General features: G+C 40.2%; 2 protein-coding genes across 8 annotated transcripts; both read left to right on the top strand.

Moving 5' to 3' along the window:
• The first annotated feature begins 58,267 nt into the window (after positions 1–58,267).
• On the top strand, positions 58,268–280,580 carry LOC131680502 (runt-related transcription factor 1). Of its 7 annotated transcripts, none has more exons than XM_058961247.1 (6): positions 58,268–58,663; positions 159,004–159,822; positions 246,930–247,043; positions 262,479–262,568; positions 278,744–278,941; positions 279,011–280,580. In XM_058961247.1, exons 2-6 carry the CDS (start codon positions 159,240–159,242, stop codon positions 279,814–279,816), a joined length of 1,791 nt encoding a protein of 596 aa, XP_058817230.1. In that variant the 5' UTR covers positions 58,268–58,663; positions 159,004–159,239; the 3' UTR covers positions 279,817–280,580. The 7 variants fall into 7 exon arrangements, with proteins under 7 accessions (XP_058817230.1, XP_058817198.1, XP_058817204.1 ...); XM_058961215.1 differs by having other exon boundaries at positions 262,461–262,568; XM_058961221.1 differs by having other exon boundaries at positions 58,268–58,667; positions 262,461–262,568.
• On the top strand, positions 205,870–209,698 carry LOC131680538 (uncharacterized). The gene is made up of 2 exons (XM_058961257.1): positions 205,870–207,002; positions 207,295–209,698. The coding sequence occupies exon 2, from the start codon at positions 207,299–207,301 to the stop codon at positions 208,250–208,252; it is 954 nt and encodes a 317-aa protein (XP_058817240.1). The 5' UTR covers positions 205,870–207,002; positions 207,295–207,298; the 3' UTR covers positions 208,253–209,698.
• Positions 280,581–288,358: the final 7,778 nt, after the last annotated feature.

Raw genomic sequence — 288,358 nt, 5'->3', positions numbered from 1 at the left:
TGACTTTATTTCTAAACATGGTAGTCATATTAACCCTCAAAGGAGCAAATTATTTTGTGAAAATTGTCTCATAGTTTCAATATAGTCGCCATATTGAATCAGCCATTTTGAATTTTACATTTTCAACGTCAGAATCAGAATCAGCGACCCCGAAAACCTATATAAAGCTAAAAATAACAGTATTAACAATGACAAAAACGTGTCGCAAAGGCTTAAAGGGCAAGTACAGAGGAATGCGCTACACTGCATAATATAAGACTAGTTCTGGAGAAAATTTTCCAAAGAACCTTAGTAACTTGTTACTAAATTTTCAATAGAGAAGGTTGGAGGGTTGAAACAATTTTTTGTTTTTGTTAGATAAATCGAAAAAACCGACATTCGATGCTTGCTTAGTTTTAAATTTCTTTCTTCTGTTTATGCTTTATCAAATTACATCAGAATAACGGGTACAAATCAATAAGAAAGCATCAATATATTGATTTTTGTAACAGTGTTCTCTTTGTTTCAACTCTCCTCATACTGAGATAAGTTGAAACAGCAATGAATGTGAGTTGAAACAAGTAACCAATTACTTTAAATATTATCAAAACTTTTTCTAAAGCATCGAATGTTACAATTGCGTCATTTTTATTCGTTCACACTAAGATAATTCCTTAAAATGACATGCATTCTCATCATTATTTTTCACAGTGTATATTTATGTAAAAACTAACACTTGTTTTAAAAATTAATGTTTGATTTTGGTTACAAATTCAGGAATTTCTGCACTCATCCCAACAGTAATAACAATAAGATACTTTATCTAACCACTAATTCAGTATAACTGTAAAATCAAGAAATTTCATACCCATTTTTCATATACTTATATATGTATTATTTTCCAGCCACATCTCCTAGAACTTTCAACATTTATTACATTATTTTGGATTATGGATTATAAATTGAGAACGTTGATCACTGTTGTCAATTCAGGAAAGAAGAATTTTGATTATTATTATTTGTTCAAGGACGGTAATGTGATTATAACATTACCATAAGACTAGAAGTTCATCAACGAGAAGAGTTTAAACAAGGTGTTTCAACTCTCCTAGGTCGAGAAGTAAGGCTTGTTCCATAGTTTACAATTTATACATGGCAAATATAGAAAAAAACGCATACAATTCATAAAAGTTAACTGTAAGACTACATAATAATGATATTTTCTTGATAAAACATCACTTAATATCCATTTTATACCAATTTGAAAAATACTTTTGCTCGTTTTTTGTAGTGTGTTTACCGTAAATACTCAACCACTCATTTAATGTAGTTAGCGTGTATTGGAGGATTTGTGGACACGATATAAATAAAATAAATGCATTAGTGTTGAATCCCTAACAGTATTGTTTCGCCAGTAATGGGCACTGTTTCAACTCTCCTCTGTTTCAAATCTCCTCTGTTTCCCCTACGTCTTCCGGTAACTGTTTTCTTTAGGGATGTTAACAAATGACACATTCTTTCGTGACGTTACAACAATTTGACAAATCTTCATTCGACAAATATGTTATAACTTTATCAAATGAACGCCTACATCAAAACTTATTACAGAATTCAGGGTTGTTAATCGATAATTAATCGTCATCGTCAATAACGTTAACTACCCGTCAACGTCATCGGAAACTCCGTTAAATAATGTATCGTCAGATTCATCGTCATCGTCGATAATTCATCGGTGGTTATCGCGATACATTTTGCGTTACTTTCCCGTTTATTGGAGTTGAAGTTGATGCGGTTAACTTTCAATTGTTTAGAAATAAACAACTATTAACATGTTGTTGGTAGTTGAAAATCAATAGTTTTGGACATTTTCAATACACACGGGGTTCGACGATGTGTCAAAATGGATTTTTTTAACTTTTAGGGAAAGTTTATTATATTGAAGAAGTTATTAATAAGTGAAAATCAATAGTTTTGGGCATGTACCGTCGGTGCGTCAAAATAGAATTTTTTCAACATTTCGCAAACTTTTTATATTGAAGGGCAGGTTGTTGGCAGTTTCAATCGATAGTTTTGGACATTTTAAATTTACAGGAAAATCCACCAGTGCACAGTGTTTTCAAAATGGCAAAAAGGTGAAAGAAATTCTTTGAACCACGAAAAACTTTTTTTTAGCTATAGTGTCTTCAGCAAAGTTTATTTATATTTTTTGCATTTAAAAAGTATTAGTTGGGTGATTAATCCCTCTAAAACTGAGAAGCAAGTTTTTGTTTCGTCATTTATGAAAATAAAAAAAAACTTTTTTTTGGCAAAGTTGTTGAGAATATCTTTAGTATTAACTTCGCTGAAGATGTGTCTATCTGTCGATTTAATTATACGTTTGTGAAGAGTTCTTTGATATACCCCACAAAATTGCTTATTTCAAAATACTTTTCCTGGTAATTTTGTAGAATTTCAAAATGTTCCAAGATTTCGTTCAGCATAAGAAAAGACATATTTTTTGTAATGTTAGTTTATTTGTATCTCTTACAACTTAGAAGTTATCGAATGATTTAGTGCCCAAAAAGCAATGTTTGGTATGGAAGCCACAAATTTCCGCGGGTATAGCTTCACCAAGACGAATCTGTAAAACAAACACTATCAAAACCGTTTGGTGGTCTCTAGTCTACGTTCAAGTCAAATTCGAGTAAATTCCTTCTTTAGCATATCTTTCTTATCTGAGAGATGCAAAATATACAAAAATAATACTGCTGTACTGTAAGACCACCTAAGGGAAATTTTTACTAAATAATCAGAACGGGTTATGAGGCTTTGTCGAGGGACTAAAGAAGATTATTTTAACTACGGCGGTTTATTAAAAAGAAAGGAAAAAATATATTAGTCTTGGTGTTTGCGTTTCGACATCGTCTTTTCAGAACCAGAAAAAATATGTGCCGATTTTAACAATGTCAATTCACCAAGGGGCTGATAAAAACGGGTCTTCACTGAATTCAAAAACGACTGAAACTGTATTATGAGGCCGTTCATAAATTACACTACATATTTAAGGGTAAAAGAAGGAAGCATGAAGCATCTTGTTACATAGTGGAGAGAAGAAACGGAGGAGGGGCTAGAAGCTTCCCAACTAGACAAAAAATATACATTGGAAATATGTATATTCTCCTTTTTAAAATTCAAAATCTTCTAGTTTAAATTAAAATTATAATAAAATCTGTTAATTACCACACCACTTAAATGTGTAGTATAATTTGTGAATGGCCTAATAATAGTGGTTTAGTAGTTTTTTCAATATATGTCTTTGCGTGATAAAAATTACTAATTACACAATAGCTCAAAATTTGTTTTCTTCATGGTCAAAACAATTTTGATCACTTTTTTTGCCGCATTGTGCACCTGGGACTCTTCTGTGCACCAACTTACTCGAAAAGTTAAAAAAATTCCATTTTGACACATCGTCGGACCCTTCTGCGTATTAAAAATGTCCAAAATTATAGATTTTCAACTGCCAACAACTTTCCCTTCAGTATGATACACTAGGGTGACCATACGTCCTGGATTCCCAGGACATGTCCTGGTTTTTCACTGACTGTCCTGGTGTCCTGGGAAGTCCAGGCAAAAGCTTGATTTGTCCTGGTTTTTCTTCTGTAAGCCTAATAACAGGTGTTCAATAAAAATAAAAGTTTTTTTCAGTCGTGTAGTTGAAAAACAAATAAAAAAATTTTTCAATGAATTCATAATTTTTTATTGAAAACATAATGTGTATTCTCCAAAAACACGTCACTGAATATTGGAGAAGCGGCCCTGGTCAGCCGTACGACGCAACTTAGTCGCGATGCTCTCACAAGAGTACTGGACAGCACTGACGTCCTTCTTCCGGATCCTGGTGGTCACCTGCTTCGTATCCTTGACTCGCCAATTATTTTTATACACTTAAGCACTGAGGGAGCCGAAAAAAACCCCAATGGGATGGCACTGGAGCAAGTTAGTCGGGTTTCTTTCTTTCGGCACATATCTTATTCCGCTCAGCGTCTTCTTGGCGTAATGGGAAGACGTCTTGTCCGACCGGAGGACGGACTTCCCAACCGTATGATGCGCCTTTAAGAACGGCAGAAGAATTTTCTCAAGACGCTCCTCCTGGTACACTTGTTGATTGATGGCCAGACCGCTCAGCTTGAACCACGGTTTTGAAATCCCTGCGATACGGCAATGTACAGCATAACATTTCTTTTAAATTTCTGCTTAAACTTATATTTTACGTAGGGATGTGTGGCCGACTTGTCGCTGGAATAGTAGCTGTCATTTCCTAGAATGTGGGTGTTCGAGAGCAGCACGAACGACGTCTCGCGGTAGTTGTTCGCCATCCACCGGCACTGCGATTTCACGATGTGCTCTGCTCGTCCGTGTCATCGGGGGACCGAGTCTTCTTCCGACAGATGATGTCCTCCATCTTGAGGGCTCGGTGAATCAAGGCCGGCATCACGCAAACTCGTTTCGTCCTTGTTGTCGAACAGCTTTCTCAACGATTCCTTCTTCTTCTTCTTCGTCATTATCTTCGCCGGCGGCCTTCCGCTCCACGCTCAGGGATGCCAGGATCTGGTAAACTGTACTCACGGGCACGTTTTCGTCTCGAAAGTGGTCTACCGTAAACTTTTTTTAACGATGCCCAAGTGTTTCGTAAATCCGCACAACACGCTCGCGGAGTACTTGCTGTTTCGACGCCATCTTCGATTGAACTGACAGCACCCGAGCGAAAAGAAACATGTCTCCCATTTATAGTGAGTCCAGAGAGCAATTCTCTTGGAGAGAAAAGAATTTACGCTCTTTTCTTTAATTACAGGAAGGTATTGAAATCATTCTCATTTTTTATTGAACACCCGTTATATTTCTAATTATTGAGTTTTCGCTTTATTCACTCTGCTCCAGAGTACGACAAACAAAACATAATATGTTTATGTTTATTACCTTCACCAACAGGCCCCTTGGCCCCAATGATGGTTTCTTAAACTAATAAACTAATACACTCGAATCTCTCAATTATACCATCCGATGCCTTTTTTAATCTCTCGATAGTACCTCGTTATTTCTTTTTCCAATTTACTTTTTACATGGAAATTGAAAAGAGAAAGAGGCGTTCGTATGTACGTACCATATGAATGAGCTGTAGTCTGTTTGCAACAACTGCACTGGGGCAAGTTAGTGATTCAGGGATCCGAAAAATTTCCTTTAGTACCTACCTCTAAGAAGACACATCGAAGTTTTGGCGATTCTGCTTCTTCTAGAGTTCTCTTGCAAGTGACAGTTTCTGGTTTTATTGAAAATCCATTTCATAAAAAGGAAAATGGCAAAACAACAATAACTGTCGTGGAATAACCTTATTGAGCGCTCTCTCGAGCTGGTAATTATGGAACCCCTTTAGGATCAATACCAGTTCCTAATCAGTCTATCTCAATCGGATCGGAAGCTATAATCGCGCTGCTTGTTAACAGTGCAGTGAATCAAATGAACGTTTCTACATACAGTCTGCTGTCTATATGTACCGCGCCAGCAAAGCAATCGAAAAATAACAGTTGTCCCAAACCAGTGTGGAAAATAATGCATCGTTACTTTCATTGATGCGGTATAGATCGTTTATTTAAAAATGATTGAAACTCAGCACAAAATTTGAACAATCTTCGATACAATACATTTATACGTTTGTCCAATCCGCCCTTGTGATCGCGAAGTGGAACAATTTATAAAGGCGCATACTCGTAATGCGGTACTGATAGCATATAAAACTTTGGCCATGCCGAAAAGTATGGCTATGGGAAACAACATGCAACACGTCGTTGCACATGACAATGTTAGAATCAAGATACCCGTTAGATTGACGATGATTAGACTGGTGTGAGTCTGCACGATCTATCCCCGCGTACAACCAAAAAATTCACTATTGATTTCGAAGTACGTAACGGTGAAAGTTTGAAACCTGGAGAAACTTTTTTCCAGGCGTACCCAATGGTGTTAGTAAGCATGCGATTTACGTAACCTATTCCTTCATATCTGAACATTCAATACGAAATAGAAGGAGTAAGCAAATCTCAAATCACGCTGTGCACATATGAAGGACAGATCCCTACGTGCCAAGCCATGTGCGAAATCCTCTAATGAAACAACATCAGCAACTCAGCCACCAACGAATGCTGGAACAACAGAATCTACACACAGCGTGTCCGATCATTGTGATGCTACTTACCAAACAACTGCCAGCACCCCCGACAATAAAGTAAATGACAAAGAATACGGATACACGATTGTGACCCGTTGGTCCCACAAACGATTCAAAGCAGGTAATCGTGAAAACCCATACAACATCAAGATGAAAGCATGGACTAAAACGATAAACCGAGTGAAAGCGGACTAAGTGATTTACATGGCTTCGCGCATGGGCATGGCTACTTGGGACCGTTGATGTTTCTGCTTTGCTTCAATGATGTGTATTTAGTGCTGAAAACTCCTCGCCTGTTCCTGCAGAGACGATCTCATAATAATTCGTCTCATTTGCTCAATTCAGGATTTCCGATTTCTCCAACAACAGCATGAAACTTTCGCTGGTGGTGTTGTAGCAAGAACTTTGCGTGTATATGTAAATCCTAAAAAGCACGGTGATCGAATTCCCACAGAAAATTTTCTGGTGGAGCTTCCAGACCCCAGAACTTTTTTACTGTCGAAGCTCTGCCTGCCCAACCCAAGATCTTTGTAACTGCCGAAAATCTGTGGAGAAGGCACAATCGATTGATAGGTAACGGGGGGAGGGAGTCCCCTTTCGACTGTCCTGGTTTTTTACTCGCCTCATATGGTCACCCTATGATACACTTACCCGAAAAGTTGAAAAAAAATTCTCCAATAAACGGGAAAGTAACGCAAAATGTATCGCGATAACCGATGAACCGACGATGACGATGAATACGACGATACAATTATCGACGATGACGATGAAGGCGACGATACATTATCGTTAACGGAGTTTTCGATGACGATACATTATCGTTAACGAGTAACGCCGATAAATTATCGCGAAAAATGTATCGTATTAACAACCCTGCTACAGATTCGGAAAGTAAACAAAATTTCACGAAAGATTCACTCAACATTAACTGAATATACGATTTTTTATATTGTAACGACATATAATTAGCAAGGGGCTGGAAGGTGAAATATTTTTCAAATATTAAGAGCCATAGTACTCAAGGAAGAGCAAGGATTTGAAGTAAGAAAGTTCAGAAAAGCGTGGAGTAGGGTCAATGAACAAGATTAGAGTTTTCCGGCTACTTAACTCTTTGTCTTCTGCAACGCAGGGGTCAGGATCTTTTGGCATTAAATGCGATTCACCTGAGTCTGCGGCATGTCCGAACAAGCGTAAAGTCAATTTAATGACTTATGCTGTCGGAACCGACAAAAAGTTAAGTCACGGAAAACTTCCACCCTAAGCATTTTGCGATGATGAAACTCATTGAATGAGTTAGTTTTTGCCCTCACTAAGACTTCAAAACAAGTGGATTTTATTATAAATCATAGTAGCCCTGTTTGAATAGCTCCATTGCTATACAACTAGACTTGCCACCCACCTACCCAGTCCTACAAACCATGAGTCTGGCTACCACAACAATTACATTTGAACGTTACTGTTCTTTGAAGTAATCCCAATCCGATAATTCGTTTTTTTCTAAATTTAAATTTTCAACATATCAAGTCTTTTCATTATCTATATTTGAGTATTAAATCTACAATGAATTGTTCTTTATATTGTATACAAGATTGTAAGCAATTTTAAGCAATTTGATGTTCTTCTTTTTTATTTTGCATGAAAAGCTACGGTAGCTCCCCCTCGAAACAAACTCTCACTACATCTCCGCTATTCACCTGTTATTCCAACCCTGAGCACTTCCGCGCACACCACATGTAATATATATGCGACCGGTTCGTTGCATAATTAACGAGGCAAAAAATTATGTGATGTGTAAAAATTGCAGGGGAAGAAATAAATAATGAATATCTTTTCGTAGCAGGAAGCTGCTGGTTTCGAGTCATCTCTATCTATCTCTGTCTCTCTCTCTCTCTATGGTGAAACAGCAAGTAGCATCCACTCGGGTCAAAGGATAATGGGTAAGACTGCGAATCAGACTAGTGCAATTTCACTTGGTTCTATAAATTAACAAGCAACGGTAGCGTAATGTAAGGGTTCACTTCTCTGCCGGTTGCACCATCATCAGTAACTCCTTTGAAGTCATTTTTCAAATCCTCGTTAAGCCACGTCTAACCCTTTTTAGCATCTGAAATATTCCAATAAAAATAAACCTTTAGCTTGTGTACTCTTGACCAGCGTCGTTCGGTGTGGCAACTCTGCTCGCCTTCCCCGGTCCTTTTGGTGCGATGCTGGCGGTTAGTCCGGGGTGATCTTGTCCATTCCCTGGACTGCGCTGGTGGACATTAGAGAGATGAGAAGGATTCCTTCGAATAACCTACGTTAGCAGTTGCGCTCATTTCCCACCAGGGTCGTATGCAGTAGGACTCGTGATTGTTCTGAAAATATCAAATTCCCGTCAAGTAGCTACAACCTCGGTCTCCCAACATGCAAAGTGCCCCCCGATTATCAAACTGTGTTAAAAGGTCCGGTACCTTTCTGGGCATTTCCTCACTACCGGTACGACGTCCCCGTGTGCCTTCTTCGCTAACCGGGTTGAAAGTGTTTGCCAACATTAGCTCTCATCTAGCGCTCATGAAAAACAAGACAGAATTCCTAAAATTAAAACCACATTCCATCCTTTTAATTTCAAACATACTTTTTCGGCTCCCGTTTGCTGTACAGCGAAGGATTTACATTACTCTCGCTCTCGGGGATACAAAGACGGACCGGGCAGGAGATGTCCAGATTTTCTGTGTGTAGTAGGTACAGTCGAAGCAAAATCGGGAAGAGACATGCATATGGCCATTGTGTGTAGATAGGGATGATTTTCACAAGCATGGCGTCGCTGAGGCGCTAGAATCTTTTTTCATCCTTTCACTGAAGGTGGCAGAGGACCTCTGTTTGCTGAAAGAAAATATTTATTAAATTAGATCCTTTTAATTCAGTACATTAAAATAATGAATCATGTGTGCAGGAATCTACGCTCTTCAAAGGCTGAATCTAGAAGTGACTAATGTTCTGATCAGTTTTATCTTTGCTTTGGGGTATAATTTTTTATTCATTACCTTCCGACAGTCTAATCGTTATCTAAATTTAGACGAAAGCCTGAAGCTCTAATGCGATCCGGACCCCTCCGAAATTTTTTAACCTTTTGAGAAACTTGAAATTCGTTTCAATTTTATATTAGTTTCAAACTTAAAACCATTTCAAACCAAAATTGGACACCAAAACTGATTATTATAAAATGAGGTTTTAACGACGCGAGTCGCGAGCGTGTACAGAACCAGTATGCTTCTTTGCCAGGAAGATCCCTAATGACATTAGTTATGCTGAGGATATCGAGTGCTATCAACGGAGGGGAACGAGAGGTGTAGGGAGTATGGTGAGATCGATGACCAAGTGACAACAAGATTAGGGAAACGCAGAGAACAAAAGATTAATCCGGCTTATTCCGGAATTGTTCGGTTCGGTCTCGTGATTTCATCCTACGAAACGTAAGTGTGTGGACACCGGAGCCCGTGGTCATCGACTGTCCAAGATTCGAGTAAGTCTGAAGCGTTTTACTGTCAATGCATTCGTTACTGGTCTCCCCATTGGGTATGCTAGATCAACCGCCTGAGCATACCTCGAGTACTTTCTGTAGGTGCACCAGTAGCGGGTCGACGAGATGCCAGTGTACCGGACAGCTCAGTCCACCTGGAATCGCCAGACAGACCGTAAAGTCATACTGGGAAGAACGTGAGCAGACTAAATCCACCGTCAAGGACTGAATCGAGTTGGTCGTGTCAAAGTACTAACGGGCGGAACCACGAATCACTCAAGTCTACCAACATGTCTCCTCATAAAGACAGACTTGTCCCTCTTTACCGTGACAACCGACAAAAGAATAGCCACGTAAGATCACCACTGAAAACATGTCGATGATTAGCATCAATGAAATTTCAAATGTTCATCTCTGTTTGCCTTTCGAATGCCGGGATAGTTTTTTATGAGACTATTGCCATTGCGCTTATAACGTGTTTAATCTGTTTGATCCTTGCTCACCGATCAAGAGATAATGGTTGTCATTGGAGATTTTTTGGTACATTAGTTTCTACGTCAGGAATAGCTCAAGGAAGCTACTTAGCGCCGTTGATATTTCTGCTTTACTTCAATTATGTGTATTTAGTGCTGAGGACTCCGGTTCGGTCCTTCGCAAACGATCTCAGAAAATTTCGTCCTAATCGAGGATTTCTCCAACAACTGCTGGAAACCTTCGCTGATTGTGATGTTGCAAGAAGCGCGTGTGTTTAAATCCAAAAAAGTGCTCGTCGATCGAATACTCACGAGAGACATTCTGGAAGAGCTTCGCTTGCCAGACTCGCAGAATTTTCCATGGCTATCGTAAACCTAGAGAGAATTTAGCCACGCACGTTCGAAAGTGAGGTGATGAGCGAGGCCGGTCCCAGTCGACTACCCTGGGTTTATGCTCCACTGATATGGTAACCTTACAAAAGAGGTTCCCATTTGCAGTTGAGTTGATTTCAAAAATCAAGCAAGAAGAAGATATTATGTGCAGACAGACCGGTATTTGACGATCATGTCCAGGTCATCGTCTTATGGGTCATCTTGTCACCAAGTAGGTCACTATGACGTCTCGTGGCTGGCAGTACCTTGTAAGTAGGGGTTTGCCCACTACTCGGGTTCTTGTTTGCCCGGCGAACCCTTCTTTTCAGGGCGGCCTAGATGCTTCTACAGAATTTCGGATTTTCGTTCCACAAGAAAAAAGAGTAAGCAAACAAATAAATTACTAAATTTACCGATTTTATTCACCTACTCTCCCTTGTGGGTGTTCGTGGTCACTACTGATCCGATACTGATGATGCTGGCAGGAAGGCGACGGTTTCATCCGGCCGGCCGGGACTACAACGGCCGAGTTCTTCCGTTTTCCGTTGGCTGCTCCGACAGCGGTCCTTGGCGTTTAGCTAGGGAGGTGAGCTTGGCTCCATTGTTGGAACCTCCCTAGCGACGTTGGCGATAAATCGCCGGACCGTTTACTCGCCGTTAACGATCCCGGAAGTCACCGCTGTGTACTTCCCAGGGAGAACCTTTGTGCGCCCTGCTTCGTTCTCCCTGGCTATTAGCTATAGAGAAGAGCTAGGCTCGTTCGACTTATCCTCTATAGCGAGAACGGTCGATGTCACGGTTCCTTATTGTTTAGCCGGGGAAGCGAATACACTCCTTAACTGTTAGCTTACCCCTATTGGCGAACCGACACCGTAATTTTCACTGTGCCCGAACCACGGGCTGGCACTTTCGACGGGAATCTCTTCCGTCACACACGCGCACTTCGCTCACAAGCTATTGTGGCGGTAAACTTTTCGAAAATAATCGACGTCTGTCTTTAACCGTGGTTCGTCACTTTCTAAACTCGATGGCCGCCTTCCGCACTCGACTATCACAAACCGCCAACCGCCTTGTCGCATAGCTGTCAACGATGAGCAGCATAACCAGTTCACACGTATTTTCGCAAGAAGAGAGCGGTAGCCTACCTAAGCCCTATGTTACTACACCTATCTGCACGCACAAGACTGTTCACAAACGCAAAACGATATAAAAATTTACAAGAAAAAGTGAACGGTATCGAAACAGCGGTGAGCATTAATTTTCGTAAACAAAACACTCTACGGAGAGAGTACGCACGAAAGGGTAAATTGTTACCCTGACGGGTTACAACCTCTTCAATTTGTTCTGGTCAAAGTGACATGCGATTTTTTCGCACAGTTCCTCCAGCTGTTCGTTCGTGAGTTTGACCTGCTCGACCGAGGTTCTCCCTCGGATCGGCATGCTTTTTCGGGCATTGTTGTTCCATTCACTTGCGATAACGAAAGAATGTCTACAGCTCCAGTAGAGATTTCTGAAATCGTGTAATCCGGATTCGGGTCAGTAATACTGGAGGTAATGCATGCAAAAGGACAAGCTAGGAGCCGGACGGGGGGAAAGGGATGACGAGGCTTTCTTCGTGTATTCACTTGATGCGGCGGCTATTGGTTGCAAGAAAAACTGACCTCCGGATCAATCACAATCTAACACCTTCAGCGAATTCAGCGGGTTTGCTTTTCCGTCAACTTCCACGACGACAACGACGGCAGAGAAAAACTTGTACTTCAAGGGAGGAAACTGTTCCGTTTCGGTGGCGCATTTTCAGCGAATTGTCTTCTTCAGTAAGTTCGACGACTGCTAAAACACTTTTGCTTCTGATTATAGCGCTCGTGCACCGCAACCTCGGTTTTTTTTCATTTTTTCCACCTCCTCAAGCGGGAGAAAAAACCGCTCCCGAAAGTAATCGGTCAACCCTTTCATCAGACTACCTATTTTTATTTTCTGTCACCCGTTCTTCCGGGGATTCGTTTTCAAGCAAATTTTGCTACGATCTTTTGCTTTCAAGCAACCCATCAAATGCGCACCTCTTACAGTACACCCTAATCTCTTATTCCTTACTTTTAACATTTAAATTACATATTTTACTGTAACATCAGGAATACAAGGAGTGTAAATAAAAATTCGTTTTCAAATGACGTAAGCAAATAGCAATTTGCAAATAAACGGCACCAACAAGCGGCTAGTGAAGCTTCCAGCTCGTTCAATAAAATTATCGGCTGAATTTTGCCAGAATTCCGGCTCAAACGATATAACCTATTCGGAGTCGGAATCGGTTGTCATTTGAGCCGACACTCCGGTTGAAGCCAGTCACAATTCCGGCTGGTTTATCTGAGTGGGTGCTATATACAGATCTTGTGTGCTAACTTGGGTACAATGGTAATTTACGAGTGCGAGCTTGTGTGCGATGAATATTTGTATAGCAGTTTAATTCGAATGTTGGCGCAGGTTTTACGGGAAAAAATATTTTGGTTTATGTCAAATATGTTAAATATGTTTATGACAAATATGTTAAAAGGCGAACACGAAATTATTGCGACACATTCAACAGGGCATAACTTTTTTACCATTGGGTAAAAATCAACCAAATTTTGCACACTTTCTCATTGATGTGTATTGTTTACATGCTGTCAAACTCGAAGTCGTGTTTTTCGATTCAACGAAAATGGAGGTGAACCAACGCGAGTCGAGAGAACAAATTCTTTGCAAACACCTGGAATTTCCTGACCTGTCGCACCGGCAGTTGGGAAAAATGTTGAACATTCACCATTCAACCGTCTCCAGAGTGTTAAAGCGGTTCCAGGAGCGGTTGACGTTGGACCACGTAAAGGAGCTGGAAGAAAACCGGGATCGGAGAACAAAAAGACGGAGGGGAAGGTGAAGCGGATGATTAAAGCAAATCCCAACGTCTCAAGCCGTGATTTGGTTAAAAAGATCGGCATGTCGCAGAGCTATGTCCAGAAGGCAAAGAAGAAAGCTGGACTACATACATATAAGGTACAGAACTTCCCAAATCGCGAACAATCGACGGCTAAAACTCGGGCACGGAAGCTCTACGAGAAGATGCTGACAAAATATGGCTGCTGTGTGATGGACGACGAAACGTATACGGGCACAGTAAATGGCAAGGTCTACAAATGTGAGTGCCTCGAGAAGCGCCTTTTGCCGTTCTTGCAGCAGCACGTCGAAGCTCCGCTATTTTGGCCAGATTTGGCATCATGCCAATATTCTAAAAGTGTCCTGGAGTGGTATGAGGCCAATTCTGTCCATTTTGTTCTAAAGGACATGAATCCGCCAAACTGTCCGGAGCTGCGCCCGGTGGAGCAGTACTGGGCAATGGTGAAGCGGGAACTTCGGAAGAGCAAGAAGACAGTCAAAGACGAGAAGGACATGTTAAGAAAACAAAAAAAAATTGAGAAACTGGTACCGGATGACACTGGAAAGACTATGATGGTGAGCATCAAGCGAAAATGCGTTCAATTTTACACTCAAGGCTCCCTCGATTAACTTTTCTTTTGATTTTTTGAAGTAAATATATGTATAAAACTACCCTAAAATTTTGGTTTGATTTTAAACATTATAAGATAATTGGCATGACATTTTCGGCAATAATTTCGTGTTCGCCCTTTATTAGCGTTTGTTGAAAATTTTTAGCATTGAACTGGACTCGTATTTCTTTTTATTACAATATAGATGAAAATTCTCTTACGTGAAATAAAACACTACTTAAAACTAATGTTTTGACTTTGAAGGTTTTTTTTTTAACTCAGATGATGACTGTAAGAATACGTTTGCCTCAAAACTTTTAGTAATACATCAATGATACATTTAAATTCATTAAAATCGACGAATTGCACAAACCCATCTCCCCAAGCTAAATTTCTGGCAACGCCATTGACTCCAATGCTGAGGAAATGAAAGTTTTTTTTTCTGCGAACCCTGGCTTAAGCATTAACGCTAGCTCGACGCTTGCTAGTCCATCAAAAGAAAAGTAGCGCACACATTTCCGAAAAAGGGTTACCAGGGCTGTGGAAACTCTCTCGTGCACTGGCTTTGCTTTGCCAAATGGCGTGTAGCTGTTATAAGAAGCTGCCATGTATGAAACTTTTACCGTCTAAATAATGAATATGAATTGTTAGAATTTGCTGTACTGCATTAATAATTTTAAAGAAGTATCAATGAATTATGTCGTATCAGTGTATCCTAGTCGATCACTGCGCCACCTGCAAACGTTTACCAAACGTGCTTCAGACGTATGATCTGTTCGGAATTTTAGTAGCGGGTGTTTATACACATTTCAAATCGAGCCTAAACGTCTGTTATCTGTGGTAATACTGTCAAACTAACAATAAACGATGGTTGCTTTTTGCTAAAGGCCGCCAACTCTTATTTTCACCAACATTTTCATGTAACAATTGCAGGGCTTTTGTAACGATCTTAGTGACAATAACATACCTTTCATGCCCTTTCTGTACCATCCGTACCACCATGCCGGACATAGACAGGATAGCTTGAATTGAAGAAGATAGGTTATCTCACAAAATCGGACTCACACCGCCATGTTTTAAATTTATCATTTAAGTTCTGAATTTTGGAAGCAATCGATCATAATATCTTACTTTGTGAAACAAATTTCAAGACGCTCGTCAATCACATAACCGCAAATTATACCAAATAACTGCATCCAATTCAACTATTCTCACACATCAAAATATTCCAATCCAAAGAAGAAATCGAGCTCCCAAACCACTTTGGCCAACACTTTAGATAACGACCGGAGTAGGTACGTTGCTGGAGAATCAACATCGTAACCAAAACTCGGGGGTCAGAATCCAAACCGATTTTCTGGCGTAGGAAAAACCCGAAAACAGCCTACACACTTCAACCAACCAACCGACCAACCAACTGTGGTTGATAAAAGTTGATTCGATACCCAGCACAAGCCCGACCAGCGCAGACCCCGCACAATTTCAGCCAGAGGACTGGAATGCCTTCGCCCGGCAATCAGCTCACTCTCTCTCTCCTTCCATTTCTCTAGTAGGTATACCTGCTGCTGTCTTGATACCAAGTGCGGATGATGATGGTGCGTAATAAAAAGTCAGCAACATTGGCTCCGTTGGTTGTCCCGGGAGGAAAAGGGGCAGCATCCTGTTGAGAACAAAGTAATGGTAGCAATTTGTAAAATCTCGAAATCACCTCCCCCTGGCAAGTCTACATACACGAAACCGAACAACATGTTGTTGTGCAGTTCGCAATCATCTGCCCAGTGAGTGGTAACAACATCGAGAGCATGCACACATCATCATCATATTATCATGATTGGGTTCAGCATCTAGTAGTAGGCCTGTTTCCTTTCCGCACCAAGCGAGCGTCGGGAAGGGAAAAATCTCCCCGCACAGTGCCTACTACAACCATACATACATATTACATACGATTCTGCACCTGAACGTCGTCGGTCTTTGGCTTCTGTGGCAAGTTTTGTGGAATATTCACTTTTACAGCCGGAGTGCTCCCATTCATAGCCGGGTGTGTTCGAGCAAATATTTGTCCAATTTGTGCTTGATTCATTTCAGGGAACTTAACATTCTGAGACGCAGTCAGGCAGGACCATGTTCAACAATCATTGAGTGTTTGGCCATCGTATGAATGTGAATCCAAGGCAAATAAGATGGTTCATTATTGGAACGAAAGTCGGACTTCCAGTAACAAATGGTTGTTGTTCCGAGACAGAAACTGTTTGTAGTTGATCTTGTAATTTGGTGTGGAACGTACTCTAATCGAAGTTTTATTCTGTGGTTCTTCATAGTTAAAACAAATTGGTAGGTATATTTTTTGGTCCTTCACACATTAACCACCGCATTTAAATTCAATAATCGCACTGCTGCTGATTCGATCCCGAACGGCTACGTTCCTACATGCGTGTCCCGTCCAATCCAATCCAATCCAAACCAGAAGTCGACGCCAACTTGGGCCGGAAGTTCTGAGGTGGAAACTCAGGCCAGCTTTCTACCGCAACCGAACCGACCAGAGTCATTGTGGAAAACTCCTACCATGATTGTCGGTGAGCTTGAACCGCCTCCGCCGTCGTCGTCGTCGTCGCCACTGACGGAGAGAACTTTTGCCTAGAGTTGTTGGCCGATGGTTGGCCTGGCATGTAAAAATGTGCCTCCCACATTGCAGTCTACCTAGCTCCGTTGTTGCCACAAGTGGATGGAAAGATAGAAACGGTTCTGATCGGGCACCCTGGAGTATATAAAACATAGCACTTTGCTTCTCATGTACTCAGAGACTCATGTATTCGGTCGTTGGTCGTCGGTCGTCTTGCTTGGAACGTTCGCTAGGCTGGCTGAAAAAGGGTGCACACAATCACGCATGGAACCGGTAGGCGCATTGGTCCTTTTTTGTAGGCAACCAATAATGACGATGACGATGCGATGGCTTTCCAGGGAAACCATGGAAATGATGCCACTAAATGGACCACCGATAAGACCTCAGAATGGGTTATGAACTGGACCGACAACGTGCTTGAGGTGTTGTTTCAGTCGAATTTGGATAAATACTCTGATGTTTTAGATATGTTAGAAGCAATATGATGCGATTGCAATATGCAAATGTTTTAATCGATGTGTTTTGTGACATTTGTTTGGTAAATAATTTAAAATTATGTAATATGAAATAAAATGAAAAATAAAATAAAATGGCTCCAGTATTTTATAACAGTGTTTAGGAGCCCGACATGGCCAATAGATGGGCATTAAATCCGAAATGGAAACACTGCATGCACTTCACAAACACTCTCTATTCCCATAACATACTGACATGGTTTTAGTCCAACATTCTAGGGGTTAACACAGAAAAGTGCAGATGGTTTGTTAGTCGAGCTTTATTTAGTTGTAAACAAGTAAAGGGTGTCCCACATCAAATTGCTTCAAGGAAAGAACGCTAAACCATTGGGTATTTTTTTGAGAACATGAGTGATTAGTTTAGACTGTATTGTTTACACTGTATTTTTATCGCTGTCAGTTTTTCGAAGCAGAGATGCCAGGTACTTTTTTCAAATGTCTGCAATAATAATTTTAAAAGTCTGAGAAGAACAAAAAATGTCAGAAAAGCTAGTGTAACCAAAAGCCTTTGTATTCAAAAATCTGCAAATATCTGCGTCATCGAAAAAATCTGCAGCTTAAATTAAAATTCTGCGAATTTGCAGACTTGTCTGCAAATCTGGCATCTCTGTTTCGAAGATTGGAAAAAATGGCGTCACCCGAAAAGCAACGTCGTGAATCAAGATGGAGAGAAAGGTGGGAACATTTGACACTTTTGAGTGTATTAGTATTATACATGCAAAATTAAGCATGTCGGCCGGGGCCCTTGAAATGAACATCAACATCCAAACGAGCATCCTGATTCTTTGACGCACGATGAAAAGTGAGAAAAGGCCGAGCTTCACTTCGGATCTATCGATTAGAACACTTATAGATAATTTTTACCTCGAAAAACACCGATTAAATTAACTACGACCGAACCGAAACAAAACTTATGGTAACAGAAGGGCCCACTACGTCAACTGTTTGTGCTTTTCTTCTTCATATCCTCTTGTTTTTTCGACTTCATCAAAGAAAAATGACAACCGCACTCACACATAGAAAAAAATGTGCACACCTGTATCCGTCTTGGTCGTGAATTGATTTTGCGTAAGTACCTGGAAAATCCTCAACTTTCTCATCGGGACATCGCAAAACAACTTGGAATCGTGCAGCCAAGGGTGAGTCATGTGATTAAACGTTACTACCAAACTCCAAGCATCGAACAGAATGAGAAATGCGGTGTGAATGGATGTTCTGTTAGCGATCAGGATCACAAGCGTACGAGCGTGTAGTGAAAGCGTTTAAGCGGAATACCAATGCTTCGGCCAGGGATGTGGTCAAAACACTGAATCTGTCGTTCAGAGAACCAAGGATCAGATGCTGACGATGCCTCATTGTTTCATCATGGATGATGAGACTTACGTCAAGGCGGACTTCCGGCAGCTTCATGTTAGTATGTAGAGTTTCAGTGTCTTCGACAAAGTTTTTTAAATTTTTATTTTCTTCAATTTTCTTGAAAACAGCGAAACTTTATCTCGATCCATTGAAAAGTTAATTTTCTGATTTTAAAAGAATTAGAACCACCCTACCCACTATTTAAAATAATAGAAAAGTAGTGTAAAGTGCAATATTTTATCATGAGAACGAAAATATATTTTTATAATGTCCACTGTGAAAGTAATTTAAACATATTACAAAGGGTCAATTCATGAAAAACCAAATTTTTAATATAACTTTTTCAGTTTTAATTTTTTTCCAACCTATTCTTCGGTTGTTTTTAAGCGTTTCTTAAGACGAACATTTTCTACTAACTCACCCAAACTCTAGCTTCAATTATTCAAAAGATTTAAGCACTTAATATATCAACAATAGATTTTTTTAAATAAATTTTATGAAATTTAAAAAAAAAAAATATCGCATTTACCATTTTTTGCTTGATTATAAATCTAACTATGACCTTTTTCATGATTCAAAAAAAGTTATTTTTTGTTTGCCCCAATAAGTGATATTGTTATGCCAAAAAACCCCATTTTTGGCAAAAAAGTGCTCATAACTTTTCAACGAAAATAATTAGATGTGTGGTGCCATTTAACAAATTATTCGCCTTAAGCAATCTTAAAGTTGTCGGAAGACTACTTCGGTTTTAAATCAATACCGCTAAAGTTATTCGAATAAAACAGTTTTTTCTAAGAATCACTAAGAAACACCCTAATTTTCGATTTTAAATTTTCTGTAAAGTAAAAAGACAGATAGAGCTTAGATGTCTGCAGCAAACTTTTCCCAAATTTGTCGTTCTACAACTTCGCTGAAGGTTGCTTCTACCTAGAACGATTAAAAAGTTAATTTTTTGAACCTCATAAAATTAGAATCACCCTAACTGTTGTTTTAACAAAAAAGGGACTCACAAACTACTTCTTCAAATACTTAATATGGCTAAGTTTTTGAATTTTTGTTAAATCTCAAAATTCTTGCTAAATTTGCATTCTGGACTACTGTGCACTGTGCGTCGTTTAGTTGCGAGTTGGTACTTATTAATGTCGTTTTATTTTACACACATTAAAAATTTGACTTGAACGTCAGTTAATAATAATCGTTTTTAAATGACCGCAAGAAGAAAAAAATTATCGGTAGCAGGCGCTACGATCGTCCAGCAATCGATGTACGCAATCGATTGCGTGCAAACTTGGATGCAATGGCTGTTCATGTATGCAATATTGAGTGCATACGCGAATAACCTTTGAATCCAAGCGTTGTTTTAGTTCAGTGCACGACTTTGTTTTTGTTTTGATCGCTCCGGAGAAATTTAATTTTCGACTTTTTAGTAAGCTATCATCATTTTTTGTAACATTTGGCTTGCTAGTTTATTTTTACCGCCGATTTAGTGAGTATTCAAAGTATTTCCTATTTGTTTTTGTGTTGTGAAAAAAAACTATGGACGCGAAGGAAGCAATTTGTCGATCTTGTCCCACTCAACCACCAAATATTCCCACAAATTCTGCGCCATCTAAATCTGACTATTGGCGTTTTCAGATCTGTTCGCACTATGACAACTGCTTGCGGTCACTGTACCAAGATCGTCACATCGATCGAAGACTTCATATAATACTGGAAAAAAACTTTACATTCCAGATTCCTAAATTTATTTGGAATGTGCAATGAATGTGTCAACCTGACAAAATTTGCTCGTTTTCGTAACACAGATTCTTCACTTGGGTGTGCTATCACTGCTATCGCTTGGAAAACGAATGGTGCCTGTACTGGAATAAAACCCGAGAGATCCAAACAACGAGCAATGTTCGAGCTTTGCTAGAGAAGTTACTACATCTATTACAGTCCAGGCAACTCCTGGTACTTCTCGACCAACGCAGAAACGTCGTCGAAAGGGTGGCCCTGATCCGAGAAATATCATTGTCGGCGGTTGAAAGCTAGTCGATAATAGCAACATTGTTAAGGTTCCACCTACTACGCCGTTGCACAGAGTGTATCTTTCCCGTTTTCATCCATGCGTTAACAAGATGACAAAACTGCAACGAGGAGATAAAAATTATTCCGCTTGTAAAAAGACAGTGACGTCAGCACTTTGAACTTCATATTCTACAAACTTAAAAACTCTATAACAGAAATAAAAAAATCCACTTCGACTACGCTGTGAGAAGGCTACGAAGGTAATCAAGGCGCTGGTTAAAATAATGCCTAATTCTGGTGGTCCAAGAAGCAGTAAGAGGCGTCTTCTGGCTAGTAAAACATCTTCGATACTCATATACGGTGATCCAGAGTGGGGTGGGAGGTTGCGCTAGAGTGACCAGAACCATATCGTGGGGGAGGAGGGGGGGGGGGGCGGTTAATTGTTCTAGTCGAGGATATACAGTGTTATCAATAGAGGGGTATGAGAGGTGCTAGGAGGATGGCGAAGTGGCAACAGCGTTGAAATAACTGAAATAACTGAGGACGGAAGATGAGCGGAAGAAGTCAATCACATATTTGTGATATGTATTTGTGGGCGAACAGAAAGCACGGAGAGATAGGCTTTTATCTAACGCGGTTTCTATCAGATCTCGGCTGCTCCGGGAAGTATCTGCATCGGTTCGATAACGCGTCTTCACCGTACCTGTACCAGTAGATATGGTACAAAGTGAGCCACAAAGAAATCAACGAGGTCTAGAGTCGAGTTTTCACTCCGAGATCAAGTTTCGACTTGGGTAGTCGAGCTAGACGACGGACGTGAGGAAAAAGGTCATCGTGCTCTGAGCTCCTGAAGGACAAGCATAATGTGCACACCAACATCTAGTGTCGAGCATTAAATATGTTCTAACAGCTGCTGAACGCAAGCAGTAGGCCCTGAAAGAAGCTGTGTAACACGCAATAACCGAAACTGAGGAGATACCGAAGAGTCCCACGCTCGAGGTAAAGATTGAGCGACACGACGGGGGAGCAAGAGCTAGCAGGAATCCATCAGTGATCAGAGAATCTTTGGAAGGGACCGTGGCTGGCGCAATTATGAAAGCCTTTAGGCAAAGTGGATAAATGGCGACAGAAAGCAGAAAAGGTGAATAAACAGGAGTCTTTCTTCTACTCGCCTCGGGAGACGTACAAAGACGATGTCCTAAACATCGCACGCGGCTCTTTTCAAGCGATTGAACGAGGATCCGCAGCTGAAGGAGTTGGAAGAGAATGTAAAAAAAATGAAGCGCACTCAGAGAGGCGAGCTTAGCTTAGAGCTGATTAAGAACCTTCCGTCAATAGTTCGGCCTACGGCGAGCTCGATGCTAAATCTTTGGGTAACGTAGCGAGAGCTCTGCCGCAGGTAGCTGAAGTTGATTGTAAGGGTCTGAACGAGATCACGACCGAAGAAGACCTGAAGAGTGCACTGATTGAGTAATGCAACCAAGATGCAGGCGACGATCCAAATTAGGATATGGAGGCACCCAAACGGCAACGATTCGACTACCGGGCTACAAGGTGGCGGTGACAGGCAAGATACAAGTCGGATGGTCGGTGTGTCGCTGAGAGTTGCACCGCGAGTTACTAAACAGATGGGGAGATTCTTCAGCTGCTTGGACTTCGGATATCAGACGAGGAATTGCAAGGGGCCGAACAGGTCTGTATTACGTAGAAAATCCGTAGGAAAAGGGCACGTTACAAGGGCATTCACGAAGCAACCAAGAGGCATGATCCGAATACCGGAGGAGGGAAATGACCATACGACGGGTCCGGTGTATAAAAAGGCGAAGGCAGGACAACAATGATGGAGATAGTCCAGCTTAATCGTAATCATTGCGACATTGCACAGCAACTGTTGTGGTAGTCGACAATAGAAACGCAACGTTGCAATTATTGCAGAGCCGTATCGTATTCCTCCCGATAACGGTAACTGGGCGGTAGACAGGGCAGGAATCGCGGCAGTCCAAGCTATGGGCGGTTTTCCAGTGCAAAATGTGCTGGATAGGCTCGTGATTGCCAAGTGCAACCGTCTATTCGTATGTAGCTGTTATGTTGGACACCAGAGCAGTGCAATTGAATGCTGGCTCATTAACAGACTCGTTAGTTTGACGAACGCCGGCGATGGTTACAGGAGGAGATTCTAATGCTTGGGCCGTGGAGTGGGGTAGTAGGCTGACCAACGCAAGAGGTTGCAGCTTTTTGGAAACCCTGGCGATGTTAAATGTAAGGTTGTGCATCGAATGTTCCGCTAACACAAGACGGCCGGGGATCCATTGTCGACGTAACATTCTGCAGTAAGTCGTTGATGGATAACACAAACTGGCGCGTTAGTGAGCAGTACAAACACCAGGAATTCCACAAAACCATTGGTCAACGGATCTGTATTGTATGCGGAAGTGGAAAATAAAGGATTTCGACAAGAACCGGTGAACTGTCGGATACAGTAGCGAGGGCGTGTGACATAAGGCCTAGGAAAGCAGAGCCGATGAACTGCTGGTATTGGTGGACGAAAGGATGTTCCGTGCTGCCTGCCTAAAAGCCAGAAGACGCAATCTGGCCTGAGACGGTCAGAGAAGAGTGTAATTTATCATTCATTGGCGACCAGGGCCGCTTTGAAACGTGAGTTTAGGTTGAGCAAGTTCACCTGCTACTAGGAACTGTGCACAGAAGCAAACACCAACCCCTGAGGTAACGCTTGTTGTGTCGTGTTGGTCAAAATCAGGGGTCCACTGAAGACTATCGTTGATGGTCCTTTCCTGTAGTATGGGCCAACCACATGGCTGGTGAAAATGTTGGTCTTCAACGACGAGCTCCTCAAACAAAAACATTTAAAGTGAAGAAGGCTCCTAGTCCGAACGGTATTCCCAACGTGGTACTCAATACCGCGATTCTGGCGTTTCCGGACATGTTCTGGACAGTGTAACCCGTCAGGGTAACAATTTAGCACTGGGTGGAAATATACCCTTTTTTGTGTATACACTCCGTAGAGTGTATACACAACAAAACAGTGTCCCGCCACCGTAACAAACAATTTAGTGCGCGTGTGCGACGGCGGATTCCCGCCGAAAGTGTCGGCCCGTTGTTCGTGTGCGTAAGTTTGTGGTGTTGGGTCACCGGAGAAGAGAAGCTAATTGCAAAGGAGCCACTCGCTTCCCCCGGACAACTACAAAGAACCCAGTGATACCACGCCACCCTCACTGTGGAGAATTAGCGGAACGAGCATAGCTCTCCTCACCAGTTAATCGTAAAGGAGGGCGTAGCAGGTAGGACAACGGATCCACCTGAGGCAGTTTTCTGCGGTGTCTACTTGGGCCATTCACGGGGAGTGAGTGGTCCGGCGATTAGTCGCCCTGTCGCTAGGGAGGTTCCAACAAAAGAGCCTTGCTCATCTCCCTAGCAACGTAAATCGGGCGAACTCGGCCGTTGTAGTCCCGGCCGGTCGAAAGGGACAGCTCGCCTTCCCGCCAACAGCAGCAGTTCGAAGAGCAGCGCACAGTCCAGCAAGAGAAAGTGGAGAATATAAAAGTCGGTAAATTTATTTGTTTTCCCCTTCTTGTATGTTTACATACGAAGATCCGAAATTCCGGTAGAAGCAACTAGGCCGCCCTGATAATAAGGGTCCGCCAGGTAATCAGAACCCGAGTAGTGGGCAAACCGCTACTTACAACAGTTCAGACAGCTACAGGAATACCTGGACGAAGGAGAAATGCAAGATCCAGAAGCTGAAGTTGTTGCCAAAACCAGGGAAGCCACCAGGATATCCAGCGTCGTATTCGCCGATATGCCTGCTGGATACTTTTGGGAAACTTATGGAAAGGGTTGTCCTCAACAAGCTGGTGAACTACGCGGAAAGAGAGAACAGGGTATCGCAAAAGTAGTTTGGATTCCCGAAAGAGTTTTCGACGGTAGACGCAATCCGTATGATGATTGCGAGAGTGGAGAAAGCATAAAAGCAAAAGAGGTAATAATCGACGTGAAGAGCGCGTTCAACAGCGCCGGCTGGGTGGCTATCAACGTGGCATTATAAAGAAGAGAGCCTGCGTACTACCTGAGCATGATTCTCAAAAGTTACTTTATGAACCGAGTACTGGTCTACGAGAAGAACATAGGACGGAGTCGTTTAATATCACAGCGAGAGTACCTCAGGGCTCCATACTTGACCAAACGCTGTAGAATATTATGTACAACGAGTGTTAACACCGGAGGTGCCCAGGAGAGTTGAGAACGTCGGCTTGCAGATAACGCCGTCCTGACGATAACCGGCGAAACTCTGAAGGATGTGGAGATGTTGACGGCAAAGACGATAGAAGTCGTTGAAGTCTGGATGGTTCATGTCAAGTTGCATCTAGTTCGCCACAAGACGAAGGCAGTCAGCAACCGTAAAAAATCCCGCGAATATTCTCCGAGCTGCAGACGAAGCGACGAAGAGATCAACAAAGTAGTGCCGGCGAGTAGAAAGCCACCGCGAAACAATAAGCCGGGTTCGGGAGCAATTCTTTCGTCGGTGTAGCTTGAGCTTGAGCTTGTGCGACCACCCCTGCCTGCTACTCCGTTATCGATGTGGACTAACTGAAGTTGCACAGGGAATCAGTAGATAATTATGCTTGGGAGTAGCGAAATATCTTTCAATGTGCAACTCCTGGTAATCCTAAAGTTTTTATTGATCAATACCGACGCCGGCCAGGCCGAACGTAGATCGCGGAAAAAAGGGAAGGAATTGTTAGTCCGATACTTGCTTTTACTAGAGTCCATATATACTACTGCGCACTCCACAAGTATCACGGGAGGAGGATATTTGTTAGTAAGTACAGAAGTTGGATTCTACTTCGTCTTTACCGATGCCAGAGAGGTGACTCCACTATCTGGACGAGATATCGATCCATCAACTCATGGACCGGGGACCAACGGCTTTACTTCCCTTCCGAAGGAAGACGTGACCACAGATTTTTTCACCTGAGAAAAATCTCAACGACCTCGGTTGGAATTGAACCCAGGCCAACTGGAATGAGTGGCGGTCACGCTTACCACTCAACCACCGGCGCCGTCACAATTCTTTCGTCGGTATAGACTAGATTAACTGCCAGATACTAGTTCAGTAGTAGTTCCAAGTTCGGGTCATCGATGTGCCAGCGAACCGGACACCATGCTCCATCGGCACCCAACCGATTGGCCTCTGAAGAGATTGAGAAAGCAACAGAAGAATCGGTTTTGGGAGGACTTCCACAGCAGATGAACTCTCCGTTTGTGTAACCTTGTTCCATTGTCGTCGAGTGGATGAGAGGTATGAGAAAAAGTACTGATTCGGGTTCGCCGGACCGACTTTGGCCTCCTACCGGTTTGCTCACAGAAGAGCCAGAATAACAGCTGACATTATAGCTGACTGCAAGGACGAATGCGTACGAGTAAAAGCAGAGTATTTCAAAGTAATTGCTCTAAAAATTAAGATAGATTTTTGTGTTTCGAATTAATCTCGTCAGTAACTAGCACCAACGTAGGGCCAAACCATAAATGTGTGGCTGAGTCCAACTAAAACTTATTACCAGATGTCCCGTATAATGATTTGATAAAAAATACTCTTAACTTTCAAGATTCGAAAGTAACGGCATTCCCGTTTCATTTGTAACCAAAAATAATCGGGTTTTGTGCGAAAATTTGGGCTTATTAATGGAATCTGTTTTCATGTTTGCCTCTAGGTGGAACTTCAAACTTCACCAAAAAATGAGAATCCGACGAACAATTTGATCGCAAACACGTTTTCAAAAGCTACAAATATTAACATTAACACTCTCGTTTATCACGTTAAATCAAATCGTACCTACTAAAAGTTCTATACATCCGGCAAAAATTAACAAGTCAATATTGAATTGATGTTCCATACGTTTTTCAACCGCGCTACTGCATTGGTACCTGTGAAAGTTACTAGTTAAGTACTTATTAAAGTACGAACCAAAATACCCGCAGACAATTATTGACCGCATTATTTCACCCTAGATAGATCACCGAACCTCCAGCCAGCCCGGAACTCAAAACGCTCAAAACGAGCCGTCAAGTTGCCATTTCCTCGAAGTCAAACAACCCGCGGAACTGGTTCCCACCTATTGGGATCCAAAAGATCCGACCGATTTCGGTCAACCGATGACGACCTTCCCGTACTGTGATCCAGTACTCGATGGGTTGGGAGTAAAACGGGAGGAAGTTCCCCGACAGACTTACACCACTAACTGCCGGAATGTTTATGTTCTTCTCCGGAGCAGCATAAGCAGATAGTAAAACGGCCAACCCATGAAAAGCCAGAAAGTACATAAACATAACGACCCGGAGATGGCTCCACCATCCAGCCAGAGCGCCCGGCACACATAACAGTTCTAATTTTGGGTCTGGGCACGACCACACACGTCGGTCTTGTAAAAGCCAAATAGCTCCGAACCAGATCAGTGAGCATGCCGGAAAGCAACGTCGGTTGTCCGTTTTGGGATTTCAGAAGAGCGAGTGAAAGCAGCCATTCCCGGCAGAGACTCGAAATAATTTAATTTTCAAATAATTATGTGAGAACTTTAAATTATATACCAACCCGCATCATCGTCGTCATCATCATCATCAGTAACCGAGGCGAGAGTAGTGAGGGGAACACCGCCGAGCAGCATGAAGCCAAGTACATAATCCTCTATGCTCCCCGACCTCAAATCTTGCAAGATCCCATCAAGATTGCAGCATCCCGCCACCGCAGGAGGGAAAGAGAAATCCGTTTTACAACCCGTTTGCTGACGTTGTACATACATTTTATGCTCCGCGTGGACTCCGCCTCGAACACGTGTTTTTTGTTTCACCACGCTGCATCCCACTCTTTCACTCACATTACCGGGAGTAGCTTTCCATGGAAAACTCTCCACTCCGCTCTCGATTTTCCTGTTTATGTTATCAATGAAACACATATTCTCTCGCACATTGGCTCTAGTTATCATCGTTCTTTGGGGACGGTAGAGCGTGGGAAAACGTCAGCACGAGAGTGATAGTGCGTGATAGTGCAGATGAGAAGGTGTATGAGAGAGATAGAAATAGTGAGAGGGAGAGAGTACGCGTGAAAGTGCATAATAATAACATCTTGCCCGAGGTAAACCCAACCCAGTTTAACCGCAGAGAAGCGGAATCTCTTTGCCCGCACGGTGTGAGTTTTGTTTTCTTGTGTGATTTTTTGTTTTTATTTTGATTTTTTTTTGTGTGCTGCCGAAGAAGTGGAGAAAGCAAGGAAAAAACGATGCTGGGAAAATATATAAAGAAAAGCGGTGCTTCGGGAGGAACAGGTGCAAGGGAAGTTAGTTTCAGCTTGTATGTTATTGATTTTTCGCAATTAAATTTAGTTTGAGTATTTGCTGCTGGTTGGAATTATTCTGCGAATTGTTTTGATGCTGCAATCGATAAGGTTAGGTTTAAAAGTTGATTGACAGGCTTGTTGTGCAGTCTTGCTTTTCAATTCATTCATTTGACATGGTACGTAAGGTCAAATTTACCTTACGTACTGTGCGGAAGTTTTTTATACTTTAATTCCTTTTAACTTGTGGTTAAGAATTATAAATTATTTTCAAAGTAAATAATCGTAACCCTCCGGCACTCGCTTCAAATAGTCTTTAGAGTACCTCGTGATCCGTATCATTTGGAGCACTGCATTCTTATGAAAACTTGAGCAATAGATTATGACCTTTTGGATGGGCGAATGAATGTCAGTATTCTGCCGCCAGGCGGCGATAGTGAGCATTTTTTCGATCTTCTGTATCTAAAGTTTCTAATTTAGCAGCAGATATGTGTCTTCGGTAATGTTGTTCTAGATATTTTGCCACTAAGTGCCGCTAGTGAGAATGCAATTTTTGCCCTACTGCATCTCGAATTCCCGATTTGTTAGCAGGACGATGTCTTCGATATAGTTGCACAAGAGATAAAAACCTACGAATAGTTTAGGATTCTGCCACTAGGTAGCGCTAACGAACATGCCCATTAGAATGACAGGAAAAAAAATGACCCCTATCGGCCCATGCCTGAGTCGATTCCTAGTCACACCAAGCGTATTTCCTCCAAATTTGAAGCAAATCGGACAAGTCTAGCTACCGGAGAAACGTGCCTGAAGTTTGTATGGGATTTTTCGACAATTTACATGGAGAAAACTCACTAACTCGCATTTTCACCGCTAGGTGGCACGGTATGCATCGTATTATCACTGTAAGTGAATATAAGAAATATAATTCAATTGCCTAGAACTTTGTCGAAGACGGCTAGTTTTGTTTTGTTAAAAGAAGTTATTAAACTTTTAACGAAGTAATAGCTGAGTCAGTTTTGCATGGGGCCAAGCAGTGTATGGTTGTGAATCAGTACTCGATTCACGCGAACTAAACATTTTTGTGAAATAATCGTTAGGTTTAGATCAATAGTATGTTCAGAAGAATTATAGTAAGTAATACGAGTCATGTTTTGGTTACAAACTTTTAGTTTCACATTTTATCGCGCAGAGGGCGCCAACACTAACTTTTCAACGGAAAGAGATAGAGATTAGGTATCTTTTACAAAGTTGTAGAACAGGCATTTTGCTATAATTCTTCTGAACATACTACTGAGCTAAACCTAACGAGTATTTCACAAAAATATATAGTTGGTGGGAGTCGAGTACTGATACACAACCTTGCACTGCTAGGCCCCATGCAAAACTAACTCAGACATCACTTCGTTAAAAGTTTAATAACTTCTTTCAACACAGTCGGATTAACTAGCAGTCTTCCACAAAGTTGTAGACAATTAAATTATCTTTCTTATTTTCATTTACAGTGATAATTCGATGCATACAGTGCCACTTAGCGGTGAAAATACGAGTTAGTGGGTTTTCTCCATGTAAATTGTCGAAAAATCCCATAAAAACTTTAGGCGCGTTGGTCCGGTAGCTAAATATGTCCGATTTGCTTCAAATTTGGAGCAAATACTCTTGATGGGACTAGGAATCGACTCAGGGCCGATTGAGTTTTCAAAAATTCATTATTTTTCTGGGCACTCTAATGCACATTCATGATTTTCTGAATCTCAAGATTGTGACTAATAAGCAGTGCCGTGCTTTGCCAGAGTTATTTATTTAAGAATGTTTAAAATCTGGTACCAGGCGGAACCTGTGACAGGCCGTACGAAGCGAAAAAAGTAAATGTCACCGCAAACCGGATCTTTCCTGACAATTTTCATTAACTACGCAGTCCTTAGTACCCTAACTACATCCTGAGCGTCCTATGAAAATATTTTGAACATTTTATTCAGATGTATTTAGCAACCGAATAAGAAAAAGGGACGGATACACATCCAACTATTTTGTTGTATTGATATCAATATTGTTTTAGATAGTATGATAGTATAATTTATGTCATTAGTGAGCTATATGATTCTAGAATGAAATCAGTACTTGGAGTAAATTGAACACTTGCTTCTGTTTAGTATTTTTTCTGTATTTAGGAAGGTTGTGTCATTATTTCTGTGCGTGTTGTAAGTAGCCCCTTTTACCGATCGCGTGCATTTTCCAAAATCATGAACAAATATAATTTCATAAACATTGTATCAGTGTTTAAAAATAGTCTAGTTGAGTCAGAAAAAAGAAATGTCATCTAACAATTTATTGAGCTTATTTCCGGAATATCATCGATTTACTGTTTTCTTATTGACATTCACTATTTTCGTTTTTAGTTCGAAGGAAAATGAAAAGATCGACCTTCCAAATAGTCAGGAATTTGAGATTGAATAGGTCAAAAAATTACATGGTCTGGTTCACTAGCGCCTTCCATCCCATACTATTCGATATGCCACGTCGAAGGTTTCGATCTCGTGAGCAACTTTACCGAAAGTAGAGACCCACCAAAGAATCAGATAGAATTGAGATACATTAGGTCAAACAACTGGCTTGCTCACTAGCGCCGCCTAATGGTAGTTTACTGAAACATTCATTCATGATTTTATAAAAAAAATCTTGATCTTGAGATACAGCAAGCTGAAAAAATAACAAGTTCACTAGCGCCACCAAGCGGCAGAATTTTATGTCAAACTGCTTGATCTTCCATAGGCTAGATCTTGATCTATTGAACAAGTTTGCGTAAGAAGTAACTTTGTTCATGATCGAGATCACGAGATATATTAAACAGAATTTTTTTTTTACATTTTAACGACATTCAATTAGCTAGATATTACTGGGTAGGGAAAGTTATGAGCCATAGTACTCAAGTGAGAGCAAGGATGTGAAGTAAACAGATCGGAAAACTAGAAGTGGCAGGGTCATTAGAACAGGCTTAATATCGTACGGGCTTAATCTTCGCCTTCTGTTAATGAGGGTCGAGCTTAGGCAGAATAACTACGAATCACCCGAGTTCACTAACATGTGTTCTGATAAAGGTAGACGTATCTATCTTTACCGTGACAACCGACAAAAATTAAGCCACGCAAGATCACCACTGAAAACCTGTCGACGATTAGCATCAATCTTAATAATGATTGCTGCTGTTCATCTCTGTTTGCCTTTCGAATGCTGGGATAGTAATCTCTAGCTAATTGAATGTCATTAAAATGTAAAAAAGAAAATGTGACTAACATAGTCGAAATAAAAAAAAGGAAAAAAAATTAAACAGAATATTGTTTGGTCGAACTTCTCATACCGCGCGCTCTGTTGGCCTAGTTTTAACAAACAATGTCAGATTTTAGTGTTGCACTTGAGGTATATCAGTGCACAAAAATGATTATATTTTGTCCAGATCATGATTTCAGAGGAATACATAGTGGTTTGGCACTGGTAAATGTCTTTGCAACAAAATGATAACGAAAAATCCCAAAGTATTGTAAAAAGTACAGCAGCGCGAGTTCTCGAGGGTTAAAGTAAGTTTACTTTTCTCGCTATAAAGGAGGATTAAATTAATGTTATTGAGCCTGCTGAGGATGTTTGGAACATTCTTGATGACTAAGAATACAGTAAGATTTTTGTAATATAGACCTATTATACTTGGGAAAGACATTTACATGATAATGATCTAAAATGTTATCTACCTATTATTGCCTCTTCGGAACAAGAAATAGCTGTAACGGAGTCTACGGTTGCAGGCGGTCTGTACCAGATCTGCTCATTGACGAATGTGAACGGGAGGATCCTCGATCTTGCATTCGTAAACAACACGGATATCGTAGAGCTGCTTGAATCTCCGACTGCTATTCTCAAAGTCGATCCTCACCACAAACCGTTTAGCTTGCGGCTAGATGTACGTACCAACACTGGAGATGATTCATTTCATTCGATTGACGACCTTGATTTTGACTTTAACCGTTGCAACTTTGACGAAATCTCCGCACTGATTGCCACTGTCGACTGGACCGACTGTATTGTAATGAGCTTGACGAAGCAGTCGCCCTGTTTTATGGCAAAGTATATGGTATACTCCGCCAAAAGGTTCCACAGGAGTCAACAAGAGGATGGATTTCAAATATCCATGGTGGAACGCTGAGATTCGCCGTTTGCGTAATGCCCTGCGAAAACGACGCAAGCGTTATTTTCGCCATGAATCAGACGAAAAAAAGTCTTCGTGATCACTCTGCAACATTTTTGAAATTCGTTAACAGCAGAAAACGATCCAGTAGTACTCCCACTGACGTTTTCCTTGGAGACACAAGTGCGCAATCTCCAGCTGATGCTGTAAATTTGTTTGCGGATTTCTTTCGCGGAGTGTTTAGAAGCGACTATACAGTCCCTTCGGAAGAGTATTTGGAAACATTGCCATCGTACAACATAAATCTCCCTCGTCCTGTTGTAAGTTGAGCTGATGCCGTGAAGGCTCTGACTCCTGTTGATTCGTCGATAGGGCCTAGCCCCGATCATCTCTCGACACAATTTATAAAAAGCGGCGCCCACGTGCTGTTTCTTTCAGTTTGCATCATTTTTAATCGCTCTCTCGCTGAAGGCATTTTTCCTATCGCCTGGAAAGAATCTGCAATCGTTCTCATCCATAAGGCTAGAAATATTCACAATGTCGAAAATAACAGAGGTATCTCATTATTGAACTGTTTCTTCAAAGGTCTTCTAACTGGTCTACGTCACATGTGCAGCTGCATCCCATATTATCTCGGAGTATCAACACGGGTTTGTCACTAAACGATCAACAACTTCTAACCTGATAGCTCACACTTCTAAGTTGTTTCCCGCCGTCGAGAAGCGTCATCAGGTGGACGCCATTTATATCGATTTTTCAAAAGCTTTCGACAAAGTACCGGACAACATCGCAATCCTGAAATTAAAGCGTTTAGGATTTCCCACCTGGCTGACTAACTGGTTGCAGTCGAATCTTTTCGATCGTTCGGCATTCGTTAGTATAAAAAAACACGCGCTCAACCACATTCAGAACACCCACAGGTGCCCCGCAAGGCAGTCATCTGGGCCCGCTTATTTTTATTTTGTTTATTAACGATATCTGCACTCGGATCAAGGCTAGGAAACTGCTATACGCGCAACGATCTCGAAATCTTCCGAACTATCGCTTCGGCACATAACGCCGTAGTGCTTCAAGAAGATATCTGTACTATTCAAGTATGGTGCACGCTTAACGGAATGGAAGTCAACGTTAATAAATTCAAAGTAATTAGTTTCGGACGTTTACTTACTCCAGGACAATATGAATACAGCCTAAAAAGCGTCGACTCGATCCGTGACTTGGGAGTGCTCTTCGATTGGAAGTTGAGCTTTTCCGACCATATCACCGCAACAACTGCTAACGCTTTCGGAATGCTGGGCCAGGGCCGTCGAGAGCCGCGCCGGGCCCCGGGGTTCGAAGTACTGACGGGCCGTACCATATATGACTTCTTATTTCAACATCGATTAGAGGAACTATACAAATGTAACCGTTTCAATTAAACTATTTTTTATGAAAATTGTTTATTTGATACGATTCAATGCGTTAGCTTACCAGAGTCGTCAGTAATTTAAATAAGTAATAGATGCAAAAAATAAAAATAATAAAGGAATATTTGTTTGTGGCTGGCCATTAGAATGACTTGCGTCCGATTTGCCATTGCAATTGGAAACCTTTTTTGCGACATTGCCATACAGTCCATATCGCCATCGTTCAAACTCCCTTGACGCACGTTAATGCTACCATCGTTAATGCTGCTCAGAATCCGAGCTTAGAAAAATTGACATCCCTTCGTGAGCTTGAAAGAGAAATAAAATTCTATTTATTCCCGCTGCGATGAATGGAAGGTTTGTTTGTTTTCCTCGTCCGTCCGCTCTGAGATCATCAAGCAAAAGTGCACCAGATATAGATTATGCAGTTCAGTTATGCTCGAAAATGTAAAAGAACTTCTGCTTTCAAACTGTCCACATAATAACAAATGAATGCTTTGGTTTGTGAGTGAATTTATATTTCCTCTGCACTCAACCATTCGATTCTGCATAAAATTTCAGTCAGTTTGGAAGTGAATGAATGAGGGAAGCATTGAAACTGAATATTAAATTCAGCAAATTAATCAGAAATAGGCAACTGAATGTAAAATTTCGCACCACTGATGCTGCCTTGTTTCTTATTGTTGGTACATGTTGATGATTTTGAGGCACTGGATGCAGCTATTGCAGTTGTCACTATGACCTGAACGAATTTTCTTTATTGGTTTCTGAACATGGTAAAATCGGTTTTGGAATCAGTTGTTACATTTGCGCCAACATTCAGAGAGAAAACATTCCGAATGCGATGAATGGGATCCAACAGCGAAGTCTGCTGTTAGAAAGACTGAGACAGAGAGTTGTGAGAGAAAGAGTTTCAACTTTTGGTGAATACTAATAGGTAGAATAAGTATCTAGTTCAATTCCCACATTTTTCTGCATCAAATGTGTACACTGGAACCTCTATTTACGGACCAAGCCAAGGGTTCGTAAATTGAATTAGTTCGTTTTTTGGGATTTAGATCATAAAAAATTCGCTTCACATTCTTATCAAAATTCGTTGGTTGAGCAACATTATCGATAACCCTAACAATATGGGTATTTCCGGAACGGGCTTGACAAGTACATGATGAAAATGGATATTTGGCACCTTTTTGAAATTCAGGATGGAGACTTCCGATTGAACAATAATCTCGATAACCCTAACAATTTGGGAATTTTTGAAACGGGCTTAATGAGTAGATGATAGAAATGGTACCTTGGAGCTATTTCAAACAATATCTGTATAAACTATGAGGGTATTTTTAAGCGGGTTTGCCGAGTAGATGAGCGATGCCCTTTTGAAGGCCAATATAGCGTCTTCTGGTTCAGAGAAGTTTTCTATAATCATATCATCCGCATCACAAATCAATATACCTATATCAATTCTATGATTATCTTTTTCGAAAATGTCAATATTTTAGGTTATAGAGATGTCTTAACTGGAATTCGCCATCTTGGTTTTCAAAGTGGCTTCATTCATTGATTTTCGTCATCTACTCGTCAACCCCATTCCGAAAATATCCAACTTTTATTAGTAACATTAGCTAAGAATATGATAAATTGTAAACAACTTCATACTGTACACTTTGACAAACACTTGCGATAAATGAAACCAGAATGGTTCTATGGCACTGTTGAATGAATCTAATTGGGTTACGTTCACGTACTTCAGAAAACCATTGGAACGATTGGAACGTAGTTATTATTATTGAGAGGGAAAAAGCCGCGGGAGTGGATTTTCAAAAGCTCCTTCTCCCGTAGGCACAAAACCTCTATCTTTTAGGTATCAACATTTAACAAACAAACCAAATGATACAATGACTAACACTAAACACTGCTTAAAATAAACACTTCTTAAACTCTATCTTACATAGGTAAAGTATTAACATTAACATAAAAAATTGGCTAACACTATCAGGTTTGGGAAAGGGTGCGCGAAAACAATTTTTTTAAAGAAGTGCGAGACAAATTGAAGTCAAAGACATTGTAACATTGATTGAACACTTTACACATGCTGCTGACGGGTTCATTTTTGCCATAATTAGTACGAGACACTGGAAGACGGACAAAAGAGTAGGAACGAAGGTTTCGGAGGCGAATATCAATGTTGAGAAGACGGAGTAAATCAGGGCAGTCAATGCGAAACAATAACAGATCAGAGACAAAAGACGCTTTGGTCACATTGCGGCGCAAAGGCGCAAAGTGTTTCAAGACCAATGAGGTTGCAACGATCTTCGTATCTGGGCAGATTGTAGGGATCGCTCCAAGGCAGGTGGCGCAGCGCAAAACGCACAAATTTACGCTCAATACTCTCGATGCGTTGAATGCTGTTCTTGTAGAAAGGAGCCCAAACAACGGCGGCGTATTCCAGTGTGGAACGAACGAGCGAGCAGTACAACGTTTTTAAGCACTGTACGTTAGTGAAATGCTTAGTAACCCTAAAAATAACTCCTAGATTACGCGAAGCCTTAGACGAGATAAAAGCAATGTGATCCTTAAATGTAAGCTTTGAATCCACAAGAACCACTAAATCTTTCACTGTAGTTTCTCTTTTTAATTTGTTTTGCAAGATAGTGTAGTCGAATGTTACGATGGAGCGTTTTCGTGCAAACGTAATCACAGAACACTTCGAGGCATTCAAAACCATCCTGTTAGTCATGCACCAATTAGCGAAAATGTCTAACTGAGATTGCAAAAACAAAGCATCAGAGTAACTTTTAACTATATGGAATAACTTATAATCATCGGCATAAGACACCTTGAAGCACTTAATCAATGAATCCAGATCGTTTATGTATAGAAGGAAAATATAAGGACCGATATGGCTGCCTTGAGGTACGCCGGACGTTACGTCGAAGGATGAGGATAAATGATTCCCGATTTTAACAGACATTTTACGGCCTGACAAGTAAGATCGAAGCCATTGGTTGATTTTATTGAAGGCGGCCGACAGATCGGTGTATATTGCATCAGCCTGCAATCGATCCTGTAGCGAGCGAGCGATAAATGAGGTGTAGGCTACTAAATTAGTGCAAGTAGATCGCCTGGGAATGAAACCGTGTTGAGTTTCTGAGATGTATCTAGAACAACAATGTGTTAAAAACTCGAGAACGATGAGCTCCAATAATTTCGATAGTGCACATAAAGATGCGATTCCTCGGTAATTGGGAACTTCGCTTTTGGATCCTTTTTTATAAACCGGAAAAACGTAAGATGCTTTCTAGATGGTAGGAAACACTCCGGAACTTAACGATATATTGAAAACGACGGACAGAGGTAGGCAAAGCAACGACGAGCATTTTTTAATGATAGATGATGGGATTCCGTCAGGTCTAGGAGTGTTAGAACACTTGAGTTTTGTGCAAGCTTTTTGTACAATATCGGAAGATATCGTGAAATGAGGTCCAATACTAGTCCTACGGGGAATGTTGTCGGCTGCTGCGGAGACTTGTTGATTATTAAGAGTATCATTGGTAAAAACACTGCTGAATTGTTGGCGAAATAACTCACAGATGTCCGGCAATGAAGTCGCTTCTAAATCACCCAGCGACATAGAAGTGGGTAAACCTGACTCACGCCTCTGTTCATTAACGTAATTCCAAAACTTTTTTGGATTGTTACGAAGGTGACTCTGAATACGATGAAGGTAAGAATTGAAGAGAGACTTATTAAGTCTCTTGTAACAATGATTTAAAAAGATTCTGATTCTTTGCATATCGGTTCGGTATTTCGAAAACTTTTTTAGAGCTGACCTTTTGGCCAATTTAAACTTTTTTAGTGTACGATTCGACCATGGAGGATATTCACAGCCATGATTGAGTTTTTTAGGAGTAAACTGGTCGATAGCATAAATCAGTACGTTCGAAACAATTTCAGCCGCTGCGTTTGCATCAGATTGTGACAAGATTTCATTCCAATTGATACGAGACAAGAAAAGGTGCATTCCTCGAAAATCTGTCTTGCGATAGGCATATGTCAGTTTCTCAGTGGTATCTTCGAATGTTCAAGGTACACATTTTCGGAGAAAACAATGAAGAGCAGGGTGGTGTTGGCATAGTTTAACGAGAGGAGCTGGAGCACGACAAACGGCAAAGTGATCGGAGAGCTCCTGGCTTCCAAAGCAAAGATCCAAAATACAGTTGTTGTCATTAGTGACGTCACATAGTTGAACTAGCCCCGCGGTGCTGTAACCGTCGAGTAGCTGAGTGATACACGTGTTAGTTGATGAGTGTGATGAGTCTGGGTACAGAAATGATGTATTATTGCGAACCCAATTAATGCCGCTAAAGTTGAAGTAGTTGATTGTAATATATTTGCAGTGTCGACAGAAACAATAAACTTCATCAATTAAATTAAAATAAATTTAATTCAGTTAAAAATGCGGGCCCCCAAAACAGACCCGGGCCCCAGGGTAGTTGCCCCCCCCTGACCCCCCCTCTCGTCGGGCCTGTGCTGGGCTTCTTAAAACGGAACACGGCGGACATTCTACGCACTAAAAGCACTTTACTGTGCCCTGATCAGAAGTGTTCTGGAGTATGCTGTGCAAGTGTTGATACCATATCATGCCGTTTAAAGTGACTGAATAGAACGTACAAAGATGTTTTGTGAGATTCGCTCTTCGGAAACTTCCATGGAATGATCCAGTTGTTTTGCCTCCTTATGCCGATAGATGTATGCCACTCGGTTTGCAGACTCTGGTGACTTCCTGCAAAGAGTTTTTGTTTTCGACTTGCTGACAGTCCCGATCTTCTCTCGGGCGTTAATTTGTATGCGCCTCCTCGTGTTCTTCGTAACCCCACTCGGTTGAGGATCCTCAGACACCGTACTTCATATGGACAAAATAATCCACTGGAAAGATGTTGCCGCAGATTTAACCGAGCTTCTTCAGTGTTTGATTTTAACATTTACAAGTATAGATATAGGTATTAATAAGAAAGATATAGTTTTAAAAGGTGTCTATAGGTGTATGCCAAAGATAAGAAATAAAAATAAAAAAAAAACTTTAAATTAAATATATAGCGATTTTGATTTCAGCGTTGTCACAAATAAGCACGTGTTTTAAGTTGTTCTGCAAAATATATCTTTTCGCCTGGTCGAATTTGTTGAAGGTTATGAAGGTAGCACCGCGTGTCTGACGTGCTAAACCTGTGTGAAGGTGACTTCCTTAAACGAAAGCTGCATTTTCACCTTCAGCAGAAGTTCCACATCACGAATACTCGGTCTTATGTGAAAAGGCCTGAAGTCAATGGCCACCGTGTTAGGCCAAATAATCTCGTTTAGTTGATGAGGCTCAATCGTCTTGATAGATCACTACAGAAGAATAAAGGAAACGGTATCCTTTGTTTTTCAGACAATGCACACAAGTAGCTGTTTTTTTGTTGTTCGCTTTACGCTGGCTCGGATAGAAGCTTGTCTCTGATGGTTTGAAATAGACTGGATGAACTCAAATTGCTGATTATCCAATACGAACCATGTGTGATAGCTCTGCAAGAAACCAAGGCAGACAATCGAGTAATTCCATAAGATTTTATTGTCACGAACTACTCTATGCGTCTTGAATTCGGCAGCCGTAGCTATTGGGAACGAGGAGTATGTCTGCAATTCCCTCCGAGCGCATCGATATAAAATGTGATCTACAACCAATCGCTGTTCGGGTCCATCTTTCAAACCCAATGACTGTAGTATCGATACATATACCACCAAATACCCAAAAATGCCAAAAAGAATTGGACAACTTTCTTGAATGTTTCCCGGCGCCACTGTTGCTACCTAATGATTTCAACGCGCACCATCTCGCTTGGTGCTCCATAACATCGAATAAACTTTGTAGCTTCATTGCCGAGAAAACACTGACTAAACACATGATTATATTGAACAACGGATCGCACAGCCGGAGCGATCCAGCAAACGGGCCACTTCGGCCATTGATCTCTCAATAGGTTCTGAGATGATAGTACCCAAATTAATCTGGCGACCGCTTCTAAACATCCACAACAGCGATAATCCGATCACCGTTACTTTACCTGAATATTCGCATTGTAAAATTCTGCGAATAGAATGGCAGACTGGACAGCATACGAACAGTTGATTGCTGCCAGCATCAAACCAGGCGATGAAATTGATGTAGATGAATTCGTTGATCGGCTGTTGTCAGCAGCAACACATAGTGTACCCTAAACATCCGCTCTGTTCGGTTCTAAATCAGTACCATGGTGGTGGCAGGAAGTGGAAACGGTGGTTAAGCAGTGGCTAAAATTCCTTAGAGCACTCAAGTGTAGTAAAGCGGCGGACTTAAACACATCCGATATACACTCAGGTTTTTTTACGCGGAGGATACAGGCCGCGTAAATTAAAACCGCGTAAATTTCAAAAACCGCGTAAATGAAAACCGCGTAAAATTTCAAAATCCGCGCAAAAAAAAACCGCGTAAAAAACCTGAGCGCACTGAAAAAAATTCTGGAAGTGAAGGCAATAGATCAGAAGGCAATTGAGGATGCCAAACGTCGATCGTGGAAAGAATTCGTCGGGAAAATCTTTTCAAACAGCTCTACGGCAGAAATGCGGCGAACGGTGAATACTCTGCACGGTAAGCGGCAATACAGCACAACTGTCATCAAACGGATCGTTTGATGACAGCTGAGTTGTGTTGCCGTTTAGCAAGTAGTAGCAAATAAATTAGCTCAGCATTACAGTGAGATATCAGTAATCTCTGGCTATCCACCACTGTTCCAAACGGCGAAGGAAAGAGCCCCACGAAAAGGCGTCAAAACTCTGCCGGATACTGACGACGTTTATAACTTCGATAGCCTCAACAAGTTGACAAAGGACGCAGTGTCTCTACGGGATCAGACTCGGTAGGATATCCCATGCTGCGAAAACTTCCCCTATCCGTTAATACTGCGTTACTAGAACTGTTTAACATAGTTCGGTGCAGTGGTATTTTTCCAGCCAGTTAGCGAACCGGGATTTTAATGCTAGTGCCGAAACCGAAATCTTCCGACTCCGGTCCTGCCGTGTTCCGACCCATCACGTTGACCATCTGCATAGCGAAAGTGTTTCAGCGTATTGTGAATAGGAGACTGATCGCCAAGCTAGGATCAACCGGATGACTTGACAAAAGGCAACATGCTTTCAGAGCTGTCCATGGCATCGATACGTACTAGGCGGAACTGAATCTTTTGTTGCCCAACAACGATGAACACTGCTTGATAGTGTTACTTAACCTTTCGAACGCATACGACGCCAAATGGAGATTCGCCATCTTACACAGCCTCCGAAAATGGACGATGTTCAACATACTGAACAGTTTCCTTCCCGACAGAACATCACGAGTTAACGTGGGAGGTCATCTGTTCCGAGAAAAGCTGTTAGAGAACGGCGTCCCTCCAGGATCAGTGTGTTCGGTAACGCTGTTCCTTGTGGCAGTGCAGCCGATTTTTAAATTAATTTAGTAAAACGTCACTGTAGTTCTATACGCGGACAATAGTTTACTAGTAGTACGAAAGAATAAACATCAACCTCTATACCGTGCTTTGCAAGCAGCAGTGAAAGCAGACGATAAGTGGGTGAAATGTGTTGGCTCAAAAATTTCAGCAGCAATATCCAGCATCCCCAATGCCCGCCGGGAACCCAGCAACACTACCCGTTTTGTGAGATAGCAATTCTGAAAACGAGACTGTTGAAGATCATTGGCGTCACTCTCGATTGTACGCCGACTTTCAAGCATCACTGTAAGCTGGTAAAATCTACTTGCGATGCGAGACTGCGAATCATGAAAATGATCCGTGCTAAGCAACTTGCTTTTATTTTCAGGTGATACGATCCTCGAAAAAGCCGATCAGCCATGTTGGTTTTTGGAACAACAGCTAATAACATTGTTTAGTAGTTATCTTCATCTGCATTTGTGTTTGCTTGGATTTCAGGTTGTGAACAAAGTTGTTTGCTGCCATTTTTTTAACCCCACTGCCTGCTGCAGGCTTACCTCACTTCTCACCTAGTTACTGATAAAGACGAACTCTAAGCACCTTGGTGCTAAGATTCCACGGGAACAACGAACTTCAATGTTGCATATCGGCTCGGTAATCATTATTTCACATCTTTTCTACGGCATTGCAATTGTTAGTAGAGCAAACGATTCTCGCACCTATTTATAACCGGTTGGTCAGATTCTCCGCAGGTTCGTAGCCAGTCCGATTTCCGCGATTACAGCAGAAGAAGATACTTTACCTTTCGACCTTCTGACTCTTCAAGCTGTAGATCGTTTTGCGATTCGTATTGTAGAAAAAGACCACAGTTGTGCAAAGAGCATGTGCTCGACTTAAAGCGGTGACTGGTATGAAAATCGCTGTGTGGGCACGTTCCGCCAATCGTATGCGATATGCACCAAAACCACCGGTGTACGAATGCTGTGGAATGATAGTGGACGTTCGTCATGTTATTGTTCAATGCAAAAAGTTTGAGGCACTAAGAAAAAAATACAATATCCCCCTAATAAGCTTGTGCGCGGCATTGTGCAACGATGAAGATAAAAAAAACGACTGATTGAGTCTCTGAAAGTGTGAAATAAATGAAAAGAAATGCTAAATTCGAAAAGTAGATGAAAAATTGCGTATAAAAATGAAGATTGAGGAAGAAAGTGTAAGGAGATATCAATGTAGACGACGAAGACTGATGAAAGAAGATTACAAAGATGCAGATACTGAAGAAGAATACATAAAGGAGACAGTAAACTTGTGAAGTTAGCGGAGAAGAAAATGAAGTTGTAGAGGTTTTAAGTTTTTTCCTGTTTTATTTCGACTAATATGTAGTCGCCTTTTCTTTTTGACTTTTTAACGACATTCAATTAGCTAGAGATTACTGGGTTCGGAAAGTTAAGAAAGCTTTGAGCTGTAGTATTCAAGTGAGCGCAAGAAACAGGCCTAAAATCCCACAGGCTAGTCTTTTGTCTTTTGGCAGGAGTCAAGCTTAGGCTACATAACTACTAGGTCAAACGCTATTATACAAATATTTAGCAACGTAGTCAATAATAGCGTTCTTTCCCCTAATAATTAAACTGGCTTAGATCAATCGATCATTTAGATTGATTAACTTATTGCTTAATGAATTAGTTAACTGTTTTTGATGTTTATTTATTTTCAACTGCTCATTTACAGATTGAGCCATCCCTTGATCTATTGCTTACTCTAGTTCAATAATTAGAAAGAGACCTATTCAAGCCTCAACACTGTACCATAAACATCACGTTTTTGTGAAGTATCATGCATATACAATATAGTTTCCCGATGAGATCCTCCTCTATATACCACGAACATCCTACAATAGTGTTTATCGAATTATCTCGTTCCAAACCGAAATGTACCCTCCGTTTTTCCATTCACCTCTTGAACTCACACGTGTTCACACTTTTCCAGCGAGGCATAAGTCCATAGACAAATAGGCAAATCATGGCGAGGGATATCCCTAAGCACCGGCATCCATAAAAGCGCCATACATAAACAGGGGAAAAGTCTCATCGACACATCTACCGGCCCATCAATTGGGTCCCTTTCATTTCATCCGGTCGGTGTTGATATCTTCCGCCGGTTACCATTCACCATTCCCGAGTTCGATATAAAATGTGAAACACTCGTAGGACACGCGCACGGTCTCCCAAATTAATGGCAGTAAAATGTTCGAAATTTTTATTAAACAATTTCCCGAAAAATCCTGCCACTTTCACAACTTATTCCACCATGTATCGGCGCTGCCGTCGTCCGTCGTCATCCTCACCGTCGTCGTCATCTGTTTCGTTAAAGTAGTCGTAAACACTGAGAAAAGGGGTTTCATCAGTCATTCGTTCACTGGAGCGAGCTTGGCTTTTTCATATCCGTTTGAAATAAAGTTGTTGAAAACTCCCTATGGTGTAAGTGGGCTTCATTGTTTTTTGTTAGATTAAAACAAAGTCCTAAAAGATATCACTTGTGAGCTGTTGTTCTGTGATACCTGATATGTTGTGAATATGTGTTTTTGCTATGGGGAATCGTTTCTCTTTTGTTAAATCGTGAAAATCACTATCGATTACAAGAACTTCAACCACAACTCTTCCCATACGAACGAAAATCAATAAACATATTTACTCACTCACTGACCTACCTTTCCGGTCAACGGAGCAGTTCAAATATTTTTTATGAATTTAAAATCCTAACCCTTTTGTTGCCCAACTTGGACTCAGTTTCTTTGCCCGAGCCAGAATGGCGCGAGTGAACCGAAACAGGCACAGACAATAACAAGAGGAATAGAATAGGTAGGGCATCGTACTACGAAAACAATTTCGCAAAACCAAACAACCGAACACAGGGTATATCGCACATGGCAAACCGGTCAACCAATTCATAGCTGAAGTTGGCGATTGAGATTCATAAGCTAAAAATGCGCGGAGTGTGCCTATGTGCAACGTGAATTTTTCATTTTATAGTGGACTTTCCCGGCCGGATGGTGGTTGTTACCTGTCAATCATCAACATCAATAGTAATAAGTCATGAGTTACTAATGATACACGAAGTACCTAGTGTTTTGAACCATTCAAGTGACTAGGATTTTGGGTTAGACAAATCTTGTAATGGGCTTTTTGAAAAAATCGATGTTATCAAACATCCAGTCGCAAAATCGATTGAAAAAATCGATTTCTGTGGTAATCAGAAATAGATCTTATTAATAGATAATTTGTTCTTTTATTTTTTCCACTATTGGTCATATTGTAATTCGACCATAACCACACCACACAAAACATACTTTTCGTTATTTGGGGGTAACTATTTGGGTAATATTGCGTTAGATTACACCGATCTACAAATACCGGGATTATGCGAGTTGTTGCAAGGCTAGAGGTTATTTCCCAAGTAATTTGCTGCGTAGAATCGGAATCCTAGGTCTTAGTCAGGATTTTAAGATATTTGAGGTAATATACCCGAAAATGGTGTGTTTCCTACTTTTGAGGTTATGCACAGGTTGGAAATAATGTTCGTCGTCCCTCTCTTCAGTTACATTTTTAATACCAGTGTTAAGATTTTTTTATTCAAACTGTTTATTTGGTAAGTCACGATATTATTACAGCTTAAAGGTGACAATTTGCGCATTTTACATAGTATTTTTACATTTCTTATAAAAGAAATGTATAGAATTCGCTCAAACTTTCAAGATTTTTTCCGAGGCCCGGAGGGCCGAGTCTTATATACCAATCGACTCAGCTCGACGATTTGGGACAATGTCTGTGTGTGTGTGTGTCTGTGTGTGTGTGTGTATGTAACGGACAAATTCTCATTCGTGTTTCTCAGCAATGGCTGAACCGATCTTATCCAAACCAATTTTAAATGAAAGAACTAAAAAACAGTATGAACGCTATTAATTTGTTTTTGATTCTGATGTTTAGTTTCCAAGATATGAATGTTTGAATGCGCAAAAATGGCGATTTTTGCAGTTTTTTTAAATTATCTACCGAAATTGACAATGTAGATTAACAATTTATATGTTTTTAGACAGCTTTAACGAATACCTTTCGAACAAGCTATAGACTGTTAAAATCGAACTATTATCAAAAGAGATATTTAACATTAAATGCGGACGAAAGATTTTTATCATTTCCCATAGCCAGAAATATGACCAAAAACATGTAATCTATTATTAACGCCAAAACGGCTTATTTTAGGTCAATAGTATCTTCGGATAATTTAATGGAGGCAATATGCCCTTTCTTTTGGTATTGTGCTTTTGCTGATTAATCCCCCTATGAGTGAGATATTTTCACAATTTTTTTTTGAAGTGATTATATCGAAATGATACCTTCAGCAAATTTGTAGCTCTTACTTTTGCGAATAACGTTACTGAAGACTTCAAATATCTATTTTGAATACTTTAAAAGTTATGGCTTGTTGTTTGTTGATTACTCTTTGTCGCTTATTTATTGTTCAATATAGTAATAATCCATTGAAATAAGCCAAACATTATTTCGATAAAACGAATTTTGTATTTCATTTTACTATCTACAACCGCTAGAAATAATCACCGAACACTTCCAAGTTATCTGGAAGGAACTTGATAACTTATCAGTACAAAAATGTTCATTTGTGCGAACTTTCTGACTGCAATTTTGCTAACTTATAACCATCGGATCGATCTGAAACATATCGGAAAATGAAAAGCGAAATAAATAACTCCAAGCAACGGCGTAGCCAAGAGAAGGTTTTGGGGTTTAACACCATACAACCCCACCCCCCCCCCCCCCCCCACAACACCCAAAAAAAAAATTGGATTGAAGTTGAAAATTTATTGATGCAGACTGATTTAATTCAATATTACAATAACAATTATCTGATCCGTAGATGGATAACCTGTTGTTGTAAACATCATGAGGACTTTTGATAAATTGTCGGAATGGGGTCCTGATATGTAACTGATCTCTTGGTCTTGATTTCACAGTTGTCTAATAGCATCAATATCAAATTCCTGTCTGAAAACATTCCAGAGTTCTGTAATCAATCATAATCCTCAGATTTATTTTCAAATTGATCTCGTTTTTGTAGAGATGTACTGTAATAAGGGTCTTTATTTAATAGGAAGCGAAGTTAAAATTGATTTAATTCTATGAAACATAGAACTGCTCAACGAAAAATGCTTAAATTTCAACAATTGCTTAAAATGTTTTTGCCTTTCTCATTCACTCTAAAATTCGTCGATCTAATCCCGACCCGGAGAGCCGTGTGTCATATGCCAATCGACTGAGTTCGTCGAGATCGGAAAATGTCTGTGTGTGTATGTATGTGGGTATGTGGAAAAAAATGTGACCTCTGTTTCTCAGAGATGGCTGAACCGATTTCCACAATGTTAATCTCAAATGAAAGGTACAACCTTCCCATCGGCTGCCATTGATTTTTTTATTGATTGGACTTCCGGTTCCGGAGTTACGAGTTGAAGAGTGCAATCACACAGCAAATTCCCATATAAACCGAAATGAAAAATTTTCAAAATCAAATTTGTATTTTTGATGCCAAATGACTTTAAAATGCATGAAACATTGAGATGATTGACAAAAATTGACTTCTTTGGACTTTGGTACATTTTTGCCTTTCTCATATAGAAAGATTATGCAATCACTCCAAAAATCGTCAATCATACCGGCCCGAGGGGGGTATGCAGTGAGGAGTTGCTACTTTAAAATTAAAACTAGTTTAAAATTTCTTAACAAGTTGAAAATTTTCGGCAGGACCTGGACCTCTCGGATTTTTCTCCATGATCTGCCGCTGGTTTCAAGCGATGTTTCAATATCACATAGTATCTCAAGATCGTGGCTGTCGATCCCTTGTATGTATGTGCAAATCGTACTGAACATGTAATATTCATTTCCACAATTGTATTGAACATAACCAGCCATGGAATCGTAGTCTGGACAAATGAGACAAGCACAATTGCACCACTAGATGGATTAAACAGGATTTTATTTTGGGAATGCGTCGAGTTGAGACGAAAACGTAATATGATTAATAACGAGGATAACACTTTCCGAATGTAGAGAGAAATTTATGAAAAATTACGATTTCCATTCGATTCTAGCAGGTTCTGATCGATTTTGATGAGCATTTGATTTTTGTTGTATGTATGACCAATTATATGTATAGGTCAAATGTTTAAAAACAGTAATTTGAGGTCAAGAAAGCATCATTTTGAAACCGCCAATTTCGGAGGGTTACTATCTTCGATGAGTTTTACAAACGTTAAACAGCGTATCATTTGATAAAATAATTTTGACGGTATATCGTCCAAGAAGTATTTATGGTGAATTTTCTCAGGTTAATATTCAAGACTACAATAAAGTCTCAACAAATTCGCTAAAGACACGAACTCTGTTACTATTTTCTGAAAAATTAATTCTGCATAATTTTAAAACTTCAAAAATTACGGTTTCGGAATTATGCCGTTTGGACAGTAAGATCGATTTTCACCAAACCCCCACCAAACCGAATTTCTGGCTACACCGCTGACTTCAAGTAAGTAGAAACAAAGTCTTTCTACACTCGTTCAAAAGAAACTTCTTCGAATGCTGAATATCTATTATAACACATTGAAACCCCGATTTTATCAGCCAAATGTGAACATATGTTTGATGGGCTCTAGCAGACGAACAAGACTGAATTCGAGTAAATCCTTTCTTGAGCATGTTTTCCTTATCATGAAGATATGCGAAATATGCGAAAATAAAAAGTTCATCATAATCAGAAATAGTTATCAGACTACACCAAGGGACGAGAAGAATATTTTAACAGCTTCTGTTTATTATAAAGAAAAAAATTGCCCGATTTAGTCAGTGTCCCCATTTTGTCAGCCTAAAATACACCACGAGACTGATAAAAATGGGTCTTTATTGTATGTATTATTCACTGTGTTTCACATTAATAGGTACATTTCTTTTTTGGAGATTTTTTTATTGCATCGAACTACAATAATTTTTAGGTAGCTTTCAAGGGGTTATTTTATAGATTTGTTCCAAAATTTGGCGAACCTATTCCAATTCGTATACCAATTAATTGGTATACTTGAGGGTTTATATGTTGCAGATAGAGAAAATACTGAAATTTTCAGCTTTTTTCCTACACAATATTACGAAAGCTTATTAAACAATTTTTCCTAATAAGTTTGTGAAAATTATAAACTATTTGAAATTTTTTAATAGCTTAATTTTTTATTTAACCGTGATTTTTTAATAAATAGTGACCATCGCTTCACAACGTAGTCTATTTTTCATGGCTTGCGGTGAGAACGATCTCTCGAATTGCTGAACTGAAAATTATAGAATAGAAATTAATTTTTAGTATTCTTTACAGATTTAACTCGCCGCGCTCATAGCTCTGAATTAGACCCGCTGGTGCCCTAAGACGATTTCGCTAGATTTTCAAAGCACTGTGCACCCAGTGCATTAACGCAAGTGACGGAAGGTTATCGAAAAGTTTCGTTAAAATGAAAATTCCAGTAATGATGATGATTTTCCCAAACGGTTCGTTTTCGTGAGGTTTTTATTTGTTCTTTGGCATTAGGATTAGCGATAATAATTCAAATCAAGGATACTACTGGGAAGTCACCTTTAGAAAAAGTTGATGTCGAAGTAAAATTTGAAACTATGCACGCATGCACTTCAGAGATAGCGTGATATCAGGAGCTGCGATTTCATTTCAACGCTTTTTTGTGAAAAGGGCGATACTTACAAATGTAAACATAGAGCTTTTTTCATACATGCGAATGAGGGCTTTGAAACGCAACAAATTAACATAAAAATTTTGATTCTACGATTTTGTTTTTTTACTACAGCAAAAAATAAAACGGGCGAAACTGTATTTTTGTTTGTTTATTTAAAGTTTCGCCCTCCACTCTCCATGCAAACAAACAGGGCGATACTTTTTTTGCTAGCAGTTTAGAGGCGAAACTGTTATTTTCGTATTTTTTTTAGGATTATCAAGCTGATACCAGCTGTAAATAGTAACAATGATCGCTATTGAAAAAAACACTGACGAAATCGGTGGTGCAGAACGGTAGTTATTGTAAAAAAACGTAAGGGCGATACTTTAATGCTGATAGGTGGGACCGAAAAAGTAAACAATCGCCAAAGGGGCGATACTATCATTTTGTCAATTTCAATAGCAAAAACAAATTTTAATTTAATAATTTCAAATACTTTATGAAGTTTTGGATTTCGATCACTGAATCATGCAATCTAGGATGTAAAAAAACACAATAGTTCTTTAATAGGAAATAAAACCAAGTCTGGAAATATTCACTGTTGATTTTCTTTGAATGGTATCACTGCTAGTATCGCCCTTTTCAAGAAAAAGCGTTGATTTCTTAGTTCTCAGTCGCGTTGGAAATTTGAGTAAAGTATAAACTTCAAATCGATTCAAAAAAAATTCGATTTTTTTGGCTCAGTACAATATATAACCCCTTTAGGAAAATTCAGTTTTCCCACCACAATATAGATATTTTATTAACAGAGCATTAACAATAATTCGTTTATATGTCTATTTTATGGAGCATTTTTTCGCTTTCCCACTGATTTTGTTTGAGATTTTTAGCACTGATGTTGTCCTATGCTGATTTGAGCGATTCTCTGAGTCCTGCCACTATCCCATATAGTATGTGTTCTCAAAAACATCACGAAGCATCAAGTTCTAAATGTTCTCAAACGATATAATATCCGAAGAGAGTGATAAGAGTTATAAGAAATGTCTCATCACACTGTTAGGTGGATTAAAAGCGTTTTTTAAATAGAACAGTATCGGCGTGGTATAAAAGCCCGAGTGATCAACGATGACCGGTGGGCGAGCTCCGAGCAAGTGTGGATATCAGTGAAACTTGCCGATCGCAATCTGTTCCTGTGTGTTGTGTATTTTCCACCTGACAGAATTCGTGATTCCAGCTTGATCGATGTACATCTTTCCTCCGTTTCTTTTATCGCCTCGATCGCCGCCCCGTCTGATGATATCGTTATACTGGGTGACTTCAACTTACCTGGCTTGACGTGGTGCCAAGCAAGTAATGGTTTTCTACGATTGGATATCGAAAAATCTGCGCTTATTAACAATGCCAGTTGTATTTTGGACAACTACAGCAGCGCAACTCTTCGGCAAATTAATAATGTCACCAACGAGAATGGACGTACATTGGTCCTCTGCTTTGTAAGTGCCCGGGACTGCGCTCCGTACTGCTGCACTGCACCGACTCCTTTAGTCAAGCAGGTGCGTCATCATCCCCCACTACATCTTGTATTCGCTGGTAACTTAGGAGTGAATTCTGAAGACGTCTCAAGCTCTATCGTCTACGATTTTAAAAACGCTGACTACGACAGCATCGTTAGCACGCCGTTGGATATAAACTGGGACGAAAATCTTAACAATGACGACGCGAACGAAGCAGCGATGACGTTTTCTAGTATTCTTAACTACCTTATCGACCGCCATGTACCAAAACGAACAATTAGTACCGATGAACACCCTCCCTGGCAATCAACCGTCCTAAGACGTTTAAAATCTGCCAAACGAGCTGCATTTAAAAAATTCTCGAAGCATAAGACACTTGCATTACGAAATCACTACTTTCAACTCAACCACGAATACAAACAACAAAGCAGACGCGCCTTTTTTAGACACCAGCGAAACGTCGAGCGTCAACTGAAATCCAAGCCCAAGTCGTTCTGGAAGTATGTTAACGAGCAGCGAAAGGAATCCGGTTTGCCATCTTGTATGTCGTTTAATGGAGTTTTAGGCACCGACACTAAGGAAATTTGCCAACTGTTCTCCGACAAATTTTCAAGCGTTTTTTCCAACGAGCGCTTGCCACCACAACAAGTCGCTGCCGCCGCTAATTTAACTCCTTCTCTAGGACGAACCATCAACCGAATTTGTGTCGATAATGCTGCCATTCTTGCAGCAAATGCCAAACTGAAAGCATCTTGTTCCCCAGGTCCAGGTGGTGTTCCCTCGATTTTTGTCAAAAAGTGCATCAGCGGGCTTCTTGAACCACTTCGGCGAGTCTTCGAGCTATCACTCACTACTGGTACATTCCCTTCCTGCTGGAAAGCAGCGCACATGTTTCCAGTTCATAAAAAAGGAAACAAATCGAACATTGACAATTATCGGGGAATCTCGTGTTTAAGTGCCGTATCAAAACTGTTCTAGCTGGTTGTGTTAGATCCTATTTTCTTTCACTGCAAACACTACATTGCAGATGACCAACACGGTTTCATGCCTAAACGATCGACAACGACAAACCTGCTCTCGTTCACAACATATGTAATGGATGGATTCGCTGACGGATTGCAAACCGATGCTATTTATATGGATCTATCTGCGGCCTTCGACAAAATCAACCATGATATCGCAATAGCGAAGTTGGACAAACTCGGCATTCATGGACAACTTCTGCGCTGGTTTCGTTCCTACCTCGATGGAAGGCACCTCCAAATCAGCATTAAGGACTGTCTATCTGCACCCTTCTTCGCTACATCCGGCATACCACAAGGAAGCCATCTCGGTCCAGTAATATTCCTCCTCTACTTTAATGACGTCAATTTCACATTACAAGGACCCCGCCTTTCTTTCGCCGACGACATGAAAATTTTTCAACAAATACGGGATAAAACCGATGCCGAGCTTCTTCAGAGGGATCTGGACAGCTTTAGCACGTGGTGTGATCAAAACAGAATGGTTTTAAACCCGAGCAAATGCTCAATCGTTACGTTCACGCGGAAACGCCAACCGACTCAGTTTAACTACCATTTCTTCGGCTCGAGCATTCCAAGACACTCTCACATCAAAGATCTCGGAGTCATCATGGATTCGGCATTAACATTCAAACCACATACGTCATACATCGTGGATAAGGCATCACGACAGCTTGGGTTCATCTTCCGAATAGCGGAAAACTTCAGGGACGTATATTGTCTTAAATCGCTTTACTGCGCGTTGGTCCGCTCAACGTTAGAATATTGTTCAGCTGTTTGGAATCCGTACTACCAGAATGGGATTGACAGAATCGAGGCTGTTCAACGCAGGTTCATATGCTTCGCCCTTCGTCATCTCCCATGGCGAAACAGATTTCAGCTGCCGAGCTATGAAAACCGTTGCCAGCTTATACACCTCGATACACTCAGCATTCGGAGGGACTGCTCTCGAGCCCTGTTCGTCTCGGACTTACTCTCTGCCAGAGTGGATTGCCCTACAATCCTCGGACGTCTGGATCTTCAAGCCCGCGTTCGAGCTCTCCGTAATAACTCCCTTCTGCGAGTTCCGTTCAGGAGAACCAACTATGGTTGCCAGAGCGCTGTAACCGGACTCCAACGAATTTTTAACAGTGTGGCGACGGCCTTCGACTTCAACCGGACGCGGAATGCTATAAAAGCGAAAATGTTGTCAATTTTAAAATGTAATTAGTTTAAGCAACCACCATTGGGGCCAAGGGGCTTGTTGGTGAAGGTAATAAACATAAATAAATAAGTATCATAATTCGAAAATCAGAGATGAATCATACATATTATTATATAAAATTGTTTAATTTTATACGAAGATCAGGATTCTGCCACAATTTTAATTTTCCCGTGCCATAACCGCGAATTCAAGTGGCTTGGCGCGAATCATGTTGTCGCCGACTCATTGCGAATCAGATCAGAAAAATATTCCATCTCTTCTACTACTTGCGATGGTTCACAACTCCCCACCAAACTAAAAAATGATGAATAATTTTTTATAAATGTTACAGCCTGTGGATGCATTAAGGTGCCCTTAACAAATACCAAGTTTAACATTGAAAATCGACCAATATTTATGATAGTTATGCCCCGTAAACAAAACTATGTTCACAAATCCCCACCGTCCCCTATTAAATTTCTTAAAACTAGAAGATTACAGATTAAGACTAAACAGGAGGAGGCGTTAGGTAACTAAACATAATTCTATAAATATTAGACCTCTGCACATTTTGATAATGTTTTGAAATATACATAGGTCAGCTCAAATTTTTGTTTCAGGTGTCAATTTAAGAACTTTCGCCTAAAATGGTTTAATTTGAACATAATTTGGAGGTGTCTCCAATCAAAAATCGTTTTTTTGATATGTTTTCATAGTAAAGGGCGAACACGAAATTATTGCGACACATTCAACAGGGCATAACTTGTTTACCATTGGGTAAAAATCAACCAAATTTTGCACACTTTCTCATTGACTTGAAGTCGTGTTTTTCGATTCAACGAAAATGGAGGTGAACCAACGCGAGTCGAGAGAACAAACTCTTTCCAAACACCTGGAATTTCCTGACCTGTCGCACCGGCAGTTGGGAAAAATGTTGAACATTCACCATTCAACCGTCTCCAGAGTGTTGAAGCGGTTCCAGGAGCGGTTGACGTTGGACCACGGCAAAGGAGCTGGAAGAAAACCGGGACTGGAGAACAAAAAGACGGAGGGAAAGGTGAAGCGGATGATTAAAGCAAATCCCAACGTCTCAAGCCGTGATTTGGCTAAAAAGATCGGCATGTCGCAGAGCTACGTCCAGAATGCAAAGAAGAGAGCTGGACTACATACATACAAGGTACAGAACTTCCCAAATCGCGATGAGCGGCAACAATCGACGGCTAAAACTCGGGCACGGAAGCTCTACGAGAAGATGCTGACAAAATATGGCTGCTGTGTGATGGACGACGAAACGTGTATAAAAGCCGATTTTAAGCAATTTTCGGGGTTGGATTTTTTCACCGGCAAGAGCAAGTTCTATGTGGACGACAAATTTAAGAAGAAGAAAATGTCGAAGTTCGCCTCCAAATATCTCATTTGGCAGACCATCTGCTCTTGCGGACTGAGGAGTGAGCCTTTCGTGACAAAGGGCACAGTAAATGGCGAGATCTACAAATCTGAGTGCCTCGAGAAGCGTCTTTTGCCGTTCTTGCAGCAGCATGACGAAGCTCTGCTATTTTGGCCAGATTTGGCATCATGCCACTATTCTAAAAGTGTCCTGGAGTGGTATGAGGCCAATTCTGTCCATTTTGTTCCAAAGGACATGAATTCGCCAAACTGTCCGGAGCTGCGCCCGGTGGAGCAGTACTGTGCAATTATGAAGCGGGAACTTCGGAAGAGCAAGAAGACAGTCAAAGACGAGAAGGACATGTTAAGAAAATGGAAAAAAACTGACAAACTGGTACCGGATGACACTGTAAAGACTTTGATGGGGGGCATCAAGCGAAAATGCGTTCAAATTTATACTCAAGGCTCCATCGATTAACTTTTCTTTTGATTTTTGAAGTAAATACATGTATAACCCTAAAATTTTGGTTTGATTTTAAACATTATAAGAAAATTGGCATGACATTTTCGGTGTCGCAATAATTTCGTGTACGCCCTTTAAGAGTTAAGGCACTGATAACTGACATACAAGTAAAGTGTTCAACTTGTGTATGAAATTAAACTGTCGCTTTGAAATGACAACGGCAAGTAGCAACTTGCCACTAGTCAGATCGGTCAGCAATCGCTATACGGGACTTGTATGCAAACTTGGATACAATGGTGACTCACGCATGCAAACACGTATGCGATGGTGATTTTCAACGTATTTTCATTTAAATGCTTACACAGGTTTTTCGGGAAAGTTTGTTCTAGCTTATATGTCTGTTCTTTGTGGTTAAGGAGCAAACCTCAGGAACGTTTACATTCAGGGGTGTATTTTTTCGTCGTATAACAGTTGAACACTTTCAAGCCATTCCAGCCCAGTTAGTTAAATTTAGGGGAGTGTAGAGTATTTCTGGGATTTTTCAAACGCATATATAAGATATAATCGAGATTCTGTAAAATGGTTGGACAATCAATATTATGAATTACATTATTTTCTGCATACAATTTTTTCAAGCAATTTTATCAAAAGATGGCGGCTGTGCAACGTTTACTTTCGAGTGCTGTTTTTTCGAAGGATTCATGACCAGAAATCTACCTGCCATTTTAAATGAAAAATAGCTGAAAAGTTAATTAAAATCGGCATCAAATAGTGACGAGCGGTAAAATACGGTGGGAGAGTCACGGGTCCGGAAATTGTACATCCAGATGCTGACGAAGCCTCATCGTCTCACTATGGATGTTGAGACTTACGTCAAGGCGGACTTCCGGTAGCTTCCGGGGCTACTGTTCTTCACCACCCAGCACAAGTTTGATGTTCCGGAAGAAGTAAGGAAGCAGATACTTTCACAATTTACCATAATTTGACAAGCGATCTGTTCATGTGGCAAACGGAGGGCGCCGTTCGTGACTACCGGTACTGTAAACCGGGAGATCTACCTCTAGGAGTGTCTACAGAAGCGTCTGATTCCTCTGTTGAAGCAACACCAGAGGCACCCTAAGAAGGTCAAATCTGAGGAAGACATGAGGAAAAAGTGGGTTTCCGTACAGAAGAAGCTGCAACCAAATGTTGTACAGAACCTAAGGAGTGGAGTTAAGCGTAAGGTCCGAGCGTACAGTTATGGTATGGAAGTTGAATGACATAAATATGCCTAAAGTATACTAATGGGTTATACTTTATTGTCTGAAAGTTTGAAAAAATTGGTCCACTAGGTAATTTTCAACAGAGTTTTTTTTCCGTGAAGCAATTTAATGTTGGACACCCTTTAAAGCACATTTTGAGTTATTTAAAAACACATTTCTAGAAACTCTACAGCGCAGTTGCCCCTAAATAAATTGCGTTTTGAGAACACAAAAATGTTAAATAATTATTTGATAATATATCAAATTAATTATTTATTTAATTTAATCTATGTTGCTAAGTCAGTGCCAGATACTGATGACACGAACTCTAAACTCAAATTTCGCCACTCCATATTTAATTTACTCAATCAGCATACTTTTTTTGTTAACAGGGTTTTTTTCACCTTCCTAGTACAGCACGTCACACGGTTAGTGTTACGATCCTCCTGCATTAAGAATCCTTCCACCATTATGAAGACATTTTTCAAACATGTTTTAGGTTTCAATTAAAAAATGTTGAACGCATCCTTTCTCATCTTTAACCACGGTATGTAAAATATAAAGCGTTCTTTTTCCAAGATTGCTCGTAAATTTGTCGGTGTTTTCAAAACCCAGATAATTTCCATCATTTAGCGTTTTTTATATTATATTGAACGACGAGACACTGCCACCAATAACAGCGACATTAACCCAGTCTAATCCGATTGTTCCGTATCGGCTGCTAGTTACCTGCTTCACCTCTCTCTCTGTCGTAAAATGACTAGCTGCCAGCATGCAGTGAGGACACCATCATCGCCGCCCGCCAACGGTCAACATTCTTCGGAGAAGGGTTAAAGCCCAGATGATGAGGATGCCTCCTGTATGTTTTCCCGATGGCTGACGCTTCCAACTACACACCCCACCGGTGGGTGAAGTGGGGCTCGGGGACGACGTGGTCGAAAACGCGGACGATGTGGCGTTGCTGGTTGTGTTATTGTTGTACGAGATTGGCTACATGCTGCTGGATTTTTGCAGAACCGAACCTGCACGAGAGCGAGAGCATAAGCAACAACATTAAAAGGGACTTTGGTGGACTGGCCTGGACGGGGTTACGAGGTTTGCTGAGTTGCGGGGCTGCTGGTATCGGATACATGATTATGTATAAATAACCCCAGCACACGCCATGGAATCGAAAATGAGAGAAGTGAGTCAGCTGAGAGTGAGTGGGTTCTGTGTGTATACTTCGGTCGGATGGTCGGTTGGTTGGTCTGTCGGTACCAGGAGTTTTGGCGGGGACCTCGGCCCTCTAGTTGTCGGTCTGTTTGGTTGGGTGGTGAAACGAAACCAATGTGCTTAGTTAGCAGCACCCCCGCCCTGCCTCGGCACTGTACGGTGCGGTGCTACACCGGGAAATGTTCGTGTGCTGCATCTAATTCAACTTGTTGTAATTATAGCGACCAGAGGAAAACGCGCACGTCGGGGTTTTTGTGGGGGGCCATCCCGTGTGTGAGTATATGGCGCACTGGAATCCCTCTGCCAGATCGAGGCCAGCAGGAAAACCATAAAAGCGATTTTAGTTTAAAACAGTACTTGGCTGACTTTGGAAGCAGCAAGCGAAAGCTCCTCTTTCGGATCATCTGCCCTGGCAGCTGGGCCAACACTCGCATACCGGTGGCCAATTTATGCGGTTCAAGGCAGTAATAACGGTGGAACCAATTTTGTGGAAAAAAAATTTGACATTTTCGCGTGAAAGGTTCAACAAGCCACGGTGTACCAGTTAAAAAAAACAGCAAAACACTTCCCGGAGTGTGGGATTGACCAACGAAATAAAATCGCGTACATTATAAAGTCCTTAATAGAGTAAAGTGGTTGTTTTTTTTCTCGCTCGTTGTTGGTCTCGGTTTTGGCCAACCTCTATCCCCCTGGGTTGTGACTGTGACTGTGTGTTCATTCGGGACGGGAAAAAAAATAAACCGTGACGCCCTCAGTGTGTGTGGCCACTGGAGCACGCCACTCTGAGGTCCAGGGCTAGCAGCGGTGGTGGTCAAAAGCTTTTTTTTCTCGCCAAATTTCGGTTTGGGGTTTTCGCTGTTTTTTTTATCCACTCGCGCTCGTACAATTCGATTTCCACGTCTCCACTGGGGAGCCACGGAAAGTGCGAATCGCTGTGATGATGGTGATGGAAAAATAACCGGGTGCGAACAGGACCATAAAAAACCAACGCGCCAACACGCGATTACGCGATAGCAGTGGGATTTTTCACCGCCAAACCCTCCGAACGCCAACGAAGCAGCAGTCAACGAGTGGCGAAAAAAAACTCCTGTCCTGACAAAAATGTGAAGTGCTCCAAAAAAAAACTTGTGAAAATATATTTATTTGTGATTTGATACGGATACCGCAGAGTGGTGGTATGCGTGATCAGAGGGGTGACACAATTGTGTGTTAAGTGACGAGTCAACGGCAGCAGGGAGCATCGCGAAAAAAAACCGACTCGCGAGTTTTTTTCCTGGCGGGGGTGTTGTTGTTGTTTTTGTTGTAGTCGTTTTTTTTTTTTTTTTTTTTTTTTATTTCGATTATAGAGGTTTTAACTTTAAGGTCATTCGCCTCTTCAGGTTAGAAGAATCTCTTATGAAAAATTTCTAACCCTATGTGCGGGGTCGGGACTTGAACCCAGGTGCGCTGCGTACAAGGCAATCGATTTACCAATACGCTACGCCCACCCCAGAAATATTTCCCAACCAAGCCAAAACAACTCTGTGTGTCTGTGGACGGTGGGTGCCAGTAGTGATCCACAATTCATCTGATCCGCCGGACCCGTTGAGATAAAAACGAAAACCGCAGTTGAATGTGCTGTACGCAGTTGATCAACCACGCGCCGCCACCACCACCACCACCAGGATCATGCACACCCACCGCGAGTGAGTGAAGTTCCCGCGTACCGTCGGAGTGAGAGCAAAAGTGATGAAAAAATATATGTTCGCCCCCAAGTTGGTGGTTTGTGACGCGAAAGAGATTGAATAGAATGATTTTGGGGAATACCGACGAAAGCGCATAAAGAACCTCGGATGGTGGACAACCGTCGGCAAATCCCAGAAGCGAACCGCAGCGGGCGCCCCCGAATGTGAGTAAGTGAGTTGAATTGCCGAAAAATTTAATTGACTAGCGGAATCAGTTCAATCTGTTTTAACCACACACCCTAACGCGTACACAAACGCGCACACATACACATACAAATGTAGGCATACGGATGCACATATCCAGCCACGAAACGGTGGCAACATTGGGAGACCTATGGTCATCCAGTCTGCGGGTTTGATGAAAGCGATGCGGGTTGAAGAAGAGTGAGGGATTTTTTCGATGGTCAACCAAAATGGCTGGATTGATTAAAGGGATTTGGAGAACCACTCTCGTGACTGGCAGTACTTTTTTGTGGTTAGTTAGAATGTATATTTACGGTAGCATCGTGTGCAGTATTAGTCAAGTGATAAAATTCACAACTGGAAGTTTGGTTTATGACCTTCTTTGTTCAAACTTGTTTATCAACGTTCACCAATATGATAGACATTAGCTTCCCTAGGTACCGCGAAGTTATTGTAATCATTAAAATACCCACCGGAGCCAGTGGGTATTTTAATGATTACAATAACACGGTGCTACAGTGGTTTTGTACTTTTCGAGTGACCTAGTATAGTAATGTTGTATTTTGTATTCACTCAAAATCTTGATTTATAGCAAAAAAAACGATTTTTGGTTCTTTTGGCACTAAAAAATTAAAATTTTACATTTTTTTGAGTGTTCTGGAAAGAAGAAGAACTAACCTTTCTAACGGTATGCTATGTTATGTTATTTTATCAAAAATACCGAATTGACCGAATTGTTTCATTGTCATGCTTACTCTGTTGGTAGTTTGAGTAAGAATTATGTTGCTGGTAGCATTTCGCAACGATGATTGCACATAAGATAGTGAGTGACCCGAACCACAAGAAATAGTCACAAGCAAAGCATCTTAATTAGGATGAATACCTAATGGAAAAAGAATTTATTTATAGATATCTGTCTATTAACTTGAATTCCTTTTGCGCTTGTTAATGATCTGTTGGAATATTTGAATAATTTAAAACAGTGAAAATTCCATTCATTTCCACACAGAAAGCTGCGCTTCTCTAGTTTGGGACGGGGTTGCCATCCTTTCAGATCTTTAAGTGTCTTCCAGAGATACTGATTTGTTTCTGTTTATATCAGATTTTAAAGCATTTGTCCATATTTATCAGAACAATTTAAAAAATTACGAAATAGATTACAAGAACACGTCTTTGATTCTTATACTATTTTGGGAGATTAGCTGAAAAAAACATCGTACCAAAGTTTCTTTGCTTTTAGTAAAAAAATTCCCGAATTTCCTTCAGATGGTAATTCCAGTAATCCAAGAGGTTGATGCACCGGGTCGGCAACAGCAGCAGCAGAAGGCATACATATTCAAACATTGCACTTAGCTCTGTATTTGAAAACCGCAACCGTAAGTGTGTATTGAAAACGGCACTCCGTGACGGTCAGCTAGTGTAGAGGCATGCGATGAATGACATACTCGTTGTCGTGCTGCCCTCCACTGGAACCGTCAGTTATCAAATGTGTAAAACACCTCAGCCGAGTGTTTTCAGCTTTGAGGAACACCTCGAAACTTACATCAATATCCAATATTATTGCCGCTTGCTGTGTGTGGGAAAGATTGATTTATTTATTTAGTCCGATTAAATCAGATAAAACTAAGCCACGCCTATTTGATTTGTACGTATCGAAAATGTTGAGCCCAGTTAGCTCGACTCTTATCGTTACACTATACTGGTTTTAAACGGTATGTGCTAAAATACGTTTATTTAGGCCCAAATGATGTAGCTTAGCAACGAAAAGGAAAATAATGGGAAACTAATCATTAAAAGAATCTTCTACGTGATTGCGCACTGTTTGCTGTATTAAACTAACTTTCTAACTCTCACGTACGTCTGACGAATAAAATACAGTAATTTCAAACTATTGACCAACAATGTTTGCAGTAGCTGCAAAAGAAATCATTTTATCCGTTTCATTTAGTCTAATCGATGGATGCTTGTGTTAGTGTGTTTTGGGGATCCTTTCGGATTACGCTTTTGCGGAAAAAGATAGGTGTGTACTATCTTCTGTGGTAAATTTATTACTACTTTATTACTATAAACAGATGTATGTACTTTCGTTTTTCGACGAAATATTCGGAACGGTCAACTCTATGGTTATGTTAGAAATGATATACGGTTGTGTTAGAGGTTGATTCGATCTTCACGAATACGTGATTGCAGGTGTCTAATGCTTTCTGCATTAAGGTAGTTTTCTTAGAATAGTTAGTTTGTTGAAGTTGGTCGAAGTTTGTCATTTAATTTTTCAGTTCGATGATGAAATCTGGCGTTGACTGGTTGCTGGGTGGTTCTATGCGTATCGTAGGGTCGTCTCAGAAGTTGTTTCTGTGGCGGATGCTTGCAGATATTCCTTGAGTCTTCCTTCCCTCCCCTTTTTCTCATTCCGAGGAGTACGATCAGATTCTGTCCACTGGTTATTCTGGCTGCATGGATGCTTTTTATTTACCCGTTTCAATAAGGTTTTCAGGAGAGTTATATAAAAAATCTGGTTTAGTCTTTGATTGAGAGTATCAGCATATATTGGCTCAAAGTGCACGTTCCCCGTATGTAGTCCGGGATTTGTGCCTTGCCGTGTGTTTTCATCTTTTCCTGAGCGGAAAGAACGGAGAAGTAGGAAGGAGCAAGTAGAATTGGAAGAGTGGAAAACACAACAGCACAAAAACAAAAACAAACAGCAGGCAAGCCAAACTCACATGTACTTACTCGCCTGCGAGTAAGCCTAAAGCTCTTTAACACATTGGATGAGGAACTTTAGTATGTCTCTAAGTTTCAGTCGTCAATGTAAGGACGGCCGAAAACTCGAAGTCGCAATTGCGCTACTGCTGGGCAGTTGCATTTCAGATGATATGAGATTCCGTAGTCGGATTCACAAAGATCACATGAAGATGACTCAGCGCGCTGAATAGATGCCATGAGATAATTGAGTATGCAGTGCCCTGGTCAGCGAAAAATGTAGAAGATTTTTCAAAATCACTGGACATGGTTGTTCTAGAAACGTCTTTATTTGACGACACGTTTGTATATTTCTCCAATAATTGCGGTGCTCGGACGAAGCTCAGGACCGTATTTTTTCGCTTATCTAACTTGTCAAAATTGGTAGAGCGGGCTCAGGACCAACGAAGTCAATCGCTGCACCTGCTCTGGCCAATTCATCAGCCCATTCCTTTCCAGTAATACCGGAATATCCGGGCACCCAGACAAGGTAGATAGTGTTGACAATGATTAATTCTTCGACTTGGGTTCGGTACGCAATCACTAACTTGGACAGTGATTATAGTTCATGATAGTGCTTCCTGTATGAGGTGTATGTGTAATGATTTAATATTTAGAGAGCCTCAATGGTAGCTGTCGGAGTTGCCATTCTTTACAGATAGTTTAGCTTTGACTGGACCATCATCACCTCTCCCCTCTGCACCGGTTGTTATTAGCTTCTTAGTGGAAAGAAGCATTGAAGTTTTGATTGGGTTAACTGATAATTTATCTTCTGGAAACTACTGTTCGACAGCTTTTAATGCTTGTTGCATTAAGTCAAAGCTTATTCCGATGCAAAGTCCAGTAATTAGTATTTGATAATCGTCATCAAACCCGTAGGTCGGAAATCCAAGCTCATTGAGTTTCCTCAATAAGCCGCATAGCAATAAGCATTCCATAACAAAGGTGACAGAACACCACCCTTAGTACAGCCGCAAATACTCAATTTCCTTATCTCTGCCTGTATTAGTGACGAGCAAACAATGCGGTTACTAAGCATTGCGTTTATCCAACCCGAGATACATGTAGATATCCCATGACCGCGCGTCGCTTCCAGAATAGACTGGAAGGACGCATTGTCAAAAGCACCTTCAATATCTAGGAACACACCCAAACTACATCGTTTGAGCGAGAGGCCCACACTGATATGCATGTTGCATTTTATGCAGCGGATATACAACTAAATCGACGCTCCTGATGGGATGATAATATCCGTTTCACAGCTTTTAGTAGGAAAAAACTTAAGCCTAAAACTCTTGACTTCTTCATAGCTTGAGCGCCCTCCTTTGGGAATAAATCTAACAGTTATTTCTTGCCATACTTTCAGGATTACCCGGTAGCAAGACTGGAAAGTATAATCTTTTTCAAGACATGCTTGAAAATATCAAATCCCTTTTGAAGTAGCACGGGAAGTATACCATCTTTTCCAGGCGATTTGTATCGAAACAACCTGGAAAGTGTGGGTCGAAAAGACAATTAGGAACATCCATTTCGTCCGTCACATCAACACAATTTCTGGTTTTTAAGGAGTTCATCAGAGAATTTTTCGATTTTGAGAGAATTTTATTGAACCTTCCGGCAGTCGCGCTAATGCACTGAGTGCACACTGCTCTGAAAATCTAGCGAAATCGTCTTAGAGCAGTTGCGGCTGCTCGTTCAGTAAGCCATTTGCGCGACTTCCGGAGGGTTAACCTTCTTGCCTCGTTCAGAAGAGAGACATTAGTGCGTAGGTTTTTCTTATCTGTACTACGAGCTGACCTGAAAGCCCTGGAGTCATCACGCAGAAGCCGGTTCCAAGCTCTTCTCATATCCTTCTCCATACTTTCAAGCTCAGCACTCCACCAAGGGGTCGGACGACCTAGTCCATTCAACAGCACGAAGTGGACAAGCTTCTTCGTAGGATGCTACTATGAATGAGTTTGTCGTATCCACGACGTCATCCAAGTCGTCTAGTTGACTAATTTCTAGGAAATTTAGTCGCCAAGTTTTCTAAAAAGAGGTCCAAGTTTGTAGATGTAGGATTACGATACCACATTGAGGGTAACATCAAGATGATCGAAAAATATATATTTATGATCGGATAGAGACGGTTCAGTTTCGTTTGGAACCTACCAATTTCCCGCCTCATGCAAAATTCTTTCAGAGCAAAGCGTTATGTCTAACACCTCCTCTCTCCCAGACCTTGCAACAGTTGGTTGGTTTGCCACATTCAGAATATGGAGATTTGTATTACTTATGTACTCCACCAGTTCAGAGCTTCTCAGATTGATGTCTGAGCTGATGTGATGCATCACTGCCCATAATGAGCGATAGCCCTTTTCTGCTATAATATGATACAACGCTTTCAAAATTATCTGAAGGAGATGACTCGTTATGCGGTAGATATGTTGAACAATATATGTACTTTTTATCTATGTTACCGACAGTCAGAGTAACTGTGATTGCACAGATAACGCGTCAATAGCCTTATTTGCAAGAATGCAAGCACGAGGCATTTCCTGTGAGTTAGTCATGCCTGTCTTGTTGTAAGCAATGATGGCAGTTTTAAGTAATTTTGCAATATAAGTCGAGATAGATTCACAGTTGCTGTACGTTTACGCTTGAGATTGATTTGTGCTATTCTAACCATTTCATTTCCAATATATGTTGCAGAACTACTAGAGGGCACCAAGCAAGTTGGGGTGTTAACGAATGTAGCGAGCCATATCAGGTTTAAATGGGGCATAATTATTTGATTCCCATGATTTGCGAAGAAAATATTGGCCCACTGTGTCAGAGATTCGCATAACACAGTAAGGGTAAAACCCAAAATGCTCCGTGCGCGACTGGCATGTTTTATACCCTCCAGCCATCAAGTCCTCGGCGCGGAACTACACCTTGACTTAGGGACTTCTGCTGCTGTATCTACCCCTTGTATTAAGCGTTGCATCCAGCCGTGAGTTAGATGTTAGATGGTATATGAATACACAGATCACCAAGTCATTACCCTGGTAGTGAGATAGTAGATTTCTCACATAATTCGCATTCATATTATACTCGTGGCATTTACAGAGAGTAACTGTAGACATCTTCCGACTCTGGTGGCAACTGTGACGACTCACATCTATCTTGCTATTTCTCTATCCATCTCTATGTTGTGTCATACGATTTTATACTATTCTGAAATATTTGTTAATGTCCAAGCTAATTTGACGTGTGCGATGTAATTGTGAAGGTTTGGGAAGACAGAACTATTTTTGTCTGCTGTTTCCCTATGATTAGTTCTGTGCAATTTAGTATACCGCAAAGCCATTCACGGAAACAAATTTAACATTAAAACCCACATCGCAAAGAAACTAAATGTATAGCACTCATTAGTCCACATCTCCGGACCGAGAATTCCGAACGAAACAATTCGCAAGCTATAAGGGTGACTGGAAAGAGACTGCATTGTAATCGACTTAGTGAACGGCTTTTGTGCTATCGACAGCTTCTAAACTAAGCAAGAGGTTTTCAGCTTTTGAACTGAGCAAGATGAGAACCGAGAGCGGTTTTGAGATTGGATACAATTATAGCCAAAATCATTTATAAGTTGCAAATAAAGTAGGTGGAGTTGGCTACCTAGAGGAAGACCGGTGAGTATTACTGTAGGACAACAACGACTGCAATAGCTATTCTAAATTTGAGGTCCACTAGTTATGGACAGGTATCCTGCATTGCATTTGAATATTGTATAGAAATTAGAACGGAAAACCTTACTGTTTCGCCTATTTATTTCCAGAGATGCGACATTAGAGTGCAGTTACTTCGATTCGAACACAGAGTTTACAGTTATCTTTATTTTCTTTAAAATAGTAAAGGAAACTTAAATTCCACACTCGGTTTAAAACTTCTACATAGGAGAAGATAGGGTAAACCGAACTCCCTAAGGAAATATGATCATAATTTAGCTATAGAACATTAATTGAGAGAATTAAATTAATGATATTGTTTAACCAACATTTTCACCTGTAACCGCTATCATAACGCTTTGCAAAATATTCAAAACCACGAAAATATTCAGTTTTTCAAAATCATTATAAATTATTATCATTATAGGTTATGCAATTCTTCGGTTTACAAAACGTTTTTGTTTATATTTCGGGCTGCAATTTCCATATGCAGTGTATGTTTACTATGACGGACATCTAGCTGGTGTTCTTAGCGCATTTGCCCAAAATTCCACGCGGCCTTTCCCGATCGAAAGGAACGGCCGCGCTTCATGAAACACCGGGCTTAGCCGATCTGTCATAATGTCGCAAAATTGCATAACGAAGGGCTGAATGAGAACACAAGTTTTCTAAAAATCAGCCCTGTGTTATGCACCGTTTTGTGCAGGTTGAGTATAACAGATATGCAAGTGGTGCCAAGTTCACCACATTCAGTAAAATTCAAAAATTCTTTTTAGATTACAGAATTGATAAAATTGGTTTAATGAACAATACTTAACAATGAAATTCTGTTTTAAAAATTGTCCTTGCGTTTAAACCAAACTGGGAGGTTTATTACTACCGGAAAAAGCAAATACAAGTATTAGTTACACCAAAAAGTTTCTGGCAACCTTAGAGCGGCCTTTAGTAAGCAAACTAAACCACTTAGCCTTATTATGTCTTTGAAAAAGGTTTTGTACTTTGCGAGGCACTTCTTTTTGTTAAAATAACAGCTAGAGTGGTTCTAATTTTACCAAGATCAAAAATTTAACTTTTTAATTATTCGAGATAGAACTAAACGACTTTCAGTGAAGTTGTAGAATGACAAATTTTAGAAAAGTTTACTGAAGACATGTAAGCTTTATCTGGCATACTTTTCATTTTAAAACATTTTAAAAACAAAAGGAGTGTTTCCTAGTGTTTCTTAGAAAAACAGTTTTATCCTAATAACTTATGCGGTATTGATATAAAAATTAAGTAGTCTTCCGACAACTTTAAGATTATTTTAAGACCAAAAAATTTGTTATTAACCCATTATTGCCCAACCTACTATATATAGTAGGTGCTAAGAATAACTCCTATTACTCAATTTATAACGCAGAACAGGCATTATTAACGAGTTAATATTGTTCATATACTCTTGCAGAATGTGTTTAGAGAAGTTAGAGTGGTTAAACCGGTGTTTATGTTTTGTTTTTAATCAATTTTCACTTAAGGGGTTACACATTTTTGTTAGGATGAAAAAAATCGAATTTTTGTAAATTAGATATTCTGAAACTACATACGCTGAGGAAAATTTTCTCAAAGTTTCATTAAGATCGGAATACTACAACTTAAGTTACAGCTATTCATAGACCGCTACCCATTCACCACTTGTAGGCGGTACGTAGTGTTTCATACGCTAGACCGTTGACTCGCTGCACCGACAGTAAAACTCGATTATCTCGGAGTTGTATTTTATTGAAAAGTTCATCCACGGCGATCACGATATCTCAGGAACCGATTAACCGATCAATCTTAAATTTTCACTGATTGTTCCTTATAATATCAGCTACTTTGAGCACAAAAATAATTTTACTGGAATGACCACATCATTTTTCTTCGATCGGAAAACACAATTTGTGATGCGCGTGAAAAATTAGTTGGGCAATAATGGGTTAATTGATTTCGAAAAATCTATTTTGATATTATAGGTATCTTTTGAATAATAGAAGCTAGAGTTTGATTTATTAGAAGCAAATGATCGCCTTTAAAACCTATGAAAAACATCTGAAGGTTAGGTTAGAAAAAAATGAAACCTGAAAAAGTTATATTAACAATTTTGTTTTTCGGGAATTGGCCCTTGGTAGTATATTTATTTACTTTCACGGTGGACAATATAAAAGATATAGTTTCGTTTTCACATTTTGTACTTTGCAAGACTTTCTATTATTTTCAATAGTGGGTAGGGTGGTTCCAAATTTATTAAAATCAGAAAATTAACTTTTTAATGGTTCGCGATAGAGTTTCGCTGTCCTCCAGAAAATTGAAGAAAATAAAATTTCAAAAAACTTTTTCGAATATACTGGAATTTTGTATCTTGTACTTTTCATTTTACACGAAATTTGCCCAAAAAATGGTGGTTCTTAAAAAATGGTTTTGTTTATATAACATATGCAGTTTTGATATTTCATTAAGATGACTTTCGAAATACTTTCAGATATTTTGAAGGAGAACAATTTTTCACAGTGTACCGAACCTTTAGCTTCTTTCGTTAGAAAGTTATATATACCTACTTTTTACTAAAAACAAACTAATTTTTGAGAAAATATTGCAAGATATTAAAAGTATCGCATTTGCCATTTTTTGGTGATTTATGCTACTTTGTATTTGTATTTCAAGTAACAGCAACGGTATTTAATTTTAAGTGCCCTAATCGAAGAATTTGAAAATGTAGTAGTTTTTATATAAAAGTTCTCATAACTTTTAAACTAAAAAAGTGTAGTAGTTAGTGTTTTAAAGCAAATTATGCTTCCTAAAATAATCTTCAAGTTATCCAAAGGATATTTTAGTGTAAAATAAAAACTACCAAAGTTATAGAAATAAAACCGTTTTTTAAGGAACACCCTAAAACTTACATTTGGATTTCACGTGCAATGGAAAGTATAAAAGCTAGAGCTTGCATGTCTTCAGCAAATTTGTCTAAAATATTCTAGAACTTCATCGAAGACAGTCAAGCTCTATCGCGAGCCGTTGAACAATTTCGTCTTAAATCTTACTAGAATTAAAACCTTCCTAGCTTCTGTTTAAACGAAAGGAAGGGCCTTGCAAATTACAACAACTTCTCTGAACATATGGTAAGGCTAAGCCATTTACTATTAGCAAAAAATTAAAATTCCTGCTACATTTACATTCTGGACCACTGTGCCTTCCACTCAGATAAGACCATGCGTTTTCCCTATTCACAATGAATGCCCTGTGGATTAGTTCCTTAGTTGGTCAAGTAAACACTAAGCATAGAAATTAGTTTGCTTAGTCCAATGAAATGTCAACTCGATTGGCATCACCCGGCGGATACGCAGTCCTTTACAATGCTATAAAATAAGCGAAATTTTTAAATAACATGCGACAAAATATGTGCAAATTCTATTATTTAATTATACACTATTAAAAATTCGATACGTTTTAAAGGTTATGGGCATACACTGGAACGATTAAATCTTCATTCGCGAAAATTTTATTATATTTAGAATTTGATGTCGGCCATTTTGTATCCACCATTTTGAATTTTGGAAATCTTACATCAAAATTGTAATCTGCCCTCCAAAAAAACGTGGTATGTACCTTTGCAGGTCAATCAAAACCATGTTCTACTTTTGGCCAGGTTTTTAGGGAAATCCGCCACTGTGCATCGTCTTCAAGGATTTAATCTAAGATTAATCATAAATTGATTTTTCGCATCCAAAAAATAAAATGTTTTTTGTAATTTCCTTGGTGTTACAAGTTACAGACAGGTAGTATCGTTAAGGTTCAAGTTACCGTTTTTAAGCATGTGTTAGAATAGAACGCTTGGTAGTGTGCGTAGGAAAATTTGTGTTCAGCTTTGCCACCGGATTATCCATATAAACCTTTTTAAAACTCTAAAAGAAGAATATCAGTCGATTTATTAGATCATCAGGATTCAATTCATGCAAAATACCTGTTGGAAAACCCATCGGCTTAGCTGGATGGTGCTTTTGAAAAAGTGGCTGTGGTTTTTTCATTGCGCAGTTGTGTTGCGTACCCCCGCTCGGTGTGGTAGTGTGATAAAAAATCACAGCCACTTTTTCAAAAGCACCATCCAGCTAAGCCGATGGTTTTTCCAGCAGGTATTTTGCATGAATTGAATCCTGATGATCTAATAAATCGACTGATATTCTTCTTTTAGAGTTTTGAAAAGGTATAAATGGATAATCTGGTGGCAAAGCTGAACACAATTTTTCTTACGCATACTACCAAGCCTTGAGGTAACTTGAGCCTTAAGCCGGCGAGGTCCAACCGCGATTCATGTGTAAATATGAATGGAAGCTATGCAATTGTTTTTTTCCGTTGACTTATACGTGACAAGCGACATCTATGTTTAGGATCCGGGGAAGGTTAATGCTGTAGAAGGAATGCTCATAAGAGACTTTTAAGAGGATCAGTAATTGAATTTATCGAATATTCACCTTATTTTACCTGATTGAGCATTCTTTTAAACATGAGGTGTTCATTCGATTGTTATTCTTTAAAATTTTGCCTTATTTCTCAAAATAGTAAATTTAAATTACAAGGAATATACAATTTGAAACTCCAAACTGTGATTGTATTCCCAAAGACCGGGAATAAACTGAAATATCATTGCCCTCGACATAACCCCCAACTCCCATTTTAAACTTATACATATTCACCCACTAAGTCAATCCAATTCAATCCATTGCGTGTACTTACGGATTAACCATGTTTCAGTTTATTTGCTTCATCTCCAACCAAAAAAAATGGAACTCGTCACCATGCAGTGCAGTAACGATCGCACTTTAAGTTAATACTGTATTAAATCGATTTTTGCCACGTCCCGTTGTGCGTTGGCGGTTAGCGGTGGTCCGCGCAAAAAAAAGTTTTGGAAAACGCGGAAAAAATAAATTAACATATTTTTCTGGTTCTTTTTGCATATACACACAAACCGTGGACATATTTAAAAACATTATTATTATTATTATCTCTATCCATTTAAACCCCTTCTTGATGCACTCGTTTTATATTTGGTTCCATGGTTCTGTGTGTACGTGTGCGGTGCAGTGTGGGGAACGGGGGTGGAGTTACGCGTGGTTCTCTGACGCTTTATTATAATGAGCTATGGCGTTCATAATACACAGCAACAGTAAACGCATACAAATTTTAATTAAAATTCAAAATGAAAATGGGTTGTGTTTTTATTTTCCTCTGCGTCTGCAGTGTCAATGAAAAATGCACCAGCAACAGCAGCAACAACAACAACAACAACGGAAACCAGAAGATGATGCGGACTTTAATATCATAAATGGAAAAAACAGCACTGGTTTGTAGTAAATATGTTTTTATGCATTGAGCGATTAATAATAAATGTTGAAATGACTGAGTTGAACTAACTACTAAATAGTCAATCGGTAGGGCTTTCCACGAGAGTTGTATTCCATGTTTTGCTCTTTAATTTTTTTTTTAAACATGACGCTGTACATCCCATAAATATTGGTAAAAAAATTTATCACTTCTCTAAGAAGAAAATTGGAATAAAACAATTTTCTGCAAAAAAAGGTTTTCGAAAGTCAAGGAACTTGCATTTCCGCAAACAGAACTTCCACATTTGTGGTACGTCGCTCGTAATCAGTTACTTGGTTCCATTTTCGGTTTGGGTGTCTGTCTGGCGGCTAACTCTGTCTGCCATCATACTGATGAGACAAAGTTGAAACGCAAATACTTGACTTGCTGCAATATTAAAATTTTAACAAATTATAGTGCTTTCAATTTTATATACCAAGCTGCTTCATTGGCCTGATTTATTAAAGTGGTCGCTTGTATATTTGATTAAGTAGGTGCTACCGAGCCTTTCAAATATTCAATGGTTTATTCACCAAGAGCCGCCTTATGGCGAAATGTCAAATAACGCTCTGAAATTAATTTTAATAATTCACGTAGACACGACAAATTATGACTACTAACATATTCTACTAATGAACCGAAGAAATCCAATGAACGCGATTGCAATGCAGATAAAAAGAAATACATCCGAAATGCCGAAATCATTCCATTTAATGCATTTTTTGTCGAAACAAAAAACAACCCCAGTTCCATATTTCAGCGGAATCGCAGGACAATATAAATATAACTTATGCTGATAAATTTACCACTCGTGACACCAACACCTTGCCACACGCACACATATCGCCCCGTTCGGTCCCAGTTTACTGAATTCGTGGCACCCCGTGGACCAAAGGGGGCCGAAACGATGATTAATGTGCAACTCCGGCAATTCCGGGGTGATCCCTGTGTCTGGTACCGTTTTCACTGGCTGTACGAGGAACTCCTACCAAACCATCGCGCGTCCCGTTGTCGTTGTCGTCGTTGGTTGGATGGATGCAGTTATTGTTTGATTTTTTTTCCACCCACTTAATGAACCCAGCGCGCAGTGCAGTGGTCAATGGGCTGGGGATGGGGGTGGGGTAAAACTCTCCGTTTCTCTTCATGAAACCAATAAGCGTCGGTCAGGATCACAGGCCCCGCAGAGGTGGTTATTGTGTTACCTTCACAGTCGGACCACGATTGTTGCTTTCGTCGAACGTGGATCCGGTCCGGCTTTTTGTCCTTCCTCGTCCAGGTACCTACAATAGCTACCTACACAAGGGAAAGCGACTGGTGCAACATTTCATTGCGGGAGCAATCCGGTGACGATTGTGTGACATTTGTACCGAAAGTAGGTGGGCTCGTTCGTCGGATTGGTCGGAAGAGTGCGTGTTTTTGCATGGTTTATCAAGTTTTTACCGTTCGCGCTGAATCCGGCGCTCGGCGGTCGCGGCGGTCAATCGGCGTGCAGTTCCGTGGTTGTGTTAAATGCTTCCGTCGGTAAGTTGGTCGTTTCTTTTTTTTCCCGCGAAACAATGCTGGTGTTTTGGTTTTGTGGATTGATTTGTGCCGGACGGAGAATGTGAGCGCATATGTCAGTGGAATTCAGTGAGTGAACGAACGCAAGGTGACTGTGGAGTGGGTGTCTGGTTTCAATTTACGCAAAGTTGATTCATAGGAATCAAGTGCAAAACAATTTTAAATTGATACCTCTTCGAAAAAAGTGTTCGAGTAATAGATGAAGCTCTCTTCCGGTTAGTTGTTTTTCCGTATGAGGTAACTAAACAATTTTTCCTAGCAAACAGTTGGTTTTATAGTTGTATTTTATGTGTGCACTTAGTTTTGATTCTGATAACGTTTTTCTTTGTATGTTCCTTTAATTGTTTTAACCTTCTTTAGGTGTTAACTTTTTGTGACGAATAAGGTGTTAATGGGTCATATTGACCCGGATTTCGAACTCAGTTTTAAAACACATTTCCTGTCCAGAACTTGTACTCAAATTGTTTTTTAGAGTTTTAATTTTCAGTTTCTGGTAAATATTCTCGTTTTTTACCTGATTGGCCAATGGGAATCGATGCCGAATGGGGTCATGTTTGGCATACATGCGGTAGATGTATGCAGAACCGTCATCATTAACCACAGGTTTATTGACAGAATATTAATAATTAACGCAAACAAAACAAAAATGACAATGTATATATAGAATTTGTACTTGATGCGACCGATCTTGAATGTTCCGCGATAAGATTCCGATGCTAATTCTGGCGGTACACAAAGTTTATTTTGGGTCATATTGACCTTAACACCTAAAGAAGGTAAAGTTGACGGTGCCGGCGGTTGAGTGGTAACCGTGACCGCCACTCACCCTAATCGGTTTGGGTTCAATCCCAGCCGAGATCGCTGAGATTTTCTGAGGTGAAAAATCTGTGGCTACGTTTTCCTTCGGATTTATTCGATTATGATAATCTAAATACTATAAGTTTCTTAAACAATAAAAACTAATTTGGAAACTTTTTTTGACAACTGTTCAAGTGATACTGTTTTCAAATTACACAATTATTTATTGTATACATTGATAGCCATAAGAATGGATTCAGCCTAACCCCCCTCCCAAACCAAAATTAATTAGATTGAAAAAAAATTGATACTGACGAATTTAATTTAATATTCCACAAAATATTTTTGGAAAAATATTCTCTGATCACTACATTGAGAACTGTGTTTAAAGCGTCACTTTCAAACTTTTGGAAAATTGTGGGAAGGGGATCTTGTAACTTATTTCTTAGCCAAAATCCCATAGTTATCAAATTACTTCAATGTAAAGTAAAATAACTGTCTGAATTATTATGAGCTCATTTTTGGAAAGATGCTTCAAAATATAGATTAGAGACAATTCTTCGAATGGGAATCTAAATTTGAATAGGTTGATTGCATATAAAACATAAGCTTATTTACCGAAAACTTGCATACATTTCAACATTTGCTGAAAATGTATTTTTTTAGATTGTGTAGAGTTTAGACAACAATTCAATATGGTTAACAACAAGAATAACATTTCAGAAACTAGTTGAAAGCTGATGTAATTTTGTCTCTAGCAGGTCAGGATCGGTTTTATGAGCATTGGATTTTTGTTGTATTATCAACTTTATGAATAGCCTCTTAGCAGGATGCAATGAATGGCGTACTAAAATTTTGTGTGCTACGTACTTCAAGTTGTGAGGTTGACTAATGAAGAAAAGTAAAATTAATGCTCGATAAATTTTTAACGGTCACGATCACATTCATTCGAAACTGCCAAATTTCGATGTTAAGTAACATTGAAGAATTTCAAAACGTAAAACTGTTCATCTGCTAATAGAATAATTTTGACGGTTAATCCTCCTAGAAGTAATTATAGAGAAGAATTACTCTTCAAGCAAATTTAGGTCGAGACTTAATGTCTTCAGCAAAGTTTTCGAAAGTGCTATTTCAAACAACTTCGTCAAAGACATAAATATCCCACATATTCAGAGTATCGAAATATAGCAGTAGAAAATCTTTACAACAAGCTATTCTGAAATTACTGTATTTGATAAATCTCTTCTGCGGTAATTAAATAATAAATTCACATTGCGTTCAAGGTGCCTTTGAAGCTTACAAAAAAATAAGGGAACTGGATTTAAAACACATAATTCCCAGATATTAAAAGGACTCAAAAACACAAAGAGTGATTCCATTTTCAGGAGCTAGCATCAATTCGGCGCTAGCTTACTCCGCCCACCAAGTTAGTGTCGGATTCTGATGAGATGAAGTTGAAACGCAAGTTTCAGTTCCATCCATCCATAATTTAGTTTTAGGTTTTGTGTTCTCAACTCGCAATGATTGTTTCAAACAATTTTATCCGTAGCGCAGAAAAAAATAGTTTTCACCTAAATTTTTCTTCACTAAGAAGAAATATAGCATGCCCAGTCCATTTAAATTCCTATATGTTGAATTCATGTAGCCTTCATATTTTCAACAAAATTGTTTGAAATGACATTATCAAAAACTTTGCTGAAGGCACCATGTCTCTTAATATTTTTGAAAAATTAATTCACCATAATTACCTCTATGAGAATTAATCACTAAAATTTCTATATCAAAGCAGGCGCTGTTTTATGTTGATAACTCCCCGAAGTTGTCAAACCTTCAAAGTCAAGAATTATTATATTAGGTGATCTTGAACGTTGAAAATTTTTTAGATCATTTATCCCACTTTAAAAGATCGCAATTTTTGACATCATTGACATATTATACAAGAAAATAATCTATAGAGGTTTGAAAACTGTTCCATGTTGATCCTTCTTGTTTGTAAACTGGAATGACGTCTGTTAGACTACTTATGTTTTTGAGTTTTCAATAATTTATCAAACTGATGTTAAATATTAAGATATTTTCAAAAAAATTGCGATTTTCATCAAACCCCCCTCCAAACCAAATTTCTGGCTACGCCACTGATCAGATCTGATCTGAGATATATCCAATGGGTGCCAATTTGTAGGTTATTGGATATGGTGAAGAAGTTTAAAGTATGTCGGGTGCAGGAAATAGGTAATCTCAGATCATTTTCGATCTGACATGTTTAAAGGGACGACTCAAACCACAGCAATCGTTTTTGAAAGATAATGCTAACTACATATTTAGGATGCATCGGGATTCAGCTCCGTATTATACCAGCACAACGGACATACTTCGTTATGAATACTTTCTTGTACCCACTAATAACTCGAAACCAAAACAACACAAAAGTTCATTTGACAGACGGTGTTGACAATTACAATGTTGCCAGAACTTCGGTCGAAATTAAATTACTTGCCTTGGTTGCAAAAATTACATTTTACGATTTTTAACCATTTAAGTATTACAGGGGCAGTATCAGGTATATAGGAAATTCCTATGTGACTGCACTAACCAACCTCTAACTCCGGAACCAAAAATTAGATCAGGATGAATTTCGAAAGGCAGCCAATTGAAGCATTGGATCAATCATTTCAAAATTGAAAGATGGTGGAAATCGGTCAAGAATTCTTTGAGGAATAGGTGTTAAATTAACTTTGAACATTCGCAAGTTCTTCGAGACATCAAGATCGTCTTATGTGACCGAATGCGATCAAAGCGACTACGGGTCTGCAAATCTAAGTAATTTAACAGCCATTTTAATAAGTTTTGCATCATCTAGATATCATGGTGGTGCCTGTTTATATGGGAATTTACTGTATGACCGCGCTTATCATCCAGTAAATCCGGAACCTGATGTCGGACCAGAATTAAATTCAATAGCAATCTATGGCTTTCATTTGAGACTACGTTTAAGAAAATCGGTTCCGTCATCTCCGAGTAACCGATGTGCGATTGTTGGTCACATACATACACTCATGCACACACATACGCACACACATTTGCGGACCCATCGACTAATTCCAAGCCTGTCGTGTGGGTGAACAGAGCGCACGGTGAAGTGAACTTCCACATGACGCAGTTCTTGTCTGGTCACGGCTGTTACAAAAAGTATTTGAACAGATTCGGCTACGCGATTTCGCCGTTCTACATCACATGCGGAGATGCAGAGGAAACGCCTGAGCACGTGGTCCTCGAATGTCCGCGAGTCGAGCACGAGCGAAATGAAATGAGAACCATTGTCTGTGAGAACGTTAACATGACCAACATTTTCGAAAGAATATGAGCGGACAAAGAAAAATGGGAAGCGGAAAGAACAGTCGCGTTCAGATCATGTCAGCGTTGCAATGAAACTGGCGAGAGGATCAACGACCAGCAACGTAGCAGAACACGGCCTCGAGTCACCGATGAACCGGAAGTTACACTTCAACTTGAATCGCCGGACCGACCATGGCACTTTACAAGTCAGTCTGAGGAAGAGAGATAATGTAAACCACCGGGTGCGACCGGAGTAGGCTAGATCCACCGCCGGGGACTAGATTGAAAATACGCATCGTCGACGGTAGGTCGTCGGGGCACCTGAGAACCGGAAGTCATCCTCCCCCGGAATCGGAGGACTGACCTCGGCATCTAACCGACCAGCATCGAGATAACGGTTTCGAGAGAAATTTCAACGTCGGGACCGTCGGAGTAGACTAGGCCCACCACCGGGGACTAGTTCGACTAGATCGGGAAGTAGCACCGGAAAATGGTCGTCGGGGCGCCTGTGAGCTGGAAGTCACCCTCCAACCGGAATCGCTGGATCGACCACGGTATCCAACTGGTCAATGTAGAGAGGAGGGCGTGTAGAATATTATGCCGTGCAGGACTGATATGGCGGTTACGAGAGCAACAAAATCTAGCACGACCAGCTAGACCTGGAATCAAGTGAAGTGCATTTGCACGCTTCCTCCCGAAGTAGTCATTTCAAGTGGAATCCGGGGGATCAGGCAAATGTCGGACTCCTTGGTGGTTTTTAGGGGAGTAGGGTTCAGAATTATCTTCTTTGTTCAGAGTCCCTCACTCTGGCACACGATGGACAAAATCGGTAGTATGGTCAAACTACTGAACGTGTGCTGGGTCGGCGTAAAAGCTTTACCACCAAGTAAAAAAATACACTTGCGATGGGCAGCAGGGATAGGAAGAACAGGCGCCCCCTGTCTTCGCTGACCTACAGCGAGTTGGGGTGTCTTGCTAGGATATGGCGAAGTTTGGATTAGGCTCTACTAAACCTCTAAAAAAGCCTAATTCCGAAAGAAGTTCCGACCAAGCGAGTCTGTGCCACTTTTGCTAAGATCCTTATATTTCAGTAATCAAGGATCTTGGCAATAAAAGCACTCTAGCCCAACCGGTACATCAGGATCGACACCAGTAATATCCTGATTACGGCATACGTCAACGGCTAGGACGCGGGTCACGAATTGGACCCTGAGTAAGGAAAAATGACACCGATTTCAAATGCCGAATGGGCTATCTGCACCGCTGACTCCTTCCCGTCAAACCTTGGCAAGCCTCCGGGTTGTGTGTGTGTGTGTTAACCTTATAAATCCCACTGGCCGGCAGTGGTATTATGAAGAAGTTTTCTGCATATAGTCCAATCACCCCATACAAACAACTTGATCTCGGGATGTAGTAGGTGTTAGCTCTACCGATTTTCCAATGGCCCATTTCAGAATGACAGAGACCTAGCGGTACATTCTGAGGCCATTTTCCCATCGTCAAGCCCCGCTCAGTTATAATACGTGTACCACAATTATACCAGTATTAGAATCAAACTTTCGATTCCTTGCCACGAATGCGTGTTTAGTGCCTCACATAATTATATATAATTGGGTTTTATGTGTATAAGTCGATAGTTGTTTTGAGTGAAGGAAGAAATTTTCGAAAAGCGTGGAATAGGATCATATGAGCAAGTTTAGAGTTTCCCCTGCGATTTAATCTTTTGCCGTCTACTCGCAGCAGTTAGGATATTTTGGCATTAAAAGCGAATTACCAAAGTCTGTGGCATATCCGGACAAGCGTAAAATCACTTAGTGACTTATGCTGTCGGAACCGAACGATTCAATCGCCAGGAAACGCTTATAAGCTTGCTCATATGACCCTATTCCACGCTTTTCTACACATGCTTTCTTCAAATCCTTGCTCTTCCTTGGGTACTAGGGCTCTTAATATTGAAACATATTTCAAACCTTCCAGTCTTTTGCTAACTAAATGTCGTTACAACATTTATAAGTAATTTTGTTTTTATTTAACTCCACAATTTTGGTCTCCATGTTTATTTAATAAAAAAATATCATTATAATAACAATTATGAGGTAAGAACTTGCTTGGTCAGAACGTCATTTTCTCAGTGAAAGATTTATTTCATGACAAGTTTTTCAATGCAGAACCTGAATTTCTTCAAACGCGGCTAATCAAAGACACACACTTTTATTGTATTTATCACATTATCGCGCGGTTGTGGTGCGGGTGCGGTTTCGAATAACGGTGCGGTGCATTTATTTACCATCCGCATCCGCACCCAGACGAACCCTATAGTTTCTGTACAGCTCTCCACGGATGATTTCTAATGATATTTTAGTTGTTTTAGTAATAGGAGACACAAGCCTCAATTCCATACACAACTCTTTGTAGTTAAAAATAATTGTGAGTCTTTAAAACCCACTTGTGTTGAAAATCTCAAATATTAAATTTCATCCAAAATTATTGCTGAAACGTCGAATCATATTCACAGAGCGTCAAACTGAAAGTCATTTTTTGAATGTGTAACTTGTTTAATAAAATAAATCTAATAATTTCATCTCGTTTCAACACCTCCCCCCACCTCCCCGTATCACGATCAGTAATTTGTATAATGGAGCAACCGGGCGCAAAGAAATCGCTATCCATAAAACACAAGAAGCAAACAAAGACGTTGTATGCATAACCAATTTCTGCAACCCTTTCAACGTACCCGAGCCAAGTACGATTAGACCCCTTTCCCACAAATCCTTTCCAATCCCCCGACTCACGCGAAGCGGAAGACGACCTTCTCCTGGCGTTTATTGTCTAACTGGTGCAAAGATCTTACAATCGTAAGGTACAAGAGTGCTAAATAAATTCAAGCACATATTCCCTTGATGATAAATATCATATTCGTCCTTCGCCGGGGATGAACAGTCGAGTCGTCGAAACTTTTTGAAGTGGCTCATTCCGAGTAGGTAAGAACAGTAGGCGGCAAAAAAGCAAGCACAAAACACCTCATGCGATCCATTTGTTTCCAAGGAGATCAGTGCCCCGCCGCCACCGCCTCCGTATCAGCACCCACCGCAGTGTTTAAGGTCCTGTGGGTGTGTGAGCCAAGATTCGGATCTTAGTTAATTTATTCCGTATCAGCATGTAAATATACTTAGCAAAGTAAGGCCACCGTGTGACGGTGGAGTGGTGAATGTCGTCTTAGGAAGTGATGGAAGCTTTCTATAAGATTTTTAAGTAATAAAATGTGTGTACGTCCGAAAGAGTTGATTTAAAAAAAACATGCAAAAATCAAGTTTTAGATATTTAGAATCAGGACTGCCACAGAATATCATCGACTAATGTCGTTTTTGCTTGAAGCTAAACTGAGTTAGTTTCTAACCCCAATTGCTGTCAAAATGTATGAACTGACAGCGGTTAGGGTTAGAACCTGACTCAGCTTCGGGTTCAAGCGTAAACGCCATAAGGTACGATTTAGTTTACAGTGAACATCTGTACGAGTCCAGCAACACTGCCAACAGGTGATAATGAATAAGGTAAACAAAACACTTTCCTTCATACGAGACGAGCATTTTCCGTGGAGATTTCAATTTTCAAAGAAATACCCTCCACTGGCAATGCCAATTTGGGGTAACTTTTCCACTCGAGTACGACAGCCAAGCGAACGACTTTCCCACTCTCGGTTCAGGAGAAGCGATAATGCCTGCTAATGATGTACATATGTAAATTTGGGTATGGCTGGAAATAAAAATAATAAACACTTTAAGATTTCAACGCATTGCTGATGTTCCAATGTAGAACGCCGGCGATAATGTTTTCGCTAGGGATGCTTTCGGGAGCAGTGAGTGGCGTGGTTTTTCTGTGTGATGATGTTGACAACCGGCTTACAACATGGGATAACTTTCACTCACTTGGATCGAAACGGTTTCGATAATTGGTTCTTTGAGGATAAAAAAACGAAAATGGGAAAAACACCAAGAGACACAAATTTTATAATGAAATGATAACATAGGAAAAATGAGCTAACAAAAAATCGAAAAAACGAAAAAAATCTTAGAAGAGTTTAAAAATTTAAATAAACAAAATAGAATACAGGAAAAAGAAAAAAACGCAAAATATAGCAGAACAGAAAATATTAGATAAACAATTATACTAGAAAGAATGAGCAGTTCAATGAAACGGTTAATTAGCGGATCTGCCTGTTGAAATTAAAGGGTGAATTCTTCAAGTATAGCTAGATCGGTGTCAGGCCATTAATCCGAAGGTCGTTTGACCGAAGGACATTTGCTCGAATGGACATTAACCCGAATAAACATTAGGCCGAATGGGCATTAGGCCGAATGGACATTCTTTGTCTTTTCACTGCTGAACATTCGACTTCTTGATCTTCAACCTACTGTCCATTCAATGTCCATTTGGCATAATGTCCTTCGATCGAATGACCCTCGGCCGAATGGCCCTCTGCCTAATAGCCAAGACCATCGCTATATTGTAATGTTGCTCAAAGGTAAATGGTAAACAAAGGATAAAGATGTCGAGTCTTTATACAAAGATTCAGAGTCTTTAATTCGAATGTAAACAAAGTTGGACAAAGTAAAAATATATGGTTGATTAAATAAGAATGCTGTGACATAGTTAATTCTAGATCTATTCTAATCATATGTGAATAAATTTGTACATTCATAGAATTGTCCAATTGAATATATACAAACACACTTTCACCGCTTCGAAGCACGCAAGCAAAAGTACTCAACAGAACGCGTGCGTGCTCACCAATTGAACCATAAAACGCGTTCGTGCCAGCAGTTAATCATCGCTTAGTTTTATGTAGCACATACCTAAATTATGTTTTCCAAAGGACGATACACACCGCCTCCGCCACCATCGATTTTGTTCACTTAAATAGCATGTACAAGAGTGCAGTTTTCTACCGCCACCCAAACAGCGTGAACACACGCACTCAACCTGGAGCATGTAACAAAGCAAGATTTTTTTGTTTTCCTACTCTAAGCAACCGACAATCGCTACTCGGTGTTGCCATCAGCCGCTTGAAAATCATAAATCATGCAAACAGCTCCCTCTAATTACCTCGTTAACGGGTTAAAAACAGATCGTTTTATGGTTGAGAGACTCTTGTTCTGTGCCCGGCCATTCGCCCCTTTCGGCTAGAGGGGCAGCCACCGAATGCGTGTGTCACAGACGTGTCTTTTTCACCATATCACCTCGTTACCTAGCTACCCCTACCGTTTGCAACATGGTCGTCACCCACAGTCGGAGCAGGTTCAAACCATTTCAACAACATAATAACTCTAGTGGAAGAAGCCGAAAACTTTCTTCGAGTGCCAATGCTGCGGGCGAATGCTGCTGACGGTTGACGATCCCCCGGTGGCACCACGCACCGGTTCTGCCCGGGGTTTTTGTCTGATGGTGGTGACTGGCGTCGAAATTAACAAGGCGATAACACATACAAGAGCCCTCTTTCGACGAAAAGATACACGGAAATACTGTCGGGTACAATAATTTTCATGTGTGCTTCTGTGGTTTTGCATTTCCTTGAAGTTTCCCTGGCTCTCTCTCTCATCGTTGGACTACGACCCGGCACGGTGTATTCGGTTGTGAAGAAGGTTCTTCTTGGCGTCATCGTAAATCTTGTGTTGTTGTCAGCACTAGGAGATTCGGCCAGTACCTAGCCGACTGTCGTTAAAACTTTATGCCAACCACGATGCTCCGAACCTATGTGGATTGGATCCGTGCGCTTAAGTCCAGGGATTTTTCGCCTAATTTTATCTTTCAAAACAACGTTCAATGCGTGGAGCTCTGTGTTTTGATTCAATATTTAAATTGGCTGTAAAAACTGCATGTGAATGGGTGTGCATTGTTTACTGATGATCTGGACCACCCAGAGACTTGGAATGTTAACGAACCAATGCCGTTACAGCTTTGATCCACTGGGTTCATGTTACCATGTCATAAAAAGCATTAAAAACAATACTCTCATCTTAATTCCCTACATCTGTTAGATTTTCTAATTTTTTGAATAAAATTTGTAAATATATTTTTGCAAAAAATGTGTAACCAAATTTTAAACCATTTAGGGTGGGTGCTCCTATAGTTGAGGTGTACCAATAATTGCAGTAGTGGGTTATACGCCTAACTAAGGTACCAACCATCAACAAATATTATTTGATCGATTCATCGCACTAAAATTATGCGACAATAAAACTGTTATCCTTGAAATTTGCTCAAATAACTATTGAAAAAAATAAATTTTCTTTGAATTTTGAGCTCCTTTGCACCTATTGTTGATATAGTGTAGCTATAGTTGCAAGTCCCATAAGAAATCAATGGGATTTGCAACAATAGTAACCGAAATTAGCAATTGCACCACTATTGGTGGTGTTCCTATAGTGGTACAAGCGGTTTTGAATACCTAAATTGGTTATTAAACCATATTTATATTTTTCCTATGAAGTAGGGATTGAAAGCTTTCGTTTAATGTATTAACACTGCCCATAGGTCGATTCATCGATTTTTTAGCAAAAGTTTTCCTTAAGTATGCGACTATTGGTACATCCACCCTATCTTATCTATTCGTAATAAACATGCTTGCTTATCTTTCTCATAGTTAGAATAATAATAAATGACGCGCACGTGGAATTGCTAGTATGTTCGTCATACAAGATAAGGTTTTCGGTACAGTTGATGCTTACGTAAAGGCCGCTCAAACTTATTTCATATTCTCATCACGAATACTCTATCGATAGTTTTTCATTTGCCCCTTCAGCTGCATAAAGCAAAGCACAGCATAAAATAATCTCGGACAAAACAATAAAGAGTAGCTTAATTATTTTGCTTGAGATTATTTTGTGCTTTTCCCTTTGCTAGTTGTCGTCCAAGACTTCTAAAATCACGAATTGAACCTGAGTTTAAACGCAATTTTTAACCCATGAACAACAACGTTTTTAAGCAACTGTAACTTTTGATTGAGGCAAGATTTGCTCACAAAAACAAGTAAGGCTAATAAAGGTGACAATTGGTTTTCATTTGAGTGTGAACAGTTACAAGGATCAGCTCTAGAGCTAAAGTTATTGCAATTAGTCTGATTGAACTCCGATGGAGCAGTGCTACCAGGGAAAGTTTACGTTGATGACGGAAAATGAATTTTTCATATAACTTTGTTAAGTTGCAATATTAGTGAAAACTGATAAAACTTATCAATTTAGATTATTTTTGGCTACGTTTTCCACGCAGTTGGATTATTTTAAATATTCTAGGAGAATTGTAGTGAGCATTGGAAGGTAAAAATTGAGCAGCTTCTAGCACTGCCATGGAAGGACCTACCTTTATGAAAAAAATGTTTTTCGAGTTTCTTGACCTCACCGTTCTCAAGAAAAAATAGTTTTGAAACCCTACATGCACTAAAAAAAAGTTGGGCATGAAAGGGTTAATCGAACCCCTATCCCTTCAAACACTCTTCCTTCTCCCGTGATATTTGTAAAGTTCGCCTTAGTATATACGGTCAATAGCTATACCAAGTGTCGGACTAACATTATTTTCCTTTTCAACTACGATCTACGTTCGGGCCCGGCTCCTAATGTTACCAGAAGTTGTACATTGAAGGAAGATTTGTTACACCCTGGCATTATCATCCATCGATTAACTTACTGTAATGTTATTCTTTATGCCGTTATGCTGCTGTTGGAGATCCTTGTTGCCCTTCGAGAATAAACTCCTTCTGATAAAGGGTGTTCCGAGTGAAAGACCATCACCTTCCAACACCAGCTACAATTTTGGAAAGAATCCTCCTTATCATCAATTAAAAAATAGTTAAAATAAATATCGTATAAGTGTAACAATTCCATAATTTATCAAGGGGTTGGCCTGCTTCAGAGAAGGAAAAAAAGCAATTGTTTTCGTGATATTTTTTGGAAAGGTAAGACAAACCCTATCTTTTTAAATTACTATAAAAGGCTCAGAAAATGTTTCTTTGTTAAAATATCTTCTCAAAATAGAGAAGTTAGAGTTTCTTCAGTCAAGCAACTCGTTAATGACGGAAAATCTGCAGCTTGTAATTCTAATTGAAACCAATAAAACCGTTTACATAGACTGGTCGAATGGAAGATGTAGAGTGTAAATTTTTGTTCTCAGAAGCACTCTCTGTCTGAATCAATCACTACAGTTGCAACCTATCATAAAGTGCTCTAGGCCAATTGTGGTTGCGATATTGAGTGTACGTTTCAGAAGTGAGAAGGTGGAGATTTCATTATCGCGTGTGAACGAGCGCTTATATGTTCTTGTTTGAAACCGCGTTCATAAATTTATAAGTGCTAAAACGTTCACTAAATCACCGTGGCGTTTTAATGTTTGCGGGTTCTCGGGCCTAGATGTGCGTGCAGGGATGAAATGCGCCTCAGAGCAAATAAAGAGAAGAATAAAAAACGCTCTTTGCACTTTTCATGCGAACCACCGCTGATCTCTTTCACAATAAACCTCTTCACTCCGATGTGTGTTGCTTCCATAAGTGCACACCTCAAAGAGTAGAAATAAAGATACTCATTAGTGTGAATCTTAGTCCCACGCGCACGGAAGCAGAGAAGGCAACCAAAAATATGTTAAAAACCTGTTTCAATCCACCTAGTAGTAAAATTGTGCCTTTCTCATTTATCCAAACTATGATTTAATGCTTAGTTGCATTAAATAACATTGTGGAAATGTCTATTACATTCTTATAACACTTGATAGGCAAATATAAGTGCACAACTGCCACGAACCTGATGAGCAACATGTCGACACTGATACACTTGAAACAAAATAAAAAATATTATATTTATATAGCTTAATCAGCGTGAATTAAAGGATGTAATTAGTTGGAGGAGGAGGATGCGTCAGGAATCATCTAACTTCTTTTTGTATACGGCGTGGATGAAGGAAATGCAGGTGGCTGATTGGTCTAAGAGTATGCGGGGTGAGAGAGGGGATATGGGTTGAGAGGTAGGAGGTGGAGGGGCAAAGGGAGGGTTCAACACTGAATTTTATATTATACCATCCATTTGGGACTAGGTTAGTGAAAATTGGTATCACGATAGTACCGGTTCATATGAGAAATTCCTATCTGACCGCAATAACTAGCCTGTAACTCCGCAACACAAAGTCACAACTGGATGAAGTTCAATAACAGTCAATGGGAGTATTATATCTTTCATTTAAAATCAAGTTTGTAAAAATCGGTTAAGAGTTTGCTAGAAAATAGGTGTGACATTAGCTCGGGAACTTAGCGAGTTTCCAGGGGGCCTCAAAAACCGCCATAGGCGACCAATGTGGTCGAAACTACTTTGATTGGTCATTAGTGATCTAGACCCGTAAATTCAAGTACTGTTGAACGTATTTGAATATGTATTACATGATTCGGACATCATTGGGTTACCAGTTTATAAGTGAATTTGCTGTGTGACCACACTCTTCAACCCGTAACTTCGGAACCGGAAGTCCGATCAACTAAAACTTCAATAGCGTCTTATGGGAGCGTTATACCGTTCATTTAAAATTTGTGTAAATCGATTCAGCCATCCCTGAGAAAATTGAGTGACTTTATTTGACACACACATACATACACACACAGATACTTTGCGATCTCGACGAACTGAAAAGAATGGAATATGACACTCAGCCCTCCGGGCCTCGGTTGGAGAGTCGATTTTTGGGGCGATTGCATAGCCTTTCTTTATATTAGAAAGGTAAAACGTTCTTCCGATCAATCGTTATCTGAATTGTAGTTTGATTCGCCTTCCTACCTGCTTGCCAGTAAGGGGAGAAAAGTGGCTCTTTAAGGTGAATCTTTGCACGAAATTGTGCAGCTCTTGGTGCACAGATCTTTCTCTTTTTCGTTTTCAAGTTTCTCTTTGTGCGGTCGTTCATCACATCGCAGTGTTTTTTGCTGCTCTATTTTTCATCAGTGTATTTCGCCTGTGTGCGTGGATAATCGCAAATGATTCGAGCGATTATATGACAAAGTGTTTGATCGTGTGGGCGTTTCTATGTCGCGTGTGCTTGTGTATATGTAACTTCGTGTGCATAATATCGATTGTATGAGCGTGGTCGTTTGCATATATGCGCGGGTGCTTCAATATTCACGCGGATCTCGAGTTTAGTTTTGAGTGTACAGTTCAGATGTTATAAGCGAGTCAGTCCTCCCAAATCACTGGAGTTCACGGCAATGCGCCGTGAAACAGCTTTTCTAGTGTATATCACCGTCATTTTATTTGTTTTCAGAATGGTCCAACTGGTGGTCAGGGCGTACGCTTCTTGGACCAATTGTAGGGACTTCTGGTCGTGACCGATTCATGATCGCGTACGAGCCGACGTTTGTACAATCGCACCTGAGATAGTGATTAAAAATTAGAAAAGGTCAGAGCAGATGATCGATTATTTCTTCGCATACGTGAACAGATTTGGACAAGTATGATTCAAGATCATGCGAGCTCTGGTCTTTGTATGGTGGCGCTTGAGACCTCGGTTAAAAATTCGTAGGTACTAACAGATTGATTTAATCGTCGACACGTTTTCAAGATTGCGAGCTCGTGGGCGTAGCTATGCGTGAAATATCGCGTTTGCGACCGGGTTGTGTAATATCGCATAGTTCTCGAGCGTTAGTATGATACTGTGCGCATTATTTTTATTGAGTTTGAATGTCACATATGCTAGCACGACTTAACATTTTCGCTACTGGGATAACTTCTTGAAAAGGCAAACCTACTAAGGCTGGGTTTATTTTGTTCAACTTAGTACCTGATTACCTGCACGCAGAAATTTATTTATGCATCAATAGCATACTTTTCTATCTGCTGTAAAATTTATGTATTGGACATATTCGGTCTATCCACTCATTGAATGCTTACTAGAAGTATGTGCATGAAAATGCATTAAAATCACAGCAGAAGAAAAGAGACGGGAATAGAAAGTATGCTAAGTATGCATATGTTTGTTTCTCAGTGTAGTTACAATTCTATAGAAATCATCACTCAGCAATCTGGCTACGGGGTGTTGATCGATGGTGTGTCGATGATTCAACTGCACTCTTTCGCTGTCTTATTCTGCCAGCAGTTCTCACTGTAACTTGAATGTAAACTCGCGTTTGAAATTTCGCGTGTACTAATGTGTTGAGGTGTACACGGTGAAAAAAAGATATTTTCATACTTTTTAATAATGCAATATAATGCAACAATTGAACAACATTTTCTCAAATTTCCTTTGCAATATACAGAAAAATGAGCGATTAACCCTCCGAAAGTCGCGCGTAAGGCCCATTGAACGAGCAGCAGCTGATGCCCTAAGACGATTTCGTTAGTTTTTCAGAACAGCGTGCACTCAGTGCACTAGCCCGACTGCCGGAAGGTTAACAGTGGATCTCCAGGGACATCTCGAAAAAACGCGGCATAGGGTAATGTGGGAAGAGATGCCGCACATTTCTTAAAATCGATCCTGCCTCAAAGTAAACCATTCAATATTTGATGAAATCACTTTTATCAATTGCGACAAGTTTCAAAAATACTGCGAAATGGTTTTTGTCATGAAAAAAAATCACCAAATTACCATGAACATTTTTTAAAAAAAGGTCATTCCGGGTGAAATGCCGCACCATGGTCACAAACTGAAAAATGGCGAACAAAAGTATTTTTTAGCTATCGTTGATGTTTTTGTGATTAGGGGTTTTCAGCTGAGTTTCGCGAAGTTTGATTACACCTATAAATCGGCAAGCATCTTCATTTTTCTTAAGGGGGTAATACCATCTCTAGAAGCATTTTTTTATTCAACATTATAAAAATATTGTTCTTTTGCAACCTTATGCAACGGTTAAGTTGGAGTAACTTAATTAAGGGTACTATTTATTTATATGTTTATACGAGCGATATGTTGGTAGGTGTTCCTTAAAAGCTGTTTTTGGTTGTTTCTCCCAACAGTGAATTTATATAACTGAGCTTTGTTCTTGAAAGATTCATTTTAAAAAGGCAACAATTCGTTGAAATTTTCATCTTTATCCCAGTATTGACATCACTACAAATAAATGCGTTCACGAAAATTAATGCCTAAAGCTTTACAGAATAAACCAAAGCAACTAATATTTAGATACATATCGCCCGTTTAAATATACAGATAAATAGAGTCATAATCCTATATGTAACTGTGTTAGGTCCGCTAGTCTGTGGATATACCTTATTAAGGACCTATACCTGGCGTAAATGATCGTTTAATGACATTCCGAAGTGAAAAAAATATATTTTAGCTACGTATCTTCCGCCATCGGCATCTCACTCGCAATTTGGATGCGGCATCTATCCCAATTGTAGGGGAGAGATGCCGTACGACGACGTTTTCCTCTAAAATTATGGATGACCGTGCTCATGATCAGAATGCCTCCTAAAAGGTCCCAGGTATTCAAACGCTACATGATTTATCCAAAAAAAATCAAACAATTTAAAAAAACCAACCTAATCCACCTAGCAGTGAGATGAGACCTTTCTTACACATGCAGAACTCTTTTATTAGTTTGCAGTTTCTGGTCCTGCACAAATAAAACCTCAAATAAACTGAATAGAATATAGAAAATAAATAAAACGAACCAAATAAAAAAATAATGCAAAAAATGCAAAACAAAATGTTTTCAAATCATAAAATGAGTACAATGATTTGTATAAATCAAATTAATAAAATACATAAATCAAATGGGATTAGCTCATTAAATGAAAAATTAGTCATTATTTAAAAATAGTTATAAAATTAATTAAATAAATTAAATTGACTCAAACTAACAAATTGAATAAAATAAATAAGTGGAATGACTGATTATGAAATATTAAAATTAAAGAAATGAACAAAATGAATCAAACGAATCAATTAAATCAAATGAATCCTATGAAACAAATCAAATGGATAGAACGAATTTAATGAATCCAGTGAAAACAATGAATCAAATGAATGAAATGTATAAAATGAAAAAAATAATTAGAATGAATGAAAAGAATAAAACTAATTAAAGAGTAAATGAATTGAATAAAATGAAAAAAAAACAAGCGAATCAAAAAACCGAAACGAATAGAATTGATTAAATGAATAAAAAGAAGAATAAAATGAATTGATTAAAATGAAAAATAAGGCGATGTTAAAAAGTTATAAATAAATTGAAAAAAATAAATTGTTTCAAATAAATAATTTGGATGAAATGAATAAATCTGAAAAATAGTCAAATTATTAAAATGGAGAAACTAAAAACATGTATGAACTGAAAAAAGCAAAGAGAATGCATAGAAGGAAAACAATGAATAAAATAAGTTGAATAAATGATATGAATAAAATGTTAAAAAAATAAAATGATCAGAGTGAATCCAAAGAATGTAATAAATAAAATAGATTAAATGAGCCCAAATAAAAAAATGAATAAAAAGAATGCTGAATGAAATAAATTATTAAAATGCAAAAATCATATACTTAAAACTAGTCAAATATTAAAAATGAATAAAATAAACAAGACGAATAAAATCCATGAAATGAAGAAACTGAAAAATTGTATATTTAAAATGAAATTAAAAACCATTTTTGAATAAAGTAAAGGAATAAACCGGATAGTACGAATTTGAGAACTATTGTATTAGAAAGTTATAAAATGTTTTTGATAATCCCATCATCTGAAAAGTGGCAAATTATGCAATCAACTTTCTAAAGTTTTCATTCTTTTTTGTTTTAACCTTTTTGTTTTCGTTGTTCTTTTCTTGGCGGCGTCGTTTACGATTATCTGGTATTTCTACTTTATTGATGAACCTTAATTAGTTATCAGGAACCTGGAACGTTCAATTTGTTTTGGATTTCAAAGTTGTCATTTTGGTTACATATTCCCAAAAAAAAGATTTTTCTGTAGAATACGTAAATATCCGCAATTGGAAATAGTAAAGTAAGACAAGGTCACATATGCTTTCAAACCTCTTAAACTGAGAGCAACAGAGAAAGAATGCAATTCGTGAACGAGACAGGTAGAATTTTCAAAATTTTTATTTATATTGAAGTAAATAGTGTGAAGTTTCTAGGCTATGTTGATAGCGCAAAAGCCGTGCATTCAGTAGATAATAATGTACTCTCTTTGAAGTCATCCTTATAGCGTGTATATTGTTTCGTTCGGAATTCTCGTTCAGGAAATATGGATAAATGAGTCCTATACAAACCAATACTACGAAAAAGAAATAGTTCTAATTTTCAGTGTTCATTTGTTGTTACACGGTAATGTGTATGACAAAAATGTAAATCAAACGTTTCAGTACACAGTATATCCAACGCCTCTCTAATAATTGTGACTGAAACATCAATTGATTTACTTAGTATAGAGCAAAAATGGACAACGATAAGTTAGAAGAAACATTGTACTTGTATCCCCCATCGAGAATGGGGTCTTTAGGAGACTTATTTTCCAGGATCTAATTCGTGGATATTTTTGGGCTTTGATCCGTTATTCTTCATAATAGTTAATACCAATTCAATGAATATATATTTTCAATAATAGCATTACAAAAAAGATATTCTTACTTTTCACATGACATACTTGAGCATATGATCCATTTAAAATTCTATTCAGATACGAAAAGATTACATAACGCATGTGGGATGTCTCTTATTAAAATTTTCATCTTTGAACATCCATATTACCCAGTTAAATTAAATATTTTTCTAGAGAACCATGAATTTCCTAAATTATGGTGTATATAAAAGCTCTGAATAGAACTGAATTAAATTGGAGTTGATGTAGTTTACGAATTTTTGTCGCCTACCAACTCATAGTTCAACGTTTCGGAGGGATACACCTTTCATCTTGAGGGTGTGAACATTTGTAAATAGTTATAGTTTTCTCATAGTACAATCATTTTGCAAATTTTCTCAGGACTATAAGGTAATTTACTTACCAAGTAGGATGTAATATTAAGCTTTTTTCATACACTAAAATGCACAAATTTATTTACAGAGTAACGGCAGACAAAAAATAGTATTGTCTTCTCAAACCTCCACAATTACATCGCACACATGATTGAGCATTAATAAATGTTTCAGGTTATCAGAAGATCTTATCACACAACTTAGAAATGGATTGAGAAACAGCAAGAAATATGTGAGTCGTGACAGTTACCGGGAACACGAATGAAGGGAGAGAGAGTGAGAGAATGAGTGAGAGTGAGAAAGGGAGAGGGGGCGCGTGAGAAATGGAAAATGATGTTTAGTGCCGTGACCTTATATTTAACGGTATATTATGCGATATATTGATTCCTTATATCCTTATTATAAATAATGTAAGTAGTAATTTTTACGCCATGACCAGTATAAACAACCTAAATCTTGCAAAAGAGCTAAATTTTCGCTAGAGCTTTGGGATTCAAAAATACAATTGCTTTCGGTGATGCCGCGAGTATAATTATATGAGAAATCTTTTATCTCACTACTAGGTGAATTACTTGATGTTTTATGTATTAATATACCATCAACATTTACCTCACGATTGAATGCAACGCCTAATCCAAGGGATAATTACATGAACTCTAGAAAAATTTCACTATGAACGCATTATTTTGTCTTTGAAATGAACTTACATATTAATTTTTGAGAAGTAGTTCATTTATTATAGAGGTAATTCACAATTCTTTTCAATATTCAATTCCTTGATTCAAGTAGATGTATTTTCATGCCCCGATATTCAAAATCGGTTTGGTTTTGCTCCTCAAATACCAGTAAAGCAATACTCTGTATGAAAAGGTCTCCTTATTAATTAGTGAAAATTAGTAAGAAAGGAATAAAAATACAAAATGTTTAATATCTCCGCTGCTCGTAAACGGATTTTAACAATCTATAGCTTGTTAGAAAGGTAATTTCATAAGCTTTCTACTTCAATCTAGCTTGTGCGATTGTGTGTGATTGCTTTGTTCGAAAGTTATTCGCTTAAAACCCGTCTTGTTTTGACAAGATCACTTATATCTCAGAAAGTAAACAACATATCGAAAAACAAAAATAATAGTGTCAAATGGTAACGTTAGGCCTTTCATTTGAAACTAGTTTCGTTAACATCGGTTCAGCCATTGTTGAGATAATTACATGACATTTTGTACATACATACATACACACATACACACACATACAGACATTGTCTCAATTTGTCGAGCTGAATCGATTGGTATATGAGACTCGGCCCTCCGGGCCTCGGAAAAAATTTTCAAAGTTTGAGCGAATCCTATACATTTCTTTTGTAAGAAATGTAATAACGGAATTTTAATGTGGTACTGAAAAATTTTCGGCACTCCGTGGTGCAACTGGACGCACATAATCATTAATAAAATTTTCGTGAGTTGATAATAAGAATTATTTTACATGTCCAGTGTCGTAATTCTTAGAAAGACAAACTCACAATATCATATTACCGTATGAAAGTGACCCTATAAACAAGATATAAAAAGTACGGCATCTCACCCGAAATTACCCTAAGTATTTTTTCACTCGAAACTTTGGTTTCTTCTCAGTTTAGTGAATTCTAGTCAAATACAAACTCATATTTGACGTATTGCCTGTATTTTTGAATTTATGTGCTCTAAACCCAAATTTTGAGTAGTTTTGCAGCCATTGTGTAATTCAGGGGCGTAAATTGGATCACCTAGACGAGAAGTGGTGTATTTGCTGAAGGATAAAATATGTTTACACGAATGTACAGTTAATAACTTTCAGCATGTAGTCTGCAAACCGTCTTATAAGTCAAAACAATCAGCAACATCCAAAACACTAGCAGTGATGATAGTATAAACGAACGCGAAGATTAATGCTGTTTTCGGTTTAAGAATCGAGTCGCCCTAGGTTCGCTCTAATGTTTACAATATCCATGCAAAAGTGACAGCTCCGAGCAAACCTAAAGCAACTCTGATCTAAAGATTCGATAGTAACACATTATTTTTATTTTTAATTCGATTATATAGGCTCATTTTCTCACTATTTCGATTTAAAAAAATCTCTTCAGCGAAATCTCTAATTCTATGTGCGGGATTAGGAATTAAACCCAGGTGAGCTGAATACTAATAAAAATATTCTTTTAATTACATACTTTTTGTAAACATTCAAAATACTCACGGCTCTTTTGAGCTCATGCATCAAATCGTGCCAAATAAACGAATTAAAAAACCTTATGAGTTTGTGAGTGTTGTTATGAAGCGTAAGCAATAGGGTTCGTCGCGGTGCGGATGTGGGCGGTAAATGGATTGTCCGCACCGCAACCGCAAAAAAATAATAAAACTGCACCGCTTACCGCAACCGCACTTTATTTACCGCACAGCACCGCGCGGTAATGCGGTAAAATTTTTGTGTTTTTAAAAATTGTGTTGAAATTTTTTTCATTTGTACAACCATTATAATAAAATATCATTCACGTGAAATTTAGCTTATAGAGACTCCTCAGAATGTAATGTTTATGAAAAAAATAAACTTTTGCATTTTCTATTAATAAAATTCCGTACATTTTAAGGTAAACATTATACATTCAAAAACGTTCTACTGCAGTAATAGGAAAACTTTTATTTTAGCAACCCTTCATTTAATTAAAAAAATTCATCCATTTTTTTTATTAAATATGTATTATGTAATGTAATAAGGAATTATATTGCATATTTTTTTCTTTAAATTTTAATATTTTCAATGTTTTTGACATATAAAAATGAAATGGATGTTTTCCGCATTTACGAAGTAAAAACCATCTTTCATTCTTAAAGTAATTTCATAAAAAAAAAATTTGAAGTCGAAATACTAGTGCTTCTATATAGTATCGCATATATTCCAATACGGTGAAATAAAAACATGTTGTATTTCATCAATAAGAACGACCTCATATTCAACGAAAAAAAATGCTTTATACATTACATCTAATCATGAGTTCGGTCTCAACCGGTACAGAATTTTTAAACATTAGAAAACTGCAAAAAAATGTATGATTTGTAGCATACAGCAGAAATGTTAGGGGGTTTTATGGACAAAATATCCCAAATCTCTAACTTCCGTATTTTTCAAGAAACAGATGTATTCTCATTCAAATACTAAGATTGCTGTCAAACTGTGTGGTATTTTGCATCTGAGCTAACCTTCACACTTGTCACAATATGAAGGGGGGCTTTGAGAATTACAAAAAATTGCAATACCCTACACTATAAAAACACTAACTTCGAATAACTTCACTTCAAAAAAGCTACAAAATAGTCTTAACTGAAAAATATTAGGACTTAATTTGGTAAAAAATTATCGTAAATTTGAATGAAAGTTCGCGAAAAAAGTTATGTAGGATACTTTTTGAGAAAGAGTCCAATAAAATTGACTGCAGAAACATTCACATTGAATTTACACATCAATCAAAGAAGACACAATGTTGATGAACGAATGATAGAATAATCAGCCTAATTTGGACCCCTCCATATTCTAAACGCTTTTCACGCATTTTTCTCCTTTACTGCCAATTATTCCAAATTTGTTTGGTTTGATGAAGATTTTTCGGGTTGTGTTTAAGTCCCAGCATAATTAGTTCATCTCTAATTCCTTTAAATTAATTAAAATTCACAGTTGAAAGATTGATATCGAAAACGATTCATAATTCCACGATTTCCAATAGGAATCGGGAGAGGTGATGCACTTTTAAATTGGATTTAAGAGTACACATTTATTGTTTTTAATTGATCTAATAATTTTGTCTCTATTTGGATCTTGCATTTTATGTGTTTGAAATGCTTAATTTGTGAAGTTTTACTTAGAAGTATAAAATAAATAGTGTCCAAAATATGTCGTAAAAATAATAGCGTCAAATTATTTCGGACACAGCTAGATTATCTTTCGTAATAGCAATCTGTTTATCAATTTATAATAACTAAAATGTGAGAAATTAAATAGCGAATATTTATTATATTTCGATTTCTTCTCCAATGGAGTTAATGGAAATCATACCAATTTTATATTTTTTTATATTTCTCTATTGTTGGGTGACTAAAACCCGAACGTTCTGACAGAGGGGTTTTCCTAACAATGCCATTGCTAAGCATTTGCTAAGGAAATAAATCTAGTTGCGTCCTTTTCAAATAGTTAAAGTTCTAGTTTTAAACCACTTTTTAATGAAAATGTGAAACTTCATCAATTTTTTTTGCGGTGCGGTTGCGGTAAAACCGCGCGGTGAAAGCTCTTTCCCGCACCGCATCTGCGGGAAAAAGTGTTTCACCTACTGCAGATTTTGCGGTGGGGGTGCGGTAAATGCCGCGCGGTTGCGGTAATTACCGCAACCCCGACGAACCCTAATAGAAACTGTTTCGATTTTACGAACAAGACAAAATTGACCGCCATTATGCCTGAGAGAAGTTCCCTTTTTCGTATCGAATGAAGGTGGTCAAGAAATCGACATTATTTTCATAATCGGATGGTTGAGAGTATCTTAAATAAATGTTGCTGTTTTGTCAAAATCTGAAATGTTAAAATTCTATTTGACGCATCCTTTTCGACTAGTACACTAAATTCAAAAACTTATTGCAATTTCTTTAAGAATAGTATGCCGTCAGCTAGTGTTTGGTGACATACTAGCCTATTGACACACTTTAGAATTTTTTTGGACCTCTGAGAACAGATAAAACAGCCGAAAATATCTAATAAATGTAAACAATACTCCTGAGCATTACAACACTTGATTAATGTAGTTAGAGATGATATTGAAGTTGGTCGAAACGTATAGCAGAAACATATCCCATGTATTTGGGCCTTCTGGATTAAAACTAAGCATTCTAAAAGTTCCAGAGGTCATATGATCTATATTCAAGCACACATTAAAAGTTGACTTAAAACCACTTCTACTGGTAATTGTAAAAACATGATTTTTGATGCACACCCGTAAACACATACCGAGCAAAACCTGTTTACTTTCTCTCGCGGACTCCACTATTATATACAACAGGAGTGATAATCATCAACATTATTTCCAGCTTTGCCATCATTGGCATCGTTTTCCATATCAGCATACTACAACTTTAACTATACCAACGACGACGACGATGATGATGATGATACTACACTACACACTGCAGCTCGAAGAAGCAAGCATCGCGGTGCGCCGGCACGCGACCCATCCTTCGATCCGGAGCTGCAGCTGAGAAAACTACTCGAAGGAACCGGGCGAGAGAAATTAGGGGTTTTCCACGACGGTTTTCCACTTGTCGCTCTCGCTCGTTTTCCATCTCAGCGCCATCTCTCTCCATCTCTGTTCGCTGTGCTCTTTCTCGTTCTTGCCGACAACCGTCGCCTCCTGCAGTTGCATTTGACAATCTCCCGCTCTTTGTCTTTCGCTCGCAATGTACCGTTTGTCGTCATCGCGCGCGCTGGAGCTATACATTACAACCTTCGTTTGGTTTCTTTGCCAAACACACATATGTGCGGCTGTGTGGCTGCCACTTTTTGCTCTGATTACATGACGAAGGAGTTATGGCTTGGCCCGGTTGCCGCGACCCGGAAAGGGAGGAGCAGGAAATGTTCTAATTCCGCCACAGAGGGCACACACAGGCTGGCAGCCAACCAGTTTCAGGATCCGTCCGCACTATCTCACCACACCACACATCGGTCGGTTGGGTTTGGTTAGCTCCTTCTTCTTCTCGGCTCAGCGGAGAACCCTTCGCCAAAACGAAACGCGCGTGGTCTCCTCCCGGTCTGGGAAGTTTTGAGCGGTTCCCACTTGCCACTCGTCGTCGGTCAAACACACGTACGGAGGTCGCGCCAAGGACCAACAATCGACACGGTCACGTTCCGACGCAGGAAACAAGGTGCACACGCAAAATGATGTGGTGGTTCACCGTGTGTTGAAAGTTTTTCCTGTACCTTCACCGGACGGGGGAACAGCCCCGGTTCTAACCACACCGGACGACGGATAGAATCGTATCGGATCGAATGCGCGGTCGGGTGAACGTGTAATCAGTAAATAAGCGTTATCGATACCGCAGCAACGCAACGTACGGCTACACCAAGGCGGTTGTTCTGTGTTGGATCCTTTCGACCGGCGTCGCCGTTCGACGGGGATCGTCTCGTCGGTAGGTCCGTTAAAGTTGAGGATAATCACTCGCGTGTGTTTGCATCGGGACTTGTCTTGTTTGCCGAGAGGTAGTGCCCTGGCTGTTTGCAGTGCTCGCAGCAGGATTTGACTTTTTACACCCAACCCGGTTTTAGCCGGAGGAGCAGTGCCGGTGTGGAAATCGTTGGGTCAGTGGCAAAGTGTTTTCAATTTTACCCAATGCTGTCGATGGGTACCCGGTCCGTTGGTCGGCTGATACTGTGTGTGTAACCGAAAAGCCGCCAGATGCAGACCGATGTTGAGGCTTTACAAGTGATTGGATATTTGCGCCCGTCGAGATATGGTGTAAACATTGCAGTTGGGCTGCTGAAAAGATCGTATAAGACTGGCTCGAACGGTTGGAGTGGATTTTGATTCGGAGCTGTGAGGGAAAAAAACAGCAAGTTGATGTTTATCGGTAACGAAGTTTATTAGGATAAAGGTGAACTAGTTCTGATGGAATGTGATCGGATGTGTGTGGATTTTCGGATATCAGGCGAATTAAGGTTATCAATGTGATATTCAAGGTAAATAATACTGCTCATTTAAAGTTTAACGATTTTAGTGGTATTGTCAGTGTATAAATTTGCGCAATTAAATTTCAGCACTTGGATTACTACGAAAAAGACGAGATAACAGTCTCTTTTAGAGTCACCGTTTCATTTTCAAATGTCTATATTTTATTAGATTTAGACAAAAACAAGTACCTAACTATCTTGATTAAACTCATTGTTAGAGATTAAAAATTCAAATCTATTGCGAATTTCGATACAAGTTGACTTTTTCGTACTTTATATTTTATGGTCATCACCAATAAGATGTAATATAATTAAGAAAATGGTGATTAAATTTTCATCTTACTTTATAATAATAAATCTAGCCTCGTACTATAGCTTTACACAATACCCAAAATCCCTGCATTGAATGGTAAAAACCGAGGTTGGTTGGAACAGTGTTGAGTTAAAACTTACCCAGTGCTAGCAAAACAATACCGTTATAGATCTGGCAACAATGGTTTTACGGCAAAATTCACTGCACTCACACTTGATATTTTACTAAGCCAAAATGCCAACAGTTCTTCTAAAAGATCTTTTGATACAGTGCTAGACTTAAGCTTAACGGAGTCGTGTGTGTTTTCATTTGACAGTGAATAAATAAATGGTTTACCGGTGCGTGCGAAATATCCTTTTTCTCGTCAAAAAAGTTTTTCTTTCAGAATATAATTCCACCTATGGATCTTTCAGTTTACTTATTTTAGAGATGTTTTCTTCGTTCAGTTTCTGTCGCTGTTGACGTCGTGTTGCTTAGTATAGGATATATAATTGTGAATGGCTATTGGGTTAGAAGTATTTGGTAAAACTATTGTTTGTTGAACATAGGGTAATTTGGGGAGAGATGCCGCACATTCCTAAAAATCGATCCTGCATCAAAGATGGCCTTGCAAACTCGCTTTCGCGCAGCGTTTCTTTTCAATACTCCTCCCAAAGCATCACAAGGACCCTTTCCATGACAAGTTGCGAAACAATTCCATTCGGCATCAATGCCAAAATGTTTTTGCATGTTGCACAAATTAAATGCCGTCATTTTATTTTTGTATTGGCTTCCTGATCCATCTGAGAAAAAGTAAATCTGTTGTAAGCCTGGCAATTTACCTTTTATGAACGCTAAACAATGAGTCAAAAATAAACGAACTGCGACATGATTATGTTTAGTGAAGTCAGCAATTGCAATAAAACTAGTAAACTTCAAATCGTCCGATTAAAATAAATAGCACAAGGGTGAATAGTACATTGAGCGTTTACCCAATGGAAGCCTTGAACTGCATCCTGCACAACGATAGAATAATTCTCCGAAAAATCACAGATAATGATGCATTCTGTAGCTTTCAAATTGCTTTTGATGTGTTTCAAGTAGTTTGCTTGTTGCTCAGCTATAAAGTTATGCGGCAATATATTGAATAATTTTTCTAGAAAAGTATCAATAAATTCTTGTGTGTCCATTTCAACTAAGTCCATAATGCATCTTTCTACTTGACGCCATTGTTTGAATTTTAATGATTCAATATCCAAGTAACCATAAGCATAAAGCCATTGCACTGTATTGGCTATACATTTGCACTAATGTTGTATTGAAACTTCATTACAGCATTAACAACGCAATAAAGCTCTATATTAGTATCAATAATGCATAACTGCACAGCCGACATATAGCATTATCAAGCGATAGTGCTCTATATGCGTATATAAAGCTGATATAACGCGTACATGCTTCAAGGATCTTTAAAGCAAGTAAGCTTTACAAGTACATTTAATGCCATTATAGAGCAAATAAAAAGCTGATATAATGCTATTGTAATGCTGTGGGTTTATTTGTTAAGCAACTCTTTTTGAAGATTATATTCGGCATATTTCATTTCAATCGAACATGTGCAATATAGTCCAGGAAGCAAACGCAGCGCACTTACCGTGAAGGACGAGGCAAGGTACCTCAGTTCGAGACTTACTAAAGGTAATTTTCGTAAACATTCATATCATGTGAGAACGAAAACCCGTTAAGGATATTCATTACAATGCATTAGAACAGAGTCAATTACGGGTTTAAACAGAATATTTTATTTTAAAATTTTTCCTTTTTGCTCATCATACCGAAAGAAAACATAAGAAATGGTTTTAAAACCATGGCGGACAATGACAGCTAACTGATGCTTTTTAATAGCATTAGTAGTGCCAATATAAGGCTTTCAAATTTGACATTTGTACGCTTTTGCTATATAATAGCATTAGTACTGCAGAAACGAGCTGTCAATCTTTGCACAGTAATCGCACTATATTATGCCTTTTCTGGCACAATATCAGCATTATATAAGTATTTAGGGCTTCACGGCTTTTTAGGACAGCTTTATATGTAGATCTAAAGCAGATATTAGGCTACGTTATAATTCTTATTGGTTACTTGGGTATTACCGTTACTAAGAATACTCATTAGTTCTGTCGCTAAAATTTGCGTTCCAGGGCAGTTTCCGCAACACTGCAGCCAACATTGTTCGCTCGAATTTTCACAAATTAATTTTGGAAACAAAGCATAATAGGAGTTAACACCATCTGGAAGTGATTTACAGCTTTGTAATGTTTTGAAAATAAGTTTAATGTTTTGATGATATATCCCAAGTAGCAATTGCAACTTGTTGAAAGTTTTAAATGTTGCACAACTGCTATACAATATTTTTTATTGTTGGATATATTTGAAAAGAATTTCCACGGGTTTTTAAACTGATTGTGCAACTATGTAACTATAGAGCTGGCCAATAGTGTTAAGTATGCAAACATCAATAACAGTTGTGAAACTAATCAGAAACTTTGCTAACTTGCACAAACAGTCTAACAAGTTGCAAATGCCTCTTTGTTTGCCATTCCACCCTAAAACAGAACTGTCCAACTACCCAGTGTTCGACAAATGGCACAGCTATTGTTTTCATTATTTTGCTGCAATTAAGGACATGTTGCACAACATATAAACAAAGTGCGCATTTTCCATAACATAATTGTTACCAAGAGAGTTATAAATACTATACAGTAACAAAGCGTGCTACTTGGGATACATATGCATACGGTATGCGTGCCACTCGTCCCTGCCAAAATGCAGCGTTTTGGACGATTACTAGCGAACATGGAAAATCCTATTTTAATATCATATGTTATCGTTTCTCTTCCTATTGCCGCAGAGCTTAAACTCTTTTCAGACACCACCATTATTCCTTTCTCTTGTGCAATGCTTTTTCCTTGTAGGCCATATATTGAGAAACATTGAAGTCCTGCATAATTCTATATGTAGTCCAACTTTTGGGAAATGTAGCTAAAATCCTGTATTGCTGTCTCTTGTTTCTTTAAATTTCTCCTTAAGTTGTGTAAGAATTTCTTTATCGTCTGACAAAGGTGCGCAACTTTTGAAAAATCACATTGATAGATTGATTATCAGAAAAAATCATACAAATGATTTCTTTTTACATTTCTTACAAAAGAAATGTATAGGATTCGCTCAAACTTTGACAACTTTTTCCGAGGCCCGGAGGGCCGAGTCTCATATACCAATCGACTCAGCTCGACAAATTGAGACAATGTCTGTATGTGTGTGTATGTGTGTATGTATGTATGTACAAAATGTCATGTAATTATCTCAGCAATGGCTGAACCGATCTTAATGAAATTAGTTTCAAATGAAAGGCCTAACGTTGCCATTTGACACTATTATTTTTGATTTTCGATATGTTGTTTACTTTCTGAGATATGGGCGATTTTGTCAAAATGCAGCAGGTTTTTTGCAAATAACTTTCGAACAATACAATATTGTCCCTTAAACTGCACATAAATAGAAAGCTTGTAAAAATACCTTTCTAACAAGCTATAGATTGTCTAAATCCGTGCACGAGCGGCGGAGATATTAGACATTTTGTATTTTTAGTTCTCGCTTACCAATTTACACCAATTAAAAATGAGATTGTTTCATACAGAGTATTGCTTTACTGGTGTTTTAGGGGCCAAACTAAACCGATTTTGAATATCGGGGTATGAAAACACATCTACGTGATTCAAGGAATTCGATGTTGAGAACATTTTGTGAATTACCTTTATAATAAATGAACTATTTCTCAAAAATCAATATATAAGTTCACTTCAAAGACAAAATAAAGTGTTGATAAAGAAACAGTGAGTTCTAGTATTTATTCCTTGGATTAGGCATTGCGTTCAATCATGAGGTAAATGTTGGATGGTATATCAATACACAGATCAACAAGTAATTCACCTAGTAGTGAGATAAAAGATTTCTAATATAATTATACTTGTGGCGTCACCGAAAGCAACTGTATGTTTGAAGCCCAAAAATCTAGCGAAAATTTAGCTCTTTTGCAAGAGTTAGGTTATACTGGTTATGGAGCAAAAATTACTACTTACATTATTTATGATAAGAATGTAAGAATCAATATATCATAATAATATACCTATAAAAATAATGTCACTGCATTAACCATCATTTGCCATTCCTCACACGCCCCCCCATCACTCTCTCTCTCTCTCTCTCTCTCTCTCTCTCTTTCTCTCTCTGTCTCTCTTCTATCGCATCTATCTAGCTATTTCTGTATGCATTTCTAAGTTGTGTGATAAGATCTTCTGCCAATCTGAAATATTTATTAATTGTAATTGCGAAGGTTTGAGAAAACAAAACTATTTTTGTCTGCTGCAACATCAACTTAACCGTAATTCAATTGTATTCAAAGCCTGTTTCTACACTATAATTAAGGAAATTCATGGCTATACCAGAAAAATATTTGGCTTAACTGGGTAATATGAAAGTTTGACGATGGAAATTTTCAAAAGAGACATTCCACGTGCGATATTTAAACTATTCGTATCTCTATTGAATTTTGAATGAAATATATGCTCAAAGACTGAAAGCTGAAGCCAGGATTTCGAAGACAAAATACATGAGAAGAAGAGGTTCTAGAGACGACAATGTGAACCTCCCACCCGAGTTCGGATTGACGGTGACGAAATCGAGATGGTCGACGAATTCATGTATTTGGGCTCACTGGTAACCGACGACAATGAAATTCAGAGACGGATCATAGCGGGAAATCGTGCCTACTTTGGACTCCAGAGGACGCTCCGGTCGAACAAAATTCGCCGCCGCACGAAGTTGATTATCTTCAAGACGCTGATTAGATCGGTGGTCCTCTACGGCCACGAGACCTGGACTATGCTCGTGGAGGACCAACGCACCCTTGGAGTTTTCGAACGAAAAGTGTTGCGTACCATCTATGGTGGCGTGCAGATGGAAGACGGAACGTTGCGCATTCGTTGAATTGGTACGAACTTTCATGAAAAATAACGGATCAAAGACCAAAAATAGCCACAAATTAGATCCAGGAAAAGAAGTCCCCAAAGTACCCACTCTCGATGGGGGATGCAACTACAATGTGTCTTCTAACTTATCGTCGTCCATATTTGGATATACTGAGTAGTTTGAACCATTTCTTTTTCACAATATTGGTCTGTATAGGACTTATTTATCCATATTTCCTGCACGAGAATTCCGAACGAAACAATACAAACACGGCTTTTATGCAATCGACATAGCCTAGACATTTCACACTATTTACTTCAATGCAAATAAAAACTTTGAAATATCTACCTGTCTCATTCACGAATCGCATTCTCCCTCTGTCGTTCTCTGTTCAAGGGGATTGAAAGCACATGTGACCTTGTCTCACTTTACTATATTCAATTGCGCGTTAAAATACTGGACCAGTAAATTCTGTTCTGCACATAAATCTTTTTTCGGGAATATGTGACCAAAAAGTAAACTTTGAATTCGTCAAGTAAAGAAGCATGAAAACAAAAAGAATAAAACCAAGAAAAGATGGAAGCTCTAGAAAGTCCATTGCATATTTATTAGCCTTTGGGATTTTCAAAAACATTTCAAAACTTTCTGATGCAAATTTCTGGTTTTCAAATTCGTACAATCCGGTTTATTCATTATCTTTATTCAAAAATGTGTTTGGCTTCAAATATATGACCATTTCATTTTAATTAATAATTTCATTCCGCATCTTTTGATTCGTTTTGTTCATCTGCGTTCATTTTACTTATTTTATTCGTTTCAGTCTTTGGATTCACTCTGATCAGTTCATTCTTTTTGTGCATTTTACTCATATCATTCATTGTTTTCATCGTATGCATTTTATTAATTTTTTCCAGTTTATTCATTTTGTTCAGTTTCTTCATTTTAATAATCTGACTACTTTTTCAGTTTTAAACATTTCATCCAAATAATTTATTTGATTCAATTTATTTCTTTATATTAATTTATAACCTTTTACTGTAGTTCAATTTTTCATTTTAATCAATGCATTTAATTCTGCTCATTTTCTTCTTTTTATTCATTTTATCACTCCAGCTCATTTTATTTATTTGATTCGTTTGTTTTATTTATACATTTCATTTATTTTTTACTTTATTCATTTTGTTCATCCATTCTTTTCATTCATTTGATCCATTTCATTAATTTGATTCATTGTATTCACTGGATGAATTAAATCAATTTGATTCATTTAATTCATTTGATTTATTTGATGCATTTGATTCATTTGATTCATTTGATTTTGATTCATTTGATTCATTTGATTCATTTGATTCATTTGATTCATTTGATTCATTTGATTCATATGATTCATTTGATTCATTTGATTCATTTGATTTTGATTCATTCGATTCATTTGATTCATTTGATTAATTTGATTAATATGATTAATTTAATTCATTTGATTCATTTGAATCATTTGATTCATTTGATTCATATGATTCATTTGATTTATTTGATGCATTTGATTCATTTGATTTTGATTCATTTGATTCATTTGATTCATTTGATTAATATGATTAATTTAATTCATTTGATTCATTTGAATCATTTGATTCATTTGATTCATTTGATTCATTTGATTCATATGATTCATTTGTTTCATTTGTTTCATTTGATTCCTATGATTCATTTGATACATTTGATTTTTCTGATTCATTTTATTCGTATCTTTAATTTTATGCATTTCATGTTCAGTCATTCGTTTTATTTCATTCAATTTTTTAGTATGAGTCAATTTATTCTATTAATCTTATAACTATTTCTAAATATAATCTTAATTTTTATGTAATAACCTAATCTAATTTGATTCGTGTATATTATAATTTTGATTTCCATTAATTTTTCTACTCATTTTATGAATTTAAAAACCTATTGTTTCATTTTTTGCTTTACTTTTTTATTTCGGTCGTTTTGTTGATTTCTATAATTTATTCAGTTTATTCGAGATTTTATTTGTGCAAGACTAGAAACTGTTTTCATCCCACCTCTAATTGGGTGCCTACTTCTCGTGAGTTCTGCAAACTAATCCAACAGTGAAATGTGTAAGAAATGTCTCATCTCACTGCTAGGTGGATTAAATCGGTTTTTATTATTTACCTTGGTAGGAAAATGAAACGAATCAGGAAGGTCCTGTAATGGCGGTCAATGTTTCAAAGGACTCTGAAAAAAGGTTTCAAAGAACAAGAGTTCGTGTTAGTAGTTTGAAGAAAAGAATTGAAATTTAAAAAGCAATCATGTAATATTTTCGATAATATACCTAGAACAGCGATTCTCGATGATACTGCAACGGCTTCTTCGGTCTCGGCATCATTTGGTTCATACAGTTTATTGTAGCAACAAAAACAAATGAAGCAGCTGCTCTCATCTATTTTCATCTTTTTTTTTCATTGCGCAATCGTACAGTTTATTGGTGAGTTTTCTGATACCCGAACTCAACATCCACATACCACAAACTAAACACTTACGTTTCATTTTAAGAGATTCTACAATTGAACTGTTGTTGTAGGACACTCTGTTTTCTAACTGATCATTTCTTTCAAAACATTCCTGGTTTTATGTAATATATTCGAACCTACGAGCTAGTGATGTAGTACCTTCAAAAGCAAAATTTACCTATTTGTTCAACTTGCTTGCGACAAAAGCTATTAAAACAAACCCGAAATACAGGTAAAAATTCCCGACCTACCCAAAAACTATCTGCTAGTCATACCAACCATGTCCTTTGTCTCAGAAAATAGGTTGAATACTCTTTTTTCACATCCGACCAACACTCCCAATCTAGCGAAAGTGGACGCTCGGTAAAAATATTTTGAACGCGAGGGGAGGGCAGGATCTGCAATCTCTAAATTTTTTTCTACGTCGTTAATGGACAATCCGCAGGTTGAAACGAATGTTGCACCTAGCTTGTAAGTAAATCATAGATTTCTTCATTCACAGCTGCTGTGACTCACTGGAAGTGTATGGTGAACTACCATGCGGTTACATCGTTTCCATGCATGTGGAGTGTATATATAGATTATTTATTTTCAAAAAATTATATCTCCGAAACCTCTAGGTCTGGTTCAAAAATATGTTTGGAAATGTTGTGTAGAATTGAATGATCTTTCAAATAAAAATATAAAAGTATGGAGTATTCAAAGACCCTCGCAGTGAAAATCAAGCAAAATCATTTAATGCATATTTTGTTCGTACAAACCTCATTATTTTTTAAAGTTAGTAATTTTTTCCTGAGACTACACTTAAATACCTTTCATTTGACCTATAACTCATGAAAATCGATTCTCTGGTTCAAAAGTTATTTAAAGAATTTTAAAAAATATCAACTTTTGAAGAATCACAATTTTTTGAACCCGTCTAACGTGGAAAGGGACACCCTAATGACGAAATAAAAAAATTTATGTATCTAATATTTTAAGGAACGATTATACCAAATATTTCAGAATTCTGAAAGATCGTATAACTTATATATATATATATATATATATATATATATATATATATATATATATATATATATATATATATATATATATATATATATATATATATATATATATATATATATATATATATATATATATATATATATATATATATATATATATATATATATATATATATATATATATATATATATATATATATATATATATATATATATATATATATATATATATATATATATATATATATATATATATATATATATATATATATATATATATATATATATATATATATATATATATATATATATATATATATATATATATATATATATATATATATATATATATATATATATATATATATATATATATATATATATATATATATACATTTGAATACATCGATGTACCACAATTCCATTTGCATAAACGGACGTGACTTAATGTGAATGTAATGTAAGAGTGTGCATTGCGAAAATAGAAAATGGAAAAAAATCCCACTCAGGCGTAAAGTGTTTCGCTGCCCCTAGTCCGGGTCCACGATTGGGTTTTATTAACATGTCGATGAATTCTCGAAACAGCAGACTCTCCGGCCAAGTAGACCGAGTAAGTGCTTTCTGTTTTAGTACTGGATCAAGGCCAATTTTGAACGACGCGAAGGACATATGTTCGACCTTTGGCCTAAACCCACGATATCTGTAGTGCCTTCAACATTCAAATAACAAGAGCGGATTTTCTGAACATCGCTGTCGGTGATCATAGGATGAAAACCAGACAAGTATAGCCAGAACTTGGGCAATGGTGCTTCAGGAGTTGTAGAAGTAACGGACAGGTCACTAAGATCAATCACGTTTGTTCCATGGTAAATCGTAGTACGTACAGGCTGGCCTTGATTTCCACTGCGACGTTTTACTCCCAGTTTTGGCCAAACTGGCGTATCTGATTGGCCACTAGTGCGAACTGGTTCAGCATTCGGTCGATCGACATGATTTCCCAGCTACAACAATTCTTTGTTAGTGCGATGGTTGAAAGCCAGATAGGGTAATTTCGGGAGAGATGCCGCGACGGGTGAGATGTCGCACTCTCCATATCTCGTATAAAGGTTTGCTTTTATACAGTAATATGATATTGTGAGCTTGTCTTTCGATGAATTACTACACTGGAAATGTCAAATAATTATTTTTATAAACGCACGAAAATTTTATTAACGAGTATGTGCATCCAGTTGCATCACGGAGTGCCGAAAATTTTTCAGCACAACATTAAAATTTCCTTTTTTTAAATTGCTCGATTTTTTTTTTGGTAAACCATGTATCGGTTCAATAGCTGGGACCTTTTAGAAGACATTCTGATCATGATGAGCATGGTCATCCATAATTTCAGAGGAAAATGTCGTCGTGCGGCATCTCTCCCCTACAATTGGGAGAGATGCCGCATCAAAATTGCGGCGCTCGATGGAGGAGGATGCGCAGCTACAATGTATTTTTTTCACCTCAGAATGTCATTAAATGATCATTTGCGTCTGGTATAGGTTCTTAATAAGGTACATCCACAAACTAACGGACCTAACACAGTGACATATAGGGTTATGAGTCTATTTATCTATATATTTAAATGGGCGATATGTATCTAAGTATTAGTTACTTCGGTTTATTCTTTAAAGTTTCAGGCACTAATTTTCGTGTTCGTATTGATTTGTAGTGGTGCCAATATTGGGATAAATACGAAAATTTCAACGAATTAATGCTTTTTCAAAATGAACAAACCTAGGTTATAATAATTTATTACTGGGAGAAACAGCCAAACACTGCTTTTAAGGAACCGCTACCAACACATAGATATATATCGCTCGTGCAAAGATATAGATAAATAGTACCCTAAATTAAGTTACTCCAAATTAACTATGACACAAGGTTGCGAAAGAAAAAGATTTTTAAAATGTTTCTAGAAATGGTATTACCCCCTTAAGAAAAGTGAAGGTGCTAACCGATTCATATGTGTAATCAAACTTCATGAAACTCAGCTGAAGACACTTAATCACAAAAACATCAACGAGAGTTAAAAATAATTTTGTTCACCATTTTTCAGTTTGTGACCACGGTGCGGCGTCTCACCCGTAATGACCTTTTTACATTTTTAAATTTCTTAGAAAAGAAATGTATAGAATTCGCTCAAACTTTCAAGATATTTTCCGAGGCCCGGAGAGCCGAGTCTTATATACCAATCGACCTAGCTCGACGATTTGGGACAATGTCTGTGTGTGTGTGTGTAACGGACAAACTCTCATTCGTGTTTCTCAGCAATGGCTGAACCGATCTTATCCAAACCAATTTTAAATGAAAGACCTATCAGCCAGACAGAACGCTATTATTTTTTTTTTTGATTCTGATGTTTAGTTACCAATATATGAAAGTTGAAAAGTGTAAAAATGGTGTTTTTTGCAGTTTTTTTTTAAATTATCTGCCGAAATTGACGACATACGAAAACCTTTATAGATTGTTGAAATCAGACTATTATCAAAAGAGATATTTATCATTAAATATGGACGAAAGATTTTTATCATTTCTTATAGCCACAAATAAGACCAAAATCAGGCAATCTATTTTTAACGCCAAAACGGTTAATTTTAGGTCAATAGTATCTTCGGAGAATTTGATGGATGTAATATGCTCTTTCTTTTGGTATTATTTTTTTTGCTGATTAATCCACCTAAGAGTGAGATATTTTCATAAATTTTCTTGGAAGTTATTGTATTGAAATGATGTCTTCAGTAAATTTGTAGCTCTTATTTTTGCGAATAACTTTACTGAAGACATCAAATATCTATTTTGAATACTTTAAAAGTTATAGCTTGTTGTTTGTGGGTTACCCTTTGTCGCCTATTTATTGTTCAATATAGCAGTAAAGCATTTAAATTAGCCAAATATTATTTCGATAAAACGAATTTCGTATGTCCTTTTTCTATCTACAATCGCCAGAAATGACCACCGAACAATTCCAAGTTGTCTACATGGAACTTGATCACTTATCGATGCAAAAATTTTCATTTGCGCGAACCTGATGACTGCAAAGTTTCTAAGTTACAAACATCGGATCGATCTGAAACATATCTTAGAAAATGAAAAGCTATATAAATAACTCCAAGCAACGGCGTAGCCAAGAGAAGGCTTCAGGATTCAACCCCACCCCTTGCCGACCCACCCAAAAAATAATTGGATTGATGAAAATAATTCATTGGTGCTGACTGACTTCATTCAATATTACAATAATAATTATCAAATCAGTACATTGATAACCTGTCGTTTTAAACATCACGAGGAATTTTGAAAAGTTGTGGGAATGGGATTCCGACCTGTAACTGATCTATTGGTCTTGATCTAACAGTTGTCTAATCCCATCAAAATCAAATACCTGCCTGAAAACATTCCAATAGACACTCATTCCGGAGTTCTGGAATCAATCATAATCCTCGGATTTCCTATCATATCGAGCTCACTTTTGAATTGATGTACTGTAATATGGATTAGAGTTTTTTTATTTTTTTTTATATTATTTTCTATTTAATTATATTGTTTTGTTTGCATTACATTTCTAATTTAGAATATGGATTAGAGTCTTTTTATTTTAGATAGGAGGCGAATTTGGAAACTCAGAAACATGACACATAGAACTGCTCACCGAAAAATTGCACAGCATTCAACATTTGCTGAATATGTCTTTATTTTGGGAATGCGTAGAGTTGGGACGAAAACGTAATATGATTAATAACGAGGATAGCTTTTTTCTGAAAGTAGACTAAAACTTATGAAATATGGCGTTTTCCGTTCGACAGATCCTGATCAATTTTGATGAGCTTTTAATTTTTGTTGTGTTACCAATTATATGAAGAGGTAAAATAAATATTCGCAAACAGTAATTTAAGGTCAAGATTACATCATTTTGCAACCGCCAATTCCGAACGAAATCTGTTATTTTTTTTTTGAAAAATTAATTCTCCATAATTTTAAAACTTCAAATATGACGAATTTCTAGCTACGCAGCTGACCCTAAGTAAGTAGAAACAAAGTCGTTCTACACTCGTCCACAAGAAACTTCTTCGAATACTGCTTATTTATTACAATACAGTGAAAACCCCATTTGATTAGCCCCCGATTTTGTAAGTCTCATATGATAATATGTTTGACAGACTCTAGCAGACGAACAAGGCTGAAATTGAGTAAATCCTTTCTTGAGCATATTTTTCTTACCTTGAAGATGCAAATATACAGAAATAACAAAATTCATTTTTTTTTAAATTTGCGCTAGAAGGGGCCTTATTCTAGAAATTTACTTTATATATTCAGAAATAGCTATCAGACTAGATCAAGGGAAGGGAAGAATATTTTAACAGCTTCAGTTTACTATAAAGAAGAAAAGAAATATGTCCCGATTTAGTCAATGTCAGCTTAAAACACACAATGAAGCTGATAAAAACTGGTCTTTACTGTATTTATTATTCACTGTGTCCCACATTAATAGGTACATCCCATTTTCTGAGGATATTTTCTTTCAATTGCATCGAACTACACCAATTTTTTGGCAGTTTTCAAAAGGTTATTTTATTGACTTCTTTCAACATTTTGGTGAACCTTTTCCTATTCGTGCGATAGTTTATGTTAAAAGGGCTTCCTAAAATAATTGGTATACTTAAGGGCTTATATGTTGCGGATTGAGAAAATACAGAAATTTTCAGCTTTTTTTCCTACACAATATTACAAAAGCTTATTAAACAACTTTCCCTAATAAGGTTGCAAAATTAAAAAGTATTTGAGAATTATTAATAGCATTAGTAAACGGGGTAGTGACCGTCGCTCCACAACGCAGTTTATTGTTCATGACTTCCGGTGAGAATGATTTCTCGAATTGCTGAACTGAAAATTATGGAATAGAAGTTAGTTTTTAGAATTCTTTCCAGATTTAACCCGCCGAAAATCGTGCAAATGGCTCGGAATGAGCCCCGCTAGTGCCCTAAGCCGATTTCGTTAGATTTTCAAAGCAGCGTGCACCCAGTGCACTAACACAAGTGACGGAAGGTTTCGGAAAGTTTCGTGGAAACGAAGATTCCAGTGATGATGATTTTCTTTAACGGGTTTCGAGAGTTTTTTATTTGTTCTTTGGCATTAGGATGAGCGATAATAATTCAAATTAAACATACTACTGGGAAGTCACTTTTAGAAAAAGTCGATATCGAAGTAAACTTTAAACTATGCACGCATCCACTTCAGAGGTAGCGTGATATCAAGAGCTACAATTTCAGTTTTTAGTTCTCTGCATTTGTTATCAAAACATCGCGAAACATAAAGTTCTAAATATTCTCATTCGATATAATATCGGAAGAGAGTGATAAGAGTTATAAGAAATGTCGCATCACGCTGTTAGGTGGATTAAAAGCGTTTTTGGTTGCCTTCTCTGCTTCTGTGCGCGTGGGACCAAGATTCACACTAAAGAGTCTCTTTATTTCTACTATTTGAGGTGTGCAGCCATGGAGTAGAATGCACGTATGGGAGCAACACACATCGGAGTGAAGAGGATCATTGTGAAGGAGAAGAGCGGTGGTTCGCATGAAAAGTGCAACGAGTGTTTACTATTCTTCTCTTTAGTTGCTCTGAGGTGCATTACATCCCTGATCAGGTTAGCGAAATCTAATATTAAATTTGCGAATTTTAAGAACTTTCGCAGTCACTAAGAACATGCGGTTCAAATTTTATCGTGAATGTAGCAATAAAATTGAGAAAAAAATTGTTTTAACAAAAAAAATACGCAAAGCTAAATAATTCATCACAATTTGTATACCAATTAATTTCGCCATGCGTAGTTGTAGCTTTTCATATTGACCTGTAACAGATAATTGCTTTAAGATGTTGGTTGCCAAACGCCACGATAGTGGTGCATCGAGGGAACCGAAAGCGCTTATCGGGCTTTTTATGTTGTTGCCTACTCTCACCAGACCAAAACGAAAATTCAGCAATAAGTGTTTCTACTATTTCTGTGATGTTCGGAATACCATTGAACTTTTCTCATGAGCTGTATGTTTTTGCCTTTCTCACCTATCATTTCATTTATTTTTTTGCTGTTCTGCACCTGGTTGTCAGAATTTCCAATGTCTTTCTCTGATATATTGTAGTATACGAGTCGTAAATCCATCTGAGCTTTATTGAATGAATTCACACGGGAATACGACCACACGATTATAGAAGCACATTAGTACTCGAGAAATCACAAACGCTCAAGCGTTTCGCGATAATACGAACCCAATAACAAACATGATAATTCACGGATACCTACGCTTGCGATCCTGCAATTATATAAACGTCCTGGCGATTAAATCAACGTGATAGAACTTACGAATTTATACACGCGGTCTCATATGCAAACATACAAACGCCCACTTGCGCACGATCAGGAAATATGCTTGTCCGGGGCTCCTACTCTGAAATTTGGAACTTATATAGACTAGACAATAGGGCTCAGGGCGCCATAGTTGTAAACCCTAGCGAGATGAGGTAGCTTACTTTCTTCCTCCATTTGAATCGTACACTCAAAATTAAACGTCAAAATGACGGCTCGGGCGAACATTCAAAAGTCCACGCAAATATGGAAACGACTACACGGTTATATAAATTGTAACTACCTTCGTTACCGCCCGCTCAGTCGCACGGAACTCTACCCTAACCCCAGGGTCGGCACAATCCTCGCCGTGTGGTTTCTCAAGGTGTAAAGGGGGGAAATCACTTTTAATCCTAACCGTCGTTTTATTTGGCACTCTAACCTCAAGCTCCTAACGTCCCTAAAGCCCTACTTTGATACACTGGTGGTTACTTACAGGTATTGTGTGGGTGTGAAGTGTGTGGGCCCGTTGCGCACCTGCCGCTGCCGTCGTCTTCACTGGTTTCTGGTTCCGATGACCTCAATTCGGACCAAGGCGATGCTTTTCCGGAGCCTTGATGGCCTTCTGGGTGGAAATAGGCTGGTTCGGGAACTCGAGCGCTTCTCACTCGATCATGCCGTATGTTGAAACGATGAAGCACGCGGATCGGTTGCTTTACCTCCGGAAAGCCGCAATCCGAAATGCGACCCGTGGTTTATAGTGCTACGGTCGCTACGATGAAAGCTCCTTAAAGATGAAGGCTTCCACAATTTTACAGTGGATAATTTTAAACTTTTATAAGATTCCAACTTTTTTCGTACTAATTGCTTCGATCCGGTTTACCAAAAGTCGTGTGGATGGTTTGCTGTTCCAAGTCCAAGTGACGATCGATTCGGTTGCCGAGTTTCCCGGAACCTTGCCTCCGATTTCCCATTGATCAGCCGTGGTTACCGAATCAACTTCAGTTCTCTGGAGTATGGGTGTTGGTGGGTGTTTGTGGCGTGTAGTGTTGCATGAGCTGAATATAAATCCTAGTTTGTGTAGAGTTTTTCAATTTGATCGTTGTGCCGTCTATCTAGCTAAAGCAATTTTATTATATGAATTTTATGCATGTTAATTTTTAATTTATTTTATTATAATTGATTTTATATTTGACTTTTAAATCTAATAGTTCGTTTTAATATTTATTTTAATCCTATCTAGCTAAATAATATTAAGTGATTTTCCCCATATATATTTAAATTAATCCGTAGGGTTCATAATAAAGTACAGTGAACCTGCGAAAAGTGAACGAAAGGTCACAAAATGATTTCAAACACGCTAAGTGACATAAAAAACGTCAATGCGATTAAACACATTAAGATAGAAACGTTCTTGTCGTTCGCGATAATACAAATGAGCTCATGCATGCGACTATATAATCGCTATCATCTACGCAGACCTACGCCATGATCTCGCATACATAGAAACGTCTCAGTAATCAAATTAATAGGTTAGTAATTACGAATTCATAAACGCTGTCTCAAGTGCGATTATACCATCGCCCGTTCTCATGTGAACGTGAGTTGGGCACGATTGGAAGCATCTATCTTTGGTCCTAGAAGCCTAGGTCCATGCCATAAATATTGGTCTCGATGTAAAAAATCAAACTGATGTATACTACAAGTCTCAGGGAGCCAAGGTCGGATACTACAGTGGTGCGAACACCGTCCATACTCGTTAAGCTATACATGATAAAAATTTACTGTTTCTGTCAAATGTTTTGACGTAGGACTACGTCTTTGTTTTCGATATGGGGGTGCACTCTGCAAATTCTACAAAAATGGCATGTAACGAAAAGTGGTCCAATTTTAAACGCATATAAATCAGCCATCTCACGATAAATTTTCAATTTTTTTGCGCAAATCGCCCCGAAATACTTCTAAGAATAGATTCCAATAGATAAACCCAAAGATTTTTGATATCATAGCATTAAAAAATTAAATAATATTCAACCTTGTCAAAATATCGCGCATTAACACACAGAAGATAGCGCTTCCCAAGCCCTGTACGACGGTTTGGTGTACCTAGCGCGCAACGCTTCTATGAATGACGTCATCATCGACTATTTAAAGAACGGACTTGGCCAGACACGCCCAGTTCCCTGTTGAACGGCTGGCGAAGCAGATCACTGCGCTGTGTTTTTTACAGCCAGTGTAGCTGAGCTAGAAGTCCGTTACACTGACTTGGAGGGACGTTACCCTGTGTCGTCCAACAGGCGACCGCTCCAACTGCTTCCTAAATGCCGCTGTAATGTTGCCAGTAAATTTTTGATTTAACTAGCACATGTATTTGCTATTTGCGCTTGAAATTAAGTAATGTAGTGGTAGTAATAAGCTTCCCGTTTTGGCAAGGACAGTTTTTAAAACAGGATTTGATTAATTAGTTTAGCTCATCTAAGCAATTTTATCAATTCTGTAATTTAAAAGGAATTTTACGGAACTTGGTGAATTTGGCCCCACTTGCAACTGGTATAATCAACCTGCACAAAGTGTTGCATAACGAAGGGCTGTTTTTGGAACAAAATGTGTTATCATTCAGCCCTTCGCTATGCAAAATCACTATATTATGACAGATGGGCTAAGCGCGGCCGTTCCTTTCAATCGGGAAAGGCCGCGTAATTTTGGTGAAATGCGCTAATAGTGTCGTGGTGGTACTAGTTGGCTCTTTCGCTCTACCCATCATCATCAGCGTTGACTCATTTTGCATTGTGCGCTTGGGTTCAATGTTTGGCGTCAATGTGTTGGTAGGTAGGGGAACTGGCGGTAAAATGAACACGTTAAGCAGTCATTATTTTCTAACTAATAAGTGAATGAGATATTACAATCACCTTATATGTTTCTTGTTAGACATGTTTTGTACATATCTGGTAAAAATACTTCGTCATAAAAACCTTTTTTCAAACATGATTCTTGATTTCTAAACATGTCCAAAAATGAGACATATTAGCGAGTGAGTAAAATGAACATGTGGCGGTGGTAAAATGAACAGCTTCTGATGACCTGCAAAATGTCCTGTATGTATGCAATGCGCAGCGTTGGAAAGCATTTTCCGATCAATGCTAATATCCCAATAAATCATGAGCTTTGCATACACACAGGGCATTCTGCAGAAAAAAATTTGTCACGGAAGAATTCAATTTTCATGATGTAGGGTGAAGTGCCTATTTTCACCATACTAAGCAAGGTGCCTCACTAATTCTTTAATTTCTCGCCCTACAATCAATTGATATAATAACACAAATGCACTGAAAACAGTGAAATTCTCGTGTTTGAGCGCAACGAAAACTCGAATCGAGTGCCCCTATTGTTGAGCTACCATTTGACTCAATGCGTTGAACAAAGATGGCAGACACTGCTCTAACCAACGGCTTCAAATGGGTAGGGTGATAATAGAAACATGGCGCAAATGGGCTCATCACCCTAATATTAACTATTTTACAATCCTGTGGCATCGAAACACATCTACAAACTTGGGGTTATCCATGGGTGTTTGAACTTTTAGAATCTGTTTGAGAGCAACTAGAAAGGTTGTTCTATACATGAGATGTGATTATATTGTCTAAAATTCGATTTTTCTTCACCGGTTCGGGTGTTTTTTCCCACACACTAAGTACTAAAAAATTAAATATTTTACATTAAGTAGTATAGTCCTACGTCTACAGTTCGTGCAACCCCATAGGGCTGCCCCTTGTAGTTTTTATTGTAATCATGACCGATATTGCCACAATTAAATCTGTACCGGGAGTTGAAAAATCTTTTCTATCTGCACTCTTCCATAGAAAAATCTGTACAGGATTCCGTACCCAAACAATAACAAGGTTGTTTTATGAATATCATTTTTCTTTTACATATTTTTCATTCGGGGAAAACAAACCAGACATTCTGACTCGGTTGTTTTATTTGAGCTAGAATTCCGCAAGAAACCAGTAAGAATTCCGGCTGAGTGTGATTGGGTAAATCCAATATCAGCTCCAGCTCGAATTCTCGCTGCCACTTTGTTTGCAACCAAAGGTGGCCAACAGATTGGCGGCGAGACGCTGAGATGGGGCTGGTAATATCCCTATTGAGAGAAACCTACTTGCAGGAATTCAAATCGAGCAGGTCAGAGCAAACGTATGCACTCCGAGAAGATTCGCTCGGCTTTCACTTAGACATCATTCCTTTGATTTTCTGGAAGCAGCTTTTTCGCATGACGCTTTTTCTATTGGCAAACGTTGCATCAACTTATTTTATTCATGCTTGTGTAATTAGCGACTAAAAATACCACATAAAAAGTGTTTTTACTAATATGTATTTGTGCTATGTAGCGTCCCGTTTTGCATCCGATTTCAAAGCAAATCAGTGTAAAATATTCGTTGGACGATTGTTACAAACAAAGTCTTTCCTCGCACAAAAAATTATATGAATATTCCATTTTTTCCTACGTTTTTGCGATGGTTCACATCTTCCCACTAAAATATTAAATGTCGATTCCATGGATTTCACACAATTTGCCATATCTTAAACAGGATTACGATTATTTTAAATTGGTTTAGCTTGTGTATATATTTAGGTTTCCTGTACAAACACCACTTGAATTATTGAAAATCGATCGATGTTTACGGTAGTTATACCTCGAGGACAAAATTATGCTCACAACTCCCCACCGTCCCCTACTAAGCTAACAGTACACTAACTTATTATAGAGATTTAATTTGAGTATAATTTAACTAACTTTATTCTGACCAATATCTAGCATCTGAGTTTTGTTAATCGTGGCAATCACTGGCGATACAGTGCTCATTTTTGAAGAGTTTTTGTACTCAATTTTCTCGAAAACTTTTTTATTAGGTAATTCGTTTATTCGATTCGGTTCGATGTGCTAAACAGAACTGTGGGTCTTTTATATATTTTCAAGATGTAAACAATAAAAATGATAAAAATTTAATGGTTGTTCGACAGATCTCGTGCGAGCGATTAGCTATTGCGCGTGGATACCTGTTTATTGGGGTGGGAAATATTTTTCCTAAAACAGCGTCTTAGTGGTCGTTCATTTCTATCTCGTACACTTCTGTGTCATCGTCGTGGTTCATGTTCGCGAACATCTGATTTCATCCTTGTTTTATACCCTCACGGTTTACTAGTAGGGACTTCCTCAATAATGGTGCAGGCTGTTAATTTTGAGATACTTGACGCAGCTTTTCCGTTAATATTACCAGCCACAAATTTGACATTTTTTGTGGTTCAGGTAATGGTATTGTAGACAATGAATATGCAAAGATGTAATGTGTGTAGTGATACTATCGCATTATGTTTTGTATGTGCAGGGTCAGGTAGGAGGTATTGCGTCGGTCCATCTAGATTCTCACCACAAAAACACCATTTAAAATGCGGGAAAATACTTCCTAAATTTATAATGACTTCCATTTCTCTCAAATGTGATATTAATCTTTTAATGGTCCCGGTGCAAGTAAGTGGTATCAGTCCTTGAAGCCGAGCACTGATTTTCTCGTCGTTTATATATAAGTGGATTATAGTCACAGAAACCACGTACTACAAGTTATTATGCAAATTGACTTGTTTTGCCTGGGCTAATTTGTTGAACGCTATCAGCACTGACATGGTAGAACTCGATAGAGGCGACTTCCAGCAGCATAACCTCCATTTTCACCTTCAGCAAATGTTTCACATCACGAATGCCTTATGCGTCTTATGGGAATAGACCGGAAGTTATATATTATTATTATATATTTCCTGATTATTCATCATATTACCATGATTTAATCTGTTCCACAATATTCCGCCACGTCACTCGGTCAGTTACTGCCTGTCTCCAACCTCCCAGGTGCCCGATACTCGCCAGGTTCTGCTCTACTTGGTCCAGCCACCGGGAACGCTGCGCTCCTCTCCGTCTTGTACCTGGCGGGTTGGAGGTGAAAACCAACTTGGTGGGGTTGTTTTTCGGCATCCTCACAACATACCCCACCCACCGTACCCTTCCAGCTTGCGCTACTTTCCGGATACTTGGCTCACCATAGAGTCGCGCAAGTTCGTGGTTCATCCTTCTCCTCCACACGCCATCCTCCTGCACACCACCGAAGATCGTTCTCAGCACCCTTCTTGCGAAGACTTCGAGTGCTTGTAGATCCTCCTCGAGCATTGTCCACGTTTCGTGCCCGTAGAGAACCACCGGTCTAATCAGTCTGTTGTACATGGCGCATTTCGTGCGGTAGTGAAGCTTCCTGGGTCTCAAAGTTTTGTGGAACCCATAGTAAGCACGACTTCCAGAGATAATACGCCTTCTGATCTCCCGGCTGGTGTTATTGTCCGCAGTCATCAATGAGCCTAGATAGATGAACTCGTCGCCGTCGATCGTAATACTACTGCCCAAGCGTTCCCTATCGCAATCGGTTCCGCCAGCCAGCATGTACTTCGTCTTAGACACATTTATCTTCAGTCCTACTCGTGCTGCTTCACGCTTCAGTCGGGTATACAGATCTGCTACCGTCTCCTTGTTTCTACCGATTATATCCACGTCGTCAGCGAAGCACACGAACTGTTCGGACCTCGTGAAAATCGTGCCCCGCATGTTGAACTCCGCTCTTCGCATTACACCTTCCAGCGCTATATTGAACAGCAGGCAGGACAACCCATCGCCTTGTCTTAGTTCCCTGCGTGTTTCAAACGGACCCGAGAGGCCGCCCGAAATTTTGACACAACACCTTACACCATTCATCGTAGCCTTAATCAGTCTTGTTAGCTTCTCAGGGAAGCCGTTCCCGTCCATCATTTTCCATAGCTCTACACGGTTCACCGCGTCGTATGCAGCTTTAAAGTCGATGAACAGGTGATGTGTCGGGACCTGGTATTCGCGGCATTTTTGGAGGATTTGCCGTATAGCAAAGATTTGGTCGTTTGTTGATCTGCCGTTGATGAAACCGGCCTGATAACTCCCGACAAATCCATTTACCAGCGGTGATAGGCGCCGGAAGTTAATAACCTCCGTATTTAATTGGAGCACCACTTCTTATCTCTGCGACTCACTCATCTCGACAGATCACCACAGTAAGATTGAAAGTACAACTTTCTTTTGTTCTTCCGACGAGTCATGAAAGGAACTGTTTTTGTCACACTCAGCGTACTGAGTAGGTATCGTGACCGTGCCTTTGGTGGTTCGAAATAGCAATCTTCCTAAACATTCTCCCATAAGATGCAAATTTGTTAAGAGTTACCGAAAAACGTGTTTTTCTTAAATGTATTTATCATACATACAATCGCTCACAACCTTCGCGATCATCCTCGCACATCTATTAATAAATACTATCTCGAGCGATGGGAATATTTTTTTGAGATGGTAGACAGTAGATACCGTAATCACTGCATTGTGGAGGACCTTCAGACCAGTTATAACCAAAGAAAAATAAGAGGTTCTTATTATCATTACAGTGCACTATAGCTAGTAGTTTTGTTTGTCAGCCTATCTGACTGTGCTATTTCGGCTATCCCAGAATGCATACATGCTGGGTATGGAAAAAATAGTAGTCCTTTATATATTTTCGCTAGTAATCGCCATTCAAATAAACTTTCAACTTTGTGAAAACTCAAGCGTAGAATTTCGAATAAACACTGCAAACCGGTGCAACGGTGACGGTAGCTCCCTCTTCATTTAACTTCTAAATGATGCATTAATTATTGCAAAAGAGCCGGAGCAAAAGGGTCAGTTAGAAACACTTCCCATTTCCAAGAGAGGCACCTCCAACCCTTGCCCTCCGATGGGCAACTAAATTAATGAGTTTCTACGTTGCTGGGAGCAGCACAATCTTAAACAATTCACCCTCTTGGTTCGACTACCGTTAGCCTCCGACCTCCCTTGCATGAATGAATAGCTTGTATAAAGTGTAGAAAAACGAACATCTCTTATACATATACGTATGCTCTCGTCTGGGCAATTCTTTCCAATCCTGGAACCTACGACTGTTTGCCTACGCCGCACCACCCAGCACTGGGCAGCACAATTTAATTTCGAAGCTTAATGAAGGATACAGACACTCCTTTGTTATTTAATTTTCACATTCATGTATGGAGATTAGATAAATGAGGAGTGATACACGATATGGGAAGGGGATCGGGACGAGATCCTTAAACTTTTTTATGTATTCGGTCCCTTTCAGTTTAAAATAGTTTTGTAACGGGAAAAGTTTAAAATACTTTTCTCCGACTATGCGTGTAGTTCTGCCCCGATCCACGCAATGTCTCTAAATCGACCAATTTAGTCCTACTCCATAATTGAAGCTTTGACTGTAACCAGCAATCAGGACGGCAGATTAGGCCCATTTGGTTGACCATAAAATCGTCTATAAATTTTCCATATCAAACCCAATATGCAGTGACCAACACTCGTGGCTGATAAATGAAAACTGTCGCCGCTAAATGATTCCTGTGTGTGCGGCGGTGTTATATAGTGTTCGTCGAATGGGCGAGATATGCACGCAAAAATGTAATCGAATCGACCAGCAACACACATAATCGCCAATTACACGTTGGTCAGTTCGGTGGGCTTAGATAAACCATTCTGGTGAAAATAAACAAGGATAACACTTCATGAATGAGAGACGAACAAAAAAATATCACAACCCAACGAGCGGACATTGGGTTCGCCACTCAGCTCGTTCGTGACTGGCTGGTGTAAAATAATAAAATTGTGTTGGAAAGTGAAAACCAAAAAAAAAATAGTCCGGGCTGCGATAGTTCACTCTCACGCTGGCAACGCAGCCGGGCGTAGGGAACGAGAAACTGGCGAAAAATCCATTGGTAAATTTAATCAAACTGGTAAATCTGCCTCGTAATGTCATTTAATCCGTCGGACCGCAGATCGGTAATCCTGCCGCCTGGTGCGATTCTTTGCTTTAAAGGGGTTATTTGCTTTTTTTTTCAAAAAAGATGAAAATGCCTATTCCTATCATAGAGAAAAAGCTTCCTTTATTTTCTAGTAAATCGATGAAAAATAGTTGTAAAAATTTGTTTTTATTTTCTGGTTCAACACATTCATGCCAATGTTGTTTGTGGACAACGACGTTTTTAAACAGCTGTAACTCATGATTGAGGCAAGATTTGCTCACAAAAACAAGTAAGGCAAATAAACATGACTATTGCCTTTCATTTGAGTACTAACAGTTACATGGATCAGCTCTAGAACTGAAGTTATTGCAATTAGTCTGATTGGATTCCAATGGAGCAGTGCTGCCAGGGACGTTGACGACGAAAAATTATTTTTTCATATATCTTCGTTATCGTTCGTTCGATAAAACTCATCAATTTAGAGTGGTTTTGGCTACGTTTTCCACGTAAGTGGACATTTGTAAATATTCTAGGAGAATTGTATTGAGCATTGAAAGGTAAAAATTGAGCAGCTTTTAGCACTGCAAGGGAAACACCAATCTGTATGAAAATGACTTTTCATGTTGCGTAACCCACCGTTTTCAAGGAAAAATAGTTTTGAAATCCTACGTGCACTAGAAAAAAGTTGAGCATGAAAGGGTTAATGAGAATTTTGTGATGGTTGGTATGTTATCCCGATCAGGATGAAATAACATAATTATAACAGAACACATTCTTTGTAAAATATTGCGTTATAAATTAGGTCTCGTTAGTAGTAAAAATAACAGAAATTTATAACAAGTAACAATGCGAGACATAGTTTTGAAATATTTCTGTTATGTGTTTCTGATCGGGATTGATTTAGAAACGAGTTCATGATGATCAATCTGGATATTTTTCGTAAACACACTACACAGTATTGTTTTAGGTATAGGTTCACTACGTTAGGACAATTATGACGCTCCACAGAACCACATGGGTTAAGGGGTATCCCCATCAGTCAGCTTGAAAAAACCGATTTTTTGTTCTTCACTCGTTAGAATTATCATAAGAAAAAATTCTTGCGAAATTTCACAGTATTGCTGATTAGCATCTCATAAGGGATTTTTGGTTCCGTGTATTCCAATCAAAACTTAAATCGAATACGCAAGGTCCTAGACACCAGACGAAAAATTGTTTCTCTCATTAATCCGTCGACGAACCGGTGCCAATAACTACACTGTTCAGCTTTCAAGTTTTTCATTAGCGTTTGTAACGTCGCGTATATTCGGGAAAATTCGGGTGATCCAACGTTCAAAAAGTCTTTGTAAGACATTTTCGCGTACAATTCTAAACACTTTCTGTCCCATCACGGAGTGGAAGACCGCCCACGGGCGCTCGCGACGGGTCCTCTTTTCGTTTGACTTTTAATCGCTGTGTCGAGAATCAAGCCAGCAGAAACCTTGTACTGTTCCATCGGAAAAATTTCTTGTTTTAATTCAATTCTTTTGAATATAGGGAACGTGTAGCTCTTTCAGTCAATGAACATACTCTAATTGTAGCGTGGTCGAGTATAATGATAAATCTAACGCGTTTGGGTGCGTCGGTGAAGCGCACCATCGTATTCAATATGGTCATATTGAAATGGTTGCAAATATCATAGAGTAAGGCAGGGCGGGCGTCAAACATTTCGCTTGAGTGAGTAGTAAGATAAGCCTAGGGCGGAGGTCCATGTATTACTAGAAATTTGTCGCATTGTGTTGGCTAATTGGAAGGCATATCCGACGACTGCCGATAAGTCTCTTTTTCGATACAAATTAAATCTACTTCCGGACCAAAGATAAGCTATTCAACATCATCGCGTGATCTAACGGCCATGTATCACATCACTTGTCTACATGCCCGCCCGGGAAGTAGAGATTAATAGTGTAGTCTCCGGCAGAGGCCTTAATTGCGCTGATCTGCTGAAGTATGGGGTTGGCTCCTTGAGGAACCCTTTACTTCGATCAGTGAAAATTCTGAGTTGCAAGCAATTGCATTCGGCAAAAATCGAGAATTATTTTCCATCAGCCTCAGTTCGAGTCTGTCGAACTGAGGCTGAGAGGAAAAACTGAAGCATTTTTTCAAAGAACGCTCCGAGAAATGGTAAAGAGCGCTTCGAAACTAGCAGGAACATGGGACATCATAAACTCCAAGTGTCCCTAGATTTCAGCCAGAGACAGCAGTCTTCTACTGAATGACCCTCCTTGAGCGATCGTATCCTTCAATGGCTAATTCATCGAGCGAAGTCACTGATTTGATCACTGTTTGCCGTTTTTTTTTGGTTCAGTGTATTCTTACCGATTACTCTGTCACCGTGGCAAGCAGAACGTTAGCAAAAGTTGAGCAAAGCGAAATTGATTCTGGCAGAGTTTCTGCTAGCATTTTGCGCGATTTGTGCGAGAATTCTGGCAAAGAATTCGCTCAAATGCAACAACCGTTTCTGACAGAAGCGGTTAACCTAACCGATGCTGCTCACTTTTTGCCCGAATCCAGCGAGGACTGTACGGCCAGGATTTCTGTACGCTTCCTGCCACATCTTTGTCAGATATTATTTTTGTTCGGTCATGGATGCTTATTCACAGAGAACAGACATCCATGACCGAACAAAAATATTTAAAAACGTATGTAAACATTTGAATTAATATACGATAAACACTAGCGCCGCCACACCAACCTATCCCAACTATCCGTCAAATCCATTCCGGAACCGGTTCGAAAGCCTGAATGGATTCAGTCAGAGAAGAGAAGGGCCACTCAAAATTAAAACTTCTCACAATTCTTTTTAAAATCACTAGCGGCACGTGGTGTCGAAGCCCTGCAAAATACACTGTTAATCAACACATTAGTTCAAAATTATACGACGTTACTGGTATAAAATATCTAGCAAATTCATCCCCGATAATCCGACAAGTGGTCAGAATATGTTCTACCAAATAAAAATTGTCATGCAATAATTAACCCATCTTTCAAACATTGACTGCGTTTTTGGGTTGTAAACGGATATTTTACTGCAAAAATTAACTTTTTCCATCGAAAAAAAAAATTAACTCTTTCCATCGAAAAACGAAAGTTTTAATGTTGAAGTATGTAAGCATACATTTACGTTTAAATATCGAAACTTTTGACTGCACAGTTAATTCTTAGCGCACTGCCCAAGAAACATTTTCAATGGATATCTTCCCAATGGTTATTGTGTGTCCTTTCTTTTGAGAACCACCAAGCAAGGACAGCAAATTTAAACGCAAACAGCATTTTGTTAGCCAGCCATTTTCCTTTTCCAGGATTCGATATAAGTTTTTTGGTCCTTATAAAAGTGGAGGAAATTAGTTTATAATTATTTTCAATCTTTAATATTGGAGGCTGCTTTGTATAAATTCTCATGAGTACCTTTTCAAGGATTTAACGTCGCATTTCAATTTTTACGATATGTCACCAAGGTCTGTAAACCATGACAATCGTTCTGACTACTCACCAGTGCTGCCACAATTAAACCTGTACTGGGAGTTGAAAATTCTTCGTATTCTGTACCAACACAATGACAAACAGAATCATTTTATATAATTATTTTTCATTCGAGATAGTGATATACTGAGTTGGTGTTGCGAAAAACCAAAAAAATCCGATTCGGAATCAGTTGTTTCATTTGCGATAAAATTTCGCCAGAAAACAGTCAAAACTACGAAGTGTTCTTTGAAATTTTCATGAAAATGTTAAAAATCTGTCTTCTGAAAAAAAAAAAGAAGCTGTGACCAAAAATCAGGCAATCTATGAGACGTTTGTTTGACAACTCAGTGGAGGGTTTTGTAACAAGTTTGTTTTGCTTTACTACTGCAAACACAAACATCTTTCATTAGTTCCGATTCGTTTGATGTTGGATCGAATCAACGATTTTGTCGGACGTTGTGCCCAGCAAAGCGGAGTAACGTCAGAAGCAACAATCAAGAAATAATCAGCTGATCCAACACGTCTCATGGATTACCTAATCGTTAAATAAATCTGTGACATTAAAGAAAAATTTGTGAATGTGCAACCCTGGCTGGGGCTTGTATTGACATTTGGATGCGAGATGTGACAAACTTGTATTCAGCAAATCAAATGAAGCCTATGGGTGCTTACAGAGTGGCGGCGAGAAGCTAAGCTGGGGCTAGGGCTGACATTAGAATGCGAAAAACCTGCTTGCTGCAAACCAAAGGGATGCTGTCAGAGTGAAAGCCGAGCGGATCTGCACCGGCTACCTGCTTTTACACTGACAGGTTCCATTTGATATGCTGCAAGCAGGTTTCTGGCATCTCGCATCCTACTGTCAGTACCACCCAAGTAACCCAGAAGCATAACGTAGCGTAATATCTGCTTTAGATCCACATATAATGCTGTCTTGAAGAGCCGTGAAGTCTGATATTATGCTGGTATTATGCCAGAAAAGGAGAAATATAGTGCTATTACTGTGCATAGATTGACAACTCGTTTCTGCAGTACTAATGCTATTAGCATTAGCTTCAGTTGGCTGTCATTGTCCGCCATGGTTTTAAAATCATTTCTTATGTTTCCTTTCGGTATGATGAGCAAAAGGGAAAAATTATAAAATGAAATGTTCTGTTTAAAACCGTAATTGACTCTCTTCTAATGTATTGTAATGAATATACTTAATGTGTTTTCGTTCTCACATGATATGAATGTTTCACGAAAATTACCTTTAGTATGTCTCGAACTGAGGTACCTTGCCTCGTCCTTCACGGTAAGTGCGCTGCGTTTGCTCCCTAGACTATATTGCATATGTTCGATTGAAATGAAATATGCCCAATATAATCTTCAAGAAGAGTTGCATAACAAATAAACCCATAGCATTACAATAGCATTATATCGGCTGTTTATTTGCTCTAGAATGGTACTAAATGCACTTGTAAAGCTTACATGCTTTAAAGATCCTTGAAGCATGTACGCGTTATATCAGCTTTATATACGCATATAGAGCCAGTGTTAATGCTATATGTCGGTTGCGCTATTATGCATTATTGTTGCTAATATATAGTTTTATTGCATTGTTAATGGTGAAATGGAGTTTCAATGCAACATTAGTGCAAATGTATAGCCAATATAGTGCAATGGCTTAATGCTTATGGTTACTTGGGCAGCACATACACAGTTTCTCGCCGCCACTCTGTAAGCGGCCTATCACAGTAAACGCAAGCAATCCGCGCAGATCCGCTCGGCTTTCATTAGGTTTGTTTCAATACACGGTTCTTGCTCCTAGTTGCTCCGTAGCAAACAGGAATAAAAAAAACTTGCTAATTTTTAATTCGGTTTGCTACTAGAAGTAGAAAAGGAGAAGTACTTCCAGTTTCTCCTGATACTGTAACAAACCTATTTTGACATCAATCCTTTGATTTGCTGCAAGCAAGTTTCTCAAATCCCGCATCCTAATGTCAGTGCTAGCTCCAGCTCAGTTTCTCGCCATCACTCTATCAGCGGTCTAACTCAACATTTATAACCTGTTCACTGGTATGCATCGCACACGCAAACGAAAAACTACCTAAAATTGAGTTCTTTTATCTCAATCTCGGGGTATCGTGGAGGCAGGTAAAATTAGGTAAACCGTGTTGAAAGTCATTTCCATTTAACCACGGCAAAAAATACAACTCATTGATAGGTTTTTTATACTCAAATTTAAGTTGAATTTACCTAATTTTGAGTATAGCCCAAACAACTCAAAAGTACCTTCCTCCACGGAAGACCTTGACTGAGTCGAATCTCTCGTTTTGTTTTTGACAACAGTAATAAGTGCGAAAACGACGCACAACTCAAAAGTAAGTTAAAAGAACAAAGAACTTACTATTCTCGAGGTTGTTTTATTTGACCGTGCAGTGTTAAATTATTTTACCTGTCGTGTTAAAAAAAATCTGTACCAAACCACAGAGAACAGACATCCATGATCGAACAAAAATATTTAAAAAACGTGTGTAAACATTTGAATTAATATACTAAAAACACCAGCGCCGCCACACCAACCTATCCCAACTATCCGTCAAATCGATTCCGGAACTGGTTCGAAATCCTGGATGGATTCTGCATGGAATCTAGCTCAAAGAAAACAACCGATTCCGACTCTATCGGTTGACGCATTTGAGCTGGAATTCATGCTGGAAGTCCGAATCGGTTCCGGACTAGTTTGACTGGGTAGAGGAATAACCGCTGTCAATTCTGTCGCACTCAGCCACAAAAAACATGACGAGAGTAGCGCACCTGGTTTAGATATCCAAACTACCTTCGAAACCGTTAGAGATTTTACACAAGTTGAATGCTGAAGATGGACGTCTGTTCTCTGTGACCAAACTGTACTTTTTACAAAATATGTTATCCGTATCGTACAGAATTTGTACCAAAAATACTCGAAAAATCTGTACCTTTCTAGATAAATATGTACTTGTGGCATCGCTGCTACACACTTTTGAGATCTGCGTACCGAGAAGCTATTATTAAACAGTTACTCAGTAGCCAAGTTAAAGATTTTTTCTAAAATAAATTTAAAAATAGTTAAACTGTTAGAGAAAACAACTGCTGTTAAGACCGACGAGGGCGAGATTGTATACGTTCGTTGGGTCATTAAGCCATATGCTGTTTTCGATTTTTTCCGATGTAGCTGACGTTTTATCGAACCTTTTTTTTTCCGAAAAATTAAAAATATTTTTTTACAGAATTGAATTATCACGATAAAATCTTCTATTGGATTCTCTAATATGTGCTAAGTGCTCTTGTGACCTTAAGTAGTCACATTAGCTGTCACTGCATTGGATTGGAATTCAGAAAAAAACATTTACTTCTTCAGCTTAATTATCACAAGCAATGTTCATGACAAATGGGAAAATCCACCACCCATGCGGAAGACCACTTTCCGCTAGTTAGAAAGAGGGCTCTGCAATCATGTGCTGCTTAGCAAAGGTTCCTTAAAACATTCCGTTGAAACTGGATGATTCTCCGGACGCCCCCCAAAAATAACAGATAATGTCGTTTTAGAAAACGAGCGTTCAATGATTACATACAGCAATAAGCATAGTATCAATGCGAAAAGTAAAATCTATGATACGAAACACAATAATACATTTTCTGTTATTTACTGTACGCTTTAGCGAAGCTCGACCTTACCGCCTGCAACGATTTATACGAGCCAGTTTCAAAAGTTATACTAGTTGAAACGTCATACGGGTGCACTCTCAAATCAAAGCAAGGAAAACCAGCAACAAATCCGATTCGCTTTTGTGAGAACTTTCGTAATTTTTTTTGTTCGAAGTGGTACTTCTCTTCTCTGAAACACGGTAAGTAATACGGATTTCATGTCTCCAGACATGTTTTTATTATAAATTTACATAAATTTTTTTAAAAAAATAAGAAAAATACAAGTAAAACCTGAAGCGGCACAAAACCGGTCCTGCTGGTGCGTGCCTGGCAAAAATCCGGCAGAAAAAACCGTTAATAACCGTAAGGCGAAAAATTCTGCCAGAAACGGTTGATGCATTTGAGCCGGCCGGCTGGGCAGCGCTCTGCCAGCCAGACTCCCAGAAATTCTGCCAGACTTTTTATTTTGCTGCCGGCTCTCTGGGGCAAGTGCATGCGTTCGCTGTGCGAAAACCGTTAAATCGAACGACGACTTTATCAAATTCAGGGGTTTTTTACAGATGTGAAGCGTATGCAATGTGGGAAATAACTGAACAAGCAGTTCTTGAAAAAACTTGCGAAAAACCCAAATTAATTTTGGATGTGCAGCTAGTTTCGCGACACCGTTTCGCAGCTATCGCTGGGAAAACGGATGACGTCTGCGCTTAACTAAAGGCCGAGTTATCCAAAAATAACCAGCGAATTTGGCGACTCCCTAAAAAGGTTTCAACAGCTACTCCATTCCGGCCAAACTCTGGTACCTCTCGATCATCTCTGCAACGTCGTCGCGGGGATGGCCCTGATCCGAGCAATATTCTGGTTGGCGGTCGAAAGCTAGTCGATAATAGCAACATTGTCACGGTTCTACCTCCTAAGCCATTGCTTTAGCTGTATCTTTAGCCGCTTTCATCCCAGCGTTAGCAAGGAGACTGTCGAAAAAATGTTCAAAGAAGGACTTAATTGTAACAAGGAGTTAGAGGTTATTCCGCTTGTTAAAAAATGTATAGACGTCAGTACTTTGAACTTAATATCCTTCAAAGTTGGAGTTCACCCAAAGTACTGTGATGCAGCTCTCAATACTGACACATGGCCGCAAGGCATACTGTTCAGGGAATTTGAGGATCCCGAGCAAACGTAAATTCCATAATACCCCCATACTCATGGGGTTGGACATGGGAGTTTGAAATGGGTTCTACCCACGAAAACACTATCGTCATGGTCCGGTAGATCCCATTGAAAAACCTTACGTTGGTTTATTTATGGGTTATTGAGACCATTTTATGGTGTCTTAATGGTTGTGAAAGTGGGCACGGACCATGTTTATGGTCTTCAAGGGGCTGTGTGGTGTTTGAACCCATGAGTATTTGCTTGGGATAGTCGTACCCAGAACATTTGGTACCCGTTGACTGATTTTCCTGTGCCTCCAGAAGAAGCATGTACTTCTCTATTGCGACCCGACCCATCAATGGTCCTGTAGAGGACTCCACAACGATTGACGTTTCGAGAAGCTAGGAACTCTTTAAAACGGGAGATCAAGCTTAGCAAGCCAATAGCCATAAGTAGCTGTGCTGAGAAATAGACGCCAATCCCTGGGGGACACGTACTGAGTCGTCATGACGAAGATGAGGGCCCGTCGACACCAGCTGAAATATGCCCGGGTACGCTAGAGATAATCGTTGAGGGTCTCTTCCCGAAGCACGATTCAACTACCTGGCCACCGACACTGTACGGCGAAGAAGAAGGAGCTAACACAGCCGAGTGGCAAGCGACTAACGACGAGCTCAAAAAAGCGTCGATGTGACTAAAATCGAATATCAACCGTGGCGCTGAAAGCTGCGATCCTGGCATATCCGGACATGTTCAGGATGCTACTGCTGAAGTCTTTAGATGATGGCAATTTCCCCGAAATGAGGACGGTACAGAAGCTGATGTTGCTGGCAATGTCAGGGGAGTACCTGGGCCATCCAGCCTCGTATAGATCAATGTAGTAGCGCTACATTGAAGAATGAGCCAGATCCTGAAGAGCTACTTCCATAGTAGAGTACTATTGTACAAGACGAACAAAGGGTAGAAGGCAATGCGAGTCGCAGCGGGCGTTCCTCAGGGCTCCATTCTCTGTCCAACCTAACGAATTGTACGATGGGGTCTTAAGACTGCGGCTGCCCGGAAAAGCGAAAATCGTGTGTTTCGTGGACGACGTATCACTAACGGTGATGGGTGAGACACTTGAAGAAATGGAGGTTTCGGTGATGGAGACAATATATGCGACGAAGAGCTAGATGGACGGGGTCAAGCTGCAAATAGCTGTTGTGTTGCGGATGTGTTGCTGGTCAGCAACTGCAAAGCGGTTCAGCAGATACAGATCACCGTCAAAGGGCATGTGATTGCATCCAAGCGTGCACTGAAGCAATTGGGAGTGATGATTGACGACTGGTTGAGCTTTAACAACCACGTTGATAACACCTACGAAATGTCGGTCTATTAACTTGTGTTTCGTCATCGATACTGAGATATGGGGCTCCTGGCTGGTGTGCGGCGCTCGTACGAGTTGCGATTGCGTACCGGAGGCAGTATGCGTTATCGCCAAGATGATCCCCATCTGCATCACCCTAGCGGAGGATATCAAGTGCTACAATAAATGAAACGTCAATAACGTGAGGAAGATGATGAGAGTCGATTCGATGGTGATGTGACAGCAGTAATGGGACAATACGGAGAAAGGAAAGTGGACCTACTGGCTCATCCAAACCTATCGACGTGGGTCAATGGAAAGCTCGGAGAGATTACCTTCCATCTGAAACAGCTCCTTTCGAGCCACGGCTGCTTCAGGAAGTATTTTCATCGGTTCTGGTACACATCGTCATTACTTTGCCCGGAGTGTGATAACGTCGAGAAAACACCGCAGCATGTGGTCTTTTAATGTATGAGGTTTGAAGTAACGTGCAAGGAGCTTCTTAAAGCGGGAGGATCGGATATCAACCCGGATAATATAGCCTGCAGAATGACAAGCGATGTAAAGAGGTGGAACGCAGTAAACAGAGTTATGATGTAGATCATGATCGTCTTATAGGGGAAACGGTGTGATGAACATCGAGCAACGGTTTCGGAAGAGCAATCACCGCCATGGAACTCTCCGCAGGAATAAGCTAGATCCACCGCCGAATATTAGTCGAGTAGACTGCAACGAGTATCCGGAATCGCCAGACCGACCACGGCACCCCACCGGTTGTTCCGATAGAAAAATAGCGAAAACCAAAGAAGAATCGATATTGGGAGAACTTTTTTCGCCAGGGAACTCTCCGTCAACGTAAGCTAGATTCACCGCTGGGGACTAGACTGAGTAGAACGTGACGAGACACCACCAGTCACGGGTCATCGCGGCACTAGTGAATCGGACGCCCTGCTTCATCGCATTCGCCAAACTGACCTCGACATCTAGCTGATTTGCTGGGTTTCGGGAGAATTTCTCTCGCCGGGGAACTCTCTGTTAGAGCAGGTCAGGTCCATCGTCGGAGACTAGACCGAGTAGTTCGCGAACATGTCGAGGAGCTAAATGGCTCATCAAACAAGTAGTTCTAAATGGCCCAAGAAAAGAACTAAAGGGCTTAAATGAGTTGCGGCGCTAAATGGCACCGGTCACGGAGTCAAAGAGCTCAATAAGTTATGGTACTGAAACCAACTAAGAATCAGTATCTGGAGAACTTCTTTCGCCGTGTCAGCGTACAGTCAGATTCATCGCCGGGAACTAGTCTGCGTAGACTGCGACGAGATACCACCAGTCGCGCCGTGGCTCCTGGCTTACCTCGGCACCTGGCTGGTTGGCTTGCATTCAAACTTCTCTCACCGGGGAACTCTTCGTCGGAGTCGGAGACTAGATCCATTGTCGGGGACTAAACCGAGCAGTTCGCGAACCAGTCGGAAGCTCAACGAGGAAGTGGTACTAAATGGCACAAGGGAACTGAAGGGCTCAGTAAATTAGACAGTCTGAAGTTTGCCGCCCAGATTGTCCTCGTAGGGGAAGAGCACTAATTCTAGACCCACAGCTAGCTTTCCTACTACTATACCGAAATGGCCACGTTGCGTGGATGGTCGAAAACTAGTAGTGTGTCGACGATGGGTTCTGTAACCCTACTGAAAGAACTAGTTGGACAGGATTGTGTGCTGTGCACCAAAAAAATCTCTTCCCGAAGTAATGCCGTAAGGTAATGGCGCACAGTGGCCGGTCTTCGAATAGAATAGAAACCAGAAATGTAACCCAATCTCGCTGAAAAATTACATAATAAGGTAATTTTGGGGTGCTGAGCTCATTTTTAATGTCAAAAGTTATAAAAGATGAAATAAATTTTCCCATACAGTGCTATCGAACCTTTTTTATAAGCATAATATCACCACCCCCCCCCCCCCTCCCCGAAAAATTTTCTTACTACACCACTGGGCACGATTAACCCTAAAGTAGGCAAGTGATTAGAAAACGCATATTGAAAGTTTCGCCAAATTACAGTGCAACAAAAAAAAAGCAAAATGTTTTCTCGTATTGTAAACCATATCGTACGTAGACGTGCGTACTCACCTCTGCTCGAGTCTCATCCCCACAAGTCTAAAAATTGTTCACTCCCGTTAAAACAACGGCGCCTGTGTCCCGTTGCTCCCCGCACCAAATTGCCAATAAATTATTCCACTGACGAAGCTAGTCAAGAGCGCATTTATAAACATTGTTTTATACCCATTTTGCAGCCCGGTCGTCCGACAACACCGTCCTTAAATCCATCCCACACACACCCGGACTCGCTCCAGCGTGTAGTGCGCTTTATCTGTCTGTGCTGCCGGTGTGGGGGCACGTATAAACTAATATTTTGTTTTATGGGCTTTATGGTTTTCAAAAATAATTAATAACATTTACACAGATTTCGTGCGGTACGGTGCCCTGAGTGAGAGCTACTAGCTGCGTGGGAGGTCCCGAAGTAGATCTGCACCACCGGCGGCGCCATCTCGGTGTGTCCCTCCTCCCCGGTGGCATGTCATCCTCGAACGGACGAGGCGAGCATGTGTGTCATATGATAAACTGGGCTTCGTAGAGCTGGGAGTCTCGTCGGCCGAGCGACGGTCAGTGTTTGTGTGCACTCGTCAGGCTTGGATGGGTGGGCGGATGGCTGGAGCGAAGGAATAATTCACTGCAATTCATATGACCATAATTTAGAGGGAGATCTATTATACAGCTCTTTGGATGAAATGCGTGTGTGTTGTGCGTTCGTTCACTGTCCAGTGCATGTCGGTGGCAGCAGAATGTGTTCGGTAGTGCGGTTGGTTTTGGCACCGAAAGTCTTGCTCGTTCGTTGGCTCTCTTCATTTCTCGGTCACTACATTATCGGTTTCCTGTTATGGTTAGACTCAGTTCCTGTTTGTTTGCCAGAGTCACCCCCGACCCCTGTTATCGGGACGGGTATTGTGGGGTGAGTGAGTGGGTTATGCACATACGCACTACAATTTTGAATGTTGGCACAGACTGACCTACCGAGTGGTCTGAGCCTCATAGTACTTAACACGTCGTCAGGGAAAAGTCCGAGAAGGATTAGACCGATGTGCTTTTTGTCTCGCCCCAAAAACCAATGTTCCACAGCTAAGTGACACGTCCACCTTCGATTACGAAGATTTATCGTCGTTTAAGCCAGTTGGCAGAGGAAGAATAATTTAATGAATTTTAAATGATTAATCACAATTGAATTAAAACACGGGTGCTTAAAGCCATTTCGGACAGCCGCGCACTCATCCTTCGCTGGTTCGCAGTGACATTCTTTTTTAACAACGTGTCGCTTCGTGTGCCATCCAAGTCCATTAGCGAACAAAGGCGAATGGTAGCATCCATCGGCGGGAAAAAATGTCCATTCCCACCTCGCATCTTCACACATGACGTGCTAACCGACAACAAAAATTACAAAGCGAATGACTGACTGGAGAGGAAAGCGTGGTAAATCGGCAATGACATACAAAAAAAATCGGTCCGTCCATCGTCGCTCATGTTCTGGGGTTCTTCAGAAGAAGTGACATCGTGTCGTACATTTATCAGCCATGTAACCGCCGCCGTCTCTTGGCGGCTGCGGAAGCGCAAAAAAAAACGGTGGAGTTATTGTCAACTGTGTGTGTTTTTTTCGGCCAACCCGATATGAGCCACTTCACAGTGTATCGTGGATCGGTGGCCACTTGTGCTGGTTCTGCTGGTTCGACGTCGCGTTGTCGGGGTTTGAGGGAGTATCGTTTCCGAGGTCGAATGTGCCAATGAATCAAGTTGCTTAGAAGAGCGCTCCTCAACTCACCGGTGAATGTGAAACAGTGTAATTAAAAGCACTTCCGCCGGAGATGAATGGAGAGGTTGGTTTGGTAGTTTCGGGCATTGCAAGAGTATTTTGTATTTGAGTGATCTTCTGAGTGTAGCGCAAATGCAGTTGGGAGTAGTTAAGACTATAAGGAGATGCCAATGTAATTATCAGAAATTAAAATAAGATGTTCTTCATCGCATTGCATTGCCCGCACAGTACTTACAAGTGTTGATTGTAGATCTTAAATAAATCTCATAAATAAATTTCGAAACTGTGGTTTGTTTACTATGGTTGCAAGTCGGATAAACTTTTTCTCTGTGGGTAGTTCTGCTACGGCGAATGAATGGCCTTAGGAAAGGCAAATGACCAATATTGATTTCGTGCTTTTATCCGTATCCGAAGTCGTGCAGAAGTCGGCCTTAGGAAGACTAGCGAAGAGACAAAAAATTAGATGTGCAACGCATGTATCTCGCACATCTGTAACATTGTGTAACATTTGAAAACATCGATGTACCACAATTCCATTCGCATAAACGAACGTGATTTAATATGAATGTAATGTAATCGCGTGCATTGCGAAAAGGGAAAAAAAATCCTTACTAATGGACCCCTCATCCTATGCTTTCTACCCACTCGGGTGTAAAATGTTTCGCCGCCCCTGCCATCTACGTCGCCATTTAGTTCCTGTTTCAGTAAATCTCAGTAAGCTCTCAGCTTTGTCCCGATCTGCTTGGACAGTTCCCATTTTTGTCACGATAGAGTCGGATAGTACACGGCGGGTAATCTACCCTACTGTAAATTGCCCGGCGGTCGATTTCTCCCTATACCGATGTTCGTTTCCGTGGACCGTTCGGCTTTCCGTTTCATCCCGATCTACTCCAATTGGTCCTATGTGATAGATCTAGCCTACTCGATGGTTGCCAGTAGGTGCTGAGGTGTGTCCAGCGGTTCCTGGTGGAGCGTTGCTTCCGGTTTACTCCAACGATCCACTGCTAGCTGTTCGACGCGATCAACTCGCGCTAATCCCCAGCGGTGGATCTAGTATACTTACGAACAACCCGGTAGGGTGTCGAGGTAGTTACAACGATTCCGGTGGAGTCTGACATCCGGTTTGCTAACGCCCCGACAACCCGAACCTATGTTGCGCACTACTCAATTGGTGCCCGGCAATGGACCTAATCTACACCGGCGGAGAGTTCCCTGGCGGTGGAATTTCTCTAGAGACCCGATTTGTGGTTTCATGACGGCTTTCCAGCTGGTAGCGCTCCCTTCGCTAATTTCTCTGCAGCTCGGAGAATATACTCGTAACTATTCTGTTGACAGCATCCCAGACATGCTTGTCGTGACACATCTCTTCGACGATATTGTCAAACGGTCACTTCAGGCATACCCCTTCGAACTTCTTCGAACCTAGCACATTCGGAGACCATCTTTTCCGGTGTCTCTTGCACGCTTACACACTCCGTTTAAAAGGGGTGATGAAGTATGTCCAAACCGATGTATGTACTACCGGAAGCATCCGTGCCCGGACAAAAACTCCGTCAAATGGAAGTTCACCTCTGCACCCAAGCCGACACATTTGGGATGAGTCGGTAAGTCGACCTTCCTTTCTCCACGTTGTCTTACTCTAGCTCCCACTTAACCAACGAGTCCGCTCTGATCAGTCTCCTTGCATTTAATGCATTCATCCGCTGGTAGCATTCCACTTGCTCAGCCAGAGTGCTGCGGATAGGGATCATCTCGGCAATCACGCCTCCGACGATATAGATCTGTAAGCACTCGTGACACGAACAGCCATTAGGCGAAGCGTGCTTGTCAACTTCGTCTGGTTCCGCTTTGAGTTCAGTGCAGCAGTCCAAGGCCGATACGCCATACCTCAGCATAGAGGATGAGACATCCGCCAGGAGACGGCTCGTGCTGCATCCTGCTCCTCCAATGTTTAGCATGATCCTTGTCAATGGGATAGTTGTCCTCGCATTCTTCTCACATACATAGTCGACATGGCTGTTGTAATTTAACCGATCATCACCAGCATCACAACCAGATACTTCAGTGCATGCATCGATGGAATTGAGTGTCCTTTGACGTTGATCACGACGCGCTGGTTTTTTGCAGTTGCTAACCAGCACCACCTCCATCTTGTGGTGAGCCAGCTGCAACTTAGCACCAGTCATCAAGCTTCCACGATGCTTATTTTCTCTGCCTTCAACATCTCCACTTCCTCAAGGGACCAGTAATCATCAGGACAACGTCATCTGCAAATCCGACGATCTCTGGACAGTTGCAGCATTAACACTCCGTTGTACATTATAATTCAGAGCGTTGGGCCGAGGATGGAGCCCTGAAGTACTCTCGCCATGACCCTAATCAACATCTGCCCCAAGTTTTCAGAAACAGGCACAGAGCGTTCGGACCCGCATTTTGTGTAGCGCTATGGCGATAATCACCCAGCTGGCGCTATTGAACGCGTTCTTCGTGTCTTTCGTAACCACAATATCCTCCTTTGCTTCAATGCTTTCTCCGCGCTCGTAATGACTATACAGCTTCCATCGTTGAGATCCCTTTCCGGAAACCGAACTGCCTCTGCGATAGTCCGTTCTCACTTTCAGCGTAGTTCGTCAGCCTCTTGAGGTCTTCCTCTTCCATCTTTCCAGAAGTTTACCAAGAGTATCCAGCAAGAATATATGCCGAAACGATGCTGGATCTCCTGGTGGCTTCCCTAGTTTTAGCAGCAACACCATTTTCTGGACGTTCCATCTATCCGGGACGGAACCGTCCAGACATTTATGTAGGACTATCCTGAACATGCCCGGAAACGCCAGGATCGCGGTCTTCTGTGTCACGTTGGGGATACCATCCGGCCCGGGAGCTCTGTTCGTTTTCAGCTATTTTGCTCGTCATTGGAGACTCGATTGTGTCACCAGCATTTCCACCGTATGCATCAACGTACGGTCTACACCGTGTGGCACTGTGGTTGGATCGTGCTTCGGGGGAGAAGATCACGATAATTTTCAGTTAGTTAGTGCACATTTCAGCTGGCATCATTGTACCCTTAATCTTGGCCATCGCTACATGGTAAGCGTTGCCCCAGAGGTGAGCGTTTACTTCTCTACACAGCTTTTTGTAGCAGGTGGACTTACTGAGCACTCTCTCACGTTTAAAAGCGGCCCTAGCCGCCCGGAATATCACTTTTGTCTGACTGCGTCTGATCTTGCTCTCTGAACGCGTCTTCTGGCTTTTAGGCAGGCAGCACGGATGAGGCTGAGCCTTTCGTCCCACAAAAACGCCAGACGCCGACAGTTCACGGCTCCATTTTCCTCGGCAGCACGGCCTCGCCAATGTTTTCAATAGTTTATCGGCATTCGGAATTGAAGCGAAGCTGTCAGCACGAAGTGCTTCCACAAAAAGATTCTTGTCGAAGTCCTTTATTTTCCACCTCCGCTCGCCAGTCCCCACTCTCCGCGTAACAATGCAATTCCGTCAACCTATGGCGTAGTGGATCACCGGTGCTGCAGAATGTTACGACGATGATAGATTCGCCCCCCGTCATCTTTACGGAATGTGTTAGCGGAACCTTGCACAGCCTCACATCCAGTTTCACCAGGGCTTCCAACCTCTTGAGTTGGTCAGTCTGCTACCACACTGTACGGGCCAAGCATTATAGTCTCCTCCTATAACAACCGGCGTTCGTCTAACTAACGAGCCGGTTAGTGCGTCCAGCATTCGATTGTATTTCTCATTATCCACCGCCCAGTTACCGTTACCGGAGGAACATCATGCAACTCTGCAATAAATGCAACGTCGCACTTCGTTTCTGTAGTTGACTGCCACAACAGTTGCCATACAATGTTACAATGGCCTGCCTTCGCCTTTTGTAATCTGGGCATTAGAGGACCCGTCATGTGGTTCTTTTCACGCTGTTTTGTGAAGGGCAATCTATAAATGTTAGGCTTCTCCGCAAATTTTCTGCACAGATTAAATCTGTCCGGGCCTCTGCAGTTTCTTGCCTGATAACCGAAACCCAGTTGGCTGCGGTCGAAATCCAGTTGGTATGAGCGTATCGCTGTTGTTTGTATGCCACTATACACCTTCCTCAATCTGATTGACATCTGCTCTTTCTCCAAGTTACATTGCTCTATTAGTGCGTTCCTCACTTCGTTTTCCATTGTGATCTTGTCTATATTCCAGCATTCTACCGTCGTTTCTTGAACTATAGCTCTCATGTTCGCTTCTCCTCCCACAGCTTCTGCCACGAGTTCCCGATAGGTCAAACTCTTGATACTTGGCTCCTTCTTCAGCTCGAAAATATTCTCACCATTCTGAGTGCTCCTGGTTCTTACTACGCTCTCACTTAGCTTCTTCAGCTGGGGATCATCCCTCACCCTTTTGAGGATCGCAACGTACGCAACACCGTCGTTTCCTTAGGCAATTAAAGCGTCTCCCCTATATCTCACCTGGCGCGGCCGAAGGTTTTCTATCTTCTTTTCATCCTTTTTTTCGGGTTTTTCCTCCTCTCTTTTGCTATTTCAACGGTTCGCCATCTACTCTACATCTTTTGGATGTTTCGCTGTGCTCCACTGACCTTCTTGGCTTTCTCCGGTTCGCTCTAACTCTTTTCACATAACAAGAATACCTGTCACCCTTCGACGTCTCACAGCCTTCTGCTTTCGCTACCTCCGTGATCTTCAGTGCCTTTTCGGCTTTTTCAGCTCTCATCAGTAACGCCGTCTGTTCACATTCGGCTGCAGCTACGGCGGATTTGATGCCAATTACTAGTTCCCTGATATGTCCGTTCACGGTGCCCTTGCTTTTCATGAATTCAAAGAGCTCTTTGATTTCTTTACCTTAGCTTCGTCACTTTAGGTAAACCCAGACTGCTGACCTTATTGGGTAATGCATTGTTGCGAACCTGAAACCCTAGCATTCATTGGTGCCCTATTGGTTTCTCGCCACTCATGCTCGGTATGACCTCCCTGGGCTGCTGTCGCTGCTGTTGCGGCTGCACTTGCTGTTGCAATTGGTCGTTTTGCTCGGTCGGCGACCTCGCTAACACACCTTTAGCGAACGCGTTCGCGACACTTGCTCTGTAAGATTTTTTTAAATTTTTGTTATTTTTGTCTTCTTCCATGCTGTTTTAGGTCCCAGCTCCAAGCTGCTATATACGCTCGTAGTAAGTAGTCGCCTCTATATGATCCCATGATTACCTTTGCAAGCGGTGAGGTCGCATGCGAGGGTTGATGGGGTCCTTCATGGTGTTACCGCGTTCAGAGTCGGATCGGCACTGGACAGGAACGTTCAACTGAGTCTACTTCTACCGGCTAAGGTGCCGGGTTTCGAACGTACTTAGCGACGTTCCAAAGTTTTAATGGGACGGTGGGGGGGGGGCAGATTTTATACTACTGCATACAAATTAAATGATATTTCACACATCTAAAACAAGAGAGCAAATATAAAGGGCGAACACGAAATTATTGCTACACCGAAAATATCATGCCAATTTTCTTATAATGTTTAAAATCAAACCAAAATTTTAGGGTAGTTTTATATATATATTTACATCAAAAATCAAAAGAAAAGTTAATCGATGGAGCCTTGAGTGTAAAATTGAATTTTCGCTTGATGACCACCATCAAAGTCTTTACAGTGTCATCCGGTACCAGTTTCTCAGTTTTTTTCCTTTTTTTTAACATGTCCTTCTCGTCTTTGACTGTCTTCTTGCTCTTCCGAAGTTCCCGCTTCATCATTGCTCAGTACTGCTCCGCCGGGCGCAGCTCCGTACAGTTTGGCGGATTCATGTCCTTTGGAACAAAATGGACAGAATTGGCCCCATACCACTCCAGGACACTTTTAGAATGGTGGCATGATGCCAAATCTGGCCAAAATAGCGGAGCTTCGTCGTGCTGCTGCAAGAACGGCAAAAGGCGCTTCTCGAGGCACTCAGATTTATAGATCTCGCCATTTACTGTGCCCTTTGTCACAAAAGGCTCACTCCTCAGTCCGCAAGAGCAGATGGCCTGCCAAATGAGATATTTGTAGGCGAACTTCGACATTTTCTTCTTCTTAAATTTGTCGTCCACATAGAACTTGCTCTTGCCGGTGAAAAACTCCAACCCCGGAATTTGCGTAAAATCGGATTTTATATACGTTTCGTCGTCCATCACACAGCAGCCATATTTTGTCAGCATCTTCTCGTAGAGCTTCCGTGCCCGAGTTTTAGCCGTCGATTGTTGCCGCTCATCGCGGTTTGGGAAGTTCTGTACCTTGTATGTATGTAATCCAGCTCTCTTCTTTGCATTCTGGACGTAGCTCTGCGACATGCCGATCTTTTTAGCCAAATCGCGGCTTGAGACGTTGGTATTTGCTTTAATCATCCGCTTCACCTTTCCCTCCGTCTTTTTGTTCTCCGGTCCCGGTTTTTTTTCCAGCTCCTTTGCCGTGGTCCAACGTCAACCGCTCCTGGAACCGCTTCAACACTCTGGAGACGGTTGAATGGTGAATGTTCAACATTTTTCCCAACTGCCGGTGCGACAGGTCAGGAAATTCCAAGTGTTTGGAAAGAATTTGTTCTCTTGACTCGCGTTGGTTCACCTCCATTTTCGTTGAATCGAAAAACACGACTTCGAGTTTGACAGCATGTAAACAATACACATCAATGAGAAAGTGTGCAAAATTTGGTTGATTTTTACCCCTTTTTAGTAAAAAAGTTATGCCTTGTTAAATGTGTCGCAATAATTTCGTGTTCGCCCTTTAAACGATAGTTTTTCAAATCAGATCTGCGTGGTTCAATATTGCTCATCACATAATTTGGGGCAGCTCAGACATCAATCTGACAGGTTCTGAACTGATGGAGTATATAAGAAGTACAAATCTCCATATTCTGAATGTGGGACACCGACCAATTTTTGCGAGGCCTGAAAGAGAGGAGGTGTTAGACATAACATTGCTCTGAAAGAATTTCGCATGAGCTGGGAAATTGGCAGGTTCTAAATGTAACTTCACCGTCTCTATCCGATCATAGGTATAATTTTTTTTATCATTTTGATGTCACCCTCAATGTGATAACATATCGTAATCTTAAAGTTATAAATTGGGAAATCTTTTTGGAAAATTTGACTGCTAAATTTCATGGATATTATCCAGCATTTATTCAACTTATGTCTTGGACACGACAAACTCGTTCATAGTATCAACCTATGAAGAAGTTTGTCCACTTCGTACTGTTAAATCGACTAAGGGAACGCCTTGGTGGAGGGCTGAGCTTGAAAGTCAAATACGTTGTAGTTATGTTGGATTCCAAACTGAACTGGTCTGTTCACATTGAGATCGGAGTCCAGAAAGCGTGCATGGCCTTTGGGCTGTGCAGACAAACTTTTGAAAATACCTGGAGTCTCAAACCCAAACATATCTATTGGATTTACATGACAATTGTACGTCCAATACTGTCATACGGATGCCTTGTGTGTTGACAGAGGTGCTGACGGTCCAGGCAAAGCTAAACCATCTGCATAGAATGGCGCTCATGGCTTTGACTGGTGCTTTCACCACAACTCCGATTGCTGCCCTTGACACCATTCCAAATATCAAACCATTACTCATACACTTAAAACAAGAAGCACCATCATGTGCATGCAGACTGCAGGCTACCGGTCTTTGGAACAGTAACCACACTCACATGTAAAATTCCTTACAGGCAGGGCCGCCGAGGGGGGGGGGACCGGGGTGTTTCCCCCCGGGCCCGGAGTTTTGAAGGGGGCCCGGATTTTTAATAGAAACTAAAATTTTGACAAATACTTTTTCGACAAAAATTTATTTGAGAATACAATTAAAAATTCAATATCTTGTGTATAAGGTAACTAGAATGGCGAAAATTCTAAACTATTGCATATTTGATATCAACTATGTTTATACCAATGTAAATCTCGCATCGAAACAAGATCAGGCTCGAGCGGGCATAGCGGAATTTGTACATTGATTGTCATGTACGCAGCTCACCTGGGTTCGAATCCCAACCCCGCACACAGGAATTGAGATTTGTTATAGGAAAATTCCTAACCTGAATGAAGAAGCGAATGACCTTAAGGTTGAAATGTCTATAATCGAAACAAAAATATGATCAGACTTGTAAGGGTTAAACAATTAAATGGTTTGATTAGAAGTCATGAGGTAGTCTTCAAATTTCACCAATTTGAAATCGATTTTTTGATTTATTGAATTTCCAATCTTCGAAAGCGCTGGATTAGTATCGAAAGTAATTATTGAAAGAAAAAACCCTGCTTAGGGTTGCCACACCGGTTTTTGGCTGCTAATTCCGTGTCTTCGTAAATCTGAATTCGCCCGGAAGAATCCATTGGATTATTTTGCAATTTTGCGTTGCCCTTTTCTTTACCAGGAATCGCCCAGCACCCAGTCCTCATAAACATCATCCTCGGGTTGCAGGCCCTATGTTCCTCACAAAGATTCTCGAAAGAAACTGAAGTGTGATTTCACACCCCGTGTTTGTTTACTGAGGAGCAGAGTAAAGCTCGCTCGGGTTATCCTTCACAGCGAGAGTGGTTGGTGCTTTTGGATTCTTTGTGAATATCCGAGAAAGCGATTCGCTACATCTAACTAAATAAACAAAACTGTTAACAAATGCAAAAACATACAACTAAATGTGAACGTCACAGAATGGTGGAGTGCTTTACCAAAACATTACACTCTACGGTGAATGTGAAGAAAATAAGATATTTTTCCTCCTAGTGCTACGAGCTACATAAGATATAAAACAGTGCATAGTTATTTGGTTTTAAGCGTTTAATACAATAAAAAGAAATGGAAGTGCTCCAAAATTCTGTCGAGTGATCACTTTAATTCGAAATTCGAATTGATTTCAACACATACCCATGTGTCTCTTGAAGTCTATCCCCTGCTAAGTAAAATTCTGCTGGTCAAAGTACCTCTAGAGGCGGTAACCCTAATTCTCTTTTTGAGAGCTCAATTTGTCAAACTCTTGATATACCAAAAGAATTCTAAATTAATCCAAAAATTTTAATTTGAAATTTAATATATTTGGTTTACAGTTCATTGATACAATATCTTATTGTTTAATTTTTTACCTTTTTCCTATTTCCTTCCTTATTTTTTATTTTTTCTCTTATTTTCTTCTTATTTTCTATGTTTTAGTTTTCCATTCATCGTAGTTTTATTTTTTCCCATTGTTTATTTAATATAATTTTTTTATACCTTTTTCTTAATATTTAATTCGTTATTGTTATTTCTTCATGTTTTCCATTTAACCTATTTTGAAAATACTTTTTCAGTTCACCATTTTCCTATACGTTAACATTGATTTTTTTTATTTTCCTAAAAAAACATTTGATTTATCTTTTCCTGACATAGTGTCGCACTTTTTCTTAATTTTACATTTAGTTCGTTGTTTGAATTTATTTCAAATTTCATTTCTAGTGCTTTTTTATTCTTTAAATAATAACCATTTTATTCATTTTTTCGTGTTAATATCTTCATTTTTGTGTTTCTATAGTATTGCTTTTTTCTAATATTTTTTTTCTATTTTGTCTGTTTGCTCCATTTTTGTTCAATACTTCTAATTTTCTTTACCTTTTCGTCTTTTCATCATTTAAATTTTCCAGTTTTTCAAAATTTTCTGGATCGTCCATTTTTTTAAATTTCTCTATGGTTATTGCATTCTTGTCTTTTATATATACTCCTCTAGTTTTAGGCATTCTTAACGTTTTATTCATTTTTTCTATTGCTTCAAATATTTCTTGTTTTTAATGTTAAATAAATTTTATTCTTGATTTATCGAGTTTTTCAGTTTCATGCATTTTTTATATTAATGTTTGTATTCTTTTTAGTGGTTTTTTTCATTTTCATTGATTATAATTTTTTTTTTCTAATTTCCTATCAGTTTTTCGTTATTTTCACCATCTGTTCAACAATGTTCGTCTTTTTTAATCTTCGCAATATGTTTTTCTAGTTTCCTGTTTTCCTTTTTGGTTTTTCTCGATTATACATTTTTTGACAATTGACATTTGTTTATGTGGTTGATTTTGTTGTTTTTAGCTCTTTTGTACATTTTTTTAATGTTTAGTTTTCCTATTGTTTTTATCTTTTTTTAATCTTCTCATTTCCTTACTTTTATAAATACTATTACAAAAATGGCGCTTTTCAAAGTCACCAAAACTGTCGAAGAGGTATTAAAAACTAGAGCAACAAAATGGTACATAAATATAAAATTTCAGTATACTATACATAATATCAGTGAACTCCAATGGATTTCAAACATTGGCTTTTTGTACTCAGGCAATACACAGTGGTGGGGGCCCGTACGTTGGACCCCCCGGGCCCGTATTTTCTCTCTACGGCCCTGTTTACAGGTCATTCCATGTGAAGATTCCCTCTCGCGAGGAGTGGTTGTCTATACGGAGAGACAACAAAAAACGCAAGTGGTTTGTTACACTGACGGTTCTCTGATGGAGGGACGTGCTGGTGCTGGTGTCTATTGTCGTGAAATGAGATTAGAACAATCTCACTCGCTAGGTAGACACTGTACTGTAATCCAAGCAGATATCTTCGCGATTATGTGCGGGGTATAATCGGCTCTTCAACAGAGCTTGTCCGACAAAGTTATAAACTTCAAATCGAAGAACTAAGCAACACTATTTACCTTGGCTGGATGCCCGGACATTCCGGAATAGCGGGAAATGAATTGGCTGACGAATTGGCCAGAACAAGTGCAGCGATTGACTTCGTTGGTTCCTGAGCCCGCCTTGCCAATTTCGACAAGTTGGATAAGAGAAAAATACGGCCTTGGGCTTCGTCCGAGCATAGCAATTATTGGAGAAATCTACAAACGTGTCACCAAACAAAGACGTTTCTAGAAAAACCGTATCCAGTGATTTCGAAAATTTCCTACATTTTTCGAAACAAACCGTTAACCGGCTGTGCTCTCATCTATAATTCCTAACTGAAAATTTTCAGATTGATCCGATGCTTGAAAGTTAGACTACCATTAATTTAATTTAAAGTGAAGAAAAACGCACCGTAACACTCCCAAAACAGTTTTTCGTCAATTTGAACTTCATTAATTACTAAAAAATCAAAAACAACCTGAGACTCACAAAGCCAGCGTCAAAGTTAACGCTTTCCTGAAATTCACACCGGACCAGATTCAAACACGGATGTCAAATTTCTGCCTCGGTTTCAAATCAACTCCCAAACCACTACTCATAACATGGCACAACATCGCCAAACTAGTCGATTGCATCACGCACATATTCATAACCCTACCTGCCATCCGGGAAAAACCAACATCATCTGTTAACTTACTAAATCCACTATTTCATGGCACCCTGCTGCATGCTGCAATCTAGCTCCCTCGACCGCCGGTCCACCCCCCGGTCCAATCCGAAGAGCAGTGCGTTCATACACCCACCGCAACCGGATGCGTACGATGAAGAGTTTATTGCGGGGACAGCCGGACACGTCACGATGTCGTTTACGGTTGCCTCTGTCGCACCGCAATGTCGCACGCCTAGCTGCCATGTGTAGCTGCTTCGGCACTATATCTACAGCCCAACAATGCATCCTAGTCGGATTTATACTGTACGCATTTGGGACCGAGCCGCCTATCGACGGGATGTGGCCAGTGTTGCTAAAAGAGCGAGAAGCCAACACACCCTCCTCGTTCGCCAGCGAGCGCGAGACTCACACTGTATGCTCCCTACTGCTGTACACACGTTTTCGAAGAACTCTCAAATATGTGACGATCAGCACAAGCGGCAAATATGCTTGATTTATGTGAGTTATCTGCCTTCGCTATAGGCTCGTGTGTCACTCGCACTCTTGTCGGCTCGCTAGATTTTAGCTCTAACAGCGAGTGGGTTCCCATGATGGGACTCCTCGGCTGCGAGTTTTCACTGCATGCCACCCACTCCCGTGTGCTAAGCACTCCTTACAGCTCTGAAGATGTTTATTAGAACAGATCGTATACACTCTTTTAGCAACTGGGAGCGCTCGTAAAGGAGTGAAGGGATCAGGTACGGCATTCTGATGAAATCAATATTAATTCGTCAAAAGGGCGAAAGTGTTTTTTGTAAACAAACTTGTTTCGCTCATTAGTCTGCTACATAGTTGAATTTCATGAAAAATATGCGTTAATGTAAATTTTACCCTTCGTAGAAGTAATTTCAATTGTTTTCTGCTTTGAAATTTTAGTAAATTAAGAGAAACCATCAAAATAAAAGTTTGTTTACAAATCTTATTCGCCCTTTTGCAAATTTAATATAGAAATCATAGAACAATGCAAGCAAAAACTAACTAAACTAACAGTGCGCGCGTTCGCATTAAATTGTCATTGCATACTTACGTTATCTGTCTATACAGGTTTATACCGGTCGTATTTAAAGAACAAATTAAATATATTGTTTTTCATATTATTCTTAAAAAAACTTGTCTTCTAAGGGGCGTCTACTATAAAGTGTAAGTAATTATGTTCTACGATTTTGATGGCAAGGTGACAATGGACCTCTCGTTAAGGTTTATGTATATATTCATTATAAATGAAAAATTTTCAGTCAGGCAAAGCCACACATACGAGCGTTCGAAGAGAAGACGTTCAACCATTTCCATGTTGAGGAATGCCGCGGGGGACATGATAACTCTTGATACAATTGTCTGAAATAGGAAATTCACTAAGATTTTTAAAACATAGACTTGTAGTTACTCGATGAACAAAAAAAAAAAAATAGAACAGTTGGAATTTCGGAAAATGGCATAAGAAAAACCGAAAAATAAAATTCGTTCACTTTTCTTCAAAATATTATAGGAAGATTTTTGTATTAAATTTTCCCTTAGTTCATCGACTACAAATGTTATGCATTCTCATAAAAAATCAAGTCAATTCGTTGAATGGTTTTTGAGTTATCGGCAATTTGAAAAATGCGGTTTCGAGAAAGATGCTATTAAAGTTGCCGATAGGCTGAAATCGTTGAAACGCATGGTTGTTTAGAACAAAAGAAGATCAGTGTGGCCACCGAGATTGCACTGGGCTTTTCTAGAGGTTCAATACTAACAATTAAACGAATAAAAAAAAACATTAATGTTTTTTTACCCACTACACCAGGCAACCATGGGTAGGCGCTAGTGCACTGAGTGCACACTGCTCTGAAAATCTAGCGAAATCGTCTTAGAGCAACAGCGGCTGCTCGTTCAGTGGGTCATAAGTGCGACTTCCGGAGGGTTAAGGAAATAATACCACATATTCTATAAAAGTTCATGCTGGCTAATTGGTTTGCATTTTTGTACCGATTATACACTTCTGAGCAAAAGTAAAGGGCGTATATTATGCACTTCTGGGCAGAAGGGAAGCATGTATGTGATATCCAGCTTTTTAAGGATAGTTTCTTTTTTGAACAATGAAAATTGGAAACACGAATTTAATATAATTTATTGAAAAAAGTAAAAAAACTAATCTGCTACTACCAATTTTACTGAGATGGTAAATGGAATAAAGTTCCGTCCCACTAATATATAGTAAATTATCGTGAGTAATTATTTGAACAGTATTGTGCAAACTGTTTTTTTCGTCAAGAAGAATCAGTATTACCGAAAACAATGTTGTTCAGTCATGCCCAAATCTCAATTAGTACAGATTTATAAAACTTTGGTATATACTTGTTGAAATGATCTAAACCTAAGATTATGTGTATGAATAAGAGAAGCAAGTGAATCACGATAGTGGGAATTAATTCAGAGATATTTCATTTCTTTAGGCATTTTAATTTTCATTTAAATTCAGCATTTTCAAAATTTTCATTTTCAGCATTCCACCAAAACGCTCAAAGAGAAACTATATTCATTTACAGTTTGATTTTAAGAATTACCTTAACTATTTTTTTTTTATTCAAATCGTTTATTTGATAAGGCACGTTGCGTTAGCTTAAAGGTGCCAATTTTGTTTTGTTTTACATTTTAAATTGCTTAAAACTAGGGGATTACATATTGATTTTTTTAAAATGAAACTAATGCGATTTTATAGCTATCTTATATATCTACACAAGGGGATAATATTGTTTTCGTAAGATTAGGGGGGTCATTTAGTTTTTGTGGCAATATGGTTTGACATTTTTATCAGTGAGATTATTGGAGCAAATAATGTTTAATTAAGGGGGACAATTTTTTACGACTAACTTAAAACTAGGCATAACTAGAGGGCATGATTGAATTTTGTAAAGATTCGTAATTATAGTTTTTTTTGGTGGGTAGTAGAGTTGGGCAATTTCAACGAGATTATATAATATAATAGTTAAAACTAGAAGAGACAAGAAGAGCTAAATGCTTCGTGATGATATTGGGGGGGGGGGGGGGTAGGGGTGTTACTTCTGGGTATAAGAGTCAGGGGAGGGAGGGTAGACAAAGATGGCAGGGAGAGAAAATTATTTCAGTTTCAGGCATCGTGAGATCAACGGATGGATTACAAACTCGGGTGGCCTTCATCAGGGGAATCATGTACTGGGACGCCAGGTGGTCCTCCTCAAGATGGCAGGGGTTTTTCCAGACGATTTCGTAGTACGGCTCAGATGTGGATCGGCTACATTTCGAGTTAAGCGTGTTATGTTCGTGCCGTAGGTGCCGTGTTTGTTGGCTCATTCGATACAGATGGTTTGATACAGGTGGAAGAGCGTTCTGAGAATGATAAGGAGATAACAAGGGGCAGTTAGACTTGTATATTGATGGTTTTCACAAAGGTGTATATAAGGGACATATAGAGAACATCGCGGCTTGCCAGCACATCTCGAACCGGGACGTTGGTTGGTCTTCCTCGGGCCCGCAGGGTATCCATTAGCCGAGACCTAGCGGAACTGTACTCGGTGCACGCCCAGACAATGTGCTCGATGTCGTGATAGCCGTCGCCACAAGCGCAGATACCACTATCCACGAGCCCAATACGCCGGAGATGTGCATCCAGCGTGTAATGGTTTGCCATGAGTCGGGACATCACACGAATGAAGTCACGACCCACATCCATCCCCTTGAACCAAGGTTTCGTCGATACCTTAGAGATTATCGAATGTAGCCACCTTCCCAGCTCTCCACTGCTCCACGAAGTTTGCCAACTTTCGAGGGTTCTCTGATGAGTAATACTGAAAAATTCGCTGAAGCAAATTGGTCTTTCGTAAACGTCTCCTTCTAAGGCACCCACCTTAGCTAAGGAGTCTGCCTTCTCATTGCCCGGAATGGAGCAATGAGAAGGGACCCATACCAAGGTAATCTGGAAAGAGTTGTCAGATAAAGCACTCAGTAGCTCCCGTATTTTCCCCAAAAAATACGAGGAGTGCTTGCCTTGTTTCATCGAGCGAATAGCGTCAATGGAACTGAGGCTATCCGAAACGATGAAGTAATGGTCTGCGGGTAATGTTTCAATGACTCCAAGGGTATACTGAATGGCAGCTAGTTCTGCGGCGTAAACTGAAGCAGGGTCACTGAGTTTGTAGGAGGCGGTGAACTTTTGATTGAAAATACCGAAGCCAGTGGATCCTTCGAGGTTTGATCCGTCAGTATAAAACATCTTAGAACAGTCGACTTCTCGGAATTTATTATAAAAAATGTTTGGAACCACTTGTGGGCGTATGTGGTCCGGAATTCCACTAATCTCGTCTTTCATGGATGTGTCGAAGAAAACAGTAGATTCAGAAGTATTTATGAAATGTACACGGTTGGGATTGTAAGAAGAAGGGTTAATATTCTGCGCCATGTAGTCAAAGTACAGGGACATGAAACGGGTCTGACTATTGAGCTCAACAAGCCTTTCGAAATTTTCAATCACGACCGGGTTCAAGATATCGCATCGAATGAGCAATCGATATGAGAGTTCCCAAAATCGATTTTTCAACGGGAGAACGCCCGACAGAACTTCGAGACTCATCGTATGGGTCGACTGCATGCACCCTAAGGCGATACGCAAACAACGATACTGAATTCTTTCGAGTTTGATGAAATGTATGTTCGCGGCGGAGCGAAAGCAGAAGCATCCGTATTCCATTACCGACAGTATCGTTGTTTGATACAACCTAATTAGGTCTCCTGGGTGGGCACCCCACCATGTTCCGGTTATTGTACGAAGAAAGTTGATCCTTTGTTGGCATTTCTGTTTCAGATACCGAATATGGCATCCCCAAGTACCTTTCGAGTCGAACCAGACCCCTAGATATTTTACTGTGAAGACCTGAGCGATAGTTTGACCCATTAATAGAAGCTGTAGTTGTGCTGGTTCACGCTTCCTTGAAAATACAACTAGCTCAGTTTTCTCCGTGGAGAATTCGATACCCAGCTTAATAGCCCAAGCAGACAAATTGTCCAGGGTATTCTGTAATGGTCCTTGTAGATCGACAGCTTTGGGTCCCGTAACAGACACCACGCCATCGTCTGCAAGTTGCCTTAACGTGCAGGAATTGTCAAGACATTCATCAATGTCGTTGACATAGAAATTGTATAAAAGGGGGCTTAGACATGAGCCCTGGGGAAGGCCCATGTAGCTAATTCGTGATGTCGATAAGTCACCATGCGAAAAATGCATGTGCTTTTCCGACAACAAGTTTAGTAAAAAGTTGTTTAAAGTCGCTGAAAGACCATGCTGGTGCAGCTTCTCTGAAAGAATGTTGATCGAAACTGAATCAAAAGCCCCCTTTATATCTAGGAACACTGATGCCATCTGCTCTTTGCTAGCATAGGCCATTTGAATTTCAGTTGAGAGCAACGCAAGACAATCGTTCGTCCCTTTGCCTTTGCGAAAGCCAAATTGTGTATCTGACAGTAAGCCATTTGCTTCGACCCAATTGTCGAGGCGGGATAGGATCATTTTCTCGAACAACTTCCGGATACAGGATAGCATTGCGATCGGACGGTACGAATTGTGGTCGGAGGCTGGTTTTCCTGGTTTTTGGATGGCGATGACCTTCACTTGTCTCCAATCGAGTGGGACAATGTTAGCCTCGAGAAACTTATTAAATAAGTTCAACAAGCGTCTCTTGGCAGAGTCAGGCAGATTCTTCAACAAGTTGAATTTGATTCTGTCTGGCCCCGGAGCTTTATTGTTACACGACAAGAGAGCAAGTGAGAACTCCACCATCGAAAAAGGTGTTTCGTTCGCGCTATCGTGAGGAGACGCGGCGCGGTAAATCTTCTGTGCCGAGGCGGAATCCGGACAAACCTTCTTGGCGAAATCGAATATCCAACGGTTTGAATATTCCACGCTCTCATTAGTACTGTTTCGATTTCGCATACGTCGGGCTGTTCCCCAAAGAGTGCTCATCGATGTTTCTCTCGTTAATCCGTCGACGAACCGGCGCCAATAATCGCGTTTTTTGGCTTTCATCAAACTCTTCATTCGCTTGTCTAACGTCGCGTACTGTCGAAAACTGGCGGGTAACCCGTCGTTCCGGAAGGTCTTAAACGCGGCGGCCTTCTCTGCGTACACGTCTGAGCACTCTTTATCCCACCAGGGATTGGGAGAACGTTTTTGTATGTTCGCGCCGGGTACTGGCCTAGTCTGAGCTTGATTCGCGCTGTCGAGAATCAAGCCAGCCAAAAAGCTGTACTCTTCCTCCGGAGGAAGTTCTTGGGTAGATTCGATGTTGTCGGATATCGCGGCAGCATAGCTCTTCCAATCGATATTTCGTGTGAGGTCATACGAAATATTGATTGATTTCAATGGCCTTGAACCGTTATTGATTGAGACTACAATCGGCAGATGGTCGCTGCCGTGGGGATCAGGAATTACCTTCCACGTGCAATTTAACCGCAGCGATGTTGAGCAAAGGGACAAGTCTAAGGCGCTCGGGCGCGCTGGAGGAGCAGGAATCCGTGTCATTTCACCCGTGTTTAAAATTGTCAAATTGAAGTTATCGCAAAGATCCTGAATTAAGGAAGACCGGTTATCATCATAGAGGCAACCCCATGCTGTACCGTGAGAGTTAAAGTCTCCTAAAACTAGTCGCGGTGCTGGCAGGGATCCTAAGATGTCTTGTAGCCGTCGGTGCCCAACCGCGGTGTTGGGGGGAATATATATGGAAGCTATGCAAAGGCTTTTGCCTTTGGTTGTTACTTGACAAGCGACAACTTCAATACCTGTTATCGAGGGAAGGTTAATTCTGTAGAAGGAATAGCACTTTTTGATCCCCAAAAGCACTCCTCCATAGGGGGTGTCTCGATCCAGGCGAATAATATTAAAGTCGTGGAAGTTGAGTTCTATGTCGGAAGTTAACCAAGTTTCACATAATGCAAATGCATCGCAACTCAAATTATTTATTAAAATTTTGAAGGAATCGATTTTCGGGATGATACTTCTGCAATTCCACTGTAGAACAGTGATCAAATCCGTGACCTCGTTCGATGAGTTAGCCATCGAAGGATACAATCGCTGAGAGGAGGGGCCATTTAGCAGTCAACTGCTTCAAAAATGTTCTCACTGTAGGGAGAAAAGCTAACATAAGACTTTTAATAGGATCAGTAATATTGAAAGTTTTTATTATCCAGTCCACTATGTCCGAGAGTTTTATAATTCCAGTGCTGTGATTACTCTCGAACTGAAACAAAGGAACACTTGGGATTTTTGATGTTCCTGGAAGTGCTGGGAACTCCTTCTCTGAGCTTAATCCTCCGAGACCAGGAGCTAATTGCTTCGGTTTGGTTGCAACACTTCCAATAGATGTGACTTTCGGAGCCCCCTCAAGGGACACCTTCTGGCCTTTACAAGGAACTTTACGAGAGGAAGTGTTCCTCCTCTTCCTATAAATTCTAGGCACCCTAGTAGATGTTCCCTCTTGTGGGTTACCAGCCTCGCCCTCGTCAGGAGGCAAGTGAGTATAGATGTTTGCTGAGGATGGTGGCGTAGCATTCTTTAACATTTCTGCGAAAGAATGTTTGGATCGTCCCGCAAGGGAACGTTTCAGTTTATCCCCGCGTAGTTTGTACGCGGGACATGCCGAGATATCATGCAGACTCTCCGCACAGTAAGGACACTTTTCGGCTTGCCTACTGCACGAATCATCTAGATGATTCTCCCCGCATTTTCCACAGCGGGCCTTGTTGCTACAATGGGTGGCTGTGTGACCCAGTTGTTTACACTTTGTGCAATTCATGACCCGCGGCACAAACAGACGCACAGGCAGACGAACCTTGTGCAAGAGGACGAAATTTGGCAAAGCGGTACCAGCGAAGGTAACCCGATAAGAGTTTGATTGGGGGTACGTTTTTGAACCATCCCCCGCAACTACTACTGAGTGCAAACGTTTGCACTCAAGTATTTTAACTGGCTGAAGTAAGCGGTCTCTGAATCGGCCAACCCCGTACTTCAGCAGATCCTCGCACGTCAAACTCTCATCGGTCACGACGCCTTCGGATTGTACTCTTACAGCCGGAATATACACGTTATAATCCCGCGTAAAGTGCTCACAGCAAGCAATATCGTTTGCCTGCTTTGAGTTGGCTAGCAACACCCTTATCTTGTCCGAGCGGACCTTTGAAATTTCGGTCACAGCCGAGAACCGTTCCGTCAGGTCTCTAGAAATCTGAAGAAGATTCAGTGATTTAGTCTTGGGCCGAAAGAAGACCACAAATGGACCAGTTGAGAGTTCTGGATAGCATTTGGGCCGGGGGGGAGCCTTAGAAGTTGAACCCGATTCAACTTCCATTTGACCATCCGGAGAGGGAACCATAGAAAACGTCAACGCACGGGGTCAGCGCCCGCGCAGACGGAAGAAAGCAATAAATGTGTTACAAAAGACAAAAACCACTTAGCTTTAAACTGGTGTCCAACGACGAACCGATCCAGCTTATACAGCTGGCTATTGTTTAATCCTCACACGCGAACAAAAGACTGAGGACCGAACCGAACTGGCAAAATAACCTTGAATGCGGATTAAAACTATTCTTTATCGCCTCACACAGCACTACGGACTAGAAAAAACAACCTCTGTCTCGATGGAGAGCTCGAAAACGAATGTACCTTAACTATTCTTTACATTTTGACTATTAATTCTATAATTTATCATCCCACATCCACGGTTTTTGTCAAATTTAAATATTGAATCATTCTTTATACTATTTAATTGCCATTGAAAATAACTTTTTATACTTAATTCGGCAAAACAACCCATTCGGGAAAATACCAATCGGCAAAATAAACCAGTTAATTCGTTATCTGGGAAAAGCCAGCGTGAGGAGTTGACGAGCAAGTAAAAATTACTATTTCAATGTAAGTATGGCTTGTGGCACAAAAACTCGATTCGAACCGTGTTACGCACTTAACATTCTACTAAAAAAAATTATCTCATAGACTGGTACACGTGTCTTGACAGCTCGCAGTTTTCAGTAGCAGCTTGATTACTCACACTTTTAAAGTGCAGAGTTCAGGTTAGTGGAAAGTGCGCAAAATCATTCACTAGAGATTTCTTCTAATAAAGTCCGCTGGTTGTATCAATTTAGGACTGTGAACGAATATTTTAGAATATATAACGCATAGAGTACTTTTCTTACAGCTGATAGATTTGCTCTGATTCCGTCGTAATTTGGAGGACAAGGACAGCGTATATTGGAATTGGTCACGAAATATTCAACAAATTAAGTCCTTATGTTTAGAAATTCACTTAATGACGGTAGTCGATCTCCTACATAATATTCTATAGAAGCCAACGTTTGTTAATGGGTTTGAATTTTTGTAGTGAACCGCATTAAATACGTTTATCTCTAAACCATGAATTTAATCCGAATATACGATTCATTTAATGCAAAATGTACCAGGAATGGTCAAAGATGTATACTACCCATGATCGCATATTTGTCCCGTTTTCTTTGCGATTTCCTATCTTTATGGGACTGACTTTTGTAGTAACTATTTAATTCGATATTTTACGAAAATTATCTGAGCGATTTATGCATATATTCTTTCAGTGACATATTTGACAATAAAAACTGTTCCTGTCATTTCATTATCCCACAAAAAAATCTCAAACTTCAATATAAGTATATTTGACCAAAAAGTAATTATTTTAAGAAGTGCATATATGCAGCATTGAGGGGAATTATATATTTGACATGTTAAGGTTAAGTGTCAATCCAAGCGATTTTGCAGTTTTTTTTTAAATTTACGTTTTAACGCAACTGCATTTCATTCGGGTTCGTTTATTTTCCTTTTCCGTTATACCAGCGTCATATCAACCTCAATGCAGACGATACATTAGCTTCCATCAACGTAAATGTCCGTCAACGGCACGTCGTCGTTCCATCAAAATAAGTTGAATGCGTCTCTCGTTCACACTTCCCGTACGTCATAGCATTCCGTGCTTTTGATGTTGTGTGTGACATCCATTTAACTGCACATTTTGACGTTCCCATGACGTGCTGTACCGGTGACAAAAGCCAGACGTATTGTGCAAATCGATCTTCAAACAGCCGCCGCTTAGACTTTGTACATAAAATATCCGAATAAATTCATTTTCCTACATTCTTGGACTACCAACGAAGAACGAAATGCGAGTGGGAGCGAGAGCGCTAGCGACTGCAAGAGTGCGAGTGAAGGCGAACGCGTTTAAGAGTGCGAGAGGATACGAGTGGGTTAAAGAGCGCGAGTGGCTACGAGTGGGAGTACGGACCAGTGGGAGCATGGGCGAGCGGGAGCATGGGCGAGTGGGAGCACGGACGAGTGGTAGCAGCTGTAGGAGTGAGCGCCAGTGGGTGGGTGTGAACGAAAGAGTGAGTTTCAATATGTGTAATTTGAGTCGCTTTTGGCCGACTGGCACTCGCAGAAATTCTACCCGGCTGGGGAGTGAACGAAAGAAAGGCATGCATGGAGAACACTCGGATACGAGTGTTGGGCGCAATGAGAACACGCGAATGAGAAATACAAGAGTTATTTTTACGAGTTCAGCAACACTGGATGTGGCCCGGACCGGACTGACAAATCGAAGTACAATGTTCTCGAACGGGGACCGAACCAAATGGAGAGACTTTGTGCTTTGACAGTATTGTATGTAGCTGGTAAGAGTACGTATGGGAGTTGGTGGTTATGCCGCTAGGATTCACTTAACTGGTGGTGCCGTACAGCAAAAAGGCGTTTGAGGGAAAGATCGTTTGAGAAAAATGATTTTCTAATCATTTGGTGGACGTGAATATGGATGCTGAACAACGGAAACAAAGCGGAACTTGAGTTTTTTTGCACAAGAACATTTAAAAATGAATTTAGTTCTGGAACAACCTCATGATTTTACTTAGTTCTCGACAAACATATGACTACGACTTAAAAGCAGCGATGCCAGATTTACAGACATGTCTGTATTTTACAGACTTTTGATGGTCTCCTACAGACGTAATCAGAAATCTACAGACTTTTAAAAGAGTAATAGTATTTAAGAAAATTGCACTTGAATAATTTTATCCGAATACGAGTGATTCCTTCACAATAGTTTACAAATTTCAAGCTACTTTTAAAATAATAACGTAGTGTAAATAAAGTTTAAACAACCTTTTACAGACATTTTCATTATTCTTCTACAGACATTTCACAAAAACATGTGGCATCGCTGCTTAAAAGCCAACTGTCAAAATTCTCTTTGAAAGGGAATTTCGGACAAACCGTTGCTGGCTAAACACAATTCATAGCAGTTAATGAAAGAGAAAACTTTTCTCATTTGTTTACTATCAACATCTGTGATTTGGCGAGTAACGGTTTGTCCGGAGTTTCCTTTCAAAGAGAATGTTGACAGTTGGCATTTAAGCCGTAGTCATATGTTTGTCGAGAGTTGTATATTTTAACTTCTAATCAGATAAATTCAATAATCCCCAACTAAATCCGAAGACTACACATCAAGAAGGCTGGCACCTCTATCCAGAATCTGGAGACAGTTACAGCAACACCTCTTTCGAGTAAAGGTAGTGCTTTCACTATGGATGCACGTACACATATTTATTTGCACGCTGAGCTTCCTACCTTCGTACAATAGAGGCGCTGTAGCTTCTGTCGTTTCTCATTTGTATGTGGGAAGGAAGAGATGTCACTCTTCTTGATAAATTAGTCTTTCCTAAATCACTAACCACCTTTCTGATTGAAAGCTAATCATTCTACACGTGAAATGTCATAACATCGTCGCAGCCCTACAGTGACAAATAACTAACATTCTGAAGCCGAGCACATTGTTCGCGCACTCTAGCTGGAATGTCGGAGTGAGATATTGCAGAAATCTGTACATTTTCCAATCGCGTTATTCCCCTCTTTCACAACATATTGTGCAAGAATTTAATGTGTGTATTCATGAAAGGGTTTGAAAATTCACCGCGTCAACACTAGAAGTTTGAGGTTAATCAGAAATTATTGCATACCAACACGGCTGAATCAATGACGCACCATCGCAATAATTTGGGAAATTTGTTCTCCATAACTGAGCGGTATGGGGACTTTCCACATTCGATAGATATTTGCAAATAATAATTATCTATGAGTAATGAGTATGTCTTTTGTTTTTTTTTAATTTTATTTCACAGACAGAACATCCCATTCACAATGCAACACAGAGCAGCCGGCAAATTGAAAGTCAATTAAAACGTCCAAATAGACTGCGACCGAACTCGATCCTGTAACATATTGACCGAGGCAAGTGTTATACCGACGTGTGGACAAAGTCGGAAAAGTATACAGTGCTGTGAAAGAGGGGTGGTGCGAAAAAATTTACCAAAGCGTACGTGATAAAAGCATAAATCAAAGTGTTTCGATATTAAAAATGCATCTGACTACGAACAATTCAACGACAAACAGCAGCAACACGAATGGGAACACTATCGGCAGCAATAACAATGGCAGTGGGGGCGGTAGCGTCACCGGAAGTGGCGGCGGAGGTGGAACCAATAACAACAGTAGCAGCAGTAGCAATAACAACAGTGGAAGCGGTAATAGCAACAACAATAACAACAGCAGTAGCAATAACAACAATGGCGCGGCAGCTGGAGAAAATGGCCCACCGTCGGCCGCCAGCATACTCCAGGACACCTACACAAAGATGACGTCCGATATACTGGCCGAACGGACGCTGGGCGATTTTCTCTCCGAGCATCCGGGCGAACTGATTCGAACCGGGAGTCCTCTGTTTGTTTGCACGGTGCTGCCACCGCACTGGCGATCGAATAAAACACTTCCGGTTGCGTTCAAGGTCGTCGCGCTCGGGGACGTCGGCGATGGAACGATGGTGACGGTACGGGCCGGAAATGACGAAAACTATTGCGCCGAACTGCGAAACTGTACAGCTGTGATGAAGAACCAAGTGGCCAAATTCAACGATCTGCGGTTTGTGGGGAGAAGCGGTCGAGGTAAGTGGATTCGCCTTTGTTTTCAGATCTCTTTGTACCCTAGCTGTTGCTCGTTTTCATCACCCCAATTCGGTCTTTAATTAACCTAATGTCTCAAGGTTCTCTGCGTGAAAGACCGACAAAAAGTCTTCTAGACAGCCAGGGAACCAACTGGCGACGGACACTTTTTTCCCACGCAACGGGGGAAAAAGCCTACCTCAACAAGGTTAGGGTTTCGATTCAGCGTGAAAAATCCAAGGCAAATCTCCGGTGTCCCGACCCCCGCAAAAAGAAGCTGGAAATTCTTTCGTTTCACTCTGTTCCACTGCCGGACTTTTTTTTCCTTCCCTCGACGGTGTGTCCTGTTGCGCGTGTCGACGATAGCGGTACCCGGTGTGATTTACTCTCGGCTGTCGCTGTTTCTTTTCCGACGACTATTTTGGCCCCTTTCTTTCTTATATACTTCATTTCGTACCAAAACTTGATGGAAAGGGGACGTCGGACGAAAATTTCAGCTACAGGATGGGTTTTTCTTCTAAGTCGGCGTAAGGAATGCAAGAGATGTGAACGATAGAGAAGCGGGGAAGGTTTTACAGATGTTTTTCTGGAACTGGATAAAGTGTATTGTGTGATATTTTCACGGACAGTTTTGATTTTCACGGACAGTTTAAGAATGGAACTAAATTAGGGGACTCATTTCCAACCTAGATTAAGTTTATGGTTTAACTATTTTGTTAATATTTTTAGTTGAATATGTGCCCTGCAAACAACATATTCCGCACACCCAAATAATGATCTTTGTAATTCCGCGTACCGCCGTTTTTTTTCATTTTGAATTAGAACGAGAAACGTAAATCGTAAACTGGAATATAAAATAGTATATTAACCCACAAAAGAAAAATACGTCTTCTAAAGTGCAGCATCGTTTTACGCAAGGGCACACTATGCCAGGGTTAGGGATCCCGGAATTTTAGTGGCCCCGAACTTACAATGAATACAAAATATTATTACTCTTGAACGTGTGGATAACAATGGATTCAGTTGCCTAGTAAGAAAGTATGGGCACTGGGTTTACGAGCCACCCCGACCCGCTAAAATAACTAGTCTTGCCGCCTAACCTGATTCCTGACTGGCACTGCCTTACAGCATTACTTCGGGGAGGGGCTATTTTATCTACATAGCGCCCACGCTTGTCTACTTTGTAGTTTATTCCTGTGTAGGTAGTCCCTTTAATAGAGCATCACTCCTCGACACACCACCAGTGTTCGACCATCCGCCCAGGGTAGGCCATTTCTGTATGACAATACGAAAACTAGCTGTGGGTCAGAATTAGTCCTCTTCCCCTACGAGGACAATCTGAGCTTGAGCTTGAGCTTGTGCTACTCCGTTATCGATCTGGACTAGCTGAAGTCGCTCAGAGAATAGGTAGATAATTACGCTTTGGAGTAGCGAAACATCTTTCAATGTGCAACTCCTGGTAATTCCAAAGTGTTTATTGATCAATACCGGCGCCGGCCAGGCCCGAACGTAGATCGCGGAAGGAAAGGAAAGGAATGGTTAGTACGATACTCGCTTTTGCTAGAGGCCGTATATACTACTGAGCACTCCACAAGTATCACAGGAGGAGGATATTTTTGTTAGTAAGAGTATAGAAGTTAAATCACTTCTTCTTTACCGACGCCAGAGAGCCGACTTCACTATCTGAACTAGATATCGATCCACCAAAGTCATAGACCGGGGACCAACGGCTTTATTTCCCTTCCGAAGGAAGACGTGACCACAGAATTTTTCACCTCAGAAAAATCTCAACGACAAACAACATATTACACAATTTACTGCACCCTTTAGCCCCCTTATACCATTCACCAACAGAACTTCTTGAGCCCTGTCCAGTGCCGTTTAGTATTGGAACTCCTTTAAGCCATTTTACTTCCTTTTCGTGACATATACTTCCTCGTTGAGCCATTCAGCTCTCAACTTGCTTGCAAACAACTCGGTCTAGTCCCCAACAATAGATCTAGCTTACTCCGACGGAGAATTCCTTGACGGGAAAAGTTTTTTGGAAGCCGACCCAACCAGCCAGGTTCCAAGGTCGGTCCAGTGATTCCGGTGGAGCAAGACGTTCGGTTCACTGGTGCCCCGACGACCCGCAACTGGTGGTGACTCATCGCGATCTACTCAGTCTAGTCTCCGGCGGTGAATCTTGCTTACACCGACAAAGAGTTCCCCGGCGGAAGAATCGGTTCTTCGTCTGTTTCCGCTTTGTCTCTCAGTCCTATCGAGTCAGTCCGGCGATTCCGGGTGGAGCATGGCGTCCGGTTTGCTGGCGACCTGGTCATCGGGTACCCGCTGTCTACTCGACTAAACCCCAAGCGGTAGATCTAGCCTACTCCGGCGGAGAGTTTTTCGGCGCTGATTGCTCTCCCGAAACCGTTACTCGATGTTCATCACGTCATTTCCGCTGTAAGGCAGTCATGATCTGCATCCACACCACTCTGTTGATCGCATTCAACGTAATTACGACGCCTAACATTTTGTGGGCGACATGATCCGGGTTGATGGCCGGCCTCCCGTTTCAAGCATCTCCCTGCGTGTCGCTTCGAGCCTCGGGCATTCGAAGACCACGTGCTTCTCGATGTTCTCATACTCCCGGCACATCGATGATGTTGCGTGCCCGAATCTATGAAGATACTTCCTGATGCAGTCGTGGTCCGACAGGAGCTGTGTCAGGGCGAAGTTCACCTCTCCGAGCTTTCTATTGAACCACATCATCAAATTTGTGATGAACCGTTAGGCTCACCATTCATATTGTCCCATTCTGGCAGCCACCTCACCATCGATCCATTTTCACCATTTTCCTAACGTTTCTGGCGTTTTTCCGATTGTAGCACTCGATATCCTTCGCCAGGATGATGTAGACACAGAGAACAGACATCCATGATCGAACAAAAATATTTAAAAAACGTGTGTAAACATTTGAATTAATGTACGATAAACACTAGCGCTGCCACACCAACCTATCCCAACTATCCGTCAAATCCATTCCGGAACCGGTTCGAAATCCTGGATTCAGTATGGAATCTTGCTCAAAGAAAACAACCGATTCCGACTCTATCGGTTGATACATTTGAGCTGGGATTCATGCTGGAAGTCCTAACCGGTTCCGGACTAGTTTGATTGGGTAGAGGAATAACCGCTGTCAATTCTGTCGAACTCAGCCACAAAAAACATGACGACAGTAGCGCACCTGGTTTGGATATCCCAACTACCTTCGAAACCGTTAGAGATTTTACAAAAGTTGAATGTTGAAGATGGACGTCTGTTCTCTGTGATGTAGATGCGCATAATCCCGGTGATAACGCATACTGCCACCGAAGATACGCGCTCGCGACTTATACGGCCATCAGCCGAATCGTCCTGTTCAGCTCTTTGTGGTTCCGCTTGGTTTTCAGCGCCGCACCCATGGCCGAAAGTCCTCATCGCAATATCGACGACAAAACACTAACTAGCAGACGTCTCGTGTTGCTTCTCGGACCGGCGCCGATTTCTCGCAAGCGCAATCGACGTGGTTGTTCGGGCTTAACCGGTTGTCGATTATTTTTCCAAGTTTTTCAAGTGTATCCAGCACACATAAGCATATACGAGGTTGGATCACCTGGTGACTTCCCTGGCTTTGGCAGCAAAACCAGCTTCTGTACCTTTCTCGTTTTGAAGAGGTTGCCATAATGTAAACACTTCTGCAGCATCATCCTGAACATGTTAGGATATACCAGGATCACAGCTTTCAGCACCACGTTTGGTATTCCATCCGGATCGGGGGCATGATTTTAATCGCATCTGTGAGCTCGTCGTTGGACACTTGCCAATCATTCAATTCTTCGCCGTACGCTGTCGGTGGCCAGGTAGTTGCATCGTGCTTCGGGAAGAGACCCTCAACGATTATCTTTAGCTTACCAGGGCATATTTCAACTGGCATCGCCGAGCTCTTCATCTTCGCCATCACAACTCAGTAAGCGTCGCCCCAGGGATTGACGTCTACTTCTACGCACAGCTTCTTGTGGGAACTTGCTATGTTTTATTCTCCCCGCGGCCTAGGCATTGAAGTCACCACCAGCTTTTGGACGTTCAACTGCTCGGACAACTGTTCCAACATTAGGCAGAACTGATCACATGGCAATGCGGTTGATTTTGACGAAGCCTTTTGCTCACGATTTTTCTGCAGTTAGCTTGGCGCCACGCTTGATCTACGGAATGGCTCGACCACTCATCCAGTTAGTTCCGGTCATTCTCCTTGCTTTCCATCATTTTCTCCGTATTTTACGCTATATAGATCCTCCGCGTTAGTTCTGGTTTCTGTGAGTCGTTTAGTCCCGTTTTTGCGAGCTATTTAGTGCCCATGATCGCAAATCAGTCCCATAAAGATAGGAAATCCCATAGAAAATGGGACATATATGCGATCATGGATAGTTTAGCTTTCGCTCAGTTATTCATTTAGCTCCTGATACCATAAGGCCATGAACCATTTAGTTTCCAGCTTTGACGTGATCTACTCGGATACTCGCTGGCGGTAAACTCACCTTAATCAGACCAAGAGTTCTTCGGTAGCAGAATATCTCTCGATACCGGCGGTACGGTACGTTCAGAGTATCTCTTGGACGATCTTCAATTTGTTCGTCCTTTGGGCATAACCCTCGATAGCACCCTCAGCCGACAGTCGCATTGTTCTCTCATGCCTGGAACCGGTTATGCTGGACATTCTTTCTCGTATCTTACACACTATCAGATTATGGTCAGAGTCAACGGTCGGTCTTCAGCAAATCCTGACATCAATGACATCAGAGGAAAGTCGATCGTCTATCAAAACGTGGTTGATTTGCGACCGAATTTCGCCATTCGGGTGTCTTTAGGTGTGCTTCCAAATATTCTGCCGCGCGAAATAGGCGCTAGACAACCATGGTTCTAGTTGCGGCCAGATTTATCAACCTTAGACCGTTGTCGTTGGTGGTGGACTGGAAGCTCTCCACACCAATAACTAGACGAAAGATTTCTTACCTGCTGACCTGTGCATTTGTGTCCCTAATGATCAGCTTTACGTCACGTTTGGGGCATTCTGTGTACGTCTCATTTAGACACTCGTAGAATTCATCTTCTACATCATTGGGATTGTCGTTTGTGGGCCCATCGGCATTGATCAAGCTATAATTGAAGAATTAGTCCATTATCCTCAAAACGTAGATACGGTCACTCACCGGCCTCCATCTAATGACTTGTCGCTGCTGTTTACCAAGCACTACAAAACCCACTCTATGTTCCGGTTTCTCGCCGATACCGTAGTAGAAGTGCTACTGGAATAAGGTATGGCACAGTTGGATCTACTCGTTCTCGTGTACCTTTACTTTTTGCAGCTCCCGAGCAAGAAGGGCGGCCTTCGCAGATTCCAACATGGTTCCAAGTACTGAATTTCTAATCAGTTTTCGTTAAACATTGCCGTATCCTTTGACAATTGTTCCATCCTGTATCTATTGTTACATTTTCCGGGTATATTTTATTGATTCATCAGCACAGTGGCATAGTAAGAAAATTTTGGGGGGGGGGATATTTGTTGTATATATATATGAACGGGTTTGGGTAGTCATCCGACCCACTAATACAACTAATCTTGCACGGAACCTGATTCCTCCCCGGCATTACCTTACGGAAAGAGATTTTTTAATGTGCACAGCATACACTCCTAGTTCTTTCAGTAGGGTTGTAGCACTCATCCTCGACATTCTACCATTGTTCGACCATATACACAACGTGGCAATTTCTGTATGGTAGTAGGAAAGCTAGCTATTGGTACTAATTTACTGAACCCTTCAGTTCTCTTGTGCCATTTAGTACCACTTCCTCGTTGAGCCTCCGACTAGTACGCGATCTAATCGGTCTAGTTTTCGACGATGGATCTAGCCTACTCCGACGAAGAGTTCCTCGGCAAGATAAGTTCGAAAGCGAGTCAACCAGCCAGGTGCCTAGGTCAGTTCGGCGATTCCGGTAGAGTAGGGCGTCCGGTTGATTGGAGCCCCGGCGCGACTGGTGGTGTCTCGTGGCAGTCTACACAGTCTAGTTCCCGGCGGTGAAACTGACTTTACGCTGACGGAGAGATCCCCAGCGAAAGAAGTTCTCCCGATACCGTTTTTGGTTTCAGTACTAGATCTTCTTGAGCCCTTTGGCTTCGTGACTGGTGCCATTTAACGACGCAACTCCTTTAAGTTTAATTTCTCTTATTGGGCCATTTAGCACTACTTCCTTGGTAAGCCATTCAGCTCCTCGACATGTTCGCGAACTACATTATGATCTACATCATAAATCTGTTTACTGCGTTCCACGTCTTTACGTCGCTTGTCATGTGCACGTCACTTCAAACCTCGGACATTCAAGACCACATACTTCAGTGTCTCCTCGACGTTCTCGCACTCCGGGGACTGTGGTGACGCTGGGTACCCGAACCTATGAAGATACTTCCTGAAGCAGCCGTGGCTCGGTAGGAGCTGTTCAGGTGCCGTTTAGGTAATCTCCCCGTGCTTTCTATTGATCCACATCGACAGGTTTGGATGAGCCGGTAGGTCCACTTTCCTTTTTCCGTATTGTCCAATTCCTACTGCCACGTCACCATCGAATCGATTTTCATCATCTTCCTCACGTTTCTGACGTTTCATTGATTGTAGCACTTGATATCCTCCGCCAGGGTGATGCAGATGGGGATCATCTCGGCGATAACGCATACTGCCTCCGGTACGCAATCGCAACTCGTACGACCACCAGCCGGAACGTCCTGTTCAGCTTTTCGCGGTTCCACTTGGTTTTCAGCACCGAACCCCAGGCAGAAGCCCTATACCGCAGCATCGATGACGAAACGCTAGATAATAGACCGACATTTCGCAGGTGTGATCAACGTGGTTGTTAGAGCTCGACCAGTCGTCGATTATCACTCCCAATTGCTTCAGTACACGCTTCGATGCAATCACATGCCCTTCGACGCTGAACTGCTTTGCAGTTGCTGACCACCTCCGTATTGTGGTGAGCTATTTGCAGCTTGATCCCGTTCATCCAGCTCTCGACCGCATCTATTATCTCCGTCACCGACGCCTCCATTTCTTCAAGTGTCTCGCTCATCACCGTTAGTGATACGTCGTCCACGAAACCCACGATTTTCACTTTCCCGGGCAGCTGCAGTGTTAAGACCGTTTCAAAGAGTTGGACAGAGCATGGAGCCTTGAGGAACGCCCGTTGCGTACTCTACTCTGGAAGTAGCTCTTGAGGATCTGGCTCATTCTTCTGTGCAGAGCTGCGGCATTGGTATATACGAGAATGGATGACCCGGATGGCCTTCCCTGACTTTGGCAGCAACATCAGCTTCTGTACCTTTCTCATTTCGCAGTAGCATCCTGAACATGTCTGGATATGCCAGGATTGCCGCTTTCAGCGCCACGGTTGATATTCCATCCAGACCGGGGGTTTTCTTTGATTTTAGTCACATCAAAGCTTCTAAATCGTCGTTAGTCGCTTGCCACTCGGCTGTGTTACCTCCTTCTTCTTTGCCGTACGGTGTCGGAGATCAGGTAGTTCAATCGTGCTTTGGGAAGAGACTCTATATTTCAGCTGGTGTTGACGGGTCCTCATCTTCGTCATGACGACTCACGGCCTCCCCCAGGGATTGGCGTCTATTTCTCAGCACAGCTACCTACGGTTCTGGTGATTTGTTTAACGTGTGCTAACGTGGAGTCGTTCATAAGTACTTCAGGATATAAATATTAAAAATATTCCTGATTCATGTACTTTTAACAGAAAATTCTAACTTTTATTATCGTAACTGAAATGTTTTTTCATTGCATTAATTTTTCTACAATCCAAATTTTACTAACAACTTAAAAAAGCTAAACTTCTGGGCTGACATTGCCACTCAGCTAATAACAATAAACAATAATAATTGATAAAATCACACTAATTCCACTACAATGCTGATTATTTCATTCGGATTGAGGTCGATATCATAAACTCACTTCAATTATGACAATCTTCTGCCGCTATTTTGACTATAGCTATCAAAATTCGATTCTACAGTGTGCACCAAGAAAGTGACACTCGAACTATTTTTTTTTTAATTTATTCGATCTTAGTTTGTAAACAATTAGCCATTTTATAAGATTGTCAACCGAGAAACGTTAGCCCACCATTTAATTATCAAATAAACGTCACTTGGGTAGACTAAAAACCTCTACTTTACTAACAGTTATTTGCAAACAATAACCGATAGCTTTATTTGTAAACTATTAACTGATAGTTTATGCAAAATTTTGCAAAGCTAGGTGGAACGATTTTAGTAGTGTACTGGTATTGATGAAGGCATCAACATTTTCTGACGCATACTGTAATGCTAAACATTGCCGCTTCAGGGCGCTACTGCTGCTGCCGAACGAACATCCGACAAATCCATTTTGTATTATCAAATCACCTCCGGTGCTAATTTTCGAGCAGATACCATGGGCCAGCTCCGTGCTAGGAAATTAAAATAATTCATCGATTCAAGCCCTCATCCGTAAATTGGTGGGTTTTGAGCCCGCCTCCGTTGGGCGCTGCTGCAGTTTGTTCACGGGCAGGATCGGTTCGGGACCGGATGGGGGATATACGTTCGAACTAAATATGTATCGCTAATGCTGCTGCTATCTGGCCAAAGGGGGTGGAAAACGAAAACGAAAACCGGGTGAGGGGAAGAAGTGGCTTCGCCAGAGAGCATAATTTTCATTCATTGCTCGTACTTACGCTCTAATTGAGTTTCCATGAAAACCTTCCCCGGTCGGGCGCTCGGAGGCGGCCGGAAAAAAGCACCAACTAAAACTGACCACCGTGGACAAAGAACAGAAGTGGAATTTATGCATACCCGTATACCTGGTGCGTGAGCACACTTCATGTATTGTGTGCTGTATGGGGGCACCAGATTCATCGATTGTCAGTCTCCCCTTCCCCCTGCTTCACCGTTGTAGCACCACTCGTCCACCATGATAATGATAATGTAATCCGGTGCCACGGTGGTTTTACAAATGTTCGCGAATGCAGCAGCGGCACCTATTTGTATAGGCTTCCGAAACACCGAAGGAAGTATGTGGACGAGGCAGGTACAAGGCAAAGCGTGAGGTGTGGTCCTCGGGTGCGCAGCACGGAAATTAAAAGCATTAACATGATGGAATGGCTAGGCTAGTGTTTTGTGTACCTTGTTAGGGAAAATGCATTAGATCGATAGCTGATATCAAAAGCATTAGTAATCGCATTCAAAGAGATGGTTTGATTGGTCTACGTGCGTGCGTTTGGGTCTCCGGCGTGCGGGAGGCTACTGATGGGGAGTCTGGGACTTTTCGAGTTATTCAATCATCACATTCAATTGGATCAATTCTAATGATTTTGAAAAGCCATTTATATTATCAGAAAATTTGAGATGAGCCGATTTTTGATATGGTGCCAAAATACGACTAGGTGCTTCATAGAATCTGAACAAGTATGTAGTTTTCAGCTTTGTGCAAGTGCGAATTTTCGAAGTTTTTGATTTATTTTGATTTGGATTTTCAAAATTCCGCGTTTTGAGTATAGTTTTAGATGCAATTGGTCGGAGAACTTGTCAGTGTGGTGATTGATTGACTTACTTGGTTGCAATTGGATTAAGAGATGACATTGCCTATTTTCTGAAACACTCGTCTGACACATAACTTCGAGTAGGAGGCGTATGATTTAAATGTTCAAGCCATTATCATTAAAAGCTTTGGAATCGTGAAGTTATCAAAGAACTTTTCTAAAGATTACAATTTTCCTATAAAACTTATTTCGAAGAATATGCAGGAAGTAGGGGAGCCCGGGGCTAGTTGGCGGAAGCCGCTTTTCTCCGTTTCTATTAGACACAAAGCGTTGCCTCTCGTTGTGTACCTCAAGTAATGTGAAACACATTATCCGATGTGTTTTTATTGCAAAACATTTTGTTTTGTTGAAATTGTGGGCGATATTGTATATTCGAGCATACAAACTACATTTTCTAAATTCTAAATACTTTGCGGTATTTAGGATGATTTTCAATCTATTGCCCGAATGATTATATTTTCGATAGAGCGTGAAAAGAACTTTCAGTGTCCGTATAGATATTACTTCTATCGACAAACAAAAGTTATTTTTTAATCAGTTTTTAATAAAATCTGCGGTTGGGGTAAGTTGGCGGTGTTGCACGCGGGGCAAGTATGGCGGTACTATTTACAGTGCAAAAAAGTCATCAAAAAATTTTATTTCTGGAATTCACTCCAAAGTAAGAAAATCTTTTTCTTGTGTATCTCGCCAATGTGGGAGACATTTATTCCGGCCAATTGCACGAAGAATTTCGTTTTTGTTTTTGAATAGGGAGTAAGCGTTAAAGTAAAAATGCCGGGGTATTGAAACTGAAATATAATAGCAAATGTCGGTTAATATACAGTTTTCTCGAAAAGACATTCAGCACGTTCCAAAAGGACCGTTGAAATAATTTAATCTCCATTTGATTGCTTAGTTTTTGGTATATCCTCACATAACGCCAACTTACCCCGGGGCCGGGGTAAGTTGGCGGGTTTTCCGCGTCACATATTTTTGTCTCTAAAAATGGAGACAATGCATCAAACACTTTAAAAAAAATCAGAGATGTTGCCAACAGTCTGCTATTTCATGCCGCGTGTTCTATTTTGCAAGATCTACCTACATCAAAGCAGTAAAAATTGAAAACTGAAAACACCGCCAACTAGCCCCGGTCTCCCCTATCAAGCAGTCCAGATGAAATAAAGAAACGTGAATTGAAATCAAAAAGCATTTTAAAACTAGTTTTTATGGCTTAGTCTAATGAGTATATAATTAATTTTCCTCTAATCTATGCTGCATATTGCGAAAACGAATTTTCAGGTCACAAAAGTGCAATTTCTCCTATTTATGCATGTTTTTATGAACACTTAAACCTTATCCAGTTTGTGGGTTTCTAGTTTGTGCGTTTTTTTGAATTTCTAAACTATCGCGACTTTTTTATTTTATCCTCCGCATAAAAAGTGTTTGAGTTTACTTAAGTATATTCTATGGTTGAACTGACAAGTGATTTGAATGCGTTTTAGATAATCCTTGAAATATCTAAAAACTTTAATGTAAAAATATTGTTAATTTCCTCCTTAAAATTTAATCAAATTTGGAAAAAATGTGTAACAGAAAAAACATGAAATATTCAAGAATCCGTCCCATCGAAGAAACATCAACAATTTCTCGAATTTTTTCATAAATCTGTTATATTCGCAGTTGATAGACATAACTTCTGTGGAAGATTTGCATTTCTAGCAATTTATTAGGTGCGAGATAATTGTACTGGTTTGTTTAGTCTTCTCCATATCAAAAATGCCAATAACAAATCCCCAAAAGAGACTTATTTTGAAACCTCAAAACACATTTGTTGCTTTGAATCTATGCGGAATCCTAATTATGATTTGTCGTATTCTCCGTAAAATAATGTACGTAAAATATCCGCTCAATGTTACCTTGTCGCAACGACATTATTTCTAAAAGCCACGTAAAACACGTTAACGTACAAGAGAAGCGCCAAAGCGCACTATTTAGTAGGGTTTGTCGCGGTTGCGGTAATTACCGCAACCGCGCGGTATTTACCGCACCCGCACCGCAAAAACAGCGGTGCGGTGAGACACTTTTTCTCGCGGATGCGGTGCGGGAAATGAGCTTTTACCGCGCGGTATTACCGCAACCGCGATTAAAAAAAATTAAAGTGTGCAGTCTGCATTAAAAAGTAAATTAAAACTTTGATTTTTATCATTTAAGAACGACGCAAATTATTACCTTACAATAGGGAAACATAATAAACATTAATAATTGCTCTAATTTCCATGGACTTGACAATAATTTGAAAAGAAATCCGAATATAATCTGTATTCGACCTATCGTTACTTGATTTTTTACAATTTGTTTATTCTAATATGATAAAACAATGTTACTAAGAAATAACATCTATAAGCAGTGTCCAATATAATTTGGCATCATTATTTTACGACATATTTTGAACACTTTGAAAAATTACAAGCAAACCTTTTCAAATATATAAAATGCACAATCCAATCATTGAAAAACAATTGAATTGTACTGTCAAATCTAATTTTAAAATGCGTCATTTCTCCCGATTCCTCTTGGCAATCGTGAAATTGTGAATCGTTTACGATGACATTTTCTCAACTATGAATTTTGATTAATTTGGAGAACTTAAAGATGAACTTAAAGTAGTCTTAAGACTTAAAAACAACCCAAAGAATGAAATTATCATCATCATCAAACCAAACGAATTGGAGGAATCAGCAGTAAGGGAGACAAATGTTTGAAAAGCGTCCAAAATAAGGAGGGGTCCAAATTAGGCTGATATGTTACCTTACCATTCGTTCTTCAACATCGTATTTCTATCTCTATTGGTTTCGGTGTAAATTCGCAATGAATTTTCCTGCATTTCGTTTTTAAGACTCCTTCTACATAACTTTTTTTCCCATACGTCCATTGTTCGTCCAACCGGGAATATTTTCTACCAAATTAACAACTAATATTTTTCAGTTAGGAGTATTTTGTAACTTTCGAAGTTAGTGTAGGGTATTTCGATTTTTTTGTGTTTCTCAAAGCCTCCTTTCATATTGTGACAAGTGTCAAAGTTAGCCCAGTTACCAAATTTTGCACAGGACAATTTTTGACCCCTACCAAATTCAATTGAAGTTTTTGCCATTGGCATTATTGAAAAAAATTAGAAAAAATACATAAAAAGGTAGAACTTTCGAACTAGCTATTAGAAAATTACAACTTATACAATTTTAAGGGAGCAATCTTAGTATTTGAATAAGAATACATCCATTTCCATCATACGAAGTAAGTGTTTCGACATATTTTGTTCCTAAAATCCCCTATTTGTAAAAACATTTCTGTTGTATGCTGTAAATCATACATCTTTTGCAGTTTTTCAAATGTTCTTCAACAACTCTGTACCAGTTGAGATGGGATGGATTCCTGTTATGTTATGTGTAGTACGATTTCTGATAATTAAATTGAAGGTTTTCCTATTAATTGCTGCGGAAGAACGTTTTTTGCCTTTCTCATATAAAAAAGGCTATGCAATCACTGTAAAAATCGACTTTTTAACCGAGGCCCGGAGGGCCGAGTGTCATACACCATTCGATTCAGTTCGTCGAGATCGGCAAATGTCTGTGTGTGTGTATGTATGTGTGTGTGTGTGTGTGTATGTGTGTGTGTGTATGTGTGTGTGTGTCATTTGAACTCACACAATTTTCTCAGAGATGGCTGAACCGATTTTCGCAAACTTAGTTTCATCTGAAAGGTATAACGCTCCCATAAGCTGCTATTGAATTTTTAGTTGATCCGACTTCCGGTTCCGGAGTTACGGGTTGAAGAGTGCGGTCACACAGCAAATTCCCATATAAACTGGTACCACCATGATGTTCAAATGATGTAAAACATATTAAAATTGATGTAACATTACTCTAGTTTGCGGGTCTGGATCACTAATGATCAATCAAAGTAGCTTTGACCACATTGGCCACCTATGACGGTTCATGACGCCCCCGGGGAACCCGCTAAGTTCCTAAGCTAATATCACACCCATTCCCCAACGAATTCTCTACCGATTTTTACAAACTTGATTTCAAATGAAAGATACAGTAATGCCATTGACTGCTGCTGAATTTCATTCGGTTCTGACTCTTGCTTCCGGAGTTACAGGGGTGTTAGTAAGGATACACTGGAATTTCCCATATAAATCGGTACAATCGTAATACCTCAGAGGCTAAAAATTATTGAAATGGTCACCAAATTACTTCTAATCGCAGATCTAGATCACTGATTGCCAATCAAACATTCTTTTAATATATTGTCCACTATCGACGATTCCGGAAGTCCGGAATTCCGGCATATTCCACAATTAAAGTCAAATCGGTTCTTCGGTGATGACTGAACCGATTTTCTCAAACCAAGTCTCAAATGGAAGGCAAAATATGCAGTTGAGTATTGCGTCGCCGCCCCCCCTCCGTCTTGCCCTTACACCTCCCTCCTTCATCACTCCCCTCCCCTTGGACCACCCTCACGCCCGCATTTCCTTCATCCATCCCGTATACCGAAATAAGATGAAGGATTTCTGACGCATCCTCCACTCCCACTCTACTAACCCCCCATTCCCTACACGTTCAAACCCATTCCACCAATCTTTCCAAATTATAATCACATGAAGATAACATTGAACTCATGCTTATTAAGGTAATTAAATACTATTCTTTTGCCTTTCTCATATAGAAAGTTTATGCAATTGCTCCAAAAACCGACTTTCTAACCGAGGCCCGGAGGGCCGAGTCTCATATAACATTCGACTCAGTTCGCCGAGATCGCAAAATATCTGTGTGTATGTATGTGTGTATGTATGCATGTATGTATGTGTGTGTATGTGCAGATTTGTTTACAAAATGTCCACATCGGTTTCTCGGAAATGGCTGAACGGATTTTTACAAACTAAGATTCAGATGAAAGGTATAATATTCCCATAGGTTGCTATTGAATTTCATTTTCAACCGACATCCTGTTCCGGATTACGAGTTGAAGAGTATGGTTACAAAACAAAATTTGTTGATTTGTCCACATCGGTTTCTCGGAATTTTCTGAACCGATTTGGTAAACTTGATTTTAAATGAAAGGTCCATCAGCTGCATTTGAATTTTGTGTGGATCCGAGTTCTGGTTCCTGAATTACAGGGTGATACGTACGATCACGCAGCAAATCCCGATTCTAACGAATTCTGCGATGAATGTAAAAAGGTGAAATTTTTTCCAAAATGTAAACACAACTGTTGAATTTGTAGATCTAGGTCACCAACAGTCATTCAAAGTCTCTTTGGCCACACTGGCCACCATCGACGGATCCGGAAGCATCTAAATTCAGAATAACGGTTATATTGGTTTCTCGAAAATGGCTAGACCGATTTGGTCAACTTAGTCTCAAATAAAAGGTGTTGCATCCCTGGAAACTGATATTAAATTCCATCCCCATCCGACTTCCGGCTCCGGAGTTACGGGTTGTGGAGTGCGATCACATAGAAAACTCCGATTCAAACCGATACCGCGATGAATGCAAAAAGGTGCTCTTATATATACTTACCAAGTGTAATAAGAATGAAAGACAATTCAATAATGTTATATTGTACGAACCAGCTATTAAATCATAGTTTGGAGAAATGAGAAAGGCACAATTGCACCTCTAGGTGGATTAAAACAGGTTTGTATGTATAATGATGAAATACAGCTACATTTCATAGGACTTCAGTGCTATGCTAATATTTACCTTGATTCGAAAGTATTTATCTCAAGATGTACGGCATTTTATTAATAAAACTTGCAAAGTTGACATTTTTTAATAAATGTTACATTCTGAGGAGTCCGTCAAAGTTAATGTTAGTGTAAATAGGAAATAATTTTATACTATATATATATAATAAAAAATATTTCCTATTTACACAAACATTAACTTTGACGGACTCCTCAGAATGTAACATTTATTAAAAAATAGTTATACAAATAAATTAATAATTTTTCGAAACACTTCAAAAAATACAGAATTTTACCGCATTTACCGCATTACCGCGCGGTGCGGTGCGGTAAATGCAGTGCGGTTGCGGTAAGCGGTGCGGTTTTATTATTTTTTTTTGCGGTTGCGGTGCGGACTATCCATTTACCGCCCACATCCGCACCGCGACGAACCCTACTATTTAGAATCTAAAAATAGTCCCTCTTTCCTAATCTGAAAAGATAATTATAAAGCTATTCAGTCTATCGTCATATAGACAGCTGTATTGGTGAGTAAAACTGAATAAAAACAAAGCGTATGACACCAGGAAAACAAAGAGCACTTAGGCTTGGGCAAAGTTCAATGTGTGCGTTCTGGAAACGTCTTCTGCATCTATAATCGTTTTGCCCTTGAAGGATGCGTGGACTATTATGCAAACATTAAACATCAGTCGAAAACAACGTCGTTGGTTCATGCAGGAAATTTCCCCATCAAATTCAGAATGCCCAGGTTCAAAGCGGCAAATCGACAAATAATAATCTGCGTGTCATATATTCACAATAAACAATCAGCCAGCAGGTATGCAATCATTTGGCAATGCTATAAAAGCTTTTGATGCATGAAGCTCTTTTTGCTCCCAAAGCAAAAAGCGCCTTAATGTATGCTTTATTTTTTTCTTTTTCTATTTTTAGACGTGCACGCTAAAATCATTGATATTATACAATAAGTAATACAAGCTATGTTGGGGTCAATTATGCTATCTCATGTTGTTATGATCGTGTTATATTGCTATCAACGTTTGTTATAAATGTGATATTCGTAGAGAATTTTTTGTTAGAATTTTTATTATTTTAACACCTAACGGTTTCTGCTTTATAACAAAATTTGATTGGGAATTTTTCGTAACAAAATATCAGCATGAGTTATAATTGTGTTATTTCCTCCTGGTCGGGAACCGTAGGCAACGGTTTACTTTCTGTTTCTGCCAGCACGATGCGAATGGCAACAAAACACTTCTATTCTGTACTATACCCTGCTGATCCATTGAGATGAGTGTGTCGCCGAAGCCCAACGATATTCTCCACGATAAGTTAAGGTATCTACCATCGTGCAATTGCGAATATAAGGACCACAGTCTCCCGTTTTCTCGACATTCACGTACTCTGGACCAGGGCCGTCGAGAGCCGCGTCGGGCCCCAAGGCTTGTACTACTGTCGGGTCCTTTTAAACATAAGCCCTCTAGTTCCGTATTAGTATCCGGTTGACTCATATTGCCACATCCACAGATAACGTACCAAACAGGTGAATTTCGGCAACTTCCTATTCCGTGGTATCCAAATCGGGTAAGATTGCCATAGCTACGAGTTTTTCAATTTGCGGATATGCAGAAATCAGTAGCCTTTAGCTCAAATGGCACTTTCCCCATGTTGATCGGAGATTTGTGCCTTGCCATGAATCGTCTTTTCATGACTTTCCTATTATTTAATGGCTTTGGATATGTTCTATATTCACATATAAAACATATCCTTTACGACTTCATAGTTGTCTAGAGATCATTAAAGCACTCTTTATGTCGGAAAAGACGAAAGAATGTGCCAGAACAGAGCTAGTTCAGAAGCACCTTAATGGCTGTCAACAATGTTACCATGGATCTGTGTTCTTGTTTAAAATAACTTCCCTTCTTTATCGACACAGCAAAAGAAAAAAATTACCTCTCGATATTGTACCCACCCTTCCTCTCTTCTTTTGTTTGACATTCCGACTGTTTAAATTGACGATTTAGTGCCTATAGAAATGGGATTCCATCCGCAGTCGAAAACCTCTCAATTTGGTATAAGCGTTTGATCACCCAAGTAACCATAAGCACTAATTTAAAGCTTTAGGTTGACTATTGCTATTGCTAACTAGCGGTATACAAGTATTTTTAAATCTTGAATTTTTTGGAACAAGAGGCGAAACCGACAAAACGTCCGTGCGGGAATTAGAACGCCAATTCGAGCTCGTGAATGCAGCATACTTTCGCTCATATGTTTCCCGAATTGAATGCAACATGAAGGACAATCCAAAGCAGTTTTGGTCTTACCTGCGGAACAAAATGTGCTCCAGTGGAATTCCGGAATACGAGAATACTATCGAGACAGGACATCAACGTCACCAGCGGAGTCAGCAAATCTATTCTCGTCATTCTTTCAAAACGTGCTAAGTAATAACTCACCACCTTTGTCTGAATCGTACTTGACTAGTTTGCCAATGTTCACTCTGAATTTTCCTGCAACATCATTCACCGAATATCAGGTACATATTAATCTTCGAGGGATTGACAGTTCCAAGAGCCCGGGGTCCGACGGGCTACACCCATCGTTCATCAAGAATTGCTCTTCATCTTTGGCGCTACCAGTATCTCTATTATTCAATCGCTCTCTTGCTGAAAATGTTTTCCCCACGAAGTGGAAGGAAGCTTTGATAACTCCAATCCACAAAACAGGCAACGTGTCACCAATTATAGAGGAATTTCAATCTTAAACTGCCTCCCTAAAATCTTCGAGAGTATGTTGTTAGATGTTATCTACCACGCGTTAAAACAGATCATCACTTTGGACCAGCATGGTTTTGTAAAAAAGCGCTCGACAACTACAAATCTGTAGAGCTACGTGTCGTCGCTAATTGATAAATTGGAAAAACGACAGCAGATCGTTGCGGTGTACATCGACTTCTCGAAAGCTTTCGACCGTGTTCCTCATCAGCTTGCTGTGGAAAAGCTAAAACCGACTGGACTGCCGGACCGGCTGACTAATTGGATCTCCTCGTATCTTGCGAACCGTAGCACCTCGGTGCGACTTGGAACTACACTCTCGGATCCTTTCCACATTTCATCGGGCGTTCCTCAAGGGAGTCATCTCGGACCTCTTCTATTTGTACTCTTTGTGAACGACCTCTGCAGTGAATTATCGCCTTCTAAAGTCATGTATGCCGATGATCTGAAAATTTACCGTGTCATAATAACTATGGCAGACTGTTGTGCATTGCAAATGGACGTCGATAGGATCATTGACTGGAGCGACAGAAACGGAATGAGTGTGAATATTCAAAAATGCAGTACAGTCACTTTTACACGAGTACATACTCCAATTAAGTTCGAATACTCAATGTATTCTGCTCCCGTAGAACGAGTTGTATCCGTCAAGGACCTTGGTGTCATTATTTATTTATTTATTTATTTATTCTTATTTTTCATCTGACCTGTGTTGATCTACATGAAATGTTTCTAGAATGGGAAAAGCCCATTTCAGGATATGCTTCAGAAGCAATCCTCAAATGGGCGTAAAAACCCATCATCTTTTCAAATTTTTCACAGTTGATTACAATGATTTTACACAACAATTAAACTTAATCACATAGTACACAGTATTGCAAGAACAAAAATTACAAATATTACAAAAATGGAATCTTAAAATCTAAGTCAACCTTCTTAGTCTATTTTTGAAAACATCACAAGATACAGAAAAGTCAAAATGGTCATAAACACTATTAAAAACATTACACATCGCCCTAATGGGTTCGTTCTGACCATACTCTGTGCATTGAAATTCCAGTCTTAATAAGTTATGCGATCTGAGATTTCTAGGGGGCACATAGATATTTATTTGTGAGAGAATATCTGGAGCATCTATTTGACCAGTTAATATCTTCCCAACAAATACTGCTCTAAATGTGTTCCGCCTTTTCGCTAGGGTTTCCATATCGAGCAGACGACAGCGATCGATGTACGGTGGTACCTCTGCTGGGTTACGCCATGGGAGAGTTCTAAGAGCAAAACGGAGGAATCTTGCCTGCACTGCTTCTATTCGGTTGATCCAAATGTTCGTATAAGGACACCAAATGGGTGCTGAAGCTTCCAGGACAGATCGAACTAGTGAGAAATAGAGTGCCCGTAAACAATATGGATTAGTGAATTCTTTGACGATTCTTATAATGAAGCCGAGATTTCTATTTGCCTGTGCTATAACATGAGAGTAATGATTTCTGAATGTCAGTTGTGAGTCCAGGAGTACTCCGAGGTCTCTGATAACTGTCATTCTCTCTAGCGATTCCCCTGAGATGGTGTAGCTCCAGAGTATTGGATTTTTTCTGCGAGTAAAAGATATTATGGAACATTTGGCCACGCTGAGAGCCAGCAAGTTGCGACTACACCAATTACAAAAAGCATCTAAGTGTCGCTGCAGTGCCACGCAATCTTCTATTGACCGCACAATGAGAAATAGTTTGAGATCATCAGCGTATATAAGTTTACACCCTGGAGGTATAACATAGCAAACGTCGTTGAAGAACAACGAAAAAAGCAACGGTCCTAGATTGCTCCCTTGAGGCACTCCCGACAAGTTAATGAAGCTGTATGACTCGCTATTTCCTAATTTTACAGATAGAGAACGATTTACGAGATATGATTTAAGCCACCCTGTGAAATTTGACGAAGCGCCCAGCCGCTTTATCTTTGCCAGTAGAAGAGAGTGATCTACACGATCGAATGCAGCCTTGAGATCCGTGTATACAGTATCAACCTGAGATCCAACTTCAATATTTTTAATACAGAGCGAAGTGAATTGGGCTAGATTAGTAGTTGTCGATCTGCCTGAAAAAAAGCCATGTTGATCCTTCGATATGTATGCTTTGGTCTCACGAAACAGCACGTTTCCTACTAAAATCTCAAATAACTTTGATCCAGCACAGAGTGAGGTTATGCCACGATAGTTCGCAATATTTTGCTTATCACCTTTTTTAAAAACGGGAAACATAACTGTTTTTTTCCAACACACGGGAAACGCCGATTGCAATAGTGATTGATTGAAAATTAGCCTTAAAGGCGTACACAGTGCGCTTGCGCATCTTTTCAGTATAATGGAAGGAATACCATCTGGTCCTGCTGATGTTGAAGACTTTAGCTTTCTAATGGCAGTTAGAATGTCTTCGTCAGTAAATTGGATATTACCTACATTAATTACATCATGAGGGACATTCTGAAGGCCATATTCCACCTGAGTGGAGTTAGCCGAGTCCTTTTTAAACACACTCGAGAAATGTTGAGCGAATAGGTCACAGATGCCACTTGGAGTGCATCTGTGACCATACATACTGGAAGGAAGCCCATTTTCTTTGCGTTTTCCGTTAACGAAAGACCAAAACTGCTTTGGATTTTGTTTCAGGTTTGATTGGGTTTGTGCTACGTGTCTTGAATAGAGGAACCGATTATATGTCTTGTAACTGTTGCTAGCTTGAATAAACTCTCGTTTTGTAATGGGGTTTCGTCGGCTGGTGTAATGCCGAAGCGCAGCTGCTCGCAATCTTTTCAGCTTACGTAGCTGACGATTGGACCATGCCGGTTTTGGTCGGGGACGTGGTGCGGGAACTGTTATTCTGAATAGCTGTTTCAGGACCAGTGAAAGTTTTTCTACGGCAACATCTACATCGATCGCGGAATTTAACAAAGTCTCCCAATCAATTGCCTGTAGTGAACTTTGAAGCCTAGAGAAATCAGTCTTCGAAAAGTTGAACTCCCTGACATCCAGAATTTCGTCAAAAATAACCAACTGGGGACAAATCTGCGTTACTAGAAGAGGAGGATGATATGCGTCACAGGCAACTAATGGCTCAAGGGCTTCTGAAACGGCGCAGTTAATAGAAGCTTCTTCATTTACGAACAGGAGATCCAGGGTTCGATTTCGTCTGTTATTTACGGTACACATTTGCAGCATGTTCAATATAGACATTCCGTCCAATAAGGCAATACTCGCTCTCGAAAAGATAGATTCAGAAGGATCTGGAAAGGCATAACCGGAGGGTGTACTCTTCCAAAGAAGTCCTGGCTGATTATAGTCACCAAACAGTAGATGAGCCATGTTCGGTTGAATGGAAGTTGCGATGTCAAGTGCTGAGTCTATGTGCTTCTGAATAATATCTATATCACTTGCGGAATCAGGGGGAATGTATACTACGCCTACACAAATATTAGTATCGCGCCCGCGAATATCTACCCATAGTTGTTCGAGATCGTTACTATCCGTTTTATGTTTGGACGAGAGCCGGTTGGACACTGCAATAAGCACACCACCACCACGTTTTTTCCCTGTACTGTCTGGATCGCGATCTTTACGGTAAACCGTGTACCTGGGGCCGAATAACTGGATCGAATGGATTTGATCATTCAGCCACGTTTCGGTTAGAACAATGACATCATATTCCGCCTCTGAAACAGCGACGAACAACTCGTCAATTTTTGTGCGTAGTCCTCTCACGTTCTGGTAGTAGATACTAAGTTGTTCCTCCAGATAGTGTCCTGATGGTTGAGCGGTAGAAAGACGAGCGGCGATGGTGGTGGCGTCTGGCTGTAATAGGGGTGGATTTTCAGCGGGAGCAGCATCTGTATGTCCTACTTCGGAAGAACATATACATTCATTGCATTTACCTGTGTAAACAAAAGCAGGAACTTCAAATTGCTCTAATTGTTTTAGACTGCTGTTATCTGACCGGAGCATATCGTAGTCTCTGCTTTCAGATTTTGTTGTCAACATACAGGCGTCGGAGTTAAGCTGATCACGTCCGTTGGTAAGCTGCGATTGTAGATCTGACCGGGAAGGGTCGCTGCCAAGTTCCGTGGCAAGCAGATGGGCGTCGGTGATGGGTTCTAGCTGGTTGTGCCCATCGGCAAGCTGCAATTGTGGGTCTAATTTAAGGTGCGCAGTATCGTGAGTAGCTTCGGGAGGACATATACCCTCCTTAGCTTTACCTGACCGGGAAAGGTCGCTGCCATAGCATACAAGTTCCTTAGAAAACAGATGAACGTCGTTGATGGAATCAGGCTGATTGCATCCGTCAACAAGCTGCAATTGTGGATCTAATTTAAGGTGCGCAGTATCGTGAGTAGCTTCGGGAGGACATATACCCTCCTTAGCTTTACCTGACCGGGAAAGGTCGCTGCCATAGCATACAAGTTCCTTAGAAAACAGATGAACGTCGTTGATGGAATCAGGCTGATTGCATCCGTCAACAAGCTGCAATTGTGGATCTAATTTAAGGTGCGCAGTATCGTGAGTAGCTTCGGGAGGACATATACCCTCCTTAGCTTTACCTGACCGGGAAATGGCGCTGCCATAACACACAAGTTCCGTGGAGAGCAGGTGAACGTAGTTGAAGGAATCGGGCTGATTGCACCCGTCGGTAAGATGCAATTGTGGATCTGGACAGATGAGGTCGCCATCGTTGCTGCTTCGTTGTTCTAACCAAGATTCATTCTCCGATGGCGTCGCTGCCACAGAAGAAACATGGTTGCTGTGGTTGATTTGTCGTTTGACCGGAGGAATTATTTGACGAACAACGAAACCGGTTTCACGGTGTTGTGTTAGTTGCTAGGTGTTGTAGTCAATGATTCGACGTGACTGCCGAAGACGAGTTTGGTACAGTGGACACTCAGAGCTCCAGGAGGCATGATCTTCTTGTATTTGGTCAGCATCAGTTCTCGCAGTATTGACATTGTGGCAGTTTATACACTTTCGGAAGTTTGAAACACATTCTTCAGACTTGTGTCCTTCGGCACAAATTGGACAGCATGGGGGCTTCGTGCATGCTTCAGCTTTATGGCCGTACTCAGAACACCGAAAGCAGCGAAACACGTTGACACATTCAGTAATTTTGCAGCGCATCCAACCTAAGTTGACACGTTGCAGCTTTATCAGTTCTTCGAAGGTTTTGGCATCGGTTTCAAGAACAGCAGACATAGGATTGTCTGTCTGTTTTTCGTTTCGCACAACTCGTATCACCGTTAGGTTAGCAGACTCCAAAGGATTGTTTTGCTTTACCAATTTTTCCACGAAATTCTCCGCAGTGATATCGTCAGTGAAACCAGCAATTTTTACTCTGGGTTTCAGAGCTTTTTGAACGTCAGCATCGTACTTTCCAGACAGATTTGCTTTTACTGAACTAAGCAGTTTAAGCGCTGATTCTTGGGAATCGCATCTAACCGTTGCTTCACCGTTGGATCGGAAAAAGGTTTCTTTAACACCCAACATAACAGGGTCGAGCTTGCTTTGGATGTCTTTCTTTGTTACAGTCGCGTCTTGGTGCTCAGTAGGTCTAATGACTACTGTTCGCTCTCGCTTTACTATTGCATTAGACTTCACTGAGAGTGTTTCTGCAATGTTCTGGACGGGTACACTCTTGGGGGTGTTCTCGTTGGAAACTATCACTTCTAGGGGGAACAGTTAGACATCGACGTTTACCCGACCGCAGTTGGCCTATTTCCAAAATATCGCTGCCATTAGGATTGGACTGTTTATGCACCGGACAGTCGCCAGCAGATATCATGGGACTTTTCCTTTTTCTGTTTGATGCTGGGTCGCTCACACAAGCTTGAACGACACTTGCGTATGACAGGGTATTTGTATTTTCACTGGTATTCAAATTCACGAGCGATTGCTTCATAAGCTGGAGAAAGTCCGAAAGTTGTTGCTTGATGTTATTCTCGATTTTGCCCACACACTCATTCACTAACTTGTGTGTCAGCTCATGTTGTGCCTTCTGCAATTCAGAAACCGCGTTCTGCAGTTCCCCACACTTTTTCAGCACATCGTTCAAGCAAGACTGTTTTTTACGACAGTCAAAGCAAACATATCGTAATGCATTATTGCTTTTCAGGGCACTTGCACTGGCGGTATTCAGATCGGCACATTTTTCATGCAGGATATATCGCAGCCGCCGAAACAGTAAACACGATCATTCACTGATGAAATTTTATTCGCACACGCACTGCATAGAACAGTGGTCATGATATCGCTATCGGTGCTTCACACTCTTCTCTGCTCCGCCCCGAGACGGGCTAACGAAGCAAACCAAACAACTAATCACTGGTTGGCTATTGTTTTACCGGTCCAACAGATAATGCAAATGTGTTTTTCACTTCAGATTGCGTAGATAACCGTCGATTCTTCAAGCAAACTATTTCACCAGAGAGAACACTTTTTCACACATCCGCTGGTAAAGTTTCGCGGCGAAAATTACTATTTATCACGAATAAATGAGGGTTTAATTTCAACGCAACGGATCACATCACCATCACACACAGTAAACAATCAATTATTTTATTATCGACTGTAAGATACGCTTTACCGCACATTACTCTTCCGTTATAGCTAAAGCCTACGCTGTACTTGGACTCATAAAACGCAACACTCGTGATTTCAATGATGTGTATTGTCTAAAAACACTATACATTACACTGGTACGCAGTATTCTAGAATATGGCGTTACTATTTGGGCTCCGTATCACACCATACACATTGATCGTATCGAACGGGTACAGAAGAACTTTATCAGGTTTGCACTTCGTCGGTTACCCTGGCAAAACCGTTCCCAGCTTCCTCCATATGAAGATCGCTGTATCCTCATCAATCTCCCTACACTGCGAAACAGACGGATCTTTCTGCAACGACTTTTCATTTTCGACCTTCTGGCGGACAACATAGACTCTCCTGCGCTTCTAGCAAAACTCGACCTCAGCGTTCCGGGAAGATCTTTCCGGAGAATTGTTTTTTTTTTCGACGCTCAACACATCGCACGCAGTACGGCCAGAATAATCCTTTGGATATTTGCTGTCAACTCTTCAATAGTGTCTATCATTTGTTTGATTTTAATATTAGTAGAGAATCGTTTAAATTAAAAATAGGATTAAGTTAGTGTTTAGTCTAAGTCTGTGCGATGTAACTTTTTTAAATTGAAGACAATACAATACAATTACAACCTCACATCAATCAATCCTCGCCATCAGAAGCTTCACCGTATGAAGTGAAGCCCTTGATAGAAATTATCTATGGTTGCAGACACTTTTTTTCGGCTAAATTAAACAAACTTAGGAACATAAAAAAACGTCAAGACCGAATTGTGTGAATTGTGGTTAAAATATTGTGACTCTAAAAAAAACCTAACCTAGAAATTCAATATTTTAGTTTACTCACCCCCGAATTATGAATGAAACATAGTGGAAAACATATAAAAAATAAACACTATGCGCATATCGAAATACATAGTTTCGTAGTTGACACGGTTGCCTTCAAGCAATATAAATTGCAATTGATCCGGCTAGATATTCTTTAAAATTATCAACATGCTACAGAAACTAGTTGTGTTATGAAGCTACCAAAACAGGCCAAGTTAGAATCTGAGTGGGCCGCGCGTTTCTTTCAATACACTGCACCGGTCTCTTCAGCGCCTACAAACGCAACCACCACTGCCAGTTCTTCCGAATAAAATTAATATCCACCAGCAATTTTCTGCAAATTATTCGCGGAAAATAGTTGAAATAAATAAAGAAATTAAAAACAGCGCCACTCTTCGGTTCACGAAGTGATTTGAATTTTATCGCAAAATTTAGATCTAACGTCCCTCTAGCACCCTCTCTGCCCACTGGAAGCGGTATGATTTTACCAAACCTGAAGGCACCCATCGGATTCTGCTCGGTCCAGATATACAGACAGCAACCATTGAGCCACGATAGAATACTGCTAAAAGGGATTTTTATTAAAATTCCCCGGTGCGGTTTTTCTTCATCATCAGCATATAATCTGCTTTTGAAAATATGCACGGCAAAGCTTTATCCTTTATGAGTGTGTAGCGCCTTTCTCAAGCTGCACCGGAAGGAAACTCGTTTCCATATCAAGAGCCAAAGGATACAACTACGTATAGCACGCCCGTTTGCAAAATTGAAAGAGTTTAATTAAATTCATGCCCCGCACGGTGCAAACGTCGATCGATTTCCGAGTCCATCCGATCTAAAATGTTCGATTAATTTATCTTCGTTATCTTTACGGTTCTTTGGTTTCGTTTGTTCAGAAGCGTCTAATTAATCGGCATTGAAATTCTATTAAATCGACCGATGTAAAATTAATTCCTTTTATCTGCTCCGAACTAGACACTCAAAAATGTCCTTTTTCCCCGTTGCAAACTCATTCCGTTCCACTCGGCGACGATTTTTCCTGTACCCCACACAAATTTTACACATACGACAGACATTGTTGTATTTCGGGAGAAGATTTTTCCAAACTGCGTATGGAAATGAACCCGTTTGTCTAGAGAGAGAGAGAGAGGATCAAAAGGAAGGTTGGTAGCTGCAAAAAAGGTTCTTCGGGAATACCTTTCTACGGACAATTCTAGTATGTATAAGCAAATTCATCTGGAAGCCATTGACGCGACGGTCTAAGGGTAACTTTTACCTTTTCCGGACAAAAAACAAAAAAATGTCGTGCTCGATTTTCTACATATACCTACACACAATTATTTGGACCCCTTTGTTTCAGTAGACCGTGTCCGGATGGGGGGAAGGTTATCGCCGACGAACAAAAGCGAAGCGATTAATTTAATTTCTTTCATTTAGAATGGAACCGTTCCCTTTCTTATGGATGAATAGACCGTGCGTGTGTGTGTTTGTCTCGAAGAGAAACATACGTGACACTTTTTGAGTAACTTGCCTTTTCCATCTAGGAAGACCACCATGTGTGTGTTCAAGCAGTCTATCAATCGGAAGTTTAAAGTATGCGGAAAATGTGCTCCCATCTGTTGAATAATTAATCTTCTATTCATGATTAATGATTGAATTGTTGTGTCATCTCCAAAGTAAGCGCGATTCTGCATCTGACGAGAAATTTTACGAGCGCAATAGCTTCAAATTAAATCAAAAGAATTAATAACACAGAAAAAAAATATTTTGCACTTTTAAGTTTATTTTCATACACATATTTGGAGCATGAATATAAATGTAAAATTAGATTCCACCGCAAATACGCACGACTTGTACTTTCTTCAACGAATTTTATTGTAATTTTGCAATAAAATGCACTTCAATCATCATTCGTTATCAAGCACTCAGTCGAGATAGAAATCTTTTGTTGTCGGTCCGTACACTCTATAGCGACAAATAGTGCTAATCCACGTTCAAGGTTATTCGCACACTCTACGCCTAGTTGAGGTTTCAGTATTTTTCCCTTCTTTTGTGTTGCTGTTTCTGAGTACCGTTAGCCGGTCAGTGACAAGTGAAGCAGTGTTCTTCTAGTAAGCCGTCTGGATACCGTTACCTACACAAGTTAAGTATTAGTTTACGTTTCCCCTTCTTGGTTGTCTTAATAACGTGCACTGGGCAATAGGCCCGTGCAAAAATGACTTCCCCTGACGGCGGTTCATCTCAAGGAGAGATGGACGTCGAAACAAAATCGGCTCCCCGGCTCAAAGTATATGCGAGCTCGGCCACCGGGCCATTTGTGATCTTCTTTTGGACCAAAGAAAAAAAGTATTTGAATCTGTTGCAGACTTCTGACGGATCGGTATTCGGCCATGACAGAAATATCGAAAATTCGCCCTGATAAGCTTCGAGTGATTGTTAACAGTTCAACTCAGGCAAACGATATTGCTGGCTACGAGCCCTTTACGAAGGAGTACAGGGTGTATATTCCAGCTAGCAGGGTTGAAGTCAGTGGGGTCGTTTCCGATTCGAGTCTGAATTGCGAGGACCTGCTAAAATATGGGACTGGCTGTTTCAAAGACCCCATGCTTAAGCCAGTGAAGATACTGGAATGCAAACGTTTGCATTCAGCATCAGTCGCAGCTGACGGCAAGAAAATATACGTCAACTCAGACTCTTATCGGGTGACCTTCGCCGGCTCTGCCCTACCCAACTACCTCTTCTTTGACAAGGTTCGTCTACCTGTTCGCCTCTTTGTGCCGCGGGTCATGAACTGTACTAATTGCAAACAATTGGGACACACAGTCTCCCATTCTAGCAATAAAGCCCGCTGTGGGAAATGCGGTGGGAATCATGCGGATGATTCCTGTGGTGGAGATGTCGAAAAGTGTCTCTACTGTGGGGGAAACCCACATGATCTTCCTTCATGTCTCGCGTACTAATAGCGCGAGGAGAATTTTAAGCGTTCCCTTCAGGGGCGCTCTAAGCGATCTGTCTCTACGAACATCTATGACAACTTGTCTACTGACGAAGGCGACTGTGATGAACCCCAGGAGGGAACATCTTCCGCTGTGCCTAGAAGCAATAGAAAAAGGAGGAACATTTCTTCTCCCAAGCTTCGTCGTAAAGGCCAGAAGGTGTCTCCTCATGGTCCCCCTAAAATAACTACTCAAGGAAGTACTGGTGCAAAACCGAAGCAAGTCGCTCCCGGTCTCAGTAACCTGAGCTCAGAAAAAGAGTTCCCAGCACTTCGAGGAACATCAAAAACCCCAAGTGTTCCCATATCTTAGCCAGAGAAAGAAAACAGCGCTGACTTAATAAATTTCTCTGACATTGTGGACCGGATTCTTACAGCGTTAAATATTTCTGACCCCCTTAAAAGCATCTTGATAAGCTTTCTCCCCGCAGTAAAAACATTCTTGATGCAGTTCACTGCGAAATGGCCCCTCCTTTCAGCGATTGTATCCTTCGATGGCTAATTCATCGAACGAGGTCACGGATATAATCACGGACGAGTACTTTTGGGGATCAAAAAGTGCTATTCTTTCAATCGGATCGACCTGCCCTCGACACCAGGCATTGAAGTTGTCGCTTGCCAAACCAGAATTAAAGGCAAAGACCTTTGCATTGCTTCCACCTACATCCGCCCTAGAGCCTCAGTCAACCACCGACGGCTTTGCGATATTGCGGAATTCCTCCCCGCACCGAGGCTAATTTTAGGTGACTTCAACTCCCACGGTACGGCATGGGGTTGTCTTCATGACGATAATCGATCTACCCTACTCCATGAGCTTTGCGACAACTTCAATATGACCATTTTGAATACGGGTGAAATGACACGGATTCCTGCCCCTCCAACGCGTCCGAGCGCCTTAGATCTGTCCCTCTGTTCGACATCGCTGCGGTTAGATTGCATGTGGAAGGTAGTCTCTGATCCCGACGGCAGCGACCATCTGCCAATCGTAATTAATATTGCTAACGGTTCAGGGCCACCGAATACAATCAATGTTTCGTATGACCTCACACGAAATATTGATTAGAAAAGCTATGCGTCCGCGATATCCGACAAAATCGAGTGCACTCAAGAGCTTCCTCCTGAGGAAGAGTACGGGTTCCTGGCTGACTTGAGTCTCGATACCGCGATTCAAGCTCAGACTAAACGCGTACCAGACGCGAAATCACGCGGGCGTCCTCCCAATCCATGGTGGTACAAAGAGTGCTCAGACGTGTACGCGGAGAAGGCCGCTGCGTATAAGACCTTCCGGGACGACGGGCTGCCAGCTAGCTACCGACAGTACGCGAGGGCGGAAACGCGCATGAAGAGTTTGATGAAAGCCAAGAAACGTAGCTATTGGCGCCGGTTCGTTGACGGACTAACGAAAGAAACATCGATGAGCACTCTTTGGAGTACGGCCCGGCGTTTACGAAACCGAAACAGTATCAACGAGAGCGTGGAATATTCAAACTGTTGAATATTCGATTTCATCAAGATGGATTCCACCCCGGCACAGAAAATCTACCGCGCCGCGTCGCCTAACAATACCGCGAACGAAACACCGATTTCGATGGTGGAGTTCTCACTTGCTCTCTTATCATGTAACAATAAAGCTCCAGGGCCAGACAGAATCAAATTCAACTTGTTGAAGAATCTACCAGACTCTGTCAAGAGACGCTTGTTGAATTTATTTAATAAGTTTCTTGAGGGTGACATTGTCCCACATGATTGGAGACAAGTGAGTGTTATCGCCATCCAAAAACCAGGAAAACCAGCCTCCGACCACAACTCGTATCGACCGATTGCAATGCTATCTGTATCCGGAAGATATTCGAGAAAATGATCTTGTTTCGCCTCGACTGTCAGATACACAATTTGGCTTCCGCAAAGGAACGAACGATTGCCTTGCGTTGCTCTCAACGGAAATTCAAATGGCATATGCTAACAAAAAGCAGATGGCAATAGTATTCTTGGATATTACGGGGGCAGTTTCTATCAAGATTCTTTATGAGAAGTTGCACCAGCATGGTCTTTCACCAATTTTAAACAACTTTTTGCTAAACCTGTTGCCTGAAAAACAAAGCATTTCTCGCATGGCGATTTATCGACATCACGATTTAGCAACATGGGCCTTCCCCAGGGCTCTTGCCTAAGCCCTCTTCTCTACAATTTTTACGTGAATGCCATTGACGAATGTCTTGTCAATTCCTGCACGCTAAGGCAGCTTGCAGATGACGGTGTGGTCTCTATTACAGGTCCCAAGGCCGTCGACTTGCAAGGACCACTGCAAGATACTTGGGACAATTTGTCTGCTTGGGCTCTCCAGCTGGGTATCGAGTTTTCTACGGAGAAAACTGAGCTAGTCGTATTTTCTAGGAAGCGTGAACCAGCGAAACTACAGCTTCAGTTAATGGATAAAACTATTGCTCAGGTTTCAACATTCAAATATCTCGGGGTCTGGTTCGACTGTAAAGGTACCTGGAGATGTCACATTAGGGTATCTGAAACAGAAGTGCCAACAAAGGATCAACTTTCTCCGTACAATAACCGGAACATGGTGGGGTGCCCACCCAGGAGACCTAATCAGGCTGTACCAAACAACGATATTAACAGTGTTGGAGTACGGATGTTTCTGCTTTCGCTCCGTTGCGAGCATACATTTCATCAAACTAGAGAGAATCCAGTATCGCTGTTTGCGTATTGCCTGGGGTTCCATGCACTCGACCCATACGATGAGTTTAGAAGTGCTGGCGGGCGTCCTTCCACTAAAAAATCGATTTTGGAACCTCTCGTATCGATTGCTCATTCGATGCGATATTTTGAACGATATTTTTGACTGCAAATTTCGAAAGGCTTGTCGGGCTCAATTCTTAGACCCGATTCATGTCCTTGTACTTCGATTACATGGCACAGAACAGCAATTCATCTTCGTATAACCGTGCTCATCTCTTAGATACTTCTGATCCAACTGTATTTTTCGACACATCCATGAAGGAAGAGATTTGTGGAATCCCGGATCACATTCGCCCACAAGTGGTCCCAAATAATATCTATAATAAATACCATCAAGTCGACTGAGGCAAAATGTTCTACATTGACGGATCAATTCTCGACGGGTCCACAGGCTTCGGTATCTTCAACGAAATTCTTGCTGCCTCATTCAAACTCAATGATCCTGCCTTAATTTACGTCGCAGAATCAGCTGCCATTCAGTATACTCTCGAGACCATTGACACCCTGCCCGCAGACCATTATCGTCGTTTCGGACAGTCTCAGCTCCATTGAGGTCATCCGTGCGGCGAAGCCTGGAAAGCACTCACCGTATTTCTTGGGGAAAATACGGGAATATCTGAGTGCTTTATCTGAAAAATCTTACCAGATTACCTTGGTTTGGGTCCCGTCACATTGTTCTATTGCAGTCAATGAGAAGGCGGACTCTTTAGCCAAGGTGGACGCATTAGAAGGTGACACTTACGAAAGACCAATTTGCTTCAACGAATTTTTCAGTATCTCTCCTCAGAGGACGCTCGACAGTTGGCAAACTTCATGGAGCAATGGGTATCTGGGACGGTGGCTACATTCAATTATCCCGAAGGTATCAACGAATGCTTGGTGTAAGGGCTTGGATGTAAACCGGGACTTTATTCGTACGATGTCAAGGCTCATGTCCAACCATTACACGTTTGATGCGTCGTATAGGGCTTGCTGACAGTAATCATTGTGTTTGTGAGAACGGCTATCACGACATCGAGCATGTTGTTTGGCTGTGCGCAGAGTACAATGTTGCCAGGTCCCTACTAATAGATTCCCTTCGGGCCCGAGGTAGATCACCCTATGTGCCAGTCCGGGACATCCTGGCAAGCCGTGACTATTGATGTCCAAGTTTAATACATTTTCCCCTCTCTCATTCACAGTAGAACCTCGTCAATTTGTCCCTGTATCTATAATATGGCATTGCTTCACGAGTCTACGATACATACCTTTCTTGATAACCGCTCATCCAGAACATCATGACACACGTAACAAGAACATCATGACAGCATCGGAGTGCCAATAATCATCTGAAATATCGACCCCCCCCCCCCCCTCGCCCCTGCGATTACAGGATGGAAATCAGTACAATAAAGTGTGCATATCCCCCAAAATCATCAAACAGCCAACAAGAATGTCAATTTTATAAAATTTTACAATATGTATCCCACTTTCTACCTTTTTCCTTTACTAACATAAGAGCATAAGCATAAGCATAAGCATAAGCATAAGAGATCGCCAGTAGTTGCTACTCCGTTATTGACCAGAACCAAATTAGGTTGCAAAATGTTCATTGGAACAACATGCTTGGGAATAACATGACGAGCCACAACTGATCCCCACGGCAGCGACCATCTGCCGATCGTAGTCTCAATCAATAACGGTTCAAGGCCATTGGAATCAATCAATATTTCGTATGACCTCACACGAAATATCGATTGGAAGAGCTATGCTGCCGCGATATCCGACAACATCGAATCTACTCAAGAACTTCCTCCGGAGGAAGAGTACAGCTTTTTGGCTGGCTTGATTCTCGACAGCGCGAATCAAGCTCAGACTAAGCCAGTACCCGGCGCGAACATACAAAAACATTCTCCCAATCCCTGGTGGGATAAAGAGTGCTCAGACGTGTACGCAGAGTAGGCCGCCGCGTTTAAGACCTTCCGGAACGACGGGTTACCCGCTAGTTTTCGACAGTACGCGACGTTAGACAAGCGAATGAAGAGTTTGATGAAAGCCAAAAAACGCGGTTATTGGCGCCGGTTCGTCGACGGATTAACGAGAGAAACATCGATGAGCACTCTTTGGGGAACAGGCCGACGTATGCGAAATCGAAACAGTACTAATGAGAGCGTGGAATATTCAAACCGTTGGATATTCGATTTCGCCAAGAAGGTTTGTCCGGATTCCGCCCCGGCACAGAAGATCTACCGCGCCGCGTCCCGTCACGATAACGCGAACGAAACACCTTTTTCGATGGTGGAGTTCTCACTTGCTCTCTTGTCGTGTAACAATAAAGCTCCAGGGCCAGACAGAATCAAATTCAACTTGTTGAAGAATCTGCCAGACTCTGCCAAGAGACGCTTGTTGAACTTATTTAATAAGTTTCTTGAGGCTAACATTGTCCCACACGATTGGAGGCAAGTGAAGGTCATCGCCATCCAAAAACCAGGAAAACCAGCCTCCGACCACAATTCGTATCGACCGATTGCAATGCTGTCCTGTATTCGGAAGTTGTTCGAGAAAATGATCTTGTTTCGCCTCGACAATTGGGTTGAAGCAAATGGCTTACTGTCAGATACACAATTTGGCTTCCGCAAAGGCAAAGGGACGAACGATTGTCTTGCGTTGCTCTCAACCGAAATTCAAATGGCCTATGCTAGTAAAGAGCAGATGGCATCAATGTTCCTAGATATAAAGGGGGCTTTTGATTCAGTTTCTATCAACATTCTTTCAGAGAAGCTGCACCAGCATGGTCTTTCAGCGACTTTAAACAACTTTTTACTAAACTTGTTGTCGGAAAAGCACATGCATTTTTCGCATGGTGACTTATCGACATCACGATTTAGCTACATGGGCCTTCCCCAGGGCTCATGTCTAAGTCCCCTGTTATACAATTTCTACGTCAACGACATTGATGAATGTCTTGACAATTCCTGCACGTTAAGACAACTTGCAGACGATGGCGTGGTGTCTGTTACGGGACCCAAAGCTGTCGATCTACAAGGACCATTACAGAATACCTTGGACAATTTGTCTGCATGGGCTATTAAGCTGGGTATCGAATTCTCCACGGAGAAAACTGAGCTAGTTGTATTTTCTAGGAAGCGTGAACCAGCACAACTACAGCTTCTATTAATGGGTCAAACTATCGCTCAGGTCTTCACAGTAAAATATCTAGGGGTCTGGTTCGACTCGAAAGGTACTTGGGGATGCCATATTCGGTATCTGAAACAGAAATGCCAACAAAGGATCAACTTTCTTCGTACAATAACCGGAACGTGGTGGGGTGCCCACCCAGGAGACCTAATTAGGTTGTATCAAACAACGATACTGTCGGTACTGGAATACGGATGCTTCTGCTTTCGATCCGCCGCGAACATACATTTCATCAAACTCGAAAGAATTCAGTATCGTTGTTTGCGTATCGCCTTAGGGTGCATGCAGTCGACCCATACGATGAGTCTCGAAGTCCTGTCAGGCGTTCTCCCGTTGAAAAATCGATTTTGGGAACTCTCATATCGATTGCTCATTCGATGCGATATCTTGAACCCGTTGGTGATTTAAAATTTCGAAAGGCTTGTTGAGCTCAATTCTCAGACCCGTTTTATGTCCCTGTACTTTGACTACATGGCGCAAAATATTAATCCTTCTTCTTACAATCCCAACCGTGTACATTTCATAAATACTTCTGAATCTACTGTTTTCTTCGACACATCCATGAAAGATGAGATTATTGGAATTCCGGACCACATACGCCCACAAGTGGTTCCAAATATTTTTTATAATAAATTCCGAGAAGTCGACTGTTCTAAGATGTTTTATACTGACGGATCAAACCTCGAAGGGTCCACTGGCTTCGGTATTTTCAATCAAAAGTTCACCACCTCCTACAAACTCAGTGACCCTGCTTCAGTTTACGCCGCAGAACTAGCTGCTATTCAGTATACCCTTGGAGTCATTGACACATTACCCGCAGACCATTACTTCATCGTCTCGGATAGTCTGAGTTCTATTGACGCTATTCGCTCGATGAAACATGGAAAGCATTCCTCGTATTTTTTGGGGAAAATACGGGAGCTACTGAGTGCTTTATCTGACAAATCTTTCCAGATTACCTTGGTGTGGGTCCCTTCTCATTGCTCCATTCCGGGCAATGAGAAGGCGGACTCCTTAGCTAAGGTGGGTGCCATTGAAGGTGACGTTTTTGAAAGACCAATTTGCTTCCACGAATTTTTCAGTATTACTCATCAGAGAACCCTCGAAAGTTGGCAAACCTCGTGGAGCAATGGGGAGCTAGGAAGGTGGCTACATTCGATAGTCCCTAAGGTATCGACGAAACCTTGGTTCAAGGGAATGGATGTGGGTCGTGACTTCATTCGTGTAATGTCCCGACTCATGGCGAACCATTACACGCTGGATGCACATCTCCGACGTATTGGGCTCGTGGAGAGTGGTATCTGCGCTTGTGGCGACGGTTATCACGATATAGAGCACATAGTCTGGGCGTGCACCGAGTACAGTTCCGCCAGGTCTCAGCTTATGGACACCCTCCGGGCCCGAGGAAGACCACCCAACGTCCCGGTTCGAGATGTGTTGGCAAGCCGCGATGTCCTCTATATGTCCCTTATATACACCTTCATAAAAACCATCAATATCCGACTTTAACTGCCCCTTTTTCCTTATCATTCTCAGAAACGCTCTCTTCCACCTGTACCATACACCCACGAAGGTTTGATGCGACTCCAAGGCGACACAAAACATCCCTGTCGAATGAGCCAACAAACACGGGACCTAAAGCACGAACATCACACGCACAACTCGAAATGTAGCCGATCAACATCTGAGCCGCACTACGAAATCGTCTGGAGAAACCCCTGCCATCTTGAGAACGACCACCCGGCTTCCAGTACATGATTCTTCCTGATGAAGGCCACCCTGATTCTGTAATCCATCCGTTGATCTCCCGAAGTCTGAAACTGAAATAATGTCCTCCCCCTGCCATGTTTGTCCACCCTACTTCCCCTGACTCTTATACACAGAAGTAACACCCCTTCCCCCCCCCCCCCCCCAAATATCTTCATGAAGCATTTAGCTCTTCTTGCCTTTTCTAGTTTTAACTATTATATTATATGATCTCGTTGAAAATGCCCAACTTTACTACCACATAAAATAACTTTAATTAATGTCTCCGAATCTTTACAAAATCATCATTCTACTTTTAAGATAGTCGTAAAAATTTTCCCCCTTAGTTAAACATTATATTTGCTCCAATAATCTCATTGCTAAAAATGTCAAACCATATTGCCATAAAAACTAAATGACCCCCTAATCTTACGAAAATTATATTACCCCCTTGTGTATATGTATAGCTATAAATGCGCCTTAGTTTAATTTCAAAAATCAATATGTAATCCCCTAGTTTTAAGTATTTTAAAATGTAAAACAAAACATAATTGGCACCTTTAAGCTAACGCAAACCTGCCTTATCAAATAAACGAATTGAAAAAAAAATGACGAGCCACATTGTACAATCTATTCTGATCCCTGCATGCCGCTCAATACCGACGCCTGCTACGTCCGAATCTTCTGGGAAAGGAAGGAATGTTAGTCCGATACATGTTGCTACTAGAGACCGAGGAATCCTCTGCATCTCCACATGTATCACGGGAAGGGGAGAGTTGTTAGTAACTATGTCAATAGCGTTATCATGTAATAATTGCTCTGGGCAGCCGGCTGCCGAGAATTTGGGAAATTTATCATTTGTTGTATTAATACGATTAGCAAAATGAGCACCTTGAACTCCGTATAGCCGGCTATAAGGAGCACTGCTGATATTTTTTAATAATATTCAATCACGCGACGAATTTGTTCATGGTTTCTATCGTGTCGGTGCTGATTTTACCCGGCGATCGTTTGAATAAAATGCGGAATCTTATACAGAAGGTTCATCAGACTCTTCCATAGGTGTCGCGGAGTTAGTGGTTTGGAAGGGAATAGGGTCTAGGATTCGCTCCAAGAAAGCGATCCGACCTGCAAAGCACTAGGTAGTAGTTTAGTTAGTCTTCAAGAAAACGATCGCTCGAAAAAGAAGATCTTGTTTAGTTTTTGGTTCTTTCTAAACACTGGGCAGCCGGCCACCGAGAGTATCCCACGTTTACCAAACAAAAGCAATTCCAACCCCACACAGCCGACCGTGGGAGTATTGCCTAGAAAAGCTAATCTTATCTGCGTAATGGGCCGGATCACTATTTATTGCGACATTATTTAGATTGGTTTTGCTATTCCTTCTCTACGATATATTTTTGGGTTGCAAACTACCGAGTGATAACACGTTATACAGACAAAGAGTTATGATAGCTCGATATGTTATAAATCAACGAAAGTATTTCCTATTTTCTTTATTGGATTGTTTGTGAAATACACGTTTACGAACGATTATATCGAACATTGAAGGGAAATACAGAGGATCGTTAACCCGATGCACGGGCCTGTTACCAATAACGGAACTTGAAATTAGATTCACCAAAAGAAATGCGGCGAACCTTCAGTACGCATCGTCCCGCGATCATCGACACCAGTCAAATCAAAGTCCCATTGGAGCCAACCCCCGAAGAACAATTCGTCTTTACGGTATTGTCTTCCCGGCCAGATCCGCTCGAACCCCCTCACTCTGCTACCACCGGCAGAAGGCCAACAGCACCCAGTCGTCGCCTGTCCAAGGACCAAATGTCATCAATAGACCCAGACTCGCGTGGGGGCATGAGATAGAATTGAACGCTAACCAATGAACATGACAGAAAAACACTTATTCTTCTTGCGGACATAACTGAAGGTAATTGCCAACCGGTCCCCGATCCCTCTCGCGAATTGTAAATTCTCAAACATTATACATGATTGAAGTCATCATTCCACTCAAACAAGGCCATGTGTTTTCCCTAAGCACTTTGAACGCTCTGTGGATCAGTTCCCCTGTTGGTAAAACAAAACCTAAACAAACATAGAAATTAGTTTGCTCAGTCCAAAGAAAAGTTGGCCGACCGGCGGATACGTGTTCCCTTACAGTGCCATAACATCAACGAACGCCCAAAATTTACATGCGACAAAATATCTGCAATCCCGAATATAAAAGAATCAAAACCTCTACTCATTTGCAATAAAATAAGAAAGCAAAAAAACAGCTGAATATCCAAGGCGGCTCATTTTCAAAGATAGCACCGCCGATGAAACAGCCAATAAAAAAATAGGTGACAAGGGACGCGGACGAAATTAGCTGAGCACCGATCGGCTGGTTTGCCACCTATTTTTCGGGTGAAGAATTTTGGGGCGACACCTGGTAGTCGCTAGTCGCCGGTGAAACACCATTTATTTGAATATGCCAAATTTTCTTATCGCCGTTCTTTTCACTTTTCGGATCGAATTTTATTTTATGAAGAACCATTTTTCACTATTTTTAGAATATACACTGTGTTTCTAGACGTTCTCTGTGCACTTTTACTGTCCTTGCATCGGGAATCGACGGTCCGTAATGCGAGGAAAAGATTTTTTTTCATTTGCCGAAAATAGATTTTCACAAACTGTCACCACTCGCGTCAGTCGAAAAATGCTTTTTAAGCCACTTCACTTTGTATTATCGTTAAATTGCACCGTTATTCACACTTTCGATAACCGGAAGGCAGTAAACTGTGCCGTAAATGATTAAAATTAACCGACGCGAAGGGAGCTCTACGAGAGTCAACCGCTTGCGATGAAGATACTCGAATCTTTACTAACATAAGAGAGGAGAAAGCCGCCCCTAAAAAGGGCTTTCTTTTCCCCCACTAACACGTGCGATGTACCTTAAAAAAATTAAGCTACCGCATTTGGCCTTAAAACTTAGTTATATAAAAAAAACTACAAGGGGCAGCCCTATGGGGTTGCACGAACTGCAGACGTAGGACTATACTACTTAATGTAAAATATTTATTTTCTTAGTACTTAGTGTGTGGGAAAAAACACCCGGACCGGTGAATAAAAATCAAATTTTAGACAATATAATCACATCTCATGTATAGAACAAGCTTTCTAGTTGCTCTCAAACAGATCCTAAAAGTTCAAACACCCATGGATAACCCCAAGTTTGATGTGTTTCGATGCCACAGGATTGTAAAATGGTTAATATTACGTCATGAAAATTCAATTCTTCCGTGACAATTTTTTTTTGCCTGCAAAATGCCCTGTGTGTATGCAAAGCTCATGATTTGTTGGGATATTAGCATTGATCGGAAAATGCTTTCCAACGCTGCGCATTGCATACATACAGGACATTTTACAGGTCACCAGAATCTGTTCATTTTACCCACTCGCTATAAACATGTCTCATTTTTGGACATGTTTAGAAATCAAGAATCATGTTTGAAAAAATGTGTTTATGACGAAGTATTTTTACCAGATATGTACAAAACATGTCTAACAAGAAACATAAGGTGTAATATCTCATTCACTTATTAGTTAGAAAATAATGACTTTGCTTAATGTGTTCATTTTACCGCCAGTCTCCCTACCTACCAACACATTCGCCCCAAACATTGAACCCAAGCGTACTATGCAAAATGAGCCAACCCTGATGATGATGGGTAGAGCGAAAGAGACAACTAGTACCACCACGACACTATTAGCGCGTTTCACCAAAATTCCACTCGACCTTTCCCGATTGAAAGGAACGGCCGCGCATAGCCCATCTGTCATAATATCGTGATTTTGCATAGCGACGGGCTGAATGATTTTGTTCCAAAAAACAGCCCTGCGTTATGCAACACTTTGTGCAGGTTGATTATACCAGTTGCAAGTGGGGCCAAATTCACCAAGTTCCGTAAAATTCCTTTTAAATTACAGAATTGATAAAATTGCTTAGATGAGCTAAACTAATTAATCAAATCCTGTTTTAAAAACTGTCCTTGCGTTTAAACCAAAATGGGAAGCTTATTACTACCACTATATTACTTAATTTCAAGCGCAAATAGCAAATACATGTGCTAGTTAAACTAAAAATTTACTGGCAACATTACAGCGGCATTTAGGAAGTTGGAGCGGTCGCCTGTTGGACGACACAGGGTAGCGTCCCTCCACAGCCAGTGTAACGGACTTCTAGCTCAGCTACACGGGCTGTAAAAAACACAGCGCAATGATCTGCTTCGCCAGCCGTTCAACAGGGAACGGAGCGTGTCTGGCCAAGTCCGTTCTTTAAATAGTCGATGATGACGTCATTCATAGAAGCGTTGCGCGCTAGGTACACCAATCCGTCGTACAGGGCTTGGGAAGCGCTATCTTCTGTGTGTTAATGCGCGATATTTTGACAAGGTTGTATATTATTTAATTTTTTAATGCTATGATATCAAAAATCCTTGGGTTTATCTATTGGAATCTATCCTTAGAAGTATTTCGGGGCGATTTGTGCAAAAAAATGTGAAAATTTATCGTCAGATGGCTGAATTATATGCGTTTAAAATTGGACCACTTTTCGTTACATACCATTTTTGTAGAATTTGCAGAGTGCACCCCCATATCGAAAACAAAGACGTAGTCCTACGTCAAAATTTTACCGATTTTTGACAACGAAATCGCAAGACTTTCTGAAAACACAGATGTTTTAAAAAAGCTCACCTCAGTTTTGTGCGAAATTGGCGTACGGGGCTTTTCGGACCCCCTAATCCATCAACCACCGTTCAGTGGCTTGCGGCTGTGCACACGCCACAGCCAAGAAAATGCATGATGCGCCAATTGACAGCTGCGACTAACCAGATTAAGTTTTTGTAACGCAATTTATTTTCTTTTACTTCTTAAGGAGTGTCTCTAATAAACATTTCATAGGTAAACATAATTCCATTGTAAAGAAATGACGAACTAAATTGAATTTAGTAAAAGGATGGAAAACATGGAGTTTTGCAAATTGTCGCCTAGTGCTGCCATGAAGTGATGCAAAAGAAGCTTTTATGGCACCAAAATGTAGCTGAGGTTTCAAACTAACAATTAGGACGTTGGACCGGTCAATTTTTGCACATCTATCCACCTAAAAGGGCGATTTGCTTAGGTAGGTCCAAATAGCCCCGGGTTCTCCTAATCATGAAATATTTGATTTTCAAAAGCTTATTTTTATTTAGAAAAAATAGAAACTGCGGTCGTGTTTTGTAATATTTTTTCATTCCAGAATTTTCACCTAGTGAGTAACAGAGCTATATTACAACCCCACAATACAGCACTCAACATGCTAGACTTTGAAACAGTTGCAGTTGCATTGCATTGACAGCCGTAGTATACACGAACATAAAAGCTCAGCAGTGGCTACCTCCTGGTTGTCCTGGTTGCGAATATTATCGTAATTTGCACCGCTCAGGAGTGGTAACAATAAAGGTTAAATTAGAAAATTAGTATCATTTGTCGGTTGCGGCGGCGGGTACAGGCAGGGATTTGAAACTCTGCGTGAATCAGTCATTTCGTGGCGACCGAAATCATTAAAATCCCCAAGGCAACAGTGCTATCATTTAAATTCATTGACTCGCCTTCGTTCTATTATCTAACGCATACATCACACGCTGCATGGGCCACCACTGGCTGGTTGCTGATTGTTTCGAATAGACCCCGACCCGACGAACCTGAACCAGGACCTGAACCGGCAGGTGCATTAGAGATGCAGAGGCGCAATTGTTGAAGCGAAAAATTAATTAATTATTTTCACAATCCGGATCAAATGAAAGCCAATTCAATTAATAATAATTTCGCGCAGTTCCGCGCAAATTGCTCACCGCACGTTGTCGGCCGAGTGTCGGGTTTACGAGAAAAAGTACCCGCTTTCGGTTGACCCCAGGACGTAAACAAGCAACAGCAGTTTCGATAGTGCGGACGACTAACAACCCGAGGGGTAGGGGGGGTACATTGGACTGACTGACGGACTGGTGGAAATGGGACCATCAAATCGATTCGTTGGCCACAATATAGATGATGATACCCGCAGGACACTTAACGACCGAACTTTTGGCAATATTCGGCAAATAGCCCTTTCATCGATATGCCTGTCGGGCACAAGTGGGGAATAATGCTGATATGGGTTAAAATAATTCACGGTGAATTGAGTCGAGATTGGTGCACCGTTTTGCATGTCTGAATGGCTGCGATTTTGTATCTCACGGCTTTTGTGTGTTTTAACTGATCCAAAAGTGAATTTGAAAATCGACTCGACTTTTTTTGGCGGATTTTCGATTCTGTCTTTTTTATTGATGTTTGTAATACAGCCGAGTTCGTATTGACTAAACCACAATGGTGAATTGTACTTCATTGTTTCTTGGAACCATGTAATGGGGATGTGATATTTTTGCAGTCTACCATAAAGTTTTGGACTTTTTGCATATGTTAGGAACAATAATTGATAATTTCTTAGTATATTTAATATATTTAATATATAGCATACTGATTGGCATTGCTATTGTTTCTATAAGAACCTGTTGTCCAAACAGACATTTAAATTTCCTAGCCTATTTGCAGCCTCGGAAAGGGAACCGTTGTCACTCCAGCAACCGATACCGTTCGGCACATAGCTACCCACACATAAACCAGCGAGATGTCAATAATAATAATTGCTTCCCGGAATGCACTTACGGTGCCAGCAAACGGTCGTTTGCATGCGGTAAACGTTCAAACAAATCTTCGCAATTTTCCATTACGCTATTGGCCAACCAGGAGAAAGCAGTCACGGCAACGCGATTGTTTGTAATTGAGATACGAAAATATCAATTTCAATCTTGTTGCGGCCACAATCCCGAACTGGCAACGGACACACCCACACACACTCACACAGATTGCTACTGGTCCCCGGCATGACAACGGACCGCGACGTGACTCGGCTCGACGATCCGCACTAAATTAAGCAGGATATAATTTAAATCTCGCGCTCCGTCCCGAACACGCAGCAAACTTCCCGATAACCAGCTCCGCACGTACGATGCGTGTCGGCTGGCTGGCTGACTGGCTGGCTGGCAGTGCTGCAGTTTGGTTGGTACAATGGTCACTACTATCAGCTCCAAATTCAGATTGAATGAAGAAGGCCGGACATCATTGCGTTTGTAGGCTGGCTGCTGAACGCAACGGTTGACAGCTCTGTACCCAACAATCTGGTCGATTGGGGCCGAAACAACTTTCCAGTACCAGAAACCCCACGCATCTACACAGACGGAGAACGCGTGACATATCCTTTCGCGTGTGAAGTTCATATTCGCAATTCAGAAAACTAACCGCCAGACCAAGCAATTGAGGTTAGTCGAGTACGGTGGAGATTGCCGGCGAAGCTGCGAACGACACACGCGAATCATGCGTTGCTGCTGATGGCAGCAGGGTTGCCAGCTTTGTTAGAGGTTTCGAACGGACTCGTTCGCCTTGCCCGAGCTACACGGAAACAAAAAACTACCTAAAATTGAGTTCCTTTGACTCAATCTCGTGGTATCGTGGGGGAACTTAAAATTAGGTAAACCGTGTTGAAGGTAGTTTCCATTTAACCACGGCAAAAATTACAACTCATTGATAGGTTTTTTATACTCAAATTTAAGTTGAATTTACCTAATTTTGAGTTCACCCCAAACAACTCAAAAGTAGAGGTGTGCGCCGATGCATTTATAATCGGCGGCGGCGTAAGCGACATTTTTGGCCGGCGGCGGCGGCGTTGGCGGCGTGGCGCCGTTGGACCCTATCGGCGGCGGCGCGCCGGCGTGTGTCGGCGTGACGAATATTGACGCCTAGGTGTAACTAAAAAAATCTTAACAGTACAATTCCTTTCCCAAATTTTCGGTTTCTATTGTAACAGACTTCTTAGCACATACAAACAAACGTTACAGTTTAAAGAAAATCTAAAAAAATCATCGCCCACGATGTACTAACGACATCTGTTGAACACATTGCACAAAATGTAATTCTCGCAACCATATCAATTTTTTTTTCAACTGATGCTCCAATAGTGCCCACCCTGCTTGCCAAATGCAAGATAATAAATGAAAGGTGGAACTATTTTTACAGTTGTAAAATTAGAAGAACGAAATAGAAAAATTGTCGATGTCGCATACTACGACTTTGCATGAAATAATGATTGCAATTGACAAATTTGAAGAATGCAGAGTAACGCCTGTATTTCAATGACCCAAAATAATTATTTATTGTTCTATATTTGGGAAAATAAGCAACGGTAAAACAGTTTGAGGAAATTAATTGTTGTTGTCGTTCCATTGTTTTTTGTTTCTATTTAGTCATCTTTACCGTAAGCCCGGAGACAATTGACAGCTCCCATATATTGAATTCATAAGCATATTTTGGGGTGATTTGGTGATGTCATGGCGGCTCGAATGGAGCAAAATTTGAAAAAGGCGCATCCCATTTATTATTTTCCATATCTGTGGAAAATAATCAATTTACGCATTTCTACCATTTCTTTTTGCTGCAAGAATTCTGATAAAATCACAAATTCTATTCAAAACGAATTGTTAAGCTTGGTGGTGATGTACTCTCACTGGCCAAAATGTTTTCCATTTACATTTCTCGAGATAAAAAGCACCAATGATTTAACGATTTCAAACTTAACACAACAAGAAAACCAAAACATGTTTAGGAAGGAAGAAAGCCGGTTGTTAAAAACAACGACTTCCAGCTAAATATATAATAAGATTTATGTAACTTTGCTGACGGTTATCAGTTAGGGATAAATTTATTCTCTAATAATAGTTTTCTTTATTCACATTTTGGAATAAGCTTTTTCTAGATGTTGTTCTAGCCGCATTGACGGCGTTCATAACACACGTAACGAAAAACGCTTTTCTCTTGAAACTTTTTCGTTTCGAGAAGGCATACTAGCGTCACCATCAAATCGGTGGTGCATATATGAAACAAGCACTATCTGTCAAGTTGTCCCTGGGTTGTTTACCGTCGCTCTTTTAGAATCCCACAGATATCAGAAACCCTAACACAAGGCGTTATTGTTGGCATTACTGCGCAGAAATGTCACTTTTAATGATCGTGTAAGGACACCTTTCAAGGTAGACACATTACTTCATTTTCCAGGCTGGTGTTTATTTTTACTTCTTGTAAGTACAAAATCGCCACGATGATAAGAAATACGATTCCCTGGCACTACATTTTCTTACAACGTACGGTCTACTTCTATCTTGAGTGCAAAATATGCTCGATGTGCTGGAATCCTACAGATCTACACCCTGACGAAACCTAAATATACAGTTACTATCAATCATAATCATTCCACGACTTGACGTGTTAGCTCCTGTTAGGATGAAACTGATTGTAGAGTTGAGAGCAGAAGTAACAAAGAGAGAGACAGCTATATACATGCAAACACAAATAAAAGAGCAAGGAGATAGGACAAGAAAGCAGGTTGAACTTTAATGCGTGTACTCAGTATGAAATATAGTTTCGAATAAGCCGGACGTATACGGTAGTTTTATTAAAGCAACAAGACTCCCCGGACAGGATCCTACAATTGGCACAGTCGATAGGATTAATATTAGTAAGTAGTTTTTTTTTCTCTTAACGACTTGGTCGATTGATGAAAACGTATTAACTTGGAAATGAGGAATTAATAATTGTGTTAGTAGCATTTTGTTTCGGCGTATATTCGAAGAACAAGATTATTTTTTACGGCAATATGGCCGCCAAGGCGATCCTGGGAAAAAAAAAACTTTCTTCATCGGTAATCGACCGACACATTCAACGTGGGGGAATGAGATGGGAAACGAGAAATGTTACTAATTTATGTGTGATGGATGCAAAAAGTGCTAGTGTGTGAAAAGCATAAGCCCACCGTCGAAGGGTGCTGAACACATACCATTAGCGGGAAAAAACGTTAAGCGAATTTGTCTTCATTAGAGATGTGTATATAGTGCGTTGAATATCATAGCAAACCGAGCGAACCAACTTGTCTTGGTGAAAGACTGAACGTTCAACGCAGTCAGTGTGGGACCGACCCAACCATCATCGGATCGCGGGAGAGGGAGTAAATATGAGCCCATTCGCAGAGAGTGTAGCAATGTTACTAATCGATGTGCTAGTGTATGAAAAGCATGAGTCCACCGTCGAAGGGTGCAGCACGCACACCATGAGCGGAAAAAAAGCGTTTAGCAAATTTGGTATTATCAGGCGTGTGCATAGAGTCCGTTGAACATCATAGCAAACCGAGCCAACCAACATGGCTGGGCGAGAGACTGAATGTTCAACGCAGTCAGTGTGGGACCGACCCAACCATCATCGGAGCACGGGAGAAAGAGCAAATACTAGTCCACTCGCAGAGAGTGTAGTAGATCCTTGTATCTGACAGCAAAAAAAACTGAGACTGGAATTATCGTAGCGTGGAATATTCACGAGCCCGGTAGAACCATAGCAGAGAGAAATAATTTGGTTGAACGTCGTAGCTAAAGGGGTCCAGCAATAAAGCTGAGCGAGTGAGACCGAACGTTCAAGATCGTAAGGGAAAAGAATGCGGGTCCCTCACGATTTTAATTGAAGCAAGGCAGAGCGAGAGAGTAATATAAAATCATTTCAGAGAGTGCCCTTCCATGCCAATTGAGATTTTGCGAGACTGGTAAGCGCATCACAGAAAGTTCGTTCAGTGAGACTGAATGTTCGAAAAGTGTAGCACACAACCGCGAAAAAAACTGACGGTGGCGTGGAAAAAAAAAGTTTTATGAGCCCGATAGAAACATTGTTAGAGAAATCGTCTAAACTTTAGAAAATCGAACCACAGCCACACTGAATCAATACAACTTTACGTACGTCGCAGTTGGCAAATGTAAATCTAATACGAAAGTAAGTCAAAGCACACCACTGAAAAGCATGTATGACTTCGCTAACGATATGAAAATGGATAGAATTCCTTATGCATCGTAGTGTAGGTCATTGTGTAAATGAATAATTTAGTATATGTGAGAGACCGGTGACATAGTATGGATTCCAACGTGATTATGCGTTTCAAATGGGATTGTCTGGGGCAAATGGAATACAAGTGTTGCGTGGTAGAATGGAAATAGTAAATGAAAAATGGTGCGACTGGAATATATCCTATTGAATTTTTTTTTTTCGTTTCTTAATTCTTTTTTAGAACCATGAACGATAACGATTGGCCACTGCAACTCTTCAATGAGGCAGCAGATTCATCAGATCTCAGAAGAGAATGGGAGGAATGGCACCGTTCCTTTGAGCTCATTCTAGAGATGAAAGGCATCGAAGGTCAGCACGAGAAACTTGTGTTGCTGCTAGCTCGGGGAGGACGTGGATTGCAGCGCATTTTTTACAATTTGCGACCGGTGCCAGAAGAGGTATATCTGGACCCGGTTCCAGTACCACTGCTACCGAAGGAAATTCCTGAGTACGACAACGCAGTTGTCAGACTGAGCAAATTTTTTATCGGGAAGCGTAACGTTCGAATTGAACTTGAATTATTCCGTACGATCAAACAAGCAGAAAGTGAACCGTTTAGTCAGTTTCTACTGAGGCTGCGCACACAGGCTACACGCTGTGAATTCCAAGAACGGGAGGAGATCGAAATTCTACAGCAGGTGACCATGGGAGCGCTGGATGAACGGGTTCGAGATAAAGGACTCGAAGGAACATTGGATCTTGATGAGATCTCTAACTACGCTATGAACAGAGAGATGCTCCTTAAGCAGAAGGAGAAAGCGAAGGCTTCGAAGGAAGAACCAGCCGTGATTGCAGCGGTAAAGCAAGACTGGGTTGCTAAAGCACCTTTTCGAGGAAAAACAAGAGCACGGTCATTGAATTACAGCTCGAGAAGCATGGGTAACGAGTGCGATCGATGCGGATCATATCGCCATTTTAGTGATGGCGTAAACTGCCCAGCCCGGAAGGCTCGTTGTAATAACTGCGGAAAGATTGGACACTTTGGCAGGAAATGTCGAACCAGTGCTAATAAAAGATGTGGTAATTGGGATACTTGGAGGCAGCCGAAGGTTGGAGCTAACGCCGTTACTTCGGATCATAATTGGAATGAGGAGCTACCTCGTCGCCCGATTCCGGAAGATATCCAACAGGTAAAATGAACACATTTAAAATGAGGGTTGTAGGATCCCAGTCTAATGAATTCAATTTGAAAACAAAGAAAAAGCAAGAGTTGATAATAAAGATTGATTAACAATAAACAATTGTACTTATTAGGTTACATCACAGCCTCTCGACAATGGAATCATAACGTGCCTAATCAACGATTTTCCCGTTGAATTCCTTATTGACTCTGGAGCAACGATTAATACGATTACCGAAGCAGTTTGGACGGAACTGCTGAGGAATAAAGTCAGAGTATCCAAACGAAGCACTCGGTGCGATCGCCAATTCTCTTCCTACGCTAGTGAGAAGCCCCTTCGTGTGCTGGCAACAATTGAGTCTAAAATTTCCATAAATCCTTGTAAGCCAACGACTTACGCGGAGTTTTTTGTGATAGAGGGGTCTAACAAGTCGTTGTTAAGTAAAACAACTGCTGAAGAATTGAATGTTTTGAAAGTTGGCCTCAATGTTCAACATGTGGAAGAAAACATAAAGCCCTTTCCAAAGTTCCCCAATATTCAGGTGAAGCTCTCAATCGATCCGTCAATTCCACCAAGAAAACTCGCCTATTTAAGAATTCCAGAACCTATGAAACATAAAGTTGACGAGAAAATCCAAGAAATGCTCAAACAAGACATCATTGAACCGGTTAGAGGCCCGCCTGATTGGATTTCACCCTTGGTGGTTGTACCCAAAGGCAAAGGTGATGTTCGGCTTTGTGTGAATATGAAATTCCCGAACCAGGCAATTCAGCGAGAGCATTATCCGATTCCTGTAATCGACACCTTCTTAAACGAACTACGTGGAGCCACATATTTTTCAAGGCTTGATATGACCTCGGCGTACTACCATCTGGAGCTTCATCCTGATTCGCGTAACGTAACAACGTTCATGACGAACCGTGGATTGATGCGTTTTAAGCGACTCATGTTCGGGGTAAACTGTGCCCCGGAAATATTTCAACGAGTAATGACGGAAATGTTGGCTGGTATCCACGGAGTTGTAGTTTATATAGACGACGTCGTTGTTGCCGGGAGAACTCGTGAGGAACACGACATCAGATTGCAGAAAGTATTGTCCGTCTTGGAAAGCAACAATGCAAAACTTAATTTGGAGAAGTGCCTATTTGGAGTGACAGAGCTGGAAATCCTAGGGTTTAAAGTGAGCTCCCTAGGAATACGCCCATCTGAAGAAAAAATCGAAGCAATTAGAAACTTTCGACTGCCAGAAACAAAAGAGGAAGTCCGGAGTTTTTTGGGGCTCGTAAATTTTATAGGTCACTTCATTCCAGATCTGTCTACTCGTACTGAGCCTCTTCGTAAGTTCATCCGTGGAGAAAACGAAACTTTTGGGGAAAGTCAGCAAGCTGCTTTTAACGACCTTCGACAAGAACTAACAACAAAAGTAAGAATGTTGGGGTTCTTCGATCCTAAAGATATGACCGAGCTTTACGTCGATGCGTCTCCAGTAGGGTTGGGAGCCGTACTAATTCAACGTGACGAGGTAGGATGTCCAAGAATCATAAGCTTTGCCTCAAAAAGTCTGACAGATGCGGAACGAACGTACCCTCAAACGCAGCGAGAGGCACTAGCCGTGGTATGGGCGGTAGAGAAATATTACTTGTATTTATTCGGACTTCGCTTTACGATTTTCACGGATCACAAAACACTTGAGTACATCTTTGAAGGGAAATACAGGGATGGTAGGCGAGCCTGTTCGCGAGCGCAGAGTTGGGCTTTACGCCTCCAACCCTATGACTTTCAAATAAAGCATATCCAAGGAACCACCAACATATCAGATGTACTGTCTCGCTTGTGTACAAAAAAGGATGCGGCGTTTGATGAATGTACACAGCATTTCCTCTGTGCAATCGGTGAATCGCCTTCTGCCATTACGCTTGAAGAGATCCGCACCGAGACCGTGCTTGATTCAACACTTAGTGGAGTAATTGAAGCATTGAAGACACAGAATTGGCCATCAGATTTATTCCGATACCAAGCCTTCAGTAAAGAAATAGGTTTGATAGAAGGTATCGTGGTACGTGAGGACAGAATTATACTACCACTGAAACTACGACGGCGCGCGTTGGAGATTGCGCACCGTGGCCACCCCGGGATTATAGCCATGCGTCGTAATCTGCGACAATATGTATGGTGGCCTTGTATGGATAGAGATGTCTGCAGTACCGTAAAAGAGTGTGTTGGATGTACAGCTGTTAGTAGTCCAAACCCACCTGAACCCATGAGTCGTAAGGCAATGCCAGAAAGAGCTTGGCAAGCAATTGCCATTGACTTTTTATCAGCCAAAGAGTTTGCTACTTTCCTAGTCGTAGTGGATTACTACAGCCGATATCTCCATGTAGTGGAGATGAAGAGCACGACTGCATCTAGCACGATCGAAGCGCTTGCGAGGATTTTCAAAGAACATACGTATCCTGAATCAATTCGTTCGGACAACGGTCCGCCGTTCACAAGCGAACAATTTTCTCAATATTGTGCTAGCAGAAACATCAAATTAGTTAAAACTATACCTTATTGGCCTCAGATGAATGGTTTGGTGGAAAGGCAGAACCAGGGGATTTTGAAGGCATTACGGATTTCGAAGGCTCTCAAATCAGACTGGAGGAAGAGTCTAGAGGAGTACGTGTATATGTATAACACTACTCCTCATTCAGTTACGGAGAAGGCTCCTTTGGAGTTACTAACTGGACGGCCAGTTAAAGACCTGTTGCCGTCACTGCGGACAGATCCCCATTGGAACCGAGATGAAGATATTCGAGAAAACGATGCGATTAAGAAAATGCAAGGGAAGCTATATGCGGATCATCGAAGGCATGCAAAAAATTCAGAAATAACTGCCGGAGATGTAGTAATGATGGCGAACTACGAATCCGGCAAACTCGAGCCGAATTTTAAAATGGAAAAGTTTACCGTCCTCGAGCGATCCGGCAATGATACGACAATCGTTAGCGAAGACGGAGTGAAATACCGGCGACCAGTTGCTCACCTGAAAAGGTGGCCGTCTACGGCATTAACTTCCAATCTCTCTGACTCTTTCACAGATTTCCAGCAACCCTCGGAACAAGGATCTTTGCAGGCGCCAACACACGTGTCTACGGAGAAGAATATAGCGAAGCAGGATACCAACGAATGCGAGATGACTTGCCTACCACGGAAGAGGACTAAGCAGCCAGAGGATGATCTGGCATCGGAACCAAAACGTCCTAGGAGAGCAAAAAAAGTGCCCAAACGATATACTTGAATATTTTTTTTTCTATTTTCAAAAAAAAAATGTGATTTTGGTAGAGAGTAGGAGAAGGATGTAGAGTTGAGAGCAGAAGTAACAAAGAGAGAGACAGCTATATACATGCAAACACAAATAAAAGAGCAAGGAGATAGGACAAGAAAGCAGGTTGAACTTTAATGCGTGTACTCAGTATGAAATATAGTTTCGAATAAGCCGGACGTATACGGTAGTTTTATTAAAGCAACAAGACTCCCCGGACAGGATCCTACACTGATCACAATACAAGTCTGATTGAAAATGGTCTGAGCGTATCTCTAGTTTTCGTAGCACCTGCACCCCGCCAATTTCTCCAGCAGTTCCGGGGACCAACAAATTCTAATCCATTCGATACACCGAATCAATTAAATTACTAACATCTTGTTATGTGCTTACTCACCGATCGGCATCGTGTTGTAACTTAAGAAATGGTTGTGAACAACTCCCACCTTGGGCACTTCGACAAGAATGAATTTCACATTTCCGGCCCATATTGTTTGTTTTGGTTTGCATGAGATTAAAAAGACCGTAACGTTTTCGGGTGGGTGCGGAAAATAAGTAACGCATTTAGCTCTGTGTCAAAATCTCTTCAATAACGCCACCGATTTGTAATTGAAATCGACCGTTTTTTTTCTACGAGTGATAAAAATTCATCTCGTGTTACGTCTTATTTGTCTGTGATACCGGGCTGGTGCAACTGCCACTGAAAATCTTTCTTGAGTGGGGCTAGATCACACGATGAATAATTTATGAGACTATAAATCTTACCCTCTGCATCGCCACATCTGTGCACCAGCGTCGCGAAAAGTCAAGATCACTTTGCTCAACTATTCTTCGAGAAATTTTTTTTAAAATAGGTCACGATTCAATCAATTATAAATAAACCTCGTATTGAAAATGAAACATTGATTTGTATTGACTTTATTGACTAAAACAGTCAAGAATTGAACAACGTGCAACGATTTTCGTAAATTCTCGTCGTGTTATCGTGATATTTTAATCTTGAGCTTACCGTTGGATTTTTTACACCGAGTCACGTGTCTTATAGTTTTCTAAATTATTTCACGGACATGAATTGTGGCTAGGTAATGTATTTTGCTCAGCACAGTTTCGTTTAATTCCGAACATTTCTCTGAATTTTAACAAAGGAATAAAAGGGTTACAGGTGCTAGTAATGTCCTTGTATCTAATGCTCGTGCCTATGAGACTGGTTGCTAGCAGTTGTACACAATAGCTCACATAGAAATTTCAAAACCAAAAAGCAGAGCGAATAATCCATGAATGGGGGAAGATGAGGTATGAGTTCCTTGTAATTGTTTACGTAAGTATGATAAGATTATGTGGAAAATTAATTACTTCATGGATTACATCATGAACAGTTTCACGAACTCGACTGGTGAATCGTGTGTAGCATATTAGGAATTAAGAATCGGTTAAAAAATCAATGAATAATACACTGCGTTCCAGTGAAATTAATTACGTGCAAAGATTAGGATCAGACACATAATCGTAAATTTCAGGCACATATATCTTGAAAGTGAAAGTTTTTTTTTTAATTTGTGGACCATTTCAAGCACACGAATGGTGAATTGAAACTTATATGCTCACAATCATAACCAGTTGACGAAGCAAGGATGGATCTTTGAATTATATAACGAGTGTCGTGTAATGGTTTTCGAGAAAATATCAAGATTATTTTAATTTAGTAATCCAATTGACGACCCCTAATACCAAATAATGATCAAGATGTGATAAATCATCAATCAGTTAACGTGGTATATTCGGTCCATAGACAATGTTCCTAGATTTGTGGATAAAATTAAGAGTCAACAATTTTAGAGTTCGCGAATTATCGGCGCGGGAAAAATGCATCGGCGGCGCGCCGCCGATCTACCGTTCGCCGTCGGCGTACGCTAAAAATTACCGGCGGCGGCGGCGTGGCGCGGCGGCGCACAGGTCTACTCAAAAGTAACTTCCCCCACGGAAGATCTCGACTGAGTCGAACCTCTCGTTTTGTTTTTGACAACACTAATAAGTGCGAAAGCGACGCACAACTCAAAAGTAAGTTAAAAGAACTTTTCTGCAGGTTGTTTTATTTAACCGTGTAGAAGAACAATCAGTGATTGTGATATCTGCTCGCAGCCAGAACGACATGCCAGATGGAAAGTTGGATTTCGCGAAATGGACGGCGGAAAATTTGGACGATGCACGAAGGATGCCGTCTGGACTGTCTGTATGTTCGCTTGACATAATGCAGCTTCCGCGAGGATTGGGATGGATGAAGCTTTTTACTGTAGCAGACACTCGCTGTCTTTCTCTCTCTCTCGTGAAGTGTCTTGTCCAACTCGTAACGGATGTCAGCATGACAGCTAGCAGCACGTGGTTAGCGGTTAGTTTTTGGACGGAATTATTTTTGGCTATCGCGAGGAAACCATTACTCTTTCCAGTGTTTGCTGTCTGACTAATGGAAAGGAACAGTCGATGCTGTTCAGATCAGAACGGTTTGTTGGATTTTTAACTGTACGAACATAATAGAGAGAGCTTATTTTGGACAGTGTTTTATTGACATTCTGTCAATTGATGTTGACCTTAATTTAACAACAACAATGATTTTAAAGTATTAATTAATTAATTAATTACTTAAATAGTTGGAACACGGAAGTCCTTTATCAGAATTCCAGATATTTGCCAATAAAAATTGTGGATTTTTTTCAGAGACTTCAATTTGATAAAATTGAAGAAGTTGCGACTGGGAAAATAAAAATTATTTGTCAACCGTTTGTTTCTGTCTATCAATATACCGTGGAATGTTTAAATTAACACCAAAAGGTCGACAATTGGATATGGTTTTCTGGTCTGGCTCTCCAACGTATTAAGATCGAGTATGTTTTTTGATTAATTTAATCCTTCCAGTGTTAATTTTTTCTAGGGTCCATTTATTAAACATTTCAGATTTTCTGTTTGAATGCATTTTGATTGATTGTTTGGACGTGTATCCAATGAAATATCGCGTACCCGTTAAGATAATAGAGATACAACTGTATTTTTACCTCTTCAAAGTTTTTGCACACGATAATCTTTACTGCTCATATTTCTTTGCTCATTCTTGGGGTGTACGACATAAAGACACTTCTATGAATGATTGCTGCTCAATTTTGGTGCGCCTTCTATGTACTGACTGAAGTGAACCGGTAGTTGTTATGGTGTTCCGTCGCCGGTATATCGATTGATATCAATAAACCAACTGCACACCGAGTAAAGATTCAAGGACTCCCTGCTCCAGCCAGTAAAAAATTTGGATTGCAAGCGATTGCATTTAGAATTAGTTATAAGTGACAGTACAACATCCTATACCCATTTGGACTCGAATCGGGAATCATGGATGATGATTCTTGCAGTATGCTAATTCCAAAATAGTATCTCTAGGGTGAGGAAAGCTTACATTTGCTCTTTACAGCTCCCGTCACGGCCAGCGTCACACTTTCAGTCCGAATGGGTATCAAGGCAAATTTGGTGAGACGTCCATTACTGAAAATTTGTCGTATTTTCGCAATACACATGATTGTATTCATATACATAAAACCGCTTGCATATACATAAAACCGAGACCCGAGACGTGCGTACGACAGACTTAAAATTTTAAGTTTGTTCCATTGTTTTGAATAGGTAATTACCCACTCGGTATTATTTATACTACCCGCACCTGCCGTCGGCCCTGTCACCCATGTACAAATAGCTCGAGGAGTAACTGAAGCGTTATTTTAAGAAGCGCTCTAAACACTCTTGCAAAAACGCCAAAGGGAGCTACGCCACCGACCATGACAAACCCTTATACTCTCTTCAGCCAGGAACAGGAAGAATGCGATTCTGGCGATCTTTTACAGTTTTTTTTGTTCATATTTATTTTCTGTGGACCTCTATCCGCACTGAGTGTCTAACACCTAGGGACGTTGCGATATTTTCGATACTAGTACGGAATCGATACTTCTGTTACCGATACTCGATTTTTTGGTATCGATACTTCAAGCACGATACTTTACTGATATCGATACAATCTTTACAATATCGAAAAGAATCGAAAGAACCAGTAGTTGGAAGCAGAGTGTATGTAAGGAGACTGAAGACAACTGTCTTGATTATCTGTTAGCAATATTCCAAACGAGCAAACGACAGGCTAAACCATTAAGGAATCGGCTGTTGCATTTGAGTTGCTACAATAACTGAAGCCCCAATCGCATTTGATGAAAAAATCGATTCCGAACATTACCGATTATTTGACAGTCCATGAGACTTTCTGATCAGCCAATTATTTATTGTTTATCTTTTCAGACATTCGACGTCTGACAGAATCGTCGACTGGATCCAACATCAAACGAATTAGACTAATAAAAGATATTTGTCGAACAGGTTTTTCTGGTCACAGGAGCAGAGCAAAATGTTAACTGTAGATTGCAGATTGTAGATTACCTAATTCAGGGAATTAAGCTATTGTAGAAGTGTGGAATCGAATGGTGATACTTTCAAGTATCGATACTACGACTACGATTATATCGAAAGTATCAGTACTTGCATTCGATACCAGTATCGATTCTAAGTATCGATGTATTTTAATATCGAAACGTCCCTACTAACACCGATGCCCGAGAGGTTACACCACCATCTAGATCATAGATATCGGACCAACAACACATGGACCGGGATCAACAGCCTTACTTTACTTCTGATGGAAGACGTGACCACAGATTTTTTACTTCAGAAAATCTCAAACGGCTAGGATTGAACTCACTGGGTGAGTCAACCACTGGCGCCGTACAATATTTTACATTTAATAGAAGCTATAGGCGATTCTATGTTGAAAACGCTCACAGATAGCGCCAGAAGTAAAGTGTTACTGATTTCATTTTGTTCTGTCATAGTGGATATATTTTCTGTAAATCTTGGTAACTTTTAAACAACATATCACCTTAAAATTTGTTGATAATTGTTTACGAAAGCGAAGGAAAACTATCATTTCATACGATGATGAGTAAACATCTTCCGAAAAGGGTGTAAAATATAGTGGGTTCTTATATTATTCGTAAATTCATGAAACTCTATGGATCACGCGAGGAAAGAATATATCCGGCTAATTGGGAAGTGTCAGCTTTACGTCATATACCGCCGATTCTTTTCTCTGATAGGTGTGGGAATAAATATGAGTCAAACTGAGAACAGTAAAATGTTGGAATATTTAAGGTTCAAGTTACCTTTTTTAAGCATGTGTTAGAATTGAACGCTTGGTAGTGTGCGTAGGAAAATTTGTGTTCAGCTTTGCCACCGAATTATCCATTTAAACCTTTTTAAAACTCTAAAAGAAGAATATCAGTCGATTTATTAGATCATCACGATTCAATTCATGCAAAATACCTGCTGGAAAAACCATCGGCTTAGCTAAATGGTGCTTTTGAAAAAGTGGCTGTGGTTTTTTCATTGCGCAGTTGTGTTGCGTACCCCAGCTCGGTGTGGTAGTGTGATAAAAAATCACAGCCACTTTTTCAAAAGCACCATCCAGCTAAGCCGATAGTTTTTCCAGCAGGTATTTTGCATGAATTGAATCGTGATGATCTAATAAATCGACTGATATTCTTCTTTTAGAGTTTTGAAAAGGTTTAAATGGATAATCTGGTGGCAAAGCTGAACACAATTTTTCTTACGCATACTACCAAGCCTTGAGGTAACTTGAGCCTTAAGGCAGTACCGGAGCGAAAAAAATCGGATGGCGACCTTGTGCTGGTTAAACTCATTTTTCACAAAAACTATAGCAAAATTCTTCTCCAGAATGACTCATTCCCTAAGTTAGTATATTGCGCAATTTTTGAGATCTTTTCCGCATAGATTGGTTCAGTATAAGTCCCGGCGTGTTGTCGCGAAATTTGAACATCAATAGTCAAAATCCAAAATTCTGATTTTGTATGGCAAAACAAGACAGCGCTGTGTTCCGAACGCCCTAGCTAGTAAACGGCAGCTCAGATCTACACCAAAATGCTTCATTCCCTAATTGAGACATTGGGGAATCCGATTGAGTGAATATCACATTGATATATTGTTCTGAATTCAAGATTTGTTGTCGCGAAATTTTGTAATCAAAAGTAAAAATCTCTGCGGTCATTGGCAACCATTATTTCAACATATTTTGTTGCGAGCACCATGCGTGAATTGCGATAAATTGGTCAAAGAAGTAATCAACCAGAGCAAGTCATGCTTTTTATCGCTTATTTTAGTCATAACAATGCACATGTATTTTTGATTGTATGCAACTAGTAGAAGGTGGGATATGGCATCCATCACTGACTTGAGAAACATTGATAAAATAAAGAAACAGAAAACATTTTGGTTTGGCCAATTGCACGGAATTAATTTTGGTGTGCATATTATGTCAGATTTCATGCGTGCTACATTGCAGAGTAACATTGCGCATTTGTTTATGTCGCATTGTTATGTAGTTGCTGTGCATATGACTAACTTTAGGAGTAATTTCTCGGCATGAATGATAAATAAGAAGTCATTTAGGATTTTATCTGCGTTTACATAGAATAGTTTTATGAGTAAGCAAGGTTGTTATTGTACTTTATGTTGTACATATCAGTAAATCTTAAATGATAGCTGTCATTGCTAAGGACATTCATTCAAGAACTATTTCAAAAATTCGAAGGTGATTATAATGAATTCGTTATGCTAATACTACAGTGCGGTGAAATAAGTAAAAATAAAAAAGCAGGAACAAAACAAAACTATTTATAATATTATATATCTATTATCACTAGCACATACATTGTATTAGATTTGGCCACTTCCGTCAAGCATTTTGAAATGACCTGAAGTAGCTAGGGAATAATTAGCTGATAGCTAATGTTGAATATTTTTTTAGAAATTTCCAGGAAGTAGAAATGGTAACTGACTGCAATTTTTTTGACTTATTTTAGAAATTTATTAAATTTATTGATGCAGTGTGTTGATGACGCATTGCTTCGTAAATTTTTGATAAGGAAAGTTATGAATCGATCTGACAGACATCAACCCAATCGGCTCTATCGATTACATACCCGCATGCTCCTACTGCCTATTACATTGACTTACGGCAAGAACATCGAGAAAAGCCGGAGGGCTGTGCATTCATCATGCTTACGCAATCCAAAGCGGCATGGCAGTAGTAGGTTGGTCGGCCGAAGTGCGAATGTTGGTCCTTCGTAATGGTTTTATTTTTTCATTGCAAATCAGACTACTTTTCATTTCTGGTTTCATATAGAAATAAGATGATTGTATCCTATTGCTCATAGCCATTTATTCACCTTACCTATTTGATGACATTTGTTAGAGCAGTTCGGTTCAACGCGGAACAAATTTTTGAATCAAACACGATTAAATATCTTACATTTTTACGCCAGTTTTATTATGGCGCTTTCGTTTCCACCTGGCGATACATAGGCATAGATGCAAAAAAGAGATAGACAGATTACACCCTGGTTTGAGTCAGTGTAAGATCGACTACACCGGTGCAGTGCACTGTCAATAACGAAACTGCCATTAGATTTATGCTATGTATACATTTCACCGAAAATGTGCTATAAATCATCATCAAACTACATGTCCGCCGTTCGTAACGCTAGCTAATTTTAGATTGCTACTTGTTGCTATTATTTCAAAACGACAGTTATATTTCTTACACTTATTGAAAACATTAGTCCTTAGTATAACTTATACTAGTCAAAAAGTCTGGATTTTTTCGAACAATGCTCGAATGCATTGCGCATTTCCAGGTCTTGTACCACCACTCCCTGCATTCCTGCTTGCACACGCGACCTGCTGGAGACAGTGAGTTCAGGAATGAATGGTAGGAAGCTTCAACACTCCAACGCTTACATCAAACTCAGTCGAGCACGCAACCAGTGGAGCACCATGGCACACTCTACAGTATCTTTGCCTTTGCCTTTTGCGGTCCGCAGTCGTTGGTTTATCAACCGGTTGTGGTTTAGCATACGACGACTGTGTACTGATCTTGGTCGTAGCATATGGACTTTCTTTAGCAGCCTCCAAGCAAGGTTTTTCGTGGTGTAGCGGTTGATCACAGAACCGGTACGTAGGAATCAGCGCTGGGTACGTGACCAAAGTTCGCTGATTAAATGTAACACCTTGTGTTTTGCCATAAATGGTCAGATATGAGGGGATAGGTTATGTCGGCCGCATTCTCACCACAAGCACTCCATTCCGGAGACCTGGGAAGAAGTTCCTCCATGTGTCTTCCGAAATGGTTTCCAATTCACCGTATTTTGGCATATGTTGTTTGATAACAGCAAGATTAGTACGCGGAGCCAAGTCATGCATTTTAACTTCAATAGTGTCACGGTCTACGTATGTTGGGATGCTGTATAAAATGTCATTACATTCGACAACGTGCTTCAAGTTGTTCTGCGTAGCAAATGATTCTGCTTGTTTTATGTTTTAGAACGTAATCAGTACCTCATGGCGTAGATGATGGAATTGCACAGCATTGACTTTTGAGCTTCATATTCACCTTCAACAATTGCTCCACGTCACGGATCCCTGGTCTTACTGGACATTTCGAAAAATCAACAGCAACATAGTTCGGCCGAACCGTGCTATAAACTGGCTTGGCATTGTCACTCATTGTTTGTTCACGTTTCACACACTAGGTAGTAGATATCGAATTTTGTTTTTGCAACTAGACAATGCAGCGCACGGGTAAAATTTGATTGCCTGTCCTGCGATAGAGGAATTCCACGAAGATCCGTCCGAAAATCTCTAAAATCGTGACCGACCATCTTAAATTTCGATAAAACTTTACAGGTTTAACCGGCATGGAAGACTAACCATTTTTCACAGCCAATAAGATTATTTTGACTCAAGCGCAATTTTTAAAAGGGCGTAGACGTTTCTACGAGCAATAATTTCCAAAAAGTTTTGTTCGACTACACTATTTTATATAGTAAAACTATCTGAGAACGAGTTACAAAGAATGAATACTTCTGCACGAAAAAAATATACGCTGAAAAAAAATTTGTGTCAGTTTTCACAAAAACAAAAATTCATGATAAAATTTCAAATTGCAAACAACCCATTTTTTCTTTTTTTTTATATTTTGTCAACAAAAATCTAAAGAGAAAAGAAACATTTTTCATGATGGAGAAACTATCATCAAAAAAGTTTTTATAACAATAACTTTATACATGTTTTTAAATTTCATTATAATTGATTTTATTAATGTAATTTTATTACAGAACATAATTCTAAATATAATTTTGTATCAAAATGCATTTTACAAATATCTTGCAAAATGCGATAGTTTTCCAGATATTTGCAATTTTGCTCCAACAAGAACAATTAATTCATATAATTAAGTCCATTTAAAAGTTATTCGCGTTACCCCATCATAAATTGTCAAAAGTCTATTGTTTATCGTTTTACAGACATAAAAGAAGCTTTTTAGTGTATTTGGATCATGGAAAAACTTTAAATAAAAAAGTTTTCCTAACAAAAACTTTTGACAAATTTTCATAATTCATACTATTTGCGGTCAAAACTAGAATTTTATTTTTGAATATGATTACAAACGCCATTTTAAATCGAAATTTTCATAACAAAAATTTTCTGAAATGTAGTATCTCTAGAGATATTTTAAATTTTGTTTTAACAACCCAATTATTTTGTTTTATTACGACCTTTTCAGAAGTTATTCGCGTTTCTCCATCCACAGCAATTAGTTTTTCGTAAGGCTCATAACATTTCTTGTAACTTTCCCATTGACATCAAGGCGATATTGTAAACCATTTGAAAGCTACATGAAAACAACCACAATATAATTCAACTATATAGTTTAATCATCAGATCCTATGGTTGAATAATACTTTATATTGTTTTTATATAGCTTTCAAATGGTTTACAATATCGAACGAAAAACTAGTACTAGGCAGGCTCATATGGACATGATCGAAAGGAAATGTGAAGAATTCTTTGCCTTCTGCTAAGTAGGAGTTGGGCGTTGCACCCAAGTCTACCGCATGGTCTATGGTAGAACATAACTCATCATCATGTTTTACCGCCGACGTCGGCTTTGATTTGCTTCACCCATAAAACTCGGCAAAGATGAACCTCCAGTATAACAATCGTTTTAAAATAAATACATCCATATATCTTGATGTTCAAGATTAAAAGTCGGCTAACTACTTTGTAACAATCGGATATATTTCTTTCCGGTTTTTTTACTGAAGATTTTTTTATCCGACTCTTACAAAGAAATTTCCCAGTGCGATTTTTATGCTTGAAGTTTATATCCGGTTTTTATATTCTAATATATTTGAAACGGGTTTTACGAAGCACGTTATGGCCTTGCGACTTGTATTTTCGGTCGCTCAATTTTCAGTACGATTTGCACATACATACAAAGGATTGACAGCCACGATCTTGAGATACTATGTGTCCATACTAAAACATCGCTTGAAAGCAGCGGCGGATCAAGAAAGAGTATTCGGGAGGTCCGGGTCCTGCCGAAAATTTTCAACTTGTTAAGAAATTTTAAACTAGTTTTAATCTTGAAGTATCAACCCCTCACTGTATTCTCCCTCCGGGCCGGGATGATTGACGATTTTTAGAGTGATTGCATAACCTTTCTATATGAGAAAAGCAAAAATGTGCCATAGTCAATTTTCGCCAAAAATTTTTTTTTTTTTGATGTTGCATCAAATCTCAACTTTTCATGCATTTTAAACTCACTTGGCATCAAAAATACAAATTTGATTTTGAAATTTTTCGTTACTCCCCCCTTTGAGAATTTTTCATTTCAGTTTATGTTGGAATTTTCTGTGTGGTCGCACTCTTCAACCCGTAACTCCGGAACCGGAAATCCAATCAATAAAAAATTCAATAGCAGCCGATGGAAAGGTTGTACCTTTCATTTGAGACTGAGTTTGCGCAAATCGGTCCAACCATCTCTAAGAAAAAAAGGTGACATTTTTTCCACATACACACGTATACACACAGACACTTTCCGATTTCGACGAACTGAGTCGAATGGTATATGACACTTCAGGGCCGGGGTTAAATTGACGATTGTTAGACTGAATGAGAAAGACAAAAACATTTTTAGCAAACTTCGTTTCCTATTAAATAAAGACCCTTATTACGGTACATCTCTTCAAAAGCGAGCTCAATATGAAAGGTAATCTGAGGATTATGATTGATTTCAGAACTCTGGAATTTTTTATTGGAATGATTTCAGGCAGGTATTTGGTATTGATGTTGTTAGACAACTGTGAAATCAGGACCAATAGATCAGTTACTTATCAGGATCCCATTCCGACAATTTTTCAAAAGTCATCATGATGTTTACAACAACAGGTTATCAATGTACGGATCAAATAATTCTTATTGTAATATTGCATTAAATCAGTCAGCATCAATAAATTTTTAACTTCAATCCAATAATTTTTTTTTGAGTGGGAGGGGGTGTATGGTGTTAAACCCCAAAGCCTTCTCTTGGCTACGCCGTTGCTTGGAGTTATTTATTTCGCTTTTTATTTTCCGATATGTTTCAGATCGATCCGATGGTTCTAAGTTAGAAAAATTGCAGTCAGAAGATTCGCGCAAATGAACTTTTTTACACTGATAAGTTATCAAGTTCCTTCCAGACAGCTTGGAACTGTTCGGTGATTATTTCTAGCGGTTGTAGAAATACAAAATTCGTTTTATCGAAATAATGTTTGGCTTATTTAAATGGATTATTACTATATTGAATAATAAATAGTCGACAAAGGGTAATCCACAAACAACAAGCCACAACTGTTAAAGATTTCAAAAAAGGTATTTCATGTCTTCAGTAAAATTATTCGCAAAAGTAAAAGCTACAAATTTGCTGAAAGCATCATTTCAATACAATCACTTACAAGAAAATTTATGAAAATATCTCACTCGTAAGGGGATTAATCAGCAAAAGCACAATACCAAAAGAAAGGGCATATTACCTTCATTAAATTCTCCGAAGATACTATAGACCTAAAATTAGCCGTTTTGGCGTTAATACTAGATTACATGTATTTGGTCATATTTCTGGCAATGGGAAATGATAAATTTTTTTGTCCGTATTTATCTTTTGATAATAGTCCGATTTCAGCTTGCATCTATAGCTTATTCGAAAGGTATTCGTTAAAGCTGTCTAAAAATATATAAAGTGTTAATCTATGTTGTCAATTTTGGCAGATAATTTCGAAAAACCACAAAAAACTCCATTTTTACGCATTCAAACATGCGTATCTTGAAAACTAAACATCAGAATCAAAAACAATGTAATAGCGTTCTGTCTGGCTGATAGGTCTTTCATTTAAAATTGGTTCGGATAAGATTGGTTCAGTCATTGCTGAGAAACACGAATGAGAATTCGTCCGTTACACACACACAGACATTGTCCCAAATCGTCGAGCTGAGTCGATTGGTATATAAGAAAAACTTGAAAGTTTGAGCGAATTCTATACATTTCTATTCTAAGAAATGTAAAACCAAGATATATACCGCTATTAATTTACATTCCTATTTCTTGGTTCGACTACTAACGTACACTGGGCAAATAGCTTCTCCTGACAATGGTGAGGTGGGATGAATGCCGAATCGTGATCTTCTTCCGGGCCAAAGACTTCAGCCTTGCTTCAGCCAGTGAAGACTCTTATCGGGTGATCTTCGTGGGTCTGCCCCCTAACTACCTCCTCTTTATTAAGGTTCGTCTACCTTTTCACCTTTTTGTGCCGCGGGTCATGAACTGTACTGTTTGCAAACAATTCGGACACACAGCCTTCCATTTTAACAAAAAGGCTTGTTGTTGAAAATGCGATGGGAATCATGTGGATGATTCCTATAGAGGAAAAGTGTCTCTAATGTGGGGGAAATTCACTTGATATCCCGACATGTTCCACGTACAAACAGCGCGAGGTGGATTCCTTCAGGGACGCTCTAAGCGATCTTTAGCAAATATGCTAAAGATAGCTACGCCACCGGTCTCTACGAACATCTATACTATCAGGAATCAGTAGCCACTGGCTCAAATGTTACGTTCCCCATGCTGACCGGAGATTTGTGCCTTGCCAAGAATCGTCTTTTCATCATTTTCCTGATGGGAAGGATTGGGGAATTGGTAAGGTTAGGGGTAAGGAAAATAATGACACAAAACAATAAAAATAGAACATTCTGCACTCCCGGACCCGATCAGAAACACATAACAGAAATATTTCAAAACTATATCTCGCATTGCTATTTGTTATAAATTTCAGTTATTTTAACTACTAACGAGACCTAATTTATAACACCTAATTTATAGGTTACAAAAATTGTGTTCTGTTATAATCTTGTTATTTCATTCTGATCGGGGAGGAATGCTGAACGATCTGCAGGTGCTACAATAGCGGGAATGAAACTTCCAACCCCCGGAGGGATAACAGAACGATAACACCCTCGAAGAGATATTGTCATTCAAATACGGTTAAAACTATAGCTCTTTGTTGTTCGTAACCCAGTGTGGGTTACGAACAATAGCATGTCTCTCAGTTTCAGCTCTCTGTGCATAGGTTCATCAATGTATGGAGAACCAAAAATCCGGATACGTAATTGCATTACTACAGGGTAGTTGCATATCAAATGATATGATGTACCGTAATCGGATTCACAAAGATCACATGAATAATACTCAGCGCCCTGAATAGTAGCCATTGAGTTTGCAATGTCCAGTCAGTGCCCTGATTAGAATATTGCAGTTGTACTTGGAAAAATGCAACAAATTCTTTGACATTTTCGGACTCACATCTGGTAGAAAAGTCTTTGTTTGAACACAAGTTTGCAAGCTACGCCAATGGTTGGCATGTTCGGATGCAGCCCAAGAACGAATTTTGTGCTTTATCCAACTTATCGACAGTCGTAGAACTGGTTCTGGACCAACGAAGTCAGTCACAGCGCCAGCTCCAGCTAATTCGTCAGCCCACTCATTTCCAGTAATAATGGAATGACCGGGTACCCATAGAAGGTTGATAGCATTTGAAAGGCTAGAGTTCGACATGCGATTACTAATTTTGATCTCGAATCTGCCGAACTAAGTGCTTTCAGGGCAGCCTGACTGTCAGAGCAAAAATAGATTTTTTTACCGCAAATTCCTTGTTGAAGTGTTAATTGTACGCCACACAGAATCGCAAAGATTTCTGCTTGGAATACGGTACAGTATCTACCAAGTGAATGACATTAGTTTAATCTCCTTTTATGACAATAGACACCAGCACCGGCTCGGCCCTCCAATAAAGAATCGTCAGAATAACAAACTACGTATTCTTCAAGTTGTTGCTCCATACAGCCAGACAGCCATTCCTCACGAAGAGGAATTCTCATATTGAAAGTTTCAAAAAGAAAACTACATGTGAGTGTAAGGTCACTGGGAGCTAGTTTATGCATCCCATTTAACCATTTGGTTAGTTGCACGATCTATTGATTTACTGTTCCAGAGCACAGTAACCTTGGAACGGTTTACTCCAGAAAAAAGTGCTTCATGTTGCAGAAACACATGTAGTGGTTTTATGTTCAAGAGTGCCTCTAGAGCAGCAGTAGGTGTTGTCAAGAACGCACCAGTCAATGCCATAAAGACCATCCTCTGAAGATGGTTTAACATTGAATGTACTTGGAGTCCCCAAGATTTGCCGAAAGCCAGCCTTCAAAGGCCATGCAAGCTATCTTGATCCTGAAATCGATGTGAGCTGTCCAATTAAGTTTTGAGTCAAGAATTACCCCAACCTACTTCACTTGAACTGCAATAATAACTTCAGGGTCAAAGAACTGCAATGGACGAGCTCCGGTTGTAATCATTCGTTGCGTGAAAAGCACCATTGATGTTTTATTTGGATTAACTTATAGCCCAACATGAAGACACCATTGCTCAAAAACACATAAGGCTTATTGCATCACATCAAAAAGTGTATTAATGCAAATACCGGTGATCGTTAAAGGAGACCGAGGAGGGTTGAAACATTTTTTTTTGTTTTTGCTAGATAATTCGACAAAAACTGTCGTTCGATGATTGTTTATTTTTAAATTTCTTACTTCTGTTTATGCTTAATCAAATTACATCAAAATAACTGGCACAAATCAATAACATAGTATCAATATATTGATTTTTGTAACAGTGTTCTCTTTGTATCAACTCTCCTCATACCGAGGTAAGTTGAAATAGCAATTAATGTGAGTTGGAACAATAATTTTAAATATTATCAAAACGTTTTCTAAAGCATCAAATGTTACAACTGTGGTTTTGGTTACAAATGCAGAAATTTCTGCAATTATCCCAACAGTATTAACAGTAAGATACTTTACCTAACCACTAATTAACTATAACCGTAAAATTAAGAAATTTGCTACCCATTTTTCATACATTTATTTTCCAACCGCTTCCCCTAGAACATTCTGCATTCATTAAAATGGTTGATATGACCAGTGATACTATTTATGACTACAAGTGATACGGGTTTATGAAAACAGGTAAATTGGTCCAATGTCCATGTCGGTAGTATTTGATTCATTTTGAATTATGGTCACTTCACTCCAAGCTTCAGGAGCTGATAGTAGTAAACAATTAGAACAAATACATATTCCGTGGTTATAAATGACCAAGATATAATAAATTGACAACGTTGATCACTGTTGTCAATTCAGGAAAGAAGAATCTTGATTATTATTATTTGTTCAGGAACTTTAACGTGATTTTAACATTACCATTAGACTAGAAGTTCATCATCGAGGAGAGTTGAAACAAGGTGTTTCAACTCTCCTAGGTCAAGAAGTAAGTCTTGATCCACAATTTATAATTTATACCTCGCAAAGATAGAAAGAATACGTATCATAAATGTTAACTCCTAGACTATATAATAGTGAGATTTTCATGATCGAACATTACTTATTATCTTAATAAAATAACGAAAACTTACTTTTGTTCATTTTTTGTAGAGTGTTTACCGTAAATACTCAACCACTTATTTAACGTAGTTGGCTTGTATTGGAGGGTTTACAGGTACGATATAAATAAAACAAATGCATTATTGTTTTATCCCTAACGGTACTGTTTCGCTAGTAATAGGCACTGTTTCAACTCTCCTCTTTTTCAAATCTCCTCGGTTTCCCCTATATGATAATTATTGGCGAAACTATACGTTGGAAACCCAAGCTCATTAAGTTTCTTGAACAAGCCATCGGCGACAAGGTTCCATAGAAGTGGTGACAGCACACCGCTCTGAGGACATCCGCAGACACTCAGTTTCCTTATCTCTACTTGTCTTAACGATGAGGACAGATGTCGGTTCCTAAGCATTGCGTGTATCCAGTTCGAGATACATGAAGGTACTCCATGACCTCGTGCCGCTTCCGAAATGGATTCAAAAGACACGTTATCAAAAGCAGTTTCAATATCGAGAAAAACTCCTAAACTTGATTACCTTTTTGAAAAAGCTTTTTCAATGTTGTAGACAATATTGTGTAATAGGATGGTAGTAGACTTTCCCCCGCTGATATGCATGTTGAATTGCATGCAACGGGTGCTCGCCCAAACTAACAACTCGAATATAGTGGTCGACTAAACGCTCCACTGATTTGAGAAGGAAGAAGGTCAGACTGATCGGTCTAAAGCTCTTTGCCTCCTCATACGTGGCGGCCACCTTTGGGAATGAATTTGACAGTTATTTCCCGCCACGCTAATGAAATGTATCCTGTTGCAAGACTATAAGTAAGAATCTTTTTCAAAATATGCTTGAAGCGTTCATATGCTCTTTGTAGTAGAACTGGAATGATTCCATCTTTTCCCGGAGACTTATACGGAGCAAACTTTCAATCTCCCATTTGGTCGATTCGGTTGTCACGGTTGGTTGTCGAGCAAATAACCAAGAATCAGAACTAGCTGAAAAGAACTCAGAGACAGTCGTCATTGATGGCTCTGAATAGCCTAGAAAGTGTGTGTCAAAAAGACAGCTTAACATTACATCTTCGTCAGACGAGTATTCACCATTAGCAATTCTAATCGAACTGATATCAAACTCTTTCGAAAGTAACTTATTTATGCTACTATGAGTGAGCTTGTTTTATGCACGACCTCATCCAAGTCACTTGGAGATAACGACGGTTTGAGCTCGTTTGGTACGAGTCAGTTTGCCAACTCATGCGTAATACCGTCAGAGCAGAGAGTTACATCTAACACCTCTTCTCTGACAGCTCGTGCAAAGGTTTGGCGGTTTCATGCATTAAGTATGTGCAGATTTGTGCTACTTAAGTATCCCACTAAGTCGGTGCCTCTCAAATTGATATCTGAGCTGCCTCAAATTATGTGGTGGGTGATTATTAACGAAAACCCATTTCTGCCACAATATGATGCAACCCTTTTGAAATCATCAGTAGGCGATGTACGGTGTTTCCAAATAGGCAAAAACGTGATCGAAATTGTTTTGACCACGAAAAAAGTGTCTTCAGCAAAGTTTGTCTATAAAATACTCCCCATCTTTTTAAAGTATTGGTTTGGTGATTAATCCCCCCAAAGCTGGGAAGCAAACTTTTGTTTAGTCATTTATGAAAATAATAAAAAACTGTGTTTAGCAAAGTTATAGGGAATATAATAAGAAACAACTTTGCTGAAGAGACTATGTATCTATCTTTCGATTTTAATACACATTTGTATAGTTTTCTATGATACACCCCTGACAAATCACTTTTTCCAACATAACTTTTCTGGGTGATTTATTAGAATTTCGGAAATGTTCTAAGATTTTGTTTGGCACAAGAAAACACAAAATTTTTGTTATGCAAGTTTATTTTTATCTCTTATATCTGTAGAGTTATCGATATTTTTAGTGCTACATTTTGGTATGAAATAACACTTCAATCCGCAAATTTCCGGAGACAAAGCCATATTCATTCGAATCTGTAAAGCAAACGCTATCGAATCCAGGGATAACCATTTGTCGTATGCTGTCTCTTACATGCAAAATCATATATTCAAAAAACGACTATAAAACCCTTTTACAAGGACGTTTAAAAATTACCCCTCCCACCTCTCCGCCATGTAACAACATGCTTCATACACCCTCTTTTACCCTTAAATGTGTGATGTAATTTTTAAACAGCCTTATAAAAGGGTTTTATAGTCGTTTTTTGAATATATGATTTTGCATGCAAGAGACAGCATGCGACAAATGGTTATCCCTGGATTCGATAGCGTTTGCTTTACAGATTCGAATGAATATGGCTTTGTCACCGGAAATTTGCGGATTGAAGTATTATTTCATACGAAAATGTTGCTTTTTTTGGCACTAAAAATTTCGATAACTCTACAGGTATAAGAGATAGAAATAAACTTGTATAACAAAAATTGTGTATTTTCTTATGCCAAACAAAATCTTAGAACTTTTTGAAATTCTAAAAAATCACCCAGAAAAGTTATGTTGAAAAAAGTGATTTGTCAGGGGTGTATCATAGAAAACTCCACAAGTGTGTATTAAAATCAAAAGATAGATACATAGTCTCTTCAGCAAAGTTGTTTCTTATCATATTCCCTACAACTTTGCTGAATACAGTTTTTTATTATTTTCATAAATGACCAAACAAAAATTTGCTTCTCAGCTTTGGGGGGATTAATCACCAAACCAATACTTCAATAAGACGGGGGATATTTTATAGACAAACTTTTCTGAAGACACTATAGCTCGAAAATCGTTTTTTAGTGGTCAAAACAATTTCGATCACGATTTTGCCTAATTGGAAACACTGTGCGATGGTTCATTATGCGGCAAATATGCCGAATAATAAACGTATTTCTTTTTTATGTTGTCAACAGTCGTATTTACCGTGACAGCAAAAATTTGCGAAGAAAAAAACGTCGACTGTGTCAGAGATTTGCTTAACACAGCAAGGGTAAGACCAACGACACTCCGTGCGCGACTGGCACATTTTAGTACTGCCAGCCATTCAGTCCTAGGCACAAAGAAACACCTTGACTTGACGACTCCTGTTTTCAGTCTCCTCTTACGACATAGGAACAGGAACCTAGTGGTTGGCTTGATTCTCGATACTGGACATGACTGGAGGCAAGTGAAGGTCATCACCATCCAAAAACCAGGAAAACCAGTCTCCGACCACAACTCGTATCGACCGATTGCTACTGTCCAGCATCCGAAAGTTGTTCGAGAAAATGATCTTACTCCGCCTTGACAATTGGGAAGCAAATGGCTTACTATCAGATACACAATTTGGCTTCGGACGACGAATGACGAATGATTGTCTTGCGTTGCTCTCAACGGAAATTCATATGGCCTATGCTAGCAAAGAGCAGATGGCATCAGTTTTCTTGGATATTAGGGGACTTTTGATTCAATTTCTATTAAGATTTTTTTCTGAGAAGCTGCACCATCATGGTCCTTCATCGATTTTAAACAACTTTTTGCCAAACTTGTCGTCTGATAAACTCATGCATTTCTCGCGTGGTCCCGAATTAGTTACATGGCTCTTTCACAGGGCTCATGTCTAAGCTCCCTACTCTGCAACTTTTACGTGAATGATATTCACGAATGGTGGTCTCTATTTCAGGTCCCTAAGCTGTCGATTTGGAAGGACTATTGCAAGATATCTTGGACAATTTGTCAATTTGTTTAGAAGTAGAAAAAAATTCGTTCTCATTTACGCTGTTTATTATTGTTTCAATTTTTATTTTTTATAGTTTTACAAAACAATGGTTCGCAAGTATAATTTGCGCACAGTAACTGCTGTAGCAGTAGCGTTGTGTGTTATCAATGTATTACTGGTCAGAAACATTTTTTTTCATTTCAATTTCCGCTCCATTTCATGGTATTTTCCAAAACCCGATTTTTCAACTTTCACTCTTCCAAATAATTGCACTTTTTCAGAAATATTGAAATTCCATTGTATACCGTTATACTAGAATCATTTGATTTTTTTCAAATCGGTTGAAAATTCGCAAATTTATAGTAATTTTTGTGAAAAAAGTCAAAACCGCGATTTTTTCACTTTTTTTGTTCAACCTAATCTATGTACCATTGATTCAATAAATTCCATACATAATAAAATATATATATTTCTTTTGTTTGCATTTTTACCTGCGAAAATTGCAATCAAACGCGTGGGGTACGTTTGTACTCCAGTGCAATGTTCTAAGGTAGAAAAAGTAAGTGTAACGTTCTTGTGTTTAGGATTTGTAACAGATGTGCCAACAAAGGATCAACTTTCTCCGTACAATAACCGTTACATGGCGGAGTGCCCATTTAGGAGACCTGATCAGGCTGTACAAAACTACAATATTGTCGGTGATAGATTACGGGTGTTTCTGTTTTCGTGCCACTGCGAACATACACTTCACCAAACTGCAGTGAATTCAGTATTGTTGGTTGCGCATTGCTTTGGGTTGCATGCATTCGACCCATACGATGAGTCTAGAAGTGTTGGTGGGCGTCCTTCCGCTAAAAAATCAATTTTGGGACCTCTCATATCGAATGCTCATTCGATGCGATATCTTGAACCCGTTAGTAATTGTAAATTTTGAGACGCTTGTCGAGTTCAATTCCTACACCCGATTTATGTTCTTATACTTCGATTACATGCCACAAAATATCAATTCCCAAACGTGTCAATCTCTCTCATGCTTTTGATTCAACTGTATATTTCGACACATCCATGAAAGATAAGATTCGTGGAATCCCAGATCACATACGTCCGTAAGTGAACCCAAATATCTTTCATAGTAAATTTCGAGGAGTCGACTGCAACGATATGTTTTACACCGACGAGTCAGGTTTCGACGGCTCCATTAGCTCCAGTATATTCAATCAAAACCTCACCGCCTCATTCAAACTCAATGATCCTTTTTCAGCTTACGGCGCATAACTCGCTGCTATGCAGTATATCCTCAGGATTATTGATACTTTGCCCACAGATTATTATTTTATTGTTTAGGACAGCCTCAACTCAATAGAGACTCCCTGTTCGATGAAACCTTGAAAGCACATTCCATATTTTCTGGAAAATTGTGGGAGCTTCTGCGTGCTTTGTCTGTAAGATCGTACAAAATTACCTTAGTTTGGGTTCCCTTGTATTGCTCCATGCCAAGTAATGAATATTCTGGAGGAAGGCGAAGCTTACAGATTTTCGGTTCAAGAATATTTTCATAAGGAAATCTGCAGTAACCTGCGATATTTGGGATCTTACGATAGTTTGACAACTTGACTCTTTTCTGATTGTGGTGTAACATTCGCGCATGACTGTCCAGCAACACCGGTTCCAAGGACTATTTGATGGTTGACTCACCAAGACAAAGGCATGATTCCGTGCAATCTCATGTGTAAGTTCGGATTGGTCCTATGTTCCTCAGACTTATTGATAAAGGATAAAAGAACATTCCAATATTCACTAAACATTCCAATTTATTTTTTTAAACAGTATCTATAGGTAGTTCCGGTTCATGTTTTATACGTGACCGCAATTATAAATCCTTATTCATGTAATTAGGCCTTAGGCTTTCGGGGTTGCTACAATAATCATTTGTGGAAATATTTTGTTGAATGGAAATACGCGCTAAAGTACCTATGTAATATATTCCTGCAAGAATTGGGTTATAAAATTGAGTTTTGTATTGATTGCATAGCCGTTGTAGTACAAGACAGGCATGCAATAAATTTGAAAAGACCGTTTAGAAATGATTTCTCAACGATGTGCTTGTGCAGAGAAACTAGTTTGTCTCTTACAGTCGTTCTATACTAAGTCATTCCATACTAAGTTGGGTCAATGGACTATGGAGTGCCACAAATTTCTGACCAAAGGCTATCTTTCTGTGAGGTATATAATATATTTTATATTGTGTTGCGAGCTTTCGTAAAAAATATTCAGATTGCATTTTGATATTTTTGTACAGGTACGAAACATTTGCATATTTCCGTACAATCATTGGCCAAACTAAGTGCAAGCTTATTGTATTTCTCACTGCGTACGCAACATTAGCGCAACATGTGCTGAATATACATTTAGGCGTTTATTGTCAACAACATTTTGTTTGAAGATTGTTCTATATTAGTATATTCCTAGCAATCTGAGTATGTAAAATCTCTGAAGAATTATGGAGATTTGATAGCTTCAAATCAATATGAACATAAATCATTCATGATGAATGCAAAGTTTTCCAAAGTTTTTTTTCTTTTTACACAAATGCATCTCCTCTTCGTTGCAATTTTTTGGGTCAAACTGAAAAGTGGGCATATGACTGTTGGTTCATTGAGCATGTTTACTCATTCGGTCAATCACGAAGTGAAACTACGGGCAGTATACCTAAGCTAACCTAAGCAAGCTGAAAAGTGGGAAATGAAATCGTCTATATTCGATGAGTTATTTATAGGCAGTGTACATACATCGATACACTGCCTATAATCGCAAGACATTCCCATGTTTTACGAGATCCCCTATCTACATGGGACTGACTTGCGATTATAGGCAGTGTATCAATATACTTACTAGGACACTTAGAAGACATTTGGGTGCTAAAACGAAGAGTGTACGCTTCCTGGTCTGATGGTATCAAGCAAAAATGGTCTAATATTGCCACGAGGCGAAATCGGTATGTGGTTTAGTACCAATAGGATTGTCAGGAGAAGATTGGAGTTCCACAATGAAAGTGGTGAATCAAACCTTTGCTTTATCTCTGTGACTGTTCCAAATTTGGTAGATCAACTATTTATCTGACCGATACACCATACCTAATTGTTTTTCCTGCTAGCAATCATGATTTACTTAGAATCGCTACTGGAGTAGTTCATACATTGACGGATTATTTGGGTTCTGTTATAATATACTATGTAGCAGATGAACCTTGTACATCTGCTACATAGTATATTATAACCTTGTATGTATAATGAAGCGACTTTACTAAATCGATGAATCCAGCCTGGTCGTTGCATACATATAATACTCGGTTTGTATAACCAGTGGTTTACCTAGGAGCTAGCACTGATGGGGCGCCATCATCACAGTATTGATTCCTAAATAACATAACGACATACTTTTTGCAAGCAATTCAATTCATATTTCATAAAAGCAGAAGCATGCTGAAGTATTTCTAAATAGTTGAAACTTTGCAATAGGTGAGTAGTATTTGACTGATTTGTTGTATAGAAACATTATAAAATAACGCTAATCAGATCAGATGAATGAAACTATGTTATCGAGCATATTGCATTTACGAAAGAAGACTATTCATGAGTCTCTATATCACTGATAAAAAGGTGTATACTTGTTGCATTCTTGCTCTTTTTACTCACGACATACTCTACAACATTTAGTATGTTGCGCAACGTGTCAAGTGATGCTGGTTTATTTTATTACTTTTTATGCTCATTTCCCACTCCGGTACTCCCTTAAGTTTAATTCAAGCTTGGTGCATATCCGCTTTACATGGCTGCTCGGTATTTGTTCTTATATTCTTGCCTGTGGTTAACCTTTGAGTCGTACGTATGAATAAATAAACGTACACCAATACGTTGCAAAAGTCCGAAGCTTTGCGTTGCAATGATTTTCCGAATTTATTCGCCGTTTCCCTTGCCTACTTGCCTTGTATGCACGAAAGAAGCACGGTGAACGCGAGAGAAACTAATGAGCGGGGAAGAAACTTTTAGGATTTTCGATTGATTGACTCCGGTGTAGTGGATTGCACTGGTTTTGCGTTTTCTAGCAGAAGTGTCAATGGAACATACCCAGTATTCTGCACTTCTGCTAGAAAGTGCAAAAACGGTGCAGTTTCATTGCGCTCCACTACACCGGTGTCAATCAATCGAAAACCCCATTTGAAAAGCGGACCCTACACGAGCAGAAATATTGACAATAAACCAATTATTGATCAATATATTGATCGTGTAAGGACACTATGAAAATATTGATTCTGCAGAATTCAAATGGGATTGACGGATTGAAGCAGTCTTGTCAATATTTTTATTGACAATATTTCTGTCTCGTGTAGGGTCCGCTAAAGACGAGCGAGAATCAAAACGGGATAGCAACAAGCTGATGTGTGCATGTGAACATCGGGTTGCTTCGATAGCTCCGAAGCTGTTGACCGCTCATTATTCTGCTGCAAGAGTATGTGTGCGTTGTGCATGTAAGAATCGCAAATGAGCGAACGAGAGCAATATTCCGATGCACACAAACTAACGTATGCGGAATAAAATTTGGACAAAATGCAAAAGGCATTTTTTTTGTAGAAAACCCTTTATTAAATGTTCTCTCTATATGAAAACATTTGTCAGCTTATTAACTTATTGTAGAAAAAATTAAAGGTTTGTGTACAGGACACGACCACGGTGACATTAAAAATATAGCTTTTTTATCTATCACACATATCGACACACGTTCTTGTTCACTCGCCTGTTTTCATATGTTACAATTTGCTATATACCCTCCCCATTAAAACATAATTTATTGAAGGTCTTTTAACGGTAATCTATTAATTAATCAAGTATCTCACTAGGTGATTGGCATTATTTGGCTGATCCATCTAGTAAAAATAGGCTGGTCTGTCCAGAAAATATATTCAAAAGAAAAGTTCCATATTGAGAGCTGTGATGAGGAAACCCACGCCCGCCAACGGAAATATACAGATTCTCCATAAAATATGAAATTTCATTTTCCATTTAAATTTTCAATAATGTACTAATGAACTTAAGTAAACAATCTTAAGTGTAAGTATTTCTTGATCGATTAGTGGTGGAAAAATGAAATTATTTGATAAATTACATTGTTATGCAACGTTCGCACTACCAGTTAAAACGGGTTTTTATGCTATCTTGGTGACATTTTTCTTGTTGCTAATTATTAAAACGTGTTATAACTCTGTAGTGTAAACATTGTATTATTAAACCAATTCTGCAGCGTTTTATGTTATATAGATGTTTTATGTGGTAATAGGACTGACATAATTATATCTTCAGTACAGCGGTTTGTTTAATAATTTAAAACAGATTTATTTTAAAATTTAAATTAGTATACCCAACCGTTCTATTTGTTGTATACTTTAAAACGCAATTAGAACTGTTTTAAATACATAGGGTAGGACAGATATTCTGACTGGATAAACTTTTAAAACAATTTTAAGTCCAGTAACGCTTAAGACATGGCTTGAATTTGAATCGAAAAAGAACACCCGCTTCAACTGCTGCTGGGACGGTAAGTTCTGTTTTAAAATTTTCCGTTGTGTGCAGTACGAAACAAAAGTGTTTGAAATTAGAAAACAAAAAGTTCTGCTTGGAATGTGATTGTTTCCGATGCAATTACACTCAGATTTTTCACGCAGGGGATACAGGCCGTGTAAATGAAAACCGCGTAAATTTAAAAAAAACGCGTTAATGAAAACCGCGTAAATTTCAAAATCCGCGTAAAAAACCTGAGTGTACTCTCCTATATAAAATATTACGCTGCTGAACAGTGCAATAACTACAGAAGCACGTTGTCAGATGCCTTACTGATAAAAAACATATAACCGAAATATGAAACATGAAAACCAATTGGCTCTTTACCCTACGCAGCTACAAAGCGCCGTAAACATGGATTAACAAGTTACAACGCACACGCATGCATAAAAATAAATATATTTTTTTCAAACGCAACACTCTTAAGCAGCACACACCGTATTGAATTAAATCCAAACCACCCCACCCACCCACTTTGCAAATCATTCTGTGACACCATGCTGGTACCCGACAAATCCGCACACGGCCACCGCTGCCGAAAATGCATAGCGTCTACCGCTTATTGTAGTGCCCAGACGCTGCACCCATGATCTTACCCGTTCGACATAAGAACAAAAACTGATTCAAACGGGTATGCGTCACCTCTATTTATAAACTAATATGGTATATGGTTTAGTCACTTAGGTGCGAGTGTGTGCAAATGCCAACGTTACCGAAAATCGATAGCGCTTATTGCATCGCTCGGAGACGACGTTGCTCGTGTGGGATAAGAGCAACAACTGATTTAAACGGACATGCGTTGCTTCTATTTATGACTTTTCGTGTTTCATTGAGCAACTAAGCTGCCCTCTTTTGACGGCTGTGTCTGAGAAATCTGCGTCACGAATGGTATTTTTCCCGTTTTTCGTGAACTTTTTAATTTTACCAATTTCCAAAAGTCTACTTTTATTGGGGAGATATTAAATTATTACCAATATTTAAGTTAGGTGTTTCTGAATCGGTTGGTGTATGAATGATTAAAATCCATTTAGTAATATCGGAGTTATAAGCGTGCAAACCTTACATAGTTTCGTTACATGGGAGATAGTTTAGATTTTAGAATGACACCTAGCCCCAGATAGTGGAGTAAGACATTTTTAATGTCAAAAAAATTGAGCCCATTCAAGGAGCTTTATGGCAGTTTGCGGGAACTTTTTGCAAAGAAGTCGAAAAAATTGATGTTGTCATATTCTTGATTTCTTTCTTTATTTTGATCATCATGTTTGTTAGTTTTAGGTCGAAAATTATTGGCATATATTCTCTGCTTCAAATTATTCCAGCAATACTCATTTAGACGCAGTGGTGGTACATTTGGAGGGATATCAGCCTTTTGTACAAAAGGTATGCCATAATCCTCCATTGCGCCAAAACTTTTTTTGGTATAATAGCTAGGTGCCAGATTGTGCATTCGCTGCCATTTTGTTCACATGCTATCGCCTAGTGGTTTGAAAGTAACACTGGATATTTAAAATAAGTGTGCCTAGAGTATGACGTTTAGTATGGTACCTTGCGCAAGGTTGCATTTTTGATTTAAAGCTGGAAGCGTTGTCCAAATTTCATTCCGCATACGTTATTACCTACAGCTCGAATCGGAATAACGAGGGACCAATGTGAGAGTGTGAAAATGTACGAGATGTACATATCGATGTGCGGAAGAAACTCAGCGTCGTTTGGACTCACTCGATGATATTTTCTGCGAATAGACGCTAATAGAGAACGCTCGTAATTCACGACAATACGCTCAATAGAATCTTCTACGTAGTCCAAAATATCAAAGAGTTTAATTTATAAAACTTTTACAAGCACCATAATGCCACGATTATATTTCGAAGAAACAGTTTAATGGTTGTAACTTATAAATAATTTGAAATAAAATTAAATTTCATACCCGTTTCATTCATATTTTGGCACTGATAATGTTTTTTCGAGCATAAAATTGAGGTTTTGTTGGAAGCTACGATTCACTTACAAGTGTACGAAAACAAACTGCATCACTTTGATAGTTCATGAGCTGAATCCTAGATGTCGCATGGTCAAGTTGAGTTTTACGGCAAATCGCCTTCCTATTGGCGAATATTTCCTCACTTGAGACTCTCTGTTGAACCAAGAAAGTTTCTTTTATATGACCACTACAGCTTGAGGAAATTCTATCACAAATCCGAAACAAGGAAGGAACTCCTGGTCTAGGAAATTTGAAATCAAGCAAGGAGTTTCCAGTGCTTCAAGAGACGCCAAAAACCCCAAGTATCTCAACAATTCTGCTGGATGTTGGACATAGTGTAGGATTGATTAATTTCTCTGATCATCATCTTTCGACATTTAAGTATTTTGATAACTTTTGCCATTATAAAAAAAGGCATTTTAAAAGCAGTGAGCTGCGAAATTAGTACAGGATTGTTTTAATGATGAAACAAAAATGGTAGAAAGGGCGAGCACTGTTTTTTTGATATGAAGAGATGGTCTGCTTGGTCACAGACTATATTTCGTCTAACACCAACGTTTCGAAGGTTTGTCTCTTTATCTTCAAGGTAAAACTAATATTTTTTCCAAAAAATAATAATAAATGCATCCAATTTTCACATTTTATGCAAATTTCTTACAACGGTAACAGTATTGTCTTAGTTGTAATACAGAACAGATGGAAGTAGAAACGAATAAGATTTGACAGATGAGAAACCACCAAAAGTGAGAGAGTGAGGGTGAGAGAGAGACCAAAACGTCATCTCTTCATATTAACCCCGATGAAAGCCAAATACGCGATCATTGGCACCGGTTCGTCACTGGCTCAATGAGAGGAACATCGATGAGCATCCCGGATAGAATTTTACAAAAGCAAAAACCTGATACAGTAAATTCACATTAAATTTTACTGTTTTCGTGAAAATAAACATTGATTTTTTTTATTGTAAAGATACATAATCACCCCTTTTCGCCTTTCTTATATTAAGAAAGGCTATGCAATCACTCCAAAAATCGATTTTCAAACCGAGGCCCGGAGGCGATTCAGTTAGTCGAGATCGCAAAATGTCTCTGTGTGTGTATGTATGTGTGTATGTATGTGTGTGTTAAATAATGTCACTCAATTTTCTCACTGATGGCTCAACCGATTTGCACAAACTCAGTTTCAAATGAACGGTATAATGCTCCCATAAGACGCTACTGAATTTTTAGTTGATCGGACTTCCGGTTCCGGAGTTACGGGTTGAAGAGTGTGGTCACACAGCAAATTCCCATATAAACTGTTAACTCTATGATGTCCGAATAATGTACTACATATTCAAATACGTTCAACATTATTTGGATTTGCGGGTCTAGATCACTGATGACCAATTAAAGTAGTTTTGACCATATCGGTCACCTATGACGGATCTTGATGCCCCCTGGGAGCTCGCCAAGTTCCCAAACTAAGGTCACACCTATTTGCCAGCAAACTCTTAATACTCCCACTAACTGCTATTGAATTTCATTCAGTTCTGACTTTCTGGTTCCGGAGTTACAAGTTGGTGATTGCGGTCCTATACACACCAAAAAAATCTGAATTTTATCGTTGACGTAATTACAAACATGACACAATTCAACAAACCGTAATTTACGAAATGGCAGAACATTACCGTGTTCCATTTAATTTTAAATGAAACATATACTTTGCATGCGCAATGACTTAAAATTACACTTCCTACCATTCAGAACAAACGCTGTATGTGGAGTAAAATTACATGATTTACGAAATTAAACGTCATGTAAAATTAAAATCAAACGTAAAACTAAGTCATTTTTTATGCTCGTATATGTCATGGTCAGGAGATGTAAATTTACACTATTTTTTCTAGGTGTGTAGATATTTCCCATACAAACCGGTACAATTTTAATCTATTGAAATAATCATCAATTTACTTCGATTCGCAGGCCTAGATCACTGATGGCGAATCAAAAATTATTGGAATGTATTGTCCACTATCGATGAGTCCGGAACCCCGGCCGGGCAAATTCCAGATCTAAAGCCACTTCGGTGATGACAACCAAATTTCACTAACCTAGTCTCAAATGGAAGGTATAATATGAAGTTCAGTATTGAACCCTCCATCTACCCCTCCAGCTCTTACCTCTCAACCTCCAGCCCTCTCTCACCCCCACCAACTCAGACCAACCTCCCACGTGCATTCCCTTCATCCATCCCGTATACTACAATAAGTTAGATGATTCCCGACGCATCCTCCCTCTCCCACTAATTATATCCCTTCCCTTCTCCACCAGGAAGTTAACATGAAGACAACATTGAACTCACGCTGATTAAGCTTATAAATATTGTGTTTTTGTTTGATTCAAGTGTGTCAGTATCGATATGTTGCTTATCAGGTTCGTGACAGTCGTGCAGTTATATATGCTCATCAAGTGTAATAAGAATGTAATAGACATTTTCACTATGTTATATTGAACATAACCAGCCATTAAATCATAGTTTGGATAAATGAGAAAGCCACAATTGCACCACTAGGTGTATTAAAACAGGTTTTTACTGTAAAAATCGATTTTACATTGAAACTTATTGTGGAAACGTTTAAGTTTTTTGTATTGGTATTGTAGCATTACACTAAAATTTACTGCAAGTTCCTGTAAAATTATTGTACTGTCACAGTAAAAATCATGGTTTTATTATTGTACATTTCTTTTTGGGATTCTTTGGGGCTCCTCCTGACGTATTGTAATACCAACGAGAAATCGAGAAAAAGAGTATGTACCGCCTCGACAATCAGCTACGGAATTTGGTTTCCACAAAGGTAAAGAAACGAATGACGATAGCTTTACGTTGCTTTCAATGGGATGCTCTCTCTTGTATATGAAGGCATTATAACTACATAATATTGTTGAAGACTGTACGTAAAAACACGCAATCGTTTCAACGCTTTTGAAAAATTTTTACGCCAACTTAAACTACGTAAAAGAAAGAAAGGTGCAAACCAAAATGCACGAACAGGTACTTTTTCAATGTCTAGACTACAGACACTTTATATAACAGACTAGCGGAGCGAAAAACAGTAACACTAGCAACCATGAATGTAAACTGGCATCACGGAAACTCCCTTAAGCTTTACATGGGCTTCCTCTTGTACTTCCCCTCTCAAAACACTCATGCTCGTTTGGCTGCAATTTTTGACCCTTCGCTATTTTGTGTATAAAGTCCCAGTCAAAACGGGCAAGTTGCTGGCTAACGGGGGGCTATTTGCCAACTCGGATGCGCTAATTGCTCTTAAATTTGCCAGCAAATTGCTGGCAATTAGGGGGCTATTTCAAATGCAACATTTGGGCGATTAGCCGCCGTCATTTTTTAGCCGCTCTACCCGCCCTTAAATCGCCCCCAAATCGCCCAGAGAACGCGCCATTTAATCGCCCTTCATTGCCTAGTATGAAAATCACAAATAATACCTATTTTCGGATTTATTATCTACTCACATGAACATATCAGTACACTAGGTAATCACCACCAAACTACAGGAAAAATCAATGGTGAAATTGGTATTGCACATCAAAACTTACCACAATCTGACTTTCATTAACACTTTAGATCAGAGATCTTGTTCCACTATACTTACACACGATTCCACAATTTCCCACAATCGTTGACTAAATAAAATGCACTAGACAAACAAAATACAAGCGAGAACACGCCAATTGTTTAAAAAACAATTTTAAGTTTAAGCCAAACATGCACCGCCATGTTTGAAAAACGCGAAATACAACCAAGTCCATTTCAGCCGCCAGAAAATTTGTCTAAGTATTGAAATTCCCTTTAAATCGCATTCGCGAAATGCATTTGTTCCGAGGAGCAATTATCACAGGCAAGTTGAGTCAAACGTCAAACTTTTTAAATCGACTGACCATGTTCGTCCGCATTTTTTTTGACAGGGGTGTCTGTAGTCTAGACTATACACAACAAATCGTTGTAATCATAGTAATTGATTGTAATTGATGTGTAAAGAATTTTCGTCGCTATTTTTTTATTTTTTTTTTTCAAATATTCTAGAACTTGTATGATTTCTATGGATTTCCATGATGTTTAGAAATCTCCCAAAGTTTATAGAACTTCTCAAAAACCATGGAATATTTACATTTTTTATTTGACTTGACTTTTTTAACGGGAATAAAAAGGCTTATTCTTAACGCTTACATTGTTGGCAGAGTAAAGTTGTGTGGTAAAACCGGGTAGCGACTTCACTACACTTGAACCATAGAGAACAGACATATAAGCTAGAGCAAACTTTTCTGAAAAAACTGTTTAGACATGAAAATACGTTGAACATCTCCATCGCATACATGTTCGCATGCATAATTCACTATTGTAACGAAGACTGCATATCAAGAAGACTGGCAACTCTGCCAATATTTTGGGAACAGTAACGAGCAACGCCACTTGCGGGTAAAGATGGTACTTTCCATAGTGATGCATACACACATATACACTTTTACATTAAGCTTCCTACCTTCCTACGATAGAGGTGCTGTAACTTCTGTCGCATCTCGTTTGAATGGGGGAAGGAAAGAGATATCAGTCTTCTTAATATGTAGTCTTCGATTGTACCCAAATTTGCACGCAACGCAGTTTTCTGTTATTGACAATAATAATTCCACGCTGAAACACAGATGGCAGTACGTGCCGTATTCGAGAAATGGCCTTGACCAAAGAGCGTTTATTCTCAGGTGATACGATTATCAACATCGCCGATCAAACATTTTGGTTTTAAAAACGTCGGCTGACAACATTGTTTACTAGTGATGATACACAGCCTCCTGGCAACCCTATGCCATCATATGGAGTTTGACAGCGACCAACACATATGGGGTGTTATAGCTATAAAGCCCCAAACAAAGAATTACGTTCGGTACTATACATATTATTCAGAAAATCAACATTTAGTAACTAATTACAGCTTTTAATCATTCGATTCAAAATTAATGTTTTGATTTTTATGGCAGTGATGCTGGCTGTACAGAGACGCCATCCTTGACAGGGGGCTGATATTACATTCATCCAGAGATGCCAGATTTGCAGACATGTCAGCAAATTCACAGACTTTTAATTTTAGCTGCAGATTTTTTCGATGACGCAGATATTTGCAGATTTTTTAGTTTGGTTGCAGATTTTACTGATTTTTGAATATAAGGGCTTTTGGTTACACTAGCTTTCTTGACATTTTTTGTTCTTCCCAGACTTTTAAAATTATTATTGCAGACATTTGAAAAAAGTATCTGGCATCTCTGCATTCATCTCATTATGTTTGCTTGCATTAGTTTGCACACAAAGTTGATTGCTGTTAGTTTTCTCCCCCGCAGCCCGTTGCGCGCTTACCTCACTTCTCGCCTAGTTACTGCCAGAGTCGAATCACCTTAAAACTTTAAGCACCTTGGTCTTGGCAGTGGCCCAACCCTGACGAAAAACCCCTAATTTTAATTTAGATAATAGCAAATTTTTCAGTTCTTCTGCTCAATTTAGAGCGTTCTCTTTGCTTACTTTCCCTTTCGTTTATTACGGCGCTGCCATAAGACTTTCCGATCAATTTCCGGAATATATCGAAATTCTATAAGTTTTACTATTGGGCTCTTCCCACAAATCTGATCTTAAAACTGCGAGCTGTCAAAACACATGTATTTCAAGTGATAGAGAAGGTTCTTTCATAGACAGACCAGTCGACCTAACCAGTATATGCAGCGTTGCCAATGTTCCAAGTTTATCTGGAATCTTCCAGATTTTTCACAACCGAACAGACTTTCGTTCAAGCCAGACATTTTGCCAGATTTTTTAAATTTTGCCATATTTTTCCCGATATTTTGAATTCTACGTTACACTCCACCGAGGTTACCATTATACTAGATTTATCTGGAGCAATAGTTTTTTGAGCTCCCAGCAAAAATCAAATCTTTTATTCTATTAGATTTTTAAATTATAGAAGTTGTTACACACACATTTTGGAAATCTGGGTCGTATTCGATTAATACACGTTCTGTGAAAACCAAAATGTTTGCCGAATTTCGTTGACTTTGAGGTCGCTGTCAAGTGACAGATTTTGCCAGACATTTTTAGATGAACTGCCAGATTTTCTTCGAAAAATAGTGGCAACCCTGAGTATATGAGAACAGTTATAAAGAAGAATGGTAAGTGCGCAGTGCGGGTAGAATGCAGTTTTTAGTGCCACACGCAATAGTATATTATGCAAACCTACGTTTCGATGTTGCATCGAAATCATTGCAAGAGAAAGTAAACAAAATGCTGCTCTCATTTGGTCGGTGTTAAGTCAGACCGGACTAAGTGACAAAATATTGATTTCGAGAAAAACGAGTTTAAAGTTTGAATCGCAGCATCCTTTACATTATGATTGGAAATTAATTTTTGCCATAATTCTTGTTTATTGTTACATATTTCAAATCTGGCAAGAGTCGAATGTAGCAGACGAAATTCTTTATCCAATGCTATAATTATCTCATTTTTTGATGTTTTGCGACTTAGTCCTGTCTGACTTAACACCGACCATTTGCACATTGGCAAGTTTAAATTATTTAACTAAAATTGCGGCATACGTTTGAAACCTGTTTTATAATTGCGTAATTAGCGTCAACTCCGACTGGCTTCACTATTCGAAAATCTTGTAGTTATTCCCGAATCAAAAAATCAAATTTAACCCTAGAACGTTGCACTGGTTACGCGTTTGATGGCAATTTTCGCAGGCAAAAATGCAAACAAAAGAAATGTATAATATTTTGTTGAAAGAATGGGCTTGAAACAGTATAAAATGGAACTTCGATATTTTTGAAAAAGTGCAATTATTTGGAAGAGTGAAAGTTTAAAAAACGGGTTTTGGAAAAAATCACGAAATGGGATGGAAATTAAAATGGAAAAAATATTTCTGATCAGTAATACATCGGTTACGCACAACGTTACTGATACAGCAGTTACTGTGCGCAAATTATACTTGCGAGTCATTGTTTTGAAAAACTTAAAAATAAACAATAAAACAAAAATCAGAAAAAATGAGAACGATTTTTTTCTACCTCAATATTAAATTAAATTAATTGAATAAATGATTTAAAACGATTATATAATAATAATTGTTACTTACGTAGTAAAACAACCAGTATTTAAACTGGTATTGTCAAGAATCACATTTCCATTGACAGCAAGAAACCTGACGAAACACTAACGGCAACCGTACACTGAGGTACAAATATACCCCACGCCAACTTTGACACCTGCTTCCACGAAGGTTATAAGCAAACTGGCTACACCACCTTGTCCTACTCTTACTAGAAACTCTAAATTGAGTTATGGTTAGGGTCCCAGGTCAGTAAATGCCGAATTCTTGTCTTCACACGGCTCCAAAGAAGGCGTGGGGTATATTTGTACCCAGTGCAACGTTCAAGGGTTAAAATTTGTGCAAAAAAAAATCATATGAAAAGAATCGAATTGGGTCATGAAGCAGACATTCGAGTCAAACTTGTTTTTGTCCGTAAAATATTATATGAATATTTGTTAACGAAATTGAATTCGAAGTATAACTTTCCATACGGTTTCCGTTACCCCTACCCTGCTAGTGTTAACTGACGAAGATGCTAACCCCTGCAGTACAAACGATTGTCGAATACGACCGGTAGTGTCAAACAAGGACATGTTTACCTTATCGTAAAAATAAATTAAACATTTTTTCTATATTTTTCCAATCATAAATCATTATAATATTATGCGATGAAAAAAGTTGCATTCCTCATTTTATGACGCAATCTAGTCACTCCGTTGGCTGCGATACTGAACTCTCTCCCGACGATGCATGAATTTCGACATATCCGTCAATGAAGTTCGGCAAACAAAAGCAATTCGTCCAGCATTCCTTCTGCAAGAGCGCAACGAAGCTTACACACAGTAACTGTAAGGTGGCCCATTACTGTTCGTAAGGTTCGGAACAGGAACCGAACAAATTGCTTTTGTCTCGTCCGAATAGTAGTGTTTTCGAAAATGAGACAGCAGCAGCAACTACATCCCCGTTTCTAGAATAAAGTTCCAACCAAATCCCAATCGTTTCAGGCAAAAGTTTTACCCTCACCATCATGGTATCGACGAGTCCGCCGCAGCTCGCCACCTACAACAAGGCCATTAAGGTGACCGTCGATGGACCCCGAGAACCCCGGTCGAAAACAAGTAAGTCTCTTAAACCCGACTGCTAAATATCATGCACTCACTACAGCTGCACTCGAATCGATTAAAACATTCAACCCAACCAAAAAACCCTTCCCGGAACCCGAAATTCTACCTAGCTCGGTGTCCCTTTTGGAACCTTTCTCCTCCGCCTCTGTTGACGTATGAATTATAACACTTCCACATTATCAGACCTCATTCCCGCACAAAATCCGCACAATCCTGGACGACGTGGACCAGACAGTTTCGGGGGTTTTCGGCATTCAGCAGACGAACAAAAAGCTGTTGATTATTTAATTTAATTTCATATCCGGTGAAAATTTTGGGATCCCAACCGGTACCGAGGTCGGTTGGTTGGTAGCCAAAGGGAAAGTCAACAGCTGAATTTAAATTTCTGTAAATTTCCCAAGAGACTTGACCTTAGCAGTGAAGTTGTTTACCCGTTTCAGTTGTGCGGGAAAGGGGCTAAAAGTAAAGTATGGATCGTGATTTAAATTCTGAATAATTGCACACCAATCTAATTCGGAGGATGGTTTCTTTTCCATTAGAGACTGCCTTCTTCACAATATGTCACCGTCATGTCAGAAACATTCTCTGCACCTACATGCTCCAACTTGCTTCAGTTTCAATGTGACGACCGACTTAGGTGAAGACAAATAGCATTGAGACACATTGTTCATCGTGTACATCTAGCGAATGGAGCACTCACATGCATACATGAAGATGAGAGGAGGGGGCGCGTCGAGAAAATGCAAGTACAAGGAAAACCACAGGAAAAACTTTTTTTTCCTTTCCGTCATGCACAGAACAGCTGTGATGGTCACATGGGTGGATGGCGCCAAATTAAACTTTTTCTTCAAGCGACACATTGCCGGGACGTGAGCACTTAGCTGAGGTGAGCTTTAAATGCATTTCGGAATAGCTGAGTTGCTTGAAAGATAGGTAATTATCGATTTGAATAGTTAAAATAATTTTGTAGGAGAATCTGGATATGTGAGTAGATGGATATTAGGACACACATTTTCAAGAGCTTAACAGTTACCTCACCTAGTGACGTGACGTGACAGTAAAAAACGAATCTCACTGTGACAAGTCACCCAAAGTGAAAATTATCTCGTTAAATAGAGATTTCGAGGGTCGCCACTCGACGTCGCAGTAGTTAACCTGTCTGACTCGTGATACGTTCTGGCTGCTGCTGGCCAATGGCAGCCGGCGGGCTGGTCTCAAATTACCGACTTTACGCCGATCGAGCTCTGCATACTACTCCCCATGAAGAATATTGTCAACCCTAGCATAACCTCATTGCTCGCATAGATAATCATGGGATTAAAAGAGGCAACTATGTACAACGAGTTGAGATAACAGACCGGCGATGAAATGGAGACATCCAATACAACAAATGAGGAGGAAGCGATTGCGTTTGCAATGAGCGGTAAGCTGCAGCGATCACCGGTTACGCCACTGGTAGCCACAGCGAGTACCAGCAGCGGCTTGGTACAGAGTGCACCACGAGGAAACCAACGTTAGATGGGGCTACCGAATTGAGTGTTCGCCTCGAGATCAGGTAGCGACACCACCTAGAATGACTCACATCTTGGGAAGTCGTACTTGACGAAGGCGAGGAAAAAGGTCGACCACCATGACTTCGCGAAGGAAATCACAATGTGCACAATAAGGTGAAGTAGCTTGTGACGAGTATCAAATCGGCCATAACCCGATCAGAATGAAATAACAAGATTAGAACAGAATGCAATTTTCGTAACATATTGTGTTATAAATTTGGTCTCGTTAGTAGTTAAAATAACAGAAAATTATAACAAGTATCAAAGCGAGATATAGTTTTGAAATCTTTTTGTTATGTATTTCTGATCGGGAACAGCTGCTAAACGCGAGTAGAAGGCGCCCTTGATGAGAGCTGAATCAGCCGAAAAAGCTCTGATGGAAGCCGCAGAACACGCGACGGCAGAAACTGAGGTACCACCACAACACTCGCTCAGAGGAAAGAGTGAGGGACACGGAGCAAACTGGAGGGCTCCAGCGAGCAGAGGAACGTTGAGAAAGACCGTGGCTGACGCATTGTTGGAAGCCAGCAGGTGAAACAGAGGGAACGCCAGCAAAAGGAAGAAAAGACGAAAAAACAAGAGAAGAAAGAGAAATGGAAGCCTACTCGGGAGAGATACAAGGGTGATTCACTGATCATCGAAGCGAACGATACTATGTCCTAAGCCGCTCTTTTCAAGAAAGTGAGAGACGACCCAGAGCTGAAGCAGCTGTAAGAGAACGTTGCTAAAACGGGCCGCACTCAAAAATAATCTTCGAGCTGAAGAAGGATCCTTCCGTAAAGAGCTTGAACTACCGCGAGCTTGTTGCTAAATCCTTGGGCAGCGAAGGGAACGTGAGAGCTCTGTTGCCGGAAACCGTAGTCGAATGCAAGGATCTAGACGAGTTAACGGCCGTCGAAGAACTGAAGGGTGCACTGACCCAGCAGTGCAAAATGGACGTACCGGCGACTATCCGGATTTGGAAATCGTATAGAGGCACTCAAACGGCTTCTACTACTAGTAGTCGTTTGCAACAAGCTGGTGGAGACCGGCAAGATAAAAGTCAAATTGTCGGTGTTCTCGTTGAGAGTCGCTCCGCTAGTAACCAAACAGATGGAGCGATGCTTCACGAGCTTGGATCTCGGGCATTAGGCGAGGAACTGCAAGGTCCCGGACAGGTCTGCACTGTGTAGAAAATGCGGAGGAAAGGGGCATGTTGCTAGAGACTGCACGAAGCAACCAAGGTGCATGACCTGCAAACCGGAGGACAGACGACGACACGACGGTAGGCTTGAAAGGCCCTGCGTACAAATAAGCGAAGGCAGGCCAACAATGATGGAGATAACCTAGCTTAATCTCAATCATTGCGACATTGCACAGCAACTGTTGTGGCAGTCAACAACAGAAACGAAGTGCGATGTTGCAGGGATAGCTGCAATCCAAGTGATGGTCGGTTCCGCTAGCACATTCTATAACGACGGTCGGGAATTCATCATCGATACAACATTCTGCAATCCTTCACTGTCGGATAACGGAATTGGCAAGTTAGTGAGCAGTACACACATAGCGACCACCAGACGACCCACTACACCACAGGTCGGCGGAATTGTACTGTAACGCGGAGAATGTGGACTGGCGAGCGGATGTGGAAAGTAAAGCACTTCGAGAATGACCTTTTTGTAGAAGAACTTCGTGCTAACAGCGTCACTCCAATTCCTTGCGCCAATGAGCTTTCGGAAACAGTAGCGAGGGCATGTAAGGTAACAATTCCGACGAAAATAGAGCTACCGGCGTCCGGTGTACTGGTGGCGGCTCAGCATCCTCCGGGATGACTGCCTAAAAACTAAAAGACGCGCTCAGAGAGTAAGATCTGAGACAGTCAGAGAAGATTGTAAAGTAGGGCCCGGGCTGCTTTTAAACGCGAGATAGTGCTAAGCAAGTCCACCTGCGCTACAAGGAGCTGTGCAGAGAAGTAGACGCCAACCCCTGGAACAATGCCTACCGTGTCGTTATAGCCAGGATCATGGGAGTTGATGGTCTTTCCCGAAGCATGACCCAACTGCACTGCTACTTCCCGGACATATGGAAGATCTAGAAACTGGTGCTACTGCCAAAACTAGGGAAGCCACCAGGAGACCAGCATCTTATCGGCCTATATGCCTGAACTTGGTAAACTTCTGGAAAGGGTCACCCTCAACAGGCGGACGACCTACGCTGAAAGTGAAAATGGACTATCGCAGAGGCAGTTCGGGTTCCGGAAAGGGATATTGACGGTGGAGGCCATCAGATCATCGCGAGCGCAGAGAAAGCATCGAAGCAAAAAAGGGCTAATCGCTACTGCGCCGTGGTAACGATAGACGTGATCGCCGTAGCTCTGCACAGAATACGGGTTCCGGACTATCTGTGTTAGGTTCTGAAAAGTTACTTGCAGAACCTGAGTACCAGTCTTCGAAACGAACATGGGACCGAGATCTATTAGGATCACTGTAATAGTACCTCAGGGCTTCATACTTGGTCCAATGCTCTGGAATATAATGTACTACGGAGTGTTAACACTGAAGCTGCCAGGGGAGTTGAGATCGTCGACTTTCCAGATGACGTTGTCTTGACAATAGCCGACGAAACCCTCGAGGAGGTGGATATTTAGACGGTAGAGACAATACACATCGTGGAAACCTAGATGGCTGACGTCAAGTTACAGCTGGCTCAATAAGACCGAGGTAGTGCTGGTCAGCAACTGAAGAAAAATCCAGCGTGTCGTGATCAGCGTTGGGGGACAATCTATTGATGCATGCCCTGAAGTACCTAAGCATGACGGTCGACGATCGGTTAAATTGCAACAACCATGTCGACTATGAATGTGAGAAGGCTGCGAGGACAACTAACACAATGGCAAGGAACACGCCGAATAACGGAGGAGAAAGATATAGCACGAGACGTCTTCTGGCGGGTGTCTCATCCTCAACACTGAGGTATGGCTTACCGGCCTGGGCTGCTGCGCGGAACTCAAAGCGAAACCGGACTAAGTTGACAGACACGTTTCGTCTAATGGCTTCCTGTCGCGTACAGAATGATAGCGTCGAAGGCGGTATGCGTAATTACCCAGATGATTCCCATCTGCATCACTCTGGCTGAGGACGTGGAATGCTATCAGCGGAGAAATACACGTAATGTAAGGAGAGGTCCGAGCGGACTCGTTGGCTAAGTGGCAGCAGGAGTGGGACAAGGAAGGAAGGTGGATCCACCGACGCATCCCGAATGTATCCGCTTGGATGCATAGGAAGAATGGTGAGCTGAACTTCCATTTGACGCAGTTTTTGTCCGGGCACGGATGCTTCCGAAAGTACCTGCATCGGTTTGGACATGCTTCGTCACCCCTTTGCCCGGAGTGTGTGAACGTGCAAGAGATACCGGAACACCTGGTCTTCGAATGTCCTAGGCTCGAAGAAGTGCGTAAGGGTATGCCTGGCGTGACAGGGGACAATGTCGTTGAAGAGATGTGCCACGACGAGCATACCTTGGACGTTGTCAACAGAGTGGTTACGAGTATACTCTCCGGGTTGCAGAGGAAGTGGCGAAGGGACCAACAAGGTAGCGCCATTGTCTTGAAAGTCGCCATGAAACCACAAATCTGGATTCAAGAAAAATTCCACCGCCGGGGAACTCTCCGTCGGTGTACACTAGGTCCACCGCACGGGACCAATGTAGTAGTATGCGAAGTTGCACCGCGTTCACTTGAATGCAGCAAATGCTGCTAATTTTTTCGATGTTTCTTTGCCGTCGATTTTTGGGGCTAGTACTTCGTTGCATTTATTATACCGACGGCTAGTCACAGGCTGTGTACTGTTCGACGTTCCAGTGGCCTTTTGTAGCCCAGTATTTACCTCGACCCTTGCCATTTGCGCACCTTCTCCTACAGGGGTTTTGCGATCCTCTCCTTGCGTATCAGTTCTTGAGCCGCATACGGAAGAGTGCTTTTGTGTATTGCTAGCGAGATGGGCTGCCACCATGCACTCGTCTCGTTACCGTTGCTGCAGGTTTGCTATGATCAGAAGTCCGTCGTGGGGTGATCACCGTTGGATCATCTTTTCAGTCCATTCTTACCTAGAACTACCACGTTCGGCGAAAATCGGGCCCCCCTTCAACTGGCGCATTCAATCCTTTCCGAATACGTAGTTCAGTTGGTTGTATTGGGAGGTTATCAGTTTCACTGAAGCCTCATCTACTGCCAACAGGAGCTCTCCAGTTTTGAGGACCTCCAGCATTCTGTGCAGAAATTGTCGTTCTGATTCTGCACCAGGCGGAGGATGTTCCCATCGGACCTATGGATGCTGTCGGGGAAATACCCGATGTAAAGCACTTGTTTTGGATTCTGCGATGCTTCAACGGCTTCCCAGGACTTGATCAGGACTTAATCGCAGCTGTGACATCCTGAAGCCACTTAGCTGAATCTTTGTCCACAGGGCGATTTCGAGATACTGTTGTTTGTAGGTGCATTTCCTAAACTTGGGTCTCGTATAGCTTGTGCTCTGCTCCATGACGCTATCGATTAGCGCGCATCGAGTAGCATTCAGCTGTTCATGGCTGAATAATTCACAAGGCACCCAATCGGAGTGATGGCCATCGAGTACGACTTGGCTATTTCGTTGAAAGTTGGACGCTGCTCAGTTTTTTGTGTCTGTCTAGGTCTAGATTGCGGTTCCTTTCTGTACTTATTATTGTTCGGCGACTACGTGTCCGTCGAACGCTGTCACTTGGATGGTGCCTTTCCTATTGGGATTTTTGCCAACTCTAGCGCTTCAGCGGGTTTACGACCGTTTCTCAACAGCCACTCATAGCGTTTCTTCGCCGCTCCGCTTAAGAGACGAGTTCTTCCTGCTCCTCTTGTTTTATTCTCGGAGCCCTTTGATCCATCGGTTGCTCCGCCGGACTGCACTGTGTCCTTCTTGGTCACTGTCCGATCCCAGTCTTTATGTGGAGAGTTGAGAGTTGACGATGTGCAGGACACAACATCTTAAAACGAGCCACTATTCAGCAGCTCTCCAAGTTTGCTTTCCGCGCAATTCTTCTACTCTTCCATATCCATCGTCGCACTCTCCTCCAAACTCATGTTTGCAATGTTCTTTTCCGTTTTGTTCTCACGAATAGCTAGGGAAAGAAAGTCAACACTGTCAGAGCCCCGCTGGGTAAAAATACAGCTGGATGCGCCCTGGTGCCTCACAGACTCCGTGCGCGGCTTGGTATTTATCATCATTTCGGATCCCAGTCCTAGTTTAATGTACGTTTGAGGTTCAAAGTGTTGATGCCCCTCCCCGGCATTCATCCCTCGGCACTGGTCGCTTTACACCTTGGATTGCAACATAAATTTTACGGTACGGATTTTGAGGCCCGTCCGTTAGCACCCTCTCATTACGATGCCATAGCAGAAGGCTCATAGCATCCAGCAAACGCCGATCTAACGACCAAATGGAGGTATGAGGTAGGAAACTTATGAGTACTCGCTATTTGACGGCACAGCTGTTGTTAGTCGCTTTTTACGACATGGAGAACAGAAACCCAGTGCACAGTGGGCAAAAAGCGACCCCCAGAGGCACTTAATTAGTCGCCGCGGGATTCCTATCATAATTTATATATGAAAAGTTGCGGAATTTGATAAGAAATCAAACGCACCTAGTTTGGCCCACTGCACGCATCTGTGGCCAGAACTAGGGGGGTTTGAGTACCCGGAGAACTCCTGGTATTAGGCAAAAAGTGATTTCCAGAGGCACTAAATTAGTTGCCGCGGAATTTCTATAATAATTTATATATGAAAAGTTGCGGAATTTGATAAGAAATCAAATGCAACTGGTTTGGTCCACTGCACGCATCTGTGGCCAGAGTCACGGGGGTTTGAGTACCCGGAGTTTTCCGGTATTAGACAAAAATGATTCCCAGAGGCACTTAACTGATCGCCGCAGGTTTCGTATCATAATTTATATATGAAAAGTTGCGGAATTTGATAAGAAATCAAACGCAACTGGTTTGGTCCACTGCACGCATCTGTGGCCACAGTTACGAGTGTTTGAGTACCCGGAGTATTCCGGTATTAGACAAAAAGTGATTCCCAGAGGCTCTCAATCAGTCGCCGCCGGATTCCTATTATAATTTATATGTGAAAAGTTGCGGAATTTGATAAGAAATCAAATGCAACTGGTTTGGTCCACTGCACGCGTCTGTGGCCAGAGTCACGGGGGTTTCAGTACCCGGAGTATTCCGGTATTAGACAAAAAGTGATTCCCAGAGGCACTTAACTGATCGCCGCAGGTTTCCTATCGTAATTTATATATGAAAAGTTGCGGAATTTGATAAGAAATCAAACGCAACTAGTTTGGTCCACTGCACGCATTTGTGGCCAGAGTCACGGGGGTTTGAGTATCCGGAGTATTCCGGTATTAGACAAAAAGTGATTCCCAGAGGCGCTCAATTAATCGCCACGGGATTCCTATCATAATTTATATATGAATAGTTGTGGAATTTGATAAGAAATCAAACGCAACCGGTTTGGTCCACTGCACGCATCTGTGGCCAGAGTCACGGGGGTTTGAGTACCCGGAGTATTCCGGTATTAGACAAAAAGTGATTCCCAGAGGCACTCAATTAGTCGCCGCGGGATTCCTATCATAATTTATATATGAAAAGTTGCGGAATTTGATAAGAAATCAAACGCACCTAGTTTGGTCCACTGCACGCATCTGTGGCCAGAGCTAGGGGGGTTTGAGTACCCGGAGAACTCCTGGTATTAGGCAAAAAGTAATTTCCAGAGGCACTTAATTAGTTGCCGCGGGATTTCTATAATAATTTATATATGAAAAGTTGCGGAATTTGATAAGAAATCAAATGCAACTGGTTTGGTCCACTGCACGCATCTGTGGCCAGAGTCACGGGGGTTTGAGTATCCGGAGTATTCCGGTATTAGACAAAAAGTGATTCCCAGAGGCGCTCAATTAATCGCCACGGGATTCCTATCATAATTTATATATGAATAGTTGTGGAATTTGATAAGAAATCAAACGCAACCGGTTTGGTCCACTGCACGCATCTGTGGCCAGAGTCACGGGGGTTTGAGTACCCGGAGTATTCCGGTATTAGACAAAAAGTGATTCCCAGAGGCACTCAATTAGTCGCCGCGGGATTCCTATCATAATTTATATATGAAAAGTTGCGGAATTTGATAAGAAATCAAACGCACCTAGTTTGGTCCACTGCACGCATCTGTGGCCAGAGCTAGGGGGGTTTGAGTACCCGGAGAACTCCTGGTATTAGGCAAAAAGTAATTTCCAGAGGCACTTAATTAGTTGCCGCGGGATTTCTATAATAATTTATATATGAAAAGTTGCGGAATTTGATAAGAAATCAAATGCAACTGGTTTGGTCCACTGCACGCATCTGTGGCCAGAGTCACGGGGGTTTGAGTACCCGGAGTATTCCGGTATTAGACAAAAAGTGATTCCCAGAGGCACTTAACTGATCGCCGCAGGTTTCGTATCATAATTTATATATGAAAAGTTGCGGAATTTGATAAGAAATCAAACGCAACTGGTTTGGTCCACTGCACGCATCTGTGGCCACAGTTACGAGTGTTTGAGTACCCGGAGTATTCCGGTATTAGACAAAAAGTGATTCCCAGAGGCTCTCAATCAGTCGCCGCCGGATTCCTATTATAATTTATATGTGAAAAGTTGCGGAATTTGATAAGAAATCAAATGCAACTGGTTTGGTCCACTGCACGCGTCTGTGGCCAGAGTCACGGGGGTTTCAGTACCCGGAGTATTCCGGTATTAGACAAAAAGTGATTCCCAGAGGCACTTAACTGATCGCCGCAGGTTTCCTATCGTAATTTATATATGAAAAGTTGCGGAATTTGATAAGAAATCAAACGCAACTAGTTTGGTCCACTGCACGCATTTGTGGCCAGAGTCACGGGGGTTTGAGTATCCGGAGTATTCCGGTATTAGACAAAAAGTGATTCCCAGAGGCGCTCAATTAATCGCCACGGGATTCCTATCATAATTTATATATGAATAGTTGTGGAATTTGATAAGAAATCAAACGCAACCGGTTTGGTCCACTGCACGCATCTGTGGCCAGAGTCACGGGGGTTTGAGTACCCGGAGTATTCCGGTATTAGACAAAAAGTGATTCCCAGAGGCACTCAATTAGTCGCCGCGGGATTCCTATCATAATTTATATATGAAAAGTTGCGGAATTTGATAAGAAATCAAACGCACCTAGTTTGGTCCACTGCACGCATCTGTGGCCAGAGCTAGGGGGGTTTGAGTACCCGGAGAACTCCTGGTATTAGGCAAAAAGTAATTTCCAGAGGCACTTAATTAGTTGCCGCGGGATTTCTATAATAATTTATATATGAAAAGTTGCGGAATTTGATAAGAAATCAAATGCAACTGGTTTGGTCCACTGCACGCATCTGTGGCCAGAGTCACGGGGGTTTGAGTACCCGGAGTATTCCGGTATTAGGCAAAAATGATTCCCAGAGGCACTTAACTGATCGCCGTAGGTTTCGTATCATAATTTATATATGAAAAGTTGCGGAATTTGATAAAAAATCAAACGCAACTGGTTTGGTCCACTGTACGCGTCTGTGGCCACAGTTACGAGTGTTTGAGTACCCGGAGTATTCCGGTATTAGACAAAAAGTGATTCCCAGAGGCACTAATTAGTTGCCGCGGGATTTATATAATAATTTATATATGAAAAGTTTCGGAATTTGATAAGAAATTAAACGCAACTGGTTTAGTCCACTGCACGCATCTGTGGCTAGAGTCACGGGGGTTTGAGTACCCGGAGAACTCCCGGTATTAGGCAAAAAGTGATTTCCAGAGGCACTAAATTAGTTGCCGCGGGATTTCTATAATAATTTATATATGAAAAGTTGTGGAATTTGATAAGAAAACAAACGCAACTGGTTTGGTCCACTACACGCGTCTGTGGCCACAGTTACGAGTGTTTGAGTACCCGGAGTATTCCAGTATTAGACAAAAAGTGATTCCCAGAGGCACTCAATTAGTCGCCGCGGGATTCCTATCATAATTTATATATGAATAGTTGCGGAATTTGATAAGAAATTAAACGCAACTAGTTTGGTCCACTGCACGCATCTTTGACCAGAGTCACCAGTCAGGGTTTTAGTATCCGAAAAATTCCTGGTATTAGGGTAAAGTAGTAAAACTGCCAAAATATTCGACTTTATTCATTTTCATTTTAGTTTCCAAGTGTTAACAATTACGGTAGGATAATATTTTTGTTCGAGGATGTTATTTATGGAATTTAGAAGAGTGTGGTAATTGGAGAGTGTAGCGTATTTGGGTATTTTCGTGAGGAATAAACTAAATTTGGAGTAATTTGATTTTTTTTCCGATTCAATAAAAATTATTTTTTCGCTGCTATTTTCCATGAGGGCAGTAGTAGGGTTTTTCCCCATAAAGGTGTCTCAGAAAAAAAAATTTTGGCAATTTTTTTTTTCTGAAGATGAAGCCATATTATATTATAGACATCACGCTTCGGTAAATATAATAACGTGAAAGCATAAAATAATGGAATCGAAATAAAGATCTGATTCGAGTTTCATAACCCTGGACTACATTTATTATATTCTGTCTATTTGCTGTGCTAATCCATATTACGCGAAACAACAACCACGGCTATGTTTAGAAAAAAAATCAAACTAGAATTTAGTTAGAGACTTTTTTAGGTTTGTGTTATTTGTTACCATTCAATGACAGATAAATGTTCGCGAAAATTACAGTTAAAACTTGTATTACCCCTTAGATTGAAATTCTGGTACAGGAGTATCGTAAATGAACTCCTCAACTAACACTGATAACACTGATAAATGGTCAAAATTGTAAAGAAATATAAAATTTAAAGTAATAAAAATATAATGATTAAAATTAGTCAGAATCTGAATTCAATCCGGCATCAAAGTCTAATCCTACCAAAGTGTCTAAATTATCATTTGATCTCTTTAAGTATTGCCGAATTTTTTCATCAAACTGCGTATTCTTCGTTCGTTTGGTTTTACTAGACTTAGAGATGATGCGATCCGCGATACATGGATCCGTCCACGCTAGAGCAGCTACTAGCATATCCTCGAGATTTGCTTCAGGCGACACCTAATTCAATATCGACATGTTTAAATAATTAAATTATTGTTGGGAAACTTGCCTTCCGTGATGAATACAATCGATTCATCTTGTGCCTACGATGAGCAGATTCTCCAGCTTCTTCGGAGTAGAACGATAACGGGAGAGGCTAAAAATTGTTTATGTAATTATCATTAATCTTATTACTATTATTTTTAAAGGTAAATATCATCCATCATCTCAGATATATCCTTCATGTGACGATATTTTTCTATACACGGCGGTAGAATCTTAACATGTTGTAAAGATTTCTGCAAATTCTCCGAAACCGTTTCGAAAAGCTGCAGAACTTTGTCATCGTCTAGTGATTGAGATGTGGTACTTAGTATACTTAAAATACTAATATCCTCAACGATTCGCTCGCCATTTTCTATTTTCAAATGTTTGGCAAATAATGCCGGTTGAGATAGTAGTCGTCTGGCCATATTTCCTGTAATAATAGCGATTTAAAATATTAAAACAAATAAACATAAGAAGTTATTCAGACATCTTATTACCCGTATTTGAATTGCCTGCGCCACCAGGTTGTGCACGATTCACCCTAACCGCAAATTCCTTTTCAACAGCGTATATCACTAGATAGAATATTTGTGCATGTAGTAGTTTAGGAAAAAGTTTCAGGGGTTTCAGTGAAAATTTTGAGTAGATCTCATTTGGTAATATAAAAGCCCACAATAAATGTTTATGTATAATATATTTTCGATAACATAACGTTTAAAGTTGTTCCAATATTTTTGGAATCATTTTTGTCTAATACCGGAATACTCCGGGTACTCAAACCCCCGTGACTCTGGCCACAGATGCGTGCAGTGGATCAAACCAGTTGCATTCGATTTCTTATCAAATTCCACAACTTTTCATATATAAATTACAATAGGAAACCTGCGGCGATCAGTTAAGTGCCTCTGGGAATCACTTTTTGTCTAATATCGGAATACTCCGGGTACTGAAACCCCCGTGACTCTGGCCACAGATGCGTGCAGTGGACCAAATCAGTTGCGTTTGATTTCTTATCAAATTCCGCAACTTTTCATATATAAATTATTATAGAAATCCCGCGGCAACTAATTTAGTGCCTCTGGAAATCACTTTTTGCCTAATACCGGGAGTTCTCCGGGTACTCAAACCCCCCTAGCTCTGGCCACAGATGCGTGCAGTAGACCAAACCAGGTGCGTTTGATTTCTTATCAAATTCCGCAACTTTTCATATATAAATTATTATAGGAATCCCGCGGCGACTAATTGAGTGCCTCTGGGAATCACTTTTTGTCTAATACCGGAATACTCCGGGTACTCAAACACTCGTAACTGTGGCCACAGACACGTGCAGTGGACCAAACCAGTTGCGTTTGATTTCTTATCAAATTCCGCAACTTTTCATATATAAATTATGATAGGAAACCTGCGGCGATCAGTTAAGTGCCTCTGGGAATCATTTTTGTCTAATATCGGAATACTCCGGGTACTCAAACCCCCGTAACTCTGGCCACAGATGCGTGCAGTGGACCAAACTAGTTGCGTTTGATTTCTTATCAAATTCCGCAACTTTTCATATATAAATTATTATAGAAATCCCGCGGCAACTAATTTAGTGCCTCTGGAAATCACTTTTTGCCTAATACCGGGAGTTCTCCGGGTACTCAAACCCCCCTAGCTCTGGCCACAGATGCGTGCAGTGGACCAAGCTAGGTGCGTTTGATTTCTTATCAAATTCCGCAACTTTTCATATATAAATTATGATAGGAATCCCGCGGCGACTAATTAAGTGCCTCTGGGGGTCGCTTTTTGCCCACTGTGCAGTGGGTTAATTCTTTGCTGAGATATTGCGAGAGATTTCAGCCACCACCGAATACCGGATCTGAAGATTGCCGCCCAGATTGCCTTCGTAGGGAAAGAGCACTAAATCTCGATCCACAGCTAGCTTTCCGACTGCCATGAAGAAATTGCCAGTCGGTGTGGATGGGGGTGAACTAGCGGTGTGTCGAGGAGTTGTGCTGTAACCCTACTGAAGCAGTTGACAATATTGTGGACAATATCGTTGAAGAGATAAGCCACGACGAGCATACCTGGGACGCTGTCAAAAGAGATGTTAAGAGTATACTCTCCGAGCTGCAGAGCCAGTGGTGAAGGAACCAACAAAGTAGCGCCATCGGCTAAAGAGTTGCTGTGAAACCACAAATCGGGTTTCAGAAGAAATTCCGCCCCTTGGAGTTCTCCTTCGGTGTGAACTAGGTCCACTGTCAGGGACCAGTCGAGTAGTACGTGATGTAACACCGGGTTCGAGTAATTGAGGAACTTCATGCTTCACCTGAATCACCGAACCGACCTCGACACCCCACCGGGTAGCTCGTGAGTAGACTAGATTTACCACCGGGGATTACAGTGAGAAGACCACGACGAATAGCTAGCAGTGGGTCGTTGAGGCGCCAGTGAACCGAAAGCTACGCTCCACCCGGAATCGCTGAATGGACTTCAGCACCTACTGGCTGGCCCGTTCAGTATGCTAGGCCCACCGCCGGAGACTAGATCGAGTAGAACGGGACGAAGCGGTAGATTCGCCGCCGACGACTATCCGACTATATCGTGACCAAAATGCGAGCTACTTGGCTCACGTAACAAACTCCGAGTACCGAGAGCCGGGGAACACTCAGTCGGAGTAGGGTAGTTCACCGACAGGGACTATTCGAGTAGATCGTGATAAAGTCGGGAGCTGAATGACTCATGGAAACAGAAGCCAAATGGCTCTTGGAATCAGCATCTAAACGGCTCACGGAGACGACAGTTTAAAAAGCGACGTAATAGATGAAAACCAGAAGCAAGAGAAGAGTCGAGAATTTGATCAAAGCTCAAAAATCGTGGCATTTTATGAACCAAGTGAGGCTCCGTGATAGAGTAGAAGAAAGAGGGAGCTTTTTAAACCTTAATATAAAAAAACACATACAGACATTTTCCCAATTTGTCGAGCTGAGTCGATTGGTATATGAGATTCTGCCCTCCAGTTTTCGTAATTTTTTTTTTCGAAGGTTGAGCGAATCCTATACATTTCTTTTGTAAGAAATTATTGCGCAATTTTCTATGATTTTGCATTTTACTATAAAAAACTGTATACTGATGATACAATTTATCAACATCTAACAACAATTAACAACTACCAGCATATTCCCCTTGAACTAATTATGCCGTTCTAATCCGCCTAAACTCATTTCCGAAACCACACCGACAATTCCTCAGGCATGCGACACTCTCCTAACCATACTGAATCAGATTATCATTCATACTTGCTCCCAAAACGAACGACCAAATCGTACAGATATCACATTCCACCTATCAAACCGAACCACATAATTTGGTCAAACACGACCACGAGTCCATCGGCCGAAAACCTTTCATCACTCATCCATCCACGCATCCGTCATATCATACAGCACAAATGTCGATACATCACCATCAGCAATAACTACTAAAAACACTTCTTGCCTCTTTTCTCTTTTCTCGCTCATCGAACTCCACCCGTACTCCCGGCCTCCTGCCTGACACCTGAATCACGCGCCAAATCCGTCTATCTGCATGCACGCACCCAATCCACACATACTACGACCAATATGCACATCCATCCATCCATCCCCTACTCCGCCCCCGCCATCATGTTCGAAACCCGCACCACGACCGTTAACTCTTAGTGTTATCGTCACTTCTAGGACAACAGCAGCAGTTCCATTTCGCCTTCGGCCAGCGCCCGTTCCACTTCCCGGCCGATCCGCTGTCCAGCTTCCGGATGCCACCGATTGGTAAGTGATGCCCATTGTTTACTTCTTCTTTTGCTTGAAAGATTGTATAACTATTGTTGACAGTGATGTCTTGGAAGTTCTGATCTGATAAACATTTTAATGAATGTACAATGACAGATTTCAACTAGATTGATTGAATGTTTTGTTGGTTGTTGCACTACACACAATAAATTAGTGTAATTAGATCTTCGTGATCTATCGCAAAAATCAATCGACAAGCTCCGACAGCTGCTAATAAAGCGGACACGAAAACCAATCATAAAAATGACAGAACTAATAAAAACTACCCTCCCCCATGGCCGGTAGCTCAATTTCCCTTAATTCACACCGCGGACCATGTAACTCCACAGCGAAACATAACTAGTTCCATGTACTGTCGATATTTATGATATTTTCCTGTGGTTTTTTGTTGTGATTTTAACATGTTCACTCGCTGGTCGCTTTGTTCATAACCCACACGTCCTCTATGTTGCACAGACATCGAAAAAAACTCACCGCTCATTCAGAACCGAATGTTCAAACTTGTTGGTCACCTCTAACCACACACTCTCACACCCCCACCAAAGCATCGCGAAAAACGCGCCGCCTCCAGTTATGGGCCCGTTACTGACTAACCAGATTGCTGAGCTCTGGTTGGAACCACGCTTTATCGGATCTGTATAGAGAACAAACCGACCGAATAGCGCGCATCATCCACCTAAAGCAACGAGTTTGGAGTGGCGGGGGAGGGGGAAGGTGTAGAGTACTTTTTTATGCACTCGAACTGCAGCAGCAGCAGCATCGTTTCGCTGTACATTCGCTCTCGAACTCGTACGGCGACGTGAACCACGGCTTGTCGGTCGCGATAAACGATTCCAAAACAGTATCCGTATTTGACCACCAGCCCACATCGTCAACTAACCCCGCTGGCTGGCTGGCTGCCTGGCTGAAGGCCAATCGGGTTGGCCCGACTATCGATGTGTGGCCCATTGAAAGTAGCGACACCGGGTGCGGTGGCGGCGGCGGCGGAGGATCCAGCATTAAAATGTTATTTCGGAAAAACAACCACGCTTGTTTGCAGTAAATTTTTAATTTAGCACCACTTGTGTTCGCGCGGGTTGATTATTGGCTGCACAAAGTGCACAGCCCGGCCCGACGCGTCGTTGGTTGGGCGTTGGCCGCGGAATGCGGTTCGATGGAGTTCATCGCCGGAATGAGGTGGTTGTTTTTACGCACTGGCGACGGATGGATTTTACTGGTTTCGAGTTTAAATTACAGTAACTTCAAAGGATCAGTAACGTATTGATTTTGACCTCATATTGGATTGATGCAGAATACAGCAAGAAACTAAAACCAAAAAATATGAAGAAGAAGCAAATGTGTGAAAAGCGATCAATTGTATGTCGCTCTCAAAAAACCAATTTAAAGCTACACCACAACTTTTTGAACAACACGATTCACACAATTAAGTTAGAATCGTGCCATACCGTTACAATTTTTCTACACCTCCAGAAATGTTTTGACTTCCGCCATCAGTAAAAATCTGTTAGGGGTTCTCATCTCACGAAGCGGTATACAAAATGTGCGTCTGCTAAAAACCAATATCCACCGTCAAACGACAGATCTCACTCCTAGTTTCGAGTCTTGCTGACCAGCATTTTTCGAAGGATTGTTGTGGAGTGCTGTGGATTTATCACAAAAAACCACGCACGACCAAACACCGAGGGCCTTTTTTCGCTAGTTTAAACCATACATTTTTACGTTTAGAATCCGAGACATCCGTAACAGACTATTTGAACTCGTCCCGCTGCCACGAAAATACTGATGGTGGTTGATAAAAGCTTACTGAAATCCTCTTCACCGTTCGAATGGATAAAAATTTCATCGCCGAAACATCGGTTGTTGTTTTTGTATTGCACACAGGTCGACTTGTTCTACGCAAATAGAAAAAAAAAATTGAACAACTGCAGAGGATTTGATTCATTGCGACTAGCCGCTATCGACTTTTTTTTCCTGAATGGTCTTCCACCGAACCGTCCCGCTACTTCCACAACGGCGAAATGTAGATGGAACATAGGCTGGTATAGTGGTGGCGGTGGTGGTGGTCAACCGACAATACACGGCTAAATGGTCAACCTCGAGTGTGGTGAGAGTTTGGTGGTAGCTTTTAATCCGCAATTCCATTGGATCACAATTGTGTTTGCTTGGAGTGACATCGGATCCAACGCGCGTATTCGCTTGTGATGAGCATCACATTTCTCTTTCTATGTGGGTAGGTAGCCATTGCGCTAAAGCCGGAGGATCAATTGACTGAATCGGTGCAATCAAGCATTTTGAGAAACGGTGTCGTTGACGTTGAACGTGTTGGTGGGCAGCGAAGGTGACGAAGCGGAAGAATTACATCGCGGTTCCTGTTTTATATGGATGAGTAGGTCCGGGAGAGTGGATTCGCACCCTTGCATTTTTTTATCGAAATATTAGCTTGCTTTCCTGCGACGTGAGGCGGATGATGGGTTAAAGGATTAGGTTTCGCTATTAATATCAGTTGACACGAATTGCATAGATTGTAGGTCGAGTGGTTAGCGAAATAGTTTGACGGTCTGCTTGATGCGATTAATGAATAATTCAATTTACTCACCCAAAATCCGACGGGTATGTTTTTATTACTTTTGGGTAAGATTCTATTGTTTTTTCGGTAGCAGACTACGCAATTGCGCATTGCGGTATTAAACTCATATTCCCGCAAAGGTAGTAAACGGTGGAATAACTAATTTCACACAATCAAACACTTTTTAGTATGTGTCAACCTCGGCTCTGTTCGTATGTAGAATAATTCGGTCGATTTATATGATAGTAGTAGTACCAAGTCAAACCAACCGGAATCCTGGCGGATTTCCGACCAAATTCGGCCTGGAATCTGCCCCAAAATTGGCAGAAAACAGCCGGAAATATGGATTTTTACTGGGTAGGTTGGGTAGTGGAATAAAAAGTTTAGGCAGTTTCCGGATCCGGCCTAGCTGCCAGATCCGGCACAGTTCCCGATCCGGACCAGTTCCCAAATCCCGACCTACCGGATCCAGACCAGTGCCCAGATCCGGACCAGTTCCCGGATATGGACCAGTACTCGGATCCGAACCAGTACCCAGATCTAGCCCATCCCCTTTTCCTCATACCAAGTCTGGACCTGAACCAGGCCCAGACATGGTGCTTAGATCCACGCAAGCATCTGGATCCGGACCCTCGGTTCGGATACGTGGATCCAAAACATAGGTCTTGCTTCCCGTACATGGCGGGAAGGACTGCTCATGTTTTGTGCAGTCGCTACCTTGCTGTTAACGTCCGTGATAGAAAAGAAATTTCAATTTAACACCGGCCGAAATACCCCACCACTATTCCGAGTCGTTTTTTTTCTGACTGTGCTTTGAAGCTAGCCGAGTGTGAGCCAATCTTCCAATACGGAATGTGTCGTGTAGAGAAAATTGAACCTCGTGTTCACTTCGCTTGATGCGCAATACAATGACAAGCGAAGTGCTACACACTTCCAGACAATCCGACGCGTTTATATTTATTGAATAAGAATTGATGAAACATGAGTGCGACGCAGACAAGATTTGAATGTATTGGTATTGCCGCTTGAGAATTTTTTTTTGTTGTGGCCGTTTTAGCATGAAACGACTATTAGAGCAATTTTTTCTTATTACCGTAAAGGTATTACGGGCGTTTTGGGTGTAGGCACGATCTGAGGCATTTCCATTTCGAAATGCTTTAAAATTTCAGTAACAATGCAAATACACCCAAAACACGACCAGTACGAATTACATGATTGTAATGCTAATTTCGCATTATGACTGGTATAATGCAAATAAAATATTTTGCATTATGACTGGGTATAGCAGTGTAAATAGCGTTATTGATTTGCAATACACGGTCAGTATACCGTAGAAACTCACACAATCCCATAATTGGGAATGTATTGGTGAATTAAACGTTATCAGAATATTAGTTGTAGAAAATCTCTGCACTAATACACATGTAAAAATACTATTTGATTTCACTCGCACACATGTGCTTTCGTATGTATAAGTGGCTCGTACTCCATAAATTTGCACACATTTTCAAGGAACCTATTCGATGGTAGGAAGGACGACTACTTTGTTTTTAATATGAAGAGATGGCTTTTTGGTCACAAGTTTCATACGACAATCAGACCCGACGAGAGAGGGGGAGGCAGCCCGGGGTATTTTGCCCTGGGGCCCGGATCGTATTTTGGGGTCCGCCATCTTACCCTAAAGATTGGCGAAGCGTCCGGTATTCATAGAAGATAAAAAAAATAGCAATAGTAATTTCTTTGTAATCATTCGCCTTAATAAATTGCTATATGATGAAATCGTTTAAAAATGAAAATGTTATTTGATAGTTGACATTTGTTAAAACAAACGTTCTTAGGGGAGTTGTCTACTTTGTGTACAAGTTTAAAAAAACTAGTTTTATTGCTTGAATCGACGGAATAAACTTAAAAATATATAGAAGCCAATTTAAAAAAATTTCGAAGAAAGCAATAGTGCGTCAAACAGAAATGCGAGCGCACGGACAAACGCATCTGTCCTCTTCTACGTTCGCTTTTTTGGTGGTGGTGTGGGTTGTTGGCTTGGAGGCATTCCCAAGTAGCATTTCAAGTTTTATAGCACACTACAAGTACATTCTAAGTTTTAAGGAGAGCTTCCAGAGTGTCATAAAACCTCAACCCTAGTAGGGTTGGGCGTGATTGTTGTTGAGTGAATATTTGTTCCTGTCAGATCCGTAGATATTAGATTTGTAGCCGTTTGTGGTTTGGCATAAGATAACGGGTGCGCGACGTTAGGCATTAATACGTTAGGCATAAGTACGTTAGGCATAATGAATGTTAGGCATAATGGACGATTGGCATAATATACGTTAGGCATAATGGACGATAGGCATAATTCACAAAAATATAAGAGTAATCACAAACCTTTCATTATTGTAGGATTCTCAACCTTAAACTCGTTTTTGTCGGCAAACACTACGCTTGCTATACCAAACCTTTTTACGAGAGACTGCAAAAATACCGTCGGTTCTCATGGTAAAGAGGGTCAGTCTGTCTTTGCCTTGAGATATGTTGGTAGACTTGAGCGATTCGTAGTAATGCTGCCTAAGCTCGACTCCTGCCAGCAGAAGACAAAAGATTAGTCCGTAAGATTTTAAGCCACTTCTGGTTTTCCGATCTGTATATTTCACATCCTTGCTCTTACTTGAGTACTATGGCTCTAAATTTTCGTAACTCTCCCTACTTAGTCATCTGTAGCTAATTGAAGGTCGTTAAAGGTCTTTAAAAAAACTGTGACTACATATTAGTCGAAATAAAAAAGGCTATTAATACAATTGTATCAAAATATTGAAAATGTGAGAAAAACTAACGACTCTGGGAGGGGTTATGTTCGGCTTTCAGTCTTTGAAGTTTTTACTAAACGAAACATTTACTTTTCATTCGACATTTCGGCGGCATGTGTTGCACCTTTTTCAAGGAATTTTGCTAGTTGCCGTGTTATCGGCAAGCACACCTTCGTATATTGGTGCAATAGTCATATTCAGTTATTTTTGCGTATTGCCACTGACTCACGAACGTTGCGGTTTAGTGATTATCCGAAAACGGTCCGTAACGAAGAAATATATGTTGTGATCTTTGATGGCTTCAGGAATATAATCATTGATCTGAATAATATCAGAGATAATCAATATATAAGTTATAATATTCTTATATTAGATAAATGAATAATAAAATTCATCATTCTTTCTTTCATGAACTGTTCTTCAAGGCATTTCTTTGACTTTTGCACCATTCATGTATGTAAGAGCTAATCTAAGTTAATGTACGTTATTCATACCTTAACCCCTTCATGCTCATGTTTTTTATAAACATTGCGTATTGCAATTAATCCGATTGTATTCCAATGAATCAGTGCTGCCAGGGACAGTTTAAGTTGACAACGAAAAATGAAATTTTAATATATCTTCGTTATTTTGCTATATTATTAAAAACTGATAAAACCTATCAATTTAAACTGTCTTCAATTACGTTTTCCACGCACTTAGACTATTGTAATTAATCTAGCAGAATGGTATTGAGCAGAAGACAAAATTTGAGCGGCTTCCAGCAATGCGAGGGAAGCACCTATCCTTATGAAAAAAGGTTTTTCGTGTTTCTTGACCCCACCTTTGCAAAGAAAAATAATTTTGGCACCTTATATGCACTATAATAAAGATGAACATGAAAGGGTTAATACATCTGGGATTGACTTTATACAAAAGTGATAAACCTATTTTAGTCATGTGAAATTTATTGGTTGTACGCCGATAAATTTTCGCAATCTGAGTATGCTTTTATTTGAGCAAAGATTCCTTCAAGTATATACAGCAGAATAAAATGTTAACCGAGGTTGATCAGTTTCCAGTATAATTCTTCAAATTGAAACATTCATATTCTTACCACCCCAGGCCATAATCGCAAAAAATCCTTTAAGTGATACTTCAACATGATAATTTATGGCTATCGTTCATTATGCCAATCGTCCATTATGCCTAACGTCCATTGTGCCTAACGTCCATTATACCTAACGTCTTTATGCCTAATGTCCATTATGCCTAACGTACGTATGCCTAACGTATTTATGCCTAACGGGGTACACCCTAAGATAACAGTGTGCTGTTTATGGTTATAGTAGGTGTGCTTTTCTTAGCCTCTTTTGTACAAAATTTTCCTTGGTGAAATGTGCATTTTTGTAGAATTCGCGTATTGGAATCTACCATGGTTGCATAACCAGTATTGTCTGATGAAACGTCCCATTTTTGGTTGATCGGCATAAAATGGTTACGTATGGAAAAGTTGGTTTGTACGTAAGCATTCTCACCACAAGAACAAAGTTAGGGATACTCGGGAAAATGCGAAATTGCACTCTTATGGAAGCCACTTCTCTGTCTCTTGACATAAATTTGTTAATCACGATGTCAGAAACGTGTGAAGATAATTCGTGTAAGCACTTCTCTCTAGAGCCCTTGCCTATGTATACGGGGATGATGTTGTTAACATGGCAGCTTTTGTTGGTGTGCATTTGCAGCTCGTTAACTTCTCCCGGCTTGAGCACAATCTACACATTTAGTGATTATTTCACTTCCCGAGCAACTGGACTTACAGGACATTTCCAAAAATCAATAGCAACACAATTCGTCTGCAGTCGTTTTTGCCGTGTATCTATAGCGGAACGATTTTTAGTTTCTACTCTGGGCGAGATGAGAAGGTAGACTGACCTTAATTAACAGGTGATTACAATGGATAACCATGTAACAATGTATTTTTGTATTTTTATAGCACGTTAAGTTCAGTTCATCCAACAGCTGCAGTACTCGGTTGCCCACTGTACTCGCAGTTGTTTAATTTGCGTCTTCTTATTTCTTACTGTGTCTATATTGTAGTCGGGTTCTACATATTCTCACAGCATATCAAAACCGGCTCCTACGTTAGCCACATTGTTTATTATTTAAACCTTGGATTTCTTGGATTCAATATGAGATAAACTTCTATAAATTGAAAATATTTTTGATGTGATAATTTTAAACGAGAATTTCGAGCTGCATCTGCTACCTTCTCATTTTGCCCACAACAAAAGCTGAAAACTACTCCATTGCTACCAGCAAATAAATCAATCCGCGTATCGCTTTGTCTGCACAGTAGAAGCAAAATGTCGTGTTCCAAACCACTATGGCCAACGCTCATACCCTGCAATTTCACCATGTTAGACATAGCGTGCTGATTATGTTTCAGACCATCAATCAAGCAGAAGTGTTTGTTTCGCGAAACTATATATATCCGCTCACTCAGTCTATCTTCTGACCTCGCACAAAGCAGAAGCAAAAAAATCGCTACGCTATAGCAGGCTATATGCACCAGGACCAGTGAATCAAGCCAGCTTTTGTTCAATATCAGTGCACAAACAAATTGTATCGTTGCTCCTGGCTGCGGAGTGAAATGAGTTTGCCAAATGAAACAAAAGTGCCCGTGCTACGAGATAACACGATTTCGATCGACTTTAATAAAACTCGTGTTATACCTACAGTTCAGGAAGTGGAACAATTAGTTAAAGTTAAAATGGCGCTTAATCTCGCTGAAGTTACGTACATTCAGCTACACCACGTTAAAAACTGTGTTTATATCACGTTTAGAACACGAGGTCGAATTTAATAACATAAGAATCAAGATCCACATGGTGGACGTGCGTTTCCATGATTTGGTCCCGCGCACTACGGAAGAAACGAATCATGTCGCAATATGGAGAAGTAGAATCTATAACGAATGACACCTGGAGAAACCACTGGCATTCCCAACGGCGTTCGTAATGTGAGGATGCGAGTGACTAAACCAACACCTTCTTACATGACTATCGAATGCAAATCACCGAAGGAAGGCGTGACATATAAGCAAACAACGCTAATCACATATCCCGGGCAGACCCCAACATGCCAATTCTGTAACCATACAGCCCACTACGGAAAAACATGTGCCGAAATTAGTCAAAACTCATCTACTACAGCCAACTCTAACCAGCAGCCACCGACACCTTCAGATAAATCAAAAACAACGATCCAATTAACCAATAATGCAGGTACAACAACCACGACAACCGCTCCTAAACCAACAACTAGCATCGCCAATAAAGAAGCAAATACCGATGAAGACGGATTTACAACAGCGACCCGTAAGCACAAGCAACAAATCAGAACCTCTGATCGTGAACAGCAAGAAAGCAGTACCGATGACGACATGGACGGGAACGATAACGCGAGAGAAGGCAGACTGAATAACCCCCACGCGGCTTCACCGCCAAAGAAAAGGATCTCAACACGCAGCAGCAAACGGCGTCAACAAGATCTAGCAGACCGATATTGTTAGCATTTTTTTTATTTTTACTCATTGTAAAAAAATAAAAGACCCACGGCTCAGTTGTGCTAACGCATTGAGCCGTTTCGAATAAATCTTTAGATTAAAAAAAAAGGTAGCCTTAGTTTTCAAATGACATATTCTAAATTCAATAGAGTTACGAACAGTTTTAAAAAGACAACATCCATATTACTCAGTTAAGTCGAATATTTTTCTGAGCTACCCAAGTATTTCCTTAATTATAGTATATATAAAGACTCAGTATATAATTGAATTAAATTAGTTTTCGATTTGTTGGTCATATGCCTTGCAGGATTTGAACATTAATTAGTTATAGTTTTCTCACAACACAAATATTTTGCAAATTTTTCAGGACTACAAATATTTTCTTTGGCAAAATACTAAATTTGTATAATGTTGTATACTAAAATGTAAAAACTACTTTTGGAAAAACAGCAAACAAAAGTTGTTTTGTCTTCTGACACCTGCGCAATTACATCGCACTTCGGACGGTCTCATTTTTAGTTAATGAAAATTATTAAGTGAGAAATTAAAATAAAATGTTTAATATCTCCGCCGGTAGTTAATAGCTTTCGACAATCTATAGTTTGTTAGCAAGGTATGTTTATAGCCTTTTTAATATAATGCACATAGCATGACTAAATCGCTGGAAAGTTACACACCCAAGCCTATTTCCCATTGCAAAAAAGGCATTACATGCTTTCGAAACCAAATTTTCATACCGCATTCAAGATGAAGCGAAAGAAAGGTGGGAACATTTAACACTGTTGAGTGGATTAGTTTTAAAGTTGTAAAATTAAACATTGTAAATCCGGACCACTGGACGTAAACATAAACATGCGGACGAGCACTTTTTTGGCGCATGATGATAAAAGAGGAAAGGCCGAGCTTCACCTCGTATCTTCCGATTCGAACACTTAGAGACACTTCTTTTTTATCTCGAAACCACTAATAAAAAATAATTATGACCGAACCGAAACAAAACTTATGGCATCAGAAAAGTCCAATACGTCATTTGTTTGTGCTTTTCATCCTCATATCTCCTGTCTTATCGGCTTTATCGACAAAAATGATAACCGTTCTCACACATAGAAAAAGTATCCGTCTTGTATCGCATCATACCAACACAAATGATGTGATGAATTAAATTGATATACACTCTAAAATATGATCTGTTCGCATGTAAAAGTATTAGTTGGTTTTGCTTGCTGAGTCTTTGTCCAAAGAAGTGGTATATTCTATACATATACACCTGTTTGGTGTTTGTACGAACTTCTGTCTTCTTACCAGTGACGCTTTCCCATCTACGAACGGCTCCTTCCAAACACACTAAACGCGTGTGCAGTTTACCTGTTCATGATGGTGTGTGTGAAATATTTGACTTCTAGGACGCCAACACAGTTGCAATGTGTATAGTCAACATACATATAACGCTATGTTTACAATTCGCCATTTGATTTAACCTCATTTGGAAAAAAATCCACCCGATTTAACCTCAATCTCGCACTAATAGGGGAACTGGGGGGAAGCCCGACACCCTGGGTAAGCCCGACACCCCACGACTTTTCCCTGACATCAAATTTTAAATCATACAATAATGACAGGATATTATTAGTACGATTATTTTTGGCATTTCGATACATATCGATGCCATATCGTCGCTGTTGTGCTATCTTATGACAAGCGCCATTTAGCACATTTCGAGAAAAACGATTTTTAAAGTTTGAGATTGAATATCTTGAAACTTATAAATGGTATAAACAATCCAAAGAAGACAATTGATGCTTCTATCTATTCTGCATTAGTCTCTCAAATATTACGAAGATCGGTTGACTATGTTGTGAGTTTTTACTATGAATGTAAACAAAAGTCGCACTCACACGTGTCATAGGCGTGTATTGATGACAAAATTTGTATGGCGTGTCATAATCGTGCATGGAAAATTTTCCATAGAAAAAAATCATAAATTTTTAACTTTTATTCATATCTTTGCGTTCATATGGTCTAGAAACAATCGGTGAAATACATTTTGAAGGAAATGAGTCAGGAAATCAAGAAAAAATTGTTATTTTTGGTTACAGTGTTGCCAAACATCCTTAATTTTCAGCTTAAAACTAAAACTGTATTTTTCTCACAACTCGTGTAATTTTATTTTGAAAATATTTATGCCATTGTGTTCCTCAGACATTTTCACACATAAAAACATCTAAAACTTCAATATAAATTGAGCAAATCCTTAGAAACAGTGATTTGAAGCAAAAAACTCACAATTTCTTATCATCTTTCTCGCTATATCTAAGTAACCAAGTAGAATTTCAAAATTCTGAAAACGCCACTTTGTAGAGATTTTTCAAACCAGTAATGTAGCATTTTTAACTCAGTTTACCCCAAAATGGCGTTTGTCATAAGATAGCACAACAGCGACGATATGGGTTCATAAACGTCAACAAAATAAACAAAACAAGCGAAAGCAAAGTTGATGCGCTTTTGGATGTTATTTTTAGTTGATACATTTTAAGGTTTTAATAACACAAAAACTTTGAAAATGACCAGTTTTTTTGTCACACATTCTATTCTACTCTCCATATCGTTATTTGTATGTACTGAAGATAAGTTTGAGTATTTCAATACTGTTAATTGAGCATTTAACAAAAATGGGCGCTGTTGGGGTAAGACCGACAATTTTTTGGGTGGGGTATGACACGGTGTTTAGATAATTGGGTTCGTTTTTGATTCGATACAAACGACTGGGTATATTTGTTGTGTTCAATTATACTATAATTACGTCATGTTAATAATTGAAATACTCGGAAACTATGTTTTTTTGCATTTATTTATCAGTATTGTCTCAAGCCGACCAAAAAATTAAAAATTAATTGAACGTGATTCATAATAATATTACAAAAAGAAACGAAAAGTGTAATCTAATATGAGATTTTGAAATGATATTGATGAAAAAATTTCATTGACCGTCGGATTGTTGATCAACAGTGTTCCGAAAAATCACAACACGAACCGGATAGCTTACTACGAAGCGTGCGTCACTTCTAAGTGAATGAGTCCTAGTAACAGCGAATATAACCTGCTTGCAGAACAGCTCTTCCTCGTTAGAATGGCTATACAAGTGGCAATAAAGCTCGAAAGAATTACTTGAGAAAACCCGTACCATAATATAAACCATGCGTTAAACATTATTTATTCATAACACCACGCATTCGAATGCTCTTCCTTTTGCTACGCGATGAAACTACAGAAAGTATGCGTTTGCATCACACATACTCATATACACATAATTGCACTTTATCACACATACACAATACATTTTTAATGGAAAAATTTGGACAAAAAGAAAGTTCAAAAGGGGGTCGCTCTTGCCCCTTTGGGGTGTCGGTCTTACCCGCAGCGTTTTTAAAATGACATTTTTCTCCATTTTTTGGCAACCAATAATTTTTAATGAATTCAATTTTTTGAAACGCTGAAAAAATTATATTTTGTTAAGAACCACCTAAACAAGGATTATGCACAGAATATACAATTTTAGGAACTTTGTGGAATTTTAGAAAAATTATTGCGCTTAAGGTGTTGGACTTGCCCCGCGTTCCCCTACATCTGCACATGGATTAGTCAATAGTCAATGCAGTAAGATTATAGCTCTTTCATTCCTTACTTCAGAGAATCGTGAAATCAAATGATTTGTGCTCAAGTTGATTTTTGATAATCGTTTACCAAGGCTATGCTATGAACTGAAGCCACATTATGCAACCAATTCGAAGCGACTTTTTCATACAAGCTTGCATACAATAAACCTTTCGTTTCGAGATGCGCAATGCCACCCCTGAATTCGCATGCTCCAGATGACGTGCAAACGACTGAAATGAGCAACTGCCACTGCTGATTAAAAGTGAAAAGAAAATTCATCGATACCCTTATTGCAGGGGGGTGTCACTCCTGTCACCCGATATGGAGATATACAGACTTTGACAGTAGTCAACATATGATGGGCCTAGCCGTGCAATAGTATTGGGTTGTTTTGATTTTAACAAAGGCAGATGTTGGCTAGAACAACATGGCTGCCTAGCGGGGGGCTGCCTTATTGTTACAATGCAAAACTCATTAGAATCATGCTTATTTGCATGTAAATCATACGATTCCTATTTTGGGTGTATGCTTAAAGCATGTCTTGTTTTGACAATATCATCCAATCATTGGGATGGCCATTCAGAGCCGCCCCTCGAATGAATAAATAAGCGGATAAATGCTTTGGACACAAGCCACCTGTCTTATGGTCGTTTCCATCCTCTGGAATGCAAAGCAAGCACTTCGTCCTTTGTGTGAAGTCTCTCGCAAAATGACCCGTCTCCGCGCATTTCCATCACATCTTGGAACTATCCGGACCTTTGCAAGCTTCGGATAGTTCCAAGATGTGATGGAAATGCGCGGAGACGGGTCATTTTGCGAGAGACTTCACGCAAAAGACGAAGTGCTTGCTTTGCATTCCAGAGGATGGAAACGACCGTAAGACAGGTGGCTTCAAATGCCCTGCCTACAAGAGGGCGATTGTATGCTTACGGTAATGGAGATAACCCAGATTAATCTGAATAATTGTGACACAACCCACAGGAACTGTTGTGGCAGCCTACGACAGACACTATGTGTGACGTCGCTTTGATTACTGAGCCATATCAAGACCTCCCCCTGATAACAGTAACTGGGCGGCGGATAGAACGGGAACGGCTGCGTTACAAGTTATGGGAAGAAATTCCCATTCAAGAAGTGGTAGAAAGCTCATACGAAAGCAAACATCATCGGCGTCTTCGTGTGCAGCTACTGCGCTCCTCTATGGTGGACAGTGGAGCAGTTACTTCTACGCCTTGGCTGTGGAGTTGGCCAGTAGAGTAACCAACACAAGAGAGTATACCTTGCAGGAAGCTCTAACGAAGTTAGACGTACAATTATGCAGTGAAGGTTCTGTTAGAACATTTCGGAGAGACGAGAGGGAGACTATCATCAGTGGTGGCGAACATGGATTGGAGAGCATTCGCGAAGCATACGCATACCACCAGGCGATTTGATTGTGACGCCATTATGTTGCGAAAACTGAAGCCACACAATAGAAGGCGTCCAGCTTACTGGTGGAATGAGACGCTCAGTACGCTACGCGTTGGTTGTATCAGAGCTAGAAGGCTGGCTCAGAGAGCAATATCGGAACCAGATAGAGAAAAGCGCAAGGCAACGTTTCGAGAAGCTAGGTCCGCTTCAAAACGGTGACAATGAAGGGCCCGTTGACATCAGCCGAAATGTGCCTGGGTAAGCTGACAATAGTTCGTTGAGAGTTTTTTCCGAAGCACGATCCAACAACCTGGTCACGGACGATTTACAATTGATTAACGATTAGCTTGCAGAAGTTTCGAAGCAACTGAAAGCCCCCGGTCCTGATGGAATACTAAACGTGGTGTTGCAAACTACGATCGTGGCATACCCGAACATGTTCAGAATGTTGCTGCAGAAGTATCAAGATAAAGGCAACTTCCTTGAAATGTGGAAGGTGCACAAGTTGGTGTTACTACCAAAGCCAGGGAAGCCTCAGCCTCATAAAGCCCTATATGTTTGCTGGATATACTCCATATGGTCCTCCTCCATCCTCAATCCAGGGGCGACCATATGGAACCATTTCGAATCGACTTTTTCATACAAGCTTGCATACAATAAACCTTTCGTTTCGAGATGCCCAATGCCACCCCTGGACCGACCTCGGCATCTGCCCGAGCAGCATTGGATTCGAAAGATCTTCCACTAACAAGGAATTCTTTGTCGGAGTAGAAAAGATCCACTGCAATCCTTCAACTGGAATCGCTGGACAGATCTCGGCACCGGCAACTGGACAGCATCCAAGCAAGAATAACGCGTTCGTCAACAGTTTCGGTAGATATTCTTTCGTGGGGCACTCTCCGTCGGGGCAGACTACCTCCACCGTCGGGGCACCAGTGAGCCGAAAGCCACCGTCCAACCGGAATCGCTGAATCGACCTGGTTAACGCATAGCATAGAAGTGCGCAGCAGCAGGAGTGATATGGCGAAGATGAGATCAGCGAACTAATATGACCAGCTAGGCCTGGAATCAAGCACAATGGGCCAGTATGGGTGCATAGAAAGCATGGAGAGGTGACTTTCTATCTGATGCAGTTTTTATTCTGGCATGGTTGATTCCAGAAGTACCTGCATCGATTTGGTCATGCTTTGTCAGCTTTGCCGGGAGTGCGCGAATGTGCAAGAGACACCGAAATGCATGGTCTTCGAATGCCCAAGGTTTGAAGAAGTTTGAAGTGGCATGACAACCCTAATAATGGATAATATCGTTGATGAGATACGTGAAGACGAACACACTTGAGATGTTGTCAACAGAATACTACATGGATACTTTTCGAGCTGCAAAAGAAATGGCAAAAGGACTCACAAAGTTACCCCGCAGACCAGAAAGCCGCAGCGAAGCACCAAATCACATTCAGAAGAAATTGTATGGAACGCCGCACCAAGCACGGGTCGTCGGGCACCAGCAAACTAGATACCAGGCTCTACCGGAATCGTAGGACCGAATTCAATACCCTACCAGGTAACTCGTGAGTAGGCTAGATCCAAAGCCGGGAGCTAGAGCGAGTATATCGCGTCGAACAGTCAGCGGCGGGTCGTTAGGCGTCGGTGAACCGGAAACCAGGCTCGAACCCTGAACCGCTGAACAGATCTCAGCACCTACTGGCTGGCCCGCTCAAGAAAACGTACATCGGTCTTGGGAGAAATCCACTGCCGAGGAGTTCACACTCGGTTTGGTTCACCACTGTGGACTATCCGACTATATCGTGACAAAGCTGGGATATAACTGGCTCACTAAACAGAAATCGGTACCAAAAGAAATTCCTTCGCCGGGGAACTCTCAGTCGGAGTTGGGTGAGCTCACTGCCGGGAAGTATCCGAGTGATCCGGTCGTGATCAAGCTGGGAGCTAACAAAAACAGCTCGTGGAATCAGAATTACGCTTTGGAAGCTTTCTAAACCATTATATATAAAGAAAATTACACACACATACAGAAATGGCCTCGGAAAAAGTTTCCAAATTTGAGCACATTTCTTGCAAACAATTTATTCTTTGAAGTAATCATTTCTCCATATTCTGCCAACGTTTTTATATACTTACTAGATTCTAATCCGCAACTTTTTGCCTATCATTCCCAGATATGTCCCAATTCGGGCTGGGCACCGCCAACTCTCACTGGAGCTACAGTTCAACCGGTCCGTACTCTCCGTATCTCACCTCCTGCACGACACCGACTGCGGCACAGTTCAACAACCCTGCCCTCGGTTTCACCTGTTCCAGTGGCGAACAGAACGCCGGTCAAGACTTCACCAGCACCGGAAGGGACTGCGTTCCGAGTAAGTAATCATCACATCTCACATTGACGTTCCTTCCTTCAACTAAAGCATCCCTTCACCTCACTACAGTGCTTCCGGACTCAACAGCCGCCGATCTTGACCAGCATCTCAGCAGTTTGGTTGGAACACAACAGACCGCCCAGATGACCCATCCCAGTCTTATGAGCGGTAATGGCAGTGCCAACGCGTCCGGAAACGGTACCAATGGAAGTGGAGTGAGCTCGCAGGCGAACACAATATCCACTACCAACGGACCCAACGGGTTACTCGTTCCTCGATATCAAAGCAATTCAAGCAACAACAATGATTACGCCCTTCACACAAGCCAAAGTGGTCCCCGAAGTCTCAGCGATTCATCCCAGGCAGAATCTCCGGTCCAAGAAGACCTACTGACATCAAATACACCAAATTTGGGCGGAAGCGCGAATCAAAATTTCTCCAGCCTCGTTGTCAACCAGAGCCAAGCCAACTACGGATCAAGCGGTGGAAGTTGCAACGGATCCCTCTACCCGGTTCTTCCGGCAAGTCTTCTCTACTCCCAACTGTACACCGCAGCCAACCAAAGCCACGGCTTCCACAACCACCCGTTGCAAAACAGTCATGCGACGGCACAGAACGCATCGATGCATGCCGGGGAGCTACAAAGTGTGATGGATCATCTCACCTCGTCCTCGGTCAACAGCGGCCGGCAGCATCCGAACCTGATGAGTAATAACCCCCACACGGATCTGTCGCTGATTGGAAACTGCGGTGCAATGGCACGGGGAGCACTGGATGAGGTTGGAGCTCGGGCGCTGGCGGCCGGTGGCCGAGGTGTTCCCCCGCAAGGCCAGGTACAGTCCGAGAACGGGAACTCCGTCTGGAGGCCCTACTGAGGAAAGCTTCAACCGTAGGGTTAAAAGTGCAATATTTCGCGTGTTGTTATCAGGAATTATGTTGAATTGTTTCGTTGGATCTTATTACGAACATGTTTATTATTTATTTTCATCTTTTGTACATACTAGTTTCATCCAACTGGATAGCATTTTACCCACGGTTGATGTACACTAAACTAAATGTTAACGCGTAACAAGAAAAAGTCGTAGTTTAGAACAGTTTTCTTAAACTTTGACATTTTCGGTAAAAAAAGCTTGAAGATTCTTAGATAACATGAACAAACAAGATGAGATGTATACCTTTGTACAATTTAATCTGTGTACCAGTTGGGAACGGCAAACCAACATCTGTCTGGTTCAGCCTAAAACTATCCCCGAAATCTAAGTCCGTAAGTATTTGTAGTTACCAGTGATTACCAAATAGCTGTTACTAGATGAGCACTTTTCTATTTTTCACAATGCTGGAAGAACTCCGTCAGAAGAAATAGCCAAAATGTAGAAATAAACATAGCACAAACAATGAACAGTCTGAGCACGAAAAAAAAACAGTAAAAGTGCGAATGGTTCATGTTCCCTTTTTCTCGATGTGAAATTCTCCAATCACGATAGTGTTGTATGTAACATTGATCATCGTATGACTCGTATGAACGATACCCCCAAAAACAGTAGTAGTGAAGTAAATGATCTTGCCAAGATGTTACTATTATTGTAGGAATAATGATCTAGTCTGTAAAATCTGAGATGGCGGAAAATAAATAAATACTGAAAACCAAAAATTCATGTTATTTATTTTTATTTAATTTTTGAAATGGTAAGTATAATGGAAGGAAATGAGGCAATGGGTGCAGCGAAGAGAAAGTGGCGGGGATTCGCAATGGATAAATTAAATTGTATGAAACAAATTCTCGACAAACATATGATTACGGCTTAAAAGCCAACTGTCAAAATTCTCTTCGTTACTCGCCAAACACAGATGTTGGTAGTAAACAAAAGAGAAAAGTTTTCTCTTTCATCAATTGCTATGAACTGTGTAGCCAGTAACGGTTTATCCGGAATTTCCTTTCAAAGAGAATTTTGACTGTTGGTTTTTAAGCCGTAATCATATTTTATCGAGAATTGCCCAAATCATAACAAATCAGAATTTGAAGTGCGATTGTGTGAGTAATTGTTATTGGTTGTTTAATTTATGTGACATTAAATAAATATTCATTCGTCACGTTGATTGTGTGAGTTTTATTTTTTTTAAATACTTCTTAAAAGGTAACAAATATAGCAAAACTATGTCTGCAAACACGGTGACCATTTTACATCATCTAACCAATTCAATCGCTTGAATCGTACGACCGTCCCGGAAAACCCATTCCCAATCATGCATTTACTAATGAACAGACTGATTGATTATTGTGTGTGTGTGTTTGCTTTCGCGTACATATATGCGTTCAGTACCTACAGCAGTACAGTCGAAAGGTGATTGCAATCCCAAAGATGGCAATTACACTCATTACGAGCTGTAAGCCCATTGTTCCTAGACCACCCTCGCATCCGGGTTTGGATTGGATAGCGCAGATACGTTCGCTCAAGTGGCAACTTAAAACCCTGGTGGGGTGGGGGAACTCATTTGTGTGTGAATTTGCTTCAATTATCAGCACGTGTGAAAATCAATAATGAATAACTGCGATTTGATTGTTCTGTCTCGAGTGTGTCACACCGTTCCAGGATGGCAACAATTACACACTATTCAAGCTGTATAGGCGCAACGAACCGGAACAGGGACATTCGGTTCCAAGAGGTGCTCAGCACAGAAGACTGTCGGTGTGGCAAGTAATTATAACGATGATATTTAATTAAAATCGGAAATTACGTGGCGGCATGAGACGAGTGTGCGAAGCTAAAATTATGCAAGGAATGTGTGCCATTTGCAGCCATCCAGGACGTCACTCGGTAGTCCCGGCCAATGGTGCACCTTCAATCAGCATTGTAGTTCTAACGTACGTATGCGATGATCAGGTCTACGGGCGTTATTAGCCCGGAGTTTGAGCCTTGATGAAGAACACACGATTTGAAGAGGGAGGGCGTATTTTCGCTCACCGGCGTGTTCACCACGAACCGTGCACGTCATCGGCATTAATTGTAACGCATACTAAAATATATTTTCCAAACATTTTTTCGATTACAGAAGTTTACCTATGGGATCATTCGCCTCTTTGTTTAGGTTAGGAAACGTTTTTCTATGTTTTTCTATCCTTTAACAATTTAGAGGTAATTTGGCCCAACTACGGGGTAATTCAGATTGTCAATTTATATGTTTTCTACAATGAAATATTTATTGGAGAAACTCTTAACGAAGCAAAAAATAAATAAATTGCGTTACAGAATTCAATCTGGTTAGTCACAGCTATCGATTGGCGCATCATATATTTTCTTTGCTGTGGTGTGTGCAATCGTGTATGTAGTCACAAGCCGCTGAACGGTGGTTGATACAATAGGGGGTTCGAATAGCTCCATACACACATTTCGCAAAAAAAGTGGTGAGCGTCTTGAAAATATCTTTGTTTCCATCCAAACAAAAATCGTTCCAAAAAATAGGAGCCTCAAGCTTTACAAAACACTTACTTGTTATGTTTTCACTTTTATTTGGTGCTTTGATCACGGTTTTACCATAATAATTTTTGTTTTGAGGATAGTGAAAAAATAGAAAAAAGGTGTTCCTCCATTCTAAAAAAACTGCAGAATGAGATTCTGCTGGAAATTCATGTTGTAGAATGGCGCTTCCACGAATATATACGACAGTCAGCAAGTCTTACGATTTTCTGTGAAATCGAGGGGGTCCGAATTACCTCCACAGTCTTAATAGTCCCGGGTCCCCCTATTAAAAAAAGTAGGATTCCGTTTCTGGCAAAAAAAATTTTTTTTTTCTGTTGCCAAAACCAGAACCTTGCAAAAAATGGAACCTTTTTTTAAAATTTGGATTTTAAATTTGCGACTTTAAAATGTTTCAAGAATTTTTAATCATATGTGAAATGGAATGAGAAAATAAATGGAACGAAAAAATAAGAAAATTCAATTTTATTCATGTTTTTATCAAATTTAGTCGTCGTCCAGTAGAATTCTCACAATTTTCGAGCACTTCTCGAGTGCAGTGCTACTCATTACGAAGGTGTAAATATAATTTACTTCGAGTCGTTTTTCTTCGGCCCACTGAGCGTCAAAACTCAAACAATTCACTGCATGGTGGTGTTGATTTCGCTCCTGGCGCTCTTTTCTCCTCTTTCTGAAAATTAATGAGTAATTTTGATTAAAAACACATGTCTTCTAAAAAATAAACAAATTTATTGATTCTCCATAACTAACCAATCGTTGCTTTTTTAAATGGAACTGATAGATCGAAAATCAAATTACAATGCTTGAAGACATTTTTGTTGTAAATAAAAATCACTGGCAACTGTCCAACCAAAGGGATTGAAACATCCGTGCTACGGTAAAAATGTGCTTCAATGATAGTTCCAAAAATCTCTAGAACAATGCATTTGCCAGAAATTAACACTTCAAAAGATAATATAAGCAACCTGATTTTTCAAGAGCCACCTTACCTCATATCCTTAAAAAAATATAGCAGATTAACCATTATAGATAGGCTTGTTTATTCAGCAAACTTGCTTACATTTATTTGTGTTATTATATTGTAGGGCGTTGCACAGGTAAACGTCACACATCCAAACACTCGATACTTTGAACAGCCTAACCACAAGGACCACCTTAATTCCATCCATTTAAAAAAAAATTCCAAAAACTAACAAATTTTCCAAAGACCCATAAAGCTAAAACAAACCATTTGGGGGCCATCAGTTTTGTGTTCCTAAATACGGCTTTGGACACACTATGGTCAGCTTTCGATTTGTACTGGAAATTGAATGCCAAGTTTTGTAGTGAAGTCGTGATAATCGAAACAGAAAGAGGCTCACAATATTACTAAGGTTCTATTGAAAATTTTCTCCAGAACTAGTCTTATTATGCAGTGTAGCGCATTCCTCTGTACTTGACTCTTCAAGTACACAGACTCTGGGTCTTACTATAAAAATTGATTCCGTCAGACACTAGTTGTACTGTTACCAGTTATATTATACATATATATTACATTTCTATACTTATTGTAATCATTATACGTACAACACGTATAGTATAAAATATAGTTAACCTTGAAATGCGGAATGCTATTTTAAAACAACTTTGCGAAAACATCTCAAAATTATCACAGTAATGTATTGAAACTATGAGACAATGTTAACAAAATTAAAAATTTGCACCTTTGAGGATTAATAAGACTCCCATTAGGGTGTCCAAAATGACATCATGTTAAAAAGGTCATCGGGCTCACTTCTTAAATGAAAGGTTAGGGTTTTAGGACCACTTTCTTCTTCGGAGTGAGTTTGCTAAAACGCTTTTGATTTTTTGAAAAATGGGCCGATTTTGGATAAAATTTCAAATTTATGCCTGTTGAAGTGGTCCTGAACTGTCTTAGATTTTTTACCAGCATTTTTTATTTTTCTGGAGATCCAAACGGAGAAGTTTGGTCAGTTAGTTTGTACAAATTTTGAATTATAAGAGCGGCAGAGCCATTAAAACTAAAAAGTGAAATTTTTAGTGCTTTTCAGTATTTTTACATTTCTTACAAAAGAAATGTATAGGATTCGCTCAAACTTTGACAACTTTTTCCGCGGCCCGGAGGGCCGAGTCTCATATACCAATCGACTCAGCTCGACAAATTGAGACAATGTCTGTATGTGTGTGTGTATGTGTGTATGTATGTATGTACAAAATGTCATGTAATTATCTCAGCAATGGCTGAAACGATCTTAATGAAATTAGTTTCAAATGAAAGGCCTACCGTTGCCATTTGACACTATTATTTTTGATTTTCGATATGTTGTTTACTTTCTGAGATATGGGCGATTTTGTCAAAATACAGCAGGTTTTTTGCGAATAACTTTCGAACAATATAATATTGTCCCTGCACATAAATAGAAAGCTTGTAAAAATACCTTTCTAACAAGCTATAGATTGTCTAAATCCGTGCACGAGCGGCGGAGATATTAGACATTTTGTATTTTTAGTTCTCGTTTACCAATTTACACCAATTAAAAATGAGATTGTTTCATACAGAGTATTGCTTTACTGGTGTTTTAGGGGCAAAACTAAACCGATTTTGAATATCGGGGTATGAAAACATATCTACGTGATTCAAGGAATTCGATGTTGAGAACATTTTGTGAATTACCTTTATAATAAATGAACTATTTCTCAAAAATCAATATATAAGTTCACTTCAAAGACAAAATAAAGTGTTGATAAAGAAACAGTGAGTTCTAGTATTTATTCCTTGGATTAGGCATTGCGTTCAATCATGAGGTAAATGTTGGATGGTATATCAATACACAGATCAACAAGTAATTCACCTAGTAGTGAGATAAAAGATTTCTAATATAATTATACTTGTGGCGTCACCGAAAGCAACTGTATGTTTGAAGCCCAAAAATCTAGCGAAAATTTAGCTCTTTTGCAAGAGTTAGGTTATACTGGTTATGGAGCAAAAATTACTACTTACATTATTTATGATAAGAATATAAGAATCAATATATCATAATAATATACCTATAAAAATAATGTCACTGCATTAACCATCATTTGCCATTCCTCACACGCCCCCCCCCTCTCTCTCTCTCTCTCTCTCTCTCTTTCTCTCTCTGTCTCTCTTCTATCGCATCTATCTAGCTATTTCTGTATGCATTTCTAAGTTGTGTGATAAGATCTTCTGCCAATCTGAAATATTTATTAATTATAATTGCGAAGGTTTGAGAAAACAAAACTATTTTTGTCTACTGCTACATCAACTTAACTTTAATTCAATTGTATTCAAAGCCTGTTTCTACACTATAATTAAGGAAATTCATGGCTATATCAGAAAAATATATGGCTTAACTGGGTAATATGAAAGTTTGACGATGGAAATTTTCAAAAGAGACATTCCACGTGCGATATTTAAACTATTCGTATCTCTATTGAATTTTGAATGAAATATATGCTCAAAGACTGAAAGCTGAAGCCAGAAGGATTGGACTTGCCATCAACGTTTCGAAGACAAAATACATGAGAGGAAGAGGTTCTAAAGACGACAATGTGAACCTCCCACCCGAGTTCGGATTGATGGTCGACGAATTCATGTATTTGGGCTCACTGGTAACCGACGACAATGAAATTCAGAGACGGATCATAGCGGGAAATCGTGCCTACTTTGGACTCCAGAGGACGCTCCGGTCGAACAAAATTCGCCGCCGCACGAAGTTGATTATCTTCAAGACGCTGATTAGATCGGTGGTCCTCTACGGCCACGAGACCTGGACTATGCTCGTGGAGGACCAACGCACCCTTGGAGTTTTCGAACGAAAAGTGTTGCGTACCATCTATGGTGGCGTGCAGATGGAAGACGGAACGTTGCGCATTCGTTGTATTGGTACGAACTTTCATGAAAAATAACGGATCAAAGACCAAAAATAGCCACAAATTAGATCCAGGAAAAGAAGTCCCCCAAAGTACCCACTCTCGATGGGGGATGCAACTACAATGTGTCTTCTAACTTATCGTCGTCCATATTTGGATATACTGAGTAGTTTGAACCATTTCTTTTTCACAATATTGGTCTGTATAGGACTTATTTATCCATATTTCCTGCACGAGAATTCCGAACGAAACAATACAAACACGGCTTTTATGCAATCGACATAGCCTAGACATTTCACACTATTTACTTCAAATAAAAACTTTGAAATATCTACCTGTCTCCAGTGTTGGGAAATTATCAAAAAATCAAAAATCGGTAACGCATAAAATTACTACTGATATTCTTACTCGATATTTATTCTCCGCAAAATCACGGACGAGTTTAGAAAACAATGAAAATATGAAATCCATTACGCCTTCTTCGATCTCATCATCGTGATTAGTTTTTCTTTCACACGTTCTCATAAAATCATATAAAGAGAAAATCAATCTCACCAATTATCAGCGATGAGCGATATTGATATTTTATTATGCGCACTGCTCAATCAGTTTCGTCTGGCATTTTTCAGTAGCTGCGATTAAACAACTAAAGGTAAACATAACGGAAGATGGAAGAAGTTATATAGGGCCCAAAAATTTGTTAGTGGGAACAAAATATTAATTTAACATTACAATATTAGGAATGTCCCTATACTTTTAAACATGTTTCAGTTTTAGGATATTAGTTGACCGGTTGGATTTCCATCGGAATCGCCGAATCTTGTTTTAATGCACCTAGTAGTGCGAGTGTGACTTTCTTATTTTATCCAAGCTGTGATTCATTAGCTGGCTATGTTTAATATAATTGTGGAAATGTCTATTACATTCTTATTACACTTAGAATGTATTCCACGACTACCACGAAAGTCTCCGCTGACACACTTTGAACCAAAAAGTATATTATTAGTTTGGCTTAATCACCATGAGTTCAATGTTATTTTCGTGTGATAATATTTCGAAATGCTGGGGGAATGTGTTTGGAAACGATTTTAACGGTTTATATGGGAAATTCCAGTGCAACCTTACTAACCAACCTGTAACTCTGGAATGGCAAGTAACACCGCAAATCATGTTTTTCCAGAGACGTTCTACAAAAATCATACACACATATATAGATACACATAATGTACAAAAGTTTTGATCAAATCGCTTCGCGCAGAGTTCTAAAAAAATCGCAGAAAAAGTGTTTTATTTTTACGCTGAGACCCTAAACCACCCCCCCCCCCCCCTTACAAAATCGTCATAGGTGGCCAATGTGCTCAAAGCTCTTTTTGCCCATTTTAATTGGTATTACATCTTTCGGCCATCATGGTATTACCAGTTTATATGGGAATTTGCTGTTTGACCGTAAGTCCGGAACAGGAAGTCGGATCAACTAAAATTCAATAGCAGCTTATGGAAGCGTTATACCGTTCATTTGGAACTAAGTTTGTGTAAATAGGTTCAGCCATCTCTATTAAATATTACAAAATACTTCATAAAAATGGACATGGTGAATTAACAGCAAATTACACAATTTCTAACCCTTTAACTTTATTCAAATTCAGTTCTTAAGTAAAGTTCACAATATGTTTATATGCAATCAAAGATTAAAGGTATCCAGTTCTTCTATTTGTGGTAACAAATCTGGGTTGAGTTTCAGTACCATCAGATCCTGTATCCATTTGTCTCCTAAGCGCTGGCAATGATCGCTTAAAACAAGTTTCAGTGCACTAAATGCACGTTCTACTGTCACCTGTGTGGAAGGGGCGGAAAGAACTACCATCGCCAAACGAAACATTTCCCGTCTTTTGATCTTCTCACCAACCCAGTAATGTAATACATCGAATGCTTCTTTATATTGTGATATAGGCGAGCTCCTGTTCTCGTTTGTCGCAGACGGTTGCATTGTATGCTGAAATTTAAACGAGGTTGGGCTAGTTACGAAATTCTAGTTCCTTGATCAATT

This window comes from Topomyia yanbarensis, chromosome 1 (genome assembly GCF_030247195.1).
Source record: "Topomyia yanbarensis strain Yona2022 chromosome 1, ASM3024719v1, whole genome shotgun sequence".
In the NCBI taxonomy this organism is placed as follows: domain Eukaryota; kingdom Metazoa; phylum Arthropoda; class Insecta; order Diptera; family Culicidae; genus Topomyia; species Topomyia yanbarensis.
The sequence above is the reverse complement of the archived record's forward strand: the minus strand, read 5'-3'. Positions and strand labels throughout refer to the sequence as shown.

Excerpts from the sequence above, each read along its gene's own strand:
- LOC131680502 (XM_058961215.1), top strand. The coding sequence starts at position 159,240 with ATGCATCTGACTACGAACAATTCAACGACAAACAGCAGCAACACGAAT. Across the intron at positions 159,823-246,929 it reads TGTGGGGAGAAGCGGTCGAG|GCAAAAGTTTTACCCTCACC; the intron begins GTAAGTGGATTC and ends CAATCGTTTCAG. Across the intron at positions 278,942-279,010 it reads CGGAAGGGACTGCGTTCCGA|TGCTTCCGGACTCAACAGCC; the intron begins GTAAGTAATCAT and ends ACCTCACTACAG.
- LOC131680538 (XM_058961257.1), top strand. The coding sequence starts at position 207,299 with ATGAACGATAACGATTGGCCACTGCAACTCTTCAATGAGGCAGCAGAT.